This window comes from Achroia grisella, unplaced genomic scaffold, assembly GCF_030625045.1.
Source record: "Achroia grisella isolate CSIRO2021 unplaced genomic scaffold, CSIRO_AGI_Agris_v1 utg754, whole genome shotgun sequence".
NCBI lineage: Eukaryota > Metazoa > Arthropoda > Insecta > Lepidoptera > Pyralidae > Achroia > Achroia grisella.
In genome coordinates, this window is record NW_026713011.1 from 276,578 (window position 1) to 546,949 (window position 270,372).

Here is a 270,372-nt window from a genome sequence, read left to right on the forward strand (position 1 = left end):
TCGCATTTCACGCATTTAATTTCCGTGATGTAACTATGCATATAAATATTGAAATATTTACAAATTGATTCTTATTTATAATTGTAAAACCGCATAAATAACTGTATACGTCTATTTACTTTTGCTTTATTGTTTTTATTTTTAGTCTGGCAAAATCACATTGACAGCAAATAGATAGGCCTTGACAATGACAGTTTATGTCAATCACATTGTCAAACGTCAAATTACAAATTCCAAAATTTTCCCATCACAAACAAAATCTCGTAACTTTATCGGCATGAATTAATTTATTCTATTATTTGTTGAAACAATCAACTAATCAAATCTTTTCTACAAATCGTTTCACAGTACATAATGCAAGGTTTATGTAAATGGACATTAAATTTAGGTATGTAACCAAATATGTTATGTACTTTTATAAAATGTTATGACCTGATTTTGTAAACAGAAAACAATTCAAATTTATAGCGTCCAAAAGTCGCAAGAGGCTGTTGAAGCAAGTTTTATGTGAAAACCGGTGTAAATGGTTGTCCACGGTGGAAAATCCGCCCGGAATAAAGAATGTTCCTCAGTTTTCTATACCGAAAGTTGTCGTTGGGCAAGCAACATGTCACACTCACCCTCACCTCGTGCCGCCGGGCCAGCTGACGTGTGGTATCACTCAGATGGAGTACAGAGAACGGAGAGACACACTTGTAAACAAATTAATGGAAGAAGTGGGAAATGTTCATAAGGCCCACATTGTAAGTAAAAATTACATATTTTGCTTAATTTTAATTTTCAATATTAGTAATGGAATGTACCATCACTAATATTGAATAAAATACATAAAAAAATTTTAAGAAAATAATTTTTACACTTACATAATTTACATGATTAATAAGAAGACTATTTGAAGTCTTATAAATTATCTAGTGAAAGTTAAGAAATGCTCAAAAGATAAAGGGACATACCCTTCATTATTATCTTTTTAAATATCTAAGCAGGCCAACCAACTGATAGTCCCTGAAAACATATCGGCTTAAAATGCTTAGGCTACCGGTACCCGATGATTAATTAGGACCCCCAAAAGAGCACCTTTATTACACCTGTTCATAGTCTTCGTCTGATTGCAGGATAGACACAGAAAAAAAATATATATCTAAGCATATAGACTGCAAGACGATTTTGTTTTATAGTATAGAAAGAAGCTTAAGACTTGGAGTTTTGTCCAACTCTTAGTAATGAAGGCAATAATGTGTTTAATTATCCACCATCTTTAATTTTGTAGATTGTTATACCTGCGGCTCGCAAACAGTATATGTCCGATATAATACCATATGTGTTCAGACAAAATTCAGACTTCTACTATTTAACTGGGTGCCTGGAACCATCTGCAATACTTGTGTTGGTGAAGCCAGCACAAACAAACAATTATAAGGTGAGACCTTTTTTTATTCATGTAATTTATATTCATATACATTAAGGTATTTTTGTATGTGATAATGGAATGGTGCACCCGCCTGCGCTAACGGTTTACGCTGGCGGGCACCAGTGGAGGATGATAAGATGAGCATGAGGTCAGGTCAGTTAGCCCATCGTGACAAATTCATCAAGTATTTATGACTATGGTTTCCAGGGGGAACCGCGTGGAGGTCGACCTGACATGGTACATTGCTAGCAATGGGGTCATAAGTCCACATTACTAACAATACCCTTCCCCCCACATTAAGGTATTGCACTATTATCTTGCCTTTGTTATTTTTGTAATTGCACTTAAGATACTTCATAAGATTAAACCGTTGGCAGCCTTAATGATCTAGTGGTTTAGCCACCAGTTTAAATGTCCAGGGTTATTTATATCATATAGCTGTTCCCGCGACTTCGTTCACGTGGAATTTAACTTTATTTTTCTAAAATATAAGTAGCCTAAGTTACTCCTTATTACATCAGCGACCTGCCAAAAAAAGTCCCGTCAAAATCGGTCCAGCCATTTCAGAGATTAGCCCGAACAAACGACCGACAGACAGACAAAAATGTTATTTTGGTGTACATACCGTATTTATATTCATATGCATGTAGTAAAAAACTGTTATTTCAATATTACAAACAGACACACCAATTTTATTTATATGTATAGATTTATTATTGGTGTAGTATATTTAGTTCAATATTATTAATATAATTTTTATAGTAGTTTTATGACAATTATAAAAAACATTTCAACATTGTTCCAAAACTACCTCAAAAATCAGCCTTAACTAACTAGTTTATCTAGAGCATCAGTACTATTGTAGTATTTGTAACATACATATTTTTGAGTAGTTCTATTGCAGGTTTTATATTACTTTGAATATAAAGAACAATTCTTGTACCCTTACAACAGACATTTTTCTAAGTGGTCCATGTTAAATGTAAAGTTAAAACCTCAATAAATGTGTGCAGTATAATTCAAAGTGCTGTATTAAAACAATATTTTGTCTTATTGCAGAGTATTCTATTTGTTCATGACAAGGACAGTCATGCAGAGCTATGGGACGGTCCACGTACGGGCTGTAATGCCGCCGTTCAACTGTTTGCTGTGGACGAATCACAGCCCGTTGAGAATTTCGAGAATTTCCTTGTCAAGTAGGTTTGTTCTTTTCTATAAAAACCAATGATTTTTATAACCTATGATTTCATGCTCTTTAAATGTTGATATGACATGACTCCTATTTTACTTTAATTGATTTGGTGTAGCTGTACCTTGGTCATCCCCTCATTTCATAATATCATTGTGCGGTATCAATGTCCCAACATTTTTCCAGGTATTGTAGTTGCTCATAAATGATATTGCTAATATATGTTCCAAAATTCTTTTAAAAGTAACTACATAGACAACACCCTGACCCAAAACAAACAATCATACTTATGCAAATAAATTAAAGTGAAGTTGGTTCTTAGCACAGTGCAAACATTTGTATATGTTTGCACCATGCTAGGAGGGGGGAAGGAAATTGTTAGTAATGGGGTCTAGTGTCTCCATTGCTAGCAATGTACCATGTTAGGTCGTCCTCCACGCGGTTCCCCGTGGAAACCAGCGTCGTTAATTCCTGGTTATTTAATCACGATGTGTATCCGTCCCTGTGCGACATTAGGCTCTGTGTAGTTCGTGACGTTCATTGCGCATTGTTGTGCCACTCTCGCGCATCCTAATCGGCGATCTACCATGCTTTGTGAAGGGATGCATTAGTTAATCGAAATTAAAGAGACCATTCAGTAACGGTCGGTAATGTGTTTTATAAGTACTTTTAAATACAGTATTACAATTACATTAATAATAATATCCAAAAAACACTCTACATCACTCTTCAACTGTCTGATAATTCCTGGAATTAGGTGTAAAGGACATAACACCAGTCACACAATAAGCACACACATACACACACGGATACACATCATATATATAGAGTATACTATTAGCGCAGGGGGTGCACCATTCCATTATCATCGATGACACCATGCTAGGAATCGATCCCGCAACTATCTTCACGTAATAATGTATAGATAAACAACTATTTCCTTCCAGAATATTTAATTCATCAAAACCATCAGTCCTGTGGTACGACAACAAGAGTCAGATCAACTCTGACTTAAACAGCACTGTCTCCAGTGTCGTCCGTAACAACGGCCAAGTGTCATTGTCAGACCCGCAACGAACTTTGCACTTCCTCAGAGTGATCAAGTCACCGGCTGAAATTGAGCTGTTAAAGGAAACTTGCTACATCGGCTCCCAGTCTATAAATATGGCGATGGCCTGCACTAAACCTGGTAAGATTTGCTTAAACTGTCTTTAATGTCATTAACATATTTTTTTTAAAAAACTAGATTTTATTATAAATGAATTATTACTTACTTGGAGTGTATTTGTTCCAGGCATTTCGGAGCACATGGTGAACGCAGTGCTGGAGTACGCGTGTCGTCAGGGCGGGGCGGAGCACTTGGCGTTCCCGCCGGTGGTGGCGGGCGGCGCTCGGGCCACGCACATACACTACATCGCCAACAATCAGATACTGGAACAGACGGACATGCTGCTCGTCGACTCGGGTATGTTTATATACATATATAGTTACTAGTTGACCCAGCAAACTTTGTTTTGCCATATACATTAAAATCGCTATTAACAAATAGGGGTTGATGGTAGTAGGGTAAAAAAGGGTTGTATATATGAAATTAAAAAATAACTATCAATAAAAATTGCGGTATGAAAAATAGATGTTGGCCGATTCTCAGACCTACCTAAATATGCTTATAAATCGGTCAAGCCGTTTCGGAGGAGTATGGCAACTAACATTTTGACAGTATTTTATATATAAGACTTTTAAAATTTCGTGTATAATATCATCTATAAAAAACCTTGTTTTTGATAAATTCTTACCATTTTTACAGAGATACCTATGATAATGAAAATTAAGTAATTTAATTAACTCTGCATTTAAGTATAGTAACAGTGTTTAACAAAGTAAAGAAAAGTTATATGATTGCATTAGCTCGTGACTACCACTAGTCGAAACGTCGAGAATTGAGTAGGTAGACATGGTACATGTTATACTATAAATATACTGTTTAACAAAGTATTTCTATTGCTCGTTTAATACCCATAATACAAGCTAAGTTTAGATTGGGACTAATTACTCTGTTACTTATCTAAAAAAATTACTCTTAACGATTTCAGGAAGCCAACGCTGGTTATATAACTCTGATATATCGCGCACATGGCCAGTCTCCGGCACGTTCTCCAAACACCATCGTGTACTCTACGAGATCGTGCTTTCTGTACAAGTGCGTACTATTTTATACCTTCAAGTACGAGGGCGAAGGTGTTGGAAAACCCTTTTCTTATTAATCTTAACCTTATTAATATTATAAACGCAAATATTGTGAGTAATGGATGGATGTTTGTTACTCTTTCACGCAAAAACTACTGAACGGATTTTGATGACACTTTACAGTAATATAGCTTATGCATCAGAATAATATATAAGCTATATTTTTTATTGAAATTTAACGCGGGTGAAACCACGGGCACTTCTAGTATTAATATATTTATAATTAGCTGTCCCGGCAAACGTTGTTTTGCATTAAAATAAAAAAAAAATTAGGGGTGGACTACCCCTAACATTTAGGGAGATGAAAAATAGATGTTGGCCGATTCTCAGACCTACTCAATACGCTCACAAAATTTCATAAGAATCGGTCAAGCCGTTTCGGAGGAGTATGGGAACGAAAACTGTGACACGAGAATTTTATATATAAGATTTATTTTTTGTATTCTCCAATCAAAAATATAAAACAAAATTCTATATATGACCTTACTATCTCTACTGTTATCATTGATATATATATGCTATTATAAATTATTTTACAACAGAGGTCTATTGGTAATGAGAACAATTCAATTACAGTAGTCTCATCCAGCAGGTATTAAAAAACCAAATAATTTTTAACTTACATTTAATTCCTTACTAAGTACAACATTTTCAGCAACTAACTAACTATAACTAAAATAGGAGTGTTACAACTAAAACAAGAGTGTTACCGTTCGATTCTAGAACGAATGTACCTCAGAACTCATAACGCAAACCACAGATGCCACAAGAACATAATCAGCGTTTTACAGATTAAATATGACACTAACAATAATCCAATTAAAGCACAACTATTAAAATTGGGACTTTGCGGCCTCGTTCCTTCTTCAGCATTAGTTTTTTAGTAAATATTTAATCTGCAGACACAGCTCGTTTACGATTTCATTATTTGTACATAATTTCATACTAACATGAACAGTACGCCTTATTTTATGGTCTTGCTGTAGTTCTTTATACAAAGGTTGCATATTTAAGAGGTTTTTCGAATGTTCTAGAAGCGTCTGATTGAGTTACTTGGCGAGCACCGACCAGCGCTGGACCAGTTGTTCGACAGTATGTGTCGACTGCTCGGTACATATTTGCAACAAGAGGGCATCCTACCAAAGAATATAGACGGAAATGAACTCATTGGTGTAAGTATAAAGTCCATATTCTGTTATCATGTCTTAAATATTTTTTCATATTCCTAATATTATATAAGTACAGCAGCGCAATTTATGCATTTATTCCTCTTGCTCTTACTGAATCCAATTTACGAAAGATCTACCTTTATAGGTTATAATTTTGTTGTTTTCTTTAAACTCTAGGAGTAATAAAACATAATTTCGGAGTATTTTTATTAAGCCTGACTCACACGACAAACTTAACATTTAATCTTCTGTTTATTATTTGTAGATCATTAAGAATTGTAATTAAGTATCTCATGAGTTGAATGATGAACATTTGTTGCACACTTGTAAAATCTATATTGTGAATGTTCAAGCAAATAATTTATAAACAATTACAACTTTATAAAATACGAAACAATGCGATTTTCGGTATCGGAGACTGATACTCAGGTACGTGATTGTTTCGTTCCACAGAAAGCGTACCGTCTGTGCCCGCACCACGTGTCGCACTACCTCGGGCTGGACGTGCACGACACGCCGCTCGTGCGGCGCGGGGCGGCCGTCCGGCCCGGCATGCTGGTCACAGTCGAGCCCGGTATGTACCTTTGACGGTTCGCTGGTCTAGCGGTTTAACATATCACTTTAAACATGACATGACTCACATGTTACAAACATTTGTATTCATGAGTATGATTGTTTATATCGGGCTGGGTGTTATTTATGTATATTGTATATGTATTTACAAATAAATACTTGTATCTAAGAATTTATATTAGTTGTCTAGTACCGATGACACAAGCTCTGTGAATTGTCTAGGGGTGCAAAAAAAATTATCATCGCAGCTAATGTATGGCATCCACAAACATATTGAGTAGGACGAAATAGGTCGCCCCAACAACGAGATAGGGCCTGCGACCCCATGTGAATCCATAGAATGTTAAGAAGTAGATGGGAAGAGAATTGTTAGTAATATGGACTAATAACCTCATTTGTAGCAATGTATGTATGTTTGGAGATTTACCATGTCAGGTTGACCTCCAAACCATCGTTTTCCCTGAAAACCACGATGGTAAAGTGCCTTGAACATTTTATCATTCTCGACTGTTACCCCACCAGCAGCCAGCAAATTGCTAGCGCAGGCTGATGCATTATTTTATAATCGTCCATTAAAATGCTTAAGAAGTTTGTCTGTCTTTATTAATATAGCTGAATATACAGGTATCTACATCCGTGAGGACGAGGAAATGGTCCCGCCGGAGTTCCGCGGTGTGGGCATCCGGGTTGAGGACGACGTGCTAATCACCGAGGGGGACCCTCTCGTGCTGACCGAAGCTTGCGTGAAGGAAGTACATGACATTGAGGCAATTGTTGGCAAACATTCAGTATAGAGTCTGTTTGTATATTTGTCGCACCTTTAGAATCGCTGTAAATGTACCTTACGTTGTTTAATTCCGCCACCATTAGCATGTGTGAGGCCACATATACACCTTTCAGCCGTTATTGAGTCAACACCCATATTGCGACACGTGTTTCCCCTCTGAACGAGGCAGCATCAGAAATTAGAGATCGGATATAACCTATAATAACCCAGCAAACGACGACTGCAACTGACGTTTTCGGTTGCACGGCCGAATTAATGTAATATAAATAGATTTCGTAATGAAATAGACTTCATCAATATTACACCGATATCAATAAAATATATAACTCTATTTATTATAACATAATATGTGACATTTACAGTATCGATCTTACACATGTTAGGTACGAATGTTATTGAGTTATTATAAAAAAAATGCTGAATTGAAGGAACAAACGGGTTGTTTGATTCAAGTCAGTTCAAATCTAAAGGTGCATTGACTTGTTTGGTAAACAATATGTACTATTCTAATTGAAGTTGACAATTAAAATTTAAATAGCCAATAATAGAAATTAATAATATTTAAAACATATTCAATTTATTAATTTATATTAATATCATTACATTTTTACTAAAATGACCAGTCAATATTGTTTGCTATGCAGGACGAATTATAGACTTATTGGGTACTTTTTATAAAAATGAGGGCAAATAGAGCGCCATCTGTGATGAAAAGGGTTCTCAATTGTTCCTAGTGTTTGTTAGATTTATATTATAGTTATTTGAGATCTTGTAATCAGTATTTACAACAATTGTAGCACAATTTGGTATCTTTATAATAAAGAACAAAGATAATTCAGAAAATCGTATCAGATATCTTAGTCCTTCGGAATTGCGACGCATGAGTACCAAGACCGTCAAATATCTCTGGTACTGTTCATGTATATATGTACATAGGAGACGGTTGCCAACTTGACAATTATGATCAGTTAGGCCGTCAGCTTGTTTGCCATTTCAATTACATTAAAATAAAAAGAAAAATATAGACTCTGGCATCCTCATCATTAATGAATTATGACGTTTACGTATTTTTTGTTTGTTAAAATTATGTTTTTAGAACCACTACTTAGATAACGCTTTTGCAATGCGGCGAAACACCGCTTGCAAAATCAGTGCAGTATTTGCATTAACTCACCTAAAATATTGTAATTATTTATTATTTTGACTAATTCTCTGGTAATGGTAAATATAGCCAAAAACTAAATTATTCGATGGTAAAGTGGTTTCTTATACAATTCATATTAATAAAATGCATGTCTTTTATAGAAGGCAATTTATCAATTATTATGTATTTCGAGCAATCAAACTATTTGTTGCTCTATAAAAGAAAGTATTTTAATTTAAACTTTCACGTTTAGATACAGATTATATTGTCGTAATGCAACAACGAAACCCTGTAAAACAAAGAAAGGAATAAACAAATTTAATGTTTATTTGCCGATCTTTTTCCACTAAACAATTGAAGTTGTTTTCTAAAACTATCACTCACATTATCCATTTAGATTCCACAATCAACCTTTTTTCATTAGTTTTGAACTATCAGCGCCATCTAATAGAAACAATGACACAGTCCTAAGTATGAATTATAATGATAGGTATAATTTGTAAAAAATCGCGGGACCTTACCACATTTTATGGTTTATTGAGTTTCTGATGTTTCGGCAATGTTTCAAACACCGTATAACATATAAACCAAAGAGCAGCGGGTAGTTAGTAAAAATAAAACATGGTAAGATCCCGTGATTTTTACTACTTATACGTATAAATAATGACCACGTCAAATTTTAAACAGTATGTTAAAAAAGCTTTAAAAAAGCATAAGGGTATACTAGATAGGTTGCCTTTGGATAGTTTGCCTACCTTTACACATATAGGCTGACGTTAAGCTCAAACATGCAAATCTTAAAATTTCATAGTTTATGGCTATGTGTGGTGTAGCCAGTTATGTGATATTCAGAATTTGGTAGTATAATTTGTTATTTTGTATTATGTATATAACAGTTGTACAGACAAAGGTAGGTCCTTCTTAATTTGTAAATAAAATTATTGAAAAATAAAATTTTACCTTGAATTCTTAAGTTTTATTTTCTATCATTTCTTTTGTAATAAACATCACGATAGTTTGTGCGTATTTTCTATGTATGTGTTTACGAAAAAATATATCTAAGTTATAGTCAGTTATCATATACCCATAACTCAATCTCTGCTTAGTTAGGGACTAAATAGCGCTGTGTGAATTGTCCAGGATTATCATTATTATTATATACCAAACGTAGTAAAGCCCCACAGTTTAAAACGTTTGGTGTATTCATTTATAAGGAGTTTCGTCTGTAAATTTTGTTTGTATACCATGTTGTAATCTGCTTACGACAGATTAACAAAAGTATAAAATTTTCTATAACATTTATTGAAATTCTGCACAGGATTTTCAAATAATTATTTAACATGTATAGTTTTATGGGATCGGGTAAAATCATACACAATCATGATAAAAATAACAATAATTATTGAAAAGATACGGCTTATTTTTATATAACAGAGATTAAAAAAAAATATCGTATTTGCTTTAGTATCAAGACAATTCATACAATTTTCTTATACCTAATACACTGTTGGCAAATATCAAAATGTTCACAAATTACACAAGTAAAAGATATGCTTTTTAAAATTGTAGATTAAAACGAGATTACTGTTTATACTAGATCTATACGCTAAATTTAACAAACGAAATCTCATCAGTGTTTCCAAATGTGCCATATGCGGAATTTATTTCTAATATAAAGAAAAACCGCGCCGTTGTTATTTATTAATTTAGTAAAGAAAACTAAGGTTAGCCTTGGTTTTCTTTACTAAATAAATATACACATGTCGAATAAATATAATAACACAGTAAGCCACTAACAGGCTTTCATTGTTACACTACATGTTACGCCGTGGTCCAACCAACAACGGCGCGGTTTATTACATTACAAAATACCGAAACATAAACATTGTAGCATGCTGCAATTATACAAAATCTATATCGTATCACCGGCTATTAAACACGATATGCCAAGTTCTTGCAATATTCTATAACACCTTGGGTGTTATAAATTGATATTTTTATTGACGACATTGGCTTGTCACCAATCAAGTGTTACAGTTTAGAAACGCATGAAGAAAACAAATATCTCCGACAAGAGGCCGTAAAAACCGCGTGATAGGAATAAAATAGCTTTATTTTAATAATTACAGGAAATTATTATATAATTAGAATGACAACCAAACTGACGGCCCATCTGATGGTAGGCGGTAACAGCTAAACATGTCGTAACATGTGCAGCATTATGGACATCACGTTATCATGCTATTCCAGATCATTAAAATTTCATGTCTCTCATGCTGTAACTTCAATAGCAAGTAATTGAGTAGCGTAGCAACTGCGGTGATATAACTGCAATTTTGTTGGACAGCTTCATAAACTACTCAACAACCAATGACCATACATATCCGTCTGTAAACCATTATACAAAATATCGCCGAGATTTCTAACCTACGATAAAACTAAAACTTAATTCTCAGTCGAAACCAGCACGACTGCTAATAGAAACTATGTTAGGAAGACTTAAATCAATTAACTTAATATTTCAAATAAAAAAGTACATCTAAATATAGGCTCATCCGTCATACTCGAGAACAGGTGCTGCTTATGGGGACTGGTCTTTTACGGTTACGGCCACTGATTAGACTATTTCATTTTGACAAAATTGCAATAGCATATGCTGGTGACCACTCTATTCTACCTAATATGAATTTAAAAATGTTTAATTTTATCTGTTTTATTATAAACATGTCAAGCTCATTTGAAAAGATTAAAAACTGAGTTTCTTGTCAGTTCTTAGTACGAAAGCAATCCGAACTGACGGTAGATTTGACATATCATAAAAGTAGAAGATAGATACAATTAATGAGTAAACTAAACATATCTGTATGACCTCTACAGAGCGGCCATAGTGGGTGGCATTAAAAAGGGAAAAAGTAAATATATAACACGGAAAACAATATAAATTGAGCAAACATAACACAATAATACGCAGTTATTTACTGTAAACCAGTAATTAACTTATATATGAAACATTTATTTAACTGAAAATGTGAACAATTTGTCTATAAATCTTATCTATACAAATATTATAAAGCGAGAACAGTTTGTTTGTTTGAACGCGCTAATCTCAGGAACTACTGGTTCGAATTGAAAAATTCTTTTTGAGTTGGATAGTCCATTTGTCGAGAAAGGCTTTAAGCTATATAATATTACGCTACGACCAATAGAAGCGAAACATCAGTGAAAAATGTTGCAACGCAGATAGTGTTTTTGATAACGACGCAAACGAAATTGCGGCCACAGTTAGTTAATGATATACACTGACTGAAGCCATAACTGAATAACTACGGGTTAATAATATTATTATTATATTAATCCGACTCTATCCACTATTAATTAGTGAAATAAAATTACATTACACAATCAGGATGTGTTTTAGAACAGTATTTTAATAAATTCAATTTTTTTATTACAAATATTTCCATATTGATATATTACTTTAGTATACAGACACCATAATATCATTAATTTTCATAATTTATGAAATATAATATGAGGTTAAGGCACATTTGGTTGTATATTACTTTTTATTTAATTAGTGTAATATAATCTCTATACATATATAATTTAGGAATGTTTTTTCTCAGTTCCAATAGAATTAACCCAATTAGAGTACCTTGGAGTTTTTAGTGACGTCTAGTCACCCCCGGGATGAATCACTCTCCATAATGGATTTTCCCCGAGTAAAACAGAAGGGAATGATAATATTATATATCGCAAGAAATATTTCCATTACAACTTTCATGCTTCATAATTAACAACATCGTTAATAACCTATATAAACTAAATAAGAGGGTTTATAATAACAAAAAAATGTCTTTATTGCTTTAGGAACGTTTGAGAGATTCTGTAGTACAAGTACTTTCTAAATAATCCTACTGCATACATATCCAATTATTTATAAATTTATTTCAATCCGAAAACTGATAAAAATTCAAGATATATTTTATACCATAATTCATCAAACTCATACCTTCGCACAGAGAGCATAAAATATATTTTCATTTAATCACTAGATCATTGATCCCTTATTTTCCAACTATATGAAGATTTCTATATAGTAAATAACTCATTCTATTAATTGAAAAAGAGATATGGGATATATATTTTGAAATATAAATATGTATTAAATTAAAAAATACCTCCAAATCTGAGTGGAGGTTTTTTTTTAATTTAATATTTATATTTGAAAATTGGAACACAATAACATGTTATATCAATCTATAATTGGAAAAACCTCCGAATATCCTATCATTCACGTGCTCTAATCAAATTACTAATAACGAAAATAAACATAAACGTACCAAAATAAAAGAAATAGTTTTAAAAATAAAACCCTTCTTATCGCAAAATCAACAGCCAAACTACTGATCTATTAGGTACTATGTAAATTAACGTTTAAAAAATCTTATAAATAAGATAAGATATAATAAAAAAAATCATCACATACAAATGAATCAAGACTAAAGGGAAATTTTCGGGAAAGAACAGTATATAATTTAGTATTGACGTCATAGTTTTTTAATATACATATATATATATATATACTATTCTTTTAATTTTTTTCTTCTCCAAGAAAATATGAGTCAGTTATCAAAATCAACAACACACTATGGGGAGAATGAAGGTGAGATTCGGATCCAAGATGGCAGAGATTCGAGCATTCCATTGCCTTGATTCATCTGTATTACCACAAATACATTAAAAAATCGAACTATATGCCAAATATAGTACGATTTTTTTACAATAATAAAAGTTTCTAACTTGGAAATTGTTTTTAAGGCACATATTGGAACATAACCACATTTCAGACATTGCAAATATATAATCATATTGTACTGAGCATAAATTCCTGGGATGTAACGAGCGTTTACCCATCTACGTACGCTAGTTTAGATTAGCCAGTGTCGGAAAACTGCAAAGGCAATTCCACAGCAACTAATACTAACAACTCCAATAAGACATTCGTCAATTAAGGGGAAGACCATGTCCATACAATTCAGAATTACTTGCCCTTTTTTTTTTTGAGACTTGTGAGACTTCCATACACCCTGCATTAGGATTTTCGGTCACAAAAGAGGCGTTAACTTCGCTTTGAGACTTGTAGACGATATATCGCGTTGTTCATTGAAGTTTCACTTCTAGCGTGTCCCAGCACACATTACTTTTTTATTTTACAAGCACCACTACTAAAATCTAGTGAGGACTATGCGGACAATGGCTAGTGTTAGATTTTGTTGCTGTGAACTCACCTTAATTATTCCCTGACATGTGTCCCTTTGTAATATTATAAAATTTATGGAATTTCTTTTTTTTATCTTTGAATATGAGTACGTATAATTTGTCTTTCATTCTTATGCGAATATTGCGCGCTTAATAATAAATTGCATTAACTCAAAAATCACAAATGTTAGAAAATCTATTTTAAGGTCTTTATATTAAGATCCAATTTCCAAAAAATATAAATTCTGTATTTTTATGCAGTTTATTATTGTGAATATATGAACTGTGGCAACCAAATATATTACGCATTCGCTAATCATTAAGACCTTGAGATGTATACGGAGACACCCAAAAGGTGTTAAATAAATGCCATCACTATAGTCTATAATCAGTGGCGGACTAAGGCTAAAGTGTGCCCTAGGCAGCTATTTTTCAGTCATGATACATACTTTGTTGTAGTTTTAAAAATTACGGGCCCTAGGTTAGTGCCTAGATTGCGCAGGCCTTAGTCCGTCCCTGTCTGTAATCAAAGTTATGACTTCACCAGCAGTGCGCTGTTCACCGTTCACCGTCAATAACTGTATCACTATCACCAATCAACGTTATCAGGGAGACCACCAGGGTACTCCCCCGTGAGGCAGGCGGTGCAGTGTCCCCCAACTCCATCACTGGGGGTCGTATTCATGTTGTAATGTACGGCACTGACGAGGCCTTCCACACTTAGATACTCCAGACTATCCGCACCTGTTGGAACATAATAATTTATATTTCAACACAATTGCTCGTAAAGTGGATAATTTGTTGTTAAAAATGACTGAACTAAATGCGACGTCCTGGTACAACCCCATAACTGGCAACCTCATTCACAAATACAATGGTACATCCCATATGACCATAATAAGTTACCATACAAACTCATATAGAAAAACTAGGACACTAACCTACGTGTTCTGCCAGTTTATAGCTCTCCATCTTGTTGGCAATGAGCTCCTCGCGTGTGGGAATATTGATGCCCATGTAGCACGGGTACTTGAGGGGCGGAGACGCTATCCTTATATGTACCTGTTAAAATATTGTAGATAATTCAGTATTAAACATTTTCTAGCGAATTCATACAGAAATGTTGAGAAAACTCGTTTGCTTATTGCGTTACAATTTATATTCTTCCATCCACGCTATTCTTCATCCCAACAAAAAAAAATGGGACTGATACGAGACTATATATACATATTTATATACATATACTCTTTAAAAAAATTATATCGGTTTCTAATTGACGTAATTAAGTAACGAACTTTAAATGAAATTGCAGCCTATTTCAGAATTTCCTCCTTTTTTTAAATCAGTTAACTGCTGCTGTATTGCGCCATGGACATGCGATACTACAAACACATTGCTCACCTCGCCGGCGCCAGCGTCCCGTAGCAGTTTAATGATAGGCCCGATGGTGTTCCCCCTCACTATGGAGTCATCTATGAGCACTATCCTCTTTCCCTTTACATTCTCTGAGAGTGCACCAAACTTCTTGGCGACGCCGAGCTGCCGCAGCCGTGTCGACGGCTGGATGAACGTGCGACCAACGTACCGGTTCTTGCATAGCACCTCCATGAACGGAATCCCAGACTGAGAGTAATAATAAACTTTTTATTATGTATATAGAAAAAATATAGGAAAACAGTAAATAGAAAAATAATAAAGTGAGAGCACGACCGAAAGAAAGATCGATGGATTGTGTGAAAGACGATATGTATACAAGAAGAGCAAGCTCAGATATGACAGTGAAAGAAGATGACTGTATGTCATGTGTGATATCTCCAAATAACGGATAAAGTCAAGGCAATACTTTACACGACACGTTCTTTCACGTTTAAGATTTATAAATTATCAATAACTGTATAATTATCTTTGCTCTACAGTCAGATGTCCGCCATTTTGTAAAGACAATTAATTATTACAAAATGGCGCTAAATCACGTTCGACAATTGAAGAACGCACATGCTGCCGGCGCGCGTGTACTTACTCGTTATTTTTGTCTACATTTACATACACATTCTATCTTACATGAAAACCTAAAGCACGCATGATTGAAGACCGTGTAAATGCCCAAGATGGCGGCGCGCGCGGTTCTTGTTCTCTTTGTCTACATTTATATACACATTCTATATTGGATGAAAGCCGATTACTGCGAGAAAGAGCATACGTGTAAAGGCAATAATACAAGCTTTTAATGGTATGTTACCTGTCTGGCGTAGCCGTGGGCGGCCGCAGTCCCCGACTCCGGCACAGATGAGACGATGTCCGCGTCGACGGGCGACTCGCGCGCCAACATGCGTCCGCACTGAAGTCGCGCGGAGTACACCATTTGACCTGTTCAACGATGTTGTCAATTGAGACGATGTTTTTTTTATACTACGATGATGGCGTCTACCTACCATCTACCTACTTGCTGTCTAGTCCACTGTACTGGCTCCACGAGTGTATCAGAAAGGCAGTAAGTAAGGACGGTAGGTCCACGACCATTCTGTCAAGAGCGTTTCAAATAAGAAGAACGACGATGGCAAACAAGCACGTGGCCCATGTTATGGTAAATGGTTACCGTAGCGTATGGATCCCTGAACCACTATGGGTGTCAAGTGCGCGTTCCCGTCCCTTAAGAAACCTTAATATATTCTTCTTGATAAACTACATGTTAATTAGCTAATTCCAGAATCTAAGTGTACACGGGAGGAAGCTCCTCTGAAACGGCACTGTCCAAGACCATTTAGGTTCCAGCCTGTCGATGGTGAATGGTACGATAGAAGTGATGATGATATACTACAGATGATAGTGAATTGACAATTGTACATTAAAAGAGCGATCTTTACATTTTACTACTACTAAATAACAATAATAAAGAAGGGTTTTCTGCAGTGCTTAGTAGACAATATTTAGGTTGTCATACTAGCCGTCATTAATTGCAAGTATTACATTCGAGTATCTAGGTAAACTTGTCCTATAACCGACAATATATGTTTAAATCGAACATACTGCCCTGAAGACCTTATCTCTGGCTGTAGAAGAAACACGAGTCATCTAAGATCTAAGATTTCTTACAAAGATATATTTTGTACAACGACTTTCTACTACTTTTTCCTCTGGCCTAATTCTGCCGCGAGCAGCTTGCTAGCTGTGCTTCAGTTTGAGAGAAATTCCAATTAGGTAATAAAAAGTTCTGTAATTATAATAAAAACATTAGCGAATTCTCAGTTTTAGATTCACTTAAATAATAATCTCACAACATTCCTCAACTTACCCTCAAATATACTGTCCGCTCTAGCGAAGTAAACATATTCAAAGATACAGAACGCTTGCTGCTTATCCACTGGCCGCTCCACGACGTCAACTGTTCGAATCCCGTGCCGTGACATTTCTACAATTTCGCCTGGTAATACTTCACGGACATATCGGGCACCTGAACATAAAATTAATTATTATATACACAAACAGATAAAAATATATACTCGCATATATGACGGCCTCATTAATCTAGCGGTTTAGCACATCGCTTTACTTCCCGCGATGGTCCCGGGTTCGATTCCTCGTACCTCGGCACAGACGGTATTGATTGTCTAGGGTTATTTATTTAATTATATATTGATAAAAAACCAAATAAATTTTGCTATCTTTAATCACAAAGAATGTTGTCTAAATATAAAAGTTATATATATTATATATTCATATATATTTACTTTGTGTGACAATTTATCTTCTAATGTAAGGTTAAGATACCTTAAAATTGCGACAATTTATTTTCAAACTACTTTAATGCTGTTCAAAAAAAGATTGTGCTATCAATCATATCATATAGCTGGCCTTTACAGTTTCACGGATCAAAATAATAATAATAATATCCTTCGAGAATTCACACAGCGACATCTAGTCCCAAGCTGAGCTTGTGTGTGTGTGTGGTACTAGACAATTGATAAATACATGTACTTAGATAATTAATTGCAAATAAATATATAATATACATAGAAAACATCCAGACAGATATAAACAATCATACTAATAAATACAAAAAGACGACCTCGGTGGTCTAGCGGTCTGGCACACCGCTTTACGACCGATGGTCGCGGGTTCGATTCCTCGCACGGCACAAACATTTGTATTCATGAGTATGATTGTTTGTATCGGTCTGGGTGTTTTCTATGTATAATATGTATGTATTTACAAAAAAAAATCTATGTATTTGTATCAGTTATCTAGTACCCATAACACAAGCTTTAGCTAGCTTAACTTGGGACTAGATGGCGTTGTGTGAATTGTCCTGAGATTATTATTATTGTTATTCTTTATTTTTTCTCAGCTATTGCTTTTCTCCACACTTACGGGCCGAAACCAAGTAAGTGCAGAGTGTGTGTATGTGTGTGTGCGCGTGTATGTATGTGTGAGTGTGTGTGTACTTATTGTGTGCCTGGTGTGACTGGTGTTATATCACTTTCATCGATTTCGAGAAATTTTCGGACTGTACGACAAGTATTTAAGATGGCAGCTTTTTGAAGGGTGATGTAAAGTGTTTTTTGTATATCTAATTGTTTCAGGCTATGATGTAGGTGTTTGGGTATGATACCTGTAGATGAGAGGACTATGGGTATTATATAAACTTTTATTATTATTATTATTATGAATACAAATGTTTATACCGTGCGAGGAATTGACACCGCGGCCATCGGAAGTAAAGAGCCGTGTTACACCGCTAACTGCTGAGGCCGTCTGACTGTACGAACAACTTTGTTTTATGGACTTACCTATGGAAAGAAATCCGCAAGACTCTGACGACACGACCCACCCTTCAGCCCTGTCGTCCACTCCGTTCTTTGCGTTTCCGTTCATTAAAACTGGAACATACAATGTAGACGTTAATTTTCCATTTTACTGATTGTACACAAAATCTTATATTTATCAACATCGTTCTTCTTATGATTCCACTTTAGTATTAGTTAGTGTGAGTCTACGTTCCGAATGAGTAGTAGACTAAAAAAATAAGACTTGAAAAGTGCTTCTATTAAGTATATTTTGGATAAATAAAAGTATTTCTTGCTCGTGTATGTAGCTGCATTAATACGCACACAATGAAAGTAAGATATTTGAAGAGAAAGGAAGCCGCACCGTGAAAGTAACATTACGAAGAAGGTAATAGAAGAACATTCTATTACCTTCTTCGTAATGTTACTTTTTTTTAACGTCGTCCTTAATAATATATACCTTCGATTGTTTGCTGTATTTTATTTGATCTGCTTCAATAAGGTAAATTTAAACTTTGGTCCTTCGAGACGGATCAATAATCAACATAACATACGTAAGAAAAAGCTTTTTATAAATTTCTAATTCATTCTACTACTACTAATTAATTCCTAAACGCAGCATTGCAATTACTGCCTGTTTATAACAAATATCCATTTTTAATTTATTATGTGTTTTATAATTGCTTTACCTACGTTCTATACACTTTAGAGAGATTATTCTAGAACCCTAAACCCTAAAACTAATGTTCTAAGGTTCATTACTTATACAAAGTAGTTTTGGTTAAACCACAGTGTAATAAGAAGATACTACCAGTAGTAGAACTATATCTATTATCTGGTTAACTGGAAAAGCTTTCCTATTTTAATTAAATCTATAAACCTAAATATCTGGGATACAATCCAAAGACGGAAATTAAATATTCTGGGGGACGACTTATCAAAACATTGTCAACACATGTTGACACTAGGTCCTGTGGTCACGTACATCTAGAAGCGGATAAAACTGCCCAGATTATAATTAAGATAAATTCAGACTTGGATTATAATTTAATAAAAACATTTAGGAATGTATATCCCGAGATTTATACAAGAATAAAAATTCGTGTTACCATGGGAATATAAATTAGTTCGCAATGTAATAAATTAAGTTTCCGCGAATAGACGATATCCCTTTATCTGATACTCATAAATGTGACTTCGCAAACTTAACTATAATACTTGCGGGTTATCGATATTTCCGTATAATAGCGTATCTGTGCGTCAAACTGACGTACAATACAGAATAAGTATTTAATGAATGACATTTTATTATCTGTTACCTTTGGAATTTGAACCTTACAGTTTTATAATTTTAACACATATTCCTATAGCAACGAAATGCAATACTACCGGACTAGACCAGTTCATAATTAATTCAAACTCGGCTCGTAAATAAATTGACCTCAAGACAATTTTTAGAAGTGTCCAGTTCGAACTAGTATTCAATTTTATTGTTGCTTATCACATAGTTGTATGTATTAAATTGAATTATGACTTAGGTATATTTTAGAACTTATTTATATGCCTATAAGGTCCTGAATTCGATGAAATACTTACACTACGATCATTGATAAATGTTAATTGTTAATTTCCTTTCAGAACAAGTCATTTAAGAAGCAGTTTATCAACATCAGTTTAAGAATGAAAATGGTGATTACGCTTCCATATGATCCGATTGAATTGGACTAGTGGATAAAAGTCAATAAACCTGGTAAATAAATCTAACGCTAATAAAATAGGTGATAGGATTCAAAGATGCCGGCCCATCTGATGGAAAACGATATATTACATTGACAGAATCACTGACGTCATAAATAACATTGTGACGCCCTTGATATGTTTCATGCTTTGCCATTTTTGATACAAGTTATTATTATTATAATAATTTATTATGTCTCATTTTTTAACTAGTGCATAGCTTAGAAATCAAGCTGCGAAGAATAGAATTAGGTCTTAAAAAGTTAAAATCACGACTATGTAAGAAGTCTCTTTTTATTAATCAATATGAAATGATCTTTTGTTCATTAAAATTAAACTTATAATTAAGCGGATACACACCTCGTTTGCGTGCGCATAACATGCAATAATATATAACTTAGCAATCATTTTATTGGTCAATAAACCAGTTCAGTTAACCAAGTAATCAGTACAATTATAAAGTTACAAGATGGATAAGTTTTATATTATATTAGGGGTCATCCATAAATCACACGTCAAAGTGGAGACGACAAAGCGTGATATTGTAAAGCACAGGTTTGAAAGTCACAAAAAAGTATCTATACATATAAATAAAATTGGAGTGTCTGTTTGTAATATTGAAATAACCGTCTTTTACTACATGCATATAAATAAATATAAATACGGTACATACACCAAAACAACATTTTTTACAATTTTTGTCTGTCTGTCTGTTTGTTCCGGCTAATCTCTGAAATGGCTGGACCGATTTAACGCGACTTTTACTGGCAGGTAGCTGATGTAATAAGGAGTAACTTAAGCTACTTTTATTTTAGAAAAATAATGTTAAATTCCACGTGGACGAAGTCGCGGTTGCAGCTAGTTGTAAATAATCTTGAAATCCAGGAGTTCTTAGATTTTGCGAGACCGTATTTCTATTTTTGTATAAAAGCTCAAATTTTAACTATTAACTTGTAACCAGTTGTAACAGTGGCTAAAAATATCTGAAAATGTCGTGACGTTTATGGATAGCCCCTTATGAAATACCAAATTATTAATTAATATTAATGATATACGGTTCACACTGGGTACAATGTTATCTCTTGTTACTAGGAAGTAAGAAACAAAAAGATAACGAATAAATATTATTAGATTACTATTAGTTGTCTATAGTCACACGTTTCGACTTAAAACTGTAAACGATTATTTAAAAGAGCAACACACAAGTTTCTTGCTCATTCTTCTTGTGATGAGACAGCTTTCCGAATGAGCGGTAGATTAAAAAATATGTGATTTCTATTCAAAAATGCTTAAATTAACTTTACTTGAATAAATTATTTTCTATTCTATTCTATTATAAAAATGTACCAAGTGTGAACTGAACTTTATAATGATATAATTCATGCGTTACCCGCAGCATGCTGAGCTGATGACTGTTTGTACGCATCTGAAAAAAGTATTTTCTTTTAAACACACGCAGATATTGGAAGTAAAACCCGATGAAAATTTAACCTTAGGTTTAATTATTCATAATTTAAGAATTAAGAAGCAAGAGATTCACCGACAAGAGCGTCGTCTTCTCGTCTTGTCGGTGGAGCTCTTGCCACTTTTCACGATCTTCCATCATGCTCTTTAACTGTTGTTACGACACGACTCCCATTTTGTGTTTATTTTGCTTGATGTCTTGCCTTGGTCTTCCCCTCCCCCTGTTTCCATGTATTTTTGCCTCAATAATATTTTTCATAAATCCATCGTGCCGTATCACCTCAGGTTAGGGTTACACTAAATAGTGGCATTTGAAAGAATTTGTATTAACAAGTAGTACTATTATTTTTATTTAAATTGTCTAATTTGTAGATCAAGTAAGTGTTAAGTAGCAAATTTTAAGTTTGATACAATATTCTCAAATGTATATAGTAATTACACTTGTTTTCTGATATGAATCTATCTGATTTTAAGTGATAGCTACCACCTATGACATGAATGTTTGGACATATGGACTAGACAGAATGTATAACAGATACGGTGTGGAATTGAACATCTGTCTCTGTCATTTTTTTCACCCTGGATAACGCAGAGCTTGTGTTATGGATATTAGACAACTAATATTATTTCTTGTACATTGTACACGTATAATATACATGAAAAAAACCCAGACCGATCAATCGACCGACAGACTCATACTCATAAATACAAATGGTTGCACCGTGAGGAATCGAACCTGCTATCATGGGAAGTAAAGCGGTCGAGGCTGTCAATAATATAATTGCACTATCTTACTGATATTATAAACAAAAGTTTGTGAGTATGGATGGATGTTTGTAACTCTTTCACGCAAAAACTATTTAACGGATTTTGATGAAACTTTACAGTAATATAGCTTATACATCGCAATAATGCATAAGCTACAAATTTCATGCGGGTAAAACCGCGGGCACTGTTAGTTTTACATATTAGTAATGATTTCCACATGTTTAATGAAGACTGATATACGTCTATATATATGAGAGTATCATGTAGGTTAATATTTATTTCATCTTTAGTATTAATATTAACATTATTTGCCGTCTGATGAAGATTGATTAAATATCAGGCAGCTGCACATTTAGATGAAAATGAGAACCTATGAAAACGGACGATGCATGTAGCAACCAACATGATGAGACATAACTTTTGAAAACTTTTTAAGAGAATTTTCAAGAGTTGTAGCTAAAAATATAAATAAATAGGATTCAGTTCTCTCTCCCTTTCTCTTTGCACGAGTCAGGTTAGGAATATATACTAAGAAGGATTTGTATCAAACATACAAGTCTATAGTACTCGGTTCTCCCTAACTCTCTCTCTCTCTCTCTCTCTCTCTATTTTTGAGACAATTTATGAATACAAATGTAGTATTAAAAGTAAAAAGAGATGTTAGCATTCAGGTCTCTGTCATGATAGTATGATAGTTATGATAATAAATGAAGTATTAGGACTAAAAATAGATGTTAACACTCGGTTATCTCTATCTCTCTCTCTCGCTCTCTTTCTGTTCGTCCTAACGGAAATGAAATCGTAAATATTGTTATTCAGTAATACTCACACGAAGATCCAAGGGGCAGAATCTTGCCAAGACACAGCGGCCTGTTCCCGTATGGATCTCGGACAGCATATATCTTGTCTTTGAGCATAATAACCAGCGAGTAACTCAGCGGAGCCAGCCTAGTGAAAGAAAAAGTTTATAATCAAAATATCTTAATAAAATGTCGAACTGTAAACCGAATATACGAGTATTCATTTTTGGTCCTTTCGTGCCAGATTCATTCATTCAAACATTCTATAAAACATGAGAATACATTTTTTTAAAGACACTAAGTATATCTTCGCACTATCCGAATGGCCCCAATACGATATGTTATGTATAAAAACACAAAAATGTTCTTTAGTATCTATAAAAGAAATTTCATCGAATATTAAATCTAAGATGTTGTACTAAATCAAATCAAAAATCATTCATTCATGTAGGAAATTTTAGCCGCTTATGAACGTGAAGTTTTTTGTATGAATAATTTTTGTCCATTTCAGTAATACATATATAATTGTGAAGGGCTCAAAGAAAACTAATGGAGTCAAAGAAAACTTAAATTAATTGGCAAGGAATTTGTATATTGTATATAACAAATTATTGAGGAAACTAATTATAATAATATTAAAATGATAACAAAATTATAGATTAGTCAAACATAATGTTGTTCAAAATTTTTAATTAGTGATATTGTAATTTGTACGGTCATTATCGTAACAAGTTCATTGCCTTGTTTCACATAGGTACAATAACATTTTATACTCCGTGAACCATATGAAGTTGTGAAACTGTCATGTATAAATCTAAAACTTTAATTTAATCATAATTATATACAACTAAGCGATTAAAATACTTAATCACTCACCCAAAAATATAAATTTTTGCAATCTTGAATATCCAGAGAAGCCACAAAGAAAATAGAACATTAACACCCTTTTACAGAAACACAATGTCCTACAAACTTACTTTTTATGGGTACAAGCAACAAAAGTAAACAGTATTACGAAGATCACGTTAACATATGAAGATCGTGATAAGACTCATGAGTAGCCATTCTTAAGGACTAAGATTTTATGTCCTTATTCTGTAATTTCACTGCCTTATCTTTTTTACTCTTCAATCGAAAACTTATAAACCAAGTTGCTTGACGATTATATAACGCAGATGAGTATTTCGTATTTAAGATTATATAGTATTCGTGATTATAGTATACATAATAAGCCTTTTTTCCAAGATTAGGGTACATTCCGTAGTTTACAGAATATCCCGCAACTCGGTGTGCTTTTGGCACAGGCCTGCTCTAGCTCACTCCATTGACCTCTGTCTTCCGCAATACTATTCCAGAGCAGTCCCAGAGCCAGGTTGAAGCCGTCCTTCCATAGAGTTCTTTGGCCATTTCGACCATTCTAGTCCCTTTCTATGATACCAAAGAGTCACTTCTTTGCTCCAGTTGTTCACTTTGCATTATAATATATGCCCTATCCAGCTTAATTTTAAGTGATCTATTCGCGATAGTATATCTATTACTTTAGTTCTTATTTTTATTTCCCAGTTTGAGATTTTATCACTTAATCTGATAGTGTACATACCTCATGAGATTATTAATCCTCGCAGGCCAGTCGGGTCCATTGGTCTCCCCTTCCGGCGGATTCAGGCATAACGCCTGCGTGATCAGCTCTGAATCTGAATGTGTGGATAACCCTACTCCTCGTCCAAGTACCTGTATATCAAACATACTTCATTTTATAAATAAAAATATAAATCATAACAATAAATAAACTCATCAATCATAATAAAACTTGTTGTTAAAAAGGTCAGGTGATCTCTCCAAAGATGATGTTTGCCATAATTGGAACAGAAATCTGTAGTAATGTGGACTCATAAATCCATTACTAGCAATGTACCATGTCAGGTTGACCTCCACGCGGTTCCCCTTTGTGATAAATTCCTGGTGAATTTGTCACGATGGGCTAACTGACCTGACCTCATTTTCATCTTATCATCCTCCACTGTTGCCCCGCCAGCGTAAACCGTTAGTGCAGGTGGGAGCACCATTCCATTATCAAACATAAAAAAATATACAGATTTCAGTACAATCAATTTTTGTACCAATCTTTTAAAACATAATCAGGACTAAACTGAATAAATCTATAACAATAACAGATAAAAGATTCATTGACAACTAAATCATAAATACATTGCTTGTGTAATTTACAACAAGGTGCGAAGTGACGCAATCCGACAACATTGGATCGGAAGACGATTCGACAGTAGGCTGCTTGTCCATAAATAATGTCACAAATTAAGGGAGGGGTAGTCAGTGTGACATTGTGTGACAAGGCGTGGGAGCGTCCTTGATATTGTAACGTTTTACAATTCAAAATCTAATATGTAGGTGTGCCATGCACACACATATACAGTATGAATACAAATACGATCAGATTACATCGCGTTGCATAGCGGATCTACTGCACGTCCATCCCCAGTCTTATATATCATGTAGCACAGGAATAGCGTATTATATCAGTGATTAAGTCTCCTGCCTTTTTAATTTCGTGAACTCCCAGACACCACACCCGAACACGCTATATAGAAATATAAACCTAAAATATGGTCGAGCGCAGTGATGGCTGGCTCATCCGTCATACTCGTGAACGAGTGCTGCTTGTAGGGACTGGTCTGCTCTTATCACTACGACTGATTTAATCTTATTGTGTTTTTATATTTGAGCCTAAATAAATTAGTGCTGGTAGGTAGTTTGTATTCACACGTTTCGACTTGTAAAATGTGAACTTACAAGGATTGTTTAAAAGAGCAACACACAAGTTTCTTGCTTATTCTTCTTGTGATGAGACAGCTTTCCGAATAAGCGGTAGATTTGAAAAAAATTTTGACTATTCAAAAGTGCTTAAATTAAGTTTATTTGAATAAATTATTTTCTATTCTATAGGAGGACAATCTGTACATAACATATATATAACATAATAAAGTAAAACAAGTTCTAACAGCGAAAAATATATCATTAACACAAAATTTTAACAATTAACAAAACACTTAAAGATATTTCCAACTTCTTATTCCTTTATATAATTTTTCTATTGTTTATTGACAAGTTTAAACTCGAGGTACCTATTAGCGTAAAATTACAAAATATGGACGTCACACTAGTGGATCTCACAAATGTGACCAGGACGGTTCAAAAATTCATGACATTCATATTACATCATTTATGCATGAGGCCTATCAGCTAGAAACATTGCACTTACCATTTTCCTGAGGCTGCTGCAGTTCACCAGCTCTCCATTGTGAGCCACGGCCAGCGCGCCGTGTGCGGTATGCACCACGAATGGTTGACAATTCACCTCTTCTGATGCAGCTGACGTTGAATACCTATTCACAATATCATGATATGATTACAGGTTTATTCATCCAATCATGTTTGTAGCAAGGATATTCCTATATTTTTTCCATATCATCCAGTTCAGCCTATAGATTCAATTGAGAAGAATTGACAAGAATCACAACTAAATTTATTTTTGACTAGCTGACCCGCGCAACCTCGACTGCAACATTTATCATTATATCGCCCATTTGCATAAAATCCTTTTAAATCATAGCCTATATGTTATTCTAATGTATAAGTTATATTACTGTAAAATTTCATCAAAGTCCGTTAATTAATTTTTGCGTGAAGTAGCAACAAACATCCACCCATACTTACAAAATTTCGCGTTTATAATATTATTAATCCCGGTTTTGATAAGATATACATCCATGTAATTTATATTGTTTTATACTATGTAATAATAATAATAATGATACGTCGTGACCCAGACATTTATTCATAATAACCAATCTACCTTTATAACAGACATTGTAATATCGATTTCGTAAATCAATATATCATATTATCGATTACTATTATATATCAAAAATTTATTTACCGTGTGTGACCGATGCCCAAATTGCCTTTTAGTTTCTTCATAGCTTCGTCGTTGAATATGTTATTGATAAGACCCATCCCTTTGTGAGAATTGAATGTGCGCGCACTTTTGCCTTCCGATGTCACTATACCAGCTGACTCTTGTCCTCTGTAAGAGGTATGATTTAAAAATACATACATTTATTATTTTAGGGTTATTGTAGGTAAATAACAAGGTGTTACTAGCAATTATTGCTCACAGAGGACAAATACGATAAGAAATACTTTGATGGACAGTGTATGATACAAAAACTGTTTAACTAAGTTAGTAAAATGTGTAAATAATCATATAGATAGATACGTGGTAGATTCTTTTATTCATTTAATAAAATAAGTTTTGGTTTATCCGGGGGTAAAAGACTGAGCACCAAGATGCAAATACTTATACGTATACACTAGCTGACACCCCTCCGATCGATCCTCCGTCCAATTCAAACGGGGATCGAAATTACGACGGCCTAAGCCGAGGTTCAAACCCCTAGTAGTGCCATCTGACTAAAGTCGTATCCCTCAGGCGGGAGGTGGCCTTCCGCAACTCTATAAGTCCTTCCGCGGGTTTAGAGTGCCATCTGCACTCGCCCCCTAACGTCCGGTGAAGCTGTAAAGGCCAGCTGCGGCCAACAGCATTAGAGTAGTCCGAAAAAAATAAAAGTAAAAAAAAAAATTAAAAAAAACTAGCTGACCGACGCAATTTTGTCTACGTCACACTTACTTGACATTTATCTTTATATTTCGTCCAATTTACATAATATATATAAATTATAGCCTATGTGTTATTCTGATATATAAGCTATACTGGAAAGTTTCATCAAAATCTGTTCAGTAGTTTTGACGTGAAAGAGTAACAAATATCCATTTATGCTTACAAACTTTCGCGTTTATAATATTAGTAAGATTTAGCTGTAAAATTTCACCTGTGTTGCAGAGCGACGAGCCCCAAACATATTACTTGTGCGACATCGACTTGTGTCGGCCAATCCCCGGTGCCAATGGCGCCGAATACTCCGCACTCATGTGTCAGTCCTGTGATCAAAGTTTAGACCTAAATATATCATCAATATTTATTTATTTTAGGCTACTAATGACCCATATTCTAAATACATTATAAACTATCATACATGTGAAATAATAATACAATCTAGTTTTTTTTATATCTCAAGACAATTCACACAACGCCATCTAGTCGCAATCTAAGCAGAACTTGTATTATATGTACTAGATGCAATTTTTGTGAAAATAAATACATATACATAGAAAACACCCAGACCGATACTCCTACCTAATAATACTCATAAATACAAATGTTTGTACCATGCAAGGAATCGAACCCACGACCATCGGGTCTCATTAATTTTTACCTATCGTCCAGTTTTCCTGGCAAGAAATTAATTTGAATTACTTTTTTTTTAAATAACAGTTTATTTAGAATGTACATTTATGTAGGTGTGTCTATGTCTAACATTAAATGAAAATCCCGTGCTATTGTATCGGTTCGTAAATATCATGCCAAAGTTGCAAGTAGGCACTACCTAGATCTATAGCATATCAATTTATACCACAGTTATGACTTCATACACCATTATAGTCGTAAAAAATAGACTGATGAAGTTGTGGCTATTATTAACAGATTTTTAACGAGGAGTTTGTACACAGAACGACCATTGAAAAATTAATTATCATTAGTAGATTCGTGTCTACACAAAAGATCTCTGCGTCAGTCTATAAAGTAATTTATTTTTTTGTTTTGATTATTTTCTTTAGAGTACGTACCGCGGTAAAGTCGTTGTGGAAAGAATAGAAAATAGAAAATAATTTATTCAAATAAACTTACATTGAAGCACTTTTGAATAGTCATAACGTTTTTTTTTTTAATCTACCGCTCATTCGGAATGCTGTCTCATCACAAGAAGAACAAGCAAGAAACTTGTGTGTTGCTCTTTTAAATAATTTATTCTTACTTACAATTTAAGTTTAAGTGTGTGAATACAAACCACCGATTAGCACTAATTCAATTAAATACTCAAATAGAAAAAATATTGAACACACAACAACAATTAATAAGATGAAATCAGTCATAGTGATTAGAGCAGACCAGAGCTATAAGCAGCACCCGTTCACGAGTATGACGGGTGAGCCATTATCACTGCGCTCGACCATATTTTAGGGAGCCCAATGATCTCGGCCCACCACGCCGCCACAAGTAATGGACATTTTAGTGAGCATGACTATCAAAACACCAGACCACGTCATAGCTACTCACAATTGTATTTAGTTTAGTCCACATTTTAATAATAATAATAACCCACGACAATTTCAGTAACAGACAACTGATATAAATGTCTATATTATTTGTAAGTACATAAACAATATTGACAGCCTCGGTGTTCTAGTGGTTTAGCACACCGCTTTACTATCCGATGGTCGTGGGTTCGATTCCTCGCACGGTACAAACATTTGTATTCATGAGTATGATTGTTTGTATCGGTCTGGGTGTTTTCTATGTATAATATGTATTTATTTACAAAAAAACATTATATCTATGTATTTATATCAGTTGTCTAGTACTCATAACACAAGCTCTGCTTAGCTTGGGACTAGATGGCGCTGTGTGAATGAATGAATTGTCCTGTTGTCCTGAAATATACGTGGAAAACGCCCAGACCAATCCAAACTATGATACTCATGAATACAGATGTTTGCACTGTGCAAGGAATATACCCAATTCCATCGAAAGTAAAGCGGTATGCTAAAACGCTATATCATCATCCTTTTGGTTTTGTTACGAATATTCACGGTTGATATGTTATAGACGATACAGTACGACTGATAGAAATGAAATTGCAGCCGATTAGAGTCGAACCAACGAACCAATAAGAGTAGTAAGGTGAAAAATGACAAGGTAGAACCCAGACGATAAGGTAGTAAGGTATATTAGTTTCTGAAATACATTATTTGACCTCAACATAAATAAGTAAAATCAAAGTATAAATACAACGTTATCAGTCAAGTCTCGTGACGAACTAATATGTACTCGAGTGACCTCTCGAGGGTCTTTCATCATGCGATAAAGCATGGGTTCAGACTTACAGAACGCATAGGACATCGATTTCAACATACTACAGCATATTTCAAAAATTGGCTATTGTCAGGTGCTTAGACCTGTAGCACTGCGACCTATATCGTCCTATTTCAAAGTTCGCTAGCTAGTTCCATCAGAAACAAGAATTGAAAGATATTCTTAGGAGCGATGGTTTTTATCTCCTCAGGATAGAGTGTAAACTTTCCAAAGGAGATATTTAGTTTACGCATGTGTGGACTACAACCACATAGGATGTGTACTGGCGTTACCTCTTCAGTTTGGCAAAATATGCAGATTTTTGTTGTGCACAGGCCTAGGTTTGCCATATGTTTGCTTAATTTGTGTCCTGTGAGAGCACTAATCATGATGCATAGATAAGTTGTGTTTACTCAATGGCAATAATGGGATATATCATCTATGATGGGTGATATCTTGGTCTACTCTTTTTATATTTCTGATTTGTTTTATGGTCACGCATTGTCTCCTGTCCGTTGTGTTTCTGTGACTTTCTTGTCAACCGTTGATCCCTTATCTTGTTTGTTTTATTTACGAACTTTCTAGGCTTACCTTATTCTATTTCAAATAGCCTAAAAACTTCTTTAATTCAATACTTCATTCTCACATATACTTGTCATATACCTCTAAAATGTATTTATTAGCGGTACCAGGAATAGAGTACCTAATATGTCCAGTATATGTCACACAATCAATACATCAACATACGTTCTATTGAACAAGCAACTAGTGGTTGCTATCTAATATATTGACATCTTCATTCACATTATAATACTAAGTAGGTAGACTATAGGGAATTAGATAGGTAGACTATACCTTATTTGTAACATACAGTAAATAAAACACATCTATATATATAAAAATTAATTGCTGTTCGTAAGTCTCGCTAAAACCCGAGAACGGTTGAACCGATTTGGCTAATTTTAGTCTTGAAATATTCATAGAAGTCCAGGGAAGGTATAAACGGTAATAAAATATGAAGATATTGCATGTAAAATAATAAAAACAACAATTTTATTTTCCCTTACAAACTGCTGACGCTTGTCAAACAGGGTGCGTTCAGAAATTTATTGCGTAACTAAGCTTCAAAAAATCTGTAGACATATTTAATTTTGAGAAGCAACGGAGTTCGCTGAGTCAGCTAGTAAACAATATATTAAAGAACACATGTATAATTACAATAAGGCTATAATAGACTATAATCAATTGTAAGTTGATATAATATCCACGACCGTCTAGGCACCCTTGACCAACTTAACCATTCGTTCCCTTACCGATATTCAATATATGGTATATACTGTCCTGATATTAGATATGTGGTACACTCCTCCCTATAATCAAGTTAAAAAGTGCAAATACCTTGTAAATCGCCTTGTATACTATAAATAATTATTTGGTCCTTCGAGCAGGATAGTGTCAGCCGATACTGACCCCTTTAGGTTATCGTAATTTAGTATATCGATTGGCGTAACACATAATACGAGGTATGATGTAATAATCTTATTATAAAATCTTAATTATAACGTACACATATACACAATTATAAGTATAAATTTGTAGTTTTGGTGAGTTAGTAAACAAGCACACCTACTTATGTTTTTATAATATTTATATTAGTCACTTCTATTTTTTGTTGACACTATGCATTACCAATGTTTTTGTCATAACAATGTTGTCTAGAATTAATGAGTTAGTCTAGAATCAGTCATACTCTCTAAAATATGAGACCCATGCACATGTAAGTAGGACGGATCCATCTCATTCGTGAATCAGTTCTGAACACAAGTGTTTGATTGAATTGATTTTCTATTACTCTGTCTATTTTTTGTTTTAACATTTGTATATTTATTATAGCTCTTTTATTGAATGGATTGTAATGAACACTAAATATTACAAGAAACTTGCTAGAGTATATGAGTGACAACTAGAATCTATAATAATTGATATAGTGATTTTTTAAATTAGCGTACATAAACGCAAAAATATATATATTTTCTACCTCACAATATAAATATAAAGTATGTATTATTTTTTATATTATGTATACTTATATTTTTATTTTTTATATGTATGACTAGAGTCCCGCCCCGGCTTCTCTAGGGCGCTCCTAAGGGTATAAGTTTTGTATACATTAAAATAATAATATTCTATGTCTGAAATAATGTACCGTTCAAACGGTAAGAGACTTTTGAATTATATAACCGCAATTTCAAAGGATGGTTTAAAAATATAACTGGCGGCTCCATAGATGGCGCTGTTTTTGCGGGTAGGACGACTTTTGCCTGGTATATAATTATGTACGTAATAGAAATAGATAAAGATTATTTCTTTATCTAAATTAACCTAACATTCACTTTGGAATAGTCATATAATATTTTTCCGATTCTACCGCTCATTCGGAACGCAGACTCGTTCAACATTACATATTTAGGATTTTCTTTTATTACAAATTGCCAAATAGCAAGATTGTCAAAGTTACAAATTTTGTCCAACATCACATATTTAGGATTTTGTATGAAATAGAAATTTGCAAAAATAATTAAATTTACTACTTGATTAATAAAATAAATCAGCTACAGTTATCAGAGCAGACCAGACTCTACAAGCAACACCTGTTCACGAATATAACTATGTATATTCGTGAACGGGTATGTATTTTTTTTTTGCCAGATGGTCGGTATTTTTATTGCCTTCGATGTTTGAGTGCCCGGGGACCCATCTTAGTATAATATTATTTCTGCTTCCTACTTCATTTAGTAGCAAGATATAGTTTCTAATAAGTTAAGATCGGATTTCGTACGAGTGAAGTGCTAGTAGAGCAGCTTGAATGTCCGAATAAATGTATATGTTCTGATTGATGTAGTTAAGGCTTAGGATTACTTCCAGACATGTAATTAAGGCGTAAGTTTCTGCCTGAAAGATTGAGGCGTATTTTCCTAATCCTATATAGTTGCAAATTTTGGGTTTTACATCGCATATTCCACATCCTACATCTTCTATCTTGTAAACTTAATTATTGTAAACCAAACTAGATCCTGCTCTGAGTGAGTCGGTGTATGGTTGTTTTGAAGTAGTATGTAAGTAAGTAGGTACCTGATTCGACTGCTCCTCTGCCGTACCTCTTGCTTCTGACTTTCACCTCACCCTGCGTCTTATCACATCGACAGCTGTCATTCTCTGTGTCGCTTACTGTCAGTCTTTCTTTCAATTCGTCGTTAAGATTATCAGCAGTTTGGAGTTGACATGGAGGTGGTCGAGTTGGACCGTCCATAGTTGAATTCTGTAAAAAATATGGAAATTAATTATAAAAAAAAAACATAAGTACCGTGTTCTTTATATGTGGTTATATACATATGAAAAATAAGCGATCTCTCGGAAGTGTTAGGGACTTAACGATTTTTATAAAAGTTCGTAATTTAATAACGTTTTTATGTTCAAATACATCTAATTATGTAGACATGTATAGAGCAATAGTTGTTAGTTAGTATAGTTAAAACATAAAATTAATCAATAATTTTATAACAAAATTAACCTTAAACAGAATTAACCTTACCAGAACGAGTAGGCGAATTTAAATAAGCGAAAAAATCACGAAAATCTGTTCACAATTAAAAAAATAACAAAAAGAATATCAAATTGGAAACTTTTAAATTGTTCAAAACCTAAATAATAAGCTTTAACAATTACAATGCACAAAGACTAACAACAAAAACACTTTTTTTCACAACAACTATACACAGCTGATTATAAAATGGCAACAAATAAACAATTAATTATGTCAATATTGAAAGCATACATAAAGAAATAAACAAGATTGACAAGGTGAATGCACTGGACGAACGCAACAAGTGACAACTATGCCAACACGCCGACGTTAGCTCCACTGCGTAAGCCCTGCCGAGGCTTAACATTATAAACGCCTACGCAAACAATATTATAAACAACGAAATTTTGTTACATCACAACACCCTGATAATTGAACAAAACAAGCTACCCCCCCCGCCCCTTCATAAATTGTTTATACAAATATGAACCAATCATATGCATTTAGTTAAAAGCTGGTAATTTGAAATTACACACAGACATTTCAATATTATTTATTTCTACAGATTAACAGTAGTCTATACAAAATACATATTTATCAATTTATGAATTTGCGTCTGTTACAATTTTTGTAAAATCTATCTCATGTATGACATTGGTGATAAAATGATATTGGATTATAAAATCAACTTCACCTCAAATTATTACAATATTTTTAAAATTCACATACTTCGAACTTTTACGTGTTATATTCTATTTTTAATATTACTATGGATTTGCGCTTGGTCTTAACCTCATCTGATGGAAAATTATGGCAAAATTTAGAATGTTGCACGCTTACCCAGAAGAAATCTATTCACCATAGATTTGAAGAAAACGGGGTTATATTTCTCCGGGACCACGAAAGCTGGAAGTGTGTTCCACTCTTTGGCATGCGTCTTAAAATTGACGATATAAACTGCAAGGTGCGAGTATGTAGCAGTTTGGGGGAAACGCGATTGTTAGTAATGTGGACTGATGATCTAATTACTAGCAATGTACCATGTCAGGTTGACCACCCGGATCCCCCTGGAAACCATCATGATGTATTCTTGGTGAATTTGTCACTATGATCTAACTGACCTGACCTCATGCTCATCATCTTCCACTAGTGTCCCGCCAGCGTAAACCGTTAGTGCGGGCGGGTGCACCATTCCATTATTATCCATAAAAAAAAATATTTGGAATTTTCACAACGTTTGTCGTGTAGTTAGGTAATAAAAAAGGGAAGGCAAAATTAAGTTATACAGGTCCTATGCGAACTCACCAAAGCGTAGATATCCTATAAAAAAAACTTTAATGTAATTTGTTATGGATATTCAGCTTCGACAAATCAAAACACTAAGTAATTATAGGTTTTTACAGGTATAATAATAGTCCTTGGTATCTTAGGGATTTTCCTTACGAGTATAATTTATTTATTTACATACCGCTTCTAAGAATTATTAATTGCTGTATTTACAAACAGAGCATCGCGTTGTCGACTTGTCAGTTTGTTTGTTGATATGAATGTTAGGAAAGTTAACTGGAATTGGTCAAGTATAATTAGTTTATTCTAATACACAGACATACAATGTATTAACCGTACAAATACAATCTGATAAAATATACAAATACATTAGCATGAGAAACTTAACCTTCCACAACTTGATCTAATTTCAATATTATATCCGTAATGCATGATTACTCATACATCAACAAATATGCTATATGTACATATAATATGATTAAATAAAAAAAATACATTTTAATATAAAAGAAAACAAAGGAACTTTCAATTAAATAGTTTTAAAATCATGAACTGTATAGACAGAGTATACTTTTTTCTCTTCTATAACAAAAAAAAAGTTACACAAATATTTAAAAAATCTATGGTTTATTTTATAAATAACTAATATTATCTGGATCCTACAGCTGAATCCTAATCTATGTTTCACTGGTATTTCCTTAGGCCTATCTATACCATAGAGTCAGCCTAAGCGGGTTCACTATTCTATCATCACATTCTGGAAAGCCTTATTCTTTTTGTAACTAAATTTGCAATCAATCTAACGACCATCTGATGGTAATCGAGGACACCACTTGGCGACAAAAAAGTTTGCACAAAGCCTAAACTGTGAACAGATATTTTTTGTAATGTAGCATAATGAAATGCACCAGTGAAGGTTCCATTAGTCCATCATTACGATTAACCTCTATGGTTTCTAGGGAGGAGCCAACATTGCTAGCGATGGCATCACTAGTTCTTCATTACTTACAATCTCCCCCCAGCTGGGTAATGTTATGGCTGTATATCAGGCCCGCCACTGATAGTGAGAAGCAACTACGATGGCTGTGTCATCATTTCCAGCGTCACATCGCAGGGGGTCAGTAATCGTCCGACCTTTGAGTACATTTCCACGAGGGGTCCATAAACAAGCGTGATAACGATTATTGGTGTAAACTCATGCGACACATTAATTGTTGTAATAATCCTCGTAGATAAGTATTGTGAATGATATTTATAGATACAGAATGAGAGCCAATACAATTAGAGATTGGTTTATAAATGCACAGAGCAATTAACACGTTTGAGTTGAAAACGCCTTTATGAGAATTGAATAAAATTTATTTATTATTATTTATTTATTGTATTGCATTCCAAAATTATACAGTAAATTCACAGCAGACTGTTGGGTACAGGAAACAGAAGAGAAGAGAGGAGAATGAGTTCATTCAAACATTTCAGACAAAATTGTATCTATGTAAGTGCCTGAAATGTTTCCAAACAAGAAAAGCTTAAGCAGTTTCATAGATATTTTTTCTTGCATTGACTTCCACAATATATGCACAGCCTAGTGTGGGGTCATAGATAAACTGTAGTTTAGGTTCAGTATTCAGATAAATAAATTTATTTTCAATCTATCCTCAATTTTAACTGCAAGAAAGTCAAGCCTAGTGGAAGTAATTAAAATATTTTCATTTCCTCTTTACTACTTAGTAATATTGGTTGAGTATCATCTATACATATAAATAAAATTGGAGTGTCTGTTTGTAATATTGAAATAACTGTTTTTTACTACATGCATATGAATATAAATACGGTACATCCACCAAAATGACATTTTTTGTCTGTCTGCCTACCTTCTTCCGGCTAATCTCTGAAATGGCTGGATCGATTTTGACGAAACTTTTGACGAAACGCAGGTAACTAATGTAATAAGAATTTAACTAAGGCTACTTTTATTTTAGAAAAATAAAGTTAAATTCCACACGGGCTGAGTCGCGGGTACTGTTATTTAAGAATACAATCCTTGGCTGTCGACTTGGTATAACACAAACGAATATATTTTGTTAAAAGATAAATATCATATGCTTCTAGTCGTCAAGCAAAATGGTCAGGGATCTATCATTTCAGCCTATTAATTAAAGTCAGGAATATATAATATCAACTATTAATTAAACAAAAATTTTAGAAACAGTAAATATAACTATTCAAAAGTGCGTATATTAAGTTTATTTGAATAATGAATATTTGTAACAACACCATATATATAATTACACTTGACAACACCAACAATTAATGTAGGAATGTCTATATGTATCTAACGTTGTCTATTAACTTTTGACCACTGATGAAATCTTAAGAGCAACTTCATCACGAAATGATAACAACTTTAATCTGTGATTTAATTAATATTATATTGTTTTCCAATAATTGTATATTAAATAGCGATCTGTTAGATATACTCTTATTATTACGGTATTAGTTGTTAAAAGAAGCAACCATGTCTGATATTCGAAATATCTATTAATGTAATACCTTGAATTTTTTTTTAAAGCCTAATGAAATCAATTAATTATTTACACACCTAAATCTTCTTCAGAAAACACTCGGTCGATGGATAAAAACAGAATGAAAATCCATTTTGAGATTAATTGCAACATATATATGATGCAAAACTATATAATGCGGGGACACTTTATAAATATACGCTAGATACATGCACAATGCATTACCTTATTAATATGCTACTGCACAATACATTTAAGTAACATATATTATTAAAAATAGCAATTTTCATAAACAGTATGAGAATAATATTGTACTTGTTTGCAAAATAAAAACTAAAGATACTGTTATGTTCTGTTGATAAATACGGCGGTATGTTATTCTCGTTTTTGTTGGTGTCATGGTTTATTAGGTTATTATTATTGACAAAACTATTACAATATCTCTTATTAATACAATTATATATTGTAGAAAAAATAACATGTATGTCATCAGTATATTGTATACGTCATGTCTTGTTATTTGGGAGAGATAATAAAAATCTTGTTTAAAATAAATACCTAATAGATAATTGTGACCTATCTACTTTAAAGTTCATGGGACTCCTTAATATTACTATATAGTAACACGCACCGATTGATCCTCTGTCCGATTGAAGCGGCGATCCAAATTACGACGGCTTGAGCCGAGGTTAGAACTCCTAAAATCGTATCCGTCGGGCAGGAGTTGGCCTTGACCCGCTCCAGAAGTCCTTCCGCAACTTTGGAGTGCCATCTGCACTCGCCCCCTATCGGTTGATGAAGCTGGTTAAGGTCAGCTGCGGTCACCAGCATTAGAATAGTTCGAATGTATACTTTTTTATTATTTTTATAAAAAAATATAGTTATTAGTTAGGTGACACACATAACTTCGTCGATCGTAAGATTATTCCTTTTTTTATTTATGCAATATATTTATTGCTGATCTCCTTTATTTTGTCAGCGTTATGTTATATACCATACAGCCTTCTTCGATAAATGGGCTATTCAACACTAAAAGAATCTTTCAATTCGTACAAGTAATCTCAGAAACTACAGGTTAATGCACGTTCAACCGTAGAAAACATAGTTATTCTAAAATCTATTTTTTTTACCTAGGTAATATAAGTCAAAATCTATAATCTTTTTATTTCATTAAAAAAACAGACACGGCCTTTGTTTTTCTCTTGTATGTATAATTTATTTACTTTTCTCAAGGCTTTACTAATCATCATGAATTCATGAAATTTAGCATTTGAGGAGATACATTATAGGCTATCTCGAAAACACGGATGAAATCACCGGCTGAACTAGTATGTTAATCACACTGTGTACAATGACTGGTTGACTATTAGTTCAGTAAAAAATAAATTGTCTTCTCCTATAGCTTATTGTTGTAAAGGTTGAGAGAATTTTTTCCTGGAAGTGTTTCTTTAATATTTATGACGAACTTAGATTGTTTATTTTTGTAACATATGTGCACAGACATCTCTATATGTCTATGCATCTCCATACAGTTCCTATGAACTAATGTGTCACAGAATTCTTACTAGATATGCTGTTCAACTATAGATAAATTTTCCACACCAAGCAGAGGGTGCGAGAGAGAGAAAGTGGGATAAGGCAGTGAAATTACCTTTAGGTATAATGCAGCTTTATATATTATAGATTAGGATTTACTCTGTAATTTCTGCATGAATGATTTTTATAATGACATATATCATTTCACATCAGCTATGTTTCTTGTTTGTTAAATAAAGGAAACAATATCTGAATGTAGGATTTAAAAAAGTTTCAATATTTACTACATGCTAGTTTCTAGTTCATTCTTTCTGTGATGAAAGCTTTCCGAATGAGTGGTAGATAAAAAAATATGTATGACTATTCAAAAGTGCTTATATTTAAGTTTATTTCAATAAAGAATTTTTCACTCCATTCTAAATTTTAATTAAAATATCACTAATAAAGCCTGCACCGCTCCATGTGTCAACCGCATAAAGGAAAGTTACTCTCTCTATAGAGGTAGGTTATATTTCCGCGGAAACAAGATAACGAGGTCACGCGGACCTGTGATCGCAGCAAAGTAACTAGTGCCTACCTATTATTTTGTAACATCTAACAAAACCTCATTATGCAACTTGTTGGAATAACAAATTCGAAGCCGTAGGGCATTATCTCATATGGAAACGCATTCCCAAGCTAAGTAGAACTTGTATTATGGATACTAGACAACTGATATATATACTTAAATTTTTTGTAAATACATATAGTTCACATAGAATATATCCAGACCAATACAAACAATGATACTCATGAATATAAATGTTTGCGTCGTGCGAGGAATTAAACCTGCCACCATCGAAAGTAAGGTGGAATGCTAAATCGCTAGACCGAGGCCGTCGATACAATAACCCTGGACAATTCACCCAAATAACAATACTTAAATAAGGGGGTAATCTGCTCGCACCTTCGCGCGCTTCAAGTGTTTACACTGGCGGTACACCAGGTTAGGATGATAAGATGAATATGAGGTCAAGTCAGTTAGTATATCGTGACAAATTCACCAGGAATTTATCATGATGGTTGCCAGTCGGAACCGCGTGAAGGTGAAACTAACATGGTCCATTGCTAGTAATCATTAGTCCACATTACTAACAATCCCCTTCCCTCCTCGGGGTTGTAGAAAAAAGTTAGTATCATACCTTTATGTATGATCATTCGCTGATCTAGTCGTTACCACATAATTAGTATAAGGAAAAGGGCAAGTAATATAATCAACATACAGTTGTGTCTCATTTCACGATCGTATCATGTTGTTTATATATCTACAACTAGGCCAATAACGTAGTTGTAATTAACTATTGAAGGCATTTGTCGATAAACAAGTACCTCTAGCTAAACTAGTTGGTGGAACAGGAGAGGATGAGTAATAGGGACTGAATTTGGAACCATATCAGTACAACCTCCACGTAGTCCCCACTTATACCCTCATGGTGCACCATACTATTAATATACACTAAAAGAATCTCTATCTGTCTTGCATACAGAGGTTTGGTTTTTCACGCGTCAAATATCCAATCCCTCGGACTTAAGACAGATTTGATGTCTTCAGGGAGTTAAGGGTTTTAAAAAAATAAACTTTAGCAACGCATAGATTTTGAATACCTTATGTAACATGTTAATTACATAACCTGATTGTGTGTGGTAACAATTTTGAGGATTTCAATCTACAGTTCCTTAAAGGAACTTAAAATACGGTAAGGTATTTAAAATACTAACGAATTACTGAAAAATATCAGTTTTTCAAAATTAATATCATTCTTGGGGAATTTGATTGGTAAGGACGATTTACACACCGACAAATCAAAGGTTGCGCGGTAATTAATACTCCAAGTCCAAAAAAGAATAAAGAGCTCAAGGCTTGCTTAGGGTTAAATAATTATTGTAGGAACTATTTAAAAAATCTTAGCCATCTATTAAGTGCATTAAATAAAGATGATTTAAGATGTAGCAAGGTTCACTCCAAATTAACCCTGTATCCACGACATCGAATAGATAAACAATTATTCAATGATTTCTTTTGCACACTAGGTTGCAGATACATTGCTGGAGGATATTGGAACACTAAAAATACCTCTTGAGGTTCTAGGCTAACCACCATTAGAGGTCGATAATTATTGAAATCAATAGAAATAAATCAACGAAAGTACTACTAGAGAACCAACAATTCAGCTAACTGTTCCTAACGAAATACCGGACCTTATTCTTCGTAACCAAAAGGGTATCTGGACTATACATGAAAGTCGAATCATGTCTGGACTGGATGGGTCTTATGATCATCATCATCATGTCAGCCCGGAAGACGTCCACTGCTGTATAAATGGCCTCCCCCAAAAATCTCCACGACGATCGATTCTGCGCTGCTTGCATCCAACGCTTTCCAGCGATCTTGACCAGATCGTCGATCCACCTTGTCGGAGGCTCTCCCACGTTGCGTCTTCCGGTCCGAAATCGATACCCGAGGACTTTACTGCCCCAGCGGCAATCTGTCCTACGAGCTATGTGCTTTGCCCATTGCCACTTCAGTTTCGCAATTCTTCGGCCTATGTCGGTCACTTTGGTTCTTCTGCGGATCTCCTCATTTCTGATACGATCACGCAGAGAAACTCCGAACATAGCCGGAGAGGGCTATGGTCGGAGTGACTCTAAGCTTATTTATGAGGCCAATAGTAGCGACCACGTCTCTATGCCGTAAGTCAATACAAATGTTGACTTATGACCAATGTGCAACAGACATTGGTCGTAAACGTCTTGAGACACTGCGGTAATTTGTATGAAAAAATATATCTGAGCTTCTCAAATGCTGCCCATCTGAATTATATTTTCTCAAAATTGGACCTACATAGCTTACCTAGTCATATGATCATTCTCCAGTAATATGTACATTGATACTTAGTATAATAGAAAGACAGATTGGCTAGCTTTCAAAGATTACATCGAAGAGAACATAAATTTAGACATGCCTCTCACTACTACATTATAATAAATAATAAGTCTCATATTGTGTTGTAGATTAGACCTGCTCTCATAGTATTTCTGTATAAACCAAATACCAGAGCAATTGCATGTAAATTGTAGGCCTATCAAGGAAGCTATTTTCTCGGTGGTTTCAACATTATATGAGTTTAGTGATAATTACCACTTTTAACAAAAGTTATTGAATATAACTTTTAATTTTAATTCATAGGTATAAAGATCTATACTGTTACTTTTCCTAAAGCCATCATCTTCCTTCTCTTATCTCATACAATTTGGTATCTGCAAAAGATTTTTTTGCCACAGTTGTTACCTTTAAGTTATTAAACATACATAGTATATTGAATAAACACACAACGGCCCAAATGAGAAGCTAAATGCGGAGAATAAAGTCCATATTACATTTACATTTCTTGTATATTTGATGAAGAAAACAAACATATAAATAGTTATATATTCATATGCTATACAACTTTGGTTCATCCATCTCTTTTTAGGTCCTCCTCTACCCTATATAACTTCCAAAGTGACATAAAACAAACTGTCACCCACAAATTTGCCTACATCGACTAAATCTTATATTATTTTTTTAGATAAACACAGTGTATGTCCAGTGTATAATCAACTTAGATTTTATTTATATTGTTACTGTTTAATAGTGTAAAAATCAAAACAGAGAAAGTAAAGTAAACAGAGATTTACTACTGATGTTTTATAACATCATTATGGATGCTGTTACTTCACTAACAATTTTTATACAACAAAAATAAATATGTACCTTAATTTTTTATTCTCAAAATTGTACATTTTGATGACATTACAAGTATAGACATATCAGTTTTAGGTTTTCATATAAATGCTATGGCATTTCATGTACAACCATTAATAAAAGTCTATTTTGACAGCAATAAAAATTAAAATAGTTACTACAAACAAAATCACAGAGGTGAATTTACACACAAACATCTAAGTCCACATGAGATGGTGAGTCTGCTAAATGGGATTTATTTAAAAGTGTTCTAAAAAATGGAGTTTCTAATACTTTTTCAATGACACAATAGTATACTCAGTATAAAATCAGATAATTCAATTTGTTTATATAGTTTTATTTATCACACTACAAAATAGGTAACTGTTAAGCATACCATTGGACATGGTCAAATAACCTTAAAAAAAGTTTTAAGTACAAGGATCTGAAGTTTTCTAAAAGACAAATAGTAAATGGAAATCCTCAGAACGACAAAGGTCACTGACATTAAATTAAAAAAACAAATCATAGAAAAATAGATGATAATAAATCTATGAATAACAACATGTGCACAAGTATCAGCGTAAAAAAGTAGTTAAGTAACGCAAGAAACATTTAATTATAAGTAGTAAAAAACATAATTATATCCATAGATGATTTGGAAAAGTTTAGTTTAAAAACTATATTATTTAAATCACGCACTAAAGAAAATTTAATCAACAGCTGATTATGTTTTGGCGAAGTTTACGAAATCATAACATAAAATATCGCTATTACTTACATTAAAGTACTGTTCACGAACAATTAATTTCAATTATCACAATGATTTGCTAGTTTATAAGATTCAAATTAAATATAGCGTAGGCAGACACACAAGTTATTGAAGCAATAAACAAAGCATATTTGAAGATTGAATACTTTCATTTGAATTTAAACTTAAATGTGCGACTGAAACAGATATATTGGGAAACGCGGATGAAACAATCTTGATACTTTACAGAAACCTTACTATAACTGTGCATAGATGGCGCTAACTGACTGTAATTCTGTAGCTAAAATGAAACGCGACTTAAAATCCAAGTTGAATATTTATAAATCATGACTTCGTCTGTTTTCATTGTGATAAATGGTAGTATTAGTGTCCATTGTCGTGATACTATAGTTTACCTTCACGTTTAATTACAAAACTGTCATACTAATATATAAAGTCTATATTAAAAACCTAACAAACTATAACTTGTATTTCTACACTATACACTAAACTCACGCATAACTAAACAACTGATATTACTCTCAACTCATCTAATTAGTTAAATACAATAGAAATTGTCATTCAGAGATAAGAAATAAAAAATGTGAGATATACACAAAATATATATTCAACACGCCAAAAAAATATATAATGTAATTGAGAATTTCCTTTTGAAAGTGTACAAAAATGTAGATAATGTAATAAAAATATTGTTATTATTAAAAGCTTAGAGCGAAGAGACTGTAGTAGTAATGCTAGTAAAATTAATTCATTATGGATAGGCGGTGGTTTTTAGGATGAAATAGTGATTGTAATATGTAAAGAAAGAATAGACAGAACGGACAGAAGAATGTTCTTTTGAACAGTGACAGTTTATTATTAAAATATTTTCCTTTTATAAAATGAATATCTGTAACTATATTATTTCATATATATAATAATAATCATTAAATAAAACAAACAATATATAGAAAAGATGCATTATGCACAAGAGTTAAAGTATCAAAATTATATTCCGTTCTAGAGCTTGGATTATTATAACTTGTTATCAGTGTTGCCGGTCATATACGTAATAAGCCATGTGGTTGGTGGTCTAGCTATCAAAACTTTATAAGAGGCCATAATTTTGCTGAACAATTGTCGCGCTATCCACGTTGTCCTGCAAGCTTGTCACACAGTCGCTCTACAATCTGAAATCAAAAATGTCTCAACCCAAGGAAGGTACGTGATTTTTTGTTTACTATTCCTATACTTTTCTCTATTGTATGACCCAACTAAATTGAAGAACCGGTTAAAAGCATACAAAAGCTCTAAATCCGGCTACTATTTACTTTAGCAGTGTTATAACCCGGAGTTTATAACCTGAGTTTTTTTGGTATGTCAAGCGTACGTTGTACGACCTTGGCCTTGGTTACAATTTGTACTATATAAATACTTGTCATTTTTTATTACGTTTAATTTATCGGTGCAGAATATTCATTTATAAAATTTTATAATATTGCACGACAGATTAATCAACTGGCAGAAAATATATTTTATGATCTGTGTCTAGGATTGCTTGTTTACTATTTATTTCATACACTAAATGGTCTTCTCGATCACCAGTTTATTTAATGTTCGGTCTACACGATTTAAAAAAAAAATTGTTAAATTAATTTGTATTGAATTACCAATTCTCTGGTAATGACAAAACCTCATCGTTCCGTTATACCCGCCGGTCCCGCCATTTCAGAGATTAGGATGACAGTTAAAAAAAAATTATGTAAGGACCGTATATATTCATACAACAACTACAAGCAGAAAGACAACAATCTCTCTGTGAATTTAAAAACAGAAACTTCCAAGAAGTATCGTAATTTCAAATTAACAGTTTTTCACTAGAGGCATGTACCTATTTGTATACAGCCGTAATGGTATACAGGGCGTCTATAACGTAATAAACGTACTTACGTTTTAACGCTACTTGTAGATGTCCAAGAACACAGTTGGTAATACCTCGGAATGAAGTTCCTACTTCATAACAGAGTTTTTCGGACTACTCTAATGCTGTTTGCCGCAGCTGGCCTTTACAGCTTCACCGGACTTAAAATAATGCACTAAAATAGTGAATATGAAACTAATGGATTCGCTCATTCGTTTTGTATTTGTTTCTTATAATGTAGTTTAATTAATGGAAACGCAGAATAATATGGTTACAATGAGAACTAATTACAATGATAAATAATTTTAATAAGAGAAAGTTATTTCTCTTATTTTACAGATGTTAACCTATTTCTAATGTCTATTGCAGTCGGCGGCTATAAACTCGGGAACCTTATTATCGAGGGAAAAACTAAACAGGTCTACGATTTGCCAGACACGCCTGGCCACTGCTTGCTACTTAACAAAGATAGAATTACAGCTGGAGATGGTGTTAAGGCTCACGATCTGGAGGGGAAGGCAGCAATTTCTAACCAAACCAATGCAAAAGTTTTCGATATATTGCAATCTGCCGGTAAGTACAATATAAACGACGGCATCGGTGGTCTAGCGGTTCACACCGCTTTACTTCCGATGGTCGCAAGTTCGATTCCTCGTACATTGCAAACACTTATATTCCCGAGTAGGATTATCTGTATCGGTTTAGGTGTTTTTTTATGTATATTATGTATGTATTTACGAAAAAAAAAATATCTAAGTATTTATATCAGTTGTCTAATACCCATAACACGAGCTCTACTTACCTTCGGACTAGCGACGCTGTGTGAATTGTCCAGGGTTATTATTATTATTATTATAATTTTGTCCAAGCTGTGTTTAATTTTTTAGTTATTTATTTAACTGGAATGGTAAACTAGATACTCTGGTACTACAAACACTACTCTATTTCGTTAGTACAGACGAGTGCACAATTCCATTATCATCCTTTAAAAAAACTCTACTTTATGCGGTACTCTGCCGGTCCGAATGATTTACTGTACCTGTCAATTCTCCATAACCTGTAACATGTCACACCTCCACCTACACATATGTTGTAAAGTAAGCTACAAGGCGACAGTAATAGCTAAAACAAAGATATCCACAAAAACCTACAAGTTTCTTAGTCATTATATTCCTCCATTGTCTAGATAGTATTTAGCTCTATATTTCTAATAATACTTGTTTTGTCTCAATTGCAGTCGACTTTGTATATATAGATTTTATAACCTTATTAATATATATAGATATCGCGAAATAAAAACAATTTCGCGTCAGATAAGCGTTATTCACAAAATAGCGATCATTTTTATTTTTTTAGTAAGTTCTTCAATATTTTATGTTGATTATATGCAACTCGCATATTAAATTAACAGAATAAAACTGAGTTTCGGCAGATCAAGATTGGTCTTGGATTGATTGGTCTATATTAGCAAGAGTCCCTCCCCCCTCCCTTACGATTATTACAATTTTAAGTCCCAAATTGCGTAATGTATTTAATATTCTCTTATGTATATAATATGCCCGTATTTAATATTCTCTTAATATCTGTGGTACGAAGCAAAAAGTTTTAAGGTTGGCAACCGTGATTGGAAATTGATTTTTTTTAAGTTGTTTAACGACCCTGGAAAAATAGGCATAATGTTCAGTGATGCTAAGTTAGTTGTTTCCCCTAATTTGAGGTATTTTGCATAGATCAGAAGAAATGTTCCCTAATTAATCGAAAGAAATAAGAAAATGATGCGAATCAAAACAGCAAATATAGTAATTTTCTTAAAATAATAAAGTCAGGTTCGCAGACGATACTGATGATTATGATGATGATTATGAAATTAGGATTCTGTTTGGAATGGTATCACGCTTACTCATTATAATATTAGAATTAATACAATGTAATGGGTGTATCTACCTACTTACTTGATAGTTGTACCTAAAATAACCAGTCTGTGCGTAAGATAATAAAGATAAGGTGACGAAATAATATTATTGTTGTTTGTTGGTACCGAGCTGTAATTCAGTTATTCTACCGACTATTTACTGACCTCAGGGATCACGACTGATAATTCTACTCTAAGATTATTGTTCCACGTAAGGTCTTTAGATATTGCATAAAGTGTAAAATAATAATATCTACATTATCGATACATTATTTATGATTATTTCTGATGGATGGCTGACCTTAAAAAACAAGCAAGCATTAAGCAATACCTACATATTTATAGGGAAGATGTAATGTAATAAAGTGATAACTTCGGTCATCATTCGATTATCTATATTTTTTCGCCAGTCATACGCGCCCGTTTTTTTTATCTTCTTAAACTGGGATAACGTATGATACGGAAATCAGATGGAGAATACACAGATCAGTGTATAAATTCTGTAATTCTATAGCTAATAATTTACTATGGTAATAGCTGGATTATTCAGTTCTATAATTAGGTGTTACGTACTAAGACCTATTTACAAAACTGCTAATTTTGTTGAATGAAATTGGAATGGTGCACAATGGTCTGTGCTAACGATATGCGGCTGAGCATCTGTGAATGAGGATTACAGTCCGATCAGTTAGCGCATTGATCACGATTGTTTCCAGAGCAAATCGTATGGAGGTCGACCAGACATGATTGCAATGGGAACACTATTACTAACAATCTCCTCCCCTCTTTGAAAGTTTCAATAAACTGTTGTATCTTCAAAACTTCATTATATACAATTCAACAAAATACTTTGTAGATATCTTTAACATACCTGTTATTCTTATCCGAAAAAAGTTATTTCGCGATCACTGAGTACATGAGCTACATTTTAAAGTAAAATCATTTATTTCAGGTCTCAAAACTGCGTATGTCAAATTGGCATCACCAACCGCATTCATATCTAAAAAATGTGAAATGATCCCGATAGAATGGGTAACTCGTAGACTGGCCACAGGTTCTTTCTTAAAGAGAAATCCCGGCGTACCAGAAGGTTACCGTTTCACCCCACCGAAACAAGAGACATTTTTCAAGGATGATGCAAACCACGACCCTCAGTGGTCCGAGGAGCAAATCGTTGCAGCCAAGTTTAATATCAACGGACTTCTTATTGGTTGGTATTTATTGTCTAGGGTAAATATTGTTGTTTGATAAAAAGGGGTGGTCAAAATTTTCTGCAAGTTTGTAAATTAAAAGTTTTGGGAACAAAACTATCTGTCCCCACTACAAGATAAGTTTAATCCAGGAACATAGACAATGTTATAACGTTGATTATTTACTTATTGCAGGTCAAGATGAAGTGGATTACATGAGAAAAGCTACTATCCTCGTCTTTGAGATTCTAGAAAAAGCTTGGGCTCTTCGCGATTGTGCGCTAATTGATATGAAAATAGAATTTGGAGTCGATTCTAATGGTATGTCATGCCATTGAACATACAATATATACAAAATCAGTACATTATGTATATATTTTAGAAAATTTAAGAACGTCATAGTCTAGGTTTACTAGCCGTTAGAACGTTCGTCAATTCAAATCAAGGCGATACCAACAAAATGAAATTGTGTGGTAATTTATATTTATTTTTAACTGACTCCAAGCGACGACGGTAGGCTTGCCCCTTGCCACTTTGGTTTCAAAATTACGGAACGATGCGATTTTCCCATGTCAAGATGCGTTTACTACATAAGAAATGCCAATGTTTATCATATGTGGTATAATAGTCATAACGATCTCTATGCTTTATCCATCGTAAATTGTCAATTATAAATAAATTAATTAAATTTTTGCTATTTACAGGAAACATTCTATTAGCCGACGTGATTGATTCAGACTCTTGGAGGTTATGGCCTTCTGGAGACAAAAGACTAATGGTAGATAAACAGGTCAGTACCATCTGAAATTAATAATTCCACTCTTCAATCCGTATCTAATAATTAGGCATCTTTATTGTATTTAGACCAGTTTCTTACAAATATTTTAGTTACATACTATTTGTGCCCTTCGTTAGACCCTATCTATTGATAATAATCTACCAACAACAATAAATAAAACATACATAAATAAAAACCTTCAGTCCATTTATGTGAGATGACTGGAGGATTTAGGATTAATAAACAGACGTTGGCCTTGTTATGTTTTCACGATTCCTTATTATGAATACACTCCCAGATATAAATTTCTTATAGGGAATGAGTCCTAATTGGTGGCCTAAATTGGGCAGTAGTGATTCATATTAGGATATTAATGGTTTCAGGTATACAGAAACTTATCTACTGTAACCGCCGCAGACCTAGACACAGTGAAACGTAACTTCACGTGGGTGAAAGACCAATTGGACTACTTGAAACCTAATGTTCATCACAAAGTGGTTGTGTTCATGGGCTCGCCAGCAGATCGAGAGCATTGCCAGAAGATCGCTAAAGGTAAGATTTGTTGTCTCTCATTACTCTAGTTAATGATAAATACATAATATTTCCAAATATTAATATATGTTAAACTTGTTAATCTTATAGCAAATTGAAACTCAAAGTATTTATTCATTTAAGACTTCTGCAGCCTAAAAATTGAATTCACAGGGTACAGAAATATGATATTTTAGTCCAACGGAGTGAAATGCAGGAGTGCTATAACGGCCGTCGCATAATAACGCGACGTGCATTGTGCATGTATATAGTTCATACAAATTTATAATTGTAAAATTACTTATGTTATTTTTGATATTATATAGCTGGTCGTGATCTTGGACTTAACGTCGATCTGCGAATCACATCAGCTCATAAGGCTACAGAGGAGACTCTGCGAATAATGCAGCAGTACGAAGACACCCATGGCGCCCTGGTATTCATCGCCGTTGCTGGACGATCTAACGGTCTGGGTCCCGTGCTCTCTGGGAACACTTCTTACCCTGTCATCAACTGCCCACCGCCCTCTGATAAATTAGTTCAGGTGCGTCATTTTTATTAGAAACTAAGACTATGTGTCGTGATGAAAGTAGTTTATCAGAGTAAATTATATTGAATTCAATTATTTTGAATTAAAATGGGATCTTGCTATTATTTCCATCGCCGAAGCATTACTTTTATTCGACATATTCAAATTAATGTAATTAGTTACAAATCTTGTCTATTTACCTTATAGGACATCTGGTCATCTCTATCAGTGCCGTCGGGACTCGGCTGTGCCACAGTTATTTACCCGGAGAGTGCAGCTCTCATCGCCGCTCAAATAATCGGTCTCCAGGATTACTTAGTGTGGGCACGACTTAGAGTCACACAACTCGACATGGCCACCGCATTGAGACAAGCAGACCAGAAGTTAAGAAACCTAACTGTTTAAATCTGTTGTTGAAGGCCAAGTTAAAGTGGACTGTTCAAGAAATAAATATAAAATGTTAAAAATATATCTATTCCATGCACTGTTTATTAATGTTTAATTAATGTAACGTGATTCTATTGTGATGAAATGTGATGAATATAATAAATTTATATTTCTATTAACATCATAATAGGAAAACACGTTATTAATATTTTACTATTTGTTTTTGTATGTTAAATGAATGTTACATGTTTACTCTATTTTGATGTAAGAAATATTTTAAATATGTTTGTACATCCTAATAGAAAATAAGTAATCTCGAATAAATTCTCGAATGTATGTAGGTACATTCCATAAATATATAAATATGCATACTGTCAAATGATGTTTGTATTATTGAAATTCCAAATTAAAACTCAGGTGTTATAAATTACTCTGATACTATAAATCTTTTATAATGTCATATATATGATATATAATATAATACAATGTAAAAAATTAATTTAATTCGAATAATTTTGTACCCTATATCAAGTTGACGAATGTGGAGTTAAATTTTTTACAACATTTTATGAATGTATAAATATGTACATTTATTACATATTTGACGACTTGAACACACAACCTACTATTATTACCAAAACAACAAACGAAATTACTTTCTTAGAGAACCTGGATCGCCATAAAAAAGTATACAGTTAAAAGAAAATCGTGAAAAATGAAATAGTGAATCCCATATTAACTTACCATGTTTTATTTTTATATATATCATGTATTCTGTGTCGTACCGAATAAAACATAAATATTGAAATCGCTCTCCATATACAAAAAATAAAATGTGAGGAAAGAGGAAAAGTAGTTATTTTATTGCAACACTGATATTAACTGTTAATGTCAAGATCGGCATCGCTTGGCACAGACTAGAATCCGGCAGATAAAAAATAATAGACTTGGTGAAAACAAGGCAAAGCAAATGAAAACAGACGTATAGTCTGTATATTTTTAATGTTTCGAATTTCCCGAAATATTCCTACTGCTTATCGTGGTTATTTATCATTACTTGCATCTTATAGGTCTATAATTAGTGCTAAAATGGCGGATAAACCTGTGGATTTTACACATGCAAATAATATAGAAAATAAGACTCCATTTCTTATCGGCGTAGCTGGAGGAACTGCAAGTGGCAAGGTAACCTCAAATTCGTGTTACAAATTATTGATTTTTCTTTAGTTACGTAACGAACCAATTGAAATATTTATATATCTTTATCTGCTTTAAGTTGTAAATACAGGCTCCCAGGTAAAATTCTTTTCTGCGGCACATTCATACCTAACTACAGTGGTCTGTGGACGGTATACTATAATTATAGCTATTATTCATCAGTACTTTTTGTAATTGTTAATGATACACCCGTGCGCTTCCATCAGCTTATTACTACAGTATTGATAACCAGTCCGTTAGCCCGCAACGGCGGAAACTGGCGTTACCTGGAACTAGCCGCGCTGATAGGATAATATGTCAGGTCCACACCTGACATATTGCGCTAGATGCTAGAAATTTCCTATCATATGGACCCATTTATTATAACTATTATTTGTTCTTTATTGAGTACTTGGGGTAAAAATTATTATTTATAATTAAATATGTCTCGTTTATAATATTAGTATAGAAGCCTTCCACAATGTTGATTTTTTTAATTTTATTGTTCTTTCTATCTGCCACCTTATTATAGCCATAAGATCAGTACAATATATAGATAATTACAAATTTTATCAATCAGATTTATTAATATTTAATTTCATATTTTTGGGATATGTTGTGATTGATGTGAATCCCCTTTATTATACATTAGCTGGTTTTAAAATAAAATAATGAAATGGTGGATTCACTTGCACTGATGGTTATAAACTGGCAGAACACTAGAGGAGGATAAGATGCTCATGAAGTCAGGTCAGTTCATAATGGCAAAATTCACAAAAAAATAATGAGTGATGCCCACATGGAATTTGACCTGACGTGATACATTGCTATAAATGGGTCCACTAGCCTCTATTACTATCTCCTCCCTGAAGTACGATTATTAATTCCAGTCAGTAAAATGACAAGTGCAACTGTCACTGATACAAAAAAGGGTGACCATAGATGACAATAGTGATGTTCAGCAATCAATAGACTTAGACATTTAGTCATGCTTTATTTTATTAGGTATCAAAAACTTTTTTTTTATTTTTAATATTTAATACATATCATATTAAATAATATGATTTTAGAAATATGGAGCTTACCAGCATATTAAAATTTCTCACTATAACATTATTACAAAAGCTGGGAAAAAATGTAAAAAGAGATTCAGAGAAATTAATACTAGAATTTTTATTTATATAAAGGCAAATTGATATTGAATATAAAAAATGTAATCTCGACTAACTTTTAATTGTAAAAACTCGATTCTACCACATCACTATTTATTTGGGACTAAAAACCTACAACACTGGAAATGTCATTTTACTGACTGGAATTAATAATCTTACTTTAGGATATATTTTATGTCTCCAATCCATGCCTCTGATACATGACACTAGCATAAATGGCCATAAAAATAATGACCGATTGCAAGGAAAAGAATCATCCCTATAGTAATAATAATAATGATCATCAGGACAATTTACACAGTGCCATCTAAACCCAAGTTAAGCTACCTAAAGCTTATGTTTATTACTAGATAACTGATACAAATACATAGATTTTTTTTCGTAAATACATACATATTATACTTAGAAAACACTCAGACCGATCAATCATACTCATGAATACAATTGTTTTTGTTGTGCGAGGAATCAAACCCGTAACCATCGGTGTACTAAACTGCTAGACCACCGAGGCTGTTTGAAAATAGCTAATGCTGATGTCTTGTTCTGCAGTCAACAGTATGTCAACGCATCATGGAAAAGCTGGGCCAGCAACACAAAGAACAGACAGAGCGACGAGTAGTGTGCATCAGCCAGGACTCATTTTACCGCACTCTTGCACCGTCTGAAAGACTCCGGGCGGAGAGAGGACAGTTCAATTTTGACCATCCTGACGCTTTTGACGACAAGAATCTTCTGGCAGTACTGAAAGATATCCTGGCTGGAAAGAAGGTTGAGGTGCCAGAATATGACTACATCACAAATTCTATCAAGTGAGTGTTATTTTTTTTAATAATAGGTGGTAGTGGCCTGTCTGAACTTTGAATAATTCCACAGATGTGATTAAAGACATTTTGTGGCTAATTTTTGGATATTTGGATTACATTTTTAAAGTATTATTACGGAATCATATTTGCTTCAAACAGAAATGGAATAAAAATAATCTTTATTCCAATTTAATATAAGCACTGTGTTAGAATTCACATCATTATTGTAGAAAAACTCCGATATTTTAAAAATATATTAAAATGTAGTTTTTTTTAGTACTAATGAAGTACCCAACGTAAAGATTATTACGAATATTGTAAATAGCGCCATCTAGTATTTATAGACCAACCTATTACACTGACTTTAGTCTATTAATACGGAGGTCGGTAGTTGAATAATCCTCTTTCGTTGCGTGAGCCGCGGCATTCAGTCGACGAGCGCAGAGCGTACCAGTTGTGTTTTGGATACTAAAGTGAATTGTATTAGAAATGGGTTTATCCCGGTCTTAGTTGGGCCTGGGGGAAACCTGCAAGTAGTGAAGGTGAGTGTTAATGCATTCTAAAAGGGCCTTTTAAACCTACACCCGTGTCACAAGTCACGGGCGCTACTTGGGGTTTCCCTTGCGGTAGCCGGCTTCAAAGCCTCAGTCGTCCATCATAATTAGTGCTTCTTACAACTGTAATAGTCATATTGTTTTTATTCTCCACTCATTCAGAATGCATACTCACTACAAGAAGACTGAGTAATAAATAGCCTATAATGATAATAAATATAGCCTATGTTACTCAGGGATAATGTAACATTATAATTGTGAAAGAATTTTTAATTGTTAAATGGGTTTATAAGGAATAATTTTATGGTAATTAAAGGTATTTCCAGTACTTTCTCTCTGATATTTTTACTAAATTGCACTTGTCATTGTCACGAGCTGACTTCAGTAAAAGTGATTTCTATTGATAGACGTAGAACAGACGGCCTCGGTGGTCTAGCGGTGTAACACACTGCCTTACTTCCGATGGTCGCGGGTTCCATTCCTCGCACGGCACAAACATTTCGATTCATGAATGTATGATTGTATGGGTATGATTGTCTGGCTGTTTTCTATGTGTCTTTACGGAAAAAAAACTATGCATTTGTATCAGTTATAGTACCCATAACACAAGCTTTAGCTAGCTTAACTTGGGTCTGGATGACGCTGTGCTGAGATTATTATTATTATTTTTCAATTAAGTGTGACATTATGTTACAAGGGGTTTCGGGAGATGTAATCTTAACTAGAGAGGGTGAATCTTACTAATCTCAGTGGCCAATGAACAATTACAGTGGTGAGAAGTGTTAAAATGCAATTATGCTTATTTATGAATAGCCCCTAATGCAATGTGTAATTCCATAGCCCACATCGCTCGCACACAATCTACCCAGCGGATGTAGTGCTGATTGAAGGCATCCTAGTATTCTACTTCCCTGAGGTGCGGGAACTGTTTCACATGAAACTCTTCGTAGATACAGACTCTGACACCAGGCTCGCCAGGAGAGGTAATGCAGTTTTATCATTATCTTCACTTACAATAAACACTATTATTAAATGAGGTTAGTTAATAGTTACTAATCAGTTTTTTTTATATGTAATTGGATTACCAAAAAATCTGTAGGACCTCCTGATGGTAAGCGGTAACTGTCAATATACATGAACAGCACTGCACCGCATGTATCGCCATTCTAGAGAACTAGAAACAGAGTGTCATGTTTACAACCGAAACAAAGCTTATAAAAAGAATGCTGCTTGACGGCAAAAATAGATGAAACTTAAGTACGCACGCAGTCGACTTATAAATCATAAGTCTGAGTGATATTCAGTCCGCCACACAGGTTTCTGCGGCATGTGTAAGCCCGCTTCACATAAAACAAATTAATTTTGGTGGGTAACTGTACATACTCTTCTTTTAAAATCATTACAGTTAAATCTTATTACAATTTACAACAATTCGCTGCCGAAGGTTTCTAGATCATAATAATATTTCTTGATTATTTTCTTTTATTCTGATTCAGACCACTCGTAGAGCAAGAACTTTCACATTTACTAATAAGACATATGTCTGGCCGTCGTGGGCTCTTGGGCTATCTTCTGAATCAGCTGTTTTCGATTTAGTCAACCTGTCCCTTACAGTCTGTATATATAAGTTGGCGGTTTAGCGGTTTTTTTTAACTGATAATAGAATGGTGCACCCGCCTGCGCTAACGGTTTACGCTGGCGGGACACCAGTGGAGGATGATAAGATGAACAGGAGGTCAGGTCAATTAGCCCATCATAACAAATTTACCTGGAGTTTATCATGATGGTTTCCAGGGGGCACCGCGTGGAGGTCAACCTGACATTGTACATTGCTACTAATGGGGTCATGAGTTCAAATTACTAACAATCCCCTTCCCCCCTGGTTTAGTGGTTTAGCACACCGCCTAAGTTGTCTGGTACCCATATTCACACTCTGCTGAGCTTGGAACTAGATGACGCTGTGTGAATTGTCCAGGGCTATTATTACTATTGTAATATATTTCCATTATTAATAATAATGGAATGGCGCACCCGCCTGCGCTAACGGTATACGCTGATAAGGCACCAGTGGAGGATGATAAGATCCTATACCCCTACTATTATAATATTTGTAGGGTACAATATGGTAAAGAAATATTTTCGTATATATTATATTCATTATTGTATTCTGTGATAGATATGGTTATGTCTGAAGCCGATTTCAAGTTTCAAGAGATGACAAAAGTGCTAAAATACTTATAAATACGAAAGAGTGTTTCTATGTCTATTATTTTGACATGGACATTCAAGAAACTGACATATTATGAGGAGAGATATAGGGTACCTTTTATCTTTAAAAATATTCTGAGACGAGATGAAAGTATGCGTTTATATAGTCGCGGGGGACTGTTAATGTTTAACTTTATTTTAATAATAAATAATGGTGTAAGAGTCTTAATCTTAATAATATTAAATATATTATAGTAATATAGCTTATACATCAGGATAACATATAGGCTATAAATTTCACGCAGCTGAAACCGCGGGCACAGCTCGTATATATATAATTCTAAAATCTTGCAGTGCCACGAGACATAATGGAGCGCGGCCGTGATTTGGAGCAAGTACTCAATCAGTATATGAATTTTGTAAAGCCGGCATTTGAAGAATTCTGTTTACCGGTAAGTGTATCGAAGTAGTTAGTAGTTTTATTGAGTAGTAGTAGTAGATTTATTATGTTTGTTTCTGTGGAATTCAGATTCAGCGGTTAGTATATATTTGTTTATATGTAGTACACTCTATTAAGAAGTAAATATATACATAATAATTAATAAATAGATCACCGCGTGGAGGTCGACCTAATATTACTTTTATTTATTTATTAAATGAAAACCAAAGCTAACTATACACATATTGAATCAATATAAAAAACACAATAAGCCACTGACAGGTTTTCACAAATAACAACAGATTAACTATGGGAAATTCAACATCACTACATATAAAGGCAACAACACATTATAAAACTAATAGGATAACAACAGTACAGTACAGTAACAAATAATGAATTTATACAATATATACATGTACAGATTCTTCAATAATAATTATCTAATATTCAAAGAATATAATTAAATATACTTAGTTGGTGTCTCGCTGATTTAATATTATTAGAAAATAAATCCAAATTAACAATTTTAGATAATTTATTAAAATTGCTGCTAGCTCGCTAAAGAAATTAATTGTGTTTATAATTCAATGACACTAGGGGAACAGATTACTCACTCTTATCTCTACCCTCCTTCCCCGATGTGTAGAACTGTGGTAGTAATAATATGATCTTACTTTCAGACTAAGAAGTTTGCTGACGTCATCATCCCCAGAGGAGCAGACAACTTGGGTAAGTTGTTTACGATAACGATATTACTGTTTATTTTTAAATATTTGAAATAGGAACTTTTTGACATGTTTTTGAATTTCGAATACGGATTTCATGAGTGCTACTTCATGGCATAAATTAAATGTATACAAAACGATTTTGTGACAAATTGATGAGTTGTCACGAAGGTCGATTGGAATAGGGTATGTTTGTTATATTTGTCTCTTTATACCACGATTATGTTTAGCGAGTGCAGTATTATATATGAGTAGAATAGATGTATATGTAGGTGTCTACATATACATCTATTCTACTCATATGAGATCACACCGTTTGTAGACACCTTAAAGAACAACTCAATCCGGCTGCAGTACCCACTAGGCGCTAAAACATGTCTCTGAACACTTTGTTGAGGTACCTACATTGGTAGTGAGTCCACTTTACGCTTGTAAACATGTTCTAAACTTACGCCTTAATATTTTCTTTTTGTTATATTTTTTTATGTGAATGTTTAATATTTGTTTTCGACATATCCGATTTTTATCGATGATACACACTAAGTTAACTTTACGTTTAGGGTTTTGAAGACAATCTCGCTGATTTTGATACGTTGATTTTATTCAGCAGCAAGACTGCAATGCAAAACATTATGTTTTGCATTTATCGACACATTCTTCGCGTGCATGCTCAGTTGCGTGACTCGTAAAACCGTGTCGGTAGGAAACAACTTTTACTGCATTTGGGTTGAATGTTTATGTAAAAATATAGTAATCGATCGAAAGTCTTTTTTTATATCTGTAATATAAAATAAATACGCATCCTCTAATATATCAAATTCTCATGTCAAAGTGTTCGTAATAAAACTCCTTCGATATGGCTTGGCCGATTCTTATGAAATTTTATGTGTGGTCCGACCCAGTTTTTTTTGTGGACCATCATTTTTTTAAATTCTTTTATGATACATTATATTTTCTATCTTCTACCAATTTAAGCTTATTTTTTTAATAACGATAGGTAGTACTTTAATTTATATGGCAAAAACATTTGTGTAGTCTGCTAGTACATATTTGATAGGTACAACAATATTATGAGGGTTTTGGAAATGCTTAACTGAATATATCACTAGTTTCAACCTTACGTCTCGAAAAGAAAATTCTATTTTCTGGTAGCCGGTAAAAAGAACCTAAGAACCTATGAAGAGAAAGAATATCCTTTCTAGTTTTATTTTCTGTGTGTAGTCTTTTATGCTTTTATATCTATGGGTTTTATTTTAATCTCGTAAGCCTCAAGCTATTTTATGTTAAAATGTGTGGAACGGCCATTTAACAATATAATGTACAATATCATCTGAAATAGGCACACGACGCTGACATCATAGGCCCATAGGTGACATGCGTCCATGACGATCAGTCGATTTGTTTCTTTGTGACGAACTTAACTTTACCTAATTCTATGTTAGAGTGGTAAACGCTTGTTGAACTCTGTCGTCCACATAGCAGGAGCCGAGATATACTCAAACTAGATTCCGGTGCGTCTCCCCCACGGTGGGCGGAGGCGGGGGAACTATGAAGAGTTGTCCCCTTGCGCGCAACCGCGGCCGGAGTCGCGGGATCTTGTTTAGCTCGAACACGACCCCGGCAGCGGTTGCCCGCTATGGCGAAAAGGAATGCCATTCTATTCTAGTGAATAGGAGTCTAATAGTACCTGTCCGTCCAACAGCTGAGACGGACGAAAGAAAATTTTTACAGATATAAAGGGTGGGAAAGATCTTAGCCCGAAAGCCATGCAATACTACTTAGGTATTTTGTGAATTATATAAGAGTAAAAAACATTGGGCCCTACGGCGAGCATTTTCTATAATTTGCAACGGGTTATCCAAATAATTACGGAATAACAATATTTTCCTGATTTTGCATATGCTAACTGCCCTAAATATTTTTTTTCTGTTAATGCAATATATTTTTGAAGACATCGTTTATTTGCTGTATATTGAATTTGCATTCAATCACTATATAGTTTCTTGAAAAATCGCCATTATTGTATGTTACAATAAAGTCGATTTTTCATTAATCGATCTATTGAATCTTTTATTCAAAGTATTATATATAGAAAACGCTTTATTTGGACAATACTTATACGCATATTATAATTTTCTATTACTTATATAAGTATTGACAAATAAAATATGTACAAGTGCAACAAAGCGGCGGTAATCCTAACAGTATTCAATATTTATATAAAAGTTATGACAAATCGAGGTAAGTCACAGAAGATCATAGCCACTGCAACGAGGTCCTTAATCACATGTTAATATTCTATTAAAAAAAAAACTTCTTGCAGCGGCTATGCTCTTATGTAGCTGCTAAAACAATCAGCACCTTATGCGAATCGATCATAAGACCCGTTTTCCGTTGTTGCAGTGGCTATTGATTTAATCGTGCATCATATATGGGATATAATGTATAAGAAGAGACCGTCGCTCAACAAGATTATACCAAACGGCACCTGCAATGGCACACATGAAGAAGATGGCACCAATGGCAGGAGGATGTCGGGCAGTTCGGAGGACACACTTAGTCGATAGTCTATGGTGACCATAGAGGTGCGGAAAGTACCTCTGTTCCTATCTGTAGTAGCTTTTGTAAGGTATACTAATGTATTTTATTTTAAGTACGAAACGTTTTGTGTTATATGGATTCCACTAATAATATATATATATGTGAGCTACCGAGATATATATTGAAATATATACGTAGCAATTTTTGCATCATCCTTAATATTAAATGTAAATTTAATATGAATGACTTAAGTTTACTTTATTGATAAAAATATCAAAGGTCATTCCAATTTGACTATAAAAAATATCGATTTACCTTTTTAAAATAGATGGGAGGTGTTGCAAGTAAGAAATAAAGTCATCTCATGTAGCAAATCACTATTCCTACTAGGAATGTACTCGAATTTATCTCGTAAAGTCATACGACATAGAATACATTATGCCTCAATTTTATGATTATTAATATACACTATTTTATATTGTGATTGTCTTTAATAAATCAATGCATTTTTAAATACCGTACAAAAAATATATGTCTCAGACAAAAATGTATAATATAAATATATGTAATGTTTCTTTTTAATTATAAATGTGTGTTAAATTAAATTGTCATCAAATGCAGAAATACCCAACATATAAAATAAATCCACTGAATGTAATTTTACGTATTTACTTTATTTAGTACTAGTTTTCCTGTATATCTACTTATAAGGCTGAAGCTGCGTAGTTTAGGAATTGTATACCCTATTGTAAGATAAATATGATTTAATTTGTAAACATATATTTAGATAAAGCGACCGAAAGATCGTTCTTCCCGTACTCCTTATTTGCTAAGAGAACTACTTGTATAGAGCATTGTTTAGCTCGTAAACAAATTTGAACTTTGTTTATATAGTCTGACGTGTTCTGACGTATTACAGAACAGAACAACGTGACACGTGGCCAGAATATAACACGAGTTTCTTCTCCATATGAATGCACTAATCAATGATCAATTCAATAGTAAATGTCACCGTCATGTATTATACATATAAACCTTCCTTCTTCCTTCCTCCTCCCTCCTCCTGAATCATTCTATCTATTGCAAAAAACCGCATTAAAATCTGTTGCATAGTTTAAAAGATATAAGCGAACAGACAGCGGAAGCGAGTTCGTTTTATATTATGTAAAGATAAAACATGTTTGAATGAATATTAGGTGTTTGTTGAAAGAGCGGTGTAAGAGACAACACTTATGTCCTTCTCGCTCACTCCTGTTACCAAGGTGTAACTTATGTATGTCCCTCTCACTCACTCCTGTATCTCTCTCCTCCGTTACCAAGTTATAATACTTTTACATCAATTTATATATTGCATAGTGTTTATATAGTACTGAAACAGAATTCTAACCAATGTTTCGAATTTATACTGACTTTGCATTTTTTTAGCACAAATTCTGTATCAAAACGGGGTTTATTTTTTATATTTATAGAAGGTATTTACAGTAATTTATTGTATAATTGATGTATTTCTTCCACATTCAACAAATGCGTTTAATTGAATTTGTATTAAAACGAGAATATGTCAAGTAATATTTAAATGTAATTAAAACCGGTCCGCGTATACGAATAATTTCCAACATATCACTTTTTAATGAGGTCTGTTTCAAATTACGGATAAATTTATCAAGAATTAACCGCTATAGTTATATGGTAAAGTTCATTTGCTAGAAGTGAATGTTTGCTAACGACTCCATTCAAAATTGAATCTTATATATATATGTCATTGCAGTGAATTTTCTGTGTATTTTTTTTTTTTCAATTTTATGATATTAAATATTGATTATAGTTTGTATTTGGATAGTTGCGTACAGTCCGTATTAAAATCTGTATAGCTTTTGAGATGTAAAATAAGTAAATATATTTATTGACTATTAAAATAAACCACAACAAGACGGTATCAGGAAACGCGCTCTATAATGCTAAGGATTTATGTCAATTTGTTCTGTTTATATTTAAGTATACTATTATGCATTTAAAATATGTTGAAGCGCAACACTCATAATAGTTGGGAATTATTATGAAATCATTTACTGTAGCATTATAGTGTTGTATTTTGTTAAATGCATTCTCCTTAGTTGAGTACATTATACAAAACTGGATGTCTTACATAGTACATAACTTAATACACATAAAACAAACTATTTAAGTCTAGATGTATGCATAACTTAATTTTTACACACATATATTATTGTATAATAATGTTAGTAGTAATATTTTTTATCTTACCGCAAGTGCAAAGGAACAAAGCCATACAGCCTTACATTACAATATAAATAAAATATAATATTTGTCAATTCAAATTTAGAAGTTAATTCTCTCATAAAGTGTATTAGAATTATTAGTTTATTCATAGAAATGTATAGTGTAATTTAACGATTAACATCTATTTTAGCTATTGCAGTGTTTTGTTCTTTATTTCAAGTTTTTTTTATTCTTAATTTGAAGAATAGTGACAGATTATAAAACACTAAAATAGTTAATATAGCTTTGTTGTAGTTTAGATTTGATTTTCAGTTTTATTAAATTAGAGTGTAAGTGTGACAATTGTCACTTTTTATTCATTATGTACTTTTATGTGACATTGTATACTGTGACATTGGTCAAATCGAGTTCCAAATATTAAGTTTATATCCAGTATAGACTGATTCCAAGTAAGAAGACTAATTCCTTTTCATGTCCCATATTGTACAGGCTTAGTGGTAAAAGATATATCAAAACAAAAGCTAGTGATAGTTTTCATTGAAACTGAACGAGATTAATAAAGAAGCAAATTGAGAAGTCGTAGTAACCCTAGACAATTTAAATAGCGCCATCTAGGCCTAAGCTAAACAGAGCTTGTTATGGATACTGGACAATTGATAGAAATACTAAAATATATTTTTTTGTAAATACATACATAATATACATAGAAGACCTAGAGCTATACAAAGAATCATACTCCTGAATAGTAATGTGTGCATTGTATAACATTTCGGTATTATTCATTATTTGACGACCTCGGTGGTCTAGCGGTCTAGCACACCGCTTTACGACCGATGGTCACGGATTCGATTCCTCGCAAGGCACAAACATTTGTATTCATGAGTATGATTGTTTGTATTGGTCTGGGTGTTTCCTATGTATGCATTTACAAAAAAATCTATGTATATATATCAGCTATCTAGTAACCATAACACAAGCTTTAGCTAGCTTAACTTGGGTCTAGATGGCGCTGTGTGAATTGTCCTGAGATTATTATTATTATTATTATTATAAGGAATTGAACCAGCGACGATCCGAAGTCAGCATAGTAGACCGCTAGATCACTGAAGCTGCCATTAATAAATACATATAAAATTATATTTAAAACCTTCACACAAACTAAGTATTCACGTGACTTTAATATTATGTATTGTTTTGTTTTGTTTCTTAAATGTTGTTTAGATTTATGAGTATTTTACTTTTGTCTTGGTATATTCTTTATGACTGAACCTGTGTACACTAATGTTATGTCATTTAGTAAAAATATAGAAGCCATATTGTAATAAAGTAAATTGAAGGGCATCTGTTTCTCGCAAAACTAGCTTATATTAGACTAGCTGTTCCCGCAACTTTGTCCGCGTGGAATTTAAGTTCATCCTCCTGAAATAAAATATTTTTCAAAAAGAAAAGTAGCCTAAGTGACACCTTATATCATCAGCTATTTGCCAAAAAAAGTCCCGTCAAAATAGGTCCAGCCATTTCAGAGATTAGCCGGAACAAACCGACAGACAGACAAAAATTGTAATAAATGTTAATTTGGTGTATGTACCGTATTTATATTTATATGCAAGTAGTAAAAAACGGTTATTTCAATATTACAAACAGACACTCCAATTTTATTTATATATATAGATAAACATTTATATTGGATGTCGTTGTAGAATATAATGTCCCATTATGTTAAAAAATAAATATAGATTGATATTATAAGATTAAAGCTTGTATTTAATGCGAATTAAAGATACGGATGCCCCATTAAATTCCAATCATTGAATGTGATAAATTGTGGTAGTTATCATGAAATTGAATATATATAATGATGTTTACAAAAATATATCGTAAATGTTAGTGTTATGAATAAATTCGATTTATTATAATCAACTTTTATGGGAGTCCATGAAGATTTTGTATTCCTACTGACTCAATATTATATATTTGTAATGGATTTTTTGTACGCACAAACATGTTATATATTATAAAAGCCACAAAATATTTTTATGAAGAGAGATATATGTAACTTAGTATATTTATATATTATAACAAGATTTGGTTACAATATGTTTGAATTGACTTTTAGTGATATCGAAGTACTAATAAGGGATCTGTAGATTCACTCTGGAGTTTAATCTCAATATTGATTTCAATAATTTTTATATGATAGTTTTAAAACGTAATATATTGTAGTTGAAACTGAATAAATTAGTTGGTTCTGTATATACTCTATATAGAACTCATATGTTGCTAGATAACAATTTAAGAGTATAAAATGTCCGGAAACAGCGTAATTGGACCTAATGATGTGACACTGTTCCAATCCCTTCTTATAGTCATAAAATTTAAACTGAAAGAAGAAATTCTATATGAGATATTTTACTGTTGTAGACAGACTGAGTTGTACGGTTCGCAACGTCAACTGGCAATTGGTTCATGCATTCGTAATCACAATAATTTGAATTGTAATTTATTTAAAATGAGATATAATTACAACAGCGTTCGTTAGATAATGAAATTCCAGGTGTGAAACTAATTACGTTCCTTACTACATCGACCGTCATAAATTTAATATTTTTATAAACATTACGACTCACTAAAAATATTTTGTGGTAATTAATAATTATATTATTTTATCATGTTTCAATGAGAGTTACTCATTCGAAACTGTAACGTTTTCCACTAGTACGTACCCACTGTGAGTATACAATTTTTTATATGTATCTCCTGGTATTTTTCTGTATTATGAGACAAAGCATTTTGTTTTATTGAATCTGTATTATTGTTAATTTTAATTAAGCAAGTAAATAAAGTGTTTGCCACCTTACCACGCATTTTTATTTACAAAACAACTATTTAAGAGCCTAATTATATCTGGCGTAAGCTTGCTTTATAAGCTATGTTGATTGGATGATGGATTGGAAAAGGTAGTGAAATTATTGGATATGGAGGCATGATATTTTAGCCCCCAAGAATTGAAATGCATAAATACCACGATCTATCACATTATGACATGTCTGTGGTAATTTTCATGTATATAAAAGACGGCTACCTAGGGTCTGTCCATTTGTTATTGTAATCTTTTAAAAAATTGCTGCTACCCTGTGACTCACATTTAAAATAACTATTTGCTGGGTAGCCAGAACGTGAAATACTATTTCACGTTCTACGTCACAGGGCAGCACTATGGATTTGTTCTCTCTGGTTTCGTCCACAATTCACATACCATACGTTGCTCAGTGTAATTTATAAATTATTTAAAAATAATGACTGTTCTAGAAATAGTGTTTATAATATTTTACCAGCATCCTACAGTCCACGCTCCCAACAACCCTACTATAAAATATAACCATCAATGACAGCTGAGTATCGTAATCGGAGCTAGTACTCTAAATGATGTCATAGATAATACATTTCTTTTGTTCGATTCTAACTGAATGTGTGCACTATCAGCAATATTTATTTACAGCAGAATTTTAACTATAAAATGTTTACATGTTTCAGTGGCCATCGATCTTATCGTGCAGCATATATCGGAGTACCTGAAGCGGAGTCCGGTGGATAAATCGCTGGCAGCGCTGGAGTACGCCGGACTCTCCACCTCGGTGCCGAGCAGTCCGCAGCGCAGCGGGAAAAGCGGCAGGCCGCATTAGACACAACTAGTATAGTTATTGGAAACATTGTTTTTATATTATGACAGTGAAATTACTTTGTATCGAGACGCAAGATAATATAAGAGTTGCCCATGTGTTCAAGGAGTTGGATGGCAGCTTACATCCTAGTAGACTTTACTACAATCATACATAAAATGCTGTGGTCGTACTAATGAAAACTCTTGTCCGATTTATGTTACAATTACCATTTGGCAGATTTTGTTACATTTTTATAGCTGTATTTGAAACTTTCAAATATAAAATACATGTAATTATTTGAAAGTTTAAAATTAATTTGGTAATCTAAACTATCAGTTTACATCGGTTTCAAACGATAATTGTTAGCAAAGGACTTAAATATTAACCTTAAAGTCACATTAGAAATCACAGACTCGGCGACCACTGACCATTTGCACTTGAAATCTAAGATGTTATAACTCTTGCGTCTTGTGTACTTAATGACTTAAGTGGGCCCGTAGTCTATTTTTTAAATTATTTATTAGATTTTACCTATCTACGGAGCTTCATGTAGGTGTGATTTCACTGTCCACTAACTATAATGGATTATGATCCTTAGTCTAAGAATTTCCAACAACAAAAATGGGTGTACAAATTAAAAAACAAATTCCCCCTATTTTTCAAAGATTAGAAATTATTTATTTGTAAAACATATCCAATGTAATGTTACTTATGGTAACTAACTAGTCAATCGGAATTAAATTAACATATTTTCAACTTTATGCTATATGGCATAAGTACTTATATAGATAAATTTATCTACACTTATCTGCCTATTCATAGTTCTTTAAATGTTAAACGCATTTATACCGAAACCTCGTTACGTTTACATTGTCTATGACGAAGTAAAAATAAAAAAAAATGTTTTGGAATGTTTCATAAAAAAAAATCTTGTAGGTCGTTAATCAATTAATACCAATATCATTTTGAAATCTTAAGTTCATTATGACACTAATATTTATAACTATATAACAGCAATTTAATTGACTTATTCTTTTCTATTTCGCAAAAATTTTTTAGACTTTCCCGAAGTCTTTAGGTTGAGTACAAGGCATTCGACGTAGCTTTCGCCTCCCACTCGCCTCAATAAAAATATTAATTGTGAATTATAAGTACGTATGTAATTTTACCCCTGATAAACGTTTAACTATAAGAGGACTTTTCTGACTTAGTTTAAATATTTTAGCAGTGGTAAATATTGTATAATGTTGTCTCTGTCTCGCGCATTTTAGCCAGCCACAAATCAGCTCCTTTGTAAGCTGTGTTTCGGTTGGAGAGTGAGATGTAGCAGTGAAATTACAGGGTATGAATGGGAACACATGAGACGTCATAAGGGCGTCACATGATGACGTAATTAATGTCTATTGCGCTATATATCTGTAGGTACGTAAACCACGGCTATCATAATTTTTATATTTGTAGTTATATATATTAGAAACCTGCGCACAACTCGTCCGTTCCGTTCTCTAGTTGCTCGTATAAAGCCCTTTTCTATCTGAATAACTGTTCATGGGCCGACATCAAGATGTCGGCCCATGAAGAGTAGTATGGCACAAAAGTTTCGAGAGTAGTATGGCACAAGTGCCATACTACTCTCGAAAAACCGGAAGTCTAACCATAGTAATATACAATACAAAGATTTTTTTTTTATTATTATCAATAAAAAAAAATCTTTGTATTATATATTACTATGATTAGATTTTAAAAATATAGGGATAATGCAGACGTTGCAAGTTTTTGGTATTAATGGTTTTAATAATATTTTAACACGTACGATTAGATGTGTCATTTGCCACTACTTTCAAAGTAGTTTCCAGGAATCTATAGTGTCATCAGAGAAATTATTAAATAGCTCTTGGAACTTTACGTAACTACTTGTAACTAGGTATTTTATTATAGACGGTGCTATTCAGCGTGCTTTAGGTATATTGTCGTGTTTTGTAGTTTTCTCGTGATTGTAAAGTAGTTGAAGCACTCTGAATATTTTAAAGTGTAAAATTAATATTGAAAAGTAATCTTTAATTATACCTCTTCAATATTAGACATATATGGTAAGTTGTAAAGGTACTAAGCTCGAAAGTTTTACTGTCATGATAATTTTTATAATGCAACATCTTTTCCAAAATTATATTACTATATTAGGACATTATATTTTACAATTACAACTAATGTAGACCTATGTTATCGAAAAGTAAATTTGATTTGATACTAAATAAGCAGTGGGATTAAAAAAATTGCAGTTACTACATGTCACACAGGTCACATGGTCAAGTTAAATAGTACGAAATGTTCAAATTTGTATGGTATTGTATTTTTACGACTGACTGTGTATATACAGGATGCATAGGCAAGTGTAACTAATCTATGCTCTAAATAGTTAGAGTGCTGCGTCCCCACAAATTTCGCATATTTCGCAAAGTTGTGATCGAATCAACTTTTAAAATGTGTACCATTTTTTTTGAGGCTATTAAGAAGACTTGGTATTTGAAAAACGAATTTGCATGTAATCACTGGATGAGTAAAAATTAAAAAAAAAAACATTTCGGGATTGACAGAATGTCAGTTTATTGGTTGTCTATGGCTTTCAAAGAAACTCAACAACGCAGTATTTGAATATTTTTACCAAAGGAACCATTTGAAACTAACTTATTTATTGCTTTTTTATAAAATAAGACATTAATGTAGATATCTTGCGAATTAAATCGCATAGTTGGCTCAATACGGACCGTTTCACAGTTAATTTAAATGACGTACTAGTCAAAATTAAAAATTGTTATCATATTGCTTTCACCGATATAATTTTGTAATTACCTAAGCAATATTTTATTTATATTTGTTAATACTTAAGATTTAGAGTTTATAAAGGCATCTTGTGAGGAATGTGTAGCCTACCATGACGGTAGTCTTTAGGGGATAAGATGGTATAGTGATAAGATTTTTTTCATATTTATTTAATAATCACAAATGTTTTATAGCTGCTGTATCTTACCAGAGTTATTGTACCTTACAAGTTATGATTGAAATAGTTTATAGAACCCTGCATTAGACGTACATATATACGGAAAACTTCATTGTATTGTCGAGTTTTTTTAACTATTCTAATGGCCCTACCGAATGATAGGGGCCGAGTGCAGATGGCACCCTAAATCCGCGGAAGGACTTATCGAGAGGCTGAAGGCCAACTCCTACCATTTATTGTCGAGAGGGAGAGACGCAAGTATAGGACGTCTTTATTATCTCTTATGTTTGGTATGAACCCAATGTTAATTAATGAATACTATTCAATGTTTTCAACATTAAAAAGTCAATATAGATAATGACACATGTGTAAATTTGTTAGTAATAATGTAGGTTGGATAGTAAGCCTCCGCAGACAAGTTAATATACGAATAAAAAAATAAAAGTATGAAATTGTATGCTACATCGCAAACGAGTACGTACAAGTACTCAGATGGGCCGAATCCTTAGTTGTCACAATCGTGATATAAAAAAAGTACGCAACACTGATGAAATCTGTAAACATGGTATAAATTCTTATTCGACTGCGGAGTCTATAGTCGCCGTTATAGTTGTCAGATTTAATTGTCTATTATATGATGAAATGTCTATTTATTATAAATTTTATAGTTGTGTTTTTGTAATCTTTTATTTAATGTTAAACCGTATGTAATATACGTAATAGTATTTAGTAATACTACACTTCTGTAATTGAGTAATGTAACACGTAATTTACAATGATAAAATAGACCCCACATTTCATATATAGTTCTTGCTCATATAGATAGGTAGCTGTATTTATAGAAATAGTTAATAGTTGATACCTATGCAATCTTGTAAAATTTTCTCAAGTACTTTAAGTGCGCAAATCAGCGCTTGAATACTACAACAAAATGTAACTTTTTTTTATCCCGGATTTCATCCGTACAAAAATTTTTAATCAAATCAAAGCTTTCATGTCCTATGTTATGTAATGTATGTAATATGTTATCTAATTTATTTTATTGTTCTTTATATTATAAGTGTTTAATTGTTTTAATATTATTTATAATATATTGTATAATTATCACGAGAGATAATTGAATTGTAACGCACATCAGTTTTATTATAATTCAGTCGCCAAGTAGCGTAGAGTAATTTTTTATATAAATTAGAATATTAGTGATTGATCGCCTCCGAAGTGTGATTTTTATAAATAAGCCTGTTTTGTTTATTAGGTATGTATACCTATAGATATTTTCTAAATTAACATTCGTGTTGAATATTTGTGAATTTGATGTTGGTAATTTAAGTCTGTTTATTGTTATTTATGAATTGATTAATTTATTATTTATTTGGTTCCTATTTAAGAAATTCGTAGTGCCTGCTTCAATATACCAAAGAATGTGTTACGATGACTTTTTGTTTGTTTTTATTGTACATATACTATGTACTATGGTATTTGTTTTAGTAACTACTGTTTGTAAAGTTAGAAAAGCTTTTTAAATGTTACCATAAATTCCAAAGTGACGCCATAGTGAGTGAGTGCACAACAAAAAATAACTATATAAATATTGACACTTTTTAAAATTAATCATAAGTAGGTAGTCCCTGGCACAGCCAAAAGATTTTAGTATCATACAGAAATGTTTAGATTTGTTTTTTTTTTAATAGATAACTACTGATAATCGCAGACATTTCAGTTTTAGCTATACACAAATACGTTTCACACCTTGTCAAACCTACTTGTGTGTATTTAAAATTAAATACACTAAGTTCGAACATTACTAATGCTTTGCCAATTTTTGCAATAGTATAATATTGAAATTTTCATCGTTAAATTGTAGCAGTAATAGTATGTAATAAGTACTTTATACTCCGTCATACTCATGCGCGGGATGTGGGACGTATGGAGGGGTGGGGGGACGAGTTTTTGCTTCGGTATGGCATCTCACGCGCCAAGTTGTCGGACTATAACATTCTCTATATTCCAATAGATACTGTTAGCTTATGCTTATTTACCGGATTCAATATGTACAAAATGAAATATTATTTTAAAGTAATAAAGCCTATTTTATTTTAATGTTTTTTTATTTGCAAGCAATTTCAAGGGTCCTCTACACGGTCCATCCCATGATTAGTCGACCTGATTTCTTACTTCTTCCTCATTCTATCATCCCCACTGATGCCCGTCAGCGTATACCGTTAGCGCAGGCGAGCTCACCATACTATATTCACACCTAAATATACCTATACATCCTAAACATAGATATATTTCAAATGTCTGTACCAACAGATTGATATAATTACAAAATAAAACAACAGAATAAACTGATTCGCTTTATTACAATACACATTAAAATAATAATTATTGCATTAAAAAAAAACAAGTTAATCGTTGTTTATTTAAATATATATCTTTAAATAGTCTCGTCTTATGCTAAGGCTTGCACGTAAAACTGCGTGCGGACTAGGGAACGCTACACTACGCGGAGCGGCGGTCGAGCTCATACAGGACTTAGAAGACCACAAGTTGAGACCATGTGGGCAAAGTATTAATACTTAGTACATGCTGATCTTTTTTTCGACTACTCTAATGCTGTTAGCCGCAGGTGGCCTTTACAGCTTCACCTGACGATAGGTGAACAAATGTAGTTGGCATTCTAAACCAAAGGAAGGACTTATGGAGCGGCTGAAGGCCAACTCCCGCCTATATATACTGATCGTCTTAAACCAGCCTTATCTGTATCGTAAAAATAATCGGATGTTACGATACTCGTCATAACGAGTATCGGTTATTTTCATTTATAATTAATGACATCCGATAATACAAAAATATAACATTTGAGATTTTTTGTATATTAAAAGAGTATTTGCAGTTGTCTATCTGTGCTTCACAATATTCTAAAGCGATACAAAAATGTGCCAAATAATTTTAATTAAGTTACAATATTGTTGATTTTCTCTCAGTGCAAAATGAGTTTTTTATTCATCTTTACATGATAATAAAATAAAGTATTACAAACTTTATTGTCATTTTTTTATGTCATTTCTAACAACTTACATACAATACATAGTATTGTAATTATATGAGTGACAGTTGTTGACATTATATTAATAATTCTTTTTACTTAAATTTTTCCTTTCACTAGTGTCGTTTGACCGCCGGCTCCAGACGCCCGACGTGGGGCACGCGTGCTTTTAATCACAAACTCTTTACCTCCACAATGGATAGGTTTCGTAATGATGCGAAATGACTACATTAGCAATACTGAGTATTTTACTTAATATATTTATTTAACTTGGGAAATGGCGGCTTCATATCTTTTTCTTCTAAATGAATCGTTCTTTCAAGGTTCTTTCTAATCTACCAGTACTTAATTTGTAAATTGCAAACTGTTTCACTCCTTTTTTATTCAAATACCTTAAAAGACCGATTGATTTAATCGATTAATCGATTGAAACAAACGGAAGTGGAAATACGTTTTTAATTGGAAAATCTGTTACATAATATTTTTTATACAAAAATACTAGGTAAACGATTACCGTAGAATACTAACACCTAAAACAAGATGTCAGGTCCTCCTTGCCAACCTCAAAATAAATATAAGCCTATGATTTCAACAAAGTCTAATTACAAAATCTATCCATTATGGAGTGATCAAGCACAATACAAGGGGGAACATAAGCAAACGTGATCAGGCAATACGACGCAATCGCACGTAACCACGTTTCAGCCTATCGCATACGAAAATTATATTAAGAAAATTATGAACAATTATTCTTATTGAGAAAATAAATGTACAAAAATTATTTTGCAGGAAATTAAGAATTAATATTTTTGAATTCATGTCTCTTGTTACCGAGAGAATAAGTGTATTGTATTTATAAAACTATACTATATTAAACTTCATTCAAAGATGTTTATAATTGTAAACATTATAAAAAGCGACATAAGTATACTATAATGTATAATTTTACGAGTTGATTCGTGACCAGAATAAGGAATAATATTTATTCAAGTAAACTTCAATTTAAGCACTTTTGCATAGTATTCTTTTTAATCTACCATTCATTGACATTGTAATTTCAGTCAAGAAAAATGAGTAAGAAACTTGCCTGTTGCTCCTTTAATATTTACATTTTAGGTCAAAATATTAGATATACAATTGGTTGAATGACACAGATAATCTTTACATAGTATAAATTACTTTAGACATTTTAATTAATTAGGTAATGGATTTTAATGCAGTTTTTAACAATAGATAGAATGAGTCAAGAGGAAGGGTTATATGTATAATACATGCGTCGAGAACAAGCTGAGAAATCCAAGTAATTGTAATGCATCTACGCAAAGTCGGGAGTCGCTAGTTGTTTTATAATGAAAGATAAAATGATAATATTTTTAGTACATCGACGAATATCGGAAGCTTATAAAAAATCATATATATATTAAATTATAAAATGAGTACAACTTTCTAAACATTCAATATCTTAAATTTAGTAGTTTAGTATTTTTTTTCCTATTTAATCATAAATTGAAGGGAAGTGTTAGTGGCACCTGTCTGTGTAAGGCCTAAATATATTTGGTGATGTTAAGTTGTAAGAGTGGAAATAAAATAAATTAATATAAAGTATTTAGTATTTTACTGTATAAATATTCTCTTGATATTATCAAGAGAACATTTGTACAGTTGTGTCGTATGCGATAGGCTTTATATTATACAATTCGCTATTCGTAACTCCTCAACCATTGACGATCTAAAAGCAATAACAAAATACGATTAAACTATAGATTTGGTCGAAACTAACATAAATTACATTGTACATTTATAATTACTTTTAATATATAAGCAGCATAATTTATAATATTCTAATACAATATGTATAAAATATATAAACTAATTTCATCTATTATATTTCTACGTTACACGAAGAAAACCTTTAGTATCGAAAAACAAAATTCGACTTAAATACATACTGAATTCAGGGTTCAAATTTTAAAATCATATCACAAAAAAAGCGTACGCTCACAATTTTAATGTTATATTCAAGCAATTAAGTCGAAATTCGTTTGTTGATACGAGAGACTCTCCTCGTGATACGTAGACGAAAGTAAAATATTTCCGCAAAATTATTGTTACGTAATGTCTCTTATACAATAAATATATATATAATACACGATATTTACATTTGTTTGCACTATAATCGTCACTATAAACAAGAATCCTTACAACAGTCATGTGACCGTCCGGTACGTTAAAGCAAGCGGAAACGTGTGAAACCAACCAATCGCACTTCATAAACTAAGTATGTGACCATAACAAGTATATAATAATACCACTTTGGTTTTTTTTTACCATTAAATTGGCGATTAATAATATCTAGTGTGTAAGGATCGTAGCCTTGGCACTCATCTGTTGTTTCTACCTAACCCCAATAGATTTTCCATGAAAATAAATATAGTTTTTGTCATAAATATACACACATTTCGAGGGCTTAGTCCAAACTTTTGCAGTAACAGTGTTACCAACTTTCAACACTTGTTGCAAAGGAGTCTCTAACGTATAGCCCCAATATAAAATATTCTCAATAAGATAGATAGTTAGAAGATATTGGGAAAGTTTGTCAAAAAATCTCGTAGCTATAGGAGCATTTTTGTACGGGTATGAGATACGATGAGAAACGATTTTTTATGTGATGGCAACCCAGGGTGTGGTAGGTAGAAATGTACAATCAGAGGAATGCCAAATGCTCCGATACAAACGTATATCTTATGCCTTCATAAAGTTCATCATATATTCACAACGGTTTGCAGTTACGCATATTTTAACTATTTACATAATTTTCAGAATTCAATTTTATAAAAAAAAAGACAAATAAGTGAGAAGCTAACCCTATGTTGCCAGGGTCCCGATTACCCTAAATAATCGCAATTCTTCCTTAGGGGCCATTTATAAATTACGTTACACAAATGTAATGCTTTTGGTGGGGACTATTCTGACGTCACATAATTTGCAATCCACTATAAAAATATTTTTAAGCTTTTCTTAAGATCAAATTTGCTGTATTTTGAAATATGCCGCCACAAAATTAATGAACCTTCCAACTCTTGTTACACTTTGTCAATTCCTTCCCTCTCCCCTTAACATAAGACGTAATTTATGGATGCCCCCTAATTCAAAATAGTTCCATACAATCAGACTTAAGAAAATAATTTTATAAACCTTGTAATGAATGAAAAAAAAATGAATGTACCTAATGTACCGTATGTGACCCTTATAACCCTACACTGAAAGAACTGAACGTGAAATTTGTGCCATAAAATGAATGAGTTGTGTTGTGTATTTAAATCTAATAATACCCTCACAGTCAAAATTAGAGATATGGCACCAACGGTGGTATAATGAGTTCGCCTCATTATAAAGGTTCATTACACTATACCATTCTCTCTCAACCTCAGTATTGTGACATTTGTGAAGGCTGCGTCCAGTATTACAAGTAATAAAAACCCGATCAACGTCTCAAAGGAAATAGAAATAATCTTTATTCAAATATTGTTTCTATTTCCTTTGTTTCAAAGGTTGATATGATCACTGGTCAGTATGCCTTATACATCTAGGGTTGTCACACAAATATACGATATCTACCTCAAGGCAAGCGATTACTATCATACGAACCTCTAACATCGCCAACCCTAACCATGCCCGTCTAGGGGCGCTACAATCTTGACTTCACGTCTTGACTTGCAACATCGACGCTCACAATGCTCAAGATTTCTCATACCGTTACTCCCTATAACCCAGATGGAGTAATCAGAGGCTTTCTCTACTATCGACATTATGGTGAACGCAACACTTAATATACAGTAAGACCCCACTTAACGCTGGGGATACATTCCAATAAGTTCCAACACTAAAAGAAACAGCGGTCACTGAGGCTATGATTATTTTCTTCGGAATTACTACTATCAATATTATTGTTATTAGAAAGACTAGCTGCTGTTTCTTGAACTATTTCCTTGACGTCTTTCCGTTATGTTCCAAATTCCTGGGTTGAAATAAAGGAGCTGTAAACTGAAACAGCGTTAAGCGGGGTCTTACTGTATCCACATTTCACTGAGTATATTTGTAGTTATATTTTGTTAGAGATTATCACTAAATGTCTAAAACCAGTATACTGCGCCGATCGGTCGCACCGACCTGTCCTACACGAAGCCAACAGACGAAATTGCCAAGTAAATTAATAAACCTTGTCGATTGTGCGCTAAATCGGGTCCGCAGATTAATAATTATCAGCCAATTTATATTAAATAAGCTGATTTTTTAAATTAGCGGGTCGTAGTTTTTGCCTATATCGATTACCCGCTCTATACACAAAGTAGGCCAAAAGACCCCGCTTCCCAGATTCCTACAGAATCGAAGCATTCGGTCTAGTCAGTACAAAGATAACGTTATGCGATAGTCAGCCTTAAATGTGAATATACGTACAGTCTATTTTTTAATAAAGAGTCCGTTTTTACTGTACCCGACAAGTCGTTTGAGACTGGGCAAATGCGGAGTATTTTATGCAATATCCACCGCACACACATCAGATAAATATATTATACAGGCGGAGTACATTCGAAGATCGAACCGTAATGTCGGATGCGATGTTTTCATAATGCTACCGCCAGAACTTGGTGTGGCGGGTTTGGTGAGTATGGCGAGTGTGACGGGCGAGGCGCGCACGAGGCGGGCGGGGCGCGGGGGCAGCGCTAGTGGTGCGGGCGCGGCGGCGGTGCGCGCGGCGGCAGCGGAGACGCGGGCACGCTGCGCGTCTCACTGTTACTGTGGCCCCACCTTTACACACGCGTTCGTGTACAATGTTTGTAAAAATATCACATACTAGATTTACGGATTTAGAAAAATAATCTGTCAGATGTAGTTTTATTTTTATAAAAACAAATTATTTCCAATTTTTACCAGCCCGTATAATAGATCTTTATATAGGTATTAAGGTAATTATATACCTCACAATAGCTACCAAATCCTTCTATCACCGAAGCACAGCAGCCAATTTCAAATTCAGTATTATGAATTTGCACAGTTTAAGGATATTTTTATATAAAAAAAAAGTAATCTTGCATAGGAAATAATTTGAAAACACCATATTAGATTGTTTATAACAAGTATTAATTAATACTTGCACTATGGGTGTCACGTTGTCATATGACGACCTTGATACCCCTGGTCTAAACACCTGCGCCCATCATGGTGACATTACCAGAAATTTACCACGATGGAGTCTTGACGATAGACTGCGTGTACGTTAACCCAATAGAGTATTCTGATACTAATGAGGTCAGTAATACCCAACCCCCAGTATTTGTAGATAGTGAGGTACTGACCTGTGCTGCAAGTGATGCGGGTGGTGGAGCGGGTCCCGCCTGGCTGCAACGTGAGACCAGTTGACATACCCGCTGAGCCGCCGCTTGAGCAGCCCCGCGAGCGAGTGCAGCCAGCCTGCGACCAACCAACCCACAATGTGCTCACCGCCCGACACCCGCTACACGCTACCCGCTACCGGCCACCCGTTGCGGTATTATATACTACGCTCGCTTTGTCCACTCCGTTAAAACTCTTTGGTTTATGTGACATTTCAATATTATATTTAATTGATACAGTTAATCGTTTAATCGTTATCATAATAAAAGTCGTTCAATTAAAAGATTGCAATATGAATTAATTAATTTCATTCTAGTATATTTGAATTTATTATTACATAAGCCCTTTATATACATACCCTATCCATTGTTAGTTTTTTAGGGTAATATATGTTTATGCTTGCCATAAGATATGCTTTCAATCTGAATTTTAAATGTGTTCATAAAATTTTTACGCTATTGTTATTTGTAGGCAAAATATTAATTACTAAATATTACAGCGTAATTAAGATAGAAGAAAAGCAATAAGAATACAATTAGTTGCAAGCTTTTTGTTGGAATGCCAATTATAATCTACATAATTCAGTATTTAATACAATCGTATCACATTATTTTAATATCACAGACAAAAGCATACTATTAATATAACAATACAAGTTTTTTTTACAAACTTTTCAGAGACTAATTAATGGCTGGTGATTTTATATTTGATATCTTTCAACTAAATATAATCACGTTTAGAACCAAAGAGTTCCATCACACGTTTGATACCCGACATATATGGATGCATGTGAACAGCGAAGCTACGTCTGATATAATGTAATGAGTGATGATGACGGAACCGTCACTGGATGCCGCGCCAAGCTGGGTTATGTGATTTATTTACATAGCGCATTCGCTAACATACACAAGAAATATAATTTTGGATTAATTCTATATTATGACAAATAAGTTGATGGAATGTGGGAACTACATATTTGAACAGCACTACTAATATATACTACCAATATGTATTACCAACGGCTATCGCAATGATAGCCGTTGATAATACCTAAGAGATTTTTATATAATTGGCATTGCATACGAGCCAACGTCCCATCTAACGGTAAGTGGTAACCGTCGACTATATACAATACCACTTACTACGGACAGCACGTCCTTCATATCTTCTTATATTGGAAGATAAGATGTTATGGCTTCATAGGCTGTGTTTCACTGCCCAATATCATCCTCCAATCAAAAAACATATAATTTTGTAGTTGGTTGTGTGAGACCGATGTACCTAGACGGCTTACGTAATCTGTATCATGTAATTTCACTGCCTGCAAACTGGGACACAGCTTGTGAAACAAGCTGGTCGCGACTGAATTAGATGAGAATTCTCTAAGGGAATCAGAAAGAGAAATATATGGTTTGCCGATGCTTATTGGCTTTCCTTTTGCATTACAATATCCATAACAGTGAACTGTATTAATTATTGAAGGAAGAAAAGATATATTATAATATTCAAAAAGGTGAGTGTTGGCGATATAACAATACCCCAGAATATAAGACTCCCCCAAGAACACAAGTAGCTACAGATTACTGAATAATTTGGAACATTTTATTAATTTATTCCCAATAATTGACAAAATGTAGTTAGTTATATACATACATATAAATGTACTAGTAGTAGAAATTTCCTTTTGATATTTACTATACTTTACTAACTCTTTAAAATATTATTTTAATAAAAATATCAGTATATTATATACTCTTTATGTATGTATAAAGAGTACATAATATACTGATATTTTAACGTTAATTTACTGTTATTTAAATATTTTATTCCTAAAAACATTAATAATGATTCTAATCAAACATTCTTGGCGTTTATAACCTTTTAAAACCACACAACCCTTATTACACAAACATATACGTATATAGCCTTTATTAGCTGGGCATTAAGATCGTGTTTAGTGTAGCGAGGCAAATGACAGCAATGGGCAGGCGATGTGGGACGCGTGAGGACAGCGGCAAAGCACAGGTTTGCGAATTTGACAACATTCTGATCGAACACGCCAATGGTTGTTTGTACAATATAATTTTGGATCAAATGTTCGTCAAATACGCCGGTGTACAGATATTATACTACACATTTGAACAAATGCTTGTAAATATTTCCTCATAGAAAAACGATATTACAAATAAATACATTATTAATTTGATACTTAAAATTACATGTATAAAAAATATTACTACGAAAGGTTGTAGATATTACAGATTTATATAAATATTTTAACCACATTTGTTCAAATGTTGTAAACATTACAAGATATACATAAAAATGTTCACAATAGAGTCTGTAAGATAAAATTTTGAGAAGAACAATCAAAACTTAAGCGATACAAGTTAGTTAAAGGTTACAAAATATACATCTACTCGAACCAAATATTTGATTCAATTCTTTGATAAACAGTTGGAAACGCTTGAAGACGTAAACAGAATTTATATTTCCAGCAAAAGCAGAATATCTGCGAAGCACATAGGATTGCGTCTAAAGCAAATTTTTCCCATATTTTTCTGTATTTTTCCAAAGAAATATTTACACAATGAAGTGATTTTGTGACACATACAGTAAATGAAAATGATGGGATGAGATACTGAGGTAGTGAAATGATTGTAGTGTATTTTTTTTTATAAAAAAGTGCGTAAAATAAATCGAACTGAGCAACACGAATACAGTCGATATTATTAACAAGAAAATTATTAAAAACAAAAAACATTTAGAAAAATATATTTATCTAAATTACATTTATTGATAAAACAAATATATTATTTTTAAAAAATATGTCATATATTAAATATTTGACAAAATATGTTTCTCATATTCAGTTCAATTTACTATGTACTAATTGAGGCACGAGCTATTTTTTTTATTAAATCACATCGGCAGATCAAAAGATCCGCTCTTCAGAAGGAAGATCAAAAATGGCTACGATATGAAACAGAATTGCAACAATACTTTGAGTAATTAAGCAACTATCATTGTCAACCATTTCTCGTCCTACGCTGGGCACAGGTATAAAATAATATTTACCTACTATTACAAATGATGCTGTCTGCGCATCCAATCTAATATTACAAATGCAACAGTGAGTCTGTGTGTTTGTTACTTCTCACGAATAAACGGAATTAAATTTGCCATAAAGATATACTATATTACAAAGATGAAAATAGAGTATAGTTCTCGGGTGAGATCGTGAAATTATATGAGGAAAACTATCATTAGACAATTTTATCTACATAGTAGAAGCTAAAACAATAATTGTTAGAGATTTTTTTCTCTGTATTTTTTGTCTGTCTGTACGTTTGGGTGCGCTAATATTAAAAACCAATTCGATTTCTCTACCATCTCTGCTTAGTTGGCGACCAGATGACGTTGTTTTACCTTAATGAAAATTATGGAGTTAACATCGACAGCAATACTAATACACTACTTATTTACAGTTTGTTTGTACGTATGTATCAACTACAATCATTTCACGAGGACGCATACTAAACGGTGGTTGCGAGTGGCAAGCGCAGCGTCTGCACAGTCGACACTACTGTAGTCATAGGCTGGCTGCCCTCTGTCACGTACATTCTAATATTGTAACATAAACGTCATGTCCCATATACTTATAACTTTAAAAACAAATAAATAATATTAGACAATTTTATAAAAAAAAACATGATTCCTTAAAAGGCGAAAGTAACATAACCTGTGGAATAAGTGCATAGTTTTTCGCATCTATAAAATAATGAATTTCAACTAGGGATAGACATACTATAAATCTATAGACAGAAAAAATAAACAAATTTTTTAGTAACTTAGAATTATTTTCTAGATTCTGTATCTATGTGAGGTAACTATGCAAATACATAGAATAAAACAAAGTATAACGAGATTTCTTGCCTCACATTTTTAACAATTTTTAGGGAACTATTATAATTTCTATACAAAAAAAATTTTAACTATAGTGATAAAAATTAATTTTAGTTATTGAATTGTTTTGTGCTTTTCTTTAGAGCTATTTTCTTAAATTGTAAGAAAGTGACATAACCATATAATAGTTCTTTTACTTTGACAAGTGAGTTACTACATACTACATACTTAAAAAAAAAGGTAACAAATAAAATAATATTTTTAAACAAACGGCCACAACTGGTAAAAACCACCATTAAAAGGAAAAGAGTACAATCTGCAAAATGAAATCTATAAGATGTATTAGATCAACTAAATATACATTTTATAGCCTTGTGATAAGAACCAGTTTTATATATTTGCAGGCCAATTATCTTCTAGTAGAATCCAATTACTTTTACAAAAAACATTAACCTGTAGCGATATTTGTAACTACAAATTATACTTGTAACAACAAGTATAGTATGTAGTTACAAATATTGCTTTTTAGTTACTTAATTTGTAACTTGACAACCTCTTTAACGGTCAATTTTTGAAACCAACTACAATCGATTGACATTGAAATCGATATTGAGATAGTAGAGCAGACTTCTTTAATAATAATGTCGGGATAAATATGACCCTTGGATACAACCATACAATTTATACGCGCAGTAACTCGAAAAATATAGGTAGAAAAAATCGCACTTAAAGTGTAAAACTTTAAATTCATTTTCATAAAATTATCTCTTTCGACTTACTGCGTATATGAATTGTGCAGTAGTAAGTCGAGGCATTTTATACTAGTATACTAACCGTGATCGTCGTGGTGAAGTTTGCTGGGTGGAAGCGGCGCCACGTCCGTACGGAACCCATTGCGTATCTCCGCACGTGTCAGGCTTTGACTGCGACCCTCTGATAACCTGCAAGATGACGTAAAGTATATTTTGGTATGTTTCTTTTGCAAATAAGTAATCATTAGATTAAAAGTGGCAACCATTATCTATTACTATAGTGTGGGTTGGAAATCTACACTCATTTCCCTTGCTATTTTTGTGAAAGATCGGCAATCAGTCTTGAAAAGAAAAATATACTGTGTATTTTAGTTTACCTATCATTGAGCAGTAGTGGTGAGGGCGGATGCAGCCGATCGTGCAGTGGTGGTGGATCATCGCCATTTGCTGCAACACAAGTAATTGTGAACTTTGTGATGATAAATATAATTGGCCTGCTTATATTTCTTGGAGAATACTTGAATTCATTTTAAAAATACATAGAAAAAAGTATTATTTAGTTAACAATAGGCACAATCGGCACAATCCATCCTTTGAATAGAGAACACTGGTGTAAAAAAAATAGAAGCTACAATCTTTGGATCTATACATCAGTAAGTGTAATGTATGTATTTTTTTTTTGTTGTCTATGCTATACATTGAAGAAATAACTATGTATAGTATATAAGTTCAAAATAATTAACATTACCTTCATGTCCTAACATGGGGTGTTGCCTACTGGTCCGCGGTGGGGGCTCCGGCGACCTGCCCGTACTGTGTTCTCTGCTTAAACTAAACATAAACAAAATTATTGAATTTTAATATTTATAGCGTTATTCAGTAACAGGCCTACAAATTCCCTTTTTTATTTGGTAAATAGTATTTATTAACAAGATGAAATTATGCGCTATAAGTATAAACATTAATACAGATTACTGAATATAGACCACATTTATAGAGTACACATATCTATTACCTTTTATTACATTACCTTTTTTTATTATTACATTTCTGGAAGCAGTCGTAGACAGTATATATAAATAGTAATATATTAATCTGGAAGATATAAAACTCTAGTTTTTATATCCACTTCTTAGAACGTATTTACTTACTATATATGTACAACATATGACAATTAGCACATGTAAAGTTATAAATGAAAATACAATATTTGACCGCGTTCTAATCAAATAATCTTATATTAAAAAATAATAATTTTCTAAGACTTGTATTTTGTTGAGACTTTTTAACAATGTCTGAATAATGCGTAATTGCCACTTCAGTATACACTCAAAATATCGCAAACCTGGTACAACTCAATAATTATAAACATTAAAAAATCCACACTGATGTTTGAGCTTTATAGTTGAATTTCTAAAATTTTAATTTTTGTGTTAATTTAATATAGTACTAGGTGTGTGATATATACATATATTAAGACTGTCTCACCTTCTGTGCCTAGGTGTGGAGTGCAAGTCCACTCTAGACCGCCTCTGTTGACTTTGGTGGTAAAACCGTTGTAACACTATGGGACTTGTGTTGCCAGAACTCTGAAAACGATATTTATATTTATTAAAAAAAAGCATTCAATATGTAAATAGATGTATTGTTGTAATACACAATAATGATATATTGACTTCTTTGTGTCGTTTGAGAAGCTTGATCGTGCTAAATTTCAACGGGTCGCTTTGTCAAAGTGGTCGAGTGGAATATTTTTCACTACTGTAACATACATGTTTGATGCACAAATTTCGAAAGCATACTGAAAAAGTTGCCTAGCGTGCAGTTCTATCCAATAACAACCATAGACAAGCGAAATAACGTCGCTGTCAACTGTGTGATTGTAACCAATGGCAGGCATGGAAACGTTTTCAGCATGAATAGGAAAAGAACAATTTCATTGTGATTCAAGCGTAGACTCGTACAAGCAGTACTAATAATAATAACTCTGGATAATTCACACAACGCTATCTAATCTCAAGCTAAGCAGAGCTTGTATTACGCATACTAGACAACTTATAGAAATACTTAAATACATTTTTTGCACATACATACATAATTAGACAACACTCAAATACAAACAATAAATACTCATGAATACAAATATTTGTACCGATGAATCGAAACCGCAACCTTCGGCAGTGAAACGGGTCTAAACCGCTAGACCACCAAGGCCGTGGCCTATATATACAAATTTAAAAATAGAATGCAATAGTTACGGCAGGCGAGGCGGATGTGAGGGATGTGGCGGAGGCCGCGGGCCGCCAGCGACTGTCGGCGGACGGGCGGCGCACGGGCGGCGGCGGCGGCGACGCACTCGTCTCTATGGTCCTGCGGGCCCAGTGTACCACTTATATTAAACTACCGGCCTGCTATACGGTTTGTTTCCAGGTGGTATATAGCCATACTAGATTTCACGTGAGCAAATTCGAAGTAATTGCTGCTACATATACTTAATGAGTTAAACAGGATTAATATATATACTTTATTACATATATAAACATTAATAAACAAAGACAGTTATACAAAAATGTGAAGTTAAACAAGGACAGGCTTATCTCTGCCAGAGATCTCTTCCAGCCAACCTAACGCTGTGACAGAGGTGGTAATTAGCGGGCTACGATAATGCTCGAGTTTTTGGAATAACCATATTTTAATGTATATTTAAAAAAGACATACACACACTTACTAAATATTTAATTAATTATTAAAACTACAGCAATACATAATTCCTACAGCCCCATTTTAACATTGCACCGCTTGCCATTGACAGGGAATTCATCCCCACACGCTAGAACCGAAGTGGTCTCGGACAGTGCGGTTTCCTCCCGCGTATACTTAGATTATGGAATGAACTACCGACTGATGCTTTCTCGAGAGACTACAGCAAAAAGAGTATATTATTATTAAGGTTTCCTAAGGGTCGGCAATACACACGTGACACCCCTGTTGTCTCAGGCGTCCATAGATTACGATACGTGTGCTTGTTTGCCACCATCGTAGTTTTAAAAAAAGAGCTTATACTGTGAGTACTAAATAAATCAACTGATTGCTTGTAACTTGTGACAAGTAAGGTTATATATAGAGACAGAGCCTGGAGATCTGTAGTACTGGTTTCGACCAAGTTCAGACTCCAGACTCTCACAAGGAATAACTTGTAAGTTTTTTTTATATATTGTAAGTTTTCTTGTGAGCAGTAAATATATGTGAGGTGTTATATGTGAGGATTATTATATGTAAAAATTGTTATGTGAGGTACCTGCGACGCGCATAGGGCGAGTATCCGCTGTAGTCCTCGAGGCTGGTGGGCTGCGAGCCCCCCGCGCCCCCCGCGCCCGGCCCCGCCCCCGCCGCCATCCCCGCCACGCCCCACCGCGCCCTGTGCAGTACACGCGCACTCAATACATGCTTTATTTATTATACCATCTCAATTACAACATTTAAAAGGTTTTTTAATACTTTGGTATTTAATATACATTAACCAGGTCTTAACACGAATAATTTTATGGAAAGTAAAGGTACGTGACAACGGCGGCTGGTGCAACCTTTATTTACTCGTGTTAAGACCCGGTTAATAATTTAAATAATTTAAAACAAGCACTTTATAACAATTGAACCTAACTTGATTAAACATTACCTTCGCTAAAACCGATTAGTAGTTATATATAAATTACCTTAGACAATTAACACAGCGCCATCTAGTCCCACAGTAAACAGAGCTTGTGTTATGGGTACTAGACCACCGAGGCCGTTAAATAATAAATATGAATTCTAATATATATCTAAAGCTTAATAAACAGTACTCACCTTTGTGGTGTGGGTGTGATCTGTTCAGGAGGCCAGTATTGCGAAGTGGTGACGAAGTTGCGAACGGGCTGCGGTGTAGTGGGCGGCTGCGGATCCAGGCCGTTAAGTGGTGCGGGGGCGGGGGCGGAGGCGGGGGCGGAGGCGGAGGCGGGGGCGGCGCGGAGCGGCGTGGGGGGCGCGGGCGGCGAGGGGGGCCCCGCTTCCGCCGCCGACAGTGACGCGTACCACGACTCCACCGACACAGTGCTCTTGGCGGACTTCACCACGAACGGGTGCTCCAGTAACTTTGCGTATTTAGGTCGATACCTGTAGTTTTTCGTGAGGCTGAAAAGAGAAGAGTCGCATTAATAGAATATAGAGCAGAAATCAGTGTGATTGGCGTAATGCTGCTTGTGGGGACTGGTCTGCTCAGGTTACGGACACTGATGGTGGTGGTCATTAGATTTTCCCAAATTTTAATTGAAAATTGAAAGTGTTGTTTTTTATAAAAATTTACAAGCTCATGTGAAAAGAATAAGAAATAGTTTCTTGTCAGTTCATCTTTGCTTGAAAGCACTACGAACTGATTAAAACAAATATTATAAGTAGGAATTAGATTTTTTATGTGTAATGGATAAACTCAAAAATACTTAACCGATTTTAAATTAGAAAACTACATTCTTAATGAGAATCATGCGTTTAATTTTAATAAAAAATAAATAAAGACCTCTACAATAGTTGCACCCATGCTAAGCTACATAGATTGCACCAATAATATGAACTATTACTCTACACATAACGAGGGTTTCATTATGTGTAGAGTAATAGTTCATATCTATGTAATGTAATATAAATAAATACCATTAAAGCTGAATTAAAATGAAATTCTATGTTAATACATACCATTGTGAGACGAATGATTTGAATTCCGGTGTGAAATCACTATCATCAGGTAACTGTGGTGGGTCGTCCGTAATCACCTGAACAATAAAATTAATATGATTGAGGTGTAATCATTGCGTGCTCTCCTCTTTTCTGTATCAAGCTAGAAACTAAAAGACACGGATTGTAGCATTTTTTTTCTTACTGAATAGCAACCTGATGAAAATACCAATCGTAGCTTATTGTCTCTGCCGTAATACTTCACTTTGCCATTTCTATGGATTAGTCCTATATATATATACATATACTTGAACCGTATCACGGACAATATGTTACCATGCGCCCGTAATTTCACTGCCTACAACAGAAATAAATATCACAAAGCAAGCCTGCTTGGAGGTTGAAATAGTAACGCTTTCATACACAGACAAGATGGTGCCCTCAGACTATATACTAGTCGTATCCGTCACACGGAAGTTGGCCTTCAGATGTTCCATAAGTCCTTCCGCAGGTTTGGAGTGCCATCTTCACTCGCCCCCTACCGTCTGGTAAAGCTGGTTGAGTCTGGTGAAAGTCAACTACAACCAACCGCATTAGAGAGAAGTCCGAAAAAAAAGTTTGAAATAGTGAGACAGGATGCGTGGGTAACGCAAACGGCAGTACTAAGTATCCCTCCAGTACATTATATTCTACTCACTTTTGAGAGAACTTCGAAGTCATTCTGGCAATTTCTATACGGGAACACTCCGGTGGCTAACTCGACGAGCGATATACCCAACGACCAGACGTCCGCTCGGATGTCGTAGTCTGGCCGCGACGGGTCCGGCGGGTCTATTCGTTCTGGCTGTAAGCATACATGTTCATATTACGAATTGACTTTGAAAGGGGCTGAGAACCTTATTAAAAAAAAACGGAGTTTCCAAGAAAAGAAAACTATGATTTTGTATATGTAGAATTTAGGACTAAATGGTTAAACGTGAATCCCTATTACTAGAAAACTAAAACAAATTTTTTATCTAAAAAGATTACTCTCTTTTTAGATAACATTTGTTTGTTGTAGTCTCAGGTACAGGTACTAGTTACTCATAATTTAGTCTAAAAAAGACATTGGAATACAAATATTTTGGAAGACACTATTTTGCAAATATTATATCTATTACGCTTCCGCTACGGCTAATCTTTTTCTTATTAGTCTTTTATGAACAAAATACTCACAGCCAAATATGCAGCACAGCCAGCACTCCTCGTCTTGGCCTTGGAATCGACGAGACGGCCGCTGATGCCGAAGTCGCAGAGCTTTACGTTCCCGCGCGCGTCCAGTAAAATATTACTCGGCTTCACGTCCCGGTGGATCACACCGTGTGTATCTTTCAGGTACGACAACGCGTTCACAGTCTGTTAACAACAACACACAGCTCATGAATTGACTATCAGATATTTTTTTATTGCTAAATATATTTATATAATTTCGTTTTATTGTAAACGAAATTATATAAATATTATATTTAGTTTGACAACATTAATTTTTATACAATAATATATATTTTTTCTTTTCAATCATATTTGTACGCGTCGCAGAAGACAGTGAAACTTGCTATCTATTTTTTAAGACCTTTGTAATCTGTGCTTCACAAATAAAGAATTTGAATTTGAATTCATGACTCTTATCCCAAATGATGTAGTCAGAGGCACAGTCAATGTCGATGTGAATGCAACACTTGACATGCCCACATTTCACTACAAATACAATTCATTAAAATCTACGAATAAATATTATTATATACATAGATCACACATAGATCTTAACAATATGGTATGACAATAAAATTAAACAAAGTGATGTACAACAGTCTGCACTAAGCATGGCTGTGTGTATGTGTGTGTGCGTGCATACTTGTGTGTCAGATAATTATTATATATTATTATACTGACCGCCACTGTAACTTTTCCTAATATAGCCTCTGGTATGGGTGCGGCGAGCCGCTTGAGCAATTTGTCGAAGCACGTCTCCATCAGTTCCATGCATATCCACACGTCCGAGTCGGTCACGAAGCAACCAAGACACCGCACTATGTACGGACAGTCGTGGGAGCGCACCACCACGTCCAGGTCCATCAAAATGCGTTTCGTGTCCTCAGAGTTGCCTGACCGGCGCATTTGCTGTTGAAGAAGAGAAATAAAAATCAAACATGGTCTTGCGTTCTATCGATTACCCACACCGTTTTACTTCCGATGATCGCAGATACGATTCCTCGCACGGTGCAATCATTTGTCGTCATAAGTATTGTTTGTATTGATCTCTGTATTTTCTATATATATATATTACGTATGTATTTACAAAAAATGTTTTTAAGCATACCTATCAGTTTTATAGTACTTATTTTTAAAATCACTAGTATCCTGACGACTTAGGCGTAATACCGGTTAGTCAGGGAGAGAAACACCTCAATGCCTACAATATTCACAATTACCTATCTCTTATTTGTTTTTATAATAATATCAACACTTCAACTTTTTCGCTCCCAAAAACTCCCGCTGCCTCCGTTCAATTATCCGTCATCCACTTGTCAATGTCACATAGATTACTTTGGCTCTGGCCTCTGACGTTCCGTTTCAGGTTACATGATTATTGACTTTACCATTTTTAATTAATGGTGCGTCACACGATAGTTAACATATATATACATAGGTAACTGATGAGCGTAGTCATGCTTATCAAAGGATATAGTGTCTACAGGATCATATAACAAATACTAAATTAAATAAACTAAAGATATACATTACTTTCATAACATTGACTATCTTAGTATACTGTCAAAGGTTTACAATCTAAAATCAATACTAACAGAGCTAAGTTTCGGCATGCATTCAGAAATGCACAAAATATAACATAACATATATTAATTTACATAATCCAAATCACCCAAAAACATGAACAACCTTTTAGAGTAACAAACAATTATTTGGCGGTGATTGACTTCTATGATTCAGACTGTAACATATCACCATCACAATGTAAGTTTCCGATCTTATGAACATTGCATTTTTTTTTTTTTTATACCTCCAAAATAGAACTTGTCATTTCTCGTCATGAATATTTTAACGGATAAATTTAACATATCACATTACAAAAGGTAAAACTTAATTACCTACATATATAGAGAAAAAAATATAAAGGGAAAGTAATATTCTCGTGACATAAAATTAGAACAAAATCGCTGCCTGCCTTCACCTAACCAATAGAAAATAACAGGTCAATATTATTCAAGTGGTTCTAATACCCTCAATACTACTACTACTATTTTACTTCGACGATACTCTTGATTTACCAGAGAATTATTTTAATATAACATAATTCATTGAATTTCAGTTATGATTTACTTAATAGTACCATCAGCTCACTGGTCAAGTAATCTATTGCACCCTTTGAACCCTGTACATTTAGGGGACTATAAATGATTGTAGATACTGATCTCAATTTTCTTTACAACACCAGTTTAACATAAACCAAAACCCACTGTTCCAGATTAATGTGAAATAGAAATAATCTTTATTCAAATAAACTCAACACAAGCACCCTTGAGTAGTCAAGTTTTTTAAATCTATCGCTCATTCGGAACGCAGTTTCATCACAAGAAGAATAAACGAGAAACCTGTGTTTTGCTCCTTTAAATAAATATTGATTTACTTATATTTAATTAACAACAGGGATTAGGCATGCGGCAATAAACATAAAAACCGCTACGCACTTAATCTCCGTTCAATCAGACAACATTGACAGCGCTATGAATTTCAAGTTAGATATTTTCTAAAAAACACTGATTTATAAATGATGACAATTATAAATTCTTCAATTTTATAATAAGCCTTTTTTTTTTTACAAAGAAAATATTTTATGACACATTTGATTTCTTTTTCTGGCAAATTGAGTACAGACTCCGGGAGTCCGTTGCAAAACCCTGCGCAATCTCCATAAAACGAATTACCAACTTTCGTTAAACGAACGTGAGTTTAGTAAGCCTACTATTCACTTTATATTTAATCGATGGTATTCGTAGCCACTTCGGCCATCCAACGTTATCGAAGGGCCTCATTCGATATTATCATAACAGTTAACAGCGGGTAATATAATAAAATTAAAATCATATAAAATTTAGTTTGAGATAATTTACATACTTAAAATATGAAAGTTGCCACTGACAACTACACATTACATTTCAACATCATGAATTCAGTCTTTGTTATATTTTCCCGCCTTAAGTTGTATCACTTAATTTTTCACACCAGGTACTAGTCAGCATCTCTGCAAACACGGCTGCCTAGCTAATTAGTGAAATACCTGTTAAAACAAAACATTAAAAAAATGCCACCGCTTGCCCACTATGAGCTACGGTCTCAACAGATCTGGATTTTATTAGACTCAGCCACCGCTTGCCCGCACAAGGAGCTACGGCCTCAAACTGGTCAAATTCTCATTAGACTCAGCCACCGCTTGCCCACACAAGGAGCTACGGCCTCAAACTGGTCAGATTCTCATTAGACTCAGCTACCGCTTGCCGCCACAAGGAACTACGGCCTCCAACTGAAACAATTCAAATATTTAACAACTGGTCATTTTCTCAATGAGGCATTCACCGCTTGCACACGCAAGGAGTTACGGCTTCCAACTAGTCATATTCTTTATGGTACTATGCTATTTTTACTTCAGCCTCAAGTGCTCTACATTGCAACTCAACTATGGGTTATATGCACTCCCATCAAATTTTACTATTACTTTTTATTCTATTACATTTCTTTAAGAACTGGATTTCCTGGTTCCATTTTACTATTTCTCCAACGCTTTAAAGGACTTTATAACATTTAATCATAAGTTCATTCAATTTAATTATGTACCAAATTCGAATTATATATCTGGTTGATATATATCTATCAATTTCTGAACGAACTTGCAATATATTACTACCACATACCCTACTCCTATTATTATCTACCAAATCTTGAGTAGCATCAACAAAAAGCGAGTCGTTCGTTGTACGTCGCATTGAGCACACGCGGATCCCCATTTTCTTCGTGAACTAACGTATACGGAACCATCAGCCGCGATCTCAGCGCAATCATCTCATCAGTATATCATCAAATCTAAATCACCATCATTTACCTTAAAATCCATAAATCGTATTCATAGTCATATGATTATTATATTAATCTCATAATTTCATCAAAGTATTGCAAATCATTTTTCATTGACGTATCAACCGCCCGTTCTATTAGCCATTTTGCTCATAATTCAGCTTGTCATCGATTGTAACTCATCATTGTATCACTAGCATTCCTTAATCTTTCAGATCTATTCGTTCATGTACAACTCTTCACCGCGTATATTTACCGACTATTTTCCATCGAGGTGTATCAAATTTTACCTTGTGGTCGTCCTTACTACAATCTTGCAGTGTAACTATCTTGTACACCTCGAGCGCTTTATTCATAATATTTCAAAAGTGTCTGTATACGGTGTCTGGGTTCTATAAATTAGCACCTCTTCTAATTTCCCATTAATTACAACACATTTTCTAAAATATTCTGCGTATTCGGCTGTAACTTTCTGCTTACTAGCAGACCATGTTATCAAGCCATTAGTTGTATTTAAATTCCCGACACATAAAATCAGTTCTGAAAGGATTAATTTCAATTTAAACTATTTAGTTAGTACAATAGTCAATCCGATTTCTCCAAAGGGCGTTCAGCCACACATACAAGTGCATATAGGTGCTCAGACTAATCTATGGAATCAAATGCCCAGCATTTAATTGCGTTGATCATTACTTATAAAAATTTTAACTTCCGTCGTCGTCAAAGACAACGCTTTAAATTTAATTCAATCTTATTTATCTGATGAATATCAACCAAATATTTGAAAACAACATCACCGTTATTATTATAAACTTCCAATATCTCTACACCTGTAATTTTGTACAATTCAACATTAAAACACCCTCACTTATTTAATACATCCGTTCTCGTATGCTATGCAAGTGACAACATCAATTCTTATATGTTGATGAGTTCACTATTAAAAGCCTTAGTTAACACTTTTATTTTACTTCAACTCAACAATTATGTCAAAAGTTACAATGGTCTAAATACCTAATACATCTAATACACCTACCTAAACACATCCAATCTCATATTCAAGTCAATTGAGTCAACATGTATACCAACAATTCTTACATGCTCGTTAATTTAGCATTATACGCTTCGATTATTCTATTTTTTTTTTTTTCAATTAAAATCTTAATAGATACAATATCTCAAGATTTAACAAAGGTTAACTAGAAATTAATAAAATTGGCAAAACCATCTACAACAGTAATTTATAACTGTAAACTGTAATCCTTAACAATATTTAACTTTCTTATATCTTAACTTTCATTTATATCCTCTAGTAACTTTTCTTATATATTCCTGGGATTAAATTGACAGATATAGCCTTACTTCCACAACTTATATTCTTTCTCATTTTATTTGCATTGGATATAAAGGTCTCTTAAAACAGTTATAGGTTCAATAGGATCCTTTCAACTTAAATCTAGTATACCCATGTACACTTTTCAAAACTTTAATGCTCATACATTTAACAACAATCAATTGTCCTTTTGTTTTTTTTTTCTTTTAACTACCTGTGCTTCTTAAATTTGTATTCACTATATGTAATACCATTATAATTAAAGAACAATGGCTCAGCTCCCAAACATTTTCTCAACGAATACTTCTCTATAACATGTAAAACTTACAACTTAGACCATGCAGTATTTATTTTTCATTCTACATATATGCTATTCATAAAGTAGTTTATTATCCATCAGGAAACCATATAAAAATCTCCTAAATTACGCCAGTATCCATATTCATAAACCAGCTCGTCCATACTGACTATCCACGTCTCTCTCTCTCTCTCTCTCTCTATGGAAGTTTGCATCCAGTCTTTTCCTGCTGTTTCCTTTTTTTTCTTATGTCATCTGCTTATCTTTTTTTCTGCTGTCCTACTTTTCTTTTGTCTGTCGTCTCTGCCATTTTCTTATATATATATATTCTTTTGCTATCACTGGTGTATTGGCTTATAAATTTTTCATTTCATTATATGGCGTCATACAATCCAATCAATCAGAATACTATTTAAATGTTAAATAGGCATTACTATATGTATTTATACCTGTACATATGATACAATCTTGTCTGTCTGTGTCTCATAATTTTCCTCTATAATAATTTTAAAGCTTATGTACTTTGAATATCTTAACATTGCCTTCCACAGACTATTTAATAATAACTAATTAATATACAGAAACTTCATTAGTCAAATCATAAAATATTTTATAATCCTGTAGTATACAAATACATAAAAGGTAAGTTACATAAACCATTTAAAAATAGTATCCAATTTTTCCTTTCTCCTCTATTTCACCATATCACAAGTTACATGTATTCACTTAATTCTCTCCCATCTGTCCATACCTATATACAACAAAAGAGTGCTATGCACTCATTTATTTCCATTTTCCTGCCATAATATCTGAATTATAAAGTTTATTATCCAAATTTCACAATTCTAGACCACACTGTTTGACACAATCCATGTGCTAACTTATGAGTTCATTATTAACTCATGAATGCTTTAAATCAGTTATTATCTTCAGATATACATTTATTTATATTAATATTCAATAATATATTCTATACATTCTATTTTTTTTTTTATCTGTACTTCACAAATATATAATACAATTTGAATTTAAACAATTATGATTTCCTCCTTGGTTCACATTTCAATTCCAATACAGATTTAACAATGAATCTGTCCACTTTATAGTTTCTTAGTACTGTCATTCTACAAATGATACTAAATAATAAAACTCAAAGCTCAGATCCTTGCAGCAAATCTTCAGTTCATTAGCTTATGCAGTACACAAGATTGGACAATATAGCAATACATTGCAATATATTACAATAGTCTATTTTCATTATTGTGATAACAATTGTCTTATGTTGTACATATTCAAATTATAAAATCATGACATTTTGTGCAATTTACTGTATGGAGAGTTATAACTCATGAAAAGGCAAATACTCTCATATATATATATATCCAAACATTCTGTATGTACACAAATATTAACTTATTTCCAAAAACTTTTATTCATATTCATAACACTAATAGTAAATTTAAAGACAAACTTGTTGCTCAAGTATTGTTTAGAAAATTCAACAGGTTTCTTGTACAATCAATAACACAATCAAGAGCCAACAACATTCATTTCTGGCTTTACCAAAAGCTTTTCTTTAGGTTAAAAGACAACTTCATAGTTTACAAAACTGAACCATGTAAGAATAGTCTACCTGTAATCTATCAATTTCTAACATGTCACATATTAATTGGGTGCTTATAAATTCCAACAATCACTTACTAAACATTGTCTCAAATGACAAATGTACATAGCTACAGGTACCTGCACAGGACCTTTAAGTACCTTTATTGCTCAACAATGGCTGCTAAGGGCCATTCTAATGAATTTCAAGAGAAGCATCAAAGAAGTGAACCAATTGCTCAAACATATAATACATTCAATATGAGCATACATATAATATATAATTCCAGCATAATATGACACCTTTGAGGAATTGGATATCATCTCTAGGTGCTTTTTCAACACATTAATAATCAATATCATATGATTATGATAACCTCGAGGATCCTAATAGATCTCAATTGGATTTTATACTAATTAATAATTAAATAAGGAACTATTAATAATAATAGTTTACAGTTATTCAGTTTTTAACATTGGAGTTTACTACCAATTGTTAGCCATTGCTATATATATATATATATTTATAAAATTCAAAACACAGCAAGAAATAAATATAATAATTGTACTATCAGAGTTAACTACTATTTTCACTGAGAGCTTCACAGCTAATCATGAGATAGCATCTAAAATGTCTTTAATATGTAATATTATGAAATATAACAAGTTATGTAGCTTGTATCAGTTTATGTCAACAATATACTGTGTCTATCTATATTAATATGCTTTATTAATTCATTAATAAACACATATAAGTATCAACCAATATAATATATATATGACAGTATCTCAATTTGGGAATATAACCACAATCAAGACATATACCTGGACTATGCCAGTGATTGTCATTTATCTGAAATGGGATCATCAAACATATATGTGTACCTATGTAAAGAAATAATAACAATTCTTCAATTCAATTCACGTAGAACAAACACACAAAACTGAACAGTAAGTTTGACTAATTTACTGTGAATTAGCAACAAACTCAGCAATACCATTACACTGTTTATATGTATAACATGGTATGTGTTCTCATGTTCAACCTGTATGTCAACATAGTTAATATATATATATATATCATACTCTATCATAGGCATTAATAACATAACAATAGTTACTCTGTATTTTAAACTAATTAGATATCCATGTTGTTTTATACTTAATGTATTCATAATACTTCTTTCTTAGGTATATTGTATACCTCAATATCGTGCTACATGTCATGTCATTACTCTCGCAAGTTATCGTACATACTAAATCTATTTAATATGTAGAAAGCAATTCATCCAAAAGTTCAATAAAACAAGTGAGATACTGCGTTTAATGGTATGCGTGTTATTAACGTAAATTCACTTACCGCAACTTCTAATCAGAATTACCTTACGGTCGAATTTGTAGGCGGGATTGGTACCGCTTCTGAACTTTTAAAATCACTAGTATCCTGACGACTTAGGCGTAATACCGGTTAGTCAGGGAGAGAAACACCTCAATGCCTACAATATTCACAATTACCTATCTCTTATTTGTTTTTATAATAATATCAACACTTCAACTTTTTCGCTCCCAAAAACTCCCGCTGCCTCCGTTCAATTATCCGTCATCCACTTGTCAATGTCACATAGATTACTTTGGCTCTGGCCTCTGACGTTCCGTTTCAGGTTACATGATTATTGACTTTACCATTTTTAATTAATGGTGCGTCACACGATAGTTAACATTATAAACATAAGTTCAGCTTGGGACCAGATGGCGCTGTGTGGATTGTCCAGGGGATTATTATTGATATGTAATTGGAATGGCATACAAGCTGACGGCACACCTAATGATAAGTGGTAATCGTTATGTACATGAACAGCACAAAGATAGATAGATAGATAAATAAAAAAATAAAAAAAAAAGACATCACATTATCATGTGACAATGATATCACTCTCATGCGTTGCCATTCCCTAAAACTAAGATACTATGTCCTGTCTGTCATGATCAAGATTTTTTTATGGATAATAATGAAATGGTGCACCCGCCTGTACCAACCACGAGGTACCCACGCTGATGACTGAAATTTATTTAATTATTAAAACTTTAATGCACATAATTGAAAGTACATATGGACGACTTAACACCATGCGGCATTATCTATTAGTCAACCATGAGTGGTGCAGAGAATAATTGTTGGCGGGGCAAATATAAAAAATATATTAAACGATACACAAAAATATATATGAATAAACAACTACATATATATAAAAATACTTAAATCATACATAAATACATATTTAATAATCTGACAATGAAATATGTACTGCCACAAATAATAGAATTAAATAAAAAATATATATATACATAAAAATAAAAAATAATGAGCAAACAGGACACAGTAAAGGTTACAAGTTTAAATAATGTTCCCTTAATTTGCGTTTGAAAGAAAATCTACTCTTTTATATTATTGTGACGCCAACCAGGTGGTGGCGTAATGAGCTGGCTTAGTGGAATTAGTAGTCGACTTAGTAGTTACTCTCTAATTATATAGTTACCTATATGTGAAAGACGTGAAATAATTCTTAAAGCGATCAAGTATTTTTTTTATTCATCCAAATAAAAATACAATCAGTTCAATCTATCCTATATAATGTTTGTAAAGACGATGCTCATTAACAACCTAACAGATAACCCCAATATATCCTTTCGCTGCATCCTTGTCATTAACTGAGACAGTGTCAACAAAATTGCACTTGAAATGAATTTGTCAATAACGTAACCCAATTGAAATTAATCGTCTCGGGCCCCTTTTACCAGCCAGCGAACTGCACTGTAATACTTCAAACATCCTTGAACGGTGGTTCGATAGTTTATTATATATTCTTTTGTTTCAATCCTGTTGACATGACGCAAATTATGTGCAAAACCTAACGCTATTTATGTCAGAGGCTGTTGATCTTTGAATTTTCGTATTTATATGTAAATTAGTGGTTTATTATGTTACAAAACATGAATAATTTATAACAGAGCAATGACCTTGAATGTTGAATATTGTGTACATGTGTTGTACACATTGAAAGTGCTCCATACATTGGTCGAGAGACGTCCCCGAATCTCGAGTACAGCCTCTGACGAGACATGACTAATAATGCCTCTCTACAATCTCACTTATTTAATAACTCGTGTTTAATCAAAAATATAAAATAATGACGAATTTTATAACAAAAAACAAATGATAAACATAGAAATAGGATTTACTCATAGCGGTCAATAAATAACCACTTTATATACAAACAAAAATATTTCCCAAATCCATCTCACACAATACAGTGTTGTATATTTTCCAATTATAAATAGAAAATAGTTCAAAGGAAATAACAAATTTACTACAGGTTTAATATATTTTTAAATAAGGAAATAATACGCAATAGTAAAGTTTCTTACTTTGACAGCGATGACAGCGCCGGATGGCTTGTGCAGCATCTTGACAACATGACCGCAGGTGCCACTACCGAGATCTCCCAATAGATGTAAGTCGTTCACATTTGAGCGATACTCCTGGCTATCTACGTTCAGTTTCCCACTGACCTGTAAAATTTCATATAGACATGAATTTTATAAACTGAAACAAACTGATCCTTTACTTAATGGGAAATATAAACTGTCGCTTTTTTTTAAATGGAATGGCAAACATACCACTACGTCTTTTCTAACCTTGATGTTCGCAGAGAACTGCCGTCCCATTTGATGGAAGCCATTACAATAATAAAGTAATAATAATATCTCTGGACAATTCACACAGCGCCATATCCCAAGTTAAGAAGACTTTGTGTTATGGGTACTAGACAACTTATACATAGATACATTTTTTATAAACATCCAAACCGATAAGAACAATCATACTCATGTATACATAATGTTTGTACCGTGCGAGGAATCGAACATATACCATCTGCAGTAAAGGGGCGTGCTAAACCGCTAGACAACCGAGGCGGTCAAAAAATACAAACAAGCATGACAAACAGACTGACATCCTATTTGACACACCAGGCTACAGTACACCTGCATTTGTCAATACACCTGTATCAATACTCTTGGCACATATGTTGCCATTTTGGAGGACTAAGCTGTAATGCCTCCGTATCCCATAAATTGACTGTCCTATCAAAATTAAAAAAAAAATAACAAAATTCGGTCAGTTCGGAATGATTTTGAGATGAGAAGAACTGACAAGAAACTCAGTTCGTATTCTTTTCAAATTAATATTATACATGTTTACAATAATACAGACTAATTTTTAAATTCAATCTTGGGAGAATGGAGTGACCATCAGCATATGCTATTGAAAAAGCAAATAGTCTAAACAGTGTTCTCAACCCAAACAGACCAGTCCCCACAAGCAGCCCTCGTTCACGACTATGACGGATAAGCCAGCCATCATTGCACTCAACCATTTTTGAGGGAGCTCATCGACCCGGCCTACCATTATTACCATTAAACCGAATCACAACCTGCAAAAGCAAGTTGACTAGGCAGACGAAATAAATTAAACATGCCGGTGAAACAGAGCTATTCACGAACTACTCCGAAAAGTCTACCTAGGTATAAGTGGAATAGGTACATACTTATTGTTACAGTTCATTAATATACCTAAAGTTTGGTAACAGGTGATTTCGGTTTACAGTTACAGTAAATAGTAGATTATTTACTTGAGATAAATAGATAACGCAACGGGAAGTAGATACGTAAACATTTCTCAATTAGGCTGTTCCTGTTCATTCATTCTATTACACATCGTTTAGTCATTTAAGTGAGATCTCTCTAAGAGTGTGTACGAAATACGCCAATTTGCACTAGGATTTTTATACTCTAACTAAACTATAAAAAGGAAGGATATATATACTCAAAAAAGTCAACCAAAAAACTGTCAAACCAGATTGCATGTTGATAAATAGATAATTATTTTATTTACATCCTGAGCACACACAATAGAAAACAAATAAAAACATAAAATAAAACGTGTGTTTGCGTATATTATTAATTTTATTTCGAATTATCATAAACTCGGAGGCCGGATCTAGCCTTTACAGCTTAACCGGACCAAAATGAGAGCAAGTGCAGAGGGTACTCCAGCTATGGGAAGGACTTATGGAACGTCTCAAGGCAAGGCAAGCCTGACGGTTATTCCGAGAGCACTGCCTGGAATTCGAACCTTGGCTTAGGTCGTCGTAAATTCGTCCCATTATGTCCCATTCTAAACCCCGTTTGAATGGGACATAATGGGACGATATTACATACAAATAATAGACATATATCAGATAAAATAAGACAGGGGATAGTCTGACCTACTTCTGTGTCCAGCAGCTTACATAGTTCTGATTATAGTCTCCATCAGTTTAAATATCCAAATATCACGATTCGGTTATAGCGTAACAATTTTTTATACAAGTATAGTGGCAATCAATCATACGACCCATCTTATTGTAAACGGTTATAGTAGCTTATGTACGCCTGAAACACCAGCGGTGTCACGTGCGCATTGTCGACCCGTAAGAAACCTTAACATCCTTCTTGACAAACACTATGCTGTAGTCAGTAGAGAAAACCTGGGCAGGTAATTCTTTCCACAATCTAAGCGTACGCAGGAGGAAGCTGCTCTAAAACCGCATATTTTACTACTATGAAATAGGAACGCATGAGTTTACTATGAGTCCTTATACAATGTTTTAAGTATAGTCTGTGCCACCTACTGTTCAGTTACCGCCTTTCCAGTAAGATGAACCGTAATTTCAAGATTCTTTATTTGTAAAACATGCGTGATTACATATAGAGACTGACGCCGAGCCTGACGGATAGGATTTAGTCTACGAGCAGTGCTCGAAGTTCGAAGCTTGACTCAGGCCGTCGTAATTTCGGTCCCTTTCCATTGAACCGCAACTTTATTGAACTAATCAAAATCTAATTACATAAAAAAACAAGAACCTTATAAACTTCTCTCATTCTGTGTTCTGTTTCTGTGGCTTGTGGTGACTGCGGAGGGAACACAAGCATATCTCGTTTAAATGCGAATGTAGTAGCTGCAACAAAAGAAATAAGATATTTTTAATAATAATTTCAATACAATTCACACAGCATCTAGACCCAAGTACAGATAACTGATACAAACACATGGATTTTTTTCCTAAATACATATATAGAAAATACCCAGACCGATATAAAACAGTCATACTCACGAATACAAACGTTTGTGACGTGTCGAGGAATCGAACCAGCGACCATCGAAAGTAAGACGATGTCTTCTACTACTAGTAAATACTAATAATCTACTAATGATCCCTTTCCCCCTTTCTAACTAGATTTTATTCATATATCAAATATCTTTGTTTGACAGAGTATTGGGTGGAAGGGGATTGGTAGCGTCCACTAATGACCCCCTGGCTAACAATATACCATGTCAGGTTGACCTCCACTCAGTTCCACCTGGAAACCTCCGTAATAAGATCCAGATTTGCCATGATGGGCTAACTGACCTAAAATATAAGCCTCATGCTCATCATCATCATTACTATTGCTCCGCCAGCCAATAATAAAAATCAGTGCAGTTCCTTTCTAATAATTCAACAGACAAAGCATGGAGTTGTTTGTGTCAGTGGACAACGAAGACACAGTGTGTATAAAATAAACCTTATCTCTGACTAACAATGTATGTATAATAATTTTATATCACTCTACCACATATGTTTGTATATTCACTATACACACATATTAACTGTGTAAATACATGACATATTGTCTTATGTTGTCACAATAAATAATAATATCTATATATATCTCTGGACAATTCACACAACGCCATCTAGTGTCAAGCTAAGCTGAACTTGTGTTATGGGTACTACACAACTTATATAAATACATAGATACATATATACAAAAATACATATATGTATTTTTTGTAAACACATACATAATATGCATAGAAAACATCCATAGTAATACAAACAAACATACTCATGAATACAAATGTTTGTACCGTGCAAGGAATCGAACCCACAACTATCTGAAGTAATGTAGTGTGCTAAACCACTAGACCACCAACGCCTTCTAATAAATTAATGAATATATAAACTACAGAGAGACAAACTCTCTGTAATGCTAAGAACAACTGCTCTGAGTCTGCTAGTGCTTGTAATGCTAAAAGCATTCCATGGAAACTCAGAGCAGTTCCCAACTATAGATTTAAGGGGTCCCTATATATTAAATCTATATATGTATAGGAATCAAACATTCGAACTCCAGATCAAGGTATATTCCTTCACTAATGTGCACAGTTCCCAGTATTATTATATAGATTATATTATATAGAATTATGTAATTCTCATAATAATTCCAAAGGAGATCATGCAGATGAAATCGTGGAAAACAAATAATTAAAAACAGAAATCAAAAGACATATCAATCAATCTAATATATTGAAGTTAAAAGTTTTACAGAAAATAACAAAAGAAAAACAGTATTTTGGGAAGATAGTAATATATCGATTTATATGACTGGCATGGTGCCAAATCATGCTATTGTCTAACTTCTTAGAAATGGTAATTTATTTGAATATGTAATTTGCAAACTGTCTTGACAGGTTTACATAGTTAAGAATTAGCTTCAGTAAGATAAGATTATTTATATTTATGAAAACTACACTCACTATATTAAGTTCTTTATTTATTAACTGAACAAATAATAATAGCAGTCTCTTTTATACTTAGTCTTATAAAATACCTTCAATGTTACTTATATACAACGTATTTTATACAGTGTTGTACAGTTAAAGGAGGGTTTTTTTTTATGTATGATAATGGATTGGTGCACCCGTCTGCGCTAACGGTTTACGCTGGCGGGGCACCAGTGGAGGATGATAAGATGAGAATGAAGTCAGATCAGTTAGCTCATCATGACAAATTCACTGAGAATTTATCACGATGGTTTCCAGGGGGAACCGCGTGGAGGTCAATCAGATATGGTACATTGCTAGTAATGGGGGTCATGAGTCCACATTTCGAACAATCCCCTTCCTCCCAGTTAAAGGAGGGTGTACACATTATTTTATGGATGATACTATAGTAACCTACCCCCACTAACCATTTACTAGTGGAGGACAATAGACAAGCATGAAGTCAGGTCAACTAGTCCATAGTAGCAAATTCACCACGAAATTAACACTTTGGTTTCAAGAGGTAACTGTGAGAATGTGTACATGTAATGTAATGTAATGTCTACATTACTAACAATAATAATAATAATAGGACCTCCTGGAAGTACTTACAGGCTTCCAGGCTACTTCCTTCATATAAATAGGTGTTACAAACATCTTGGTTGTGGTTTAGTTTAAAACAGTGTAAATAGGAAGAAAACCAAAGAGAAAAGTAGAAATAGAAAAAATTAGGAGTAAGGGAGCAACTAACAACCAAACAGGTGTATACCTACACCTACACATTTGTAATTACAGCAAAATTAGGGCTATATTACACTATAATATTTTAGAACAAGTTAAAAGCAATAATGCTCCACAATAAAAGAAACTGTATGTACAAAAACATCATATTTCTTTTAATAATTTTATAACTAGAATATATGTTTATAACAAACACACTGAAAATACTTAAATTGACAAAAGACAATCAAGACAATTTTCATATCCAGGTACTGTGTTAACATACAGGTTGTGACTTGTAAAAAAGTTCTTCAGATACCAGTTCTTCACAAATTTATAAATATACATGACCAAACAGCTCTTTTACTCTTTATATACTGTCTATGCATTGTGAAGAAATAAACAAATACTATTATCAAGAAAAAATGTATAGATTAAATTATATACTCATTTTTATTTTTACACACAAAACAATGTCTATATATTATATTTATATTTGTCTTGAAAAAAAGGGGCATAATGTGAATAAATGTTTCATGTGCAATATTATTTATGTGGATTACCTTAAAATGATAATTTTGATAAAAAGGACTTACAAAAGATTGTTTACTAAATGAGCCATAGAAAGACATAATGTTTGTATATACAATTGTTTATTTACCAACCCAGTATAAAGATTTTTGATTTGTCTCATTCTGTTTAATTATAATATGCACACATCATGGAAGTATCACTTATTTACATTAAGCTTATCAATAATCTGGCAGAAAATGGTAGCATTTGCCTATAGATACATGTTATAGAGTACAGTGTGAGTCCTTTGGTAATTCTAGTAAACTGCCTGTCCTAAAGGGCAATATGTAACCTCTTTTTGATTGGTAATATCACAGCAATATTTATTTATATAAGTAACATGGAAACAATACTAAAATAAAAGGACATTCAGCAGACTTTAATGCCAATGCACATTTCCCACCATAGACAGTCAACCATGGGTAGTGTCAAAAATATTGTTGGTATATCAAATATAAGAATAATGAAACAATGAGTTGAAAACGAAAGAATAGATAAGCAGATAGAACAAAACACACAATAAAAATAATAATGCATTGCTGCAGAATGTTTTCTCCTATATCCTGACAGTACTCTTGTTGATAATCGTATTCTAGTAACGTCATGGACCATATCTTTAAAATAAAGGTAGTTTGTCCATATAGCAAAACGTAAACAAGTGTATATGAGACTAATCAACCATTAGCATGACCTGACACACAAATTACTGCACAAATACCATAATAAATAAAATTATATTAGTCGCGATAATGAGATCATAAATATTTACCTAAAACGTTTGAAAAGAAAGTATTGGATAATACTCACGAGGCCTTGGTCTTCGGTTGTTTCCATTTCTGGATCCTGCAATTCCAGCTTGTCCGTAGCCACTCTCACATATACGCTTTTCATTATCAAGGCGTTGTTGCAATACCCTTATTTTTCCGTCAATCGTACTTTTCGACATTGTGTTATTATTTTTATAAAGTCAAGAATTCATTTAATATTTGTTACAAAATAAACACCCAAATTAAACAAAAAAATATGAAAAAGAATAGCATAGCAATCGAAGGACTTCCATCGACATAGTATAAAAAAGGTATAAAATTTTAATTTACTCTATGCACCAGGGTTGCCAAATATAAATTTATTTCTGCATACGAAAACAATTTGATATTAATTATGGTCATAAACAATTTTCTTATGTGTATGTTTGTATAATGAAATAGTAGCTTCAGCGAAAAAAATATTATAAAAATACTATTTTTATTGTTCCGCTTATTATTTCTAGCCAATGCCAATATAATTATTTTAACAAAATATTACAGCCACTCCATGTTGCTTTCTTTTCAACTCACTTGAACTTTGTCGTTTGTCAATGTCAAGTATACAATTTGTAAAAAACTCTTGATTTTTAATACAGAGTACTTTAAGTATCTCTGTTACTTGTGTCTGCGACCATCTGTGTTTTCTTTTATTAAAAATAATTCAGCGAAATTAGAAATTCATCTAATTTCACATTATATCGGAATTCTTTAATGTTTCGTAAAGGAATATTCAAATTAGTTACATTTTGTTCAGGTATATAACAACGAAAGATGAAAATCGCTAATGACGTGAATACTTAGAAACAGTACAACAGTGGGTGTATTTGTTTTCATATTGATAATCAAAAAATAAAATCACATCCCAGAGGAACTAATGATTGTGCAGTATTAAATAACGATGATGCAGACAACATCAGAGGGTTGTTTGAATATTGCTGAATTAGCAAATCAACTGCGAAGAGAAAAGATATTTATTAATTCGGAACGGCAGCTGTTGCAAAGTCTTAATGAGGAAGTGGAAAAGAAAGCTTTGGAACTACTCCAAACTTCATGGATATGTTCCCAGCAGCGTCAGAACTTGATAAATCTCATAACTTCGAGATTCGAAAACGAGTCAATAGCTGCTTGTCAAAGAGCCAGTTTTCTTGAGAGAACTACATTTATTGATGTCTACAAAGTTTTGAAATACAAGGTGAGTATGTTATTTTTTGTAATATTACCACAAAATGTAGACTTTTTTTTACATTAATATAAATAATATATAATAATAAACAAAAAAAATAATAATCACTATTACATACATATATAGTAATACATAATAATCAATATATTAGAATACAATTTTTTTATTAAATAACTAATTCTAAAATATTTAATAAATAAACATATAATATTCCTCATCAAGAAGGGAATGATATTAATCTGATATTGAATGTTATATTGAGATAATAGTATATTTGAAAGAAAACTTTTGTATAATATGGTAATAAAACATTTACTTATGTAAGGGTGAAAGTGTTGGCATACAAGGTTTATGAAGATTAATTTAAATAATAAAATATAATGACAACACATTATGATGCATCACATACTTATACAATTGTAGACAATTGTTTATTACATCTTTTGTGTGTAATGACCATTGTGGTCTAGTGGTTTAGTACACCTTACATCCAATGGTCACAAGTTTAGTTCTTGTACTATAACATTTATGTTCATAATATGATTGATTGTATTAATTCGCTTGCTATTAATGTATGTTTCTACTTTAATATTTTTATTTCATTAATTCATTCATGAAATAACATATTAAAGTATTTCTATCTACTGTTTAGTGCCCCTAATACAAGCTTTTCTTAGTTTACAATTAGATGGTTCTGTGTGAATTTTTGAGTTATTATATACAACAAAAAGTAAACATACTGTCAAGACTTATCCCAGATGAGTATGTCAAAGGCATTTACTAATGTATGTTACTAGAAAAGTAAATTGTTGGTGAAATAACACCAGTGAACAATGATAAAATGAGCATGAAGTCAGGTCGATTAGCCCATCTTGGCAAATAGCAATTTAACACAGTGGTTTCCAGGGGAAACCATTTGGAGATCAACCTAACAGTACATTGTTAGCAACACTTCACACTGTTTCATCTAAACCCAAGTTAAGCTAGCTAAAGCTGGTGTTATGGATACTAGATAACTGATACATTGTTATATATATATTTTTTAAATACATACATATTATATATATACATATGTCAATATATATGTACTCTTATTATGTCACACTTGAGAAAATAAATAAATAAAAGTAAATATAAGAGTATTCTAGGAATCCATTTTAAAAACTAATAGTTATTAAAATGGATTCCTAGCATTTTACTCTTTTCTTTAAACTATCATTTCACACACTGTTTTACCGTCATGTATGGAACCATTCATACTAACTATGATAGAGCATGCTGTACGACCACATACAGTTGTGTAGCATAAATGGGCATGTTTTAATAAAGAAATACCACATCTATACTTAATACCGGCATATTCTGGTGAGTCAGGGTTCAGAAGGCCAATCCTCTTTCCTCTTAACTCTTTGCTAATTCCTTTCCTTCATCATCATAATCAGGCATTGGTAAGGTGCTTCAAAATACTGTCTAAATAAGATTAGTAAAGAAGAGATACTACATATCTGCAGACAAACCTTGACAGGAATTTTACAAGACATTAATTGTAATTACTGTAAAATTGGACAAATAAAGCTTTTTATCTATTTATCTAAATCACATACCATAGGGTGTGGCACGAATTCATTTACCTCCTATGCTCCAAAAAATTAATGTAGATTTTTTTACTTATTGTATTGCAATTATTTCAAAATCGTATTAAAAGAAACTTATACATTCTTTTTTAAAGGAGGCGAATGCCCTAGGCGAGTTACTAGGATGGTTACGGGACTCTCCTCACTTAGTGGCGTTATGTCTGTTGCTGGGCGAGGACCACATCCCGCCCAACATGCCCGCGTCGCTGGTTGCGGGCTTGTACGGCAGCTGTCGCTCCACCGCCGACAGGAGCCGTCTCCTGGCTGTCATTCGCTCTCTGATCAAACATCAGATGGCGCCGTGTCCCGATCCTCGCAAGTAAGTAATTTACAGAGCATTTGTAGTCTAACATTTTTATTATATGTATGGAACTTGACAGTCCATTATCAATGGGGATCTAAAGAAAACTCAAATAACTGACGACCAGGACAGATCTGTCTGGCGAAGGACTAAGAGAGGCAACCCCAAATGAAATGGGAAAACGCTAGGCAGAGAGAGAGAGAATGGAAATGAAGTTACTATGTTTTTGTTTTTTGCGACGGTTTTGTCGACTTTACGGACTTTGTCGGAAGTCTTCATTGAAAAATTCTTTTTATGTGGATAGTTACAGCACATAACAAGACCAATAGGAGCGGAGCTGCAATGAAAAATATTCCAAGAGCCCCACCTTTTGGAATATTTAAAATGAAACGCAGACGAAGTTGCGCGGGTCAGCTAGTATGAACAAGTTTTAAGGTATATTTGATGACTGATTTGTTAAATTGAATTAGATTACAAACATAGTCATATTTTCCACAGGTTATTCCGTACGGGTAAGTGTGCATTGGCAATGCTGTACGCGGTGTTCCGCGACGGTCACACGCCGGCGCGACAGTTCCTCACGGCTGCGTTACACGAGCCCGTCATGATGGCGCTCCAGGAAGACGAGTTCTTTCTCGACATTGATCCCGATAAGGCCATGGAAAGGTGAGGTGCAGTTACAAGGCTGGCAGAAATCGAACGTACTACAAGCTATGTCTTATAGGGTTTTAATCTGCAGTGTAAATACTATAGTTAATTATAAAAGTAAAATATATGTATATTTCGTAAAAGACTCATACATTGTCAACAGCAGAAATCAAAAGCGACTAAACAATATACAAGTGTCGTCATATACTAGTGCCCATACATAAAGATATAATAATTTACGTTTATCATTTTTGAAACAAGTGAAGATATCTGTTCTATATTTACTCACCACTTCCCTTATAGAATATGTACAGAAGACCACACAATAATAAAGAATATAAACAAATATAATTGTGTAAAATTATAGTTTATTACTCAAGTTTTGATTAACGTAATAAAACTGCAAATACGGAATAAAAATATATGTTAAATAATATAGCGATTACAATAACATTGAACAATATGCCAATATCATTCACAACGTAATCCTTAAGGATAACTCTAAGATTGTTATAATGTAGTTATGTGTTAGGTAAAAACAGCTATAATGATATATGATAATGAGAGCATCTGTTTAATTCATGTTCCTTCTAGATTCTCAACAACGGACCGCCTAAAAAAGTTCGGACTACCAAACAGCGCTGAATACACTGTGAAGCTGGCTCGCTACCGCAAGTGGACAGTGCAGTCGCTGTACAATCTGGCTAGCAAGTTCATTCAGTCGATGCGTGATCACTGGTCGAGCTTCCCTGCCAGTATAGCCTGGATTGTGCAACAGATTGTGCATTTACTAAATCAACATTCCAGGTGAAATTCTATTGTTATTAATCTACATAACATGTACCCATAATTGCGAAAGCTTCTTGTCTAATATCCATAACACAAGTTCTTCTTAGCTTGGGACTATATGGCACTGTGTGAATTGTCCTTACCATTCTGTACGGCTAGCCACTTCAATAGAAGGCAACTGATAAGAAACTGAATGGATTGTTTTAAATATTTTATTTGTTTATTAAGAAACATTGTTTTAAACATTTTATTTGTTTATTAAGTAGTTTCGGAAATGATACGTGATGCAATAGTACTTTATTTTAAATTCACTTTGAAATCACTCTACATGATAATTGCGTAAGTGAATTATACACACTGGTAACAAGTTATTGTTTTCCACGTCTGGTCGTCTCGACTGTCTGTGACTGTCACGGAATGCCGCTCCCTTTCTCCTTCTTATCTTTAGACCCTATACGTATTGGTGTGGCCACGACGATGCCACCAATACGAAATTATAAATTATTTAAATGAGTATTCTAAATTTTTTTAAATGTGTATAAAATCTCAAAAACAATACAAAAAAGAAAAAATAACATTACAAAAAGTCGTCCCCAAGTATGGCACTACTTCTTAAGTTAGGTTAAGATTAAATGTATTCTGTAGGTAGCCCTGAGAGACCTAAATCCAGTTATCCGGGAGTTGTTGGCCCCGGAATTGATGCTGGGGCAAAAGGGTGCGCCCCGAGCCCCCAACCTTTAACCCCCTAGGGGTGTACTGATGACCAGTGTCAGTAATTTATGTATTGAAGCTGACATATCTTTGGTAGAACGAACGAACAGGAGCTCCATGCAATCTGCACGGACCTGGTGCTGACCCACTACATCTGCCCGGCGATCGTGAACCCCGAGACCCACGGACTGGTGGAGGTGCCGGTGTCGTACATCGCACGATTCAACCTCATGCAGATCGCACAGATCTTGCAGATGCTCTGCCTCTCCAGATATCAGGAGGTATTTTGGAATATTGTTAAATAATTTACTCTGGGTGGTCTTGTTAAAAAGTGTAGTTTCTATGAAAGCTTAATAGTAGCCTGGTAATAGTAATATCATATTTATAAAAATTACTTTACATAGTAATTAGTTAATTTATTCGTTTATATACTAGTGGACGTCCTGTGGTCGAAATTCAACCATAATTAAATATTGTTAAGGTTCTATTGACAAGTAATATTAAAGGCAAAAAATATCTAGTCTCAAACAAACCACAGATTTTAACAATAAACCAAATGTGTATATGTTTGTGTGTGTATCAAATAAGTGGTAGTGTGTAATATTTTTTTATTGATATTTGTTTTATGTGCATAATTTAAAAACTATATAAGCATTCTGCACTCTTACACTAATATAAAGTGTAAGTCTGCGAAATTTCATACACACAATTTTCCTAGAAGTTTTTGCTTGACGTATTAATATTATGAAATTAACATTGATAGCCTGAGATGTACTCTGTTTTGTGTTTGTTTTGATCTCGAGGTACTTGGCCATAAGAAGCTAACAACTAAAATACTATAAATATGGACAGGTGGACTCCAAGGTGCGAGACTTGTACTCGAAGTTCGACCGGTCGTGCGTGTGGACTTTGATCGAGGCGGTGTGCTCAGAGGCGCTGTCGCCGGCGGCCGCGGGTGCTGCGCCCCCCTGCGGGGCGGAGCCCGGTGCCGCGGCCGGAGGTCTGCGCACTGACGCCGCTCTCCGCACAGATGCCGCTCTCTATACTGCGCACGATGCACACGCTCTCGTTAGTATACATTTCTCATTTGTTTATTCTGCTATATATGTTATAGGATCTTAACACCAGATCAACCATTTTCATTTTTGAGGATTACAATATTTAACAATGTTATGTATAACACTCGTAATATTACAATACAACAAGCAAAATATGTATATGGATCTATAGGGATTGGTATAGCCAACGGTAGAAAAAGACTAGAAAGGAGAAATTACGAAAAAATAAAATTTAAGTGTCTGTTTGTAATTTTAGATTAATAGCTTGTCACTAAATGGAAATGAAAGAATATACAGTATTCACATAAAAAAAATTTTTTTGTCTGTCTGTTTGTTCTTGCTACTCTCTGAAACGGCTGGACTGATTTTGATAGGATCATCGCTTGCAGATAGCTAATGTTTAAGGAGTAGTTTTTAGGTTTATTTTATATATAAAAAACAATCCACGCGGTCAAAATGAGCTTAACAAACTATGATATAACACACTGGAATAAATTTTAATATAAAAATGCAAACGTACAATTTATTTCCAGTTACTAAACTTTTTCTAATTTATTTACATAATTGAATTGACAATAGGCTGACTTTGGCATGACTTTGATGGGCGAACCTGATTGGAACTTGATTATAAGCGGTAACCGTCGCTTATATACATGCACTGCTCTACGGACTTCAAGATACCATGTGCCACCCGTGATACCACTCATATATAGATCATGCCTCTTGTAAATGTTTAAAAATTATGATTACAGATAACATTCCTGAAGCGCATATCATCAAAGTTGAACAACAATACTCCGTCGCTAATGTCTGAACAGCAGCCGAACAACTCTGCACTGGTCCCCGAAGCAGCCGCTCATAGGTATGTAAGGTTTTAGCAAGTATTTACAACATTTGTACGTAGTATAAAATGAAGATGCTTCTGCTGTAGCTTAAATCTTTTACTGTAGCAAAGTGTAACGACCTCGGTGGTCTAGCCATTTACGTTCCGTTCACACTGCTTTACATCCAATGGTCGCTAGTCTTCGCACGTTATAAACATTTGTATTCATAAATATGATTGTTTGTATGTCTAGATGTTTTTTATGTATATTATGTATTGTATATATATTATATGTATTAAAAATTTGATTATGTCTATCAGTTTATAGTACCCATAACACAAGTTCTGCTTACCTTGGGACAAGATGACGTTGTGCTAATTATTCGATTCACCGTGCGATTCAAATTCAACGTGGATCAAAAAATGACCTGAGCCAAGGTTGCGGTGCCTCCAGTTCTAAAGGCGCCGTCAGGCGGGAGTTGGCCTTCAACCGCTCCATATGTCCATCTGCTGGTTTGTAGTACCATCTGTACTCGTCCCCTATCCTCCGGGAAACAGAATTAGAGTAGTCCGAAAAAATCTTACTTTGTATGGCATTAGTAATTGTGTACGATGTAATCAGCGAGTCGTACTGTGCGGGCGGCGAGGCGTGCGTGTCGCGGCTGGCGGCGCTGCTGCAGACGCTGGAGCCCAACTACCGCAGCCGCCTGCACGACCTGCTGCGGAAGATGCCCGACCTCGAACACTACAGGTACCAACAAAATACCCATATACAAATACCACTAGTTGGAATCTGTTCCGAGAGGGCCACGGATTCCCATTCGCTTTCCCGTCTTTCTTGCCTCACTCATGTGAAGAAAAATTTAAGTAGCAAAGGTTTGGGGAGAGGCGTTTGTTGTTAGTAGGCGTAATAAGAAGAATACAAGCGTCGTGGCTAAAACAACTGAATGTGGAACGTTCGATCTAAAAATTCATTAGATTGTAGTTCTACAAAGTAAGACATGTGCAATACCTAGTTTAATGAAATATCTTCCATTATGACCTTTAATGTCATGAAAAGCTTGATATATCAAACTAGTACTACTAAGAAATATTTATTGTATAAGGATAAATGGATATGTTTATGTATAAACAATATTCTTTCTTTCGTTATAACAATATAATTTTATTCCAGACAAACCTCTCCGTCAGAGAACAAAGAGAATGCTATAGAGAATAGCCAGAATGGTCATAACAGCAAACGGGGTATATTGGCCAAAGTGAGCAAGCCTCGGCTGCCTCGCAGCACCAGCTCCAGCTCCACTGTCTCACAAACTAGTGAGGACAGGCCGGTGAATGGCAGCGTGGACAGAGACGATGGAGTTCTCGATCACAATGAAGTGCTAGTTATAAAGCTGACCACTGTCCAAGAACATGATTATGTTGGTGAGTTGTTGCTTTATTTACTTGGAGAGATACCAGCGAAGTCTCTCTACAATAATGGCCTGTGTGATCTAGCAGTTTTTTTTTTAATGTTATGTATGCATTTGCAAAAACAGTATCTATGTATTTATATAAGTTGTCTAGTACCCATAACACAAGTACTGCTTCGCTTGGGACTAGATGGTGCTAAATTGTCCTGAAATAAATAATAACCCTTTTTAATAAAATAAAAATTTATTTTATATATATGTAGGTATATGTATTTATATAATATTCTTAAATATTTATTTAATATTCTAGTTGTTATATATTATAGTTATATAATGTGTTTGCTTCTTTTTCCTTTGTTGTTATTGTCATGTATATATATAGTCCCACCACTCCACAATTCCTTTCAGTCATTCAAAGGTTGACTGGAAGAAATCCCTCATTTGGGATAAGTCCGCCATTGTACATATATTTTTTTTAAGATCGTGTATCTTTAGTTAATTTAAATGTATTTATTGTGCAATAAAGTGTTACAAACAAACAAACAAAATCCTGGACAATTAACACAGCGCCCTCTAGTACCACGGTAAGCAGAGCTTGTATTATGTGTTATTATTGTCGAAGTGTAGTTGGAGACCGTCAGCATATAATGCTAATGTGAGTATTCTATTCTATTGTTATGTGTGTATTCAGGTCTGGTGCCCGAGTCTAAAGTACTGGAGTGTTACTACGGCGGCGCGGACGCGGCGGACGGCGGCGACGACCACGCGCCCGGACACACGCCCGTACAGAAGCGCACCAGGTCTCTATTATGAATACAATACACTATATGGGGGGAAGGGATACTAACCCTACTAGCAATGTACCATGTCAAGCTGACCTGCACCCGGTTCCACTGGAAACCATTGTGATAGTCATGGAGAATTTACCAAAATGGGCTAACTGACCTCATGGTCATCCTATCATCCTTGTATGCAATTTATATATATGACATAAAACTTGCTATTGACCTCGCAAATAAAAATCAACTCCTTTCTCTTGTCTATTGCATAAGTATCTAAATCTGTCCTGTTTGGGTAAACATTTTTAAACTCATGTAAGAAATGTAAAATTTTATTTCAGGTTTTCGGTATCACACGACGAGGTATCACTAGGCAACACGTCAGACAACCTGGAGGCGGTGTCTGAGGCAGCGTCCAATCACAGTGTCACCTCCAGCCTAGAGCTAGAGACGGAGGATCAGAATGACAACCTGTCTGATATGGTGATTATACTTGACCTTTATCCTAAAGGTATTCGCATTAATTAAAATTTGTATGTTTGTCTTTGGGGTAAACTCTGGTTCTGCTAATCCGATTTTTTAAATTCTTTCACTGTTAAAAAACATATGTTCCCCGCGTGCTATAAGTTATATAACATCACGCTACGACCAATAGGAGTGGAGCAGCAATAGCAAATCTGGCAGAATATAATCATTCTCGAGTGCTTCCGCAGCGTGCGCTGCTTAAACGGTTAAAGTTACGCAAAATGTATGTCGGAATTGTTCTCCGATCAAAGTACTAAAAAATGTCCACGACAAAATATCTATCTTTTAAATTTAACTCACTATAACCCTTTTTTATAGTAATGAAATGTCTTCTAAAATAATGAATTATTTGCGAAGATGTTTTTATAAACATGATATTAATCCTTATCCAATTAATATGTTAACAAACATCGGGCCGTGCGAAGCCGGGACTCCTAGTCTTTCATATTATATTGATTGAAGTACAATTAGATATTTAGTATCATAATATTTGCTCAGACAAACCAATATAATGTTTAATCGTGACGTATTTATGTCTAGGTATCAGCGAACGTGAGCGGGCGCGGCAGCCCTAACATATCTGGGCGGGAAACACCATCCTCGCAAGTCACCGATGGCGATGGGCCGCCGCGACGGTAAGTACATTCTCCTTACATACCAAACAATTAAAAAATCAATCACCTTGCCTTTTTCCTAAACTCGTTCAGAACGCAAATCCGAATAATATAATTAACACATCGGATTATGAATGTAAAAAAAGTATTGTTCTCCTCAAAGAAAAAATAAACAAATATGTACATACAATATGTATAAATGTTTAAATATATAACAACAGGCGGCCTTATGGCTGAAAAGCGATTTCTTCTAAATTATAATAATCATATATGTTTTTAATTTTCGATCAGGCTTCCTCAAAATGTACCTGTCAGCCAAACGAGCAGCGCCCAAGCTAAACTCATGAAGCAAACCAGAAATGACATTGATGACAAATTCTGCAAGTTTGAAATCAAGGTAATTGTATAATCATTATACATATTTCATTTTAATTTTATTTGTTTCAATCTGGAAAATAATAAATTAACACGTTTGATGATGTGACCTGCAGAAGCTGCTGGAGGGCGACGAAACGATAAGCATAATGTCGGACACGTGGAGCACGGACGTGCTGGCCTCCGACTCGGAGACCATCGGCGACACCTGCGACAACACGCAACTCGCAGCCAACCAAGGTGATTCAACATCCTACATTTAACCGTCCACAAATAAGTGGCGTGTTGTATAAGTTTAACTTGTCTAAAAACTGTCAATTCGTGGGAGCCCTAATACCAATTGCTCAACTGTGATAGATTTTGAAGCGACTTGTTCTGTTTGAAAACTGAAGTGGTCGACAAAGTTTTGAGCTATTATTTATTCAGGCGTTTGAAGACTTTATCTCTTTTACTTACATTTTCTAATTTCGATGGTTGCTGACTTTTATTTGAAACTATGCGTTTTTTTTTTGAAAAAGATACTTATTTCGATAAACTTGCATAACTTTAAATATATTTATGGAAAAGGATGATTTTAACGCTGTCTAGTAAAGTTTGGGCTAATACTAACAATTCAAGTACCATAGAAACAGAGTTGACTGTATAAGATAAAAGCAAAATATAATACCCATTCAGAAACACTTTTTTGGGTATTATATTTTCCTTTTTTGTATTATTTTAGTTGTGCATAAAATCGTGTTTTTTACCCTACAATACAGAAAAGGTTTTGCTTATACTAAATTTTGTTCTAACCATTCTTTCCATATCTCAGAAAGAACTCTCATATTTTGGATCAATAATTATGTAAAATTCAAAAATAATATACTAGAATTGTTCTTTTAAACTAATACCTACCTAACGATGCAGTGAATAAAGTTAAAATTCGTGTAATTGTTACAGGCGCGAATACTAGCAGCACGAACGCGCCCGATGTGTCGGAGACGGCCAGCGAGTCGGCGTGGAGCGTGGACGTGCTCGCCTCCGACAGTGACCGGAATACGGAGGTATTGCACTCCTTTTTATTATTTATACTTAGAATAGTGATCGCCATTATTAAATCAAATTATTCAAACTCGTACATGTAGGACATTTTAGTTGCTTATAGACGTAAAATTTTTTGTGCATACTAAATTTTTTTCTGTACCATACCATGTTCAGTATACCGATTCAATTGAGTAGAACTGGCAAGAATATAAGTAAATTTATTTTTTTATAGTCAGCCTATTTACATTGTTTATTTATATATGTGTCTATGTGTAACATCAAAAGAAAAACCTCTGAATGAACAACTATTGCCATGCACGTTCTTCATTTAATTAATCGTTCAGTGATTAGTTGCATGCGTCTATATAATTTAACTTTTAGGAATACACAGTGTTGGATCCAGTTTTGTAACAAACCACTCGCTCCTAATCAAATTCTTGTACTGATTGCTATCTGTTCTGTGTGCTAATAAATAAATAAAATAGAACTCGCTCAATAAATATGATTTAACAGATATTTTAAGTATATTCAAGGCAATTCCAGTATATGTTTCGGTATCTTACTGTAATTTTTTATACCCATTCCCATAAAAGACACATTGACTTTTCTAAACTATACATAGGAGCAGCGAGTTTGTGTTTAATGTAGTGTGAATGTTCTGAACAATGTCCCCTGGCGCGTGCAGGTGGACACGGACGACTGCGTGTCGGTGGCGGCGCGGTCGGACAGCTCGTGGCCGCGCCGCGCCTCGCACCCCGACGGGGCGCTGCACCACGCCAGGCCGCCGCAGGTACACCGCCATACACACTACGATACACACATTTATTTGTGTTGTTTGTTCTGCCATCAGCTTTATGGCTATGACCATTTTTGTTATTAATTAATGTTTTATTTTTCTTTTTCCTCTCTATCTGCCATCAGGCCTATGGTTAAAATATTTTTTTTCTTAATTAATTTTTTTATTGTTTTTTTTTTGTTTATATTCTACCATCTGCCTTATGGCTATAATCAGATTTTAAGATATTTGAACCTTTGCACTCGGAATTAGCGTAACGGTTGAGCGCATCTCAACCGTTGCGCTATTTCCGAGTTATTTGATCCCTTGGTCCCTTGGTCCGTTGGTCCCTTATACGAGCACAATGATAAAACAAGTGATATCTCCCGTACGGGGACATACGAGTCCAAAATTTAGAGATATGTCCATCGACAACATATCTTAATGGATGATACTCACCGTTTCCTGATTATATTATGAACAGTGAATTGATAAATGATCGCGCTATCCACTCGAGTTTAATGTTTTTTTATTTACATATAAAATAAAAAAACATTAAACTCGTTAATCATAATTTTTTTTGTTACAAAAGAACGGCGGCGTGAAGAGGCCGGAGGTAAACATGAGTCCGCGACACACGTCCAGACCCAGCCTACCAAACAGGTGAGTTTCGTAAAATTAAATAAATTTATTAAATTAACTTAATTAATTCTAACACACTACATCAAACTAATTTTAAATATAGGTTGTGTTTATTGAGAGTATATTTATAATTATGGACCAGTTAGAAGTATAATAATATACCCAGACAATTCACATAATGCCATCTAGTTCAAATGCAGTAAGCAGAGATGTGTTATGGGTACTAGACAACTCACATAAATACTTAAATATTTATAAAATTTGTGATTGTACAGAAGTGGTGGCTACCTGTCGGCGACGGCCGCGTTGTCGCGTGGCGGCGAACTCGACCTTGCGTCTCAGCCGCCGCTCGCGCTCCACAATCACTACGCCATAGAGAACAGAAAGAGCATACTGGTCAACGGATATCCGGTTAGTGCACCAATGAATACAATATCAACATACTTCAGGTATTTTGTCATGAATTGGTTTACTTCGGATGGGGCGAGGCAATCCTTAGAACGATAGATTTGCATAACGCATGCATTTTGCGATTCTATAGCTGCCTTTTTTACACGTAAATATAATTTAATCTGGTTTTTCACGCGCGAATACGGATTATACTTTTTATTCCAAAAACAAAACGCAGGAAAGAACGTGCATACAATTTGACAAATTGAAGGCATATCAAGTGTAGCGTTTAAAACAAAATCGTTTAACAATGCCTCTGACTACCTCATATTGGAAAATGGTCGTGTTGTTGTTAGGTTTATATATATTTTCTTAATAATAATAAATCTTAGTAATACATAGTTACAGAGTGACACAATTATACAAAAGTTTTATAAAAATATTAACAATAGCTACAAACTCGTATAACCTATTGCTGAACTGATGTGTACGTAAATCCAGCAATAGCTGAGCTGGGCGTACCCAGCGCTGGTTTTCTGTTTGTACCTACGTGGGCGTACCTAACCTACAGTTACATACTCGCATATGCTGTACACCTTAATACAACTAAATAAAGTTTATCTCAAATAAATAAATTTTAAGATTCTGTAATTAAAATGTACAATGTTCTCATATATCAGGTAATGACTTGCTACGCGTCCGCACCGCAGAGCCCCAGCCTGCCTCCGCACGTGTTCGACTACGTACCTTCCGACAGGTACAATACTACGTATTCTTTCCACTAATAGTTTCGTACTACTACAGCTAAAAATACTGTTGGCTTGAAAACTTCATTTATACCTTGAGTTGGGGGAAAGAAGAACTGAAGTCACGTGACTTTCACGCTCGGATACTAATATATTGATACTAGTTGTTACCCACTACTTTGAATAGCCTGTATTCGTTTTTGTGATACGATGTTAATGTTAAATTTCATTGAGATCAATTTAGTTGTGCTTCCGTAAAATGGTAAACTAACAGACAGACACACACTATCGAATTTAAACAATATGAACACAATAAATGTACTTTTTGTTACTATAATAATATGTTGATTAAAATAATTTCTTACAAAAAATATTTCCTAACAAACCTGAAATAACATTCACATGTTTGTGAAGCTAAATAGTTTCACTTCTCACGCACAGTCCTACAAATAACAGTCGTTTGTTTGTTCCTCACAGCAATAGCGCTCAAACGGAGTCTACTCTCGACGGCGCCAATAACAGCCAGTCGGACGCTACCAGCCAGTGGGTCGACGACAGCTTCCCTGAGCCCCACCACTCGCCCGACAGACCCTACCCCTCCACCTCCAAGTATGACCTGCCCTCTACCTCGAAACCTTACGACGACAACGACAACAACGACCTCATGGACCGCTCGCTGAACTCCAGCGAGAGCTCCTTCAACGCGCTCTCCGTGTCGCAATATGACAGGCGATACGACGGCGAAGAGCAACCGGAGTCGCGATCGGCTATAACCGATCTCATGACTCGTATGAGTTCCGCCACGATCTCGACATCCGCGAACTTGGTGAACAATCTGACAGCGCGCATAGTTAAATCGGAACGCACTAATAATTCCCACGAGATTCGAACGAGCATCGTGAGTATTAGTTCGTCGAGGATCGAGAAGAAAAGAGACGGCACTAGCAACATGTCGTTGAGCACGCTCTCCGTGAATAGTGCGGAGACGTCAGTGTCGGATAAGAGTTCTAGTCAGGATGTGAACTCGGAGAACGTGACGGAGAGGCGAGTGAGCCCGCCGCCGGTGAAGACGGCGTCCACCGGCGCTATACCCAAGAGTATCAGCTTCGATGCCACAGCGGAAAAGTCGCAGAGGTAATTTGAATAATATTTATTGCATTCGACCGATCCTGCTTGTCTCATCTAGTTTTTGTCTTCTACAACCTGCATTTCTAACTACTTCAATATATTATTTATTATCAATCCTAAATAGTATGAGTATGTAAATTTCATAATTGTCACTTATTATTAATCGACCCACCTGCCTATTTATCTTCGTAATTTGGTCTTTTTCTAGAGAATTTAAAATTGTTTTATCCGGAATGTAAGACAAAATGTCTATGCAAAGTCCTGCATCCTGGGTTTTGATTACACAAGGAGTTTGATATTAATAAATAATTTTTAGAATATAAAGGCTCATAAAAATATTCCCAGTTACATAAAAAAGGCCAACAATTAAGGCTTAATTGTACTTTTATATGTAACATTGAATATTGTGTAAACTGTCCACTGATACTATAAAAAGCCATTATATACATAAATAGCAATACCGATATTATTTAACACACTGCAAAGTCCTTAGTTACCATTCATGTGCTGCCATTGCTGAGCATAAAGTTGTTGTACCTCTATACTCTGTATTTACTTTGTATCTATGGCTTGTATTCTGTCTATGGCTTGTATGTCTGATTCTATAAAAAGCTAAACATTATATACTATAAAATTAGAATTCGTTAACGATAATAATGTTTTTATAGAAAAATTTAAATCTATACTGACAATATTATCTGATTACATTAATAATGAGTGCGTACCATTGATTATCGCATGCCTCTTACTTGCCATTGCTGAACACACAAGTTTCTTGCTCATTCTTCTTGTGATGAATCTGCATTCTGAATATATGACTACTTTGTATCTATTTGAATAAAGATTATTTCTATTTCTATTCTTATTAATATTGTTTATATGACAAACAAATTTATCTTCCAGGAGGCGGATCGTCACTGATGAAGGTATAGTGAGCAACTTGGATGAATTAAAGAACAATGTGAAGCGCTCGGGCGGCAACTTGCTGCACAAATTCAAGATGTTCCGACATCGAGGACGCAACCACCACAACCACAACGGTGAACCACGTGAGACAGCTTTAATATTTACTTACACATTAACTTTCATTCTCACTATCTTTCAAATGAAGAAAATCGTTGGCGAGAAAGGGACAACATAATTCAATAGTTAAAACATTGTTTATAGGATCATATAATATTGTAAATGAGAAAGTTTATTAGTTTGGATGGATGGATGTTTGTTGCTCTTTCACACAAAATATCGTAAAAAAAATAGTTTATATTATAATCCAAATGCAATCAGTAGTTTTTGCGTGAAAAAGTAACAAACATCTTTTTACAAAATTGCACAGACAGAAGAGTATGAAATTTTGCACATTTATAGTCCATTTAGAGAAGGAGTGCAGAATGGTAATATTCGTTTTCAAATAATGCATAAAAAATATATGAAATCTTTTAAAAAATCATTACACACACATACAAACGTCTTTGACATATTGTAGATTTTTATTTTTATTTTTCATAGTTTTTTTATATTGTTCAAACTTATAATTTAAATTAATTATGATCGAACTTCGATCATCAATGATTGATCAATGATAATTAATTTAGATTACTAGTTAGTGTAGATGCTTGTACAGTGATAAGTGGCACAAATATATTTTTATTACATTTATTTATATACCGTATTTATATGAAACTATTTATTTTGCTTATCGACATCGTTTGTCGACATGGCAGAAGTCATAAAATTACTGATTGTTACGTACTACATTATGAACACACAATGTAATGCAATTTTGTGATTATCAAAAATTAAAATTATAATCAAAAATCATTTATTCATGTAGGACATTGTAGCTGCTTATGAACGTCAAATATTGTTATGTGTAATTAGTAAAAATCACGGTATCTTTTATTGAGTTCCCAATATTTCGGCGTTTCAACCGCCATGATCATGGGTAAACTGAAGAGCAGCGGGTAGATAATCAAATGTTTTGTATTATAATTTTTCCCTACCGTCCAGCTCAGTATACAGATTCAAATGTAAAGAACTGGCAAGAAACTAATTTTTTTGGTGTTTGCAGAGATTAAGGTCCCGGAAGAGGAGTCCCGCAGCGACGAGGGGTGTGCGGAAAGTTCTGAGGAGATCCTCGCCAAGTACCGCCGCAAGTCCTCCGCAGACAGCTCGCAGCAGCGCCGCGTGCAGCCGCGCAACTCGCACCCCAACGACGCAGCCGCCGACAGGTCGCTAGTCACCATCCCACACTTCAACGATATATTATGGGGGTTTTGGGCTATTGTCAGATGCCAAAGACCTGACCTGGATAGATCAGGTCTGGTAAAAGTGACAAGAAGTGAAGGATGTTCTTAGGAGCGATGGTACATCGATATTACAAAGAGAGTATTCTGTGGTGTACAACCACATTTGCGTCTTCATATTTGCGACACCAGAGTAATATATGAACTAAATAAATTAATAAACCATCAGATAGAACCTTACAATTTTATGCATAATGTTTGTAAATCGAAAAATTATTGTGGTCCTTAGAGCCGGATTATTTTATTTTTATATACATTTATTTGTAAACAACGTTTTACTCTTCCATTTTATTTATATTAATTTTCTCCTTTTATCCTATACTAAACATTTTATGTGTATATCCTTTTGTAGAGGTAATTACTTTTTTAATAATTAATATATTTTATACTTGTAGGTGTGAAGGCGTGATAGATCTGAATGACCCGGAGGTGTTTGACAGCATGAAGCGCAGATTACGTGTGGTGCTTTCGAACCCAGACCTTCATTGTGTTGAATATGTGCCCAATGTATGTATATCTCATTTTTTTATGAATATATTATATTTGTAGGAATTTGAATATGTGAACAAATTTTTATAATCGAATAATCGATCATTTTCTGGTTTCTGCATATATAAAAATTGTTTCATTTATACAAGTTACAATTAGCAAATAGAGATTTCTACAGTAATTACAACCGTACATCGGGTTCTATCTATATTTCTAATCTATCTACATTTATAAACGTTACCATCGCGTGTAGTGCGGAGTCCGCTATCGCGTTATGAGAGTAACAGACTTGTCCGTTGAAGTTTCACTTCTATGTGTACCGGCACACATTCCTTTTTCATATTTGGTTGCATTCGTTACAGCGGTGTACGAGCACGTCGCTCGTAGAGTGGGTCCGCGCGGCAGCAGCGTGCGGTGAAGGAGGTGAAGCGGGGGCGGCGCACGCGGCTGCGTTGGCACGTGCGCTGGGTCCGGGGCCCGTGGGCGGCGCGGGCGGTGCGGGGGGCGCGGCGGGCGGCGCGGGGGGCGCGGGCGCCCGCCTGGCCGCCGCGCTGCGGGCCGACCTCGCCGCGCGCCGCCCCTACGCCGCGTACCTGGCCAGCTGCCGCGCCGCACTCGTGCACGCACGGCACTCGTTGCGAGCGTGAGTACTCTCGCTGTACTTCTCACTTGTGACTTTAATTATAATTCAACCGCACTAGTGGCTACTGTTCGATAGTCGATGCTACCGTCTTAATGATTTAGTCATTTCGCCCATTCAAATTAAATTGGAATTGTTTAAAGTTACGATTTTAATACATATTATTAATATTGTTAACCGGATATTAACAGGAATAATTTTATAGTAAATAATTTACCTTACTGACCACTGAGTCAGCTTATAAAATGTAAATGGTATTTACCTGTCTCGCCGTTTTGACTAGGTTGTACTAACCATGGTCACGAGCTGTCTCAAAGGTCAGTCAGGTAAATACGAGCTAAGACCAAGTTAGCAATATAAATAAATAATAATTGTATTATTGACAACTCGGAATTAATAGCTTAAATACTTTGATTTCAAACGAAGGATAGTAAAACGAAAGACACTGAATAATATATTAATATTTGGTGTGTACAGACAAACCAACCAGGTGCGCGCAGAGTGGTCGTGGTGCGCGCGGGCGGCGGCCGCGGCACGAACCTCCGACCTGCTGGAGCGGGGGCCCGCGCTACGACGACTCGCGCGACCCAACCACGCGCACGCAGACCTCGCACACGCATACGGTAACTAGCACACGCACTCTGCACACATACAGTAGTAGCACACGCGCTCACACACCCCGTACACTCATATGGTAACTACCGCACGCACCCCGCGCACGCATACTGTAACTAGCATACGCACACGCACCCCGCACATATACGGTAACTAGTACACTCACCCTGTGCACACGCACCTCGCGCACGCCTACAGTAACTAGCATACGCATCCCTCGCACGCATACTATAGCTAGCACACGCACGCATACGGTGACTAGCACACGCATATGGTAACTAGCACACACTCGCATCACGCGCACGCATTCTGTACATCGCATATTTCGGTCTGCGTCTCTATCACGCTCTTTCATGCGGTAAATCGCACTCTCTGGCTCACGTCACCACACATTTTATTCCATACAACGACACTATTAACACTATGATGAACTCGGTCAATAAGCGCTGTACCTAATCTTCCTAATAATAAAAGAATGAACTATACTTTGATATGATTCATGTACTAACTGATAACATTTCTCGCACGCAGGTGGTGAGCTAATGGATGAGAAAGCTACAAGACTGACGGCCAGTATAAAGGCAATCACAGCGGAGTTAAAAGCCGACCCCTCATGGGAAGGTGAGTCGTATACTATTCTTTTAATACCTAAAACATGATAAGGACAATATCTTTTTAAATATTAGATACTTCAGGATCTTTAGTATGAAAATAGAAATGAATACACAAAGTGAACATTTTCAGCCTCTTCTTTCAGGAAAGTTGTAGCTATGGCATATATAAAATAAAAATGATTATAGATAAAATTTTTGATTTCTTAAAATAGTAAATGAAAATGTTCTTCCTAATATGAATGTTTCTAACTAAGCTCAGTGAATGTATTGGTATGTGTACACTCGCAGGCGCGAGCGGTCCGCTGCTGGAGACTCTGGAGCTGACGGTGGAGCGCGCCGTGTTCGCGCGCCTCTACCTCCACGTCATGTTCCCCAACGGCGACGGCGACATCGCACGCGACCAGTACGTATGAAGTGCGCATGCACATATATTATGTGCTACTTTTAGTTGTCTTGTTAATAATAATAGATGAAAAAATACAGTGTTAGAGCATAATATGTAAAATCATCTTATTGTTTCTTTTACCTAGAATAGTCTTTGAAAAATAAAATCTATGTATAAATGATAAAATTAAAATTAAGTGATATGATGATTAACTATACACGCTATCACGCGCCAAACCGTGAATACAAAAAATAGTAAGATGGCTCGCACTGATTTTCCCGTGCCAATTCCCACGCATTGTACGCGGTATTTGAAAGAACATTACGTGTAAAGGTAGCGAAGGTATTTATGTTCATTCATGTCCAGCATGAAAGAGCGTACGTGTAGAGATAGTTCATATAGCATGTGTGGTGTGCGCAGGGTGCTGAGCGAGCACGTGCGGCGCGTGTCGGGCGCCACGAGCGCCGCACGCGCCGGCGTCGCGCCGCGCCACCTGTGGGCCGCGCCCTACCTGCGCGCGCAGCTGCACCTGCGGCACCTGGCCGCGTACCGCGCGCCCCGCGACAAGGTGAGTGACCCGCAGTGGGGCGGCCGCCGCGCCACCTGTGGGCCGCGCCCTACCTGCGCGCGCAGCTGCACCTGCGGCACCTGGCCGCGTACCGCGCGCCCCGCGACAAGGTGAGTGACCCGCAGTGGGGCGGCCGCCGCGCCACCTGTGGGCCGCGCCCTACCTGCGCGCGCAGCTGCACCTGCGGCACCTGGCCGCGTACCGCGCGCCCCGCGACAAGGTGAGTGACCCGCAGTGGGGCGGCCGCCGCGCCACCTGTGGGCCGCGCCCTACCTGCGCGCGCAGCTGCACCTGCGGCACCTGGCCGCGTACCGCGCGCCCCGCGACAAGGTGAGTGACCCGCAGTGGGGCGGCCGCCGCGCCACCTGTGGGCCGCGCCCTACCTGCGCGCGCAGCTGCACCTGCGGCACCTGGCCGCGTACCGCGCGCCCCGCGACAAGGTGAGTGACCCGCAGTGGGGCGGCCGCCGCGCCACCTGTGGGCCGCGCCCTACCTGCGCGCGCAGCTGCACCTGCGGCACCTGGCCGCGTACCGCGCGCCCCGCGACAAGGTGAGTGACCCGCAGTGGGGCGGCCGCCGCGCCACCTGTTACCTGCGCGCGCAGCTTGCGGCACCTGGCCGCGTACCGCGCGCCCCGCGACAAGGGGAGTGACCCGCAGTGGGGCGGCCGCCGCGAATCTACCTGCGCGCGCAGCTGCACCTGCGGCACCTGGCCGCGTACCGCGCGCCCCGCGACAAGGTGAGTGACCCGCAGTGGGGCGGCCGCCGCGCCACCGTAGGTACTGTAGGACAAAAAATATCAGTAAATTAGACTTCACTATCATAAGTGACTAAAATGTCCGATGTGAATAAATTATTTTTGAATTTTTTTTATTATAAGCGATTGTCTTTATTAATCAGATTGCATCTTTGATTATAAGCTTGTTGAGGATATTAGAGAGAAGGCTGAATTGTCCCTATAATTAAATGGTCTAAATAACTGTATTGATGATTCGACAGCTGGCGTGCATAATGCGGTGTATGACGTCGATCATGGCGGTGCTCGGGCTGACTGAAGGCAGCGCGCCCTCCGCGGACGATCTCACGCCCGTCCTCGTCTACGTCATACTCAAGGTGATTTTATTTTGTTAGTTTATAAACCTTAAACGTGTCTAAAATCTATTAAAAAAAATTGTGTAATTGAATATCACAATATTTTTTAAAGAAAGTGTAATGCTCAATGCATCAAAAAAAAACATGATATGTTAAATACAATCTCACGTGATTGCTTTATTGTTCGATCGTGAAAGAATGTGTCGTATAAAAGCAGCTAATGGGGAGAGGATTGTAGTGAGATTATTACAATCCACTCCTGCTTTGTGGCACTTTATCGAGTTAGATTTTGTAAAAGACAACTGTGTATACAGTGTAGACTATTTCAGCCACCAAACGGATTACTTTATGAGCTATTTCGGTTGTAGCCTAAGATTAAGCAGTGAAATTACAAGGTGAGGGGACGAATATCTTAATATTCCGAAATGACAATGCATGAGTGCATGCGATATAGGGAATGGATTGCTTTGTGAGCTGTTTCAGTTGCAGGCTGAGATTAAGCAGTGAAATTACAGGGTAAGGTGATTTGCATCTTAATCCTCTAGAATAGCAAAGCATGAGTGCATGTGATATGAATGTGGTGGTGACGTGAGCAGGTGAACCCGCCGTCGCTGCTGTCGACCATCGAGCTGGTGAACGCGCTGGGCGGCGCGGCGCTGCAGGGCGAGGCGCTGTACTGGTGGACGCAGTTCTGCGCAGCCGTCGCCTACATCAAGACCATGGACTACCCGCGCCCGGACGCACAAGACACCTAGCGCATACATACACGCCTGGTGAGTCAGACCATTTTTTTAAAGTGAAACTCCTATTTATTAGGATTTTTGGTCACGAAAAAGCGTTACTATCGCATGAAGGAAGTTTATCGCGGATATATATTTAGGACAATTTATCGCAGTTGATATATATATAAATGGGCCAATATTTATATAAATGTAACTCAAACATTATTTTGCTAACAATCTATTAAAAAAATGGATGGGAAAATTTAAAAATGCCCATAATAAAAAAATAAAATCCTACATTTTTTTTTTTTTCGCGACAGATATTTTATGATTTCCTCTGTATGTTAGTATATATAAATAATATTAAGTTGTCTGAAGTAAATAAATAAAATAAAAATATACCACATTGATTGCAAACAGACATACTTCCGTTAGTCGCCTGTTCAGTTGTTCAGTTGTACCGAAAATGCTCTCTCTATGTTATCGACCTAATATTTCATTATTTTTTTACTTATAATGTTTTTGTACAATAGAATTGTATTAGAGTTTTTATAATATACGTTAACGTATAAAGTTAATAATAATTGGTGTATTCTTTTCAGATGTCAGCGCGTGTCAACGAATTCAAATTGGTCAATAATCGGCAAACCGCACCGTCTCGTGGGCGATGCTACTCTATTTAAATGAAATGATTCATCAGACCAGTAATGTAGTTATGTAGAAACTTCGTCAATCATGTATTAGTTTGCGGTGATCAATACGGTATTTAAAAAAGGAACTGGTATTTCATTCTATTCAGCACTTACCTTATTTCGTGCAATTAAAAAAATATTAGAAAGTTATATTTTTAAATTGTTTCTTTAGGTATTTGGAATGTTTGGACGCCGTACTTCAAACTTGTCATCTGTCAAATTACCACAGAGTAATAACAAGCTATTTATGAATTTACGAAATTCAAATGTGTTTAAAGCTAAGAATGGATATGTCAAATAAACTAAAACAAAAATCTATGAATATTTTGTACCAAAAAAGTTATTTTCGAATATTCTTTATTGAAACTATTTTAATATCAATTATTTTAAATATCATATTGATCACCAAAAGCACTATTAAAAAAAGTGTTAATATAGCGCATCAGCTTGTACACTTCTAATATCATGTAGTACCTTAACATTAGTAAGTAATCACTTAAAACTATATTTTGAATATAATCTGTACATAATATAGGTGTATAACAGTTATTTACTTTAACATTATTGAACATAACTATTAGATTATAATACTTTATTTATATTTATAAGTTTACGGCCGTGAAATTACCAGGTATATAACATCCTAAACGTTATGGTGGATGGTCAGGAATGGCAAAGTATAAGAGGCCCGTGAACACAATGATTTTTGTTATGTTTGTGGTGCTTTTCATGTGACGGTGGTAACCATTTACCATCAAATGGACGGCCATTTTGTCCTATTTCAATCGTAACTCGTAATGTGTAGAGATTTAGTAGCTTAAATATAGAACCGGAGGCCTACATATTCGTATAGCCTAAATTTGTAGTGAAATTACACTTTAATGAGATATTCGTAGAGTTTACACTCTTGTTTTTAATTATTCAGTAAAACTTTATCTAATACTCGCGTACGTTGTGTTCGTGCCTCTTTGTTCTTGATATATTTTCATACACAATTGAAAACCTATTCTAATTAAGATACTAATACATAATTGTACAAAATATTACATTACGAGCTTAAACAGTAGAAAAAAGTAAATTAAAAAATAAACTTAAAGCACACAACTACACTCACCTACTGTGCGGATAGGTCAAACTAAATTTGGTTAGTATAAAATATTACTAATGTAAAAAAAAATATTTTATTTATTATTATGTTATTTCTTTGTGTATTCGAGAAATACAGTTTAGTTATTATGTCAAATAATATACACAAATAGGTAAAGTTACAGAATACAGCCACTATTATTAAATTGGTAGAAAGTTGAATTCTCAAAATTTGGTACTAAATTGTACAATGTAAAAATTAGTAATTAGTTCAAAATTAATTCTTCCATTGGTGGTCTTGGCGTATTGATTGAGGTTGATCCTAGTAATTAGTCGTGTCAAGAATTCAGTTAAAATGTAGTGACACTCGACTGGATTATATTAATGTAAACTATTTTAATGCCCATAATGAGTAACGTAAACTTTATGTTCATTATATTAAAGACGTTTACATTTGATTTATTGAATAAATATTTATTGCCAGCATTAAAAATTACAGAAAATAGTCCTATTTAAAATTAAAATAAAACGTACTTAGTTGGCAAAAGGAGCAGTCTCAGCTGCTGTGTTGCTGATATAAGCACAGCCTCAGTGAGGTGTACCTATACAGCGCTTGTTTTCAAGCAGCCATCATTACACATTAAAAAAAAAATTACAGACTTGCGAATTTATCTAATTCAGCTACAGCTACTATACATAAAATAAAATTTAAAATATCCAATAATAATTAGTAAATAAGACCTGGAATATATACACAATATATATAATGTGTATTACAATATTAAATGCTCATAAATAAATTAAATTATCATTTACAAATGGAATACTCGTCAAATCCCGTAACGATTCCTTTTTGGACGGAGTATATTTTTTCAAAATTTGTATACGTGTATATACAGCCGAAGGAGATTATGAGTCACTCTAGAGTCTAGAGTAACAACGAAACTTGCTAATTTAGAATTCATCGATGTCTAATGAAGCCTTAACTGTACATTTTAGGAAATGTTAATCTTTCATCTACATTAATGTAGGCACTTATTCAATATGCGCTTTTATGTACATTAGATTGGAATATAAAAAGTAGACTAAACAAAGTTTGAATGAATAGAATCGTCCTGTGATTTGAGTGTGAAAACAGTAAACCCATCTCTTACTCTCCACTTTCGTTTAAATATATATTTTGATACTTATGAAAATAAAACGTAATATATTATTGGATGAAAAACGTGTTTGTAAATCAATAAATTGAGGACATACCTAGAGTATTTAATAATAAATTTATATTCTAAATTCAACGTTTTGTCTTGTCGTGTGTCAATAATAAGCTGTGTAGATTTATTACCTTTATAATCTCTGAATCTTGTAAAAAAAACACAAGGAGGTCAAATATGCTCTCACATGAAACGTAATAGATTTAAACAGCTTTTTATAGTGTGTAACACTGTACGGAACAAACTAGGAGTGAGTGCAGATCTCTTATTGCTTCTAGCATTTAATCCATGATGTTAACGAATTTATTAACCTACTTTTTTTTTAGAATTACAGACTAGCTTACTTTCCGTCTAGCCTTTTCAATGTCTATGACTATTTCACTATGTTTCGTATATCCCTTAACCAGTTATAAAACATGGCATTCGCATTGATTGAATAAATATGCTATTATTTGCTTACTTCAAGTGTAACAATAATAATGAAATTAAAATGGCCATATAACATGGTCCATGTTATAATAGTAACGACCTGTTCGATTGGCGCATTTGGCATTACGCCCCGCCCACTTTGAATATCCGCCAATCGGAACAAGCTGGCGGTTTAAGTGGTGACGACGTTTATTGGTGGATCCGGGAATTCGTCTTCTCTTTGCTCTTCTAGTTTGTTCCGTAATATTTAATTTATATGTAATTACATGCGCCGTTCAGATTGCCTAATAAAACCATCTCGTTCGACTGTGATGTTAGGTTGCATAATACTCGTTAGAGGATTGTATTTTTGAAGAAATTGTTTGTATAGGATATTTTGGATATGAATTGATATTGGAAAAATGGAATAGGTGTAAGGATTGTCGCACTTGTGTGCTAATAAATGTAAGTCTAAAATGGAACTGCTACTTAAATGAAGCTGCTATTTGCGGAATAGAAAAGCACCTTATGTTATAAGTGCGTAGGTTACTCCCACTCGTATCTGAATGGTCAGCATTAGATGTGAACTAAAGAAGTTAACTAAAGGGAACTTGAGAATTTAAGAACATTGAAATATAGTACATATTTTGGGTCTACAAGTGATAGAGCAATGTGAAAGAGGCCTTATTGCGTTACGGTTAGGATATAAAATCTGTCTAATACATTTGAGAGAATGATATATAAGGTATCGCACTTATTATCCAGAAAATACCTTCTTTTTCTATAGAAAACTAATTGTATTACTAATTAAAAATATTGATTATAGATATAGGGAATTAATTATACTTCTAATTGTACCTACTTAGTAAATATGTTGGTTTTGTTTTTAAGTCCCAGCGTTCATTATGTTGCACATGTATCTAATTTCTTCATACAGTTCAGAAAGGAATAGAATAGAAGGGAAAGAAGTTATCTTTATTTTTAAAAACTGTTGTAAGAAAAGTGTAAATAATTTATAGTCGCTATTTGTATAAATACAACAGAACATGCTTGGAACCACATTAAAAAAACAATTTGTGTGCGTGTTATAGTATAATATTTTGATATATGCATGTATATATATTAAGTAAGCGAGTATTAATGTACGTAGGTATATATCCAATGCTGACTGACAGATACGAATTTCGGAATGAGGTTTGAAAACGTAATGTATATTATATGAGAGAAATACGAGTAGGACGATATTAGTAATGACTTTAATAAAAATAAATTTTAAATTGTAATATACCGAGTGCTCACAACGTCGTATATAAAAATAATATAAAAACATCTGTTTGTCCATTACAGCACCGATCACCATATAAACGAATCAATGATCGAATATAACATGTAAAAACATGCTTATTTTTTTTATTGATGTGACTGTTTGGTATACCTACATTTGTAAAAAAGATAGCCGATGAAAAAAAAAACTACACAATGATAACTATTTTTATTTATTTAGAATCTCTAAACGTGAATTCTGATTAGAAAATACTAGAAACATACTTTGTATGGTGCAGCTAGGAAATGTTTATCAGCTTAAGTTCGTTCTAAAGTAGGCGTTTCAAATTTACCAAACTTAGAAGGCCTTCCTTAGATTATCGTCGACTGGAAGCTAGCATATTTATTATTTTTGCCGCATAAGAAATTATGTCATCACATTCCTAAAAAATGTTTAGACTGATTTAGGGAAAGCTGGACTAGATGGTAAAGATATTATTCGTATTATTTCCTCAAAGAAAACCTACTAGACAATTCGATTTTCTACGAGGAAATGACTATGAAATGAGTACCTAACTGAACAACCTGTTTTACGAACATTTCAGCTTTAAAAAGCTGTTACTCCATTCACACGCAATATGGTTACATCAATAAGCAAATTGTAACAAATCAGGCTCTTAATTATATAAACTAATGTTGCCTACAGCCCGTTATATTATTTTGTATCTAATTCTTAAGATCTCTCTTTAAGTCCTTTTATAAAGAAAAAGGCAAAACATTTGTAATACTGTTGTACGTAGTTGTTAAAATCTCTTTATTAGACTTCTGGCATTTTTAGGTAGTACATATATATAAGAACATCAATGTACACCGTAGCTGAGGTAATGTAATATTATACATTATTTTCAACTAGCGACCGTCCCGGCTTCGCACGGCTGCATTACAAAGCTTCGAATTTCTCTGCTTGTTCTATACAACAACATGTATTATACATATAAATCTTCCTCTTGAATCACTCGTATCTATTGCTGAAAACGACATTAAAAACCGTTGCGTAATTTAAAATATATAAGAGGACAGACAGCGGCGACTTTATTTCATACTATGTAAATACGTATGTAATACGTCCATAATGCTAAAATTTTCAGAAAAGTAACATTAGTTATAATTTGTACACAAATGCTATTTATAATAATCATGTTTGTATATTCAACATGTCCTTATAGGTATTAAATACACGTCTGTGTGAGTGGAGTCAACAATGTTACTATTTATTGAACCTAATTTAGGCTAAAGTTGTTTTAAGCACCAGTTTATTTCGCACTCAAAATAGATATTCTGTGACTTGTCCATTTTATTATTTTACGAATAAACGTTAGTTATATAATTAATAAAATACTAGAAATACTAATATTTTCATTGATACAAATATATTTACTGCATAATGTTACTCTAATGTCATTTCTTAAGTATTACAATACCATAAAACATTAATTTTAGAAAAACAATAGGAGACATCTTCGTATGTAAAATCGATAAGATGTATTTTAATGACACTGTAACTTAGTACCTATATAAATAGTTGTAGTTGTTATTGTATTTCCATACTTTAAGAGCTGGCAACTTTTGGAATTAAGTGTTTTTGTCCTATAGAAATCTGTAATGCTTGATCAAAAATGTTTTCAGGAATTACGAATTCTGTAAATTTTTATTGTAGGAAAGCCATAACAAAATTGGATTCAAATTTTATATCATATATACTGCAATTACGTACTTCATCTACTATTGTATTATAATAAACATACTGAGATTGTGTACAAATATAAACTGGCAACACCTATCAATTTAGCTAGGTCTTAGAATTTTATTACTTTAATAATAATGTACCTAACATTCACCAGTTAATTGTTCACTATATATATCTATATAATTTATATTCCAGCGTAACTATTGAAATAAAAAATATATGGTAATTCTATAATAAAGTACCATTTACTGTTTATATAGTCAAGTAGCATGTCACCAAAAGAATGTTGATTTTTGTATTTTAATATTTTTATTTATATTGTTTAATAATAAGAAATTTCTGGATAAGTTATCACGAGTTAATTTATTATAAACTTAAGAAATGTAAGCATTGTTCCATCCAAACTTCCTCAATGTCATGGGAATCAATTTCTCTTCACATTGTGTAAGATCAACACAATAGCTGTTAATTTCGTAGTAAATCCACTTATATCCAATTATTGTATTTAGTTTTCAAATCGTGTATATTTCTAACTGTCCTATATTATAATTAGAATTAATATCGTTGCATAGTGTTGAGTATCCGGTGTAGTTGCTAACTTTATTAGTGTAAAGTCAGTCGTGTACCTATTATAATCAGAGCAATGAAATTATATTTAGCAATAAATAATTATGTTAACGATATGAGTTTGCATTTATAACAAACATACCATTATAAGAGTATATATCTCTACATTTGTCCTACACAATACATATAGGACGGCCTTAGTGGTCTAGCTGTAGCATAACGCTTCCAATGGTCGCGGGTTCGATTCCTCGTACGGTACAAACATTTGTATTCATAAGTATTTGTATTGGTCTGGGTGTTTTTTATGTATGAAGTCACCTTTTGTTGTAAATAACATATTTACAAAAAATCAATATTAGTTGTTTAGTACAATAATACAAGACTTGCTTGCCTTGACTATAGATTGATTGTTGTTCAAAGTATTATTATTAATATGGATGTTAGTTACATAGCATATAATGTAAGTATAAAGTTAGGAAGTAAGGGAATAAAAAAAAAAGTACACTTGGTTGTACATAAATTTATTTACGCACTTGATTTTACATTTTTATAAAGTACACTTATAAACAACACCACTTTTCAGCGGCAGGACACTGAAACAAGGAAAAAGAATATATTTAGAAACACATAACTAGAATGTGTCCATCCATCAGGATAAATGTAATCAGTACTTAGTGTGACGTCATGGCATTCAGCAGTAGCAAATAAAGTAAATAGCATCATATATAATAAATAATACATTACTTCCTGTTAGATTACTTTATAGACATCCTACAATATCGCACTCTGCGTAAATGGTGTAAATTACAAAATTACTTCATTTTTTTATTCCGGTCTTGGAACAAATAAACAAACATAAAAACTAGATTTTATTAAATTACATAAATTTGGTCAAAATTAATATTAATTTCGGAACAATACAATATAAAAAAAAGAGTAATAGACTAAGAAAAACCATATTTTTTTTATTCATAACACTAGTGTAGGTGCGATATTAAATTGTTTTAACAATTATTATCTGAAGATCTAAACTTAAATATTAGTTTTAATTAATTTTGAAATCAATTACCTTATCACAGTGTAGGTTGTCTATGATCGTGGCCTCTCTTTCTTTTCTTTGTATAAGGCTAGAAGTGAGACGTTAGCTACCTTCACGACCTGTAAAATTAAATATTCTCAGTAAAAATAATAGTACGACAATGAGACAAGACAATCTGGTGCTTCAGTTAGCTAGTAACATCATGGCACTCAGAGTAGCAAATACTCTGATCATAGCAAATCATCACTTAATGCCAAAATAATATACTATGCTACCTTTTCTTTTTATAAAACTGATAAGTTTTACAAACTATATTAAATCTATCCTACTAAAAAACTGGATAACAGACAGAAGCATCCAGTACCAAAGCAAGTGTATTATGAGTACCAAACACTGATAGATATATTTTTGTCAAGATACATATATATAATATTTGTTTATTAAGAATGAGAATGTGACCTGGAACCCCTAAAACACTAGTGTACTTAGAGACCCTAAAGCAAAGTTCAACATATTTACAGTTATAGTTAGATGTCAGGAGTTTCTACAATCTTTGTTTACAATATGTATAAAATGGTGGTTAATATATATTTCTGTAATAAATTCATTCAGTGTAAATTTATCTTGTATTACCAGGTGTATAGCTATTACTAAATTATTTATGTACTAGAAGTATGGCTAACCTTAAATCTGACTCCGGGAATATCACCAACGGCGTGACCCTTACGACCGAAACCCGCAACCAACACTTCGTCGTTCTCTTCAATGTGGTTGAGACAACCGTCCCGGGGCACGAAGGCCGTCACCTTCTTACCATTCTTGATCAGCTGGACACGCACACACTTACGGATGGCAGAGTTGGGCTGTTTGGCTTCCACACCACTGTTGAAAAATACATAAACCTTTTATATGTTTATAATTGAAATCGTAACTAAAATAATCTATTCATAGGACATTCTAAGTAACTTAAGTACATGAAATATATTATTTTTATGCTAGCACCCATCTTGATCAATCATGTCTACTTAAAATAAGAATTGATAATCATTGATAGGAAACATGTTTTTAAATTATTATTATTATTATGTGTTGTTTACACAAACAATGGCCCAGATGAGAGGCTGATTTCAAAAAATGAAGTATATGTGTTGTTATTTCTAAGTATTTTTATTAGCAAAGACATGTGGGCGTCACAATATAATTCCATTTATTTGCGACAGTTATCAAACAGGATTTAAAAATATATTAAATAGAACAACAAGTGAATGATGAATGAAAAACAGGTGAATGAACCAATAAGCCACACTACAGATAACCTTAAGATTAAAATTAAATATGAGTTTAACAGCCAATCATTTTTCTCCAAGTGAGATATACTTAGTAAACAATCTGTTGTGATTGTTTACTAAGTATATCTGACTTGGTATTAAAATTCATTATCAATACAATTATGGATTTTGTTTTTAATCATTTTAAATAAATAGAACAGATCATCCTATTAATATTAAATCATAGTTAAACAGATATACAGATACCATCTACTAAAGCCTGTGTAGAACTTTAACGCAACTGCAAAAAAATCAGTTATCAGTATAAAAAGTAGGCAGCACTTAATTTTTATGAGTAAATAATTTCACGACTACTAACCCAGTAATTCATTTTATAAGTCTAATTTTAAATAAAGTAGATATACAAGATCATTGCGAGTAGGATTGTTAACTAAAGACATTACATAAAGATATGTGCACTGATAATAAACTACATTTTATCTCAATATATGAAAGCAATAAAACAGCATATTTTTAAATAGTAAGAAGTACCTAAGTAAAATTCATACTATCCATTTTGCTGAAATTGTTTTTTTGTATGGATATTAAAAAGACATATGTTAATGTTTTTTATACATAACAGATAGTGAAGATATTATTGTACTGTCCTATGAACACAAATAATGTTCAACATTGTTGGTTAATCATACAGTTCACTATCACACATATGTAGTGGTAATAGTCGGATAACATTATGTTGCTTTCAACTCCTTTAGAGGCATTTATACAGCTGTAAACAACTTAAAATTATGAACGATAACACCATGATATGCAAATTACTATCGTTAAATGAATTAAAACTAATGTACAAATGATAATTGTATTTACTGAGAATATGTCAAGAATTATTATCTCCAAAAATAATAAATCGGCAGAGAAACGAGGTCTTCTATCCTTACATACACCTAACTCTTGTTAATACAAATATCTTCATATAATCCTCACAAAGGTACTTTAATAATTTCAAGAAAATACAACTACTTATAAAACCACAGTATGTTTTTTTTTATATGAAAATTAATTAACATGTAAAATAGTAAATGCACGAGACCAAACAATATAGTGTGTTGAATTGTAATGATCTAATTTAAATAATTTCTTTACCACAAGCAGCAAATTAATAAATGAAATATAAAGTAATATTGAATTCACACAGATATTCAGCAGGTAATAATTAATGAGGTCATATAGTGAAACACGGTCTTCAGTTGACATGAGACAACACCACTCGCAGTATTATCCTGTGATTGTAGCTAGAACACATTCACAGGCATAATACCACGCGCGGGGGCGTCCTCATTACAAGCACGCGTCGCTTCCCGATGATAGTACAAAGTTTGCTACACAAGTAATCACTTTTTATATCTCTGTAAAACAATGATCATTATAGCATTTCAGGGTTGACTTGAAAGCGTTCTCGAGACCTACTGACACTGATGCAGTCACGGGTGGCGTCTACGCGGTTAAATTGGAGAAACGTACTTACACTTTTTCTAGGACGATGCCCTTAGCGTGAGATGCACCACCGAAAGGGTTGGCCTTCCATCTCGTGCCCATGTGGGCTTTTTTGTAATCCTTATCAGCCCATCGTTGCTCACGCCGATGGTTCACGTGCTTACGCGCCGTGCGTATTCCCCGGGGTTTACCTGAAACGTCGATGTCGCCGGTTAGCACTAATGTTTACATGATCACTGAAATCGACCAACTGTATTTTTATTCATATTATATGAATGGAAAAACTTTTGCCGGACCTAGTTATTATAGTAGAATTTAAGCGATTAAAACAGATTAATTTTACACCACGAGAAAAACATGTCTGCGCCATGGCCGACACTTAGCGTGCAATTGTATTTTCTCGAGAAATTCGTCATAATAATATAAAAAATTCACTACAACAATTATGTTCAACTATATTACACTAATACACACATTTTAAATAAAATTATTAGTTAAATCACAGCAAAATACACACAAAACTATTGCTTACCCATTTGGATAGCACGACACCAGTCCGCTACGGATGGGAAAAAGAAATTCTAATGAATCAAGTTCACCAACCAATAAATGCAATTTCTCAATGTGACCAATCACAGAGCACAATTTAAAAATTGCCATAACTAAAATTAAAATACTACCACTGTCGAAAGGTAAAGATGTACAGAGAATGCCATTCCGAGTTTACCATTGTTATCTGTCTCGCTCATATCAATGAAACATTTTTTTTCTTATGCACAGAGAACTTTGTTGAAAAATTTATATTGTCAATGTCAAGTTTAATGTTTTCGTTCATTCATTTCATAATTCACAGATTAGTAAAGTTTTCTATTCATTATCATTCGTGTTTGTTTTGGGTTTATTGAATAAAATACGAGTATTTTAATTTTTACAAATTATATTTCAGAAACCATTGCTCTAGTATTTAATTATAAAAGTGCTGTTATTAAATGACATAATGACGACTTTGAACCTTGCTAGAAAAGACGGTGGCCCAGGTTATGTTGGTATACAGTTTTGTTTGGAATGCAACAACATGCTTTACCCGCGCGAAGATAAAAACAACAAAGTTCTGTTGTATGCTTGTAGAAATTGTGATTATAAACAACTTGCTGATTCTAACTGTGTTTACGTGAACAAAATTATGCACGAAGTCGATGAGTTGACTCACATTAATCCCGATGTAGTGAGTGATCCGACATTACCTCGTACGAAGGATCACATGTGCCCAAAGTGTAGCCACAGGGAAGCGGTATTTTTCCAAGGGCAAACAAGACGTGCTGAAGAGGAAATGAGATTGTACTATGTGTGCACAAGTTGCAAACACAGGTGGACTGAGTGAAATTTACATAATATTTACTTCAAAACATTTAATATAACTATTTTAAGATTAATATTCTGTTTCATTTAAATATTGTCCCTGTAATTTCACATATCTTGTCTGTATATTCTACATGGTCAAATGAGTATAAATTTCTTGAAATTTCCATCCAAAAGTCTAATTATTAAGAATATTGAATATATTCATATGTTTATGATACATATTAAGGTAATATAGTTACCTGCCCTGAACTCATACTCACCTTATCATTCTGCACGGCAGGTAGGTGAACCATTCCATTATCATCCATCAAATAAAATGTGACTCTTTTTATAAACAATGATAGAGTTTAAATTTGTGTAAGGGAGTGAATTCAAGGTAATCTATTTGTTCTGCTTTCTTCATTGTCTTCTTATTTAGTGTTTAGAGTCGCTGCCTTGAACTAGCCTCTAATGTCAACATTGTGAGTGTTTTCAAACACTTCCATAACATTCCAATTCTCCTGCAAATGTAAATTTAACACTCATTTACTGTTACCATTTAGGCAGTTTTTTTGTAAATGATAATGGAATGTGGCATCTGCCTGCGCTAACGGTTTACGTTGGCGGGGCACCAGTGGAAGATGATTAATGAACATGAGGTCAGGTCAGTTAGCCCATCGTGACAAATTCAGCAAGAATTTATCACACTGGTTTCCAGGGGAACTGCATGGAGGTCAACCTTACTCCTTTCCACCCCCCCCCCCCCACTTTTGGCGGTTGTGCATGGCCAAAATCACTTTATATACAGTAATGACTATACTATGTTGAAACAAAAAGGTCAAATTAAACAAATTCAATTGCTTTATATTTGTTTATTAACTAAATATTGCCAAGCCATATATGATCTAATAATAACAGTTAACAATTCACAGCCCTTGATTAATTAATAATAAAATGGAATTATAAATCTTTCACAAGTCTAGTACAAAGCACTAGCAACCTATGTGTCATACAATTTAACAACTTAACAACATTGTGTCTCACACAGCACATAATGTGCACACCTACACATACATTATAACAATTGGAACTACAGCATTTGGCACATCCAGTTTTGAGAACTAACATTATGCGGTTTTAGGCCTAATACCATTAGTAAAATAACAGTTGCAATGTACTGAATATACCTAAATATATGATTAATTAATAAATGTAATAGTTCTGTAGAAGTAGGTGGTATTGAGATATGCAGTGACTTAAGAATTCTTGGAATACAAAATAAAATTACTTATCTATTATAGACGCAAATATAATAATATCACAGAATAACTATTTACTAAATATAAATAGTTATTCTATGATGTAAGTAGGTTACTAGAAAAGTCGCTTACAATAGCCTAAATAGTGCACAGTTACTTATCTACGCGTGCAGGGATGGAAGAAGATACACCTTATCTCTAAATCTAAAGCTTAAGCTGTAAAAGCAACTTTCTTGATTGAAATTTTTGAGATAATATGTATTATATATTTTTTTTGTACTATTAAATGCTAATATGGATGTATACCTAAATACATGGAGCTTTTTAAGGGAATTAGCACTGATATCAACTTTAAAAAGACTCACAAACGATCAAAACGTTCGTGTGTCTATACAGTTATAAACTTGCTGTGAACATAGATAAATATCACAATTTCAAATCGATTTGTCAATTCTGTTTAACAGAATAAATAACTATAGGTATGTATATCTTTTTTAGATATTCTATTATTTGTATTGTTATGAGTCAAGTTATTAGAAACAAATTCTGAATATATTTCATTATTTTTAGAAAATACTGTAAAATAGACACATATTTGAGATGACAATAACTGATGAAATTAAATGCAACGAAATTATCAAATACACGGATTCGAACTCGCAGCTTAGATACCCGCGCCAACTCAGTCGTGAACTACATAAATTGTCAATGTATTTAATATTCTGTTGCTTTTATAATAATAACTATGTTAATCAACATTGTGTGCTAAATAATCAATAAACTAAAATAAGTAGGTATAAATGAAACGTAATTGTATTTAGCTACTTATCCCAAAATGTGGACGTAATTCGTATACCTACATATATAGGTGAGTATATATTATTTCTCTCGTATTTTTAGTCCATTATACATACTAATTTAATAAGTAATTCAATATCATATTATAATTATAATCAACCTCGGAGGAAGACGGGAGAGGGGCAGTGAAATATACATATATGGCTTTACCGAGAAATAAATACCTTATTAAACCATATATAATGTTTATGAATACAGTGCAACCACATATATGGAGCTATCTATCTTAGAATGACGACGCTTTCAGGAAAGACTGCTGCCGACACTGGCGTAACTAAAAAATATTAGTCTGTAAGCTTATTATATGGGCTATACAATTAACAATAATAACTCAGGACAATTCACACAGCGCTATCTTGTCTCAAACTAAGCGCGCGCTCAGAACTTGCGCTATATGTACTAGACAATAGCTATAAATATCTAAATATATACATAGATTACATATGTTGAGGTTTTATGTATAATTCTTTTTTATGTCAATATTTTAAAAAGAGAGAATGTCGTATTTTTTATGTCAATTAGATATTTAGAAATTTTTGCAATAAACATATTTTTTATATTCAGCTTTTCTATTAGTATTTTCTTTTCCTAAAAACGAACCGTCCACAACATATATACTGTTTTGAATTTGACGCGGTCATTATTTATATGTATAATTAGTAAAAATTACGGGATAAAACGTGGTAAACGTTTTATATTTATTTGCTGATTTCCTGATATTTCAAAATATCGGGAACATGGTAAAATCCCGTGATTTTTACTAATTATACGTATAGATTACATAGTTGCTACATGTTTACATGTTATTTTTGTTACATAATTGTTAGAAATAAATAAATGACTGAGAAATAATGATAATATTATTCTAATAAGCTCAATCATATGAATATCAATTGATACTAAAGTTACCATATGAAGTTTATAGTAAACCGACACACACATGACACACTGATTTTATAGGTATTTTGACAAAAAATAAAACAGAAATTTCACAAGAATATTACCTACGTGCTAAAGTTAAATAGCCGGTACATGCGATTATTTTATAAAATCTATTTAACATAGGTATCAGTTTAACTGGACTTAATTTCGAATTGCAATACAGGCAATTCATAACTGCTAGCTCTATTATAAGTTCGTTGTTTTACGAATTAACATAATGTATATATAATAATACAAAAATCTGCCGGTCTGCGCTTGAACCCAATTCCAATCCAAAAACATTGGATTGCGTTGTTTCGTATTTATTTATACTCTTCAATTATACATATCAACATATTTCTTGTTTAATAAAGTACAAGACATTGTTATCGATTAGACTCCAGAGTAGAACTGCTAATCGATACCAGGGATGTTAGGGAGCTCCGTAACCTTAACCGAAACTATCGGATATCCGATATAAAAAAAATATTCGTAACCGTAATCGAATCCGACATAAAAGTTTCGGATAACGTCGGATAGGGGCGGAGCCTAATTGAGATATATTATGTAACCATTTTATTCGCTATTTATATTTTACTGTTGAAATTGTTTAAAAAATTAATATCCGTAACCTAAATTATCTGAAACTAATGGATAATACGAAATAATTTTATATCCTTATCCGTATCCGGTATAGGTAATAGTCATTCCTATATCCGAAACCTATCCGTATTCAGAATTTCATATCCATAACATCCCTAATCTAAACAACAGGTATTGGGTGGATTCTGTAATTCCCAAATATTCTTACGACCTTTAAAAAATATAGTACGACGTAACAGTTAGTCATGGGAGTGATTTATTAAACAAAACTTATTTCTTTTAAGCCTTCAATATGGCAGTAACGCAGGCAGGCTTATGGTTACAGTTCAGAACCCGCTCCACTACCTACTATAAGCTAATGTACCTAATTCTAGAGTAAAATACATATTTGATACCAAAGTACCATAAATCTATATTTAAAGAGTTTCGTTATTTACGGCTCTAAAATAATGGACAAATAAGTTCGAATTTTAAATATTAACACAAAATATCACAACGATGCCGTCTAGTCTAAAACTAAGCATTCTTGTTACTTATATAGACATAATAATAAATGCGTAGGTACTTATTTGTTAGAACCGCCCAGATTAATATAAGATATACTCATGGATACAAATATTTATACTGTTAGGGCTCGAACCCGCGATCGTTGGACGGTGTTGCAATGTATATACCGCCTAGCCGATCAGAAATAATAAACGTAGGCTTCTGTTTTAAGCACCAGCAAAAGCTATAAGCTTTTCTATTTTTAATTATACAACAATAAACTGTGTCAGCTTAAGTACCTATATATTTTACGATTAATACAAAATCTTATCTGTGCGTTCGACTATTTATATTGGGTGTATAATCTAAAATTATTATCAAATCCAAGCTCAGGCAAAACAACCTAGGTCACAACGATTCTAATTGACTAAACGCGAAGCCAAAGTGAACTTTCATGCACATATTTGTTTATTTTATTTATTTTTAGTTATCTACAGATTAGGCCGTTGGTGTTCTGTATTAATTCCTTGGCATACTTTTTTTACAATTTTTTTAAAATAGCATACAGAGTGTCACAATTTTCGGGCCAATTTTTGCCAATGAAATGGCTCACAGAAATCCCTCGTGGGGAATTATGAAAAATCTTTTTATTGTTTTTCTTTTTAAACCAAGGAATTCCTGTTCAAAATGTAATATTTCTGTATACAAAAGTTTGAACATTCAACCTCTATGTTATACGCGACACAGTTGAATCAAACGGTATCTATACAATGACTGCTGAAATTTTCACTATACTAATTAACTATAAAATTTCGTTGAAATTGTTCAGCCATTAGTCGTATAAACAGACAATTGTAGAAATTATTGATTTTCGGTTGTAATATTTTCTTTTCTAGATGTTTTATTATATTAAAGGTTATTGATATTATATAATAACAAGCTTATTATAGGACGGTGTTAACAACTATTAAGATGGACTAGTGCTTACATATACGAAGATCAGTTTAAAAATGGCAATATATTAGGCATAGACAGCTACAAGAACTAGAATGCACCAAGCGATTACGTATGTATTACATTGTACCGTCAAAAATAAAAATAATCGCGTCAGAAATTCGATAAAAATGTAACGCTTAAAATGGATGTTAATATTTTCTGTTTAATTGTATATAATAAATAACGTGAACATAATTTACTTTTTTTGATAAATATTGTCGTTTGGTGAAATTGTGAGCTGAGTAATTTATATTACCAAACGTTTGTTAAATTATGTTCTTAAAAAAAAATTTTACTGCGGACTAGTGAGAACAAAATGTATTAGGGGCCAAAACGGATCTTTTTTTGTATTGCCGAAGTTATTACGTAATGTAATATAAAGTGTCACAAACAGTGGCGCAGCGTGGGGATGCCATAGCCGCGGGCGACAAACTAAAAAGGGATGCGAAACGTCGCCTTTTTTTAAGTAAAGAATGGAACTGGAAAAGTAGGTACATTTTTTATTAATCGTCAAAAAAATATTTCTGATGTATTATTATTGTGCTTTATTTGAATTTTCCTCTTTATTTGTTTAATAATCAAAATCAAGGGAGCGACGAAGTTTCAATGGCCACGGAAGGAAAGACCGCGCAATTCCACTGTCTTAAAGTATTTAATATAACCGAAAATATTTGGGAGTCAGTTGAAAATGACGGAAAACAAATGGAGGGCGAATTTTTAATGGCCAGGGAAGGCCAGCCACGCTGTTCCATTGTCATGAAGTATTTAATATAATCGAAAATATTTGAGAGTCAGTTAAAAATGACGTAATATCAAAGAAAATATATAACCCGCACCTCACTTAATTGGGTTTCTGCCACGTGGCATCGATTTTGAATCGTCTGCCACGTATCGATAGTCGTCAGTGGGTCGGCGGTGGCGGAATCTCGGGGAAGTTTTCGGGTAATGGCGGAAGTACGTTGGTCTCAAATTGGCCAGATATATTACCAGGTGGAGAGTAATGGGCGACAACGATGATTTTGCCAGCGCGCGAACGCGCTTTGCCAACTCCGAAGAAGCGGGTCGCGACCCATACCATCTGTGTGAAGTGACCTGCGAACAATTAAAGTATACTAGTTTCTGCCTGAAGCTTTCTATGCATCTTTGACCAGGATAAAAGGGACACAATAATATGTCGTTTTCGATCTCAAATGCTACGTAACTATATGATGATGCTTATTTAAGATAAAAAAAATATTCTTTGCTTATATAATATAATTAAATAATCAAGATTTGTAAAATTAATTATTAAATAACTGGATTAGTATTAAAGTACAAATTAAAGGTAATGAGGGATCGTTATAATTTATCTATTTATAATTTTATTTATACGCTTTATTTACCAGATGCAGAACAAGATTAAAAGAAACAATTTTTATTATTAGTGATGAGACTTGTGAAAGCTTGTTTTGTCAAGCTTGAACAAAAAACGTCTGCCACGCCTTTAATTTTACGACCTATTTAACTACCTTCCTATAATCACTATATGGTTCTCTCATAAATTTAAAAGTTTCGCACCTGCATTTACGTTAGCGTGAAGAATATCTGGCTCTTTGAAGAAATTATATTGGCGCACTGCTGCATACCAATAGGAAGACACTTCTTGTCCTGAAATTTTATCAACAATCGATTATTTTTTTATTTTTTATTTGATTATTTTTAATATGATAGAAATATTGATATAAACATTTTTATTTTATCGCTCGTTCGGATTCCAAATTCAACCTAGAAGAAAGAGCAAGAAACTTGTCTGTTGCCTAAACAGATATTATGCAACATTTTAAGATTTTGTTACCAACAACTAAAATGGGCTCCAATCGGCACGCTATCGTAGCGGATGTGGTTTGGGGTTCGTTTATACTCGGTAAAGCGGTGTATAAGGCAGTGCCGCACTATTCTGGACTACTTGCATTACACAATACTTTTAGGCGGTATGTTATTGTAATGCATTTAGCGTATACGGTTTTTAGGCAAAGACAAAATGGGAGATTGTTGCATCTCACGCTCTACGTACTTCGGTATTATCGTACCGTTCGCCGCAACGTAAGTAACGACGTGTGACGTCTCCCTTATAATTTTATAGATTACAACTATTAATATTAGTTAATGTGGTGACAGCCTTACCTGTGACGTCAGGTTGGAGCGCGCTGACGGGACGCTGGTAGAGGTTTTGGCCAACATCCCGGTCATTCCTATAGTGAAACTTGTTTGTGTGAGCCAAATGGTTGGCCCAAGCTTGGGCGTAGTCGCACAACTATAAGAGATGAATCAAATACAATATTATTTGTGATACATATACTAACAAATGAAACGATTTGGCTAATTCCTGGTGCATTCACCACATAGGCTAACCGACCTAATTTCATCCTCATCCTATCATCTGCCGTATACCATCGCAAGCGTAATCCGGTGGATAAAATACTACAATAGAGGTCCTGATAAAAAATCAACAAGACGACCAAGTAATGACGTCTAAAACAAAATAAGAATGCCTTTCTCAAAATCGTATTAAGATAAAGAATTCGTAAAAGAGCTGTGGACTAAATCCAGTGTGTGTGTCGCGAACTCTTATTGTTTAGACCTCAGCTGTCATATAGAGTTGCCGTCCGTAGCGTTGCCGGTACACATTGTGTCAACATAGACACTCCGTGATGAAGTCGCAGTCATCTTGAGGTTTAAAAAAATAGACCATCTTTTAAGGCCTTGTCGTTGGCTAGACAAATATTTTCGGATATGAATTGAGAGCGAACGAACTAGTTCGTAAAAGAGCCGCGAACTAAATCGAGCGAGTCACGAACTCTTACGCCATATAGAGGTGACTATTAGACTATAGTTAGAGTATACCTCAGGCGCCATATAGAGTTGCGTGGCTCCGTGCCGCTGCCGGTACACATTGTGCCAACACAGGCACTCCGTGATGAAGTCGCTGTCCTGCCAGGCGGTCCGCACCTCACTCCACTGTACTACCATGCTCACCGGCTTGCTTCGTAGCACCTGCATATTCAAATTTTATCGTAAACCTAAAACTTCCTTAGAGAAAAACTGATATATTGCGAGTGAAACATAGCGAAGATTCAGATGGAATATTATTCACTAGCTGACCCAACAGGAATCTTAAGTATGAAACGTATTGTACATAGTGGGTAAATATTAAAGAAAACTATCATATTGACTAATCTAATGTAATCTAACTTTTTTTTCATAAGAACCTTCTCCTGTTTATAACAAATACAACAAAAAAGAATTTTCTAAATCAATCCAGCTGTTCATGAATGATGCCCTGACCAAAGGATATAGGGATTCATTTATATAGGTGTAAACTATATACAATAATTAGATACAAAAAACATACTATCAACAAATATTAACTCCCTTGGTACGTGTTGGGTGGTTCCTATATTTTTGGTGTACATATTTTGTCATAATTTCTCAGAAATTATGCTAGTTTAAAACATTATTCGCGTTTTCCTGCAATGTTTATTGCAATGAATTTTATCGATTTACAAATGTGGAAATTAAACCATCCATATTACCTAATATAAATCTGATAGTGTTTATATGTTTATTTTTAACTTTTTACTATTAAACGCTACAACGGACGGTGAACGAAATACGTCGTGAAGACAGACTACAATCTGAAAGTCAATATACATACATGACAAAAGAAAGAAAGATAAAATATTTATTCAGTGCTTTTACAATACAAACAAAATAAAATAAAAACTAGACACATGAATCCGTAATAAACCGTATATATGTACCTGCTTGTACATAGGAGCGCAGGTATACAAAAATGGGATCTGTCCAGCTGGACATGAGCCAAACAACTTGATACAACAAAACTTGCGTCATCAAACTTACGTAAGGTTTCTGCAAAACTTTGTAGGTATATTATTATAATATAAAAGACAACATGATACCTGTTTTCCTATTTTATTTTTAGATGCCCTAATGTAAAAGAGGACTTTGTTTGTCCACAATTCTTGTATTATACTAGCGTCCGTCTCGATTTCATTAACATTTCAGTGTATATATGAAATATATTTTTTATTTCTTTACTTTATAGAATAAGCTATTACCCAAGACTTCGTCTGCGTAATCTTTAATTATTTAAATCAACATCTTTCAGAATACGTTTTTAGATAAATAATTGTGTCCGTGTCATGACACAATCTTCATGTCGATTTTCATTAAGATCTGCTCATCCAGTCAATTGCAAAAAGCTAGTTTATTAGCTTCAACTTTCGAATTTATATAATTAGTATGGACACAAGGAAATTGAGTAATTCCTGAAGTCGGTGTAAAAGTGGTGTAGTGCGATGATTACTTCACTAGTGTAACGTTTATATATTATGTGGCGATGTGTAGCTACTTAATTTATTTGTTTCCTGTAGTATGTAGATAGTGAGTATACAGGTGAAAATGATTGTACTACTTTACTAAGTTTATTTTGATCGTGTACTACATATGGCTTATTAGAAACACGAACATTTAACGCGGAGACGTTATGCACAGACTTTGCACTGCAATTAAATGTAAGTTATGTGGAGACGTAAGCAAATGGAGTAGTGCTGAGTGTTGAGAGAATTATTACAGGATTAGGTTCATCACTTCATCTCCTTAGAAAAAAAACATAATAAAAGATATATTACTAACATATCAATGTTATAGTGGCAACACAAATCTACTTATTATTTGCTTCTTGCGTGCAGCTAGTCACTTCAGTCAATACATTTGCATATAGCAGAGCCCAACATTTACAAAGGGGCACTTTGCCAGTTCGCTATTGAATAATACGAACTTCATTATTTATTTAATGGGTTTGTAATACCATGGACTGAAATGTGCCACAGTAAATTTTAATTTATGATACTGGCAATGATATTTATTTACATTCTAAATTTATGTCATCATCGTTTTTCTCTTCCATACATCCCGTAGGCATCTCTTCTTTCTTCTTACTTTCTTGCCATATTATCTCTCACATAGTCTATCAATCTCTTTTTCGGCCTGCTATCTTTGTAACCATCCACATCCAAATGTAAAACCTTTAAAATATTATCATTGTTCCTACGCATTACATGCCCATACCAAAACAAACGATTACTTTTCAACTTCTCCGACACTGGCGCCACTTTCGTATTTCCTCTAATGTATTCATACTTTATCTTGTCCATTCTTATCGCACCACACATCCTTTTCAATATTCGCATTTCAGTTGTATACAGTCGTCTTTTATTCGTCACCTTGTAAATTTAAATCCACTTCAATAATGTAATGGTGCACAGACTCTCTCTACCATTACGAGAAGACTATTGAAATTTTCAACTATTTTCACAACTACCAATGCAACGCAACTGAAATTATTAATATTAATTATTAACACCTCGACTTTTTTCTATACAGTTGCATCTCAAACGTCGACCTATATACAATAGTTTTTAGCGTACATTTAATTGATTGTATTTTTTGATCTCGTTCTACGTTACGAAATTATTAACAATCCTATTTTTTATTTCTTGTTAAAGTAATGAATGATTGTGATTAGTTTTGAGTAGACATCCTATAATAGAATGTACTTTTTCAGTAGTATTTATAACAACATATATCCTCTGAGGATACGATTCCTACGAACAATCACTTGGTAATTGGAAAAGTTTGAAGACTCTCGGTCCTGTAAGGGCTGTGTCATCATATAGATAAGTAGAGAACTACTAAAGCATATAAGTACTTACAACAAATATCCCATCAACATCCTAACTCCTTAGGGACCACTTTAAAATTGATTTTTATTTAATAAACGTAGTATTAAAAAAACATTATTAAGCAATTTACGGAGTACCATAATTTTTATTCATTAAGAATGTTAGGTATAGGTATAAAATAATAATTTCTTTTGTATCTATTATATGTAATAGTTATTTACCTCATTTATATTATTATCTATAATATAATTGTGTTATGTTCTAGAACAGAAACCGCCACTTAAATTAGTGCGACATTAAAGTTTCTTGACCAACTCGAACAAATTAATTTCCGTCGTCCATTTCCGGTAGTAGTTCTACAATTGCGTAGATGGTCCCGCAACTAATAGGTGAAGTTATAACACGCGAATGGCCGCCTCAACGAATGAATTTCTGAAATTAAATTAATGTACAGGCACCTGTTTAATTGCCTTAAATGCGTGTAGGCATGCTAATTTTTATACAATAAAATATGTTTACGAGAGATTAATTAAACGCTATTTATACATTATGTCCATTAGAATTAACTAATTAAATGAATATTTTTTTATACTATGTAGGTGGCAAAGAAGCATACCACCCATCTGATGGTAAAGGGTTATCGTAGCCTATTGACGCATGAAACATAGAGATGTGACGTCTGTGTTGCCAACACTTGAGAGACCTTAATATACCGTGCTTGAAAACCCCCATGCTGTAGTTTCTCTAGAAAACCTCAGCAGGTAGTTCATCCCACAATCTAAGTGTATGCGATGGGAAGTTCTTCTGAAACTGCACAGTCCGAGAACACTTAGGTTCCAGCGTGTATAAATTCACAATAATAAAATGACTGTCAGAAATAATAAGTATATAGGTATACAATAGAAGGAATCAGATATAACAGTAGTAAAACCCAAGACTGTAGTATATATACAGTCATAGTACATTTAGAAACGTTTTCTAGTTACCATAGCTCTTATTAGACTTTCATATCATACATCGAATAAGTATATCTAAGAACATAAAAATAATATATTGTCTTATAAAATAAATATTGGTATCGCTTTATAAGAATTGGAAACTTTTTAAATTGCATATTTTAATGAAATGTAGTTATTGTAAAAGATATAAATAACCTGTAAAGTGCGCAACCTATATGTAACATGTAGGTACGTACGTTAGCAAAAGTTCAGCAAATGTCCAAGAAAACACATATCTAAACGTTAGTCAATCTTAGATATATAGATACGATAAAACTTAGCGAGGCCGCAAAGTGAGCTAAATATATCGCGAGTTTCTTAAGTCGTTCTCGTAACTGCTCTGCGAGAAATGTCGGTTGGGCAGAGTTGGGTAGAGATACAAAGCCTCTGTCCTATCGAATAAATGCCACTCGTATACGTACTACGTAAACGTTTCGACCTAGTTCAGATTCCAGACTTTTACAAGGAATATTTCTCTTACTTACGCAATTATATACCACATTGTAATGTTCTTTGCGGTAAATAAAAAAATCTAATCTTTTCACTTTATAACATTGGTAGAGACCTGCACCGAAGTGAAGTCAAAAATACTTGACAATATTTTTTTATCGTATAAAAAAATATAGTCAAGTATTTTTGACTTTGTTTTTTTTTTGTAGATACTAACAAGGATACCAATATTAAAATATATCTATGAATCGGTGCTGGTCAAAGTGAAAAGTTTTTATTTTTTTTATTTGACTATATTTTTTATCGTATCTATACACTCAGATGCAGCTTCTAAATATTAAATACAGACTAAAAATCTTTACACTTACTTATTCTAAGTAATATAAAACAATATTCTGAAACTCACTGTTTCCTGACTGTATTATAATGACCAGTGAATTGATAAATGACCGCGTTATCCACTCAAGTTTGATGGATGGCTTTTTATATGTAAAGCTTTTAAGGCATTTTCTTACGTGAACATCGGAAATTGTTCCTTTTTAACATTATTACAAGAAAAGGGTACAGTGCTTATGTATTATTACGCACATTTATATGTAGACAAAAGAAATCACTTATGTACCTATAATATTTATTAATTGTGTACCGTTTGTGTGTTTTGATATGATAGGTTTTGCCGTAGTATATATAGTTTTTAAATTGATTATAATGGAATGGTGTTCGGACTAGTCTACTCAAATGCTGTTAGCCGCAGCTGGCCTTTACAGCTTCACCCGACGATAGATAGCGAGTGCAGATGGTACTCCAAACCCGATGAAGGACTTAAGGAGCGACTGAAGGTCAAATCCCGCTTGACACATATGATTTTAGTCTGAGGGCACCGCTAGGAGCTCAAATCTCTGCTCAGGCCGTCGTAATTTCGATCCCCGTTTGAATTGGGAGGGGGATCAATCGGAGGGGACACCCACCTGTGCCATGGTTTATGCTGGCGGGGCACGCAAAAGACTAATTCACCTGGTATTTATCACTATGGTTTCCAGTTGGAACCGCGTAGAGTGCAACCTGATGTGATAAATTGTTAACAAGGGGGTGATATTACTATGTAATACTATCTTAACTAACAATTCCCTTGCCCTAATATTTTGTTTATAACAATTTGTAATACAGATTAAACACAACATTGCTCTTTCGTGATATTGCACATAGTAATAATGTGAGTATTCATATTTTACGTTCTACTGCACATTGTATCTATTTAGACTAAACAGGTTCATTTTATGCGAAAACACGTCTAGCGATTCAGCGTCAACACCGTTTAGACTTTAGAGCAATAAGCTGGTAGTTTTATTAATTTTGAAAACGTTAGTGGTTGTTTTTTAAGTAAATTAAATCATAGTGAGGGTAAACTCTATTTTAATTATCATTAAATTTTTATTATCATATTTTAATAATCTATTAAGGGATGTCACACATATTTTTTTTAATGTTTAAGACAATTAAAACTACGTCATCTAGTTCCAAGTTAAGCGGAGCTTATGTTATAGGTACTAGATAAGTTATATAAATACGTAAAAACATTTTTTACAACTGATATAAACACATTTTTTTGTAAATACATGATATAGAAAACACCCAGACCGATACATATAATCATAGTCATGAATACAAATGTCTGTAACGTGCGAGGAATCTAACGCGTGACCGTCAGAAGTAAGGCGATGTTCTAAACCTATGTATATAGACCGTTTCGGCTACACATTATACTTTTCGAAAAGTCATTGCAGTTGCTGGCAAGAAACTACTCAACTAGTAATTTTTTTTATGATAAAACTTCGTTTGAGTTTTAAGTGTGTTTACATTACACACGCTGTGGCTATTATTGCTGTTTATTGCACATAAACTTGAAATATTGTTTATATAGGGTCACCAGCTGAAGGTTACACATGATATTAAGGCTTCGTTAAGGTGAAGGGCACGTCCTATATTCATAAAAAAAATACTCGAGCACCTGCCTATCATTTACGTTTTGTAATTTTGTATAGCTGTATAGGATCTAACCAATAGCTTGATAATTTAGATCGCCGACGAATAAATGTCAATTAACCTTCTTATTGACGGCTTCGGTGGTCTAGCGTTTAAGCATACCGCTTTACTTCCGATTGTCGCGGATTCGATTCCTCGCATGGTTCATTTCATTTCATTTATATATTTATGTCAGTTTTCTGGTACCCACAACACAAGCTTACACTAGCTTGGAACTAGATGCCGCTGTATGAATATTCTTGTGATATTATTATTACTATTTAGCGTAAAATTTTATTTTATGAGTTTATGTTAGTATAAACTCGTTCCATTGCTTTAGTAAAATAGTTAGTTAAAATATTAATTGATTTTGTATTTTGATGCCATAATTTTAATGATCAATTTCGGTAAAATGCTATGTCGAGATTGTTTATCTACTAAATAAAAACAGAATAATAATGTAGATGTACCATCGCACGGATTGGCACCGACTGCCGCTAAATGATGGCAGTAATATACCTATTATACTACGGTATACGCAGTGTAATCCTTACTAATATAATGCGAAACTAACTCTGTCTGTCTGTCTGTCTTGCTTTCACGCCAAAAATACTTAACCGATGTAAATTAAATTTGGTACACAAGTAATCTAGACCCTGAGGATATGTCTTTCCTCATATTACTACTCCTCATTTCGCTACTTTTTAATTCGATAAAAGGGTTGTAAAGGGTCGAAAGGGGAGATGAAATGTTGTACGGAACTATCGTAATTTTTAAAGCTTGAAACTTATTTATTTATTACATTTATAAAGAAATAGTATAAAATATTATTTCTTTATTTGGTCAAGGTCACAATTCCACGCGGACGAAGTCACGGGCACAGCTAGTGCCTATATAGTTGTACTATCCACCTTTGTTATTGGAACAATGGAATTTTAATTGGTTAGGAAATTGCAAACATTTGACGCCATGGAAACCGCAAACTGCACTTGACGTCATTGTTTGCACGTTGCAACGAGCACGGTATTAAAAATACTTATTTATTAAATATAATACAACATATATTAGTATATTACCATATAAGTGCGTTATGATTGTTATAACACACGAAGCGAATTTCAGCTTGAGCCGAAGACTAGGGCGTATAGATCCGAGTGTGTTAAATACGAACGTAGGTATATCGTACGACGTTTTTTAAACAAATGATTTTAAATAAAATCAATTATAAAACTGTTATAAACGTTGATGCTTTCCCGCCGTTATACTTTTTTATATTAGCGCTAATTGTACAGCAATTAGCAGCAGCGAGGCGATCATATCGAAATGTGATAAAAGAAATAGTGCGGTTACAGAATTTAACTTCACTATTTATTATTATTATTATTATTATTTATTATTAATATCACAAAAATTTGCGTTTATAACGCACTTATATTTTATTAATTGCTTTATATGTATATCGAAAACCGGTGAAATTATATCCACTTTACGAGCAAGTGTGTTGAAAAATTGTTTAGCTATCAAGGATAACTTTTGATAGTTTTATATGTATTCATTATATAGAAGGTTTATATGTATAATACATGTACACCCATGCGACGTCGGGGCGGGTAGCTAGTAAACTAATAAACATAAACTAACAGTTACTTCATTGTAATTACTTAAAAATACTTTCCTGTACGACATGAGTGTAGTGACTAAATTACATAACGTTATCCATCTACGCGGTTTAATTATCCTGATCTAGTAAAGCGTTGTCTCCGACATCCCACTAAACCCTGATAATTATCAGCCCCTATCTAAATTACCTTTATCGGCACACTCAGCTCACATCGGCGTGTTTATGGCTGCCGAAGCTTACGACTGTTTCGTGTGTGAATCGTAAATACTTACTTCTTTACACGTAATAAAATGTTAACATACCTTTAAGAAAACTGTACGTTTGTACTTTAAAGCTGTGCTTTATATAAAGCACATAAACACAAAATAACATATAAAGCACATAACACAAATAAGATAATATTACATAATTAAAGCAAATAATATAATAATAATAAAATCTCAGGACAATTCACACAGCGCCATCTAGTCCCAAGTAAAACAGTGCTTGTGTTATAGGTACTGGACATACTTAATATACATAGAAAACACCCAGCCACATACAAGCAATCATATAGCAATAAAGAAAAAATGTTAAAGAAAGCTGAGAAAAAATTAATCACAAAAGGGTAAATAATTGTTTTTGTATATACCATCATTGTACATATCTAAGTATATATATTGTCACTGGTATATAATGTATCTATATTTTTCTAAACGTCTCTATCACTTTCATAATTAATTTATTAATAAACTAATTCGTCATATTGTACGTTTTACTTATTTTTAGATACTGATTATGATCAAAAGGTGGTGTTACAAATGTACACACGTCGCGGGCACAACTTATAATATAAAAAGTTTAGATCAATTTCGTTGCGTATTGATTCATTTTGTGCGTCATATGTTGGAGTACAAATACGAACGATGTAGCAGAAAACTTCTATGGATTAATATATTGATAAGAAATACCAAAATAACGTATTTCTTAGTTTCTTTTCTTAAGATGTATGTAAAATAAAACATATTTTTTCTAAGAAACATAAAGCTTGATCGTTGAATCTAATATTTAAATTCGAGGTCGATTTTAAAGTATTTTAAAATAATTCAATTAATCTATTATACCGTACCTTCTGCAGAAGTTTGGGTCTGTTGTCCAATTGTTCTTCGTTGTCCTCTTTACTTGATTCATTGTTATTTTTTGAGTTCCTGTTTGAATAAAAATATTATTGTTATTAGGAGTCTGTTTTGTTTGTACAAAATATTGCATAGCCTCGTCATCTAACGTCGTCCAATTCAGGACCTCCTTTCCAAAGTCATTTAAAAGGATATAGACCTCTAATGAGAATCACTGAATTTTTATGTATTCGTTTATCTATATTTAATATAGAAGTATTTTTTATATAAATATTTTATATATCACTTCTGTCACTGCGCTCTGCAGTATTATTCTTGTCGATGATAATGGAATGGTGCACCCGCCTGCGCTAACGGTTTACTTCGCGGCGCGCCAGGACACCAGTGGAGGATGATAACATGAGCATGAGGTAAGGTCAGTTAGCCCATTGTGGCAAAATCACCAGAAATTTTATATGATGGTTTCCAGGGTATAATACATGGTACAGTGGTAGCACAATCCCATTCCCCTCCCCCCCCCCCTCCCCCCCCTCCCCCGCTTTGCTGTATTAAACGGTTACAAAGCATATTTCTTCTTATCACTTATTTATTACTACAGGTAATTGCAAATTCACCCTATGCACCGTAAAAGGGCTACTTGCGTGTTGTAAGCCAATCAGTATTCTAGCGGAGCTCAAGGTCTGATACGGTAAGAAATGAATTGATACCGGATAGCACTCATTTGTTAAGATACCATAGTTATTTATAGTGCAAGAAAAACGCTCTCTATTCCAGTTTATCTGTCGTAATAAATGCACACAACACAAAAGCATATTTCGAGCAACATCCTTTTTACAATGTGACTGAATAATACCACAGATAACATAATACTGAATATATATTTATATATATTTATCCGTTATTGCACTATTTAACATAATGTACAATTGGCGAGCTATCTACTATTGGCGAATATCTGAATTCCAATGTAAAATTATAACATTTACAATTAAGTGATTTTTAATTAGTTTTATAGATATGTATATAATTTAATTTATTATTTTGAATAGTTAGAATTGTAATTGTGATATAATTATATTGAAAAGTAATTACTATTGACGTGCTATTGTGTAATGAGATTTGTTACATTTGTGAATAAAATAATATGAAATATGAAATGATAGGGTTTAATATAATAAAGGAGAGGTCCTCAATTTGTTTTTTTTTAGTATCCGTCATCAGTTATGTACCTATATTGATGTTTTTTAATCGAATGGACTTAATAATCTTTACTTACGATCGTAAAGTTATGTATAATATAACGCTCAACCAAATCTTTATCACTTCTACGCATGAAGTGTACTATGAAAGAAGTGAGAAAATAGGGATATTGTGAATAAATAAGAAACAAGTTACTCATAACCATAATTAGGCATATGTCTTATAGGAGAAAAAAAGCAAATTTTGTATGAACAATGTAGTTTTTGACATAAACTGACATTGAGGGTGACGCAGCTGGAATCGAGTCACAACGCGAGCTTCAAAGCGCTCATGGCCCGGGTGGGCAGCCTATGAGGGGTCATATGTTGCCTACCTTCATGAATGAGGTCTACTAGCCGAAAGGGGTAGCGTATCGGCGCTACCGTGGCATATTGCCGTCGTTAGTGCCGTGACCATAGAGACAGTTTGAATATATATTTTATTATTTCTTATTAATTAAATACCTTTAGTTAGTCTATAAGGTAATTATAATATGGGCCATGTAGTCTGAATTAAATAAATAAACTCACTGCAGTAGCGCCGGTGCAACTTTCTTTCGCAGGTTGGCGAGTGCCGCTAGCTCCTCGCGCTTGCGCGACGGCGGCGGAGCGCCACATAACGTCACCAGTGGAGTCGGCGTCGGCTGTGTTGTTTTTGATAGTAATCTAGTAATAGAAACATATATTATATTACGTATATTTAAATATAATTATTATCATATCTAATGAAAATGTAAACGAAGCATGTTTAAAAATTAAATTTTATAAAAAAATAAATCACATTTTGTACAATAGTTATCGAGATCAAAAATAAAAGTTTTTATCATTTTTGACTATTTGTGCACTATGTCAGAAACGCCTTAGCCGATTTGAATGCGGTTTATACTAATTTATCGCAGAAAGCTACATTTAGTGTTTGTCTCGTTCTAATAATAAGCTCCCAAAAAATATCTGCAAAGAAAAAAATCGTAGAAAAAACGCGTACGTATAGAACGAAACTCGTATATCGTAAAATATTTAGACGCCAGCCTCTCGTAGCAATTTTTTATCATAGTGTATTTTGCATTATGTTACTAAAAATACTACATGTATTGCCATCACTGTTACTTTTAGAGAACTGATATAAATACTTAGATTTTTTTTTAAAATACAAACGTAATATACATAGAAAACACCGAGACCGATACAAACAATCATACTCATTAATACAAATTTTTGCATTGTGCGAGGAATCGAACCTGCAACCATCGGAAATGAAGTGGTGTACTAAACCGCTAGACCACCGACACCGTCAATACTAAGCACACACAAATACATAGCAGTTTTCAATATACCATACGAGTACTAATAACTTGTGTTTACTAATTGGTTACTCTCACGTGTTCATATTCCAAGCATAACATTATAAAAGTAATTTTGTACAACAGTGTTCAGTGTAAACAAATTCTAAATGGATTTACTTGAAATCAAACAATTCAGATTGTTTTATTATGTTAGTACAAGAAAATTAGCATTGCTAACGGCACGCGGTGCTGAAAGTGGGTGGTTGTTGTTTTTAATAATATAAAGTAACGATCTCGTTCAGTATAAACGAAAATATAATATTAATTTCAGATGGAGTAGAAAGGCTTGTTGTATTGTCATTTATCGAGGTTTTGGCATTCACAACTCTTGTCATACAAACCTTTTTGCGTATCGTCGTCTATGATTTTGTTAGTTAGAAATACAAATTGACACAGAGATTTAAAATATTCGATCAGCTTCGAACTTTAAACCTTTGGTGTATAGACCTCAGATAGGATCGTTCCAGACTGAGTATCCTGGCTTACATAAGTACGGAATTCTAGAACAATGTCCCTACGCTTTTTCACTTACTGAACATCTGTTTTCTTAGTTATAAATGCAAATAGACACAAAGATTTGTTAAAAGCCATATTCGACCAGCTCTAATAGGATGCTCAGATAGGATGAGTATGAGTATCCTGACTTATATAAATTGGGTGCTACGACAGTGCTACGGAGTTCTAGAACAATGTACCTACGCTTTTTCACTAACTGAACATCTGCGCGATATACTTTTCTATTCAGTTAATTTACAAATTTATAAACTGAACAAAAATATACATGTCTCTACCACGAAATAACAAATCAGACAGACTTGTCTGGTAACAGATACGACAAGTTAGACCCAAAGCAAATTGGCAAGTCACTTCACCGAACTGCATAGAAGAATAAAAGATATAGTAGAGACTATTCTTGTACTCTAAAATACTTTATTCCATTTTGTGGAGGTATAACTCCTTAGTTTTTGTGAAATTGCATGATATTAATATACTGTTTCTCCTATACGACAAGTATGAGTATTTATCGTGTAGTATTTTCATTCAACATATATATCTAATTTTATGAGTAAAATTATATATAGTACCTAAATATGTTGAATGAAAATATTTTACATACAAATAATTCAATAAAACGGATAAAACAAATTGATGGTACTTAATTGTCTAACAAATATTATTTTACCGTCCTCTTTCTTCTACTCCCAACTAAATTGTAAATTTTGAAACTATAATATTTATCTAATCAACTAACTACTCAATAGTTATGTGCTGAGTAATTGGCCATATCAAAACGTATAAAAATAAGATTTAATAACAGCAGTAGGACAAATAAAAACTACAGAAGTGATTTAATGGTGGACATATATTTATAGGTGTATTCTATTTATATAATACAAATTAAAATAAAGACATTATCATACAATATATCAGAAAACTGTCGTAAAATCTAAATATCATAAAAAGGTAGGGGAAAACATATTAATACAAAAAATGTGACGATCATAAGCGGCTACAATGTCCTACATCAATAAATGATTTTTTATTTTGTCACGAAATTCTATCTCAGATTCGATATCCTATCATTTTATCTCGCCAATATTAATAACATACCGTTTGGAGGCCGGTGTCCTTTTTGACAGAAGCGTGTATTCGAATAAATTGGAAGTCGACGGATTGTTGTTGAAGGCTGGCTGCGGCGGGTAGTAGGCGTCGTCATCTCTGTAATTATTGTTTACAAGTGCCGACTTTAACGGCAGTAGCTCTACGTTATCGTTGGACCTCGCCTCGCGTGGTGTACTCATAGCGTACGTGGCATGGTGCAGACTCGCCGGCTGCTTGCAGCCCACTGAGAGATGTAACCTTGAAAATGCTGCAGTGTAGTGTTGTGACAATAGATGCGAATTTAGAATTTCTTCTAGAAATAAATTATTACTTTATTATGCCAAAATTTATTACATATTTCATGTAAATGTAAACATAAGATACATACAGATTATAGTACCTTAAATTCGGTTATATTAGATAGAATAGTCGACAATTCTCTATAAAATTCCTAAAATTATACATAGTCTGCACAGCGTCGCGTTACACTATAAAGGCTACACACTACTACATTATATTTCGTAGCTTACTACGCCGTAGCAGTTTGATTAGACGTAGCACACAGTCTACAGTTACGGCTACGACTGAAGAAATACTTTTTATACTCTACCTCGACGTGATGTGCTACGACGTTGCTTCGTAGAAGGATTTACCTTAAAATGTCCTTTCTCTTAAAATTCAATTACTTTCCATTTCGTGTGTTCAATAAATGATAATTGCGATTTGATTTTTTACAGTATTCGATTAAAATATATAAATACTGTCGCCGATTTTTGAAATCAGATTACTGTTTACTTGAAATAGATTAATTGATACCACAAATTAAGTTTCGGTTTCGTATCAAAGGAACCGTATAGGCCATCACTAGGAGCTGGTTACACGGTGCCAGGCGATTTTAGAGGGACCCGGGCCACGCATGCGCAAGACACTGCGCGATCTGACACTTGCATTTACCTTTAGCTGAAATCAAAGCTCACCTTGTGCTCCTGTGCTTCTATAGTAAGGTATACAGATGTATCAATTACAAGGACCTTGGGCCGCACAAATATTTCGTGTTCCGAGTCACCGTATTCCTCAAAACGTTAGATTTATTAAAAAGTAATTAAAAAATAGTTATGTCTAACCCTAACTATTTTTTAAAATAGAATGTAGACGTGTAATAGGTGACTATTTACTAAGTTCTAAAATAATAATAACAAATAATAGGTATTTATTCACGTCACGATTATTATTCTAGATTACCCCAGTCAGAGACCTATAGTCAAATGTCAACAACGTGATACATAACAATACATATAATATACCCACATTACACTGAATACATTTTAACCTAACGGGGCCAATCGAGGGACGACTCCCTCTAATTATTTTTCCACGTGGTCAATCTAGCATCGTCCCTCTATTTTTTTTTTGTGTTTCCATCACTACATTATATTTGAAATATAAATTGACATTTTTACGTTGGCCAGATTCAAATTTAGAATCTTTGTAAATCACTAAGCCTCGTCTTCCTGGCACTGATGTGACTGTATTGATCAAACCGCATACTGAAATTCTAAAGGTGATATTACGAATTTCAAATTTCGAACGAAAGTCACGACAATTTCTTTTATTTTACGTGACTGGAATGGTTTGATTGACCACTGCGGAAAAAAGAAATGTCAAGCGTGTGTATAGATGACCACATGTTACGCCCCTTGGTAATCGTGAAATTGGTGATAATACGAATTTCATATTTCGAACGAAAGTCAGGACAACTTCTTTTATTTTACGTGACTGGAATGTCTTGTTTGTTACCACTGCGGAAAATAAAAATTGAAAGTGTGTGTGTGTAGATAATCATATGTTAAGCCCGTTGGTAATCGTGGAATTGGATAGACCGAGAATAGAACCTGTAATCACTTTTATTCAAACTTAATCTGTTTACCATCATGGCACGGGATTCTTCGAGTCAAAATATGTTGTATAGATATTGTTCAAAAACCCAGAGGCTATTTTAAACATTAAAAATTTCATCATTCAGTTCCAAACTTATGAAACTGACAATATAAGTTATTTTGATACCGATGTATGCATATTTATCTTTCATCGGACCTTAAAACGTTTAAAAAAAAATTATAGTTTTGAGAAGACAGTTTGTAGTTTTTATATATTTTACCGAGATATACTTTCTACAGTTTGATTATCTAGTGTTCTACAAAGCTTTCAGCCATCAAGAAAATGCTGTACGGTGTTACAGTTTAAGAGTAAGAAAATGGCAGAAAGACAAGAAATGTACAAGTGGATAATGACGTATAATAAGGATTACCTTATACTTTTTTTTATTCAGACTCCTAAAAAGGTTAAGTATTTATCATATTTATCATAGTTAGTAAAAACATAATAAATACTTCTTATTATTTATTTATTTGTACCTTAAAACAGTACATAATTATTAAAAATAATGTGAATAAGGGTGGTCTTATCTCAGAAAGAGATCTCTTACAGTCAACCTTAGTAATTACATAGATAGATATTAGAATATTCTTCTTATAAGGTGAAGTGCATAAAGAAATTGTAAATGAAACGCGAGTGTTAACGTGTGAGTTAGTTTATTTTAATAGATAAATAATAACAATATAATCATTTAACTATGTAGAAATTAAATATCTACAGTTACTACTTATTGGATTTATATATTTTTAATTCCGCTATAATTAGCATATGTAAGAACACAAATATTTAGTGTGGAAACTTGACTACCGTTACGACCTTCTTTAATGGCGATGAAATTCCGATCGTTATTGAGTCTACACCTTTATTGCGACACGTGTTTCGTCTCTGAACGAGGCATCATCAGGCATTGAATAGAGTTCGGATATAGCTTGGAAGCCTAGTTTTTACGGCGACCAATCCGCCGAACAGTAAGTTCTCAAGTTTTCACATTGAATATTTGTGGTCTCACACATGCTAATTATAGCGGAATTAAACAAATTAATATAAATCCAATGAGTAGTAAAATGGACTTCCGCAAAATAACACCTAATTCGATTAAATATATATCTACAATTATTCTCTACTTTTCTATATAACAAAAACCGCGTGTTGGGGATGTCAGTCCACAGTTCTCATAGAACTGTTGACTCCATTGCTAGCAATATATCAATGTCAGATTGACCTCCATACGGTCCTCCTTGGAAACCATCATGAATTCCTGGTGATTTGTCACGATAGGCTATCTGACGGCCTCATGACCGTCTTATCATCCTCCATGGTGCTTCGCCAGCGTAAACCGTTATCGCAGGCACACTATACATTATCATCCATAAAAAAAACATAAATATATTATTTAAGTAAAATTATATAACATATAAAAAATATTCTTATAAATTTATACTAATATTATAGAGAGATAAAATTTACGAGTGCAGATGTTGGCGCTAATCTTCGGTACTAATTATCGGATTTGAAAAAATAAGTTATTGTTGGATAACATATTTACTGAGAATGGCCATTCAATAGGAGAGGAACTGCAATGAATGCCACAATTGTGACACAGACGAAGTTGTGGGGCAAAACTACACATGAGTACATTATAATAATTTAAACATTTGTATCCCAATTATGACACAGAAATTGCGCGATAAAACTAGTACATTATATTAATTTAAACATAAGATATTTAGATGTTTGTTAGACAACCATGCTGAAGTTTTACACATATATTAATGATACTCTAGATCAGCGGTTCCCAATTAGTTTTTGCTGCGTACCACTCTAAAAAAGACCTCAATCTTTGCATACCCCCTATTGTATAAATCACACTAATATTATAAATGACAAAAGCCGAACTGGCAGGAAGCGGAAACGGGTCCTGAACATTGTATTAAATACAACGATAATATTATATTATGGCCGAATTTCAAATACATTTTACAATTCGGTCAACAGCCACGCGGATCATCTGTGGTCAACCTCAAAACAAGAATGCGTAGAAAAAGATTCAATGGGGAGCTCACACAGACGTGGTATTGAATTATGTCTGAAGGACCCTCTTGACGGGTGGCGGGGGCAGCCGGATGACGAGATGCGGCAGGCGCGGGATAACGCACGGTGGGTCATAGTACTCGGTGCTCCGTGCTTTTACGATGATGATCGTTATAAAACAATATGTTTCTTGTTTTTACTGAAAGCCGCACGTACCCCTTGTTGCAATTTCACGTACCCCTGGGGTACGTGAATTGGGAAACACCGCTCTAGACTGTATCCTAAAATCTAAAGGTATGGAGGTAATAATTAAATATGGCCAAAATATAAGAGAAAATTTGGCCACAAATTGTTAATGTTGTTAATAGTAGTGTAGTTCACTATTATTGCATTCATGCAATTTACAACTTTATACTTAATAACTAATATAATAATGAAATAATCTCTATCTGATGCACAATACTGATCACAGACAAACAAATTAAGTATTTCCATTTCACCATTTTTAGTTAGTTTATGATTAAATATATATGCAGACTGCTTTAATAAAATTTTATGCCAATAAAGACTTTAAAGATAAATATGGTATTGACTTATGATTGTGAAAGCGAAAACAGAGTCATTATTCTTGTTGTGTTTTTTTGTGCAAGCATTACTCACATAATTACATCTTCTATTACTGGACACAGAAATAAGCTATTTCTGTTGACTGCACAATTCTAGTATCATTGAATATCTTTTACTTAGGCTTATGTGAAATGATAAGCTAGATCATAACATTTAAATTGATACAAAGGTTTTATAATAATGATTACACATACTATATTTATATTTATATATATCGAAAAGTGGTGAAATGGTAACTACAAACAACTACAACATAATATTACTGAGAAGGCACCAAATATTCACAGAGCTCTCGAGTTAAATCAACATTTTTAATTTCTTTAAACATATCAGTCTTTATAATTGAACTGTTTTTCTTGATGACCTTCATGGCAGCCATTTTGAGAACGGTAGCATTGTACATATCGGCTACAATTAAGGTTTCTAATGCATTTTCTACTGTTAAATGCTGGGCCAATACATACTGACAAAGGTCAACCAAACCACGTAAATTAAATCTATCTGCAAGCTGTAAGAGGTTAAAGAAGTTGCTACCTTCTATATCACTTACACTACCACTATAAATAAACTCTAAAACATTTTGGAAATCCTCTTTAGTGACATCTATAAGCTTTACATAACCAGTTTGACACTCAGCCATTTCATCTTTCAACATAGCCTTAAATACTTCACTGTGTGCTGCCAGAAGTACTTTATGGACTTTGAATTGGTGACCATCAGCAGACTCTATGGTGAAATCGGAGCTCACTGGATCCTTTAACAATGCACTGAAGTCATGATTGCTCTTAACATTGTCTATGATTTCATAGCTTAGCTCCTCCGAATCCTTACAATCAAATGATACAGCAATATACAATCTCCTATTTTTAAGAAGTTCAATGTCTATTTCTTTAAATGTAAATGTTGTGATGTAATGTTTAGAGATTTCTTTCACTTTTTTAAAGTCATGTTGTGTTAATGTTCTAGGCAGGAAGACGGATTCACTTTTTTTATCTACTAGTAATTCGTTACCATCACTTACAGCTACTCGGATAATACTCTCCTCGTGACGGTTCCAAACAAACAGGTGGAGCAAGTTAAGGTCTGCTATCTGCTCAGTTTTGTACACAAACCAGTAGTCGGCCACGTCATCAATGTACGTGCCTCCGATATCATAGAAGTTGGGTCTGTGGAACTTTTGATAGATATCTTCAATACACAGCCAGTTTGCTTTACGAGTCTGACACACTTTGTGTCCATATATCACACTGACACTTTCCTGCAACAAACAGAAATATCATAAATTTAATTTATAACACTTTGGGAAGTTCTCGTCGATTTCACAATGTTTGTAGTTTTTTTCCAAATACACAATTAGTCATCGTCTATATGCACATGATGATCAGACACCTTTATAATAGGGTCAGCATTTGAGCGGAGACTAATATTTAACCTCTATTTAATTACCAATGACGAACAAAGTGGAATTGTAGCAATTTAAAAAACAAAGCAATAATTACTACAGGTTAAAATAATTAAACATCCAAAAGTTACCGGAGAAATCTCGCTAGTTTGAGACTTCATTTCGTCAACCATAGTTATATAAATTTATAATCAATTATATGTTGTAATAAGAGCACTAGTGTTTATAACTTATCAATTTAGAATCGCAAATGTATATTATAAATTAAATAATAAACAATCATCAAAAATATATCAAAACAGAAATTTAAAATGAATGAATGAAAAAGATAATAATACATACATATAGTGTATGTAAATATTAATCATGAATGAAAAAGAATTCCATTCGTTCTAGTCTGGGATTTTTTATTTATCTTTTCATGAAAAGCAAAGAGCGTAAGCCGATGCAGCCGTCACCTGTTTTGTATATTGTTCAAGAAATGTAGTTGGTAGGACAAATAGTAAAGTAATTTTAAATCGTGACTGGTGCACTTTGTAAATAATATACCTAGAAGAATATTGAAACGTATCCTTCCTTGAGCATTTACCAATTTAACTATTATGTTTTTTTAACCGGAAATGACCTATCATGTCAGTTTCATTCCAACTGTCACAGAGGACATTTCGAAAATGTTTATTGTTTTTGTCAGTCAATACGTCAGTCCATCATACAAAGTGTTTCAGAAAAATTAGTTTTATGTATCTCTATTGTTTTTAGATTTTTCTTTTCATTATTTGGCAATAAATAGTAATTCTAATATAATTTACTAATGCTATGACAATTGCTGAGGCTTTAAGCCTCTATCAACATGGTTCTAAACGCTGCTATGCAAATGTTAAGGTTAGCATACTTTATTCATATATAACCTTCTCTGAAATTATATACCCTGATGATTTTTAGTTGTAAAACCGTAGTTTCTTTTCAAGAATCAGTTTCATATTTCATATTCTTAATTTCTCTCATTCTATTATCAATTAGTGTTCTGTAAATCCCTACATGAACACACAGTTACTAATTTTTATAACAATTCAATGACTCAATGTTTGCTTATTTTGTTCTTGGATTTGTATGATCTGCGTTTTTCCCTACGATTTTCCCTTAATATCATGATGTATTTTTTTATAACTAGCATGATTAAAACTCAATCTAAGAACAGCATGCAAAATATAACACAATTAATTAATCACTAATAGTAAAAACCTTATAGCCATTTCTTCATTTTATACAACAAAATAATTACAAAATATTCCTCTATATTATTTCACTATTTATTCGTTACTTTTTTTTATTATATAAAAAAAATAAAAAGTCATATTTTAGAATTAATTTGCCTGTAGCAAATGTAGGAAATCCATAAATTTTAAATTGTATTTAAATTTCTAATGTAATAGTCTGTGTATTATGTATTTATGTACAAAAAAAGTGTTATTTTAGACAGTACATTTGATATTTTAGACAGTTAACTAGTTATTTATAAATTATGTAATAATTCAACACAACTGTAAATTTGTATGAATAAATAAAATGAATCAATGTAATAATTCAACACAATGTAAATTGTTATGAATGAATACAATAAAATGAAATGTTAGTATCCATAGTTCAATATCATGGTAATTTGGCCCTGATGGAGCTATGTGAAGTGATATGTGCCAACAAATCGGTGATCATGTGTTGTTATTTTTGAACACAAAAACCCCAAAATAAATATAGATAAATAATGTATTATTTTTATCATTATGACAGAGAGGCAGATGAGCTGAAGCAGAAAATTCTTAAATTCAAGAGTGGGACATCAATGCTTCAGGATCGAAGTCTGTGGGTTACACAACAACAATTACAGAAGGTAAAGAAGGAAAAATTCAACTATATACACATTATTTTTTATTTCTTTAGATAATTATTATTTGTATAATTACTAATTGTCTAGAAAAGTAATAGTGAATAAGTTTATTAACAGTTATTGTTTAGAATATTGTAAAATTAATAGTAATTAGTAGAAGAATAATATAAATGAAAGATTAAAAACTCCGTATAAGTCATAGTTTTATAAGGACATATCCGTAAGTGTATATAAAAATATAATTCCCAAAGTAAACTCAATTTAGATAAATGGTTACACTTGTGAGGCGTGAGATATTGAATAGAAATAATCTCTATTATAATAAACTTAATAAAAACATTTTCTAATAATCATATTTTTTGTATTCTACCACTCATTTGAAAAGCTGTCTTTTCACAAGAAGAATGAGAAATCTTGATTGTTGCAAGAGTGTAAGATAACTGTTAACATTGTTCACAGATATATCAAAAACTATTGGTATTGGATTTAGATTATGCCTTGGACAAGAAAGTGGAGCAAGAACTGTGGAATGTGGGTTTCAAGCAGCAAATCGAAGCCTTACAGGCCATCTCCAAAGACAGAAAAGTATTGTATATTTAGCAATCATAACAAACCATCAGTTTTGAGTATCATCACTACATGAAATATACTTGATTCTAATTTTTGATTGCAACTTTCTTTATAAAAATTATGTGAAAAATGTTAAGACAATTTTACTTAAATAGATTTTTTTATGTAGTAATAATTACATGACTTTTTACTTATATGTCTAACACATTTAAATGGTACAATCTAGTACACTTTTATAATATTGTCTTACAAACTATGTCATATCTGACTACAAGTGTTTTAATTAATAATTTTTATTAATTAACATTCAGAATCCTCTCAGAAGTGAGGGCCAGGCTATGTTGTCATGGGTGCTCCAAGCTGCTACAGGATTCTACCTCTGCCTACTTCATCAGATATGCACCACATTCAAACTAGACTTGCCATTCAGGTATTAATTCAATCTATATATATAAAAATTAAATTCTGTTTGTTAGTCTGAATAAAACTAAAAAAAAAAGTCTGAACTGATTTGGCTTATTTTAGTCTTGAAACATTTTTGGAAGTCCAGGGAAGGTTTGGATGGTGAGAAAATATGAAGAAATTGAATGTAAAATAGTAAAAACAACAATTTTATTTTCCCATACAAACTGCTGAACCCATCAAATAAGGTGGTGCGTGTAGAAATTTATTGCGTAACTAAACTTCAAAAAACCTTTAGTGTATTTAATATAGAATCAGAACAGAATTTGCAGGATCACCCAGTTAGTCAGCGTCAGTTATAATAAATATCATTCTCACATTAAGAGCAGGGTGTGCTTCCAGAATATTAGTTGACTGGGGAACATACATGTTCAAGAGATGGTGATATTTTAATTTTTTAATTCTAATTACAATATATTTTAATATGGAACTGCTCGTTTGTATTTAAGCTGTATAAATAAATATTTCAGACGCCGGGCGTCTCTTCTGGGGTGGGTAGAGGGATGGGGTGCGGCCGAGGTGATGCCCGCGGGGGAGGCGGGCGCGGCCGCGGGGGCGGTGGCGGTGGCGGGGGCGCGACTCCCGGCGCCGGCTGCCGCACGATATATCTGCCAACACTGTTTAGTACACCTGGGGGACCTGGCGCGGTACAAGCAACAGTTGCGCGTTGCACATACATTCTACAGGTTGGTGTATGAAAATATTCTTCTATTCTATTCTATAATTTAATATGTGAATGAATTCATACCGCATTCAATAATATTTTTAGGTTTATCTAAAAAATAAAGTAGATTTTTTGTTGTATATATATATTAATCAAGATTTGAGTTGACACTTCAAGCAGAACTTACAAAAAAAATTGTTTTTGAAAATTGTACTCTTCTTTTTATATTTCCATATAATAAAATCATGTTGAGATAAAAACTGTCAGTTGATAGTTTATATATAAAGATAGAAGCTCATAAAAGCTTGTGCATAAAAATAACTGGAGGAGTTGAATAATGTGGGTCACATATAGGATACAGTAATCTTAGAAAAATACTTCAAAGGAGTAAATTGTTTTTAATTTTTAATATGCCATCTCATATTGATAATTATTAATGAATAAAATAACAAATGGCGTCACGCAGACTACTCACTTTTCCCCTCGTAAAAAAGGTAGTAACACTACCACTGCTAATACTGTAATACTGAATTGCCCACTTAATTTTATTTTATAAGAATATATTCTGTTATTGATTTGAAAATGGAACAAGAACAATTAAATTTAGAAAGAAATATCATTGGCCGGAGCCGAAAGAAGAGGAAAAATATAATTGATTTTGAATTTGGAATGTGTGTGGTGCAGGCACGCGCTGGTGCTGTCGGCGCACAGTGGGCAGCCGTACAACCAGCTGGCGCTGGTTGCGTGGCGGCGCGGGCGGCGGCTGGCGGCGCTGTACTGGCACGTGCGGTCGCTGCTCGTGCGCGCGCCCTTCCCCCCCGCGCCCGCCAACCTCGCACGTACTCTTCACGCCGCCGCTGCGTCTACAGCATCCTCCGCTTCCAGGTGAGTCCACCCCGCAGTCCATAACCAAGTTTACCTCTAATTATTGAATCCCTAATTATAAATGATTATTTATGTAAAGTCTTTTAGTTACTTTGTTTTTTATTTACACAGATATAAAGTCCGTTTCTTTATTTCATTATGTTATTCTTATTTTATTCCATCATAACCGTTTACAATTAGAATTCTTAATCTATAATAACTACAAATTTCATACTCATACTCATAGTGTATTTTTGATTAGTTTAAAGCTAAGATCAGTATAATGCTATTGATCAATATAATAAATGAAACCCTATATAAATTTATAGTCGCCTTCTAGTCACTTATGCATGTTAAGTTCTATGTATTAATACATTTTTCCCTACCATGAATGAAAACTGGAACTGAACTGGAGGTCAACCTAACGTACCTACCTTATTACTAACAATCCTCTTCCCTACTACGCCAACGTATCGCATATAGTATCACAGATATTGGTACAGTTTCAATATTTAATACTTGATACCAAGCATTGCGTTTATATACCATTTCAATGCGTTATAGGCATGTGTAAAAGTACGGGTCGTATTACAGTCGCGAGCCGCGAGCGCTGCCAGTACTGGGCGGGGCGCGGGCGCGGTCTCCGCCGCCGAGTCCGGCGCCCGCCCCCGCTCGTCTCGACGCGCACTCATACATCTCGGAGCTTATCCGTGCACTCCATTTCATACACACAAATGAACAGTAAGTACACTCTGACTGGCAAATTTGAACTTTATTATGTACATTTAATGAACTTTATCATGTATTATGTACATTTGTTAACTTTTTCTTATATGCATGAAATATAAGATCAAGTCCATTAGATATTAAATACGCGGTGGTGTTATGGAAAATAGCCACCCTGCACTTACTATAATAAGCATGACACCTTTTCATTTTGAAACAAGTAACCATTTCATTTATAATTTTAAATAAATGTTAATTTTAATATTTCAGCTTAGACACAGCAGCAACAATAGTAAACACCCTGAATTCCTCACTGACTGCTCTCATTGCAACTGACAGCTTTGAATCTATGACTCTAATCAAGGTAAGAAACTTTAACTATTTTGAAAATATAATTTTTTTTACCCTAATTACCGTGCGGAATAAATATAGCATAATAAGTACACAAAAAGGATTGTATAGTAATATGTTTTGATAATTTATTGACAATATGTACAAATGTAATACGAAACAGACAGTTATTTATCTGCTAAATGGTTTTGCCTGATCCACGCTAGTCATCCATTATTCAATCTGTGATTTCGGCCGTTTTGTCGTGTATCTATGTACGAGACGTGTGGTTTTTTAACGATTTTTTTAGATAGACCACTAATTTTTGTTTGTAACTACTGCTTGACTATGTTCTTATATTTATTATAGTGGATTTTATCTGAACATTAAAAAAAGATGATCTGGTATATTAAAAAATATATTTTTATCTCACACATTATGAGTGATGACCATCATCTCGTGTACAGATGGCGTGCGTGGTGATGTGGGCAGTTCACTCGACGACGGAAGGGCTGACGCTGTCTGCGAGCGCGCTGTCGGCGAGCGAGGCCGCCGCCGCAGCCCTGTCACACGCACTCGCCGCCGGAGCACTGCTCGGGCTGCTGCTGCCCTCACCCGCGCCCCTCGCGCCCCGTACGTACCGCCCGTAGTGTCGGCCGCGCCCTGTACGTATCGCCCGCAGTGTCGGCCGCGCCCCGTACGTATCGCCCGCAGTGTCGGCCGCGCCCCGTACGTACCGCCCGTAGTGTCGGCCGCGCCCTGTACGTATCGCCCGCAGTGTCGGCCGCGCCCCGTACGTATCGCCCGCAGTGTCGGCCGCGCCCCGTACGTATCGCCCGCAGTGTCGGCCGCGCCCCGTACGTATCGCCCGCAGTGTCGGCCGCGCCCCGTACGTATCGCCCGCAGTGTCGGCCGCGCCCCGTACGTATCGCCCGCAGTGTCGGCCGCGCCCCGTACGTATCGCCCGCAGTGTCGGCCGCGCCCCTCGCGCCCGTACGTACCGCCCGCAGTGTCGGCCACGCCCCTCGCGCCCCGTACGTACCGCCCGCAGTGTCGGCCGCGCCCCGTACGTACCGCCCGTAGTGTCGGCCGCGCCCCGTACGTACCGCCCGTAGTGTCGGTCGCGCCCCGTACGTACCGCCCGTAGTGTCGGCCGCGCCCTGTACGTACCGCCCGTAGTGTCGCCGACGGCCTTCTCGAGCTTCTGCTGCTGTGACCTCGAGATCTGCGCCATGCGCGGTATCATTTAACAAAATACTCTTCAACTGAAACACAACTTACAAAATAAGCGGGTAGACGACAGCCTGCGTGGGTACCTCTGTCGCATGTAATAGCGACAGAGGTACCCACGCAGGCGACTATAATTTTGTTTTTAAACTTATGATAATGAAATGGTGCACCAACCAAGTATCGTTTAGAAAAAGTCAATAGGTCTTTTATGGGAATAGGTATAAATTTACAATAAGATACCAAAGGATATACTTCTAATTACCTTCAAATAAATTCAAAACATTTATTAAATCATATTTACTGAGCAAAACTTACTACTCACTAAACAATTACTTAAATGACGAGCATTCATGGCAATAGTATTTCATGCACAGGATTTTCATTTTATGTTGGACATAGACACCTATATAAATATACATTGTAAATAAACTGGCTTTAAAAAAAAATCTATTGAGATTCGTGACAATTCTTCTCTATTAGATCTATATACTGAATTTGATCATAACCGGTTAAATGTCCTACATGAATAATTTTTTTATGAATTTAAATTTGGAAAAAAACGTGCGCTAACGGTTTACGCCGGCGAGACACCAGTGTGAGGTCAAATCAGTTAGCCCGTCATGGCAAATTCACTGAAACGAGTGATGTTTGGCTGGTAGTTATATGGTGTGTGTCGTGTTGCAGTGCGTGTGTGGCTGTGGTGGGTGGCGTCGCACCCGTCCGTGGTGTCGGAGCCGGCGTGGGTGCAGCGTCCGGCGCTGTGGCCGGCGGTGGCGCAGCTGCTCACGAGGCTCCACGCCGCGCCCCCGCCCGCTACACAACTCTACACGTGTGAGTTAACCCGCGTCTCACGCTTTGTTGCTCCAACATCTCTCTGATGGTAATTGTCTGCGAGCCAGGAATAGTACAATGTGACCGATTTCTCCCCGATTGAAAACTTCTATAATTGTTAAGGTAACTCAACTAAGTTATGTAGGTCAGTGAACGTCAGTAGCGGTTCCGAGGATGGGTTGAGGAGCAGGAACCTAACAAAATTTTCAAATTGTTGATATAAATAAACCTTATGTGTACTACGACTTTGAAATTCATTTCAATACTTATTTATGAAATTTATTTTAATCGACCTTTTTTACCTACTGCTTACGCTAGATGACGCTGTACAAAATAAGCGCTATTAAGTTGTTTTAACTTTTGATATACTTTTTGATAAAAAGAGATCTTATGCACTACAACTTTAAAGTCCATTTCAGTTCTTCAGTTAAAAGCGTATAATTTTAGATGAGAGCGTACCCCTGCCGGAAGACGAAGAGCTGCTGGGCTTCCAGCCGCTGGAGGAGATGTGGCGGGACCTGCGGTTCCCGAGCCACGCGGCCTGGGACTTCTACGGCGGCCGCCTGCCTGACCACGAGAATGACCAGTCAGTTTCTATTGCTTTTTATTATTTGTTCTATGAACCGACATGTGCCAAAGTATATTACTAAATATATTAATTCTATGTGCATGAAGGTACGTTTTTTTAATGAGTAATGAGTGCTGCCAGAAAGCTAGAGTTGTATAAGTGCATCTCATAGAGGTTGTGGTTATATCAACAACAGCTGAGGCGGCTCCTATTGCCTTTGTATGATTTTTTCTTATATTCGTGTATGCTTGTTAATCCGCTAAAAATGCTAAATCTTTAAAATGCTGTCTAACTTTTAGTTTCTTTGTTACAAACCCCTACTTTTATATATAATAAGATTCAGTCTCGCTTCTACATTGAAGAGGTCGTCCTCTTCTGACGCACGCCAATTGGCTTACGGTGCGCGTAGCGCTGTCCTTATCGCACAATGCCGCTATTCTGCTCGGTTTCCTTTGGTCAATAGGCCAACTTGCACAGTCTAGTATCGTATTGCGTGGATCGCGTAAATATAAACCTAAGCTTGTCGATTTTCGCAGAAGTTTTATGGTTTATGTGTGGGTTATGGAACTCCTATATGTTTATTGTCTATGTATCCAAGGTCGCCGGCGGAAGTAATGTCGGTGTGCTTGAGCAACGAGCCGGAACTGGAGCAGCGCGTGCGCGCGTACCGTATTCTACAACTGGGCCGCCGCCTCGCCGACTGCCGACCCGATCTCCTCACCTACACGTAACTATCCCGTGCACATTTACATTACTATTTTACATTTATTTATAATAAAATTCCCATATCACAAAGTTACCTCCGCCGTAACAGCTAGACTGATTTTAAGAAATTTTATATGCAGATTCAGTAGGTCTGATAATCGGGTACTATCTATTATTCATACCCTCAATTGATGAGGGTTATTCACTTCTAACGTTTATTTTTTATTTTTTGAGCAATTTTTTTATAATGTGAGTTTCAAAAATATACACAACTCAAAATTTTCACTTCTATTATGAACCTCTATTTTTAATGCCGATTTTAACTTATAGGGCAAAAAAACATTTGGGGGGTGAGCTAGTATTTTATAAAATCGTTTACCAGCTTTTTTTATCGCGGAGAAAATCAGAAAATCCTCGTAGATTCAAATTCGATTCAAGGGACAGGTTGGATATGTCAGATTAGTACTCACTAAAAACTCCACGGTGTTCATCACGCCCCTCCGATCGATCCCCCATCCAATTCAAACTGGGATCGAAATTACGACGGCCCGAGCCGAGTTTCGAACCCCTAGTGGTGCCCCCAGACTAAAGTCGTATCCGTCAGGCAGGAGTTGGCCTTCAGCTGCTCCATAAGTCCTTCCGCGGGTTTGGAGTGCCATCTGCACTGGCCCCCTAACGTCCGGTGAAGCTGTAAAGGCCAGCTGCCAACAGCATTAGAGTAGTCCGAAAAAAAGGTATTCACCAGTACGGTCAGCATGCCACGGAAAGTACATTTATATTCTACCGCGACTGCTGTAATCCGCTACGGAGATATTGAGAGCCGACCTCTTAACATCTTTTAAAGCAATGGTTTAAAAGATGTTTAGTAGGTATCCGGAAACACGCGCGAACGTGTACAACCTAACTGGGATAGTTCACCGACAGCGAAGACGAGGAGGGCAAGCTGTCGTTCAGCGCGGTGGCGGCGGACGGTGACCACCTGTGGCGCGCGCGCGCTGAACTGTGTGCGGCGGGGGGCGGGGGCGAGGGGGGCGCGGCGGCGGCGGGGGGCGGGGGCGAGGGGGGCGCGGCGGCCGAGCCCGACCACGACAGCGAGGACGAGCCGCCCCCGCCGCCGCCGCCCATCATCATCTCAGAGGCCGACTTCCGTGAGAAAGGTTTTTTTGGTTTCGTTTTCATTTCTTTAGTTTCATATTATTATTATTTTTTATTTTTTTTATTGATAAATTCGGTTTATATTTTATTTGCGTTATTATTTATAAACTTATTTACTGTCAATATGTACTATATTGTCAGAGTTTATATTTTATTTATGAATGTAGCTTTTAAGAAGAGGATATAAAGAAAAAATAGCTTATGCGACAAGTCCGCCTTTTGTACCTTATTACTCTAATTTATGATCTTTATAATTTACTTTTATACTTACTTTTATAAATAAATCTAAAGCTAAAACAGGTTTTTTTTGGAGTTTTTATTACTTAAATGTACGTGTTCACAGTTCGTGAGAAACGCGTGGGTATCCTTAAGCCGCAAGGTTCGCTGGAGCGTGCGAGAGAGGAACGGGCGTTGGCCTCCACACAAGACGATCCGGTAATTTTATTATAAATATATAATCTCATTATTGCCTTGCCTGCCTATTTAGGGTCGGCGCAGTATGACATCTTCTTCCTCTGATCCTTATATGATTTTTTGCAACATCCATCCATGGTTTTTCGGTCGTCCTCTCCCTTCTTTATTCTCCCTAATTTGAATTAAATAATGAATCTGTTTTTCTGTAAACATGTACAAACTCATTTGAAACAAATAAGAGCTGAGTTTCTTGTTAGTTTTTCTTAACTCGAATGCACTTCGACGCCGACGGTAGATTTGGCATAAGCATAAGAGTTTGTATTCAGGTGGCGATTTCGCTCTGAATTAACTAAGAGGATTTCCAATGCAAACTGCATAGAGGTTTACCCGGTACAATGCTAGCGATGGGTCTACTAATTTTATTACTAATACTGGCCTCCTTCACCTCTAGGAACCGGATTTCAGCGAGGAGGGCAGCAAGAGTGAGGACAAGAAAGAAACGCGGAAGGCACGAGTCAATATTGCCATGGCGGCCATCATGAGAAAACAGGAGGAGACTAACAAACAGGTGACAACATTGTTTCCGTATGAACACTGATTGGTACCATAACTTTGATCAAAGGATATGATAGATGTGTCTATGTAGATAGTGTGTATGAGTGCTATTTTCAATCTTATGTCTATTGCAACAGTGTACTGATTTTGATGCAACGATTACTATTAATGCAATAAAATGTAAATAGTTTTTTTTTATTATAGGTGAAATTCGTAACTCCACCTCCGACACCAGAATCAACAACTGACTCAACAGAAGCAAAGGATGACAAGCCTAAAGTGATACAGCCTAAAGCCATCAAATCACTCGCCAATCTACCAATCGGCAGAAAAACGGGTGGCATCCTCTCACTCAAAGATAAATCTGCTGGATATCCACATCTTGTAAACACCGATCCTGAGCCGGCCAAGAAGAACGACAAAGAAGAAAAGAAGGATTCAAAGAGTAGTCAGCCTAGTCAAAGTTCTCAACAGAAGAGACAAGAGCCACCTTCTCCTAACTGGAGCTCAAATCAACCACCACAGCTTTACAATGAACCGCGAATGAACTTCCAAAAGAATTACGGTATTAACACCACAGGTATCAGCTACAACCCTAACTACCAATCGAATGTTAATAATCAAGGTATAAGGTTGCCCGTCGTTAATCCTAAAGAAATAGACGTGAGGACCGCTGCAATGCAGAAGCAGAACTCCCGTCAGGAACTATTCCAAGATGGACAGAAATTCGGCAACCACAACTACCAGATGTCGGGCGACAAGAAGAACTTTCTCAACGACCTACCGCCACGGTTTGCTAACCAGTACCGATATTGGCAGAATGCTCAAGAGAATCAGTTCAACGAGAACAAATTTAGAGACGAAAACTTCAAACCAAATTCGCTTTTTAATAATCAACAGCCCAATAGTTGGAGCAACTTGCCAGGAGCCGATTACCAACAGCAGACGTGGTGGAAACCGGATAACCCGCCTCCGAATTTCAATACAAACTTCTCAACACCACCATTGAATATGCAGCCTAACTTCTACTCTCCACAATTAAGCTCCAACATGTCGAGCCCTTACCATAGCATACCGTCTTTCAATCCATCTCAAAATATAGGACAAAATAAGCCAGATAATTTAGTCAATCCAAACTACCTTCAGTCTGCCGTGGGTCAACCCCAAGTACGGAATCTTGTCCCATCTGCAAACTTCAATTCTCCATTGAGTGGGTTTGGATCATACCCAGCAGTCAGCTACGATTCCTCGATGTATCCCCAATTTAATAACAAACTTGCATACCAACCAATGAATAAACCGCAGGCCTACCTGGGCAGTAATGAGATGGTTGATATGAACATTGGATTTGGATCCAACATAGCGGATAGACAACAGATGAACTTCAATGAATCGCTCAACAGTGATATTGGAGGGATGAAAAATTTGGAGCAAATGGGGGTTTGTAAAATTGTTTTATTATGTAATTGTTTGTATGTAGATAAATAGATAACAGATTCACAAAGCTACACAGGTATTTTTAAATTCATTACATCCTGCAAAACTTACGAGTTAGTCATATACATCTTTATTTATATTTAAACTTGTTCAAAAATTAGGTGATTAAAATAAATATCATCATTAATTAATTACCTTGCATATCACATTATAATCAAAGTATAATTTGTTAATTACTTTGCGATCTCTTAGTCACTTTATCACTATTGTCTTCCGTAAGTACAATCTGTCCGTACATATAATAAAAATAAAATGAATATTACAATTATTTCTGAATTTCTTGTCTGTTCTTAGCTCGAATGCACGCCGTACTGACGGTGGTTTAGACATCGTAAGATTCTATAATAGATCTACATGGATAAAGATACTTTTGTTTACATTTGTATTAAGTATAAAATATATATAAGTAAATTATAAAATTATGATTATGCACGTACAGGGAACGTCAAGCTCAGTGGGCAGTGCGAATACGGCGCCAGGGCCGGGGCCGGGGCCGGGTGTAGCGCTGGGCGCGGGGCCGGGCGCGCCCCCGGGGGCCGCCAGCACCTACTCGCTGTTCAGCGGCGCCCCCGGCGCCGGCTGGACCTCCGCGCAACGTCATCCGCAGCAGGTTTAATAATTTACATTTATTGTTGTAATGCATGCATGCAGATCACTATATATCCATTCTAATATTTTAATATTATTTATTTAGGTAATCAACTTATACATTCCATATGTATTATTTAGTATTACATGTAAATCCAATAACAGATACCTCATAAATTTATCGAAATGTATGAACAGAGTGACATCAAATAATTTTAAATTTAATCTAAACAACAATAAAAAGTACAATAACGTGTGTAGTTGCAAAACACAAAGAAAACAGGTTGATCATTTAAAACAGATAAACAGGTCAGAGCAAAAGTTAAAGAACAGGAAAGGATCTGTGCACAGTGTATAATAAGTAATGTAGGATGATACAATACATAATATTCATTCAAATAATTATAAATGTGAAAGTGTGTCTTGCCTTTTTATCTTTATAGTAATCGTTGAACCGTATACGAATATTTTTTTATTGAGAGGACAAACATAGGCTATATGTTAACAAAAGCCAAAGGTACTTAACTTATATCTACTACTATTCTATAAAAGAAATTTTTGTACCCCAGTCGCTATGGTCCGGCCCGGGGCCATCGCCTCTCGAGAGACTCCTCGAACAGCAGAAGCAGATGAAGCAGCCCCCCGCGCCGCAGTAATCAACAACGCGACCAAAACTCGGATAATAACTTCCAATATATTATACACTGAAACACTAATGCGCCTTTTGTAGCATATAAAAACAACTTTAAATATGCCGATATAGGCGGAAAGTAACGTTTTGATATGACAATATTCTTTATACGTATAATTATTAAAAATCACGGGATCTTACTAAGTTTTATTTTTATTGAGTTTTTGGGAACTCAATAAAAATCAAATTCTCATGATTTCTACTAATTACACGTATAAATAATGACCGCGTCAAATTTAAAACAGTATATGACAATATTCTTGTACAAAATTTAAAATAGCTTCGTTGATATTTAATAGGATCATTATGCTAGTGTTTGTGTTATAAGCTGCAACTTTTTTATACACAATCGGAGGCTGTATGACGTAGTTCCTTACAATTCTTTTTTGACCCGTAAGAGTTTTGTAATTACAGTGGACCCGCGGTAATCCGGCCCCCCTTGTAATCCGACATGGTCTATTATTTATTACTGAATATTTTTTTGACAATATAGTTCAGAGTGCATATACCTACATACATACATATATATATAACATAGAATCTTATCACTGGATCTGTAATTTGTCGGATTACAAGATACTCTTTACTAAAAAATTCCGGACTATAGGGGACCCTTAGGCAGCACTCTATAATCCGACAAATTCGATGGTCCGACACTGCCCTGCAAAACGTTTGTCGGATAATGGGGGGTCCAATGTATGTACGAAAAAGTAAAGAAAAACCATTTAACACTTGTAATCGTGACAGTTGTTGCTGCAACATTCTAATAAGTCATATAAAATTACCTAAAGATTTCATTGGAAATTGAAACTGTTTATATGCAGCAAATTTATTTAGTACAAATAAAATTAATTTTTTATATAAATGTGATATGTGACAATTATATAAAACTAGCAATTTGGCTATAAATGTTTGTTGCAGCTGTGTTTGTAATAGAAAACAGCAAATACTGATTGAATTATTTACATTTACAACATGTATTTTTTTAAATATTAAATATAGATATTATTCTGATACATACTGTTATGATGAGCCCTTCCACACAAAAACCGAGTGTGAAATTTGGATATTTATATGGGTATTATAAGAATAGATAAATATATTTATGGTTCATACGATGCCTTCAGCACAGGGGTTTAGTAGGAGAGAACTAAGGGTCGTGTTTTGTATAAATTATGTAGCTTACATTGCCTTTCGAGTCGTGATATTGCTATGTCATTGTAAACTTTTGTATAAATGTAAAGTTTGTTATATTATTGTGGATTATATCGTGAAAGGCCTCATAAAGGCCTCGTTAGTCTCCAATGAACATGTTATGTTGTTAATTATAATTTTGTGCTAAAATTATGTGAATGCATATAAAATATGCATGTAGAAGTATTGCATGATATCACTAAATCTTTTAAAGAAGACACTAGAATTTGTTAGTTTTCGCTGTACGATTATATCAATGAATTACGAAGTGAAAAGTACATGAATGTTTTTATTTTGACTGTATTTTTTTATAATTTGATAACTTCAGAAAGGTAACCCTACACCTTTCTGAAGTTATCAAATTATAAAAACCCCATAAGGTAAAGTAACAATGTACAATTATGTAAGTGTTCCCTTGACTTACAATAAAATGCCCAAGACAGTTCAAGTCTGTGTGACTCCTAAACATCACTGGACAAGAGATTGTATACTCAACATACTGGAATGCTAGGAAATAACGAGAGACATGTTTATATGAAATTTATAGTTTTTTTTTAAATATATCTTGTAATCAGAAATTTAATTTTTCTTATACCTACATTATTTATGAGTAATGGTTTTTTGGTATAATTGATCTTGGATCCAATCAAAAGCAAATCGGACCTATAAATGTAATGTGTGCATAATTAGGTTCTGGTTGGAAACATAAAAAACCATATTCATTAATATTTGAAACTCCTAATATTTTTTATCAATTCCTAAATACGACTGATATGTATTTAATAATACATATATAATAATCCACTCTAAGAATTTTCTTCCAATGTTTTTGGTGGGTATAGTGGGCTTGTAGGATGGATGGGATATATTTATAGATATCTTGAGGTTTGGATGGGTCTGAGACACCTTCGCGAACATACACTAGCATTCGTATATGTACATTAAATAATTTTTATTATTTACTAAGCGAAGATAAATTGATGCGATTGTGAAACTATATTTTGTAATAAACTTATTTTTTGTTAATTCGCTTGTTTTATTGTCATAAAATCTTAATGTATACTGCTATAATTGAATTTTTGTTCTAATATAAATAATGTCAAACAATTTTTGAAAAGTGTATAATAAAATCAAATAAAAAACCATTTAATCAGTCAATAATTTAATATTTCTTAAATTTCAATAATGAATCTAAACAAATTATACATAAAAACATTGAACAAGAACAACAGGGGACGCTCAGTATACACCATCTGCTACATCTGCCAGACTAAATCCGCAAGTAAATAACTTAGCGAATTGGAATCAATTCGGAATGGCGTCTAATATATATGAATGGCATTTTTGCTCTTTTATGGCTTCATTAAAGGTTTATTAATAGATAAAATATATGTGTACATTTCTGTATTTTTCACTATTTACACTTCTGTAGCAGTTTGGTTACACATATTAATAAATACCATTTGCGTTTGTTCAAAACAAGGCCTTACCTACAATCACTAAGTAATTTACACAATTTTAACTCAGTTTGACTATTGAGCAGTAGGATCACAGGTGTAAGCGACACGTCCCATACTTAAAAGTATGGCGAATTTAAACCAACAATATTAAAATAATATTTTTGTCTATGTTTTTGTCTCTGCGTGCGGTGTTGTGATAGTTTGAATATATAACCGGCGTAGCGGATGCCGAACCTAAAAGTAGGCGACACCGCACGTCCCATTTGTAAAAAAATAAATTCGTATGTGTCGCAATAAATCCAATTATTTTGTAGTTTTCGATTCCATACAATGTGACCTATCATATCCACACAACTACAGCATTTAATAAACGCAGCTCAAAAGATGGTACCTACTCTATGCGACCACTACACAAATAAGAAATATTGTTCTTAACGCTAACGTTGTTTTCTTATAAAATGTCTGGCAGCGGCACGACACATGCAATCTGAGACTGTCGCCTAGTGCAATTATTCTATGTAAAAGTACATTCTCTAACACATAAAAAAGCATACTAATTATTTAATTTGATTACAATAATGGTATTTACAATAATAAATATTTGATACTAAACAATTTACATTCTATATTTTGTCAATTTTATAAATAACAGCATACTATTTGTATAAAACATGTTTTACGGTCTTTTATAAATAAATGAATAGCTCAAAATTAACAAAATTTGATTAGTGAACATTTTATTATGCTACCACTACATATTTCCTATACTTTTAAGAAGTAGAAGTAAATCGGAATACATGAATACTCCAATTTTTCCAATCATGAGATATTGATGTGTAAAATGTAAACAAAATTTAGCTACATTCAAACGATTTCATTATTTACATATAAATCACGAATTTACAGCTTTTTACATCATTTTGAGAGATATTAAATTTATAGAAAGTATTACATAAATAATAAATAGCCCCACATTGGGTAAATAGTGGCATTGTCGACTGTCAATGTTGCCGTTTACCTCCGTGTAGTGTATACAACACCAACCTTATATAATATAAATAAAATGTAAATTGTCGTCTTATTTATCACAATAAGTATTCTATGTCTGAATTCTGAAGTGATCATTTGTTATATAAAAATAACACACAAAATTATTAACAGACCAGAGAAAATACCAAGAAGTCTTAGCAAACATCTATACACGCTGCAAATCCCCTCCTCTATTTTAGAACTATTACAAGAAGCTGTCATTCTTAACACATGTAGTATTGTACGAAAATTTCTTTCGTCATCACATGCATCATCCTCATATAACTAAATCAAAACAATCATTAAACTGATTCATGCTTGGCTAAGCCCGCACTTTTGATATAAATTGAATATTGCCATATTACCCCCGTAAAAAGGGAGATATATAAAATATATATAAATAATCGTAATAACTTTTTATTGTGCACAGTCAAAATAATAATAAAAGTACATTAAAAAATTGCAACGCGCACGTTACCCCCTTGTGTTTCATGCGTCCATAAGCTACGTAAGTAACCATTTACCATCAGATGGGCCGTATTCTTGTTCCACACCATCATAGTAAATAAAAGGCGGTCTCATCGCTATAATCAAGCTCGTGATACTAATTATTATATTTAATTACATGATTAGTATTTACTGTTGATGTTCTATATAGTACACGGACGTAACAGTCTATATGGCTTAACTTTAACTTCAAATAATATAATAGTAAATTAAATTAAAAATAAACTAGAAATGAATCTACATTATAGTTTGATCTCCTTAAAGCCTTCGTATTAATTTAACAGTATCGGTAGCCTAAAATAATCTACAACAACTCACATAAGATATGTACAACAATTGACAAGTTTGTTAGAAGCAGCTTGGAAAAAACTATTGGGCGGACTACGAGACAAGTGTATATACCAAAAATCATATTATGGCTTCTCGGTGTACTGTATGTATTTAAATATATTATAAATACAAAGAATACAGCACGAGCGGACGTAGGGAGTACGACATAGACAATATTTAATTCATTTATATTACTCTTTTCATTTTTGCAAGTTAATCAGTAAAATTTACATAATTTTTGTCATCCAGATCCTAAATAATCTTGGTCTCTACAATTCTGACCACGTCGGGGTCACCACTGTTGCGGGTGAATATTACGATGTTGCTGGTCGAGACGATGTATATTACAGATGATGATAAACTGACAATATGTACATAGAAATAATGATCTTATATACTAAATAAAAGTAGGAAAATGTAAGGTGGGGTGACACAGTTTATGCAGTTATTATTTTATGTATCTAGGTCTGTGTCCCATAATATTACTCTTTTCATTTTTGCAAGTTAATCAGTAAAATTTACATAATTTTTGTCATCCAGATCCTAATTAATCTTGGTCTCTACAATTCGGGAAAGTGAACAATTATATTGAGTCGTGGTCTACGTACTCAATATTAATTATAGCAGAAAGAAATCTTTAATTATTATTTTTATATTGTACTGATTGCATTCGTCCGTTGCTCTATTATATTACAAGATGAATTCTTACATCATTTTTTTTGTATTTGTTGTTTATATAATAAATATACTATTGTTATATTTTGTGCATTACTATGTAAGTTGATATACAATAATAAGCACATCATTGAGAAATGGTATCTAAGTATTTTAGTACCACTTCACAATGGACGAGAAATGTAGGTTGCATAATAAATCATCGCTTACGAGATCGAATAACAGCGATCCTATATGATATTTAGTGTTTAATAACAGCTTTAATTATATGTAAGTTAAATCCTACAATTCCATATATTTGCACCTAATATGATAGCATCATATGTATAATAGGAAGCTATTGTATTAGTTTGAAACATGGGTGGCCATTCAAATCTGAGAATACTTCAATTTGTGATGTAGTAAAAATAATCACATTCATTTTATTTGTAACTAAACAAATGCTCTGGCGTCTACGCTATGTTATCCGCTGCCGCTTAATAACTGACAAGTCCTGAAACTAACTTGTATTAAAAGATGTGAAAAAGTAATGAATTGTGTAGCATCTCATTTTTTAAACCTGTTAAAAACTAATTCCAGTCCTCACAGACATTAATGATAAATATATTAAAAATCGTAAACCACAAAGACAATTTTAAAAAGTAAATTGGCAGACCGAACATATAATCGTGAAATGAAACAATTTTTATGTGATGGAATGAAACAGAATACTACACAATATATTGACATCTGAATTCGCCCTAGAGTAGTATTAGAGTAGTAGTAGCATTAGAGTAGTCCGAAAACAAAAAGAGTGAGAGAGCGGTGAAGTACAAATTATATATTTTGACATTTTACATTTCCCATAACGTCTACTACTACTGTTTGAATGTGGTATGGAGCATGTACATAAGCGGCAGCGTATATAGTAACCAATGAGATTACTACAATGACAAAAAGGTTTACATTGACTAGCTGGCTGGCTGGCACGCGGCCGGTAACCGAGAACACATTACTATACTGCGATTGGCACAACACGAATACAACGTATAATTGTATTCAAACACTGTATTGTATAAATTACAATCAGTGTCAACAAATCATAATCATATTTAAAACTTATGTTAATTTTGCACTAATATTTTATTACTATGTACAGGAATTTAACTTCCTAACTATGTTTACGTTTCCATTAGGTCTTTCGCAACAATTGTTTTGATTTTATCCGCAAGTATTCTTCAGGGTAAGTACGGCACGTCCGTTACAAGCAAAGCGAGACGCTGTAACTGATGCACCACACAAAACCATAGCAAGTACGTAAATTCCCGTACAGTTATAAAATAAATCAATATTTTGTACAAGAACTAATATTTACGTATTAAAAACAAGTAGATACGTATAATTCATATATGTGTACAGTATATATGCATAAAAACAGATGGAAGGAATAGTCCGAGAGATAGGCGCTTATCAATTTTTGAAGGTAAAAATACCTTCAAAAATTGATAACTGCAAAGGAAGTATTTAAATTGATTCACTACTGAGCAGAGGCCGTGTATACACAAAATTAGTGGCCTAACTTATACAGTATTAAATTCAAGTCATTTAAATTAGATTATCAGTTGTATAATAAGTCGAAATATACTACAAAGTTGCATGATAATTCTAAATGTACTGCAAAGTTGCTTGGATGTGTTCGCACCATTGCTTACCTTTATATTGCTGTTTAACTTATCAGCCATAAGTTAACTTACTTATTTATCAAAAGATATTTGAAGAAGTAATCTTAAGGTTTACAATTAATTCAGAAACTTGTGACAAAGAGATCGAATTTTACACAGATTCTTTGAAAATCTCCATTTGAAAAAAAATTTATAAAAACATGTGCAAAGTGTACCTCTTATTCACCTACCACCACAATACATTATATGCTTCCACTATATATTATCCACTTTGAAACACACGGCGTTATAAATATATTAAGTCAATTAAATCAATCATAAACAATCTAAATGTTTTGACAACATTTAAAAACAAATCGGATACTACAGGGAATCCAATATCCAACGTCATCTAACATTTATGGATCAGTTTCTTACATGTACACATCAGTCTACAACGCGTTTGCGCGCGGAAAAGGCCACAACATCACACGTTACATACAATATTCAACATAAGAAAAATTGGCTAAAATTTTAAATATAAAAACCTTTTCGCATCTTTTACTAGTATGAAAGCAAAGACGTTTAAGCCATGTCTTAATTAAAATCATTATTTGTGTTGTGGTAAAATAACTTCTAGTGGTATAACATCAATATAAATAAATAGGCTATGTTAATAAATGTCAACATTTCGTGTTTATGGCATAGACAAACCATAATGTCTACGAGTTATTATAAATGAGATTCCATGGAAATGAAATATTATTATTTACCAAACTCAGTAATAGTAGTACAATCAAATTTGTAAACTATAATTTTTTTAACTATAATTTCATTCCCATATTTAATACAATGTCATAAACATAACTTTAAAAGCTTTTCATCATATATATTTCAGAAAAATTATTATAACCACTTTCTCTCACTTGGACTTACTTAGTACGTAAGATAAAATGGTCTATACAAACATCCTAGTTCATGATCTTTATGATTATTAAAAACTAAAATCATATCTAAGAGTTAAAAAAATATATGCAAGTTGAAATTTTAGCCAATCTTCATTTACCCTACCATATTCAAACCTGTGGCCTATTACTGTTCACATTTGGCAATAGAATACAATATTATAACTGTCAAAAATATATAATATAAAAAAATGTATTAAGACGTACATACATAACATACTAAACAAGTAAATAACATTCATAAAACTGAGTCGAATGCATGCAAAAAACTGCTAAACTCGTATCAAATACATAAAGGAAACTACAATACATTAGTATTAGGTATATAAAATAGTTAATATGTCATATTTCACTCGTATAATTCATTAATATACACAACCATATGTAAACATTCGTACTTTATCGTGTCCCCATATAATTCAATAAACTTCGATAATATTATCTGTGTCTCTACATAATAACTTTACATTTATGTTTTATAAATATTATGGAATATTATTTATAACCTGTGGTCTTCATTTAGTCAACCTTACAGATAAAAGTCTACGAAATCTTAAAATTGCGTGGTGTATTCTTCAATATAGGTACCTTACATGTATTCACAAGTTATAAAGAGTACCTTATCACCAATTTTTTATCTTCACCGGAATAAACGCGACATGATACGTGCGCATTTCATGATCTCTGACATAACGACAACAACACTGATAATATTGAACTTTGTTAATATATATCAGGGTATCCCAACCTTTATTTGACCAGGCACCATTTGATTTCCTTGTTGTTAGTGGGGACCATTAATAAATAATATTATATACGCGAAAGTTTGTGAGTATGGATGGATGTTTGTTACTCTTTCACGCAATATCTACTAAACTTATTGTGATGAAACTTTACAGTAATATAGCTTGTATATTAGAATAACATATAGGCTTTTTCACTTCACCCGGGTGACACCACCGGCACTGCTAGAAAAGAATATTGAATATCACACAATAATCTGTATTCGAAAGTAGAATATCTCTTTCTTTTTCTCCTTCCATTGTCCCACCCACCTTCGATACTACAACAACGTTGATCCGAATTTAAAACAAATAATATATTTAAAATTAGTCGCGGATCATTTTCAGTTCTGGCGAAACTCCGGTTGGGAACCACTGATACATACCAAAACCATTCTATTACAATAATAGCAAATTTGGGATTGTGTACCTTAAGTCTGTTAAAATTAAGTCGTATATAGATCTCACGTCTGTCGTTCTACTGCGAAGTTGTAAGAATAATCTCGGTCGAGTTCAAAGCGCGTGCGCCGCTTTATCACTGGCAACTGTGTCTGTAATGGAAAAATTTGTATTTTGTAATATCATCAATAGCTGAGGATTTTGAGGATGCAATGGCTTATTAGGGCAACGCAAAAGCAATGTAGGTTTCACTGAGCTTGACTTTGTATAAAGAAGGCAAGCAGTTTACGTGGTGTTTTGGATGAAAGTCAGACATAAAAGTGATACTACAGAGTACAGAATTGGGTTTAGGACAGGAAGAGGGCTTGATAGTAATGGGGAATATTGATACCATTGCTCAAATGTATGGTTGTCATGTCAGGTTGACTTCCATGCGGTTCCCCAAAAAACCACAGCAGTAAACTTCTGAGGAATTCGGATTCCTAACTGACCTAACCTTATTCTGATTATATTAAATTCTTCTAGTGAATTACCAACGTATAGCATTAACGAAGTCGGTTGCACCAACCATTATTATGGAATAAAAGAAGAGAAACATCACACAAAGGAGTATTGACTTACCAGTGCATCATTCGGAAGTCCTCTCAACTTGGGGTTGAGCACGAACGGAACGCCATCCATTCCGTTGTACAGCCCTAGCGTCTGGTAGTTGGGTGTCTTAGGGAGCGGCGCGGGGCCCTTCTTGCGGGAGAGCGCGGGGGGCGAGGCGGCCGCGGCGGGGGAGGAGGCGGGCGAGGGGGCGCCGGGCGGCGCGGGGGGCGACAGCGGCGGAGGAGGGCGCGGCGCGGGCCGGGCCGGCTTCACGTTGTACGAGAGGCTTAGCGCCTCGTAGTCATGGTCCGACGTGAACTCCTCCACCCGGGGGTACGCATTTGGGGACTTGAGGTTGAGGTTGTTCAGCTCGGCCACTATGGGGGACAGTTTCGGCGGTCGCTCGGGCACTGGACGCAGTCTGTGAATGTGAACATGTGCTAGATAAATATAACATATACAAGATTATAAGTGTAGTACAAAAAAGCTATCTTATTGCTAATCAAACAAATCCTATGAAGAGAGGCTCATACCGCATAGTACGAATTTAGTTAATAATTTCTCACGCCAAACCCGCCCGAGGCAGCTTTCCCCAGCCAAAGGGGACCTCGCAGACGAGGATCCCCAGTTTCAAGACGGGACGGAAAGATCGCGGCAGGAGCGCCACAGCTTCCAATCGCAACCCAAAGGGACGCCCACGTCCCACAGGGAAGGCGAAAGGAAGCTGCTAACACGCCCACACGCAAGCAATGTATCAGAGCCAACATTGTCCAGGTCAACTTACATCATGCTATGGCAGCAACAGCGGTCATAGAAAACCTCTTCCGCAAAAACGACCTGGACCTTGCTCTGATACAAGAGCCATGGCTCAACAAAGCCACGCCTTTAGGCCTCAATGCCTCAGGTAATATTCTTTTTAATACCACTGGCACTAAACCTAGAGCATGCATTCTTTTTAATAAGAAACTAGATTTTCTGACTGTTCCAGAACTATGTACAGATGACCTAGTGACAGCCTTCGTCAATTTCCCTGGATGCACAGGGTCAAAAGTACTGGTCTGCTCTGCATACCTACCTGGACATGATGAAAACAACAAAATCATCAAAGACCCGACAACCGGCCTACAGCCTGTGGTGGAATACGCCCGTAAGCACAAGGCCGAACTCCTCGTGGGCTGCGATGCAAACGCCCATCACACAAACTGGGGAAGCTCTGACATCAACACCAGAGGTAAGTCACTTGATGATTTTATACTAACCAACTGTCTTCAAATCCTAAATACAGGGTGCACACCGACGTTCGTCACTGCCACAAGACAAGAGGTACTAGATATAACACTCGCGACCGACAAACTGGCCGAATATATCACTCATTGGCATGTCAGCAATGAGAACTCCATGTCTGATCACAAGCACATCAGATTCACAATTGAGGCTGCAACAGACTCAAACCCCATACTCTACAGAAACCCAAAGGCTACAGATTGGCCTAAATACAGAGACAGTCTTACAAGCCTAATTGCGGACCTTCCGAAGAGTATCAAATCTCCTCTAGAACTAGAACTCGCTGTGGACATACTTCTAAGTGGCATAATAAGTGCCTACCAGAACAACTGTCCCATCAAAACCAAAACCGCCAAATGTAAAACACCCTGGTGGAATAAGAGTCTAGAAAAGCTGAGGAAGAAAACTCGCAAATTATCCAACAGGGCTAAAAAGGGACCTTTCGAATGGGCCCAATATAGTAAAGCCCAAACGGAATACTACTGCGAAATTAGGAAAGCCAAAAGAGCATCATGGCGTGCTTTCTGCGAGGAGATAACTCAGACTCCCCAAGGATCCAGATTACACAAAATGCTTGCCAAGGCGCCAAATAACCAAATTGGACTTATGAAAAGGCCCAATGGTACCTATACGACATCAGAGGAAGAAACTCTACAGCTGCTATCTACAACCCACTTCCCTGGCTCGGTTCATATCTCAAGAGATAAGGAGAACCCTCCAAGCTCACATCTACAAAAGCCCAACCATGAGGCGTGGAACAGAGCTGCGAGGATTTTTCGACCAAAACAAATTATATGGGCTATAAAATCTTTCAAGCCATATAAATCATCGGGAGAAGATGGAATTTTCCCGGCCCTGTTACAACAAGGGCTTGACATCCTATCTCCCTATCTGGTAAGAATATTTAGAGCCAGCTTTGCCTGGGGTTTTATACCAGAACCATTAACGAAGGTCAAAGTTACCTACGTACCGAAAACCGGTCGAAGAGACTACTCGCAGCCAAAGTCTCACAGACCTATAAGCCTAACCTCTTTCATAATAAAAACCATGGAAAAGGTTCTGGACCAACACATTAGAGCTACAATCCTCGAAAATGCTCCCCTGCACAGGAATCAACATGCCTACCGCAAGGGACATTCCACAGAGACCGCCTTGCTCGAACTCACCGACAAGGTCGAGAAGGCCTTTGAGGACAAACAAATAGCTCTATGTGCATTTCTCGATATTGAGGGTGCTTTTGATAACACGCCCATAGAGACCATCTCACAGGGACTCATCCGCAAGAAAGTGGATGAAACCACCACTCAATGGATCAAAGCAATGCTCTCAAATCGAACCATTAAAACTACTCTTCACAACAGTACGTTAGAAATCCGACCTACCAAAGGATGCCCTCAAGGAGGCGTTTTATCGCCACTGCTGTGGCTACTAACGGTAGACCAGCTCTTAGATGTTATGACCAAAAACCAATTTGAGGTACAAGGCTACGCAGACGATTTAGTAGTCATGGTCAGAGGGTTCTGTGCAACAACAATATCAGACCGCATCCAAAGAGCACTAAACATCATAGTTAAATGGTGTAAGGAAAATGAATTATCAGTAAATCCTGATAAAACAGTAATTGTTCCGTTTACAAAAAGGAAGAAACTTGACAAACTTGTCATGCCTAAAGTAAATGGAAGAATATTAGAGTGCTCCAAAGAAGTCAAGTACCTGGGCGTAACCTTCGACCAAAAACTGACATGGAACACACACATAGACAACATAACTCAAAAGGCGAAAACATCCCTAGGTATAAGCCGACGGGTAGCGGGGCCCAGATGGGGAATCAACCCCAAAATTGCCCTATGGCTTTATACAGCAGTGGTGAGACCACTTACCACCTATGCCTGCGCAATCTGGTGGAGGAAAACCCTCCAATCCACAGCTGCCACCAAGCTAAACAGCCTACAGAGAATTGCTTGTCTGATTATTACAGGAGCCATGAGCACCACGCCGGGAGCAGCTCTAGACGCATTATTGGACTTGACGCCCCTTCCTCTATTCATACAGGAAAAGGCGAAAGCCAATATGCTCAGAATAAGTTCCCAAAGGAGGATATCTTGGCATTCCCTGGCCATAAAAACTATACAAGACTCGATTATGAGTGATCCTATTCTGGGAATGCCTGAAGACAATATGGCACCACAGTGTAACTTTGTACAATATTACAAAATCGAAATATCTGGAAGAGACGAATGGCAAAATAACCATATACCGTCTCACTCAGAGCATGACCTAGTCTGGTTTACAGACGGGTCCAAAATAGGAGATGATGTAGGATGTGGAATATGTGGTGTAAAACCCAAAATCTGCAACTATATAGGCTTAGGAAAATACGCCTCAATCTTTCAGGCAGAGACTTACGCCTTAATTAGATGTCTGGAAGTAATCCTAAGCCTCAACTACATCAATCAGAACATATACATTTATTCGGACAGTCAAGCTGCTCTACTAGCACTTAACTCGTACGAAATCCGTTCTAAACTTATTAGAAACTGTATCCTGCTACTAAATGAAGTAGGAAGCAGAAATAATATTATACTGAGATGGGTCCCCGGGCATTCAAATATTGAAGGCAATGAGAATGCCGACCATCTGGCAAAGTTAGGGGCAAAAACCGTCCAACTGGGCCCCGAACCCTTCTGTGGTGTGCCTCGTTGCCTAAAACTGGGACATCTCAAATTAATAACCAAACGAGAAGCACTGAATCACTGGCAAGAAATGCCAGGAGTAATACATTCAAAAGACCTTATATCGGGCTTCTCGACCAAATACTCCAATAGATTACTGCAATTGAGTAAAAACAACATATGCATGATGACTAGGGCCCTCACAGGACACTGCAAATTGAACAAGCATATGGCTAAGCTAGGCCTATGCACGACAAGTATCTGCAGATTCTGCCAAACTGAAGAGGAAACGCCGCTTCACATCCTATGTGGTTGTAGCCCACTCATGCATAAACGAAATATCTCCTTTGGAAAGTTTACACTCTTTCCCGAGGAGATAAAAACGATCGCTCCTAAGAATATCCTTCAATTCTTGTCCCTGACGGGTCTAGGTAGCGAACTCTGAAAAGGGCGAGCACAATAGATCTATGTAGGTCGCAGTGCTACAGGTGCTACACATCTGACAATAGCCCAAACAACCCAATAAAAAAAAAAAAAAAAAAAAATAATAATTTCTCTGGCACCGATTTTACTGATCTGTCTACTAATCTTTATTTCAATACTGTACCAGACAATTACTCACTACTGAGTAACAAACATCTATATATATTTTTACATTAGTCCAATAAGTGGACGCAGAGTTCCACATGTAATAGGAACTATTTTTTTAAATATGTTACAGCAGGGGTGCCAACCGTACGCGCATTACATACGAGTGTGTACTAGTATGGAACCTACGAAAATTGGTAGAAGTATTATGATGAGGTTGACTCTCTAGTCAAATTCAGCCAATGTAGGAGATTTGCGTTTCAGGGTTGTCAACCCTGGATGTTAGTTATGGTGGTGGTACCTCCTGGCTGCTTCCGGCGTGACGTTGCTGACCACGTTCTCGTACTCGTTGCCACGGTGAGTGGGCGACGTGTCCGCGCTGCCACCGCTCACTTTGTAGCATACCATCTTGCCGTTTACCTCACTGTGAACAGTTTTAAAATAATATTTGAAGTATTTAAGATTTTTATATATTTAGTAAAATCATTGACAAACAAATTTATTAAATATCTAACAAAATATATTAACGTGCTTACCCCTCCGTTTCAAATAGAGATCGAAATTACGACGGCTTGAGCCGAACTCTTCGAACTCCTAGGTATTTAAGTTCTTCCGCGGATTCGGAGTGTACAGCTACTTTAATCTTTACTCGCCCTCTATCTTACCCGGCTAATACAAACCCCTGGGAGCCTTGCCTCATATTGGACCCTGAGCTGAAGTTCAAACCTTTAAGTTGAAGGTGCCCTTGACTAAAATCGTAACCTTCAGCTGCTACAAGTCCTCCGCGGGTTTGGAGTGAAATCTTCACTCGTCCTCTATCGTTCGACGCCTTTACAGCCAATAAAGGCCTACGGTCAACTTCATTAGGACAGTTCGAGAAAAGAAAACATGCTTACCCGGCTAATATAAACCCCTGGGGCGCCTGCCTCATCTTGGAGCAGACGATGACGTCAGTGACGGGCGGCGCGGGCGAGCACGCGGGCGGCGCGACACGACGCGACACGCGCGTACACACGCGCCGCTTGCCCGCGCGGCCCGCCACGCTGAACCCGGCCGGGGCTGCCTCGCGCTCCCCCACCACCATCACGCCGTCCATCACGTACCCGGGCACACCTGCCGACATCACTCTCACTCAAGTACTTTGTAGGCTTCCGACATCACTCTTAGTACAGTACTTTGACGACATCGGTGGTCTACCGGTTTGGCACGACGCTTTATTTCCGATGGTCGCGAGTTCGACTCCTCGCATGATGATGTCCGAGGTTCTAATCATGTAAATCGGCGACATCAGCTTTGCTATTGCAATGACAAACTCTCACTAATAGCTGGAAAGCTACGGTGCCAGTATTAATAATTTATACTAATATTATATTATAAAGAGGTAAAATTAGTATGTTTGTTTGGAGTAATATCCGGTTCAGCTGATCCTATTTTAAAAAATGAAATGGTGTGTGGGTATATCTGTTATAGAGCAAGAGCCCATGACGGGCAGACCTTAGTATTATAAGTAAATATGAAAGAAGAAAGAAAGACTGGCTGAAGGAGAGAAATTGTTATTAGCGAGGCCTATTGAACCGATTGTTAGTAATTTACCCTGTTAGTTCAACCCCGCGCTCCTAGTGAATTCACAACCAAGGATTGAGTGATAAGATTTCAATCATATCCATCTCCCTATCAGTGCGTCCCACCAGCAGTACCTAATCACAATTTCATTATCCTATTAATATATAAAACTAATATTTGTGAATGAATGTTTGTTACTTTTTCACACAAACGCTACTAATAATATTATATCCTACGAATTGCCTTGAAATAGTTAGTCATAAACAAAAAATATTTTATCCAATTTGGAGTTATTTCGCGAAAGTCCAAGTATTAACAGTTCCAGTTTGGTCACCGAACAGTCAACACTAAGCTTCCGATCTATATCCGAACTAATTCAATGCCTCATGATGCCTCGTTCAGATGACAAACCCATTTTGCAATATGGATGTAGACTAAAAACTGTACTATACAATTTTATCACCACTAGAGGAGGTCGTAACGCTTCCAAAAGCGGCAATCAGGTTTCCTGAACATTTGTGGTCAAGTTCTATATAGTTGTGGAAGACAACAAATATTTAGAATTAAACAAAATAATATAAATAGATTGAGTAATACGCAAAAACATCCGTATTTAGCATCATAATCTACGGAAATTCGAGAAGGAAGACATTCGTCGCGGTTAACTGTACACCATTCTTATACATCAATAGCTATAACTGTGACCATTAAATCAAACTGTATCATTACGGTGGCGGAAATTAGCGCAATCACGGCACCCGTCATACGAGAGTAACCACAACAGATTCGACCTTCGTTAGAATTAATGAATGTGAACGCGCCAGTATCTGCCGCGATACGAATACAATACAGATAATCTTTATAGTGCACTTTGCAAACAACTGTTGAACAGCTTCAAATTATGTGTGTATAGTAACTCATTTCAATTTATATTATAAATAAATCGCACACATGATGTCTTTTAAGCCTTCTGTAATATTAGTATTCATCCCTATACAATTTCTAAACATTCTTGTTCTACTTACTCACTAGATAGTTAGCTAGCTTACCTTCAGTCTTTGATAAGCAGATATAATGACTAGGTTTCTTTGTGAAGAGACCATTTTGGCGCAGCAGTCCAGCGTCGGCGTCCTCGTCGTAGGTGCGGCTGACAGGCCAGTAGCCGGCTGGACACTTGGCTACACTCTCCACAATCTGCAGCGACAGCAGCGGCCGCTCGTCCGGCAGGGCGCCGTCGAGAGCGCTCAGCACTTTCGACATTGTTGACTATGTCATTCTTTGATAATTCAGTCTTCTATTATTGCAGTGGATTGAATGAAAATACCCCTGAAATTAGATATAAATTAATTGTTACAGATATATGAAAAAAAATACTCCTTCTGATAAGATTAGATTCCATAAAACACTGACTTCAAAGATAACAAAATAGTATAGAAACTACAGAAAATTAAATTCTGTTGATTAGTTAATTAATCATCAAAATCAGTTGATATGCTCTTTTATAATAGTAACAATAATTAATAACACAGAACAATACACACAAGACCATCTACTCCCAAATAAGCAGAGCTCCAGTTATGGGTAACATATGGACAACTGATAGAAACTTAAATATATAGATAATAGACACAGAAAACACCCAGATCAGGGGAGAAGAGGATTGTTAGTAATGTGAAATAATAACCCCATTCCTAGGAATGTACCATGTCAGGTTGACCTCCACATGGGTCCCCGTGGAAACCATAATAATAAATTCATGGTGAATTTACCAAGATGGGCTAACTGACCTGACTTCTAGCTCATCTTATCATTCTCTACTGGTGCCCCACCAGCATAAACCATGTGCATCATACTCATGAATAGAAATGTATGCACCATGCAAGGAATCAAATCTGTCATCATAGGAAATTAACTGGAGAAGCCCATCAATAATATTAAGTTTAATGTTATATAATATAAGTTTCTAAACATATTACAAGTACCACACCCTATTAATTTCTGTTAATTTATTTTAGTTTATCTAATACCTAATTTGATAAAAAAATCTATAATAGTTATATTCAGTTTGTTTGTATTTGAATAAATATTACTTTTAATATATTAGAACAGTTATTCAAAATTACATTGCAGGATAATATTTCTTATGATGAAAGAGAGGAAAAGATCCAATGACATCAAAGCAATTAAAAAAAAATTTGATGAGTGTAGCTGCAAATAGAAAATCTTAGAGAAAGTCGGAGGAGACTTTTATCCACATGGGATCATATATAAAGAAACCAAATTAATTAAACTTCAATATATACTTTAAATTGTAATTATATGATGGAAATAAAGCTTAAATAAATTAAATAGTCTATCTTTATATGAAATTTTGGTAGTACTTTTGTATTGTAATTGCAAAATAAATATCCAATATTTGCAGGGCCAAGATTATTTTCTATCAAAAGTAACGTAAAGGAAAAGTGTATACAACACATATTTTGCTGAATCATGTTAATCTCCTGATTCACCTGTTGAATCAGTTCACGACTTAATTATTACCATGACACTGTGTAATTTCTATAACATTACCAGTATATAAATTTTGCTTATAATCCCATATTATAAAAAGAGTGAGTGACAATTTTAATGAAAGGTAAACTCCGATATCATTACACCATTTTGATAAATTGTTTATCACATAGATTACCATAGTATAGATTATCATTGTGTAATAGAATATAATAATTATTTATTCAAATAAATGTAAATTTATTCATTTTTTAAAGGTCAAACTTTTTTAATCTACAACTCATTTGGAAAGCTTTCTTATCACAAGAAGAAGAATGATTCCACACTAGTACTTACAAGACACCCTTGTCCTACTCCAGTTTTATATGTATTAATTTTATCTAATAAAAGTCACTATGTTAAAAAGTAACTTATATAAAAAATAATATTAAAATTACTTAAACTCAATGTAGGTGAGCACTACTACTCTTTTAATATCACCATAATAAATGTGAGTACTGTATTTATCAATCAATAGTACTATAAACTACTAAAAGATAGGGTTCCATTGAAGAACATTAATTGATGAATGACCCATTATGTATGCACACAAAGACAAAACATCAAGTTGAAACAAAACAAACATTGAAAGAACTCTAGTCATTTGGAAAATAATAACACATAACACTGTTACAATTATTTTAAGATCAATTCGCAATGTTACCCGACAACCTACTTGGCACTATTCCATGTAGCAAGTGTCTCCAGTGCATGCAGACAGAGGCAACAATTAAAAACAATTGTCCAAAGATGAACGATATATCGACCATTGACCCCGCAACTGATGAGACATCTCGGGTGCACTAATATAATTGTACCGTTATCTATCCTTAAAATAAACTTACGGTAGTCATGACATCACGTGTACAATAGAACGGAATTCTTCGCCCAGGCCTAGACCTCCTTTTTCTTCTCACTTGCAAGTGTTACAAAACAATACGCGACCATGAACTACTAGTAAACTTCAAATAACAATAACTAAAAATATAGAATAAAATTAATAAAGAAATGAGATTTAAGAAATAACGGGATAATATTTTAATTTAAATATTTTGTTTAGATGGCTGAAATATTCTTTAAAGAATATTTTGACACAAAACTGAATACGAAAAAAACGTAAGTAAGAGCAATGGAAACACCAACTAGGGTAGCGATGATAGATAAATCAATGTTTTTCAAAAATATCGATATTTTTACATCGTTGTCATGTCTTCGATAATATCAAAACATTCATGTTAAGTCACCATAAACCTATAAAAAAGGTCATTCGAAATAGGATTACCGATAATCTATACAAATTCATTCGAAACTCAATCATGATGCGTCTCAGGCATGCATCAGTTAGGATCTAATAATTTATGATCTAAAAAAAGTATCCAAAACAAAAATGGATAAAATTCCATGTAAGTTCATCGCCGCCTCGATAAAATCATCATCACCATCATGGCTTTTCATATATCCCTAAATTAGGGAGATCTATATGTTGGAAACTAAAATAACATGACATCATTTGGGATGACTACATATACTATAAATCAATATTTGACTTAAAAATGATTATATGTACTTGGAAAGTGACCGGAAATAGTAGACGATAATTTTATGGATATTATTATGAGTATAATAGTAAAGTGTTTGACTGGTACTTTAATGTTAACGAGTAGATATCGATAACCAGTATGTGTTGCATCCCTAATGAAAGATTGTCACAGGTTAGGTTCTTAGCTGTAAGATATATAGAGTATTTTTATTCGTTATCTTTTAATCAAATTCATTGTATAATACAGAAATAAGAGTTATGAATGGTAGACTGATGACTAATGTATGAAAAATTATTGTGGTAAGAATTGCTATGATATAAATGAAATATTTTGTGATATGGCTTCGATTTTGTAAACAAAGTATCGAAATTCTTATCATTCGTAGTTCATCTCTTTCACGAATACAGACGAAACATTAAACAATTAATTTTAGGTCCTTACACTCAATCCAATTTTAATGGCAACACAGGTCATAAAATTCAGAAGAAAAAACCAATTATGTTTACTTTTCTAGCTCTGTAGCTTTATTATAGAAATGTTATTTCAAACTAGAAATAATTATAATGTATATGTATATAGTAATATACTTATTTAGATCTAAGTAGTCTTGATTTATCATGAAACTTGGACGTCGGTAATATTTAATTGCGATACTAGCGCCGAGTGGATTGCGGAATTTAAAGGAATTCGTTTTCCTTATGGGGCGGAGATATTATATTAGGCTTTGTCGTACTGGCCACTTTGATCTCAAATATGTACGCTTTAAGTATGAATTCCAATTTCAAATTTATACAGCTATTTGCTCATGCATTTGTTTTTCGAAAATCGTAATCCATATGTTTTTTCCATCTTTGATTTGTTCTTTGCGTCACTCAATTTACAAAATGGAATACTTAAAATATCGCGTTATTTACAAGTAGAAGTTCCGCCGTGGTACCAGTGCTGCAGAAACGGCTCGAAAGATTATATTAACTAGTAACTAATATATTAGTTGCGCACCTAACAGCTATCAACGAACTCACACAGATTAATGAAGAAATTATTAAATTCAAGCTATATAAAATTTTCTTAATTTAATTGTACTTTCTTACGGTTTTTCCACGATTTATTAGTAATATTTATTCAAGTGTTAATTAAATTAATTAATAAATAACAATAATAACGTTGGAGTTGTTATAAGTGGTGTACACTTTAGTACTTTGTGGGTATAAATTTTTTTGTATTTTTCTATAGAAATCTTTTAATGATGAGTTGGAGAGACTTATCTCTTGTGTGCAATTTAAATGATATTGTAGAAGGGTTATAAAAATTACGGAAATATTTGCAACATGGTTTATTGTATCGAAGTACATAACTATAGAAACTAATGCAATGCAACCACATATAATATCTAACAAATATCACTCTATATAGCACTTTACGAAATTAATCGTGTAATAAATTATGCAATCTAGTTATTTACATTTATTTTTTAAAATATTTCATTACATTATTATTCAAATTCATGTCATAATTAATAATGGTATTATCGAAAGCATGAACATAATGTTAATGATTTAAAAACACTCGAATATTTTTATCACATCTACTTTATGAAATAATTGCTACCAAGTTATAGTAGAACTCGAGTATTCACAGCGATGTTGCCAGACTCTACAATATTAAATTACAACAGCAATTGTTTCAATACTATTGGCCACAGCCCGCATTTCTAATACATATGTCAAAGAAGTTTGCAAAGAATTTTGCAACCAAGTAGAGTATGTAGTAAGTAGAGTAAATAAATAAACAAAATTTAAGTTAATATGATCTACAATTAATGTCAAAAAGGTTGTAAAGAAAATTAAGACATTTTGTAAACTTCACTTACTGTCGCTCAGCTGTGACATTTACACAGGGAAATGATGTGACTACAAATAAAGCTCTTTGTTCTCACATTTCCTTGTACCTACGTCACAACTAACAGAATGTAGGTGAATTTGTAGAACTAATTTCATGTTCACGTTTGAATGTCCTTTGCTTACAAACTTCGTGCATACTATATTAGGATAATAACACAGATCACTCCAAAACTTTGAAGGGCAAAGGAGTAGTGTCAGCTGTGCCTGATGACGAACTAAAGTATGGAGACACGTCGGAGAGGTAGTTTCGAGGTAGTAGTCCAATCAGGAGCGCTATTTTAGCTGCGATAGGAGCCTTTTCTGCATCATCAATTATAGTGTCTTGGTCGGGCATGACCTATAACAGATACAGTAAAGTGATTTATTGCTCGAAAAAAGAATTACAGAGGGAACTCATTCATATAGTTTCCACAACATCACATTTGCAATAACCTGTTTAAGGTATTACATCTCATATATATATTTGATCAGAGAAAAAAACGATAAAAAAAAACAGACAGCTGAAATATACATAAGTAAAAGTACAAATTTATAAATTTAAACAACAACAAGTATGTTGGTATGTTAGACTCCATTCTCCGCAATTAGCCTCACATTCGGGCCGTTGTGCGTGTAACAACAACAAGTACAAATGTATTAATAAATTTGTACTTAGTTTCATTTTCTATTTATTTCATATCCCGTAAATGCATATTGTTTTATTACCTTGTCAGCAATATGTTTATGAATAAGTCCATCGCCGCCAACGTAAAATGTCGAGAAGCCGTCATACCATCTAAAACATAGATAACATAGTTAATTATAAAATTCATCCATCAATTGGATGCAATTAAAAAAAAATGTACCCATAACACAAGCTCTGTTTAGCTTCGGACTAGATGGCGCTGTGTAAATTGTCCTGAGTTATTATTATTATAACAAAACAACTTACAACTGCTGATCATGAAACACCTGCTTCATATTCCAGAGCTTGTATTTCCAGAACATGAAGAATACTTTTAGTGCTGATATTCCTCTGACTCGCCACCTCATTCTGAAAGTAGTAAATATGTTTTTTTAATATAAATAAACATAGAATAATATAAATGATGTTCATAGGTATGTGTAATAATAAAGGTATAATAATTATAATACAAACGACAAGATATTTATAAATACGAGGTTCATTCTATGCCTATTTGAACACTTGAGCCACAAGTGTTCTGTTTGAATTATGGCATCCTTTCATTGAATATGATTTTCAGAAAATTAACAAAACATATATGTATTTTAGGAAGAGACGATGTTCCATTTTAAATCGTATTAAAACAATACAAGGAATGAAAAAAAATATTAAAAAATAAACATCAAATAGTTAAGTTCATAGAAACTTTATACAGAATATTGAAGCCATTAAATTGGGTAATATAAATAACATTCTCAACATGAACATGTTGAGAATGTTATTTATATTACATTATGTGTAATAATAATTATTATATTCCAGTGCTTCGTTCTCGATATATATATTTACCATGTAGTTTCTTCAAATCACTAGGCAACATAACGCATTTTTAGAGCTAGATTCTAAAGCCTAAAATAAAAAAGAAAATTAAACGTTTCACTGTCAACACTTGTCATACTCTATAGACAATAGATTGATACTTGTCATTCTTTACTTTGCGTGGCAACTATTGCATCATAATTTTTAATTGTTCTTTAATTCTCAGTATTTTTTAATTGAAAACATATAACATTGAGTGTTTTTAGCATGCCGAAACGGAAAAATGAAGACAAAATACAGAAATACAAAAATAAAATACGACGTCTTGAAGAGAAACGTAATAAAGCTCGACGACGTAAATCATCATATTGCGTCTCAGATTCAGAAGAATCTATCCAATATAAACAGACAGGTAAGTTTTATATAGTAAATAATTACAGATATGCAATATCCCAATATACATTACAAAGGTTACGGGTACAAAAACTTGAACATGCAAGTTGCGTCATCCCTAGAAAATATCGTTGAGATATTACAAAGGTCGTCAGTACTAAAAACATGCAAGTTGTGTCATGCCTAGGGAATGTCCGTGAGACATTACAAAGGCTATTTGCACTAAAACTTGAATATAGAAGTTGCGTTAAGCAAGGCGATTATACTTAGTATAGTTACTATGAAAGGTGTCTGTTCTAAAACTGGAACATACATGCTGTATAAACCCTAGGGAGCATCCGAGAGATGTTACGAAGGGTATCACTATAAAAACTTGAACATGCAAGTCAAATTAAGCCTGGGAAGCATCCGTGAGATGTTGCGAAGGCAATGTTTACTAAAAACATAATATAAAAGTTTTATTAAAACTGATAAATTTAAAAAGTGGCTTTTCTAAATTTATTCACGCCTTTCAGATCAATCTGAGGAAAACAATTATACAGAATCTTTAATAGATGCTGTATCTATATGTTCACAAGGGACTAATCTGCCCTCAGATATAGAAAATATGGACCCAAACGTTATACAACAACAACTTCACAGAGATACTCAGATAAACCAACCGGGGGGTCCACTGAACAGTGCACAGGTGAACCAACTTTAAATAGTGATATATTGCAAGCTCTTGGTGATGCCATGGAGGAAAAGCCTCTATTCGGTGATAATATCAATAATGAGTTAGCAAAACGATGGAATAAAATAGCGAAAAATGGGTTAGATAGAGAAGTAAAAGAGTCATTACTGAAGCAGTATTTAATACCTGATAATTGCAAAACTTTGCAAGCTCCTAAGCTCAATCCAGAAATCATGGCCACAATTTCTGATACTGGAAAAAGACGAGATAAGAAAATAGAGGCTGATCAACAACAGTTAGGTCAGGGGATATCAGCTTTGAACAAGGCACTATCCTTGACAATTACCGACACAGGTGATAGTCTAAATATAATAAAAATATTAAGTGATGCCTCAAAAATATTAACAGACTTACATTGTCACCTGACATTTAGTAGGAAGAAAATAATCTCAACTTCCTTGGACAAAAAGTTTTTAGAAATTATAAAAGATATAGATAGAGATGAATATCTCTATGGAGAGAATTTATCAGAAAAAATAAATGCCTTGAAAACCGCACAAAAAACTGGACAAACAATTAAAAAATCTGACAATTTCAAGCCCTCAAACAGAAGAACATTAAATCCTAGCACTTCGGGAAATTTCCGGGGCCTGCCTCGATATGCAGCACCAAAACCCTTCAACCGAGGTGGGCCAAAACGCCTGATGCAACGAAACCTTCCATACAAACAGCAGCATTATACAACAAGGAAATCCAAACAAGAAATGAAACCTCCTGCTCGGAAGTAATGGTATGTCATGGTGGCAGATTATCACATTTTATCCAATGTTGGGAAAAAATCACTGATGATACTACAATCATCCAATACATAAGAGGTTATTCTATACCTTTCACCACTTTACCATTTCAAAACATTATTCCAAGTTCATTTCAGTATAATTCTGATATAGAGAAGCAGGATATGAAAATTGCTATTACTAAATTACTTAAATTAGGGGCCATTTCTGTTTGTGAGCCCCATCCAGGTCAATTCATTTCCTCTATTTTTCTAATTCCTAAACCAAATGGCAGTAAAAGATTTATTTTAAATTTAAAACAGTTAAATAAGTTTGTAGCTACAGCACACTTTAAAATGGAAGATCATAGGACTGCGGCATCCTTGATAAATAAAAATAATTTTTTAGCAAAAATTGACCTTAAAGAATCATATTTGCTTATATCCATAAACCCAGAAGATCGAAAATTCCTTCGCTTTAAATATGATAGATTATATGAATTTAATTCACTACCATATGGCCTCTCCTCCGCTCCCTACATTTTTACAAAAGTCATGAGAGTAGTAGTCACATACTTAAGGAAAAAGGGATATAAGAATATAGTTTATCTGGACGATTTACTGTGCCTAGGCACTACTTACCAGTCATGTTTAGAAAATGTTAAACAGACTATTTTTACTCTGGAATGCTTAGGATTTGTTATAAACTATGAAAAAAGTTTTTTAGTACCTTCCAAATCTTGCAATTTTTTGGGTTTTATTTATGATACAAGTAGTATGACAATGCAATTACCTTTAGAAAAAAGATATCAACTTCAAAAGGTGACAAATAAATTCCTTAACATTTGTAAATGTACAATACGGGAATTTGCCCAACTTATAGGGTTGTTAGTGTCAGCCTGCCCAGCTGTACAGTATGGCTGGTTATACACCAAATATTTAGAACGTCATAAATACCTAGCTTTACTAAAAAATTTTAATAATTATGATTGTATTATGGATTTACACCGAGATACGAGGTTAGATCTTGAATGGTGGGCAAAAAATATATTGCTAGTATCAAAATCAATATTAGTCCGTAATTATGATATTGAAATTTATACTGATGCATCTAGAACGGGCTGGGGCGCGGTCTGTAATAACAGTAAAATTAATGGCGCATGGAAGGAAAATGAATATAAATTTCACATAAATTATCTAGAACTGCTAGCTATTTTTCTGGCATTGAAAACTTTTGTTAAAAACAAACAAGAAATTCAGGTTCTGTTAAGAGTAGATAATAAAACGGCTATTTCTTACATTAATCGTATGGGTGGTATTCAGTACCCACACCTTAATGACTTGGCTAGAAATATTTGGAAATGGTGCGAAGAAAGGAAAATATGGCTCTTCGCCTCTTATATAAAATCTTCAGATAATGTAGAAGCAGATATAGAATCTCGAAAAACAAATACAGATATCGAGTGGGAATTAAATTCACGCGTTTTTAAAGAAATAATAAATAAATTTGGTACACCACAGGTGGACCTTTTTTTGCGTCTAGGGTCAACACTAAATGTCCCTTATATTTATCCTGGAAGCCAGATCCAGATGCATTAAATGTAGATGCATTTACTGTAAATTGGTCAAAGTATTATTTTTATGCCTTTCCACCATTTAGTCTAATTTTAAAATGTCTAATGAAAATAAGATATGAAAAAGCCTCAGGAATCATAGTCGTGCCCTACTGGCCATCACAACCATGGTTCCCCGTTATGCAGGAAATGTTGGTTTCTGATTTATTATATTTTGGGCCAGATAAAGATCTGTTATTTTCGCCTTACAGGAGCTGTCATCCTCTTCACCAGCAACTTATCCTGGTGGGCGGAATCTTATCAGGCAATCTATGATAAGACAAGCTATCCCCACTATCGCTTTAGATACTATGATAGCTTCACTATCAAAACACACACTAAAACAATATGATGTAACCTACAAAATATGGTGGGCTTTCTGTCAAGAAAACCAAATTAACCCTTTGTGTGCCTCAGTACCAAAAATAATACAGTTTTTAACAATTCAGTTTGAGAAAGGCTCTTCTTATGGAACCCTTAATTCTCATAAATCTGCTCTCTCTCTAATAATTGGTTCGCGTATAGGGAGGGATGAGCGTATTAAAAGGTTGTTGAAAGGTTTTTACAAAACAAATCCTCCAAAACCGAAATACTCTTTTACTTGGGACCCATCTATTGTATTAAATACACTAAGAAAATGGCATCCTTGCATTTCATTACCGTTGGAAATTTTGACGAAAAAATTGGTTACATTACTAGCCTTATGTACAGCACAACGTGTACAAACACTTTCTTTAATAAAGATTAAAAATATATCTTATGTAGAGTCAGGTTTACATATAAATATCACAGACATAACTAAAACATCTGCGCCAGATCGTTCACAACCGGTATTGGTCTTACCATTCTATACCGAACCTGAGATTTGCCCATCACTTACTTTACAGTTTTACATTAATTGCACCAAAGATATAAGAGGTGATGTTGAAGAACTATTTATAACCACTAGAAAACCACATAGAGCGGCTACACCATCCACATTAAGTCGTTGGATAAAAAATGCGTTGACAAATTCTGGCATTAATACAGATATTTTTACGGGCCACTCTACTCGTCATGCTTCAACATCCATGGCCAAGATGAAGGGTGTGTCTATAGAGGCTATTAGAAATACCGCGGGTTGGACAGAGTCTTCGCAGACATTTGAAAAATTTTATAATAGACCCATTATGCAAAATACTAATATTTTTGCAAATACTGTTTTATCCGCAATGTGAGTGCTAACTATAGTACTTATATAATATTTAATATAAAAATAAGTGTGTATTAAGGGATAATAATGTGATAATAATTGTAACTTGTTATAATTAAGAACTGTGTAATGAAGAATTTCTTATATGACTGATTAATATGATTAATAATTATGTTTAAAGACTTGATAATGTTAATGTTAAAAATGAGAATTATCCATAATTTTAATTTTTGTAGTAAAAGACTGATTTATACCAAAAATAGAAAGATGTTTTATTACAGCTTATACTATCCAGTTGTAATATTAAGGAAAAATTAATCACAAACTCACTGAGACTCTAAATATCTACATGGTAAATATATATATCGAGAACGAAGCACTGGAATATAATAAATGATCAAACGAACTTACCTGTGATGTTCGATCATTATTATATGAAGTGCTTCGTTCGAAGATATATACCCACCCAGAGAACATATATAGTAGTAATACACCTGGTTTACTTAATCCCACCCTTTGAGTTTGTGATATAGTCTCTAAAGGAATGACAAGTATCAATCTATTGTCTATAGAGTATGACAAGTGTTGACAGTGAAACGTTTAATTTTCTTTTTTATTTTAGGCTTTAGAATCTAGCTCTAAAAATGCGTTATGTTGCCTAGTGATTTGAAGAAACTACATGGTAAATATATATATCTTCGAACGAAGCACTTCATATAATAATGATCGAACATCACAGGTAAGTTCGTTTGATCATTTATAATACAAACGACAAGATATTTATAAATACGAGGTTCATTCTATGCCTATTTGAACACTTGAGCCACAAGTGTTCTGTTTGAATTATGGCAGCCTTTCATTGAATATGATTTTCAGAAAATTAACAAAATATATATGTATTTTAGGAAGAGACGATGTTCCATTTTAAATCATATTAAAACAATACAAGGAATGAAAAAAAATATTAAAAAATAAACATCAAATAGTTAAGTTCATAGAAACTTTATACAGAATATTGAAGCCATTAAATTGGGTAATATAAATAACATTCTCAACATGAACATGTTGAGAATGTTATTTATATTACCTACCATCAGGTCCTAAAACAAGTATAAAATATTCATTATGATTTTGTTTTAATGTAATTGATATCGCAAACAAGCTGACGGCGCTGTGGGTTATTTCCAGAGTGTATGTATGTGTATATTACGTATTAATCTCAGAAACCAGTAGATTGAATTCTTTTTCCCAATTATTGAGGAAGTATGGCTATATAAAATTACTCATCAATCACTTGGTTCAGAGCTTCAAAAATAGGCGAAATTATGTGGATAAAGTTGTGCATATTAGCTAATGTGTGAATACTTACTTAACAGAGGAATCTTCAGGGTTTGCAGTGATCTTTAATATTTCAAAGCTCACATATGCGAATTTTAAATGTCCAACAGTACGCAACAATGCTATTTGCTTCACATAATGAAAAAGTCCTCTGAAAAAACAATAAACACATGTGCTTATTACATTAATAGTAATAGTCAACTTAGAAAAACTATGAGCATAATAGATCTATACAAATCGCAGTGTTACAGGTCATAGCACCTGATAATAACCCAAAACCCCTAATAAAAAAAACTATTGACCTTGCTATTTTAACTGGTGCATGTTTTGTGTCTAATTATGTAATACATTTGAAAATTTATATTGTATACACATTATTACACATTTTAGTATAGTAATAACTTTGATACCAATAATTATCAACAATCAATCATTTAGTTTACTTATGTAATATTTGGTTTTCATATATATATTAGTGTACTTCAGTCATCTGTCACTAGATTTGTACCACTTGCCATTATATCGCTGTGGTGTAAACTGTACTTTACTATATAATAATATTATATAGTGAAGTATATAATAATATATATAATAAACTTACACAGTTGTCATTCCTCTAATATTGTTTATAAACACCAAATTTGGGTGGTATATGGAGTAGTCTAAAGGCTTGACAAACAAATTTGGCATCTGAAATTAGATATTTTGCTTGTAAGTATGATTACTAAATAATAGCTGTAATGAATTAAAAAAACAAAGTGTTAGGACTATTAATATTAATCACTATTATTTAAAAGCAAATTAAGTCAACTTCAATGATCTCAGGAGCATAAGCAGTCAATTATAAATTCATTTGGATACTGTCATTTTTATGCATGTAACTGGAAAAGCAAACTGACATGGGTGTTATGGCAAGTAGTAACCATAGCCTAAATATTTGAACAGAATTACAGATTTCATGCTAGACCTGTTTCATGTAAGGCCTATATATATATCAAAGCAAGCTGCTTGACAGCAGAAGTAGATGAAACTGAGGTAACCAAACAACCTTTATATAAAGTCTATCTGAATAGTGCCATTCTCAGTTGCCTTAATGTTTTCATAATCATAGTTAACCATAAGTTTGTGTTCTAAAGAATAGACAAAAATTATAAAAAATACTGACAGTAGAGGAGAGCACATGAAACACTTTCATGAGTTGCTCTTCACTAGGCCTGCCATCCTGTGACTCTGTCCCTGTGGCTGGTGCGGGCGCTGGCGACGAGGAAGTGGGTCCACTGCAATATGCTACTGCTTCCCGTTCAAAGTCCGATAAACAAGTTGGTACTATATCCTGAAAAAAAGGTAATTTATAAATAAATTCTAATAAGGATTTTATGTAACTTTTACCAAACTAAGCAGAGCTTGTGTTATTGATACTCAATACTCAGTTTACAGCGGACAATGTTTATAATTGGTACATTAGATCAATATGGCCCCTGTTAGAGCATGCACAAAATTATTATTACAAATTATCAATACTTTCTAGTATTTATAACTTATATTTATGGCTATTTTCTTTTGTAAATTTAATGGCAAATACTGAATGGTTAGCATTAACCATAGCCTGAATACATCAGTAGTTTTGCAAACATTGTGTTATCATGTAACACCCACAATATCATATGCAGGGGACTCTTATATAATTTATAATAAAAATAATAATCCCCGGACAATTCACACAGCATCATCTGGTCCCAAGTTAATCAGAGCTTGTTTTATGGCTGTGGCTACTTTCTATGAGTATTTCATTATTATTTAATGACTAATCTGCATTCTACAAACCAAACTTATAACCATAAGCTGCTTGTCAGCTAAAATAATTGTAACTGATGTACCAATGCAGATGACTTTTTCCAGTCTACCACATGTGTTGTGCATAGAGATGATTTTAGATAACTTAGAATATACAATGAAATTATTTAAATAATAATACAAATTGAAATTACATGGAATAAATCTTCATGGAAACATAATTAGGTCATGCTATGCATACATTCCACACATATTTTGCAAGGTGAAGTTGATTAATGTATTTGTGTTAATACTATGTAATGTGATAAATACAGTTAAATAAATTCTTTTACCTCATACATAAAATAATTATTACAAGCATAACTTAGCTTATGCTTTAGATTATAATGATTATCTTATTTTATGTTTAAAATAAGTATATTAAATATGCCAAACAGGACTAACAGATCTATGGAGTAGTATTTAAATTATTGTCATGAATTAAAGCTCTTATTTATTAATAAAAATAAATAGTGTTGTTCTTATTTCCATTCTTACTTTGGAGAATTTGTTAAAAAACTGTATTGCATTAAATACTTACATAATTACCATATTTTGTGAAATCTATATTATTTAAACTAGTATAGGACATTTCATTTAAATTGTATGGCTGCGTTTTCTGCTCTATGTAGTCGTCATTAGTTAAATCCAAATGTTTTACTTCGATATGATTGTTCTGGTCATTGCTATGTATACAACTTTTGCCTCCTAGTTGATTTGTGTCTAATGTACTGAATTTATGGTTTTGCTCCACATCATGGCATAAATGAGCTGCAGCCAATTCATGGAAATAGATGTTATCGATGTTGCCTTCTGTGCCGCATTTAGGAGCAACTTGGCAGCTAGATATGCGACGATTGTTCAGCAGCTGCAAAAGAACAAGAACTCCTTAGAGCGACAACACGCATGTAGTTTTTCATCGATTGATTTGTTTATATTAATCGTTAAATATTGTGTTTGATTAATAGATTACTTACATCTTCCAGAAAATGTGCACGCACTGGAATTTTCCGGGACAACCGATTAGTGTGGTTTTTCGTGGAGACAATTCCATTTATAGGCAAAATCTTGTGGGTAAACGTACGCAGGCAAATGGCCATTTTCGCATCGATTGTAATTATACAAAATATGAAATTTGCGAATTTTTTGATAAATAATTAGAAGAAAATTCAGACATATCGGAATCCGCACCGCACAAATGACTTTGAAATTGACATATTTTTGATTGCATGACCACAATTATGACATTGAATTACAGTGTAATATTTGAAATTCAATCTTCCTAAACTTCCTTCACATTTAAAGGATGTAGTCTGTATTTAAAAATATTGAATAATTATAGCTATTTGAGTAACATTGTAATCATGTTGGTTTTACGTGCATTAAAATCAAAACTGTTGTCATCCCTAAAGAATTTATATTAGTAGAAAACAATAATTATTTAAATAAATGCGATGTGACTTCTTCAAATTAAATGTCCAAATCCCTGAAATAACTGTTTCCAAACACCTGAAACAATTGTTAACGTCACTGTCAGGTGATTGATATTGTCGTTGATCAATCAATTTCGCAGAACTGAATTTGTCACATTTTGTTTGTTATTCTTGTTTTCAATTTTATTTTATCTTTTCACGATCACAAGCATTATTTATTATACCGAGTGGTCTGGTGCTTTTGTTGACAAAGTTGACATTTTCATACACTTATAGATTTAAATATAAAGTGGCATATATACGATGATAATACAAAAAGTGATACAGAGACTGAACGGTCACCTTTTGATCTCCAACATCAATCATGTAAAATATACGCATAATATTTCCATTTTACGTCGTCTACTAATATTGAGACCAAAACGTAAAAAAGTTAATGTCGAAAATAGTATTGTTAGTGGACGTTTTGCTTTCAGAATTTACCGATCGTAAACACTATACGTTATAAAAGCACTAATAATGATCTCAGCGAACACAAAGCAAAGGTTATGGCTCGCGGGCTGCCGGAGAAGAAGGCTCTACCTGGCGTTAAAAGTATAATATTGGTTGCATCTGGTAAAGGAGGCGTCGGAAAAACAACCACAGCTGGTATGTGTATTCTAAAATATAATTCATTCATCTAGTAAAAAAAATAGGTAGTTGTAAGGTTGACACCTTTTTTGGTGCCATCCTGCAGTTAGTGAACATAAAAAGTAAAACTAAAGCTAAACTGTGGTATTAAATGAGAAAAATATAGTTTTTTTTTATTTCTTTTTAAATTTAGGGACTTTTGTACCTTCTAAGTACATGTCAGTCCCATTGTACCCTAAAACCAACCACTCCATTACCTCACCAGTGAACAAATTGCCTTAGCTGCACCACCCAGAAAAATATAGTTTAAGTTTTGGTTTGGTGTTTTAGTGAATCTCGCATGTGCAATGAAGGTGATAGAGCCTGATAAGGAGATAGGACTCTTAGATGCAGATGTCTTTGGTCCCTCAGTACCACTAATGATGAATATCACAGGGGAACCCATGTTAAATGATGATAATCTTATAGAACCCATATTGAACTATGGTGTCAAATGGTAAGGAATTGTTAAGATACATATACTATAATATACAATGTTACTATATAAGAGACAGTTTTGTTTAAATATAGTGATGATGACACTCATTTAACCTAGTGAAATTAAGTTAGGCAGACAATATAAGTTTAATAAAGTAAATATTATTTACCTACTAATAATAGAAATATATTTATACAGTTGCAGACATTACAAATATTCCATAAGTACATAATATTTAGACTTGCTGTTGCCAACGTCCATACCATGTTGAAAACACCAGTTCTCGTCTGATCACCGAAGTTAAGCAACATCGGGCGCGGTTAGTACTTGGATGGGTGACCGCCTGGGAACACCGCGTGCCGTTGACTTTTTGTTTCGATATATTGAATAACATATACATACATACATCTTAAACTATGTTACAAACAGTCTATAAGATTGTTTAAAAAGTTGAGGAGACTCATGAAATTTGTAGGATTAATAAATAATTATATTTATTTCAAGTGTCCCCTTGTGGTATTCCACAAGTTTTCCATTCTGGATATAATAAGAGTATATAATATAATAATGACTGAATCTGGGTAACGCAATAATATAATCGTTTGTTTTCCACCTTCAAAATAAATTTTTGTTTCACCAATACAATCAATTCAAAGATTTTTATAGCACAGATCTGACATGTATCATCTCAGATCAGTGAGTCTTATTTTTGACATTTCTTTTTTAAGTCAGTTGTTATTTGTCATATCATTTCTTTACATTTAGCAATATAGATCATAGTACAGTGGCTCCCTCTGCACTGTAAGTGTGGATAGTGAATTTTGCAGTATATTATTTTTACTTTTTTTTTTATATGTTCTATTGAGCGACTGTATTCCTTATTTTTTACCTAATATTTTTCTTTTGGTTAATGTTGCTTTACCATTTTTTTGTTTTTTTTTTCTCCATATTAATAATTGTATTTTCTATTGTATGAAATTTGCTATATACTTTTATTGTGTGTAACAGTTTGTTACAATTTAGATGTGTTCATATATTTCATTTAACTGGCGGGTAGAAGCTCTATCTCTGTTATACTCTAGTATATATATTTTTATTATTATTATATTATATTTGGTTATATATTATTATATTTATAAATCAGTATTTAATTGTACACATAATTATGTCTAACATGCAAGATGAAAGCTTTCACTCTCTCTCTACTTCCTCTTCTGCAAATTCTAGTTTCTACAGTTTACCAATTCCTCTAGACGAAATTTTACATAAAGAGTTCGCCAACGTACCAAGAAATTTCAATATCGTGCATATTAATGCACAAAGCATTCCAGCTCATTTCCCAGATATGCTGGCATCCTTTAATGTAAGTAATGTCCACGCTGTTCTTGTCTCTGAGTCTTGGCTGAAGCCCTGTCTCCCTTCCTCTTGTTACTCGTTGCCAGGGTTTGTTCTTATTCGGAATGACCGCACTGGTAAGGGTGGTGGTGGTGTGGCTATTTACCTGCGTACAGAAATTCCCTTCAAACTTATTTCCTGCTCTAATAGTAGTAACCCTTCCAATGAAGCTGAATACCTCTTCACTGAAGTCACTCTTTCCCACTCCAAAATTCTTCTCGGTGTTTTCTATAGTCCTTCTCCTACAGTTGATTATTTCTCTTCTTTAGAATACCTCTTAGAAAATTTGATCCCATCCTATGAGCATACTGTAATCATGGGTGACTTTAACACGTGTCTCCTTAAAAACGATTACCGCTCTAATTCCCTACGATCTGTAGCCAATGCTTGTAATCTTACTATCCTGCCCCTTCAAGCTACCCACTACTTTCCTAGTTGTAAACCTTCACTTTTAGACCTTATCCTCGTTTCCTCTCCTGATCATGTCACAAGACATGGTCAATATACTGCTGATGCCTTCTCTTTCCACGATCTCATTTTCCTATCCTTTAGAATAAGAACTCCTAAACGTAAACATAAAATTCTCATGGAGCGTAATTTTGGTGCCATCGACTTGGACCGTTTACGTAAAGATGCCGTGGATACGGATTGGACTGCAGTTCAGGATGCTACTTCTGTCGAAGATCAGGTGGATATGTTCAACAAAATTGTCACTAAGCTATATGATCGTCATGCTCCGGTTCGACCTGTTCGAGTGAAACATCTACCTGCGCCTTGGTTAACGAAAGAAATTAGAGCAATCCAGACTAAAAAGAATAAGGCAAAAGCAAAATTTAAAATTAATCCCGATAGATATCGAGACCAGTACATTAAGGCTAGAAATCATTGCAATAAGGTGTGTAGAGAGGCACAACGTCGCCACATTCATAAATCTGTCGAGAATGGTGATCCGGCTAAAGTCTGGAAATTTCTCAAATCTCTAGGGGTTGGTATGAATAAAAATTCTGAATCCACTTTCTTCAATGTCGATATTGACAACCTTAATAGGCATTTCTGTTCTTCTGTTATTTTTGATAACAATATTAAAGCTAATACAATAAACCTCCTTTCTACTACACCAACCCCTGATTATCCATCTTTCTTCTTTAGTCCAGTTACCAATTGTGATGTTGAGAAGAGCTTGCTATCAATAAATTCTGATGCTATGGGTACTGATGGCATTGGTCGTACTATGGTTTACCTTATCCTTGATATCGTCCTTCCTACAATCACTTTAATTTTCAACAATTCCCTATCCTTAAGTATCTTTCCTTCCATTTGGAAAGATGCCCACATTATTCCTCTTCCTAAAAAATGTAAGCCGTCTTCTTTTTCCGATTATCGTCCTATCTCAATCCTTCCCTTCCTTTCCAAAGCACTTGAACGTCTTGTCCATGGTCAACTCAACAAATTCCTTATAAGTAATGACCTTCTGAACCCTCTCCAATCAGGCTTCCGACCTGGCCATAGTACTACCACTGCTCTTGTAAAAATCACAGATGACGTTCGGCACGGTATGGATAATTCGCAACTGACAGTCCTTACACTGCTGGACTTCAGTAATGCTTTTAACAAAATCGATATCGACATCCTATTGGCTTGCATGCGCTCAATCAACATATCTCCAATGGTAACCGACTGGTTTCAGAGTTACCTGTATGGGCGCCGGCAATGTGTCCGTATTGACAATACACTTTCGTCGTGGTGTCAAACGACTGCCGGCGTTCCTCAGGGTGGCGTCTTATCCCCACTTCTCTTCGCTTTATTTATTAATTCTATTACTGGTAAACTTCATTCCTCCTACCACCTTTATGCAGATGATCTTCAGATCTATACGCAGGCTCCGCTGAATGACATTGATACTGCTATTCATACAATTAATGCTGATCTAGTTCACATATCAAACTGGTGTAAATCGTTTGGTCTTGTCCTGAATGCCTCTAAAACTCAGTCTATCATCATAGGCAGCTCTCGGTACATTACAAGAATAAACTGGGGTTCTCTTCCTCGAATAGTATTGGACGGAGTATGCATTGACTATAGCGACAGCGTCAAAAATCTGGGCATCCACTTCGACAGGACCCTCTCTTGGTCAGTGCAGATCGCTGAGGTTAGCCGTAAATTTTTTGCTGCTGCAGCTTCACTGAGGCGTCTAGGCTTCTTTTTGCCGATTGATACCAAAATTTCGCTTGCGCATACCCTACTCCTTCCTGTCCTTGATTACGCTGACATATGCTATCTAGACCTCACCGAAGACCAATTAAACAAACTTGAGCGTCTCCAAAATATATGTATCAGGTTCATATTTGGACTTCGTAAATATGACCACATTTCTCATTATCGTTCACAGCTCAAGTGGCTTCCTATTCGCCTTCGCCGTGATTGGCATATTCTTTCTCTTCTCTACTCCATTCTTTTTAAACCCACTACTCCTCACTACCTTAAAGAAAGATTCTTATTTCTCGGTGAGGCACAAAGTCATGGGCTACGCAGTGCTACAAACCTCAGTTTAAAAACCCCTATCCATACATCCTCATTCTATACTAAATCCTTTTCTGTACTAGCTATTCGTTTGTGGAACTCACTTCCATTCTCTATTCGTAGCGCACCATCACTGTCCGTTTTCAAAAACTCTGTTAAATGTTACTATCTCTCCAACTAAACTTTTCTTGATCTGTCAGTCTTCATCCAGTTAGCTCATTCGAAATTGCGTGTTACATAATTACTCTTATTCAATAATTTACTTATATACAAATACAAAATAAACACTCCTGTGTGTTTTGTATTTGTATATAATATTTGTGTGTATGTATGTATATAAATTGTATTATATATATATATATGTATATATGTATGTAAGTAGTATATGTAAATTATTACTATATTATATTATATATATTATATATATTATTTAGTATTAATATGCCTTTTATATTTCTCTAGTCCATTCTTGCGCCATCTACCACTTTCTGTCTTCTCTCCTCTACCCAAAGGTTGTCTGGAAGAGATTGCTTAAGCGATAAGACCGCCTATTGTACCTTATTACTTATTACTTGTTTGTTCTTTATTTAATTGTTTGTCTTTCTGGTGCAATAAAGTGTTAATAAATAAATAAATAAATAAATAAATATCACATTATCATCCCTTCATAGTGATATACAATATTCTAATAGTTATAATATATAGGAACAAGGGGGAAAGGGATTGTCAGTAATGTGGACTTATGAACACATAGCTTGCAATGTACCATGTCAGGTTGACATCCATGCGTTTCCTCTCGGAAAACCTTTGTGATTCCTGGTGAATTTGTCACAATGGGCTAACTGACCTGACCTCATGCTCATCTCATCCTCCACTGGTGTTCTGCCAGTGTAATAAGGTACAAGCACCATACTATTGTTATGCTATATAAAATATATATACAATTTCAGTATGTCAATGGGTTTGCTAGTATCTGGAGAGAATGCTGTAGTGTGGCGCGGTTTAATGGTGATGCAAGCTTTGGACAGGCTGACACGGCATGTGGCGTGGGGTCCACTAGATTGCCTCGTAGTTGACACGCCTCCCGGCACAGGGGATACACATTTATCTCTTGCGCAGAATCTCCCAATAGATGGTATGTGCTGAATTACATACTTAATAAAATATGTTGTAATATAACTAACAAAATTTTAGTCTTTGTGTTGAGCATTTTTTTAATGCACCTGTAATGGAAAACAGGCTTTGTCGTCCTGTACTGTTTTTTATAGATGATAATAGACTCATGCACCCGCCTGCGCTAAAGGTTTATGCTGGCGGGGCACCAGTGGAAGATGATAAAATGAGCATAAAGTCTGTCTGTTAGGCTATCTTGGCAAATGGCAATTTACGAAAATGGTTTACATGCGAGTCTCTCGGTATTCAACCTAATAATTGCAATTAACTTATTAGTTCACATTAGTAACAATCCCCATCCCCCCCAGTTGCAACTATTGCCTTTGTACATAACTATCTTTATAGAGTTTAAAAAACGTATTTATGACACCCGGTGGTATATACTAATATATGTTGCTATATCTGACGACTAAGGTATCATATATATTAAATTGTGATCTGTCTACCCAACCTCCTTATCTAGCGTGAAGATAGATTAACTATTATTATGCAGGTACATATTTAAATTGATAAGCTTGTTTACAGGAGCATTAATAGTGACGACTCCCCAGTCGGCGGCTCTACAAGTCACGAAAAGAGGTGTGAATATGTTTGAAAAGTTGAAAGTTCCCATCATCGGCATGGTGGAGAACATGTCTCATGCATTATGTACAAAATGTGGTACCGTCAATTACGTTTTTGGCAATGAAACAAAGAAAACCGCAGAGCAGATGAGGTTAGAGATAATTGAAAGCTTTGAGGCTGATCAGAATATGTCAGACTGTATAAACAGTGGGAAACCAGCCATATATGCCCTCCCAGACAGCATACACGCAGAGAAGTACAGGCAGTTAGCGAATAAAGTGTTCAAATACATAGATGATAAGGACAAAGAGCAGGTTAAAGCCACAGAGCAATAGGACGCACAAAATATTTACATAGTATGCAGTTGTTAAATTATTTATTATTAAATATATTTTACAAATATATGTTATATAAAAAGATGTTGTTTTGTCTTATACAATTAGAAAATTATGGCATTTGATATTCTACTCCCAGGTACAGATTTAAAGAATAACTTTCTAAAAATATATAAATTTACTACTGACTGGTTACAGAAATAAAACATAAATTATTATGTAAAATTTATTCAGAACAAAATCGTGTTACTTAGGAATGCAAAAATTATCTATGGCCAAATTAATATTAAATAGAAAAAATACTATAAAAATATTTGTCTTCGAAATACTTTGATGTGTAAAGATTAAATTGGATATAATAAAAATAAAAATTAACCTTCAAATAAAATTTGTGATGATAGCCTAATTTCACTTAAGGCTACTGGAATTAATTTATCTCTATATATTTCATATCTATGGTCATAAATCTCATAACATTCAGAGTCCATACAGTTACAGTTGGTTTCGTCAATAAGTACAAAATATATATTTACATTGACATCACAACAGGTAGAAATAATTCGGAATGAAACATTAATTCCGTAAGGACCGATTGGTGGCGGCCCTGCAACGCTCCAGACACTTTACTTTCTATAGTCACATTTTCAATGGTCTTACACGTCACTAACTATATTATTATTTTTATTTTTACAAAAACACGCTATTTTAACAATATATAAAGATAGCTCTTGTCCAATTTTGTTAATTTCGCTGACCATTAGCATCAAAGAACTAAGGCAAGTGGTAAACAGGAAATAAATTTATTCAATTAACGTCCAATGAATTGAGATTTTTATGAGCACAGTGGTTGCTTTAATAATAGTGGTGCTGCCGTAAATATGTGAAGGTAAACTAATTTTTTTCTCTAAGCTTCTATAAACAAGGCTCATTTTTATTTTAATTTGCAGCAGTAATAAAATATCAAATAGACAAACATATATATTTTTAATAATTGTGTTTACCAGTTGTCTATGCCCACGGGGAGCCCGTACAGAATTTTCTCTTAATTCTAAAGCTATTGCGCCACAACACCGGTCCAACATACACTTCATACAAAATATAACATTCCACTAATATCACTTATATGTGGGGAGGAGGAAAGCAATTCATACGAGATAATGATATATTTCACAACGTAACATGCGGTAGATGTGTGCTGAAAATATTTATATAGAAAGCGTCAGAATTCACAATTACTGTTTAAGTATTAAAATTTACTTATATAAATAGGACAGTCTCAATAGTTCTTATGATTTTAGAGATGTGGAATCTGGAAGATGCAGATATAAGAGTAAACAAACATAATTTCAATGTATGTATACAACTCCCAACCACGTTGTCTTGGCAGAATTATACAAAATTGACAAACATTTAAATATTTTATAAAATCTAAAATGACGACAGATTTATGTTATATATAATTACTTTCACAACAATCACAGGCATATTCAATTTAGTAACAAAAATATAAATATATGAAAATAAAATCAACAATTGCGATAATTTTATTTTATTACGCTCTCTTATAATAAAAACGTCAAATAATTTTTTTTTTATTAATCAAACTGTGTTGTCGTTTTCTTTCAAACTATTATATTAATCAGAAAGAATATGACAAAACAGTTGTAGGAGGTTTTATGAGTAAGAGTATAGAGAGTATATACGCACTGCGAATTTTCAACTCGCCGCGTTTCTATTATTATATATATTAAAAAAAAATCTTGAATGTTTAATTCATTTCCTTATCGTATTACCGCATTGGTTAGAAAAAATGACGTGGTGAAAATTTGCAGTGCGACCTCACCCTTATATAATAGAATTTACATAACAGTAAATCGCACAAGAGGTTGAAATAAGAAACAGTGATTGTAATTCTGTCGCCGACTAGTTTTGTTTGGGCACTGATGATAATTGTCCGCTTCTTTCGCACCACATAACAAATCTTAGCGTAAATTTCAAGAGTCTCTGCGCAGGCGCGGGCCGTGCCGCGGCCGCTCCTACCACTTTTTCTTTTGCTCGTCCATACTGACGCCGCCCGGCCCCAAGTACACTATCATCAGCAGACCACCGATCACGGATAGCGTCTAAAACATATTTAAATTTGTATTCACAGATTTCGACTTAAAAATATAAAATTACAACAATTATTTAATAAAGCAACACGCAAGTTTTTTGGTTTTCTTTTGCCGGGAGATTTAAAAAATAAGTATGACCATTCAAAACTAATTAAATTTGAGTTTATTTGAATAAAGTATTTTCTATTCTTATTTGCAGGTAATTGCTCATCAGAACATACAAAGTCTTCCCGGCAGTGAATTAATTATACAATTATTTTTGGAAAAATACAATATTGACATTATCTGTTTCACTGAACATTGGCTTAAAGAAAGCAATATGATGTTCAGTTTAAATAATTATAATGTTGTCAGCTGCTTCAATATAAAGTCAGTTAACAGAGGTGGGTCTATGATAATTGCAAGAAATAATATTAAAGTAAAGGAACGTGCTGACATTGTTAGACTTTCTATTGAGTGTTGTACAGAAATCTCATGTATAGAACTAGATAATTATATACTTATATGTGTTTATAGGCCTCCTAATAGTGATTATAATGTATTTGAAGAGGTGATGGAGGATATATTAAAAAAAGTATTTAATAGCAGTAAAAAAATCATTGTGTGTGGTGATTTTAACGTTGATATTCTTTGTGATACACCCACATGTACAAAAATTATTAGTTTATTTCAGTCTTTTAATTTGAGTAATGTCTTTCAGGAACCCACTCGTGTAACCGCTACGACTGCTACTTGTCTTGACAATGTTTTTTGTAACTGTGAGTATATTGAAAAATTAATAATAAATAAACTTCCTTCGGATCACTGTGGTCAAGTTGTTAAGTTTAGTAATCAGACTAAAAAAAATACCAATAATAAAAGATCAAAAAGACAAATAAATGCTTACAATATTAATAAATACAAAAGCACGGTTAAATATAAATTAGACTTAGAGTTACAATCTGTCAGTCTTAATAATCCTGATATTCTTTACACCAAGTTAATTAGTCTTTTGTCAAAAGAATACCAGAATATTTTCAAGAAAAGAAAATATTGTGTTAAATCTAAATTTACAGAATGGGCAACAGTAGGAATACTTAAAAGTAGAAACATTTTATTTGATTTATATGATCAAAAAAAATATAGATTTGATGACAAATTTACAACTTATGTGAGAAATTACTCTAAAATTTTCAAACAAGTTTGTATTGCAGCTAAATCTAATTTTATAAATAAACAAATTAATCAGTCCTCTGACAAAATTAAGACCATCTGGGGAATTATACACAAAGAAACTGGACGGTCTGAAAAAGCCTGCAATCAATTCTCATTAAATTATGACAATAAGTTAATAACAGCAACAAAAGATATAGTTCATATTTTTCAAGATTTTTTTGCTAATATTCCAATTGATATTACATCTTCTCTAGACTCATCTCCAATTCGGGCAAAAACATTACTGGAGGCTAATGTCAGCCCTTGCTCTTTAACATTTAAATTTTCACATGTCAGCCCTTTTCATGTCATAAAAATATTCAAACAGTTAAATTTAAAAAATACGGAAGATCTCTGGGACATGTCAGTTAAAGTAGTTAGTTCATTCATAGATATTGTTGCTCCTTATCTAGCTACTATTTTCAATAAATGTGTTGATAATGGCGTGTTTCCTCAATTAATGAAATTTAGCAAATTAATTCCACTCTTTAAATCTGGAGATAGATTTGAGCTAGGCAACTATAGACCAATTTCTATTTTGCCAGTTCTAAGTAAAGTATTTGAAAAGATTATGTTTAACCAAATGTTAAAATACTTCAGGGATAACGGACTGCTTCACAGTCAGCAATATGGTTTCACTGCCGGCAAGTCTACTACTGATGCAGGTGTAGCGCTTATTACACATATATTCGAATCATGGGAAAAATCACAGGATGCTCTCGGCGTTTTTTGTGACTTGTCGAAGGCGTTTGATTGCGTAGATCATGAAACACTTTTGTACAAGCTCAAACACTATGGTATTAGAGATAATGACCTAAGTCTAATGAAAACTTATCTAGAGGATAGGGTGCAAACTGTAGATATTGATGGTGTAAAGTCTAAGGGAACTAATATAAAAATGGGCGTTCCTCAAGGTTCAATATTAGGCCCATTTCTCTTTTTAATTTATATAAATGACCTTCCCTACATGGTAGAGAAAGTTGCAGACATAGTGTTATTTGCGGATGATACTTCGTTAGTGTTTAAAATTGGTCGCCAATGTAATCAATTAGACGATGTAAATTATGCTATCTCTGCTATACTAAATTGGTTCACATGTAATAATCTATTATTGAACTCCAACAAAACTAAGTGCATTAAATTCACGCTGCCTAATGTAAAACAAGTAAATACGCAGCTATTGCTTAATGATGAAATAGTAAATTTTGTTAATGATACAGTTTTTTTTAGGAATAACAGTGGACTCGAAGTTACAATGGGGGCCCCATATTTCAAAATTAGGCAGTAGACTTAGTTCTGCTGCTTATGCAATTAGAAGGATAAGGCAATTAACAGACGTGGCGACGGCAAAACTTGTATATTTTAGTTATTTCCATAGCATTATGTCATATGGCATACTGCTATGGGGTAAAGCTGCCGATATAAATACTATATTTATTTTACAAAAGAGAGCCATACGTTCTATTTATGGTATGGGTTCTAGAGAGTCATTACGTCAATGCTTTAAACAATCAAATATCCTCACCGTTGCCTCACAGTACATTTATGAAAATATTATGTATACAAGGAAAAACTTAGATAGTTTCAAGAAACTTAAAGACTGTACAAGTAGAAACTTACGCAATAAAAATAAGCTAATTTTACCGAAATGCCGTCTACACAAAGTTAGTAATTCATTTTATGGTAATTGCGTAAGATTCTATAATAAACTGCCAGAGTCTACGCTAAATCTTACAGAGAGGCAATTCAAATCTTATATTAAACAAATGTTATGTAAAAAAAGCCTATTATAAGATAGATGAATTTATAGATGATAGCAATATATAGCAAGAATAAGTTTATTTGCGGACAACGTTATAATTTTAATTTTCATACTGCTTTCTTGATATATGATAGCGTAGCGGCTTTTGTATTGATTGCCGCATGCATCCTTATGTAAAGTGCGAATACTGTAACTACCATATAGTAATTTTTGTAGCTGTGACGTGGTCGTGTGGAATGAGTAGTCATGCTCACTAAAATGTCCAGACATGTGGCGGCGTGGTGGGCCGGGTCAATGGGCTCCCTAAAATATGGTCGAGCGCAGTGATGGCTGGCTCATCCGTCATACTCGTGAACGAGTGCTGCTTGTAGGGACTGGTCTGCTCTTATCACTACGACTGATTTAATCTTATTGCATGATTATATTTGACCCAAAAAATTAGTGCTTGTTGGTAGTTTGTATTCACACGTTTCGACTTGTAAATGTAAACTTACAAGGATTATTTAAAAGAGCAACACACAAGTTTCTTGCTCGTTCTTCTTGTGATGAGACAGCTTTCCGAACGAGTGGTAGATAAAAAACAAATTGTTATGACTATTCAAAAGTGCTTAAATTAAGTTTATTTGAATAAATGATTTTCTATTCTATTCTATCAAGAAAGAAAATTTAATTTACAAATATGTTCGTGCTGTGATTCCCACTGCTGTGTCCTAATGAAGAAAATGAGAATATCCATCCAATTCCATTACGAATTAGCTCATTATGAATGATATGGATTGAAAACTTATTTCTTTTTATTAGCATTTATAACATCGCCTTCGATCAATTACCATTCCAACTGGGATGGATATATGATGAGTTAAGTCTATTGGTACCCTAAGACTAAGCTCATATCCGTCAGGCAAGAGTTATGAAGATAATTTTAACAACTTTTGAAAAGTTAGTAATACAGTTCGTTTGGTTTGAAACATTTTACAAATTATTCTCAATTATGCAATTAATTAATGGCTAAAATAAAATTAGTAGATAAAATTACCTGGAAGAAGTCATATTTGAGGAAGTCCCTAAGAGGTTTGTACGAGGGCACTGCCCACCACGCGTTGTGGTACAGATTGAGGACTGTAAGCACCAGGACGAGCATCAGCGCCGACAGCTTGGTGCGGTAGCCCACCGTCACCAGGATCATCAGTATACTGCCCAGTAAGTCTTGGACGATCTGCAAGTAATCAAACACAAGTTTACAATGACGAGTCGCAAAAACGTGTATATTTCCCAAATTACTTATAGCTTAGTCGTAATAGAGCTTCAATAATTCTATTATATCATCTATAATACCATAGAATTATAAACATATCCATATCATCTATCTGAAGACAATCTTTCAAATTATGAAACTTTAACTAATTATGAAACTAACAAACGGAACAAACAAATAAATATACTTTTTTAAAGAGACCAAATATGTAGTTTAACAAATAAAATAGATTTTCTGCATAAAATGTTTGACAATTACTTTCAAGCAATCCTAAGATAATATAAACAAAAACAGCGACAGTTGAGGATAGTGTGATGTGTATGAAGTCAGGGACGTTGATGTACCCTGCCCAATTAACCATTACTATTTCGAGGGATTTAACATCTCTGTTCATGTTTGACATAATATCGTAAAGGATGCGTAAATGCAGACGACATTAGGTCGTTCAATAGGTCTCTACATTACGTCGTTCAATGTCCAAGCATAAATAAACCTTTACACGGTTTTATTTACAGAATACACAAACTATATTGCAATCAAGTACAGGAAAATATTCTATACCTATATTTCATTTACTCATTAGTGACCTATAGTTCTGAAATAGTGTGGTTCAGAAATTTAAATTCATAGTTTAACAAATAGTCTTAATTCGAGAAAACTTTGGACAATTTTTGACTGTGGTTCTAGAAATTTAGGGTTACGGTTACAAAGTCTAAATGAACAAAAATAAAAAAAAATAACCACAAAAACCGAAAAATGATTACAGTCTGACCAGATTTCTAGGATTTCCTTAAATGCCCATAATTTGAAAATATATATATTGAATTGAATATATATTGAAATGAATATATATTTTTTTTTCATTTTTCTCATGATGTTTACAACCAATCCTATCACTTCGTTTCGGATTGACGTTAAGTTCTGGGACACTCTGTATAATTACAGTCGCCTATACACATAATCATGGACATTTTGTTACCATGTGATTCACCACTCGTGAGTTTCTATTTCGAAGGATTAAGGTGTTACACATCCAATCTAGTTGAGCCTAGGTGTTATTCAGATGTATAAGCTATATTACTGCAAAGTTCCATCAAAATTCAGACCCACAAACTTTCGCATTTATTTTCGCAGTAAGATCTTATAATTTCTTGAACCCAAACACATCTACAATAATGTTGCTTTGTAGATGTGCTGAGGCTTGGAATTGGGGTGAGGGGTCTATGAGACACAAACACACGACTTTTACAAAGCCTGTATCGGTTTAGAAATTATTGATGATATACTAACAATGCCCTACTACTTTTTTGTTACTGCAAAGATAAGAAAACTGACTAAAAATAAAGATTGGGTGGAACAAGTGAATGCAGTGATCGCGAACTTGGGCTAAATAAAGATATCGCAATATTTAAAAAGCATACATTTAACGATAAAATATTCATAAATATTAATGAACTTTGTGACGCGGACACGATAATGTCGACCTCGACGTGTACCGATTTGTAGGTGTCTACGTCGGAACGATTTTCCGGTGAATGACTCTGCAATGATAGCTCATTTAACAGTACATTTAAGACTGACGTGTGAGATAAACATTGTTTTTTTTTCAGACCAATGATAGGATAGCAGCCGATTAACTAGAGCTGATTCTTTTATTGAACGTAAAGAAAACAAATGCTGGCAGTAAACATATTTAAAACGCACATTTTTTTTACTATGTTTTTAACTATTTTACAAAGAAAATATTTGACCTGTAGAGTTTTTGAGATATTTTCTTATGTAGTATTTAGGTAGGTTTACTCGTCGTCAAATAAATATCTAATTTTATCATAATAGAAGTCACTTTTTTTAACACAATTTAATAATATTAAAGTTGTAATAAGGAATGTAATAATTAAATCGCGCCATATTCTAACAGTTTATTGTTGGACTAGTTTATAATAGAAGAGGCAGAATCTTAAGAGGTCCTTAACAGAAGAAACTCCGAACACACTAACATATGGCTGTCTCTTCTTTTCTCATTCTCATCTTTTTTTTTTTATGTAAGTGAAATAATAATCTGACAGTACATCTGATGGTAACGATACAGCATTACGGATATCATGTTATCCTGTGACATCCCTACTGATACTGTGAAACCACATATACCTATTGCCAGAGGACTAACATGTCATGCCTCTTATTTTGTAATTTCACTGCCTAATATATACCCTAAAACAAATACAGTTTACGTAGGTGCTTGGCGGCTGAAATAGGCGAGACTGAGATACCCACGCACATGACTTTTTACAGTCTGCCTCTGGTAGAGCATGTTTATCGCTATGGTAGACCAAATACAGCAATAATTTCTAAAACTAACCTGTATAAATGTGACTTCAAATCTCAAGAGCGTGATAAACATAAACGCGAGCAGTATCCTGCCAGCCAACTGCAAGTAAGTCTTGGGCTTGTTCTCGCCGAGGCTGGGCACGCCCGCGAAAAGACTGCGTCCTTCAGCACCTCGTGCTTCGGCCAGGACTAACAACAGCGCACCGATGAGTGCCAAGTTCCTTAGTAGGAACTGTAAGTCCCATAGTATACTGTATGCAAATGTCTGAAAATGGTAATTTTTTAAAATTTTAATTATTAAAAAATTAATGAACACTGCATATTTTTTAGTGGTACGCAATTGCAGTAAAGTAAGTACTAATGACATATTAGTTTTCTAGAGTTACTATTTATTACACAATATTATCTGTACATATAAAATCTTAATAATAAATACAGGCACATTTATTATTAAGATTTTATATGTAATGATGTGTGAAATTAAGATATCACAGAGTTCACATATATTCTCAATGTATACAGAACACATATGTTCTCTAATTATATGTACGTATAGTTAAGTATGCGTCACCATATAAGCTAAAGAAAACTGAGAAAAATACGCCTAACATAAGTAATTTTATTATATATTAGATTGCTTCTTGTAGATGTTTTATTTATTTTTCTTGTATGACGGTCACCATACTCGCGCTGGAACTCCCGAGCACAATTAGTGTTCTATATTACATGTACATATACACCTACATTGCTTATCCATAAACTACGGTCCTCGCTTTCATACAACCCATAATATATGCATAATTCAAGTCATAAAAATCATACCTGAAGTACAACTATGAAGAAAAGCACACCGCAGGCAATTTCAACCTTTAGTCTTCCTAACACCATCACACAGCCACCGAGCTGACCCACTAAGTTTATTATCTGAAAAAAAAGTAAACACCCGGTAAGTTTATATAGGTAGTAGTAGGTAGGATTATCGAGGTTACTTATGACCCGAGAGCTATCTACTTTTTTCAGATAAAGCTATGGCTATTCAAAGAGATAATGCTGCCAGTATCTGCGGTACACTGCATCCATGTTCCATATTAAGTCGACCTTCACGCGGTTCCCCCTGGAAGCCATGATTATTAAATTCTTGTTGTTTAGTCTGACCTAATCTCATGCTCATCTTAACATCCTCACTGGTGCCTAGCCAGTCATAGCATTAATATCTATTTAAAAAAAATACTATGTCCTCTGAAAATCATGGTGATTAATTGCTGGTTCCTTGATCACTCTGAACCTCATGCTCATCTTAATATCCTCCACTGATACACAGAGTCATTCCATTATTATCTATAAAAAAAAAATATAGACCTATTCCTAAAAATTATATATATATTCTTTATTGCACAGATAATACAAAAATATTATAATTTAGAGATAATGTGAGCAAAGGTGGACTTATCCCTAGAAGAGATCTCTGCCAGTCAACCTAAAACAGTGGCATACTGTGGTATACGGTGGTACTGAGTGGATAATAACTGGTGCAAAAAAAAGTTAAACATATACACAGTATGAAAAATATTCGTTTTAAAATGCCTACATTTCTATCATCGACTTTGTCCCCTTGACCATGAGCGACCTGGTTAATGACCGGTGATAGCTTATTTGTCTTATTCATGTATTGAATTACTATCGCAAGTTCAGTCGCATTCTTAAGAAAGTAAACAATTATTCGTCAAGTCACTCGGACATTGGGGTAATAAACTGCAATCATCTGTTGTAGGTCAGCAGCGTCCATTTACAAATGTGATAAGCCGACTATATTAAATGCAATAATCAGTGTTAATCAACTGTACGTATAAACCAAAATAACTAGTCAATGCAAACGGATAGAGGTGTAATGAAATATTTTTTCATGTGATTCGCTAAACGGCGTTGCAAAACGGCAAATTCTTATGATTACTTTTTTCCTTTTAGTACAAATACTATATAAGTATAATAATAATTATACTTGATAACTCAACAGTGTAGCCTATTCTAGGACCGAGCGGTTCGAAAGAAAATCGCCAAGAGTCTCCCTAAAAAATTTGTTGTTTTTAGTATTGTGTAATATATGCCAGGAATTGGGATATTAGTAAGAGAAATATTACAGGATTACAGGGGTATTTGAAAATGATTTAGCGTGATGTGGGTGTTCTGCATTAGGCACGTACAGCGGTGTAATGTGGAGCGTGAACAATCGAAACGTGGTTGTGCGTACAAAACATCGATTTACACACTTACTGTACACTTACACTAGCTGAAATAGGAAACAATGTAGAAAATTTTATTTACCATATCGCCATGTGACAGAATTTAATTTGATTTTATTTATGAGAACAACAATAATACCAGAGAAGACTGAACAAAAAGACGCCCTCAGTAGTCTAGGGTAGCTCAGTAGGCTAGCACACCGCTTTACTTCCGATGATCGCGGGTTTGATTCCTCGCACGGTACAAACATTTCTACACATGAGTACGATTGTTTGTATCGGTCTGAGTGTTTTCTATGAATATTTTTTTTAAATATATATCGCTTTCTTTGTCTCAACATCCTTTTGAGCTAAGTCTATGAATATAAGTATGTATTTACAAAAAAAGTATCTAAATATTATATCAATTGTCTAATACGCATAATACAAACTCTGTTTAGCTTGAGGCTAGATGGCGCTGAGTGTATTGTCCAGGTATATTATTATGATTAAAAAAGGAATTGTAAGTGTAATACGCGGTGTGATAGTTATTCACAATAAATATCCTGTTATCTGTTAAGACCAATGATTCAGTTGAATAAGGAATAAACTTTTTGTATTTATAACTGCAATTACTTGTGTATACCAGATATTTAAAAAAGGTCTATGGGAGGACATATGCCTTTTTAAAATATATTTTGTAATATCTTTCATCTCAATTAATTAATTACAGTTTATATCTATTTTATACATATATAGCAGAACTATGTAACAAGTATTTTAAACTAGCAGTGCCCGCGGTTTTACCCGCATGTAATTTATAGTCTTTGTGTTATTATGCATAAGCTATATTACTGTAGTTTCATTATGATTCATTCAATAATTTTTACGTGAAATAGTAACAAACATCCATCCATAAAATTTCGCATTTATAATATTAGTCAGATAACATAATATGGTATGGGCCGTATGCTTGTTTGCCACCATAGTAGTATAAAAAAAATATACTTTAAAAAGATCTTAACTGTTTTGGGCGCGATATTTTTACAGAATGTGTATTTTTTTACTACAGCAACATTTCTTTTCCTTCATACTGGAGCTTATCATACTTTAAAAAGACGTTATCAACTGTTTCGTGCGCGATTTTTAATAGAATATGTATATATGGTTTTGACTATAGCAAATTTCTTTTATAATATACTGGAGCTTACCACAAACATGGTTGCGAGGAAGACGCCGCAGCCCCACGACATGTTCATGTAGTCCCGCTGCTCCGACCATTGAAACCACATACGAAGTCCGTCTTCAAGAAACGTCGATATGAGGCATAACCTCGCCACTGTTGGCAATACATTTTTGCCCTTACGTATTACCTGAAAAAAAAAATTAAGTTAATGGTATATAATTACGATATAAGTGCGTTATGACGGTTATAACACACGAGACCGCATTTAATATTTCATTCATAATAGAGCCGAGTCTGTTAAATACTGTTAGAACGAGGTTTGCAATCGATGTCTAGACTGGCTGGTATGGCAGATGAAGTATGTTTGAATATTTAAAAAGAGTGTGTTTTGTTGTCTTGTCTGTCGTCGTATTGATGTATCTATAACTTATCTGTATATTGTATTAAATGTGTTTTTATATTATTTTATTTTGATTAGAAATATATTTTGTTTATCTTATTCTACGTTATTTACTTGAACACCACTATAGTTACTCTGTTAACGTGAGAAGTTCGGAGGTAACTTCCCTCACAAATACACGTATATCAGACGATTTTTTCCAACATAAACTCAACCATAAAACTGGGATGCACACTGTTACTTTTTTCAAAGTAACAGTAGGCGCGCTGCCTACTTGTGGCGTCGCGCGGTGGTCAGTTCGAAACTTAATAAAACAAAATATAGCAAATAGGATTATAGAATATAACTTCACTATTTGCGTTTATAACGCACGTGTGTTTTATGAGCTGCTTTATATATCGAAAACCGGTGAAATTAGATCCACTTTACGAGCAAGTGTGTGGAAAAATCTTTTAATAAAAAAACTAATTTTCGTCGAGGTATACAGTACAAAGTCGTCTGTATAGGTTCCTCAGTCCCACCTATTTCAGCTCTTAATAAGTACTTTTTTTAGTGTACAATTAGAATTGAAACAACAGCATAAGAGACATGATGTACAGTCAACCCTCCTATAACGCGGTGAGTGCGTACCGCGTTGTATGGAAACCGCGCTATAAGAAACTCGGATTTAACCATACAAACCAGGCTAATTCGTAGCGCGTTCTATGGAAACCGTCTACCGCGTTGTATGGAAACCGCGCTATAAGAGACTCAGAATAAGTACAAATCACATCATTCGTACCGCGTTATATGGAGACCAATAAATACAAAAGACAAGATAAATTATAAATTATTTTTATTGAATTGAAGAGTATGAACTCTTCAATTCAATAAAAAGAAATGATGAAAAAAATGAAACAAAAACTAAACTAAAAAACTGTTTTCCAACAAAAACAAAAGAAAGACTTTTGTAAAATGATGTAATCTTTCAACAATCCTCACTGTCAGATATGAGTCGCCTAACTCGCCTTCTTTTAATGGGCAAAATGTCTTCCTCACTTGGTTGATCTTCACATTGGTTTTAAGCGGCTAAGACATAAGCAGAACGTAGTTTTTCTATAGTTCACGCGACAATGTAGTCAAAAGATCACATATATATCTTTCATGTTACAGTTTCGTTAGACACACACACGCATGGCACGCTGTCGATGCGAAACTATTTAGTTAATAGAAGTGGAAGATAGCGCATGAGGAGAACCACCCACCCGTGAACCACGCTGATATAAACATATCCAGTTAAAACCATTCATTGGGTGCACGGAAAGAACTGATGGGACGTTGTTGAACGGAAACCGCGCTGTAAGAGTACCGCGTTATAGGAGGGCTGTCGCAATTTTAGCTCCGCGTTATATGGAAACCGCGTTCTGAGAGTACCGCGTTATAGGAGGGTTGACTGTAGTCCTAAAATGTTACCGCATGATCATATTACTGGTGTTATATTAAAAAGATCTGTACAAAAAAGTCTAATGTTTCCTTAATAATGTAGTTGGCACAATAAGAGGATTAGAAATAATGACAGAGTACAAATTGAATAATTACGATAACCAAGGACATAACACAAAGAGTTGTAACTTTTAAACGGTAGAGAATGAGTTGTAGCTTTAAATCGGACAGTACAGTTAACATCAAAGTACAAAACATTTATATGAGCATTTAATATATTTTTAACTGGAGTTTCATCGATTTTTAATGTATAATCTTCTAAAAGATCTTTTAGAAGAGCATGTCTAGAACTGAAGTAAGTTCTATACTAGAACGTGTATCTAAAACTGTACTAGCAGGCTCCTACGAGATTTGGCTGGGAAGGGAGAGAAACACGAGCATGGAAGGTGAGTGTTGACATAAGTCGGGCTAGCTAGCTCGGAGGGCTTCTTAAACCTACACCCGGGTCACAAAGCCCGGGAACTTCTCGGAGTTTTCCTTTCTGCTATAAATCCGTCTTGTAGCAGAAAGGGCAAACGCGCTCGGTAGATCCATGAAATGCTAAGAAGTTCATGTCTTTCTCTCTCTTAAACCTAGATTTTCAATTCGCCTACATGTTACTAGGTCTCTACCGCAACCGCATTTTGAGAGCTTGTCCCACCCCTCCGTATTTCGCATTAATTACTACACTAAACGCACAGAACATAGATTGCCTCTCTATTTGGTTTTCTCATGTATTCGTATATCGGAGGGAAAAAGACTGTTAGTTACGAATATTGCCTAATGACTAATTTGCTAGCGATGTACCAGGTTAGGTTGACCTCTACGCAGTTCCAGTTGGAAACCATCGCTATCCTGGTTAATTTGTCACGATGGGCTATCTGTCTTGACCACATGTTTATATTATTATTCTTTACCGCTGCTTTGCCAGCATAAACAGTTAGCGCTGCTGGGCGCACCATTACATTATCACCTATTAAAAAAAACACCCATATATCCATTAACGAAGACCCACAACCGAATTGCATTTAGTCTCACTAGAATTTATACTAGTACTAATGTAAATAGTGCTAACTGACAACATCACTTTCGCAACTTTAAGCACTCGCCAATCAAGTTTGGAATGAAATCAAAAGTGTTACGATCGCTGTGTCATGAATAACTCCTAGTATGTTCTGGCTAGTATTAAATTTATACAAACCTTTATGAATTTAAAACAATATTCATTGATGATATCATAAACAATTGCTTCTATAATTTAGAAAATTAATAAAGGTGACACGGCCTGACCTTGTTCGAACATACTTATTTTATCTGTGTCCTAATTTACGAAGCGTAAGGAAAGTGAATGTAGAATTGCTAGAAAGTGAAATCACATTACACGAATATGTGCGACAGTTAGCAATCCGCCATGAAATATATGTGTAATTTTAAGTTGTATGAATAAAATTATTCCTTATTAACTATATATAATGAATAAATGAGATTCACAAAATTGTTTCACATGTTTATAATTTAAACCGATAATATATATATAGTATATATAGCTAATGCTCTGATAAATTGTAATTTATATTAAAAAGACCCTGAAGTTTAAAGTATACGTATGTGAAACCGTGTCTATAGATTTATGTTATCACTGTTATATTACCGGAACGATTAAGTAAAATTATTGTTACAGAGATAGTCCACAATTCAAGTACAAACGTAGATGTATGTGCTTGATATTGTAGGTATAGAACTGTCTCTACTCAAACACGTGTCATAATTACGTACAGACGTAGTAAGTTAGTACATTTGATTTCATAAATTGGCGTTTTAGATGACAGAAAGGTCAGTGATAATAAACAGAACATATCTAAACAAATTTTAAGAAATCTATTTTATAACCTTACCCTTATAGTCGATTTTACAATACTTTTTTTAATTAGTGTAATTTATAATGCGTGGAAATGAATGGTTTTAAAAAAATCATCAAATCCTAGCGTTTGATGTAATCTATTATTAATGTTATTGTTAATAACCAAAGAATAATAAACTAGTACATACTTCATAGAAAAAATTAAATGGACTAAGTATAACGAGACGCGAATGAACGCTATGGATTGATAAGGAAACCAAAAAACTGTTTATCAAATTACAATTTCTTAAAATATTTTCAATTTGCGGTTACAATGGTAGCCTAGTTAATAGGTCCACGAATTAATATAAAACATTGCGTCTTACAAGTCACTATGTACAATTATGGACGGCAGTCCAAAGTTAGATACGGAGTGATGTTGTAGTACTATAAATTTTAATTAGATAATATATAGTAGATTTTAATCTTTTATTACGAAAATACAGGCGCGTTAAAGAGGCGCAAGTATCGAATCTGCAAAGACCGTTTTGGATTTTATCCTTTGCGTCATGGAGCTGTTGGACTCAGGGAGTCCAGAGCCAAAATGTTTTATGACAGACATTGCGGCTAGTCGAGGTTTGGTGACCCAAGAGTTGGTATATATTTTGTCCAGAAGATGAGCATGGTGATTCAGAGGGATATTCATCTTCTGGGTTGCTAGTATCTTGGGTATACTGCTTCCATGTGCCACATTGGACAATAAAGAAGTTTTTTAACGACATATAATTGTTTGCAAAAAATATTAAAACTTTTTGAAAGTCTACAGTATTCTATATTTGAAAATAGATATAATACTGTAAACCTTTGAGAGCCGGTAGGCCCACTCCCGCCCGACATGTACGACATTAGCGGTCGTAATGTCGATCTCCTTTTGAATTTGAAAAATATTAAAATTATAAATATTGCTTACAACTTACACTTGTTTTATCCGATAAAATTACTAAAATGATCCAGTTATAGACATGTCGTAATGGTAATATTTATAAGTAACGTAAAAATACACACACAAATATACGATTATATGCAATATATTGTAACCTATGACATGTAGTAATTTAACAGATAACATTTCTGATTGTAACATGACATTCAGTATTTATTCATATTATAAATTAGTCCATTACCATGACATGACTCGCGCAAAATATTTTTATTCTGGGGGAGTTTCTGGCAACGCTGTTTGTAATGAAAGATATTTTTTTAAGAATCTCAAATGAAAGTAAAATGCATTTATTCCTATAATAATTTTTTTTTTTTTAATTTGGTTATCAGCAATCAATATAAGTATTATAAGCAATTGTTGGAAATTGGCATGGGAGGATGTCTATCCATTGGCCAAACTCCCTATATTTCAGCTAGATAGAAATCCTTCATCCAGCTCCAGAACATTTGCCCTTTTTAGTCTCTTTGCTAGGTTATTGACTAAAAGTTTCTGAGTCAGTTTGAACGGATGAATAGCAAGGTGTGCCTTGTTATTTAGTTATTTAGTGTTTGTTTTCCCAATTTCTTCCCTGATTGTGGGGATATTGGCAAAATGGTGAATATCAGACTTTATGAACTATGGTGCTTTTAAAATGCGCCTTAGATTTTGACAGTGTAACATATCCATAATATGTCCTAAATTTTTAAGTACTATTAGCAAATTTTCAGCTCTAATTGCAGTCCATAGGTATGTTGGACAATATAGAGATAGAGTAGTGTGAGTAGTTTCCATTGATTGAAATTCACTAAAATAGTAACATCAAATACAAATTCTTTTATCAGGTTTTATTTTCATAGGAAAGGTACATAAAAATTAAAATTAATAAACTCTGGCACCTTATGGCATAGTATGGCATCAACCTGGCAATTTATGACATGAATTATGAAAGTGGTAAATATTCATGTGCAGATGCAGTGTATGTCTGTCGAAGATAATCTGGGGAACAGGGAGAATTGTTGCTAGTAGTAAGGAGTATTATTTCTAAATAAATAAAAATTTAATGCATATCTAATATGTACTCAATCAAATTCCTAAACTAAAACTCACACCATTTATTAGGCTTAATTAAAATATTACTGACATCATTAAAACTATTATTTAATACAAATATGTAAGAACACCACAGTAAGCATATTTGTGTTTAGGTTTAATTATTAGGTAATTATTTCTTTGAACTTGTGTATAATTCTCTATTGGCGAACTTGATGCCTCACTCAAATCAAATAAGGTATGTAAACCCTTAGATTTATGCTTATAGAGCTTTCATATCAGAAATATATATTTATAACTAAATAGTTTAAATATTATTTCTCTATCTTTACCCCTGCAAAGGAAGACTTGTTAGATTTCTTTTTGTAAAACTAGCATTCTTGTATGTACATGAAATTAAATATAAAGAGCTAGTAGCACAACAATACTTCATATTTCTTTTTTTTATTATAATACAGAAGTTACCTCAAAAGGTTTAATTTTATAATAGTGCTAATAGCAGCTCCATAGATGTTCTCTAACCTTACATTGCAATTTCTTATTGTAAAGAAAAACTGATGATTTCAAGTGAACCACTTAATTTATAAATTTGTTACAATCCTGTAATATCCCATACATTACAAATATATGGTATAATAATATTGCTGTTGTTTGTATATCAGTGGGGTAATATCAATGACGAATTAATTAAGTTTATAGAAAATTAGTCATCAGATTTATCACAACAAATTGATGTCTACCAAAATAACAACCAAGCTAACTAGTTTTTTAGTAACTACGAAGTTATTTTAGTAACTTCACTTCACACGTCTTTTTTTGTAATTTTTGTATAATCTCTAGTGTGTGCATTATATTCAGTTTTTGTAGTTGAACAAACGACATCATTCATATTATTCAGTCATGACATGGTGACTGGACTTTTACGACATTATACTACTTATATTTTACTGCAGACCTTATATATATTTTTTTCTTTATACTGCGCATGTACTGTCGATAATAAAATTATACTTTAAAGTTTATATACGAAAAATATAGGATAAGACATTTGTAGTATGAAGTGACATACAATATTATTTTATTTTACACACTGCAGATTCATGTAATAACACATCCGGACTTGGCAGCGATACAGGGACAAAACAAGACTATTTTTAATATTAAACAGAATGTTCTTAGTCGTTCAATAATAAGCGCCAACAAGAAAATAAGTTCGGTGACGTGACATATCAAAGTACGGCTACAAAACAAATCATATTCCAAATGCACAATTTACGTATATTAAATATTGACTTACTTGATCTGCAAAATCCTCTGCTGTAGAAACATATTCATTTGGTATTTGCATTTTTCGTCGTATTTCACGGACACAATCGGCAAAAAGAAATTTCGTTGTGGAAGAAATCAAAATCGTCACGTCAATCACTTGTTGGTTGTCAAATGACGTGTGGATAGTTGGATTTCAAATCAGCGACCAATAAAATAAATATAAATACCCAGAAATTTTGAGGTGTAAAAATAATATTAAAACTAGTTAAAATCATATGTCACGTTTGATTAAAATTGCTTAAGAAACGTATTAGCTACAATACACAGTTCGAATAAAATGCGACCGGATGTTTTGACCATAAATTTTATGGGTTTCATTTTTAATCATACAATTTCTACAGAGTAATTCATAGTATGTAGTAATCTCGTAATCTGTGGCAAACGGTCGATCTGTGCTTTTAAAATTCTCAACTCTCTGATGACAGTCTGTCTGATCTCTGAGATTGTTATGATCTATACCATATTGTGTTCATGATATTTTTCTTCGTTTACATGAATTTGTTTTGCTGTTCACTTTTACAAAATTCCATTAACAAATAAAAAAAGCTTTACATTTCTTATATGCCACAATAAGGATAACATTAATATAATTTTATTAAATTTATATAGAGTATATCTAGTTAACCTAGTTAGCTGACAAAGTGATCACGGCGTAGTGTTTAGAAAATGTTAGAAGTTACGTGCAATGACCGGTTGGGCAAGAAAGTAAGAGTTAAATGCAATCCCGACGATACTGTTGGGGATTTGAAAAAGCTTATCGCAGCACAAACTGGCACAAGATACGATAAAATTATTTTAAAGAAATGGTACACAGTCTTCAAGGATCATATAAAGCTATCAGATTGTATCCTTTTACAATTTTATGGTTAAATATACGATGCGTGCTACAATATAATAATAATAACACAGTATAATGCACATGCCGTCACAACAACCCACAATCATAGTAAGGTGTTATGTTAAACTGCTAAACCACTGAGACTGTTATATACTTACAATATACTTTTTAAATTAATAAACTATCAGTATTCTACGGTATAATTTTATCGACATTATCAACCCGCAATATTTTATTATTAACATACTATATGTGCTTTTGCTATTAAATCCAAGTCAATATTTAAATAATAATCCAATCAAGTCAATTCTAAAACTATCAGTCAAATCTCTTAGAAAATATTATTTGAATCTACCACTCGTATTTTGTTATAATCCCTCTTTGTTTTCATAAGGGGCATATTAAATATTATTAAACATTTGCCGTAGCTGCAGACTGTCTTGTATAAGTTCTTGAGTAATTAGATTGTAAATGCTTCTTGTTATTAAATATACCAATCCATAAACACAACAATTACACACAATTTTTCATTCACAATAATGTCCCAAGTCTTTCCTCAATTGTAGATTATCAAAGAAATTCTTATTTAAACTTAGTATTGTATATTTTTTGTATTTATTTTGTAACTCTGGACAGCTTGTACTACCCTTTTGTTCTTATGAAAATAAAACAAATTTTGTACTATTGTACAGGATTTCTATTTTGCCTCCAATGATTGCCTTAAGAATGGTATATTTAAATGCGAGATCTTTATGTTCATTTTTTAAAGTTACAAAATACAGTGTTGTATACACTTATAAATAACACTACCTAACTTCTTAGACACTGCACAATATGTACTTTTTTACTTGATTTTTTAAATCAATTGTTTCCATAACTAACAATTACAGATGAAATCCATGATGGCATGAATTTGGAGCTGTATTATCAATAGATCGTGTAGTATAAAATGTTACCACTTAATCTAATATAAAATAAAATACTTATTTAATATATTGTTTTCTTTATTATTTTATAACAGTAATTGTGTATAAGCAACAGGACCACAGTCCATAGTTGGTTATTAGTACTTATAAAATAAAAAATATTTTTCTATAGTTCTTAAAAAATCCTTTAAAACTTGTTACACTTAATTTTTTTTGAGACTATTTTTTATTTGAATACTTATATTACAAACGTATGTAACATCCGGAAAGCTGAAACTACTGAGCAAGTACCTACCTAACTTCTTTTAGAGAAGTAAGATTCTGTAATTTCAGTTGAAGACATTCTTTCCACTATTCCAACAGTCGTCGTTAAAAAGTATTATGGAAATGTTTTACAGACTATTTAATAACTACGAGTTTTTTTAACAATTAAATAACCATTTGAAAATACAGCCATAAATATAACAAAAAACATTAATAGCTAGCATCCAAAGCCGTAAAGGACAAATAATAAAAAATAACGCGTGACATGCGAGATACCGTTACTTATAATACTACATATAGATATTTAAACAAAAAGTATATTTGTATTGTTTTATCTATATATATCTATAAACTATTAAAATAGTTGTCATTCCAGTTGTAGTTGTAATTTATTGCTAAATCGAATCGATAAATCCTAATATATCGATTACATCAGCAACAAGTCTGGATTATATTTACATATCGATACTTTCTTGACTTCTTACGGTATAAATCGCACCACTTATCGATTTAAAAATAATCGATTATTTTTAGGAACACAATAATCGATATACAAAAAACTTTCTAATATCATTATAAAATAATCCAATAAGTTTTTTATAGAGAATATGAAAAAAATTGGGCTTGGAACGGTTTTTGAACACTTTATTTTTATATATCAGACTTATTATAAATTACTTATCGAAATTTTGGAATAACCATCGAATGATCGATAATTTTTTTCGCATCACTAACCCCACCACTTTCGGGTCTCTACCACCCGCCATCTTTTTTGTTTTCAATTAAAATATATACACTATTATTATGTAAAATACAATCTTGAATTACTAATTGTTATAAAATAAGTACTTAATAGCTTTACTACAAATAAATCTTCACTTTTTTTATAAGTTTCTAGTATATTTAGTAATAGTACAATGACTGATGAAGGTAAGCGTTGTACAAATCGTCTTCGAAATCAATCTTGATAAATTTCGCTAATATATTGAATTTTTCAGAGTATAATCAACAGAAGCCCGCTAAAACTAGCAAGCAGCATAACGTATTACCAATATGGGGTAATGAACAAACTATGAATCTGAACCCTTTAATATTAGCAAATATTCAAGGTTCTAGCTACTTCAAAGGTAGGTAAGCAAACATAACAACGCACAGGAGTTTGGATTTCCATTATTGTTATTTCTTTTTAGTAATTCATTTTTGTAATATCCCATATATTTATTATTATTAATTTTCTGCAGTGCATCTGTTCAAGTTGAAGACATACCATGAAGTAGTGGACGAGATCTACTATCAAGTAAAGCACTTAGAGCCGTGGGAACGTGGCAGTCGCAAGACGGCCGGCCAAACTGGCATGTGTGGCGGCGTGAGTATGTTCATCAACATACTCTTAATATTTTCAACACACTCCACTCATCATCATTGCATGATGATGAGTGGTGTGTGCCTGAGAATAGATTTATTTATCTTATAAGTGCATATGAAGTTAAAAACCTGTATTTTTACTCTGCAGCAAATCTGTGTTTATTAATACATATTCATTTAAGATGAATGTTAGTAAAAACCTACATTTAACCGAATAAATATGTACTTAAAAATGCCACCAGTGGTAATAATAATAAACTGAAACATAAATATGTTCTAGGAAATGATATAAAAATAAATAAAGATCACACATTTCCTATACAATTAGGACGACTCATGCCGATAACATTATTTGAATGTGTAGAAACATCCCAATATATCAACAGCATGAGCCATCTAAATCTGACAATTAGACAGTTTGTGGCCAGGATTACTGTATATTTTACAGCATGAACCCAACATGTGTATTATATACATATGTTGTATCTACATACTGTTTATTAAACATATATTTTTTATGGATGATAATGGAATGTTGCATCCGCCTGATCTAATGGTTTACGCTGGCGAGGTACCAGTGCAGGATAATAAGATGAGCATGAGGTTAGGTTTGTTAGCCCCTCATAACAAATTCACCAAGAATATATCAAGATGGTTTCCAGGAGGTACTGCGTGGAGGTCAACCTGGCATGGTACATTGCTAGCAATAAGATCGTCAGCCCACATTACTAACAATCCCCTTTCAATGGGGGGCCATTAAACATATTAGAAATGCTTGTTAACATTCAACCTAAGAAATTACTGTTAAATAAAACTATTATGAATTATGCTAACAGAAATGCATTTCTGTTGCCATACATAAAATTATGTGTATAATTTTAATGATAGGTGCGAGGTGTTGGCGCTGGTGGCATTGTGTCAACAGCATTCTGCCTGCTCTACAAGCTGTACACACTGAGACTGACTCGCAAGCAGGTCAATGGTCTTCTGCAGCACACTGACTCGCCATACATAAGAGCTCTTGGTATGTGTTATAGACTGTTTTATAGAGAACATAACTTGATCCACATTTTCTGGTGTGAACAACAAGTATTTACTTGGTGTTGCAGGTCACCATAGACTTTGGTGAGATCTATCACATATATCTAACCAAGTCACCCATTTACTTCTGCATAAGATGTATTCAGTACTATGTGTTGTGGGACTTATATATGCCAGTGAAAACATTGATTCTTCTTCTTTTAATTTGAATGGCTTCCACCAAATGAGGTCGGTGATTTTGCCAACGTCATAGTTTGGGAAACATAGTGGTGGTGGTTTAATATATATTAATTCATTTGTCATTAATGAATATTTTGATAAACCAGTTTTGTTAAAGTACCTACATACCTAGCCAATAATGGCTTGTCATTAATTTTGTCCAAATACACTTGTTTGTAAGTAGATAATCAAATCAAAACTAATTTATTCATATAGGATATTTTAGCCGCTTATGAATGTCAAGTTTTTGTATTAATATTTTTTCCCTACTGTTCAGTTCAGTATAGAGATTCAATTGAGAAGAACTGGCAAGAAACTCAACTGAATTTCTTTTTTTTTTTAAAGCAACTATATTTACCTTAGGTACTTATATAATTATATATTAAATGAAAATCCTGTATAATATTTATTAAATGAAAATCCTGTGCATGAACAACTATTGCCAAACTAATGATAGAAACTGCAATGACATTATGCTGTTTCAGAATATTACCTAAGTGAGGTAAGGTTTGTATGATTATTATCTACAGTGCCCACTTTGTTATTAATTTCCAAAGATATGTAGCAATCAATATATGTATTATAATGTGTGTTACCATATGAAAGGTAAAAAAGCATAAGAACAAACTCTTATCAATACTGGTTTCAAAAGTGAAGTACTACAAACACATTGGCTGCCCCCTATATGAAATCTGGTTCAAAGTGCTATGATTTTACAAGGCATTTAAATCTTAGTCCTAAGGAATAACACATGTAAAGTTAACATATAATATAATATAATAAAATTTAGAAAAAACTTTCGTAATATGAAAGTTAAAAAAAAATAGTTTTTCCAAATATCATCTTATAGAAAAACCAGGCACTAGAGGCCTGAAAAATTTGGGAAAGAGTTGTCCAGAGAATATTGGTTTAATACCCCTTGAATAATACTGATATCGTAACTATCTGGTAGGTTTCATGTACATTCGGTACACGCAGCCCCCAGCAGATCTGTTCGACTGGTACTGTGAATACTTGGAAGACGACGAAGAGGTGGATCCGCGCGCCGGTGGAGGCGGCACCACCACCATCGGTACACTGGTCCGACAGATGCTGATCAAACTCGACTGGTTCAGCACTCTCTTCCCAAGAATCCCTGTACCTATTCAGAAACAGATCGAACAAAGGTAAGATATGTTTTATATTATCTTTCTAAAGTCACTTGTAGGGATATCATATATGTAGTATTATTTTTTTCTGTCTTTTAATTAAATGCTCATGTGTTTCAGTTCATTTAGCAGTGAAATTATGGTATTTATTGTAGCCTTATAATTGCATAGTATCAGGACATAAGTGGGAAATGTATTAGGGCCCTTTCCAAGTTTGTTGAGATGATAATGTTTTGAGGTTTGTTACTCACAATTAATGGATTACAGACAACCTACATCCTGTGTTAATTTTTGAGACACATTTTGGCTAATTAGTACATTAATACTAGGTGTATTAATATCAATGAATCAAAATGTTGTTTTATATTGCTTTAATTCAGTAGTTTATATATTTTTATTGTGTATCTTTTGTTACAGCTTCTAAACTTATTGGATTTTATCCTTCTGTCTGGGTGTCACAACGCTACGGTTTAATATAATCACTGAAGGAGTGAATATTACACACTTTTATAGCATTTTTTTGTATTTACTACTTTTGTCACCCTTATGTGCCATACAAGTAGAAAGTAATACAATAAAAGTTATCTCCAATAACTTCCTGTAACGGCCCCAAAATTTTTAACATGTCATATCTGTCATTATTACTACATACTACTGGAAGCTCTTTTATTATTTAAATGTGACGAAAAGTATTTTCAATGTGAAACTACTATCTCACATAATCTGACAGAAATAAATAGATACATACATGGAAACTCTGACATCCAAACAACTAACAAATAAACGTGAAAATATATGGCATGAACTTGACATATATGGATGTTTCTAATCATCAAATAATCATATGTTCTAAACATATTTTCTGACATTAGATTAGCTGAGCACACGAGACAAACTGCGGCGTCGAAGCCACCACCGAACTTCCGCGGCGGCGGAGGCGGCGGCAGCGGCGGATTAAGCAGTGGCGGATACAATCCTGGCAGGATGGACACTGACCGCCGCGAACACGATGACAGGGATAGACGTGACTACGGCGAGGTGGATAGGTGAGTAGTACTTACATTATCTTTATCAAATTCTACTATCGTGCTTACCTTACTTACTTGCTTATCTTCTTTTACCTGGCCTTTGTCGTATTTATTTGGGCCCGCCTGTCCCGCCTGGTCGATTTTCGCCAGTACACACTCTCCTGATTCCTCTATAGTGTGTGCTTGTTTTAAAAAAATAATTGCATTCGGTGGGCAGTTATTTTTGAAAAATGTTTATTAGTTAATATATGAATTTTTTTTCGCTCTTGTAATTTTCTTTTATTTAACATGAAATTTGCACACTGCATCATAACCATGGTGCATACTTTTTTTAATTTGACATAGATACCTAGTTTATGAAATATCTGATTGCACAAAAAAATCATGTGTAGCAGTTTCTATGTTGATTATCGCATGCCTCCTACTTACTCTGTATTTATGTATATATTGAAGTTATTTTAATGAATGTTATTAATAACATTCATTAAAATAACATCAAAAGAGTAACACGCAAGTTTCTTGCTCGTTTTTCTTTTGATGATTCTGCTTTCCGAATGAGTGGTAGAATAAAAATATGAATATTCAAGTGTTTATATTGGCTTTATTTGAATAAAGATTATTTATATTTCTATAAATGTTTTTCAGATACTCAAAAGACAAATCAAAACGAGACGATAGGGAGAGAGACAGAGAACGAGATCGCGACAGAGATAGAGACCGCGAGCGCGACAGACGCGAACGCGACAGAGATCGCGATCGAGACCGTGAACGCCGTGACCGCTACAGAGATCGCTCCCGGTCAAAAGAACGTCATCGCCGATCGCCGAAGGACCGCCGCTATAGATAATGAAACGCTATTTTGTAACTGTTGAAACAATGATTATTATTTGCCTGACAATTGCAATAAATAAGTAATGACTAATGTTAATGTTTAGTTTATTTTTTATCAACAATGACTGTCTATGTGGGTTCCTATTTCAGCCATAAAGTAGCGTAAAAAGGCATCGCTAGTAATGAAGTTTGGGGGCATTATTGGAAACAATAGTGGTTAATTCCATATTAATTTCGATATCATGATCGATGGGCTATATGACAGTATGTATCCTGGTAAAATAATCCATATTTTAGCCAGATAGGAAGCTATCATGTCATCCCTAATTGGTCCAGGTTCACCAATTGGGGACGCTGGACGATTGGACGGTTTACCATACTAATATAATTACCTAGAATGATTTATTATCACATACTATATCAAGTGGGCCGTCCATTTGTTTTGATTACATTACAAACAACAAAAACGCCGTAAAATGTTGAAATACATAAATATGTGGAACTACCAGTCGCACTTACAGTTTATTTACATTTGTAATATTGAAGTAAACATCATGCTACAGCTATTAATAAATAGGCGCGAAATTAAATTAATCGGCAGGTAAAACCACAGCACAGCTAGTTAATGATAAAGAATTATTGCAAAATAATACTGTTCTTATAACCTAGGACACATCATACTGTGGCAGTTAAACAGAGCTTAGCTTATTAGAGTAAACAACTGATAGAAATACTGATATACATTTTTTGTAAACACGTAATATTGGTATGTATATAGAAAACACCCAGACCAATTTAAACTCATACTCATGATCATTCATACAAATATTTGTGCCGTACGAGGAATCGAACCGCGACTCGTCAGTAAGGCGCTGTGCTAAATTGGTAGACCACCAAGACTCAAATAAAAAATAGTAATAAAATTATATCAGCAATTTAATAAGTATCTGCAAAACTAGTTTGAACCAGATATTCTTAATAACAAAACTAAAGCTTACAGATTACAACAATAAATAAAGAATTTTCATTGAACTTAAAACAATACAAGATCATTAAATACAGCTGTGCAAATGGCAATGTTTGCGTCATATTCTACGCCGCTGCACCTTTGACGTTCTCTTGTTGTTCAAATTTTGGGTATTTCTGTTCTACACTACTCCATGATATTTTACTGTTAGCAAGGTCCCTCACAACAATAGGAACATCCTCTATAGGAAGCCTCACCTGCCCCATATTGTCTCGTTCTCTCAATGTTACTGTGTGAGGCTCTTTGACAGTATCAAAATCTACTGTAATAGCATATGGTACCCCTAATTCGTCAGTTCGCGCGTAACGCCGCCCAATAGAACCTGATGAATCATCAACCTTATGTGAGACATCAACATTTGTTAGAAGTTGGTTGAGTTCTCTCACAAATGGCTGGAATTCAGCATTGCCACTAAGTGGTAATACTGCACACTTCATAGGTGCCACAGTAGCTGGTAATGAGAAGTAGGTTCTCTGTTCATCACCTTCTCTCATCTTGAAGTTGTGTTCCAATATACAATAAAGAATTCTTCCAATGCCAAATGAGGGTTCAATAACACTTGGTATAATTTCTTCGACATGGACTGTTTTCTGACTTTTCTTGACACTTACCAAATTTGGTGTCAATTTGAATTCTCCTACTGAAGTGCTAAGTATGTATTCACCATTTGAGTCTAATTTGCTCTGCAAGTCATCAAGAGCAGCAGAATCCATGGAGCCTAATGTATCATTAATTACTTTTGCATCTTTCTTGAATTCTTTACCAATTGCAGCCTTATTAGCTACAGCTTCTACTACTTCAATCTGTTTGGGTGCTGGTAATTTCTTTTCAGCTGCAAGTCTGATACCTGTAGCTTTTGTATGCTGAGTAAGATCATATGCAGACCTGTCAGCACAACCTACACATTCTACCCAACCATAACTGGACAGACATTCAGCATCCCAGCAATCACATGCATAATGAGCCATCTCATTGCCCATATGTTGTCTGAACCGCAGCTTCTTGGGGTCTATGCCCACAGCTAAAAGATAAAGGTGAATTCTTGCCATAAAGTAACCCAAAGTTTCGTTATTGACAATGCCTTTTGAGACTGCTTCTCCAATAGTAGTAATTTCAGCTGGTTTCCCTTGCTCTTGATTATCAGCTGAGTATAGTAACATTTTGGTATCTTTCACAGTGTCAAATTTAGGGTGGCTTTTAGAATCACAGAAATGTTCAATTTCACACATTGTAAATTCTCTAACTCTCAGTAGACCAGATCGAGGAGAGATCTCATTCCTGAATGAGTTGCCAATTTGGGCAGCAGCAAATGGCAGGCGACCCTGGTTGAATTCTAAAAGACGCTTAAAATTTACAAATATCCCTTGAGCAGTCTCAGGCCTCAGGAAGCCCTTGACTAGTCCAGAAGGACCAATCTGAGTGTTGAACATCAAATTAAATTCAATAGGTGGTGTAAGCTCATTGCCACTCACTGGGGACTTCATCTGGAACCTTTGCATCAGTGCTGACATATCATCGGCTGTCATACCATCAAGTTTAACCAGAATATCTTCAATTTCAGCTTTCAGTTCTGCTTTTGTATTTTTTTCACTTTTAATTTTTTCCAGGTGTGCTTTGATTAGGTGGTCTAACCGAAAACACTCTCCAGTCTTGATATCTTTTGTCATGAGATCAGCAAACCTCTCCACATGGCCTGAAGCTTTTAGAACAGGTTCTGGTGTTAAAATTGAACAGTCCACTTCCAACATTTGTTCCTGAAGAATAAAGTACTTCCTCCACAGTTGGATCATGTTGCTTTTGAGGGCACAACCCATAGGCCCAAAGTCAAATTGACCTGTTATGCCTCCGTAAATCGCGAATGACTGGTCATAAAAGAATCGCCTTTTTATAAGATCCTCCATTTTTGCGCGGTCGAACATTTCTTCTGAAGGTGTAAGAGCCAATTCTTTATCTTCCAACAATTTCTTCCTTGCCTTCAATTCAGCTACAGCCTTCTTTACATCGATTTCTGGTGCTTTGTCTTCCTTTAATTTTCTCACTAAATCACCCTGTTCTTTGACACTAGCTCTGAAGGGAGCCAAAATTTCTTCAATTTTAGGATCAGCCATTATAATATCTTTGTAAGGATTTGGAATTTTAATTTTTCTGTGTACTTTATTGCTTCCCCACTCAAGATTGTGCGAAAGTCTGAATGGAACAAGTGAATAAGATCTACTAAACACACTACACTTATATATAAAATTGAGAACTTGTCTCATTTATATTTGATATATGTATATTGGTTCAAATATAATTAGATATGGAGAAAGGAACATCGAAAATTAATTTTAATTTGCCGATTGCTCGCGTGGTGCTGACGAAACTTCTTGCAATGCAATCTGACAATTCTGACAACAATTTTGACAGTTTGCCACTGAGATGTCACAATCATTTGACACTGAAAATAGTTATAATTCTTCCTTTGGCGGGTTAACACACAAATTTATTTTTATATAAGAAAATCATGAATAACAAAGTGATAACTTGCTCAATGTATATCGCCTTTTGCTATCAGCGCCATATAAACATCTTCGCAGAATAAAAAGCAATATCAGCTATAGCAAAAATCTTTTAACTTAAAGTTGAAAAATATTAGATATTAGAGGGTTAGGATTAGATAAGAGGGTTGTAATTGGTAATCTTGGCTCAATTGTTTCATTTTATAATGGCAACTTTATCTTTATATCTCTTTCTCGTGCATGTAATTTACATATATACAAAAAAGAGATAGAACTATCGTAATAAGTCGTAAACTTTGATTATTTGTTTTCTTTTTCATTAGTTGACAGCACAAAGAAAGAAGTCGGTCGGCCATTTTATTTGTGGCTCAAAGAAGCTGTACTTCTTCATCCATTAAATTTTGTTTAGTTTTATTACAAAGGTTTTTCTAAATACCTATTTTAACTTCGTACAAATTTGTATACGTACTTACAATAAGTTTTAGGCATATGTATTGATTGCATTCGTTAGAAATGGACGATCCGAATCGGATGATGGCGCACAGCGGTGGATTGATGGGACCGCAGAGCTATGGACTCCCTGGTGGTGAAGGCACCCCAGCCGCGGGTGAGGGCGAAGCCCGAAAGCAAGACATAGGTGAAATCTTACAGCAGATCATGAACATCACGGACCAAAGCTTGGACGAAGCACAAGCTAGAAAGCATACATTGAACTGTCATAGAATGAAGCCTGCCCTATTTTCTGTACTGTGTGAAATCAAAGAGAAAACCGGTATGTGTATGTGCTATAGTTATTTCTGCTCTATTATGGTCATTGTAATTAGAATATTAATATTTTGTAACAATTTATATACATTATTTTTATATATAATCTATCTATCTTCACGCCAGATATCGTACGGGTTTATCCTCTATTAATAAAAATATACTCTGTAAGGTTGTCTGGAAGAGATTGCATTAGCGATAAGACCACCTCTTGTGCTTAGTTATATTTTTATGTTTTTAATTTTGTTCATGTCCTTTATATGTTGGTGCAATAAAGTGTTATAACTCATAATTAATTTTAGATACATATTTTCACAACCAACTTCCATAGGCCTAGGCAGAGACTTATGGGTACTATATTATAAATAGATGAATATTCTAAGTTACACACAAGTGAGTGTATTACTGATGTCTTTACATTGTGCTGTTCTGAAGCCTGTTTCCCAAGGAAATTGTATAACAGCATCAAATGGGTGGAGCAACAATAATCAGCTAGCATGGTGTACTAAAGGGGGATGTTTTAATTATTACAATACTTTTATATTGTTTTTGTTATGCTCTGTCATTATCAATTCTAATATCTGTTTTACTTATCCATTATTAATCCATAGTTATGGCATGACCATCATATCATGATCCTCCGCTGGTACCTCACTAGCATATAATACTCTTAGTGCAAAATTTCATTAACATTTATATAAAAAAAGTTTAATTTCAAGGTCCTGAAAGTTTTCTAAGTTCTTCATTTAATTGCTATAAATAAAAAAAAGTATTTGTTTATTCAGTTCTGTCTCTGCGCAACACTCAAGAGGAGGAGCCTCCAGATCCTCAGTTGATGCGTTTGGACAACATGCTCATTGCTGAGGGTGTTGCTGGCCCTGAGAAGGGTGGGGGCGCTGGGGCCGCTGCCTCTGCTTCGGCTGCTGCTGGAGAATGGGGTAATTATTTTTTATGATTTTTATATTTCAATGTTATTATTTTTCAAAGAGAGATATCACTTAAAGGCATTTAGTTTCCATGTACGTAGTATGCACAAATTTGAAACACAGGCATTAAAAAACAAACTTCCTGCTTCTATTTAAATATTTTTTATATTTCAACTTCTACCTCAGCAGTAAATTGTAAGCAGGTTATTAATGGTCTACATTTTCAAATAAAACTAATAAATATAGTATTATTTATTCAGTTGAAGTAAACATTGGAGATAGTTGGTTCATATCAATAATATTGCAGCTGGGTGTTTGGATCCTATGCTTTTATGACTAACACTGTACTTGTATTCATTGTTATCTCTGTGTGCTGTACCAAAGACATTATAAATTTCACATTGCATGTTGTGATACAATAAAAATCTTAAAGTATGTGTGTGTGTGATGGCCACTTTAAAGAATGTTGGATAACATTCAATATCAGCAATCATAAATTTATTTAAATATTTTTTTGATAAAAAAACAAAGTACAAGAAGCATACATAATAGTAGAAACATTCTCTACCAGGTAGCCTTTGGGATTATCGGTATTTGTATATCCTCTCATCTGCAAAGGAGTCAATTATTGGACTCGAGCACTATAGCTCCATCTGTGAAGTATTCAATAATTTTTAAAACCTAAATTTAATAAATTATTGGACGCTCTACATATAACAGCTAACAGTTGAAAGAATATACTTGTCACAAGTATAAAAAAAAGTAATAATAATAAATAATAAATAGTCACTGATTGAGGTTTACACAAAAATAATTTTGCATGTAGCTGATTATGTCAGCTGTTTTATGTTTGATGCTTTTTGCTTTAGACTGCTTTGTTGTACATTGGTATGGTATTATATAGGTCACTTCTTGAATTGTCAGTTCAGTATTATTTCAACAATTGATAAGCTTGGTCATTTTATTTATACAATTTTATTGTAATATTCTGGTTCATGTGTGTCATAAATAACACTGACCAATCATAGAAGTGATCTTACCTGACTCTTACACACTAATTTGTCTGTGACCTGAACCCGTTAAGACTTTTATAGATAATATCACCATATATGAAATGGAAAGAGATAAATAAGCAATTTTTTTTATCAAAGGAAAAGCAGATTCTCCAGCTAGGAGTTTCTAATCAATTATTAAACTTTGCCACTAACCCTATAATATATTGAATACTAAGATATTTAAAAATGTATGTTAACAATTTTAACAGACAGTATTATTCAGTGTATTACTATTAAAATCAAATGTTTTAGATAATTAAATATCACTGTTACTCATACAATACAAAATTATTGCATTAATTGCACTAAAAATGCATTAATGTTTTGAAATTATTACATTATGCAAAATATAGAAAGAGAAGATGCCTAAATTTGCAGATTTCATTTAAATACACCTCTAATTCTATAACCACTCATTAATTTGCCATTACTTTAGCATTGTTTTCTCCTTATAAGAGTAGTAATACATACTTTTAGTATAGAGTTTATAAATTAGAAATGAAGCCTAAATTTTGAATAATAAGTGGTCATTTGTTATACAAATTTTAGGATTATGTTGCCATAGTTTACTAAATAAAGCCTAAACAACAAACTCTATAGTCTGTTTTAAATTGCATAATAATTAAATAGAAGGTTCTGGATCTTCACTGCTGCAATTCCTACTGAATGTAGTATAAAATTGTGAAAACCAGAATGTATATGATGTAACTATATGTATATAGGATATAATATATATATATATATATATATGTAGTTCAAGTGTTAAAAAAACAAATCTGTCCTCTTTATAATATTAGTATATGTAGATATATAGTATTATAGAACATTATGGGTAGACTTCCACGGCGGCTACTAACAGGCGCATTGGGACGGAGGTTGCATGTTGTCTTTCTTTCCCCCGTGTGCTGCAAACTAAGGCACTGTGGCTCAAGCAGATAACGCCATCGAGCACTCGGACTACCGCGCGAAGCTCGCCCAGATCCGGCAGATCTACCATCAGGAGCTGGACAAGTATGAGAACGCGTGCAACGAGTTCACCACCCACGTCATGAACCTGCTGAGGGAGCAGAGCCGCACCAGACCCATCACGCCCAAGGTGAGCCAGTCAAAATTATAACAAATATTACTATCTTAGTCATTCTACAATAATTTATATATAGATTTATAGACCTAATTTATAGGGCACAGACAATGGAAATCCATGTCTATTAATGTTTTGAAAAACCAAGGTAGATTTTGTAAAGTGGTCTGCGTAGTTATCTCAGTCTCACCAATTTGGCTAAGCAGCTTTATAAGCTGTGTTTCGAATGTATGAAAGGTACGACATCTTAGTTCTCCGAAATAGCAACACATAAGTGAATAGAATAGAATAGAAAATCATTTATTCAAATAAACTTAATTTAAGCACTTTTGAATAGTCATAAAATGTTAGTCTCATCACAAGAAGAACGAGCAAGAAACTTGTGTGTTGCTCTTTTAAATAATCCTTGTGGTATCATCAAATGTTAGCATGATGTCCATGGTGCTGTTTAAGTATATAGTTGACGGGTACTACTTACCATCTGATGGGTTTTTGTTTTTTATATCATTTACATAAATCTAGTTCTGATGAAATAGCGTAACTTGCACACAAAAAACAATGTTGTATTGAGAAACTCCTTCTTCTGCAAATACAATTACAATTATGACGCGCTATATTTGCGATATCCAATAAAGTAAATATAATTCGCCTTTCATTTTGCAGTGTGGTTATATTGTAATAATTCCCTATATTTTTTATTATATGATGACAGGAAATTGAACGTATGGTGCAAATCATACATAAGAAGTTCAGCTCCATTCAGATGCAATTGAAGCAGTCCACCTGTGAAGCCGTTATGATCCTACGGTCTCGGTAAGTTCAAATACAACATAAAGGCTACGTATATACCTCTATGTTGACAATTAGTTTTATATATAAAATGCTGCACAAACGCAGTGGAAACAACTGAATATCCAAAGTATCTGTTTATCTACTTATAGATTTGAAGTAATTGTAAAAAAAAGTAATTAATTCGCTACTTCTTAACTAGTCGCCGGGTGGGATGTTGTACTGTTTCGAGGTAAACCAGTGCTCTGCTAAACTAGTCTAATTTAGCACTCAAACAGTCATGGAAAACAAGCCCAAATCCATTACGACAAAACTACAGTATCTGTATTCGAACACCTTAGTGAGATCGTTTTGTAATATGTAACTATCCCGTATGGGGTACTTGCATGCCAACATCTCATGGCCTCGCAAAATCTAGCAACACCAACAATTACCGCTTGCAGTTTCCTGGACGCACGCCGTAAGCGGCGCAACTTCAGCAAGCAGGCGTCGGAGATCCTGAACGAGTACTTCTACTCGCATCTCTCCAACCCGTACCCGAGCGAGGAGGCCAAGGAGGAGCTGGCACGCAAGTGCGGCATCACAGTCTCGCAGGTAACCGGTCATTGACCCGCTGTTTGGTGCTTCCAGTTTCCTGGACGCGAGGCGTAAGCGGCGCAACTTCACGAAGCAAGCGCTCGAGTTGCTCAACGAGTACTTTTACTCGCACCTCGCTAATCCGTACCCGAGCGAGGAGGTGAAGCAGGAGCTGTCCAGGAAGTGTGGTATTACTGTATCACAGGTACTCGTCCTGACGAGCTGCCACCGCGTTCAATGTTACATGTAACAATAGTAACGTACATTATTTGAGGTATAATGCTGATATGATTCGTCTACCATTATCATACATATAATAAAGCCTTAAGAGAGCCCTGTCTGGGATATTGATTTAAGTTGTAGAGGCTAAAATAATGTTTTTGTATTTTGTTTGTTTGCCTGTGCTTTTGCATGCTAATCTCTTAAGGTCTCTAAATGACAATAGACTCCAATAATAATAATCCGAAATCGCGGGGACTATTTGATAATTATCTAATATATTCCACAAAAACAAAATTAGTATACAGTTAACACGGGAGTAAATAATCTAATAATTAAAAAAATATATACGAGGTACAAAAGTCATGGTTAACACGTTTCTTCTCTTGACTGGAGTATTCACAGTGTCTTTCAGCGGAAATTATTATAATTATTCTGGTAAAAAAAAGCTATGATCCAATTAAGCTCGCCGGCACATCCTGTTCCTCGGATTCCGCACCTCTTCCTCGTTATCATTGTCCACATATTTTATAAGATAATAATCCAGATATGTTTTACAGGTGTCTAATTGGTTCGGCAACAAGCGTATCCGCTACAAGAAAAACATTGGCAAGGCGCAGGAGGAGGCCAACCTGTACGCCGCCAAGAAAGCAGCCGGTAAACAAAATTAATACTGTTTATTATTTTATTATACCGGCCATGCACTCTCAATATTGTTATATCAATTTGCGTGAACACAGGCTCATTTGATCATTTCCAATATCATATATATAATATATCATATATATAACATCGTGATTTCATATTTTACAGATTATAATGTTTAAAGTATATATTTATAAGCTCTGTAGCTAACACAGTTGTCACGACTTCTGTTTGCTAATTGACTAGAGGATATATTAATTTCTAATAAGCTTATATATATATATCACTTATTTTTCCACAAATAGTACCAGAACTCTAAAATGCTAATATTCATGTTTTGAGTGGGTACATCCATCGAATAGTGTAACCGAAATATAAGAAATTTTACAGGAAACTATACATACTAAATACTAAAATGATTAGGACGTTTTTATTCTACTCACATGTTTGAATAGAATAAAACTCATTCACAAGTTAATTTTTATATTACGTTTAACCACACCGCAACGATCATGCAAATTGATGGATATATTATTCTAGTCCATGCGCAGCTGGCTTTAGCTAACTTCTAGCATTACACCTGCACCTTTTAATATAGAAAAATAAGTATTCTCGCGAATTATATACCCAACTTTTATGATTTATAGTTCATAACATAATTATAATTAATACTATCATATATATTTTTATGGAAATAAATATACAACCGGCGAACGGTTCTAGTACTAGCGGCGCCACTTCCCGCGTACTATACTCTCGTTTTCGCACACAGACCTGCCTTGGATGGGCGCGTGCAGGCGCGATGCTAGCTCCCCTCCCGCCAGAGCCACTCCACACCACAGTAAACAATTTAATAGTCCTTATGCAGGCCATATGCGCTTTATATACTGGCCATAGAGCCAAAGTTATGTAATAAATAGATGGAACATTAATAATTATTATATGGACAGGCGTTAATCAAGTGTTGTCGTTCTGACAATTTTAAACTATTGATACTAGGATTGGTTGCATGCTTTATTTTGGAATACATGTAGTTATTCCACTGTATGGATGGTAACTATGTACGCACAGACATGGACTTGCATCTACGAATTAAGCGTGTCAATTTTTTTTTGCCCTAAGTTAACTTGATTTATTCGGATTATGTTGAAATATATATATACGATTGAGTAAAACTAACTAAGAATAGAGATGTAAAAAATATACTAAATGACGTAACTTGACTTGTATAGGAATAGGTATAGATATTTATACGAATAGAAATATCTTTATTCAAATAAATTTAATGCAATAACTTTTGAAATAAATGTTGTTCAGAATTATATTTTTAAGAATTTTGTGTCAATACATACTGCCAAATAGCAAAGTTGACAAAAATAAATAAATAGTTGTTGAGTAACACCAAAATAGTCATATCAGTCAACATCAGAGCAGACCAGTGTAAAGAACGAGCAACACCCGTTCACGGGTATAAAAATCTATTTGACTGATTATTATGTTTAGTCAGTAAAGGGTTTATTATGTAAGTAAAACAATATGGCACGCTTAGATATGATAGACGTAGTGGTAGTTGCGTGTTCGGTCCGTGTCGGTGCGTGCGTGCGTGCGCGCGTGCACGTGACAAGCGTGAGTTGTGTCGCAGCAGCGGGCGCGTCGCCGTACTCTATGGGCGCGGCGTCGGGCACGGCCACGCCCATGATGTCGCCGGCGCCCACGCAGGACTCCATGGGGTACTCGCTGCCGGCGCCCGGCTACGACCAGCCGCAGCCCAGCTACGACGGCTCCATGGGCTACGACCACATGCACCAGGACCTCTCGCCGTAGGCGCCGCGCACGCACACCCGGGACTCAGGTATTAGACATATATTTTGTCAATGGTACTCATCTATTTGGTCATTCTTTGTGTTGGATGAGAATGGAATGCACTCATTTGCGCTAATAGTTTACGCTGGCGGAACACCAATGGATGATAAGATAAACATGAGGGTCACCTCATCGGTGAACTGATGACCCCATTGCTAGACCATAGCTAGAACTCAGTTTAGCTATGGTCTAGCAATGGGATCATCAGTTCACATTACTATCAATGACATTTTATAATGAATGATAAAGGAACGGTGCACCCGCCTTCGCTGACGGTACCCGTTGGCTGGGAGTGGAGGATGAGGTCAAGTCAGTTAGCACATCGTGATGTAATCACTTGGTTTACAGGGGAACCGCATGGATACATGGTATATTGCTAGTGGTTGTGATCACATTGTCTTAAAGTTAGTGGGTAATTTTCTTAGCAATAAACAATATGTACCTATTTTATCACATTTAGATATACTCCTACACATGCAGTATGAGTATTAAGATATTATTGAATTTAAAGTGGACTATTTAAACTCTTCTCTGATAAAAGGTACTTGCTAAATCTAATTCTATGAAGAAAATCTTTAGCAAAGTAAAGCGTAGTTTCATAAATATTGTTTAAGATGTTTCCACTCCGTTGTTGGATAACAATAATCTGCTAAGTTATTCTTTTGATTGTTTCAGGTTACGGGCGTGACACTTGATTGTGCAGCTTCCACTGAATTGCCATTTACATTACTACATAAATACTATATATAAGTAGCCGGTGTACGAACCGTTGTGCGCGCGGCCGGCCGTCTCTCGCGCCCGGTCGCACATCTCATATTGCCTTAGGACATAGGACATTGTATACTATTACATACACATATTTCTAGCAATCGTATTTTTGGAGGGACATGTAATTGAAATGTATTTAATTTGTATTATTATTCAACTATACGACTGGTACCCAGTATTTGTTTCAAATTATATTATTATTTTTTATATAGGTGTAACGTTTTACGAATGAATTCTCGCGCGGCAACTATTTATGTACTGTATACAAGTATTATTGTTTTTAAATCGGTTTTACGTTTTGGACTGTTGTATTATTTTGTACGGATTATTTGGACAGTATTAATTAATGTTATGTAAAAGCACCACATCGTTCGGCGGGATCTCGTGTTTCTAAGCGTTCACTACTTATTCGTCTTTACTACTACGGTGGATATAAATAAATATACGATAGTTGTAAGCTAACCTAGTGTAATATTAACTATAAGTATTCAGATATTTTGTGCTAATTAGTGTCCTATGCAGTGCGTCTTAAATGGAGTGCCGCTAGCCGCGTAATGGCGGTCTCTCCTAGTATTAAATAAATCAAACTATATTATGCTAGGTACATTTTAATGTATTATAGTTTATTTATTATACAATTATCAACGACAATCTCAATTTGCAATACTATATTATAATTTTATTAGTATGTTAAAGTATACGTAATTATATATTCAATTGGATGTGTACAATGAGAATGGTGATGAAATATGAGTACTTATTCAATATGAATTGATTATATTTACAAAATTTATATTGTAACAATGAAATCTTATATTATTTACAACTAAGTTTACAATTATATATATATATAGACGCATGAATAATGAAATCACTACTTGGAGATACCGCAGTTGTGTGGCGCGCAGCTCTGCGCAGACATGGTGACTTGCGTGCAATTTTAAAACTTTATTAGACATGGTTGTGTTAGTTTCACGCGCATGAATTTTCGGCCCCCGGGGCACTACTTTATCAGTGACCTCGACATTTTTTAAAATAATTATATTCCTTTTACAAATGTTCGGGAGTTGTGAATATCAGGACAGAATATTATATTTTCTCGGTGCTATGTTGTTGATGGCACAAATATTATTTTTGCATTATAGGCGATAAGTTGAATGTTAATCAGTTTACTATGACGCCGAGTGTGTGCGCTGTTACGTAGGTGCCACAGACGGACTTGCATTCAGTATAACGTGTGATTAGTTCCACTTAGTGATAGTTTGGATACGATGAAATTTTGCTAGTGTTAAGTTGATGTGTTCTAAAACAAAATATCTGAAACAGTATACGAGAAAAAATAACGAGAAATTTAATTGAATATGTTAAAAAGATGCTGTGCAACATTGAAATTGTATCACGTCGCTGTCGAAATATTAAGCTTTTAACACAATAATTATACAACACAGAATATTTATAATAAACTGATTTTAAATAAATTTAATATAGATTTAAATTGGTATGTGTCAGCGGCGTGAACACCATGTATACGACGACGAGTTCAATGTTATTGCGACCATCGAGATTGAAATAAATACATTTTTGTGTAGTTAAATAGTTCACGTGTTTTATTCATGAGACTTCCTGTTATTTTTTTTTATTAATATACTTAAATGTAATCTCTACAACATTTAATGGATTATAATGGAATTGTGCCCCGCCTGCGCTAAACGGTTTAGGCTGGCGGGGCATCATTAGAGTATGATAAGCTGAACATGAGGTCAGGTCAGTTGGATCATCGTGGTAAATTAAACAAGAATTTATCAAAAAGGTTTCTATAGGAAACTGCGTGGAGGTCAACCTGAGATGGTACAATGCTAGTAATGGGGTTATCCACATTGCTTACAATCCCCTTCCCACTTGACAAGAATATAGTTCGTCGAGTAGGATTATACATATGTTTAATTGTTTGTGGAAGGAATAATTTTGTTGATTATGTTCGTTGGGTATTTGTATGGGCAGTTCTTGCGTACCATTTTTATTATCTCATGAACAAAAAACGGTGAGTATTCATCCTCGTATTTCAACCTTATAGTAAAATTCAGATTTAAACACGAGTAAACAGGATGTTTTAATGTCATGTTACAGTTATAGATATTTATCTTTAGATCTTTATCGTTCCGTTCTTGACAATCTAAAATCGATTTAACACCAAGAATCATATTCAAGTCATATCAGCTTTAATTATTTCCTCATCTCAAATATAACCGAGGTATAATGAGATATATGTAATACCTAAACATTTTTTGTATTTATGATCAGATAACATTATTTGAATTGCGTCGTATCGCACATTTTATACTTTTTTAATGGAGTGGAGTACCGCTTGTCATAACGGTTTACGCTGACGAGGCACCAGTGGAGGATGATAAGATGACGTTAGATCAGTTTGCAATTTGACCAGGAATTTATCACGATATAGAGAAATTTAATTTATCAGATTCAACATGCCATCTCTACGTAAATTTGATTTGTTAACGATGTTCTACATTAAAGAGAGTTAGTTTAAATCCTAAATTTGAATACACGACCTGATTTAGGAGGAGAGTTATTCACACTCATTTATATACCGCTGTAGCTAAAAGTAGCAATTATCTATATCTTTAGTTATGACGTCACCCCATGTATGGGAAGTGTAGACCTAATAGCTTAATAATCTCCTAATGCATATACGTTACAGTTTTTAATGGACTTTGATGGGCCACTAATATTGATGACAGCGAATTAGCCGGTTCCACTTGATCAAATCATTATGATAAGTAATATTTACGTTTTATCGCCTCTGTGACCTTGGATGAATCAGGTGGCAAATGACAAACGCAAGGCTGCCAGCATAAGTCTCAGTTTGACGTTTGTATTCGTTTGAGAAGCTAGTCTTTTTATTCGAGTGTTTTGTTATGATAAAATCGATTGTAGCCCTAACCAATTCTGTGATATTAAAAAATTGTAAGTACCGTAATTATTAATATGTAAAATAAATACAATATCTTGGCTTGAAGGCCTTTATTGATTTGTGTGTCATTTATCAGTTATATAGATACCTATATGTGCAATTCTGAAGTGATGGTTAGGTGAAGAACGGTAAAGTTTTTGTTGAAAGTTTTTCCTGTTCTATATGAATATTTTATTAAAAAATATCCTTACGAGGAAAATGTGAAATTTATGTTTATTAGTGCTTAATAAAATATTGCACCTGGGTAGTTTGAAATATCAAACTTGTTATGCTTAATAAAGCAGCTCTGAAAATAATTAATTGTCAGTAAAATATAAGAATTCCTTACACAAATAAAATCTTACATATCGTCTCGTCTTAAAAATTTAACAATAAGGACAATATCTACTCTTTTTGATTGCAAAACAATTACCGAACCAAAATCAGTACAGTGCTATTGATATCTAATAATACTCTGACTGCGACATTAATTATTTAATAATCTTAATTGATAGAATTAGTGTTAATTTCAAATTGCCTATTTTCAAACTACCACCACCGATGTCAACGTGCGAAGACGTTGGCGTTGGATTTTGTAATGTTAAGGCTCTACAAAAATTAGTAGTAAATAGATCTAGGCGGTTATCAACGATTTTATCATTTATAGGTAATCCTTCGAGTCACGATCCGTGCATATTTGGAAATTCTTTCGGTAATTTATAAACACAGACTATATTATCATATAAAATAATTATAATAATATAAGTTGTATTGCTTGTTTAGCGATGTATACTGTTCTGTACATGGAAAATATATTTTATCTTGTTTAGCGACGTATACCTACTGTAGCTGCCATAGTTAACAGTGTTAAGATATGACTAGATACATAAGTTTTGTATGGGTGTTACTTGTGTGCTCAGCGGCCAGGATGACAAGCATACACAGCGCGTACAAGGACGAGATACACGATGTTCCGATGTCGGTGATCCTGAGGCCTTTCGAACCAGAACTCAGCGAGGACAAGGTGCAATCGCTAATGGAAACCATACAGGTCAGTACTCAGAACAATCTTTCTTTAGAATATATATGTATATATATATTTTATTGGGGGTTTTGGGCTACTGTCACGTGCTAAGACCACTAACACTATGAACTACATAAATCTATTGTGCTCGTCCTTTTTAAAACAAACATTGAAGGACATTCTTAGGAGCATAGGTTTTTATCTCCTCAGGATCACAGATAATTATTTTAACCACTGTGGTTATTTAGAAGTATCATATCGATAGTCTAGCAGTTTCGCACACCGCTCTACTTCCGATGATCGTAGATTCAGTTTCTAGCAGAGTACTAACATGTGTATTCATGCATGTGATTGTTTGTATAGCGTAGTTTGTTTTCTAGGTATACTATATAAAATAAAAAATATAAGTATTTCTGTCAGTTGTCTAGTACACAGCTGCTTATCTTGGAACTAGATGGCGCCGCACAGTGGGAACTCGCCTAAGAAAGCCATCTCATAAATACTTTTTCTAAAACTCAGTGGATGTGCATATATAATACCTCAACTTGTAGCCAAAGAGTTACTCTATCATTATAAATATGATTCAAATCTCTGACTATTCATACTTCATAGAATAGAGCCTCTAAAGTCAAGGAATGAAAAAAATACAAAAATAATTTTGTAACTTAAATTTGTTTGGTACAAGTTTATAGTATCAAAACAATATCAAGTTATATAGTGTGATACCATTTTAGAATGCTTAGAATGTGTACTTTACTATAAAATAAAAATATATTTAGTTTAGTCGAATATTATTTAACTAAAAATCCATATATCGTTATATGTACTATTTTCTTTTCTCAGACTTTCACTTGGAGATTTGACAGTTGCCGAAGCTTGCCGAAGTTCTAAATTTGATTTTATTTATTAGGAAATATAATTTAATTTGATGGCATAACATTTTTTTTTGCAGTTTCACTGCGTAAAATATTTAAATCGAGTATAATATCATGGTGAGATTTGTTTTTTCTAAGTACGTATATTAAGATTTTCTTCTTTATTTGAGATTCTCTGTCTGAATACTCAAAAAAATACTTTTTGCTCAATTATTACTTTATATTTTATCTTTTGCCTTACTTTTATCAACTATTTCACTCAGTATATAGTTCCCATTCCCATACAGACCTATTCTATACCGCAAATGATGAAAATATTTTTTATCAAGTAATTTTGCACACGTATATGATCATTATCAAGTATAAAATAGTGTATGTATTTGCATATGAAATATTACAGTTCTTCATAAGCATTTGTCATTACTAAACAATTGTTAATTACTCATCTCGCCCCAATGAGTGAATTCTCGTGTACCAGATGCGACTTAAGTCTCTTATTGATTTAAAGTGATACAAATTATGTTGATTCTATCTCAAACTATATACGAAATAATTTTACCGAATCTTCAGATGCCAATATAGCAAAAATTATCGCAAGTATTTAGAAGTCCTTCATAACTCAGTTTCGTCAACGCTATACGAAATGTGGTCGAAAGAAAGAACAGTTTTTAAATAAAATAGCAATTGATAGGATGGTATTTTCACTGTAAACCTAGAAAAAACTACATGCGAACCTGAACCTCCTACTTCGACAGAGAAAAGAGGCAGACCTTCTAAAACGTACGAAGACAGTTCGGACAAAGAAACGGAAAAACAAGGGATTGCTTGATACCTGTGTACTTCATACTGAACTCATATATACAGGGTTTAAGGGTTTCATCGTTGATATTTTACGAGCATTGCCGGCAGAAAACTAGAATGAAATGAGCAATCTTAATGAGTAATCTTATTAATGAACCGGCACATATAACAGCATATTCAAAACATTAAGCTCTTAGCATTTTCATAAAATTGGATCTGAACAAGGCACAGTATAAAAATATGAGGAGTTGTTAGATAGCAACACTAATGACGGCAATACAGCCAGAAGATTTTTCCAAAATTATCATTGTACATTAAAAATCACTGGTATAGATGAGGAATTAATAAAACTGTTTTATGTTATGAAATGAAATGTGAACGTGTGACACGTCACTTTTCTGTCTTGCCTCTCGGGCAACTTTCAGAAGATGCTCAAGAGTCACGGAACAAAGACTATAAACAGTTCAGGCTTCATCATGCAAGACAATGTTCGAGGGTAGCCTACAATTTCTAACAAAGATGTTCTACACGCATTTTTATATACCTCTGACCCATACATAACAGTTTAAGAAAACCTTCCAATTAAAAATATTTAGTACTTTTTGATGAAGCAAAGGAGCTCTTGAGTGACTTGTAAGCCATCTTTATAAGAATTTTTGTTTTTTACGTAGATACTTTTACTTATTTCTGTATAAACTTCTTAGGACATAAATGTAAGTCTACAAATTCTATATTTCTTGTATTCCTACATTTTCTATAACTATTAGAAATATTTTTTTACTCACAAAGCATACATTATTTAAAAGTATATATATTTAAGATTATCAGGAAAAAAAATCATGTATATATCTTTATTAATACAGATGTTATAGATTTATGAGATGAAAATGAGTCAAAGTTCCCACTGTGCGCCGTGTGAATAGTGCTGGGTTGTTATTATTATTATGTGCATCGTCAGTCGTCACGCTTGTTTCTCATTAAGGTAGGCAGAAACAATAAAATTCCAAATAATTTAATACCTGCCGTCCATCGTTTGCGATGAAGACCGTATGCATAGGTGTTTAAATTGGTACTTTGTCACAACATCTATTCGACAATCTGCCATTCGTTTAAGGGTTATTACTGCTGTAATTTACATACAATATTATTTATTGCAGAACGAAGAGAAGATAGGTAATGTGCCACCTATAGACGTCCTATGGATTGTAGGCACAGAAGGTGGTAATTACTTTTACAGTTTCGGAGGTTGTCACCGTTACACCGCGTACAAACGTCTCAACAGAGAAACCATACCCGCTAAGTTAATCAAATCCACTGTCTCGGATCTCAGAACCTATTTGGGGAGCAGTACACCGGATCTAAAATAACATTATGTATGTAGATGTATATATGTCATGTAATAATAGTAATAATATAACTTTTTATTGCACACAGAAAAATATTTAAATAATGTGCTAAAAAAGGCGGGTTTACCGCTTAAAGCAATCTCTTACGGACAACCTGGGTTATCGAAGCTTTGAGTTAGGAAAAGATTTGTGGTTTCTATAGAAATAGACAATATACCGACATAAAATACATATATACATAATTTAGTAAATTATTAAAATAAAAAAACAAAATTTACTATTAACAACTGTTTACATAATTATATGGACTTGAGCGACCGAGCTATATTCGGCGTCCTTTTCATAATCATGTTTTTTGAAAGCCACCTTATAGACTTTAATATAAAATGTACGCATTTGTGTATCATGTGCTTATTTTATATTATTAAATTTTAGTTTATAACAGTTACCATAAATGGCACAGTAAAATTATATCTAATATTAGATATAAAGCATTTGTACACTAAATTTAAAGTTTACAACTTTTTCTTTATATAGAAAACTTAGCAGTATTGTAATATTTATATCTATTGTTTATATTGTCAATATTATATAGTTTACTTTGAGTTGGAAGTCGAGAAGGATTATTACAGGAGTGAAATTTTTGCTCTCCTGATTAATACCTCAAATCTAGACGAATAATAAGAGAGAATGCTAGAGACACTATGACTGTAGGTAAGCGAGGAATATATCCAGGACATTCCTTATACCAAGTAGTGGGATATATCTATATAAGATATGTATTATCATGTATATTATTTTTGTTATTGTTCAGGGTAAAGGCAGGATGAGCTAATAAGATTTTGGAAAAATGAGAATAAGGTCTTAATGTTTGGTACTACCATAGATAAAATTACAAAAATCTTTATTTAGATATACCTACTATTAATTAAGAATACATGTACTTAAAATAAATAAATATACAATTATTAATAATTAATAATAATAATAATACAGATCTATTAAAGGAACTTTGTTATTAGTGGAAGTTCATCTGTAACATAAAAAATATATGGTTATTAAAAAGTATTCTATGCATTTCTATATCGATCCCTATTTTTCTTAAGCCTGGATATAAAACTACATAGAAACACGCCTGGGCTAATAGAATGAATACTTACTCTGACATAACAATGAAAAAAATACATAAACTATTGTTTTTTTATCGACTAATAAATGAAACAATTCAAGTTGTTTTTGCAGATTCTTTACAACAAGAATACGTCATTCAATCGTAACTCGCACTTAACGAAATAATTACAGTTATATAAACAAAAAATAGACTATTAATAAGTAAAACGCACCAATCAAAAGTTTGCGTTTCACTTATTAAACAAGTTTAATGTTAGAAAAAAACTTACCTTCACGACTTTTGTCCACAATGATCCTGCATTGTGTCAAAGTCGTGAGTAGACGCACCTAATTACACAAACACATGTGGGTACATTTAAAACCAACGTAGCAATGAACGAGCCTGCCACTATACTCCATATTAATGAAAAAAACCGACAACTAATCAAGTTCGGTCTTTCTCCACTGGGTAGTCAGTCAATACTATAAACTATCACGAAGTTATTTTCAATGTCAGACTTGAGCTGACATTTTTGCGAAGTAGAAATTATTATTACCACGACAGTCTAAAAGTGAGTACGAAATAAAACAAGTTCAAATCTCCAACCGCGTATTTATTGTGGAGTTGTATCTTACGTATCTACCGAACAATGAGATATGCCATTTCTGTATAATATTTACAAACGTGAACATAAATAATATCAAAATACATTTTGCTAAGTTTGCCTCACTCGAGAAAGCACTTCCCGTCAAATTAATGAACACAAAATAAATTGGCAGCACCAACAGTAACCATAGAGAATACATAGAACATTTAAAAACATAGAAGGAGGCATCGATATATCGCCTCAGTTTAGATAATACAGAAATCAATTATAGATACATACAACATAGTTTGCATTGATACGATTTGTCCAACTTCGTAATGAGATTAATATTATTATCGAAGTTTTAAGTACCTATCTACTTGTGACGTGTTTGTCTGTTCTCTTGATTGTGAGTGATAGGACACATTGTTAAATAGAAATAAAGACATTAGGTACGGATACACTTCTATATTTAAATTAATCAACTGAATGTCCATTCGGTGCATAGCCCAACTATTAAAAAGAGGACGAGATGTATGTATATCAGAAATAGGGTGTAATCTTAGATATTAAAATAGTACAACTCCAGCTATTTGCATATACTCATATACACAGGTATAAATTTAAAAAAGGATTTTAATGCTACAATTTTGAGCCACAAAATATTAATTATACGAATCACATATCGCTTACATGCTGTTGATATAGAAATACCTTTTGTATATAACCAAATATAAATGTATATGTACGCAAGTATATAATACATTGCGCCCTGCTTTCTTTTATAATTTGGCTTGGCAATGCAAATTTAAAACGTATATATTACCATAATCAAGAGATCAAGACGTTTCAATCACTTTTGGCACCATACATCAATCAATACGTCATAGACAAATTGTATACAGTAAATAATATAATATTTATAATATATCCATCATTATATATGTTGGTACACTCTCTTATGCATATATTATGAATGCACATTACTACTACTATTTGCAGTGAGACCAAATTGATCAAACCAACTGATTCCGCCATTATATAGAATCCTTTGTGCGTTGTTACGTATACTACATATACATAATCGGAGATAATGTAGTTTTATAATCGTCCGATCAACTTGTAAAGGCCAACTGCGGCCAACATCATTATATTAGTCAAAAAAAAAAATGTAGTTGTAATTATTTATATTAATAAACATTAAATGCAGTAGACTGTACCAACATGTCGTTCCCCATCGTATTGTCACGTACCGTGCTCGGCCGTCCAACTTAATAGAAAAAATATATTCTATTATGTTACAACAACCATGTTTACAATCCTATTGTAATGTTCAACATATATTTCTCGTACAATATAACAACGACGCCCGTGACGGGACCCTGTCATCACGGACAACTATTACTACACATTTAATATTGTTTTTATTTTAAAAGACTGTTTTAAAACTGCATTAGACTTAGTTAATTTTAAACTTTCATATA

At 34.1% G+C, this 270,372-nt stretch overlaps 20 protein-coding genes and 1 non-coding gene across 31 annotated transcripts; 12 read left to right on the forward strand and 9 right to left on the reverse strand.

Moving 5' to 3' along the window:
• Positions 1-243: 243 nt before the first annotated feature.
• LOC131850348 (xaa-Pro aminopeptidase 3-like) lies at positions 244-8,421 on the forward strand. Its single transcript, XM_059200559.1, has 10 exons — positions 244-388; positions 469-743; positions 1,271-1,420; positions 2,471-2,607; positions 3,548-3,789; positions 3,895-4,065; positions 4,694-4,800; positions 5,882-6,019; positions 6,470-6,590; positions 7,214-8,421. Exons 1-10 carry the CDS (start codon positions 355-357, stop codon positions 7,381-7,383), a joined length of 1,545 nt encoding a protein of 514 aa, XP_059056542.1. The 5' UTR covers positions 244-354; the 3' UTR covers positions 7,384-8,421.
• Positions 8,422-13,098: 4,677 nt separating this feature from the next.
• LOC131850346 (amidophosphoribosyltransferase-like) lies at positions 13,099-44,003 on the reverse strand. Its single transcript, XM_059200557.1, has 14 exons — positions 43,859-44,003; positions 33,516-33,702; positions 28,243-28,351; positions 27,291-27,437; positions 26,613-26,736; positions 24,936-25,066; positions 23,365-23,483; positions 21,694-21,729; positions 18,570-18,659; positions 17,075-17,233; positions 16,022-16,149; positions 15,184-15,405; positions 14,724-14,844; positions 13,099-14,526 (listed from the first exon to the last, which is right to left on the reverse strand). The coding sequence occupies exons 2-14, from the start codon at positions 33,691-33,693 to the stop codon at positions 14,372-14,374; spliced, it is 1,719 nt and encodes a 572-aa protein (XP_059056540.1). The 5' UTR covers positions 33,694-33,702; positions 43,859-44,003; the 3' UTR covers positions 13,099-14,371.
• An 863-nt stretch (positions 44,004-44,866) lies between these two features.
• On the forward strand, positions 44,867-51,463 carry LOC131850344 (bifunctional phosphoribosylaminoimidazole carboxylase/phosphoribosylaminoimidazole succinocarboxamide synthetase). Its single transcript, XM_059200553.1, has 8 exons — positions 44,867-45,049; positions 46,119-46,322; positions 48,614-48,871; positions 49,047-49,172; positions 49,556-49,641; positions 50,013-50,181; positions 50,487-50,704; positions 50,897-51,463. The coding sequence occupies exons 1-8, from the start codon at positions 45,031-45,033 to the stop codon at positions 51,092-51,094; spliced, it is 1,278 nt and encodes a 425-aa protein (XP_059056536.1). The 5' UTR covers positions 44,867-45,030; the 3' UTR covers positions 51,095-51,463.
• Positions 51,464-52,017: 554 nt separating this feature from the next.
• On the forward strand, positions 52,018-66,765 carry LOC131850345 (uridine-cytidine kinase). Of its 2 annotated transcripts, none has more exons than XM_059200555.1 (6): positions 52,018-52,261; positions 53,995-54,254; positions 55,643-55,785; positions 57,365-57,462; positions 58,133-58,181; positions 66,494-66,765. In XM_059200555.1, the coding sequence occupies exons 1-6, from the start codon at positions 52,079-52,081 to the stop codon at positions 66,640-66,642; spliced, it is 882 nt and encodes a 293-aa protein (XP_059056538.1). In that variant the 5' UTR covers positions 52,018-52,078; the 3' UTR covers positions 66,643-66,765. The 2 variants fall into 2 exon arrangements, with proteins under 2 accessions (XP_059056538.1, XP_059056537.1); XM_059200554.1 differs by lacking the exon at positions 66,494-66,765 and adding an exon at positions 60,581-61,613.
• A 10,111-nt stretch (positions 66,766-76,876) lies between these two features.
• LOC131850347 (dual specificity mitogen-activated protein kinase kinase hemipterous-like) lies at positions 76,877-105,817 on the reverse strand. The gene is made up of 16 exons (XM_059200558.1): positions 105,578-105,817; positions 101,755-101,849; positions 99,217-99,360; positions 89,360-89,587; positions 88,643-88,822; positions 88,125-88,271; positions 87,449-87,525; positions 86,567-86,890; positions 86,019-86,138; positions 84,979-85,090; positions 84,209-84,309; positions 83,469-83,551; positions 83,098-83,167; positions 82,803-82,909; positions 78,026-78,140; positions 76,877-77,477 (listed from the first exon to the last, which is right to left on the reverse strand). Exons 1-16 carry the CDS (start codon positions 105,714-105,716, stop codon positions 77,393-77,395), a joined length of 2,127 nt encoding a protein of 708 aa, XP_059056541.1. The 5' UTR covers positions 105,717-105,817; the 3' UTR covers positions 76,877-77,392.
• Positions 105,818-106,305: 488 nt separating this feature from the next.
• LOC131850333 (receptor-mediated endocytosis protein 6 homolog) lies at positions 106,306-129,372 on the forward strand. The gene is made up of 31 exons (XM_059200533.1): positions 106,306-106,768; positions 108,489-108,712; positions 109,193-109,360; positions 109,937-110,149; positions 110,940-111,123; positions 111,695-111,910; positions 112,653-112,762; positions 113,346-113,474; positions 113,898-114,148; positions 114,827-114,935; positions 115,256-115,397; positions 115,980-116,074; positions 116,345-116,450; positions 116,545-116,668; positions 117,368-117,471; positions 118,137-118,241; positions 118,819-118,889; positions 119,144-119,279; positions 119,939-120,015; positions 120,482-121,138; positions 122,036-122,181; positions 123,201-123,360; positions 123,831-123,942; positions 124,287-124,567; positions 125,042-125,187; positions 125,711-125,800; positions 126,082-126,196; positions 126,599-126,746; positions 127,746-127,859; positions 128,435-128,611; positions 129,163-129,372. Exons 1-30 carry the CDS (start codon positions 106,475-106,477, stop codon positions 128,591-128,593), a joined length of 4,986 nt encoding a protein of 1,661 aa, XP_059056516.1. The 5' UTR covers positions 106,306-106,474; the 3' UTR covers positions 128,594-128,611; positions 129,163-129,372.
• Positions 129,373-136,039: 6,667 nt separating this feature from the next.
• On the reverse strand, positions 136,040-139,986 carry LOC131850341 (small ribosomal subunit protein uS12). The gene is made up of 5 exons (XM_059200544.1): positions 139,889-139,986; positions 139,388-139,547; positions 137,257-137,455; positions 136,604-136,692; positions 136,040-136,127 (listed from the first exon to the last, which is right to left on the reverse strand). The coding sequence occupies exons 1-4, from the start codon at positions 139,890-139,892 to the stop codon at positions 136,624-136,626; spliced, it is 432 nt and encodes a 143-aa protein (XP_059056527.1). The 5' UTR covers positions 139,893-139,986; the 3' UTR covers positions 136,040-136,127; positions 136,604-136,623.
• Positions 139,987-140,215: 229 nt separating this feature from the next.
• Positions 140,216-141,452, forward strand: LOC131850363 (DNA-directed RNA polymerase II subunit RPB9). Its single transcript, XM_059200580.1, has one exon. It carries the CDS (start codon positions 140,354-140,356, stop codon positions 140,735-140,737), a length of 384 nt encoding a protein of 127 aa, XP_059056563.1. The 5' UTR covers positions 140,216-140,353; the 3' UTR covers positions 140,738-141,452.
• A 5,112-nt stretch (positions 141,453-146,564) lies between these two features.
• On the reverse strand, positions 146,565-162,153 carry LOC131850368 (uncharacterized). The gene is made up of 7 exons (XM_059200586.1): positions 161,963-162,153; positions 159,540-159,674; positions 157,764-157,842; positions 148,704-148,853; positions 147,984-148,113; positions 147,378-147,467; positions 146,565-146,912 (listed from the first exon to the last, which is right to left on the reverse strand). Exons 1-7 carry the CDS (start codon positions 162,151-162,153, stop codon positions 146,722-146,724), a joined length of 966 nt encoding a protein of 321 aa, XP_059056569.1. The 3' UTR covers positions 146,565-146,721.
• A 3,841-nt stretch (positions 162,154-165,994) lies between these two features.
• Positions 165,995-168,248, reverse strand: LOC131850358 (uncharacterized). Its single transcript, XM_059200576.1, has 2 exons — positions 168,080-168,248; positions 165,995-167,804 (listed from the first exon to the last, which is right to left on the reverse strand). The coding sequence occupies exons 1-2, from the start codon at positions 168,119-168,121 to the stop codon at positions 166,806-166,808; spliced, it is 1,041 nt and encodes a 346-aa protein (XP_059056559.1). The 5' UTR covers positions 168,122-168,248; the 3' UTR covers positions 165,995-166,805.
• Positions 168,249-168,662: 414 nt separating this feature from the next.
• Positions 168,663-183,206, forward strand: LOC131850361 (nonsense-mediated mRNA decay factor SMG7-like). The gene is made up of 18 exons (XM_059200578.1): positions 168,663-168,830; positions 169,737-169,836; positions 170,293-170,418; positions 170,715-170,833; positions 171,336-171,551; positions 172,214-172,414; positions 172,988-173,134; positions 173,390-173,483; positions 173,917-174,082; positions 175,364-175,510; positions 175,958-176,096; positions 176,677-176,805; positions 177,708-177,940; positions 178,282-178,373; positions 178,804-178,920; positions 179,112-180,347; positions 180,844-181,014; positions 181,562-183,206. The coding sequence occupies exons 1-18, from the start codon at positions 168,799-168,801 to the stop codon at positions 181,646-181,648; spliced, it is 3,552 nt and encodes a 1,183-aa protein (XP_059056561.1). The 5' UTR covers positions 168,663-168,798; the 3' UTR covers positions 181,649-183,206.
• Positions 183,207-190,513: 7,307 nt separating this feature from the next.
• On the reverse strand, positions 190,514-200,986 carry LOC131850364 (multivesicular body subunit 12A). Its single transcript, XM_059200582.1, has 6 exons — positions 200,758-200,986; positions 198,412-198,688; positions 196,696-196,912; positions 196,101-196,223; positions 191,286-191,676; positions 190,514-190,816 (listed from the first exon to the last, which is right to left on the reverse strand). Exons 2-6 carry the CDS (start codon positions 198,620-198,622, stop codon positions 190,730-190,732), a joined length of 1,029 nt encoding a protein of 342 aa, XP_059056565.1. The 5' UTR covers positions 198,623-198,688; positions 200,758-200,986; the 3' UTR covers positions 190,514-190,729.
• A 2,209-nt stretch (positions 200,987-203,195) lies between these two features.
• LOC131850354 (uncharacterized) lies at positions 203,196-213,859 on the reverse strand. The gene is made up of 8 exons (XM_059200571.1): positions 213,632-213,859; positions 213,196-213,522; positions 211,987-212,154; positions 211,423-211,511; positions 210,853-210,972; positions 204,286-204,387; positions 204,060-204,129; positions 203,196-203,691 (listed from the first exon to the last, which is right to left on the reverse strand). Exons 1-8 carry the CDS (start codon positions 213,752-213,754, stop codon positions 203,515-203,517), a joined length of 1,176 nt encoding a protein of 391 aa, XP_059056554.1. The 5' UTR covers positions 213,755-213,859; the 3' UTR covers positions 203,196-203,514.
• A 397-nt stretch (positions 213,860-214,256) lies between these two features.
• On the forward strand, positions 214,257-222,165 carry LOC131850334 (iron-sulfur protein NUBPL). Its single transcript, XM_059200534.1, has 5 exons — positions 214,257-214,453; positions 214,564-214,735; positions 215,048-215,213; positions 220,061-220,245; positions 220,809-222,165. The coding sequence occupies exons 1-5, from the start codon at positions 214,391-214,393 to the stop codon at positions 221,180-221,182; spliced, it is 960 nt and encodes a 319-aa protein (XP_059056517.1). The 5' UTR covers positions 214,257-214,390; the 3' UTR covers positions 221,183-222,165.
• LOC131850374 (5S ribosomal RNA) lies at positions 215,445-215,563 on the forward strand. Its single transcript, XR_009357833.1, has one exon. It is a non-coding gene; the product is annotated as a 5S ribosomal RNA (ribosomal RNA).
• Positions 221,465-240,557, reverse strand: LOC131850335 (surfeit locus protein 4 homolog). The gene is made up of 6 exons (XM_059200536.1): positions 240,271-240,557; positions 233,266-233,427; positions 230,658-230,759; positions 229,867-230,100; positions 227,289-227,468; positions 221,465-223,305 (listed from the first exon to the last, which is right to left on the reverse strand). Exons 1-6 carry the CDS (start codon positions 240,319-240,321, stop codon positions 223,219-223,221), a joined length of 816 nt encoding a protein of 271 aa, XP_059056519.1. The 5' UTR covers positions 240,322-240,557; the 3' UTR covers positions 221,465-223,218.
• A 181-nt stretch (positions 240,558-240,738) lies between these two features.
• Positions 240,739-242,133, forward strand: LOC131850359 (ubiquitin-like protein 5). Its single transcript, XM_059200577.1, has 2 exons — positions 240,739-241,146; positions 242,031-242,133. Exons 1-2 carry the CDS (start codon positions 240,969-240,971, stop codon positions 242,072-242,074), a joined length of 222 nt encoding a protein of 73 aa, XP_059056560.1. The 5' UTR covers positions 240,739-240,968; the 3' UTR covers positions 242,075-242,133.
• Positions 242,134-243,047: 914 nt separating this feature from the next.
• On the forward strand, positions 243,048-248,130 carry LOC131850343 (pre-mRNA-splicing factor 38B). Its single transcript, XM_059200552.1, has 7 exons — positions 243,048-243,260; positions 243,329-243,457; positions 243,572-243,696; positions 244,584-244,719; positions 245,908-246,121; positions 246,976-247,149; positions 247,777-248,130. Exons 1-7 carry the CDS (start codon positions 243,248-243,250, stop codon positions 247,976-247,978), a joined length of 993 nt encoding a protein of 330 aa, XP_059056535.1. The 5' UTR covers positions 243,048-243,247; the 3' UTR covers positions 247,979-248,130.
• Positions 248,131-248,837: 707 nt separating this feature from the next.
• On the reverse strand, positions 248,838-251,361 carry LOC131850355 (glycine--tRNA ligase). The gene has a single exon (XM_059200572.1). The coding sequence runs from the start codon at positions 251,245-251,247 to the stop codon at positions 249,055-249,057; it is 2,193 nt and encodes a 730-aa protein (XP_059056555.1). The 5' UTR covers positions 251,248-251,361; the 3' UTR covers positions 248,838-249,054.
• Positions 251,362-251,794: 433 nt separating this feature from the next.
• Positions 251,795-261,771, forward strand: LOC131850342 (homeobox protein extradenticle). 6 transcript variants are annotated; one of them, XM_059200545.1, is made up of 9 exons: positions 251,795-252,259; positions 253,038-253,190; positions 255,151-255,329; positions 256,027-256,127; positions 256,547-256,697; positions 257,459-257,555; positions 258,316-258,384; positions 259,186-259,395; positions 260,082-261,771. In XM_059200545.1, the coding sequence occupies exons 1-8, from the start codon at positions 252,001-252,003 to the stop codon at positions 259,365-259,367; spliced, it is 1,191 nt and encodes a 396-aa protein (XP_059056528.1). In that variant the 5' UTR covers positions 251,795-252,000; the 3' UTR covers positions 259,368-259,395; positions 260,082-261,771. The 6 variants fall into 6 exon arrangements, with proteins under 6 accessions (XP_059056528.1, XP_059056530.1, XP_059056531.1 ...); XM_059200547.1 differs by having other exon boundaries at positions 259,189-259,395; XM_059200548.1 differs by having other exon boundaries at positions 251,796-252,259; positions 255,169-255,329.
• A 152-nt stretch (positions 261,772-261,923) lies between these two features.
• LOC131850351 (sulfiredoxin-1) lies at positions 261,924-268,254 on the forward strand. 5 transcript variants are annotated; one of them, XM_059200567.1, is made up of 4 exons: positions 261,924-261,938; positions 262,894-263,159; positions 264,066-264,196; positions 267,003-268,241. In XM_059200567.1, the coding sequence occupies exons 2-4, from the start codon at positions 263,111-263,113 to the stop codon at positions 267,210-267,212; spliced, it is 390 nt and encodes a 129-aa protein (XP_059056550.1). In that variant the 5' UTR covers positions 261,924-261,938; positions 262,894-263,110; the 3' UTR covers positions 267,213-268,241. The 5 variants fall into 5 exon arrangements, with proteins under 5 accessions (XP_059056550.1, XP_059056549.1, XP_059056548.1 ...); XM_059200566.1 differs by lacking the exon at positions 261,924-261,938 and adding an exon at positions 262,010-262,215; XM_059200565.1 differs by lacking the exon at positions 261,924-261,938 and having other exon boundaries at positions 262,598-263,159.
• Positions 268,255-270,372: the final 2,118 nt, after the last annotated feature.

Coding starts and splice junctions, on each gene's coding strand:
- LOC131850348 (XM_059200559.1), top strand. CDS start 355: ATGCAAGGTTTATGTAAATGGACATTAAATTTAG. Junction 2,608..3,547: donor TTCGAGAATTTCCTTGTCAA/GTAGGTTTGTTC, acceptor ATTTCCTTCCAG/AATATTTAATTCATCAAAAC. Junction 4,066..4,693: donor CATGCTGCTCGTCGACTCGG/GTATGTTTATAT, acceptor TAACGATTTCAG/GAAGCCAACGCTGGTTATAT.
- LOC131850346 (XM_059200557.1), bottom strand. CDS start 33,693: ATGGACGGTCCAACTCGACCACCTCCATGTCAACTCCAAACTGCTGAT. Junction 17,234..18,569: donor TTGCGGATTTCTTTCCATAG/GTAAGTCCATAA, acceptor TTTTATGTTCAG/GTGCCCGATATGTCCGTGAA. Junction 14,527..14,723: donor TAAACTGGCAGAACACGTAG/GTTAGTGTCCTA, acceptor ATGTTCCAACAG/GTGCGGATAGTCTGGAGTAT.
- LOC131850344 (XM_059200553.1), top strand. Junction 48,872..49,046: donor TATCAACGGACTTCTTATTG/GTTGGTATTTAT, acceptor TACTTATTGCAG/GTCAAGATGAAGTGGATTAC. Junction 49,642..50,012: donor GACTAATGGTAGATAAACAG/GTCAGTACCATC, acceptor TAATGGTTTCAG/GTATACAGAAACTTATCTAC.
- LOC131850345 (XM_059200554.1), top strand. CDS start 52,079: ATGTTTCGAATTTCCCGAAATATTCCTACTGCTTATCGTGGTTATTTA. Junction 57,463..58,132: donor TTGAAGAATTCTGTTTACCG/GTAAGTGTATCG, acceptor TCTTACTTTCAG/ACTAAGAAGTTTGCTGACGT. Junction 58,182..60,580: donor CAGAGGAGCAGACAACTTGG/GTAAGTTGTTTA, acceptor CCGTTGTTGCAG/TGGCTATTGATTTAATCGTG.
- LOC131850347 (XM_059200558.1), bottom strand. CDS start 105,716: ATGTCGAAAAGTACGATTGACGGAAAAATAAGGGTATTGCAACAACGC. Junction 99,361..101,754: donor GAATGAGAGAAGTTTATAAG/GTTCTTGTTTTT, acceptor GAAATTTTACAG/GTCAGTGGGAAACTGAACGT. Junction 85,091..86,018: donor TCGCCCTATGCGCGTCGCAG/GTACCTCACATA, acceptor CTGGGCCCGCAG/GACCATAGAGACGAGTGCGT.
- LOC131850333 (XM_059200533.1), top strand. CDS start 106,475: ATGATGCAGACAACATCAGAGGGTTGTTTGAATATTGCTGAATTAGCA. Junction 110,150..110,939: donor TTACTAAATCAACATTCCAG/GTGAAATTCTAT, acceptor TATCTTTGGTAG/AACGAACGAACAGGAGCTCC. Junction 112,763..113,345: donor CCCGAAGCAGCCGCTCATAG/GTATGTAAGGTT, acceptor CGATGTAATCAG/CGAGTCGTACTGTGCGGGCG.
- LOC131850341 (XM_059200544.1), bottom strand. Junction 137,456..139,387: donor GGCATCGTCCTAGAAAAAGT/GTAAGTACGTTT, acceptor ATTTTTCAACAG/TGGTGTGGAAGCCAAACAGC. Junction 136,693..137,256: donor TTCCCGGAGTCAGATTTAAG/GTTAGCCATACT, acceptor TTAATTTTACAG/GTCGTGAAGGTAGCTAACGT.
- LOC131850363 (XM_059200580.1), top strand. CDS start 140,354: ATGACGACTTTGAACCTTGCTAGAAAAGACGGTGGCCCAGGTTATGTT.
- LOC131850368 (XM_059200586.1), bottom strand. CDS start 162,153: ATGAGTACACCACGCGAGGCGAGGTCCAACGATAACGTAGAGCTACTG. Junction 148,114..148,703: donor AACTCTATATGGCGCCTGAG/GTATACTCTAAC, acceptor CATCTCTTATAG/TTGTGCGACTACGCCCAAGC. Junction 146,913..147,377: donor TCACGCTAACGTAAATGCAG/GTGCGAAACTTT, acceptor AATTGTTCGCAG/GTCACTTCACACAGATGGTA.
- LOC131850358 (XM_059200576.1), bottom strand. CDS start 168,121: ATGGTTGACGAAATGAAGTCTCAAACTAGCGAGATTTCTCCG. Junction 167,805..168,079: donor AAACTAGCGAGATTTCTCCG/GTAACTTTTGGA, acceptor TGTTTGTTGCAG/GAAAGTGTCAGTGTGATATA.
- LOC131850361 (XM_059200578.1), top strand. CDS start 168,799: ATGGTTCTAAACGCTGCTATGCAAATGTTAAG. Junction 173,484..173,916: donor AATCTATGACTCTAATCAAG/GTAAGAAACTTT, acceptor TCTCGTGTACAG/ATGGCGTGCGTGGTGATGTG. Junction 180,348..180,843: donor AAAATTTGGAGCAAATGGGG/GTTTGTAAAATT, acceptor ATGCACGTACAG/GGAACGTCAAGCTCAGTGGG.
- LOC131850364 (XM_059200582.1), bottom strand. CDS start 198,622: ATGTCGAAAGTGCTGAGCGCTCTCGACGGCGCCCTGCCGGACGAGCGG. Junction 196,913..198,411: donor CTGCTTATCAAAGACTGAAG/GTAAGCTAGCTA, acceptor TGATGTCGGCAG/GTGTGCCCGGGTACGTGATG. Junction 196,224..196,695: donor CAGGGGTTTATATTAGCCGG/GTAAGCATGTTT, acceptor AACTGTTCACAG/TGAGGTAAACGGCAAGATGG.
- LOC131850354 (XM_059200571.1), bottom strand. CDS start 213,754: ATGGCCATTTGCCTGCGTACGTTTACCCACAAGATTTTGCCTATAAAT. Junction 212,155..213,195: donor TCACAAAATATGGTAATTAT/GTAAGTATTTAA, acceptor CCTTTTTTTCAG/GATATAGTACCAACTTGTTT. Junction 210,973..211,422: donor ATTAGAGGAATGACAACTGT/GTAAGTTTATTA, acceptor TTGTTTTTTCAG/AGGACTTTTTCATTATGTGA.
- LOC131850334 (XM_059200534.1), top strand. CDS start 214,391: ATGATAATACAAAAAGTGATACAGAGACTGAACGGTCACCTTTTGATC. Junction 215,214..220,060: donor TTGAACTATGGTGTCAAATG/GTAAGGAATTGT, acceptor ATACAATTTCAG/TATGTCAATGGGTTTGCTAG. Junction 220,246..220,808: donor GCAGAATCTCCCAATAGATG/GTATGTGCTGAA, acceptor GCTTGTTTACAG/GAGCATTAATAGTGACGACT.
- LOC131850335 (XM_059200536.1), bottom strand. CDS start 240,321: ATGCAAATACCAAATGAATATGTTTCTACAGCAGAGGATTTTGCAGAT. Junction 233,428..240,270: donor CAGAGGATTTTGCAGATCAA/GTAAGTCAATAT, acceptor TTTTTTTTTCAG/GTAATACGTAAGGGCAAAAA. Junction 223,306..227,288: donor TCAAATATGACTTCTTCCAG/GTAATTTTATCT, acceptor AATATGTTTTAG/ACGCTATCCGTGATCGGTGG.
- LOC131850359 (XM_059200577.1), top strand. CDS start 240,969: ATGTTAGAAGTTACGTGCAATGACCGGTTGGGCAAGAAAGTAAGAGTT. Junction 241,147..242,030: donor TCATATAAAGCTATCAGATT/GTATCCTTTTAC, acceptor TAACAATTACAG/ATGAAATCCATGATGGCATG.
- LOC131850343 (XM_059200552.1), top strand. Junction 244,720..245,907: donor GCCATACATAAGAGCTCTTG/GTATGTGTTATA, acceptor ACTATCTGGTAG/GTTTCATGTACATTCGGTAC. Junction 246,122..246,975: donor CAGAAACAGATCGAACAAAG/GTAAGATATGTT, acceptor TTCTGACATTAG/ATTAGCTGAGCACACGAGAC.
- LOC131850355 (XM_059200572.1), bottom strand. CDS start 251,247: ATGAGACAAGTTCTCAATTTTATATATAAGTGTAGTGTGTTTAGTAGA.
- LOC131850342 (XM_059200545.1), top strand. CDS start 252,001: ATGGACGATCCGAATCGGATGATGGCGCACAGCGGTGGATTGATGGGA. Junction 255,330..256,026: donor CCAGACCCATCACGCCCAAG/GTGAGCCAGTCA, acceptor ATATGATGACAG/GAAATTGAACGTATGGTGCA. Junction 256,698..257,458: donor GCGGCATCACAGTCTCGCAG/GTAACCGGTCAT, acceptor TATGTTTTACAG/GTGTCTAATTGGTTCGGCAA.
- LOC131850351 (XM_059200564.1), top strand. CDS start 263,707: ATGTCAACGTGCGAAGACGTTGGCGTTGGATTTTGTAATGTTAAGGCT. Junction 263,858..264,065: donor CATATTTGGAAATTCTTTCG/GTAATTTATAAA, acceptor TTGTGTGCTCAG/CGGCCAGGATGACAAGCATA. Junction 264,197..267,002: donor CGCTAATGGAAACCATACAG/GTCAGTACTCAG, acceptor TATTTATTGCAG/AACGAAGAGAAGATAGGTAA.